Here is a 268,352-nt window from a genome sequence, read left to right as displayed (position 1 = left end):
AGCTGATCTTGGTCTGCACTGATCACAAAGGCAGAATCGCTTGCTGCCAGCATTTTAAAGCTTAATATGACTGAAATATTAATTTTCACGTTTCATAGACAGGCGTTTGAGATAGCGATTTTAGCTGTATTTATTTTCTTTATTTTTCACACACACAAAATTCAATGCAGACATAAAAGCAAGATAATTTTTACATACTAGTATACTTTTAGATGAATAAGAAAAGAGTCATACAAAAAGGTACCTTACGTAAAATTGTTGTTATGCAAGCTATATGATCATTGAAATCAAACTGACACGACATGTGCTAAAACAATCTGATTTAGCCTATACTTATTGTATCAATTCTAGATATCACAATAATTGCATTTTCATTATGAAAATGATAAGATTAGTACGTCGATGTTAAATTAATAAACTCCAATTCTTTACTCGATAGACATACCGCACATTTTTACTGGAAGTGATGCATAAGCTAGTGGACCCGTAATGACAATCGGCAAATTACGTATTCTACGTACATGTATGCTATTTCGGCTGTTTCCGTTATTTACGGAAATCCAGATACATGTTCAGCTACACTTACGTTAAGGTATGACCTGTGTAATAGTGTACCTCCTTTTGAAGTTTTCAATTCGTACAATAAACCTACTTTTACTCTAATTATTCAGGGGTCATAGGTTCAAGTCCCAGTGAGAACATTTTTTTCCTTATTTTTTTTTCTAGTAAGTTTTTATTTACTTATTATTGATTAATTGTACAAAAGTGAATTATTTTCATTTGAAAAGTGATTTGTTTGCAGTTCAAACTGAATTTACCTCTGACACAGAAGGGGGCAGAGTTACACATCTTTAAAATACTGAGTTACATGCGGTAATAGTTTTCTATTTCGTTTTTACTCAGTCTTTAGATTACATATTGTGGAAGAAATGTAGGTAGGTTTTACTTCTGATCCAAGGTTATTTTTGAATGAAGTGAGAAAAAATTTAAAACAGTCCCAAATGACTCGGCCTTAATTTTTCAATGTTAGAGTTAGACATCTGTCTCATTAAATCCTTTTACTTGAGGCACTGTAGAAGAAAATGATATTCACCGTTTTATATAAATTGATGGTATAATGAATTCTCTGCATACGTTTTGGACAGTGCCGTCATATTGAAATTTGTCTTTACTCGAGCTTGAGGAAATATCATGAATTATACAAAATTTACAAAAGAAAGAGAAAAACGAACAGTAAATGTTGTTGAAATTTTACATGTCTCTCACTGGACATTTTATATTGCTGTAACATTGTTTTGGACATTTAAAATATTCACCATTAGGTGGGGCATACCTTAAAAAGTTTGCCGAATTGCAGAATGAGAGAACGTTATCATTACGGGTCCACTAACTTATAACTGATGTAACGGTGTTACAATAAACATAGGTTATTCAGTGTTACGTTTTGAAATTTGTAAAAATAATCCTTTTTATCTGAAAGTATTTTTATTGCAATATAGACTGAAAAAAAAATTTCTACATAAAAATATTGATGGAATGAAAGAATTTTTCTTTTATACATGACAGTAATGATATATATTATTATCAAATCTATATTATGTTTTACAACCATTTCTATTGGTCTAAATATAATCACATTATTGATGATAATTATAAATAAAATCTGAAAAGTAGATCACTCGGAAGAACCGAAAACAAGGCAAACAGTGAAAATTGCAGACTCGGTTTGATTGAGTCTGTTCATGAACAGTTATGGAAAATGCAACACTGCCCACGCCCACTAGCACCGGCTTAAGCAGTATTCAATCTTCGAATCTAAATGAGTTGAAATCAATGATCGTATTTTGCTAAAGTCTTTTGAAGTATTTTGAAGTATCTTTAAAGTATTTTGCTATCGTAAAGTCGTATTGACTCGTGGGCGGAGTCAATACGCGTCTTGGTTAAAGGTCACTTATTCAAATTCTTTGTTTCAAGGACAACCTCAGTTCGAATTTACGTATCTTCCTAGAACATCGCTCTTTCATGAAAATTCTATCATAAACGAAAAAATGAACAGAAAAATATATATGGTTCAATAATTCCTAGTGAAATGCTAGTCTTTGGTGGTCCTTCAGACAATAACACCAAACTCCAGCCCTTATTGGTACAGTATAAATTTGTTTGACACTGTTACCGTAATATTAGTAATAATGAAACCAATGAAGTTAACATATTGAAAATATACAAATAATCATACACATCTAATTTCAAGCAAAAATGTATATTTGAAATTACCTCAAGAACTTTTTTATCAGAATCACTCAAGAAATGAAAATCGAGTCATCAAGAGCGTTTGGAAAGATTATATTTCTCTACTTAAATCAAGTGCATTTGGAAAGGAATGGTATTGAATCAGATCGTCCAAAAACGGTTATCTATTCTTTCCATCAAGTGGCGTTATGGCCTGTTGATAAATTTAACCCAGCTCTCACGTTTTGCTTGCTGAGAATGGGTATCCGACTGGCAACTGAATTTCGGATAAAACTTGAAATAATAATAAAGCAAATTAAAGTTATTTCATCATGTTTAGCAATTAAGAAATCGGAAATAAAATCTTAGTTTTGCCTCCTTTCTGTTATAAAATTATGACTGTTAAGCTGTTTCAGTTCAATTTAGCAAAATAGCTGTGTTGGCTTGTCACATGCATTAGTGGCGTATTAGCTTTTAGATTGTTGTTTGAGGTAGACACATACCTAGTTGGTGGGTAATTTTAAACAAATATCACCAGAAGGTCGATAAATAAAACATAAGACGGCATTTGCAACAAACGTAAATTATTTATAACAAATTCAGGACATAAATATATGCATCCCCAGCTTTTATTATATTTGACTGGCTTATCACAGTAGGTTGTCCCCCTTGAAAATTATCCGATAATCAATATTGGTTTCCCTATTCATATTACGTTGAGCAATAGATTATATAGGAAATTTATTTTTAATGATTAATTTCAAATATGTCTTTTGGTTTGTGAATATTTTACCAGATATGACAGTAAACTTTAATTTCTCCTCTTCAATTTAATGTGAAAATATTTATTCTAACTGAACATCTTCTTGCTTCCAATTTTGTTTTAAAAGTATCACCGTCGCTTATATTGAACATATAGTGAAAAACAGTGAACTTTTCAATTTCTTTTACTTTAGAGGCAAATAAGTCATATTTTCCAAAGCATGACAATTTATTATCATATATGTAGGTATTCTTGACTTTATAAACCATACAATAATATAATTTTAAGTGTAATAAGGTAAAGGCTTCTTGCTTCCATTTTACTTCAAAGTGTACCAAGAAATAAAAAAAAACTTGACTGTGGAGTTCTGATTAACTTACACCGTGTTAATTTAAGGAACTGCATATACCAACAACTGACGTACGATTCAATATAGTCTTTTGAAATAATAACGTTCATAATTGTTAATAAGTCAAAAAAAAACAAAACAAAAAAAACAAAAAAAAAAAACAGAATAGAACGGAGCTTTGATTTTTCACCAAACTGTTTATGATAACAATACGAATCAACATAAATTACATAATTTCCGACTGAAAGCTAAATATCTTATTGAAACATTCGACGACAGGAGAAAAACTACTTCAAAGAATAATTTTCTAATGAAATAGTGTAATTTGCAAGTTAGGCGCTCATTGAAAGCTGGTGAGAGGGGGAGAGAATGTGCACATTTATTTAAACAAAAGACACAGCATGGTTTCCACGATGTGCAAAGAAAGGGTGAAATTAACAGACGCACAATATCATGTCTATTTTAGAAATGAAATCCAAGCTTTAAACAAAATTGGCATGCTTTCCATGAATTTGCACGGTAGAATTATCTCTTCAGTCCGACCTACATTTTTGTCACGGTTTTGTTCGTGGAAAGCATGAAAAACAGCCCTCTTTACAGCTAAAGACTTTAGTTTACACGATAAATTTGATTTCATGATTGAATTTTATGGTATGTACAAACACATATCTGATTGGCATATTTGATTTATATATAATCAAGTAACTTAGACACTATAAATAAGTAGACAGGATGAATCAGTGCTAGTTGTTTTTAAAAAAAAAATGAGTTAGGATCTCTATGATAGACATACACCAATACTGATCAGAGAAAATCAAAAACTTGATTCATAATTCAATAGATTCTTTCTTTCTTTGATTTCTATGGAAAATCTTGGATCAAAACCAGTTAATAAAACATGTGTGTGCGTGTTTTAGTAACATGTATGTTTTTTAAGATTGTTTTGCTTGGGGTTTTCTTTGCCATTGCCTGTCAAATACAGTATTGCTAAGTTTATTACTTTATTTTATCATGTTTTAAAAGGTAAACTTCTAGGCATGAAAGTTAAACAAAAGTACCGTTATATGGACAAGAACAATCAGTCAAAATGGGAATACATGTATCTTTACAAAAGTTTCGTTTTTCTCGAGGAAATTATTATTTATACATGTGTTTGTGGGAAAGCTCGTTTATAAAATAATCCTCGGATTTCAATGTTTAGCCGTCATTTTCTGGAGGAATTCAAAGTTTCAAAAGAGAAGAAAAGAAATTTATTTGAATGTTTTCATTTTCTGTTACATGACAACACGAATTTCGCAATATCATAAGCTAACATAATGTTTTTCTTACAGAAATGTGTTATATCTTTACATGAATAATATTTCTATATGAATCTATAAAACAACAAGATTTATATCAAAAACTGGCTACATATTTTGTTGCTTTCTATGGAGTAACATGCGAGTTTATTTCCGTGTATTACCTAAAGCAAAAAATTAGATCAATGCAAAATCCATGACAAAGAATTATTGATTTAGGTAATGAATGACACGGCTTTAGCTAATGTAAGCGAGGCAATCCAATTTGAAGGGAATTGCTTTAACACAGTCAATAATTAAGGGAGAGAATTCTTGCAAATTCTCGTTAAAAGCTGACCATGCATGATATTCACTGAAAATTCAACGCTAAAAAATCAGTATTTTAAATGCAATTTTATGTAAATGTAGTTGTGCACATGGAACTTACAGAATAAAGCCTGGGTCTGTCACACGCTGACGTAATTGACTCGTATACTTACGACAATAGCAACCGTACAAATCTTGCAGTCTTAAGAATAAATGTATTAACAAAACACGTTTGCACATGAAATAACTACAAAATGCCATGAAATAAGCCTAAATATACTAACAATGGTACATCCAAACGGACCTTTACATTTATTTGACCATATGATAGAAATATGTTACATACAACAATGAGAATGCTCAGTATTTACCTCCTTTACAGCGCTCCTAATTCTAATGTTCTTCCATAGGTCTATCACGCCAACAAGTATAACAAAATAGGTTATCTTGTTAACTAAAGTAATTTTTTTAAGGTAGTGGATCCGTAACGACAATCGGTATTTTCCGTTCATTTACGTTTGTTTTTCGTAAATAATTTCAGTACCTTGTACGGAAAGTAATCTGCGCGTTGAGATACTTTACGTACGAATAATGTCAAATTTCAAGATGAGAGTACGTAAGTACACGATATTTGCCGAGTGGCATTAAGGGTCTTCTATCTTAAATCAAATAACACTGTAAATGAGTTATGTTATAGAGACATTTTGTTGCATGGATCCCACAACGACCACATTTGTGTGTGTGTGTGTGTGGGGGGAGGGGGGGGGGGGGGGGGGTTGGGAGGGGTATTATTCTTCTACTGTTTTGAATGTTATACAGATATCATTGTCAGTCAAACTCGCATACACCCCCATTCATTTTGCTATTACAGTTGCCGTGATTCCAGACGTAACTTTTAACGCTTATGGATTCCAAATAGATGCATCCTCCTCCGTTTGTGTGTCTAGAGTGCCAGTATTCGTACGTTCCAGAGACTGCAGTTCCATCTAACCAGACAAAGCCGTCTGAATCGCTTACAGTGCCGCCTACCCAGAAAGTATTACCTGGTTGAGATATAAACGAAAAAGAGAATGTATTTCAAATATTGCAAAAACAGTCGTAATTGAATATTTGAACAATTATGTATACATAAAACAACTTTCTGTGCATTTACCGTACTATGAATTAGGTTTAGAATTGTACACACTAAATACTAATACCTGTACTAGTGTCAACGCATTTTTTATTTGTACTAACACTTTAAAAGCTAGGGGATTGTTTCAACAGTCTACTGTTACTGCATGGTGAATAATTATGAATGGACATCTACATACAGTTAGTTTATATATTTTGTAAAGTTAAATATATTTGATGAGAATTATATCTAAGGTAAATAATTTAACGGTTTTATACCTGGTCGAAAAACTGGTATTTACTTAGATTAAGCCAAACACATACATATTTACATTAAAAGTACAATGGTAAACCTATACACTTACTTATGTTTTACGATAAGGTAATGTTGATATGCGGATTCTTTACTGGTTGAAGTTGCGCATGGAATACCCGTCCCTAAAGTAACTGTTAAGGCGGTAACGAGGCTCTGCCGAGTCATCGCTTATAATCAAACAGTTATCCGAAAGCCGGATATTCCCATCTTCAACACAACTAGTGCTAGATTTTTTTTTCTTGCATGCCATCTTCAACAAATCATATAAAAGATCAAATTAAACAAATGATTTTCTAATACTACCTCCTATATTCTGGGTAACAATGATTTGTTGTATGACATCCTGCTCACTCTGGGATTTTATGTCAGCCAGTCGGCCACCTAGACTTTCGCAGGCTCCCTTTAAAAAGAACGAAAACAAGTTTTATTATATTAAATGCAAAACTTTGATTTAAAATATCAGCACTGTATATACGAGGAACCAGGAAAACGTCTTGCAGAAGACAAAATTGCAAGACAAAATAATTCGTAATGCATATCAAAAAAGATATATATTTTCGTAACATAGAAGGCACATTTCTAGGCAACATTATATGATACGATGCAAATGATCAAATACTGTTTTAAAGTTTACGTCAAGTCTTATCTGTTTGGGTCTGTTAACAAATTCCGTTTTCAATGTTATCCATGCAAGTATTTATTTATGTTAAGAATCACACCGACATAATTAGGGTCACATGGCAACATTTCCTGCTTTTTATTATAGAAGATAACCCCAGGTGCACCTTCAGGCACTGTGTCAGGCTTGGACGGATACCTGGGTAGATCCACCGACCTTTCATAAGTCAGCTGGATTGCTGGATTGAAGAATTCTACACCCTAAGATAAGCTTTGAGACAACATAGATCATGGGCAAGTGATTTGAAGCTAGCGACATAAACCATTCGGTCACGGAGGTCCCTGCAACACAAGTGCAGGCATATGGTTGATAAATATGCCTCACCTAATAAGCACCGAATGTTTCACTTAGAACAACGTTTTTGGTAATTTAACAAACTAGTGTATGACTAAAATTACATTGAAGAACTGCTGTCCATAAGTATATATTTCCAATATTTATTGATCTTAGTGATCTTATTGGTTCAGCAGAGAAATTCATATGAAGATGAACCCAACGCTTTTGGTACTTATTCGCGTTTTTTAGCGTTGCGCCGAAAACAGGCGATACTTTATCCATTTTTTAAACGAAACCTATAAGTGTGAGCACAATTTTCTTTGTAAGATCATTCCCTATTCAATGATGATGGGTAACCCCTTTTATTTTGATAAAGAAATGTTTTGTTTTTTTTAATATTTGTTGCGGAGAGCAAATTCATTAAAATGGAAACAATGTGCCGAAACATGTTTATTTGGAATTATGAAGATTAAGTTAATTTTGTCTAATATTCATGCATGTGTAAACAGTGCCATTTAGTCACACATATAAAATAAAGCCTCTTGTGTACGAATCTATTCGGCAAGGTGTGTGCAAATATGATATTTTGTACAAATAGAAAACATTTTTAAATGTACAGTGATATTTGTTATGAACTATTTTACCTTTGCTTGCCACCAAGTGGACGCATTTTTCACCAGCATGTATGCTAAAATAGATTAATATTGATACATCGGAATGTATTACTATTATACAATAATCAGCGCATGTCGAACATGATACATTACAATTTAATTAAGTTGAATAATGAATACTAAATTGACCTCACTTGACCTAATACAACCTTCTCCCCCATTTTCTACCAAAAAAGCAAAAATATATCCACAATAAAATTTAAACAGAAACAGCTTTCATCTAGATCTCTGTGACAAAGACAAGTGAAATATTAGTGTTCAAAATCCTTTCCACCATTAACGCTGGTGTTACGGCTCAATGAATTCACATGCTATTATTGGTGTTGTTATATATTATTTAAAGAAATAATTACCCACAAGTCTATATAACATTTATTCAATGGAAGGAAGGAAGTCGATTCTAAAAACCAAAATTATGAAAATAAGCATGGAATTTAAACTATTGTAACGGTATGAATATAAACAAAAATTGTAAACTGCTGAAAAGCACTAAAACGTTTGTTTGCATGATTTTATTAAATCCACAATCAGAAATAATAGACTAACAATGGAAATATGGTGAAAAGAACACAGTTGCATCAAATTTCTACAGGGTTTAAGAAATATTCGAAAACAACATGTACATGTATCTATTATTGCTAGAACAAAAGAAGACTTGAAACAAATTGATTTAAGTTTTAATCCAAATATCAGCGCGCATGCGCAAAGTAATATATTGATAATTTGCAAACTGCCATGTTTTGAACGAACGTTTATTTACTGTTTATTTTTTTTAAATAATATTTTGTTGGTTTTGACTATTCTCTGAAAGTTTTGATACCTAGTCACATTATACTGACACCGGGCTGACCAGTTCTAGCACTATCCTCTTAATGCTGAGCGCCAAGCGAGGAAGCTACTAGTACCATTTTTTACGTCTTTGGTATGACGCGGCCGGGGATTGTTGTTGTTGTGTTCAGAGTAGATACATACGTGGGCATAATGCTGTTTCCCATGATCCCTCTTTTGTACATGCTATTTTGTAGGTCTTAAACATAGAGTCGTCGCATGTCACTGTAGCTGTGTCGTTATAAAAAGTTCCATCGACTTTGTCCAGAATGACCACACCTTCCGCTATTGATGGAAGTTCCCCACAGTCTATAGGCGGACTATCTACATAAATAAACGTGAATGGTCAATATTTCTGTTCATGCAATATAAAGTTGCCTTTGAACTGGTATAAATTTACAAATTCGATCTAATGATTTTAAAAATTGTCTGTCTGATCATGGCCTATGTTGCTATTTGTAATGCATATTGCACGGTTTATACTCACACTGGATACCGAGGGAAATATTAGCTGCTGGTTGTTACGTATGGTTTCGCCTCCATCTGATCAGCCTGATATGAGGAAATGACATTCTCCTTAACATTTACAAGGTGCTCTCTTCCATTTTGCAACGACATCTAATACATGTAGATATTTTCCTTAAAATTCCTGTTATTTCATCTGACAGATTGGCAGTTATTGTTTGTGGCTTCATCACTGACAACGTTCTGTTCCGCATATATCTTGGGGATTTATGGCGGGTCACGAACGTAAATGGCCGTGGACTCATTTGTGTTCGTGCCTTGGCATTTGCCAGCACGTTGTCTGTTTTTTAATTCATAGTATATGTGAATAACATATTACACTTCCGATATCCGGAGTGTAATTTTTGTTTGTTTTCAACATGTTTTCGAATTTCCGGAGCAAACAATTATATTAATACATTATTTTCGATAATTCCGGAATAAATATTCATATTGCATAATATTTCCGATTTTCCGGAATGTATACAAACTACAAACGTTTTCTATAGTGTTTCCGATTTTTCAGGATTTCTTACATGTCATTATTTCCGATTGTCCGGAATGACAAACTATTTTACAATTCTTTCAAGTTGTAAAAAGCCATGGACAATAAATGCCAAAACATTAAGATTAACATACATGTAACATCTATTAATAAATTGTTTTTTGACTGATCGAAAGCTTAATGTTTTATGTGATACCTCCCTTTTCTAATAAAAACATTTTATCTACGTCACTGGTAAACAGCAACAGTTACTATGCCATATAATATTGCAGACAATTTTCAAATGCCTCGTATTGTAGTATATGATTCTGATGAAAGTCTCTGGTAGTCATATTTCACTTTCTGATTCTGGTTATGAAATGATTTGTTTAAAACCATTCAAATTTGTACCAGATTAAAATAAGAATGGTTTGGTTTTCTATCATTACAATGCTTTTCTGTAAATAGGAATGAAAGATGACATCCCAAAATTTACTATAGAAAACTGATCAAAATTTGTTATGCTTAGTCAAGAAAATTTGACAAATTATGAATTTTAAAATTTTATACAAGTGACCTGACAAAATTTAGATACAAAGTGACATATCAAAATAAAACTTGTTTAATAAAGTTACATGATTGTGAATATAAATGACTTTGTGACGTCAAAAATTAACAATGTAATACCGCAGTATAAATGTTTTGAAATTTGAAATTTCTGGACTTCAATCTTTTGAAGTTGCGATCAATAATGTGTCTGCATTTTTCATGTTTATCCATGTTTAAAGAGGCACCACAAAATAACTGTATTCTTTTGTGTTTCCATGATGGTAATTATACATGATTTGCCTGAAGAAAATGAGAAATAACAAGTATCTAATTACAAATTTACAGTGACATATATTAGGCCAAGACAATGTGTGTAATGTCCTAACATTTTATTGAATAACTGTAGCAATATGTACAGAAATCAGTGTATTAAGTGAAACTTCAATCATATTTTGTTTCTACAGTGTAAGATAGTTATTCATCTATGTTTTAGAAACAATGCTGAAAAGAGATTGGCTGAATAAGTGTGCAGATGAAGTTGTCAAAACACATTTATTCAGGAACGGTCTAAATTGTCCACCTGAAACATTGTAGCATAACTGTATATTACCTGTATTTCAAGAATGATTTTCATGAAGTTTTTGTAAATGAAAAAAGTAGGTCACTAGGTCGTGGTGTGTCTTTAACATATTCAATTGAAAATAACTGTTCAGCGCAGAAATAAAACGTGTAATTATAACTCGACTTTGTCCAAGTGTATCACATTATTCTATTGTCCAATTTATTTGACCTGTCAAAACATGGACCCGGCTTTCATTATATTCTGTTCGAGCCTATATAAGATTAACATGAAAGCCGGGGACATGTTTTGACAGGTCAGTTAAATAGTACAATATCAAGGAATTATAAATATTCAACTTGCAGACGCATTGTTTTCAAACAATATTTTGCTATTTAATCTGTTGCTGCAATTCGCTGTACATGCAGAGTTCAAATACAGTGTTTGCTAAATTAAATTCATCGATTTCAACCATAGCAGCGCTAAATAGTTGTAAATGAACCCTTATCATGCTGGATACGATTGATTCTGCCTTTGCAACCAGTATAGATCTTGACGAGTCTGCACATCGGACAAGTTCACTCTAGAAATTTAGCAGAGTAAGGATTAATACCAGAATCAGCACGGAATGGGAGTCGGGTAGGGAATATTTCTAACATCGGACCTACTGTATAGAACTGAAAAAAAACCATGTGCTGACAAGATATTACTATCACATCACTGTGACACTGTAAAATGTCTTTTGATTGGGGGAGGGTTGTTTCCGAAGTACAGGCGTCGATAATTTCAAAATAACGTTTATACGGATACCTCCCCCCACTCCAAGACAAAAAACTTTTTTTTATTATAATTTAGGGGCAATTTGTGATATATTTTAGCACTTTACGAGACTCCCGTAGATCTACAGCATGCAAAATGTTGTCTCTGTTGAAATATTGATAGGAAAATCTTTATCTATTTGAAGATAAAACAGAGGAGCTTTACATATTTTTGTTATCTTAAAGCAGCATGCCTCCAGATTTGTCTAAAAATAATTTTTCTTTCAAAATGAAGTTTTGGTCATATTAAAAACATTAGATTATGAATTTTTGTTTCTAAAATATTTCAAAAATTCCAAATCAAGAAAAAAAGATGACCGCGTCACGAAGCGAACCCCGGACCGCCGCGGCAATAAAGACATTTTCCAGTCGTCGTAACCAATAGCGCTATAGCTGAAGTAGTGAATAATGACTTCAAAATATAGATACTTATAGTCGAGACAGTTTACCTGGAGTACAAGCGTGACAAACGCTTTTCGATTTTCATCGTAAAAAGTAGTAAATACAGCAAATTCTCATGTGTTTCCGTAACATAAATTTTGTCAGTATTTAAGATTTAAAGCCTTTTTAAGAAATATAGCATTTATTTCAAGAAATCTAAACAAAATTTTTTTGGTTGTCGAACAATCTGGAGGCATGCCGCTTTAATAAAATCACGTCTTATTAACACAGCACCATGAAACAGTTTATGAAATATTAAAATGATCTGGCAAGGCATTGTTAATCAAACATGTGTTAAGCCTGTTTGTTTAATGTTTGGCGAACAATAAAAGTATGTTTGCCCGTACGTTGCCTAGCTACCATGAAATATGCATCATTAATAATTGTGTCTGTAGAAGGCAAACGGCAGCTTGAACGGAAGCTTTATATAACATGTGTGCGTTAAATGCCAGTATTTACGCATTGATTTACATCAGGAGAATTTAACTTTCAAGTAAACATGTTTTGATGACTTTGCTGTCTGCATAACAATTCGAAAACAAATATTTGTCATATTTTGAATCGGAACAATGTTCGTCGTATATACAATAATCTTGCTAATTAAATAAATGATCACAGTTTCGTTTAGAAAGTCATCTGCGTTTTTTATTATTCTTGCATAAAACTACGTTTTTTCAAAGGATCCGCCCATGTATTATGTTGGAGAAAAATCGTGTATCAACAAGACGATTCACGTGCTGTTAATACAGGATGTCTTTTTTTTTTGTTGTTGTTATTATTATTTTTTTTTAAATATTGTGCAAGGGACGGATATTTATTCCTGCGATGATGAGCATCTGTTATATGCGTGATGTTTCTTCCACAATAACCACTTCTTGTATCAGTTATCAACCCAAAAGACCCTTCCCTCTCCCCTACAGAGCCAACGATGTTCTTTCTCGCTTCCTCCTCTATTTACACCGTTTGAACTCGGCGTCTGTTCGATTTTTGTCGATAACCATTAATGTATCAAAGCACGTGTAACTTGTGCCATTGGTTTTTAGAAATCATATTAATGATCTTTGGAAGTATCAGTCGAAATGTTTTTACCTGTGTTCCTGTTTAACGAAATTTTAGGTAAAAATACGGGTACTGTAATGTTTGTAATAGACAAAATAAAAACAAAAAGGGACGTTTATAAACCTTTATTACTTGCTTTTGAGTGTTGTTGATTTGAATGGCACTATTATGGATATTTAAAACATGTTGACCGTTCCCATGATTTTTGTGCAAGAATAGTAAAAATACACGTTTGTTTTGTGTATTAACGTCTGCAGAAGCCCTTGAGATATGTGTGTTATCCATGGTGTATTTTTTTTTTATTGTTTTCTGATCCAACATCGGTAAAGGCCAAAATATGATCGTAAAAATGATAAACAAGGGGTTCATCAAAGGTATGATGGTCTCGAATGATGCTATGAAATAGCTTGAATTAATAGATATTGGAATTATTATAACTTAATTCTACATTTAATTCCATCTATAGTCTGGCCTCGATGGGAGAGACATGGATATTCATATTATGGAAAAACTCTATCTATTGTCATAATTCATGACGAATTCTCGATAAACATTGTATGTGTTTTGCCAAATAATCTATTGAAATTGTAAAATGAATTTATAGAATCATAATTTCTTTGAATGAACCTGTAAGATAATTTTATTGCAGTTGCTTTAAAAGCTCAAAATGCCTTTCAATGAACTCTATAAGAAAATTTGAGGCATCCTTGGATGCGTGATTAAGGTCGCTGACTTCGAATCACTTTGCCCCTTAACGATGTGTGTTCGAGCCTCACTTCGGACGTGGAATTCTTCGTGTGAGGTGCAGTATTTATTGTGTATTTAGAAGCGTTGTTTGAAATAAAAGGACTATTTACTATGGTAATAAAAACATGTACACCGGTGATTCATACATTATACATTTACGAATAAGAAGCGGTAACAGAAATCGTCTGGAAGGATACAACATACCGCCCTAAGTTGAATAAAAAATCTACAGTATTCAAGATATTGACATCATGAATAAAACAAACATATATAAGCATATTAAAAGTAGTAATGTCAATGTAATGTTTTCCAGCATTAAGTTTTTAGATCATTTCTGTGTGAATCAAAGCGAAAATGACTAGATTGTACAATTGGCATTCTGGATAGTTCCAATATCTTCCACTGTATTGTATTATATCTAAGAGAGACAATTCATTCTGTCAAAAGTTATTTTTGATTATTTACACTCTCCCTTTAATGGAACTTGAAAGTTGTAACACTGAAACACCATTCTAGTAAGTAACATAGTCTTTAAAGTATACCGGTGCGCGTTTTTCACGAATTGGTCTGGATATTTCCTCTGGCACTCTGTCAGTCTTTGGTATTTTATACAAATTTGGTATTTCCTGTGTCACAGTATCTTTCTCACCAATGTTTTGCTCTATTTGCTTTTAAATTTGATGAGTTTCTTGTTATGGATTTTGCGTCATTTGCAGCAACAATCATGTTTCGATAGTTGATGGCTCTGGGAGATATTTCGATGTACATTTAGACATATTTTCATTTTTAGCCAGCACCATATCTCCTACATAAAGATCTCGTTCAGTCGCATTGTTCTTGCAGTCACTGTAATTTTTTGCTTGTAGATTTTGACCGTCCATCCTTCTGACACACCATTTCCTGCATTGACTTTCTGGCGGTCACGTATTTGGTTCTCGTTGAAACATCAGTTTAAATGGAGCAAATCCAGTGGATGTGAAAATGGTAGCTCTGTACTGTCTTAGAAATGGAATCTTTCTTGTTTCCAGTTTTTCTGTTCGATGTGACTTGATTTAATACATTTGAGACGCGCCATGAGAAAACCAACATACTGCATCCGCGCAGTCTGGTAAGGATCCATGCTGTTCGCTTTCAAAGCCTATTGTAATTAGAGAATCCATTAGCGAACAGATCCTGACTGCGCTGATGCGCAGGCTGGTCTGGATCAGCGTAGTCAGGATCCATGCTGGTTGCAAATGCGCTATGTTGGTTTTCTTATGGCGCGGCACATTTCATCAGTGGTTTATTGAAAGATTCTGCTTGGATACTGACTCTTGGTCGTCTTTGAGTAATGGGAGACTTTGGTCAGTTATCTCCCTTTCATACCCTGTTAAAGTAAGTAGGTCATTTCATTTGGATTACTCTGTTGTTATCGCAATATGATGCAAATGAAGCTAAGTTATTGATCATCATGACTGTTGATTTAAAAATGCCTTCAACTACATATTCTATAAACAACCGAGTCTAATTTTACATTCCAGACATTTAACTTTACAAAAATGCAAGATATCTGATACCTTAGATCTGAGATATCTCATAAGGAAACAGCGATAAAGTTAGAGGATTCCAAACAAAGGGACCTACTTACAATCTTATTATCTTGGACGTAATCCAGTATAAACAGTCATTTTATAATAAAAGTACTTTATATTAAAAGGTTTTAGATCTGTGTAAGAGGGAAAGAAGGTAAATGTTGGTCGAGGGACCCGATATTTTGTTTAAGAGCAGAACATAGCAGCAGTTTATTTTATTCCCATTACTCAGCGTAATTTAATACGCATTACATCTTTTGAGGATGTTAAAGGCACTGACCTCCAGATTTGGCTAAAATTATTTTTCTTGAATTGAAGTTTGGTCACAAACCACAGACCGCCGCGGCAATAAAGACGCTTTAGCGGAATTAATTAATTATTACTTCAAATTATATAGCTATTTATAATCGAGAAACTTTACCTCGATTTTGATCGTAAAAAACAGTAAAAAAAACAACACACACAACATATTCTCATGTGTTTCCGTAATATGATTATAGTTATTAAGTTGTAAAACCTTCTTAAGGAAAATAGCGTTTACTTTTTTTTCTGCCGAGCGATCTGGAGGTTAGGCCAAAAATATATATGTATTTCGATGTTTTTTTTTCAAATAAGAAAGACTTGTTTGTGTGTGTGTGTTTTTATTTCATTTTTTTCAAGTAGTTCGTAAAACGCATGAAATCAGATTTTTCAGAATAATGCAATAAATTTAATTTGATTAAAAAAAAAAAAAAAAACGGAATTAAATGTTTGGCATGTTAATCCCCAACTGTCCACCCCTTGTTTTATGGCCCTTATCACCATGGCGTGCTGATTTCCCGTTTATTGTATATTCCTTAATCCTATTAATTACTGGAGTATTTTGTGCGAAAAGATAACTGATTTTGGCCTTCTTTATAGAAATTTGAAATGTTGATGTAATAAACATCTTAAAATTGATATTTTTTTTTTATTTCTATTGATTCTTTGAATTTGAAAGTTTTTATTTGATCAAAGTGGTTTGGATGGTAAATGCAGCTGTCAAATTTAATGGAGATGGGACGGGTAGCGGGGAGGGGTGTCTACACTTACATTTTTTATCTGTGAAAACGATGCTCTAGTTTCTTTTTGCGGAATTCAAGTTTATCCTAATTATTCTATTAATTTACGGGTAATGACTTCTAAAAAATTTTGATTTGATTTATATCTTACGAATTTAGGTTTATGTGATTAAACTTTCAATAAAATAAGACAAAAATACTTTAAAACCTGTAGTGATTTCAGAAAGAAAATTAGTGAAATAACGATATGTTAATTATTTGTACTTTCAGGATGTTCAGTTCTTGGTGAAGTGTGCCGGGTATCACAAGAGTGAGTGCACCTGGGAGCCAGAACATCATTTGTCCCCAGAACTTGTTCAGAACTTTCTTACTCCTCCAGTATGTGACGTAAGATTACAAAATGCCGCAGATTCACTTGAAGCAGCCGTTTCAAAAAGGTTGAAATCTAGATGCTCGAGAACTACAATCAACTTTGATTCAGATATTTACAGATATATATTTAATACTGACAAAGATGTCATTATCTCAGAGTACACTGAACTTAGTATCAAACTACCTTTGTGTGATAATTGGTATTACCGAGCGAATTCATCAGGCCGCGGTGATAAAATATCTCTTCCTGTACGGATATGTCCAACGAACAGAAACAAACGAGTGTATTACATAAAAAACAAACAAGTTGTGTTTAAGATTATACCAATAGAGAAAATCACTCTTATTAGTGCTAAGATTAGGGACTGTGGTGTTTCTTTCAGTACATGGACTGACAAGGGAACGTCTGAATTAAACTGGTCGTCCTTAACTGGAAGCGACTATCATAAATTAATTAGGTAGTTACCCGACAAACTCTGTTTTGTTATTAGCAACGACACACATGATCAGGTGGTATTCTTGTGGCGAGAATTCGGAAAAATTCACCATTGTGTTACAAATGAAAACATTGAAAAGTCCGAGTTTTAGCATGATTAAGGAATGGATGTTTACATTTCAACGGTTATCTTTAAGAGGGAGAAAAGGCTATGACAGGGTCACCATATATATATGCTGTACCATGTCCCCTGGATGATAGAAAAACACGGAATCTTGCGTCAGTACAGTGGGCAGGGGGTTGAGAAACTAAATGATATTGTTAAGCAAATCCACCAAAAATCTTCAAATAGGTTAAATCAAGCCCATGATGAGCTCATGGTAAGAAAACGAATCGAGCAGTTCTCTCAGTATCAGAGAAAAAAACGGTCACATACAAAAAGTAATGCAGACTTTTGGGAACGAGATATTTTTGACTTGAGATCTGCAAAGCAGAGAAAAATTGAAAATGACATGTGTACTGCTCATTCAGAATACATTGAAAGAAACAAAATGAAAAACCTACGTCTGAGCTTACCTGTGAGCAAATTAAAGAAAAACTGAAGGCACTTGGCGTAGTAACTCGTGTTCGTAAAAGAGAAAAATTGTTAGAACTTTTGCGTAAGCATAATGTCTAGATAAAATCTTGACAGTATCCCGATGTTTTAAAACATACTGAAATGAACCACAGGAAAGTAATGCAATTAAAGATAACACCCTTTTGTTCATGTATAATATTGTTAATCTGTTGTTTCATTAACCGTTTTCATAACTTTCTGATGGCACGTGAAAAACATCGTGCGGTGTATATTTTTATATAATGATTTTTCACACATTTTTTATTATCTACTGATGCACAATATATGCATGCTTACGCTTTTTGAACGCTGCATTTGTTACATGTATGTGGATGTATTTATAAATGCTATTTAAAGTACAAATGCTACATGTTTGTAGATAGTCAGGGGTCACGCGCAGGGGCCATCCCGTCTAAATGTATGCGCGTGGACTTTTTTTTGCTATTCTCGAGTCGATTTTCAGCACTTTCTAACGAATTGAAATTACCTGGGCATTAGTACTGCATGTCAGCTTTTCATGTACAAAAATATGTTTGAGCATGGAATAAACACAAATCCCACAGGGGCTCGTAACGGACCAAGGGTACATTGATAATTTTGGAACTTCATCAAATTGCTCGAAAGGTCGTTTTTCATGTTGTCTGAGAGTGTCAGTATATGCCTCGAATGTACGATATTATCCTATTTGAGAGCTGCAGACCTAGACATTTCAGAAGTATTTTCAAAATAAATTTCGTGTAATAATGTTGATTCTTCGGAAGCGTGAAAGGGCCATCAAACACATATACCTTTAAATATGTTATGGCTGCGGAAAGGATATGAACATGCACAATTTAAAAGGCGCTGATATTAGATATTATAGAATCGATTTAACCTATTCGTCTATCGGTTCTGAATTTTCTTTGACATTGTATAGAGACCCACACTGTGCACACATTTATCTCCATCCTTTGTGGTCCCAAAATAATCATATTAGAGAAATGCTGTGATTTTCATATATAGCATCGACAGAATCGTTTAACAGCTGTACCTTGCCATATATTTCTTTATATATAGAATCAGTGCAGTCATAAATATATCTTTAATATTTAATTTAGCATGCATGTGGTTTGAAAAGTTTTTAAATATTTTGAAATGCTGTCTAATAATGTGATAAAAATCATGTGTATCCGCCATTTTGGAGAGAACGCTTGCTGAGACTCAGCAACAGTATCCAAGGGACCTTCTTTAAAATCGGACCTATAATGCTGTTATTCAGGTTGTAATAAACTTTATACAAAATCAGTCCCTGCACAGGTAAATACGTCCGTTCGGGTTCAGTTAAACACTTTTCGTTCTGTTAGACTGAAAGTATGAAACACGGTTCATGGTTATGCTCTTAATCGTCAATATTGACTGTAAAGTACCTTGCGAGTGTGCCAGATTCTATTTATAGAAATCGGGAAATACCACTTCGATGCTAGGCCTATATATAATATTATAATGTAGATCTACGAATATATCCGCTGTTTTTGTTGTGTATTTCAAACAAAATCACAACTTTATAAACGTCAGATCAGAGGCATTTGTATTTATTTTACATACCACATCAGTTTAACATGTATTGGAAATACTTAAATTTGGATTTAAGCGTTGCCTGTTTTCTTTTGTCAGCGCACTACGGAGGGGCGTAGCAAGACGTACCAGTTTTTACATTTGGAGGAGTCGGGGGCATGCTGTTTTCCAGCATATCTACGACCAAAAGGTGCAAACAAATTACATGTGTTTAAACTCTAGTGAGTTACTTTGGTAAGTAAAAATATTGTTGTTAACTTTATATAAATATATACAGCCTATTACGTATGTCTGCAGTACGTCATTTCTTGGAAACGGTGTCTGTCACAGGCTAGTCCAAACTATATAGGACGTTTCTGGACAGCGTGATAACTTTTGACTGTCGCAGTCCTGTTAGATCACTGGAGTCTGGAATTCCTCCAATAAACCATCACAAGTCTATAGTTGTAAAAAAAGACCCCCCTCTACCCTCCCACTTTCTCAAAAAGCTTTATAACATTGTATAATAAGCGCATTTTTATGAAAGCGAAATACTTTGAGAAAACGAAAGTACAAATTTGTATATTTCATAATATTGCTGAAAGGAGCTTATCCGCAAATTATATCATTTCAGTGGCTGGTTTTGTAATTTCGCAGAAACTGGATGCCATTAATTGTTATATTCGGTTTTGGTGTCAGTGGAAAGGCTTCACTTATCACCAAGCAGGGAAGATAGGTCGGCAAATGTTGGGGTATTCCATTTTTTTTTTTTTTGCGAAAAGTTATCAAAATACTAAAATGGCGGGTTAGTTCTTTTTCACGTAATTGTAGGTTATAGGTGCAATGATGTTTTAAATACTTATATGGTACGTTCTTATTTTACATATAAATACATTTTAAAATGGAGCTACGTACTGTACAGAAATATAGATTAGAGACACCTTTAGCCGGGCGTGTTTATATGTAATCGTCTAGCAATGCCTATGACTGAATTTTAAGGAAATTATAAGACAATAGTCTGTCACCTGATTCAAAATTTGAAGCTTGAAATGTCACTGCGATGTATAAGTTGAGATTATTTTAAATTTGAGACATGAAAGCGAAAGTACATTTGTAATCTATGCTAAATAATATCAAATAATGCTGAAGGAGAATTTGATAGATGACACCAACGTGTTATTAAGACAACGAAATTGAATTCGTATACAGATTGAATATAACGCGTGTCATATTTCAGGGGGGAAAAAGTATGTAGTGTGTATATACAACCGTCTGCAAAAGATGGGGAAAAGATGGGGAAAACATATTTTTTAATGTTCATCGATATAAACAGAAATAAAATGTTAAAATGTATTATTAAATGTGTTATGTTTCAAGTAGAGTCTATGATTTTATTTTTCAAAATGCCGCAAACGGAATATATTGAGGTGGCATTTACGGCGAAATGAAAAAAGGTCATAATACACAAATAACGGGGTATCTAATACAGAGGACTCAAAAATGGTAAAAAATAACTGTAAACATTTTGTTTGCACAGATTTTTAATCTCACTTCTTTTTTCAAAAAGTAGGTCGTTCTTTGTGGTTTAAGCTCAATATTATACTTGGTGAAAACGAAAGTACTCTTTTATTATAACAAGTTATATTGCTCAAAAGACACAGTATTTCGGTGACCGATTAATCAAACCATTCAAATGTTATTATTTGTGATTTTTTTAGCCTGGCCCCCTGGCTGCATGGTTATTTTTTTAATATAAATACTGCAAGCAAAATAAGAAAATTTTGAGCCTCTAAAATAGCACATTTTATCTGATGGCTGAACCTATGTTCGGAGCCAGGGGCAATAAAAAATGTCAATGTAGAAACAACCTGCTGGAGTTACTTCCCTCTTAATGAATAAACATAATATATGTAAATAAGAACAAACATAGGGACGGGGGCCAGTCTATGATTTTTTTAGAGGTTACCGTAATGGAAATGTTTATTTTTCATCAGACGGTGAAAACAGATTAGCACGTTTTAGGGGATTTCCCCAAAATTACATGTCTTATTTACTACTGTTTCCAGATCAAATTGCCCTTTCGTCTTTTCTTAAATCGATAGACTTGTACCTTTACGTCACAAAAGCAGCGATGCTGAAGCTATTCTTGGATCTCGTCTATACAGGTAACTCCGCCTTTCCGATACGAGTAAAAATACTGAATGAACTTGTTTACATTGGTTGTATCACCGAGAAATGATGATTTAAATACTCATAAATACTGTTGGAACGGGTGTTTAACCGGATTGTAACAGATGTATCAGATCTAATCTTCATTTATAATTTAAATGAATCTTGCCACAATGCACACTACATTTAGGTAGCGTGGATGTGAAAAAAGGACACCCTCTTATACATTACAGGTCTTTTTCTGCCTACATTTCAGTACCTTTTCCTACAGAATTTTCTTTTAAATAATGTATCCCGTGTTTAGTTTTCACTATAATTATAAAACGTGCCCGACTCGAGTTGTTGGATTCACTCATCATTGATTGAAGGGCATAAGTTCGAATCCCGGAACCGATCATGCCTCTTTTATTGAAAAATAGTCGGCAATTTCTTACGGAATATGTGAGTCTTAGTCTAACTAATTTGACGCGATCCTAGGAAAACAGTTACGAGTTATTTTCTCCATTCGAAAGAAATTGTCATCGCTAGATTTGGCTTTAAATGCTGATTTTGTTGCGAATATGAGATAAATTCAAATAAAACTTACATGTATCAAAAGGAAGTCCAAATAATTGTACTCAATAGTTTAATATCGTTTATTTTTTTGACTAATCGATATCCCCTTTACGTAGAAAACGTAAAATATCAAAATGTAAAATCGGTCTCCCCGAGGTCTCATTATTTAGACTAATCAAAAGGGATTCAATTCCTCATTAATTTATGTAAAAGTTATCATAATTCCCTTTAACATGATTAACGTTACACATAATATGCAAGCTAACTTGAAATGACTGTGTACTGTTATTTATCCTAAATTATTTTGGTCCTTTTAGAGTGACTGTCACAAATATAAAACAAACTAAATATCGAATTATTTTGACTTATAAAAGTGATTCTATAACTGGTTTTTTCCATGAACGAAGACGAGGCTTATCAACTGCCAGTATGTAAATAACTGAAATAGTGTTTTAACGACTTCAAATAAATAGATCTAGTAGATAAATTCACATAGGGCCTACACGTAAACCCCACCAAAAATAAAAAAAAAAACTAGATCTATAATGGAGTGAGATTTGCGATAGTTAAGCTACGCAAGACTCTGCAAAAGTTTGAATATCAAATAAATCAGTTTTAATGGATATGACAATTACACTGTCGTATACGTGCAACGGCTGGGATTTTCCGTGAGCCGGAGAGGACACACCAAGATGGCGGACGAAAGTGACGCTAGAAGGTAGGAGCTTGTTTTTGCATCCCGTTTTATTTAATTCATGCGTTTTGGTTCACACATTTAGTCGAGACTAATGCAGAAAACATTCCTCCTCATGCCGTAATTGCTCATATCTCCAGTATTCCTATGTTTTCCCCAAAACGGCCTCCTGAACCTGACATTTTACAGGTCAGAAAAATCGAAGCGAAGGCGGCATGTTTTCAAGGTCACAGTTTCTCATGTAGTAGCAACTAGATCCGTATATTATGTCCTATATGCTGAAAATAAAGCACTCTTCATTTCTGACGCTGATTTTAGTTCGATGCAAGTGCCTAATCTAAGAAAACAATGTACTTTCGATTTCAACACATACCGGCCGGGACACCACGCTCCGGGAAGGATTTTCCGGAAAATATTGCACAAAAATGAGCACCGGCTGGGACTTCATCGCTGATTTGTACCCGACTGGGACACACTTTTTGGAACGTAAAGAACTGCTTAAATTTATTTAATAACACCCTTCCTTTAAACGTTTAAGCATTTGTTCGTCCATTGAAGTTGATTTATTCCACCTTACTTGAGCACAACGTGATAATGGCCTACCATTCAACTTTTAAAGAAGGATTCCGAACTCTTGTTCTTAACTGTTAATGTGATACAAACTCTCGCTATGATCTTTTCCTATTTGAGTTGTTAACGTTGGTACTAGTTGTCTATATGACCAACGCTCCTGAATAATTCACATGTAATTATTTTAGGTTTTCATGAGATTATGCAAGAAACAGATAGTGTCCCAATCCTGATTCTTTTTCATGCAGGATGTTTAGCGCTAATACTTGGGACATAAATTTAAGGTCTAAACGGCAATATTAATAGAGAAGCCGGACACCGAACCTATCACATGGATTTCAATTGTAGAGCACTACTTCTAAACCACGGGTCCGTTCCTGCTGGTATTATGTACAGGAAATTGACTGTACAGGGGTCAAGGACATGTTTCTGATTGTTTTAAACCTGCTCCCGTCCTACCTTTTAACCTTATTGTACTGAATAATCATTAAATACTGACATTGAACAATTACACCTTATATACAGAAGCTAATACATATATAGACTCTATTTCAATGAGATTTCGTTCAATTAACCACGACTATATACATTATTGTTGTGAAATATCACACTATACAGCATAAATGATGGGACCCTGAGCATAAAACAACAAAATCAAAAACAAGCGCTGTTTTCTTGCATGCAAAGGCGTGGCACGTGGCAATAAACGTTTACCTACTGTGTTCATTGGTTGCATCAATACAAAAGCCGTGTAGGTAGAACGGTATAGGGGGGCCTACATTAATGTAGTCGGTGTTAAAACACAAAACACGTGAAAAATGTTTTTATTTCGTTAGTACCTCCATGAATGTATAGTCTTGGCATTTTATTTAAATATTTTGTAATGAAAAATCGGGAAAGTGTAGAACAGTTAAAAAGAAGTATTACAATTGTGTATTAGAAACCTTCTTTCCCGACTATTGTGGTTTGCAACCCACGCATACAATATGCAAAAGTTTATTGCCACGAACCACCATTTTACATGCAAAAAAGAGTTTTATTTCTTTTAATTAGGTCCAGGGCCCGTCCTTTATATCAGTGATGCCGATAATTATCATAAATTGATTCCGTATTTGTTATATTTTGCAGGTTTGCTGCTTTGGATACGTCATTCAGAGAGGAATTTTTATGTCAACAATTATATATAGTGTGGCCTTACATGCAAGACAAGAAGCGGGATTCGAAAACATAAATTTTAAAAATCACAAAATGTTTGAATCGCAACATGATTGAAGTTATTGTGCAAGAGTACATTCCTGTACCAATTAATATCACTATCAATTTTCAGGGCCGGGTCCAGAAATTTTTGACTGGTGCCTTTGCCCATGTTAGGTAGGGGTTTCGGGGTCAGGGGAGGAGCAGGTTGACTCCCCCTGGATTTTTTTTAAATACATGCATAAAATGGTGGCCTCTGGTGCATTTTATGTCTAAATTTTGAGGTGTTGTAGGGGTATAATACTCCCATCTTAATTGGGATATCCCCCTGGTCCCCCTGGAAAATGTTGAAATACAGGTATGAAATGGTGGTCTCTGGTGCATTTCTGGGTTTAAAATTTTGAAGGGCATCTTTGATGAGTACAAGTTACTTCTCGGCCAACTGGTGGGGGGGGGGGGGGGGGCACCGGCCCCCCCGGCCGGGTCCTGGGACCGGGCCTGATTTTATCCCAACAGAAAAATACTTAAAAACCATCGAGTATTAATTGCATACATTTACAGGTCGAATCTTGCCTGAGGTCTTCCAATCCAATAGAAATAAACATGTAATATTTTATGTTACATGTGGCTCAGCGATTGGAATACTTCAGGCAAGATTCGACCTGTAAACGTATGAAATTAATACTCGATGGTTTTAAGTATTTTTCTGTTGGGATAAAATTCATATTGATATTATATTGGTGCAGGGATGTACTCTTGCACAATAACTTCGATCATGTTGCGATTCAAACATTTTGTGATTTTATGTTTTCAAATCCCGCTTCTTGTCTTGCATAAGGCCACATTGTTGACATAAAAATTCCTCTCTGAATGACGTATCCAAAGCAGCAAACCTGAAAAATATGACAAGTACGGAATCAATTTATGATAACTATCGGCATCACTGAGATAAAGGACGGGCCCTGGACCTAATTAAAAGAAATAAAACTTTTTTTGCATGTAAAATGGTGGTTCGTGGCAATAAACTTTTGCATATTGTATGCATGGGTTGCAAACCACTATACTCGAGAAAGAAGGTTCTAATACACAAATGTAATACTTCTTTTTAACTGTTCTACATTTTCCCGATTTTTCATTACAAAATATTTAAATAAAATGCCAAGACTATACATTCATGGAGGTACTAACGAAATAAAAACATTTTCACGTGTTTTGTGTTTTAACACCGACTACATTAATGTATACCGTTCTACCTCCACGGCTTTTGTATTGATGCAACCAATGAACACAGTAGGTAAAAGTTTATTGCCACGTGCCACGCTTTTGCATGCAAGAAAACAGCGCTTGTTTTTGATTTTGTTGTTTCATGCTCAGGGTCCCATCATTTATGCTGTATAGTGTGATATTTTACAACAATAATGTATATAGTCGTGGTTAATTGAACGAAATCTCATTGAAATAGAGTCTATATATGTATTAGCTTCTGTATATAAGGTGTAATTGTTCAATGTCAGTATTTAATGATTATTCAGTACAATAAGGTTAAAAGGTAGGACGGGAGCAGGTTTAAAACAATCAGAAACATGTCCTTGACCCCTGTACAGTCAATTTCCTGTACATAATACCAGCAGGAACGGACCCGTGGTTTAGAAGTAGTGCTCTACGCTTGAAATCCATGTGATAGGTTCGGTGTCCGGCTCCTCTATTAGCATTGCCGTTTAGACCTTAAACTTATGTCCCAAATATTAGCGCCATATATCCTGCATGAAAAAGAATCAGGACTAGGACACTATCTGTTTCTTGCATAATCTCATGAAAAGCTAAAATAATTACATGTGAATTATCCAGGAGCGTTGGTCATATGGACAACTAGTACCAACGTTAACAACTCAAATAGGAAAAGATCATAGCAAGAGTTTGTATCACATTAACAGTTATTAATAAGAACAAGAGTTCGGATAGCTTGCAGAACCGACCAATATAAAGCTGACAATTGTCAAAAAAAATCCTTCTTTAAAAGTTGAATGGTAGACCATTATCACAGTGTGCTCAAGTAAGGTGGAATAAATCAACTTCAATGGACGAACAAATGCTTAAACGTTTAAAGTAAGGGTGTTATTAAATGAATTTATGCAGTTCTTTAAGTTCCAAAAAGTGTGTCCCAGCCGGGTACAAATCAGCGATGAAGTCCCAACCGGTGCTCATTTTTGTGCAATATTTTCCGGAAAATCCTTCCCGGAGCGTGGTGTCCCGGCCGGTATGTGTTGAAATCGAAAGTACATTGTTTTCTTAGATTAGGCACTTGCATCGAACTAAAATCAGCGTCAGAAATGAAGAGTGCTTTATTTTCAGCATATAGGACATGATATACGGATCTAATTGCTACTGCATGAGAAACTGAGACCTTGGAAACATGCCGCCTTCGCTTCGATTTTTCTGACCTGTAAAATGTCAGGTTCAGGAGGACGTTTTGGGGAAAACATAGGAATACTGGAGATATGAGCAATTACGGCATGCGGAGGAATGTTTTCTGCATTAGTCTCGAGTAAATGTGTGAACCAAAACGCATGAATTAAATAAAACGGGATGCAAAAACAGGCTCCTACCTTCTAGCGTCACTTTCGTCCGCCATATTGGTGTGTCCTCTCCGGCTCACGGAAAATCCCAGCCGTTGCACGTATACGACAGTGAATTAGATCTAGAAGTGTTACGTAGCTTGAAGGTTCAATGATACCTTTCTACTAAAACCTTGTATACCTTGCGTGGTTGGAAATTTCGTCGATAATAATTGTAATAACAAACAAAAAACGCTTTTTTCATTTGAACGTAGTTGAAATATTCTATTCTACTTTTAAAACATATCCAATGATTATCACCTTATTGCACTTTACAATGTATGCAAGTACGGCGATACTTCAAAGATAGGGTCAGAGCGCGCGCTTTGTGTGACGTCAAGATAAAGAAAAAAAGTTTCACGACAAGGTGAATGAATAATTTATTGTGGATGAGGCGGGGTCTACCTGTCAAGAGTATTCCAAAAAAAGCTTCAGCTTCACAGTTTTTGTGACGTAAATATGCAACTCTATCTATTTGAAAAACGTCGAAGGGGCAATTTGATCTGCAAACAGTAGTATAGCGAAAGTTGGTATTTCATATTGGTATTTTCAAATATTTATATGTTCTGCTTCGATTCACACAGTTAATATTTAAGGTACAATTATGTATTAGCAAACGCAGAACAGTGTTACTTTCTTATTAATTTTAAGAGTGTTTTACAGAACATCTATGCCAGTAGTCCTGGCTTCCAAAACTCTAAATGCCGCTTTTTTATATTTTATTTTTTTCATAGTTGCGGCTTTAGAGTTTTGGACCAGGCCTACTATGAAACCATACCAAAATAAAAAGTTGTCCAACTTTTCGTCGCAAACGTAGTCAACTGAAATTTTGAACGAAGACGTATGGGTATCTTGATATAGTAATCACTTCTACATCAGTTAACACCATTTATCAAATTCTGGAAGCACATCTTACAATAAAATCGCCGATTTTTACAAGTCACTGCTAGATCAGCATCATTTCGGCGGCCATTGTTGAATAGCTACAACGAGATTCTCGCATGACGTAACAGCGCGAGCCGCTAAAAATACACATGTAGTGTCTCTAGAGCACCTTGTAAACAAAAGAAATGATTTATACATACAAGTTTTCTTAAGGATTTATCTATGAAAGTAATAATTCAAATCAATTTCAATAAAAAAATAACCATTTTCCCAAGTTTTTGTGCCACCGGGATGCTGATGCAACTTCAAATACGAAGCGGCACATGTGAGTGCTCTCTTAGCGGTTCGCGCGGGTGAAAGGTCAGTCTCGTATTTCAAAGGAGCAAGATGGCGGCGTAGAGTAAACGTTTCAGACCAGTTCGAAATTGTCAGGTAGTTCTGCCATCAATTATGGGTTTTAATGCGTAAAATTTGGCACAATGGTAGATTTTACTATATATTAACTGATCAGAAAGTGCTGCTGCCGATTTCTTTTAAAATGTACAAACGCGAGCGTGTCAGATTTCTGGCACGATTATTGGTATGATTTCCCTACGGAGTGCACTTCAGCTCTCCCGTCCAAATCCAGTATATAAACCGAGAGAGCTGAAGATCTTAAGCTACTATGCCAGTATACTTCAACGAAATGCCTAATATGAATTCTGTATTAATTCGGCTCAACGTCTGATTTTGTCAGGTAGGACCACGCAAGACGCGTAAGCGCCGGGTGTGATGACAGCCGATAACAATATCCCGGACGAAGCTATTATTATAATAACCATTTTAGTTATTCTACATTGGATTAAATGTTAATAGAGGGCGCTATTTATAGAACTATTTCAAATGACGAGCCGACAACAATGTACGATTTGCAGATGTATTTTCTGCCTGTTCGTATTTTACAGAATTTGTACAGAATTTGTACAGCTTTATAATGAATAAAGATATAGTGTTTTTCTTTTACGATTTGTGAAAAAAAAATCACAGTTTATGTGCACAAACAAAGAATGAATAAACATAACGGCGTCACAAAATCAATGAAGACATACTTCTAGCGGAGGACGGACGTTTTGGCCACGGACGTTTTGGGCTGGACGTTTTGGCCTAGGATCTTTTGGCCTAGGATGTTTTGGCCAAGAAAATTTTTGAGGTAGGATGTTTTGGCCAAAAAAAAAAATAAATATTTCCATAATATGCAAAATATGATCTGGATATTAATATGCTATCATCATAGTATGTTATAGTGTAACTGATCATTTTTTAAGGAAAATAAAATTTATTTTCATAACTATTTTTGTGTGTTCTAAATGGCAAATATTTTCACACACACACACACACACACACACACACACACACACACACACATATATATATACAATGTATATATATGTATACATATAAAAGATAATAAAATATAAATATAAAAAACCATGAGCGGTTTTATTATCAGTTTAATTTGTTCACTTATTGTTCCTTCTTTTGAGAAGGAATACTTAGGGCCGGTAAGTCACACTTGACTGAGCAAGAGACCTCGAAATCTGTTGTCATTACGAGCTGGCCAGTCAAACTTCTAGCTCATATTTCATTACAGCAACCAAATCGGCTAGTAATCGGAAAATAGGCAGTGACAGCTTGATAATATTTTAGTTTATACAAATTTTGTCAATATTGTCGTGTGATTATGTTTATTCAGTACATCTGTTTACTTAATTTATTCATTTTTTAATTGCATATAATCATTGACTTTACTTTAACTTACCGTGGACTTTTCTCATAATTTTGCGTTTTCAAATGACGGAATAGTTCTGATAGGAATTGGAGTTTTTATTACGAGGAAGAAGTATTTAAACTGTTACGTTTGACATTCAAATAATGTTTCATCCAGATTCTTCAGTCAATATTTATAATATTATCTTGTTTTATTTATAATATTATTTTCTTTGTTTTGGGTCAAACGCCGTTTTTCAACAGTATTTCAGTTATGTAACGTTGGGTAGTTAACTTAACCAAATGTTCCTGGATTCTGTACCAGTACCAATCTCCGGAAATAACTGCCATTTTTTCCACATGAATCATAGGCGGAGGACGAAAGATTTTAGACACAATGTCTTTTATCAAATCGCCACGGAGAAAGAAAGCCTTACCCGTGGATCGAACTCGCGGTATGATCCATGATCCTTATAGTGGGCTGGGCCCGGCGGGCTCATTATGTAAATAAGTAGTGGGCGGGCTCATTATGTAAATAAATTACTTTTGTTATACTTCAATAATGGCTGTCGACTGTTTTCTCTTTTCTTTTTTTTGTTAATAACACATGTTTGGCTTTATCTAAAATTGTTAAATTTTAAAATAATGTTTTAGACGATGTACGATTTATAAGTCTAATTAAAATATTAACTTCAAATAATTTATTGTTGTATTTATAGATAATCATGTTGCTGGATAAGAGGTGTATGGCAAAGGAATATTTGAAGTTTTTCCTGTGTATCTTAACGGCGTCAGTCACTTCCGGTGCACATGTAGAACCGACAAGGTAAATACATAAATATAACATGTAATATACACAGGTAACGGTATTGTTCTAAACATATGTTTTTTTGTTTTTTTTTGATGTGTTAACTTTTGTCCCTTGTGTAAGAAAATGAGACATGATTCAGATAGATCAATATTTAAATTATTTTAATTCGACAACTGCCAGGAGATCTATTATGTATTTCTTGTTTAATCTTCCTATATTACTAACATACCGAACTTTTCGTCTGCCTCAGTCTCTTGATATCCCAATTATTATACCCTACAGACTGAAGAAAAATGAAGAAACTTCAAATTAAGAGGAAATGAAGAGCACAGAAGTTATAACATTTCTGTAATTAAAATTTGTACAATGTATATCTCTTGTTTGTACTTAATCTTTTGTATAATTATTTTCTTTCTTTAGGTATGATCTTATTCATTACCTGCTGAGTGACACTCGTTATGACCATAGCCTGCCACCAGACTTTTACACAGGTATTATAAATCCTAATGCAAAGCACTAGCATAATGCAATTTACACAAAAATACATCCTTTTTAGAGCCTGCCCGCTTAGCTCAGTAGGTACAGCATTGGTCTACGGATCGCGAGGTCGTTAGTTCGATCCTAAGGCGGGGCGTATGTTCTCTCTCTATGTGGCTCATATGAATTTGCTATTATTATGTTTATAGTCAATTAATAGGCATTAAAATATAGTTATTAAGATGCTATTATTAGCTTTAAGGTTGTTTTATAGAAATTGAATCTATATATCCAGTTGCTATGATTAAATTTATGGTCATTTTATAGAGATTGAATCCCTCTATCAAGTTGCTTGGTCTCGTGGCCGAGTGGTTAAGGTCACCGACTTTTAAATCACTTGCCTCTCATCAATGGGGACTCGAGCCTCACTCGGGGCGTTGAATTCTTCATGTGAGGAAGCAATCAAGCTGGCTTACTGAAGGTCGGTGGAGCTACCCATGATGACATAATGCAGGGAGGGGCACCTGGGGTCTTCCTCCACTATCAAAGCCGGGAAGTCGACATATGGCCTTTAATGGTGTCGGTGCGACGTTAAAACCAACAAAAATAAACAAGAGGGTCATGATGACCCTGGATCGCTCACCAGAATAATATGAGCTACATGTTTCAAATGTCAAACTGATGACTTTTAGAAATTTTTTGGAAGATTTTCCGATGTACAATCAAGTAACCCCTGGGGCGGGGCCAATTTTACCCCGGGGGTCATGATTTGAACAAAATTTGTAGAAGTCTACTAGGAAATGTTACATATCAAATATCTAAGATCTAGACCTTCTGGTTTATTTTTAGAAAATTTATGAAGATTTCCCTATGTACAATCAAGTAACCCCTGGGGCTAGGTCAGTTTGACCCTGGGGGTCAAGATTTGAACAACTTTTGTAGAGGTCCACTAGGCAATGCTACATGTCAAATATCTAAGCTCTAGGCCTTCTGGTTTATTTTTAGAAAATTTTGAAGATTTTTCTATGTACAATCAAGTAACCCCATGGGGCGGGGTCAATTTGGCCCTGGGGATCATGATTTGAACAAATTTTGTAGAAGTCTACTAGGCAATGCTACATGTCAAATATCTAAGATCTAGGACTTCTGGTTTATTTTTAGAAAATTTTTAAAGATTTTTCCATGTAAAATCAAGTGACCCCTGGGGCGGGGTCAATTTTGACCCGGGGATCATGATTTGAACAAATTTTGTAGAGGTCCACTAGGCAATGCTACATGTCAAATACCTTACCTCTAGGCCTTCTGGTTTATTTTTAGAAAATTTTGAAGATTTTTCTATGTACAATCAAGTAACCCCATGGAGCGGGGTCAATTTGACCCCGGGGGTCATGATTTGAACAAATTTTGTAGAAAACTACTAGGCAATGCTACACATCAAATATCTAAGATCTAGGCCTTTTGGTTTATTTTTAGAAAATTTTTGAAGATTTTCCTATGTAAAATCAATTGACCCCTAGGGCGGGGTCATGATTTGAACAAATTTTGTAGAGGTCTACTAGGCAATGCTACACGTGAAATATCTAAGCTCTAGGCCTTCTGGTTTATTTTTAGAAATTTTTTGAAGATTTTCTTATGTAAAATCAAGTGACCCCTGGGGCGGGGTCAATTTTGACCCCGGGGTCATGATTTGAACAACTTTAGTAGAGGTCCACTATGCAAGGATACATGTCAAATATCTAAGCTCTCGGGCTTCTGGTTTTTGAGAAGAAGATTTTTAAAGAATTTTCAATGTAAAATCAAGTGACCCCTGGGGCGGGGTCAATTTTAACCCCGGGGTCATGATTTGAATAAAATTGGTAGAGATCCACCAGGCAATGCTTCACACCAAATATCTAAGCTCTAGGGCTTCTGGTTTTTTGAAAAGAAGATTTTTAAAGTTTTTCCTTTCGGTTGCCATGGCAACCAGATTTCTGCATGGAATTCAATTCTTTGAATACTTTTGTAGAGCTTCACCCAAGGAACATTCCTGTGAAGTTTGGATGAAATTTGCTTAGCGGTTTATGAGGAGATGTCGTTTGAAGTAAAAGTTTACGGACAACGGACGACGGACGCCGGACGCCGGACGGTGACCAATCCTAATAGCTCACCCTGAGCCTTTGGCTCTGGTGAGCTAAAAAGTAAATAGATCACGTGGCTATAATTTGCTTAAGGGTCACTGTATAGACACTTGTTAATGAATTTACCAATAAATTAAATTTCAGGAAGTGTGACAAACGTTTCTGTAGAAATGGTTATTACTGATCTGAATTATGAAAGCGACATAAACATGGTAAGTTTAAAAACAAAAACATAGAAATTCGAAGCATAGAATAAAACCAAGCAAAATACCTGGCATACTCAGTTTAATTGAGTTTGTTCATGAAAAGAAATGGAATGTGCAAAACCCTCACACTCCTATCAACGGCTTTAAATCCAGTACCGTTTTCTCAGTGCGCGATGAAGAACATGTCTTTTTATTTTATTGTATTTTATTATTGTTATTTTTAGGGGGCGGGGAGGGGGGCATGTTAAGCGCTGTTTTAAATAGCATTTTAGTTACACGATAGCTGGCTGAATAGAAGAGGGAAGTGACTTCTGACACAATGTCTTTTATCGAAACGTCCCCATTGCCCGGTGATTGAACTACGGCCCCGCCATCATAGATATGTGCCCGTTTTGAGATTTACGGGTGGTTATTGAAGTACTCAATAAGATGTAGGAGGTAACATTGTACAAATTGTACTAACGTCCGAACTATATTATATGGAAGTTTGTCATTCAAACGCAGATATTTATAAGCGTTTTATTTATATTTATAGCCTGGTGATAGAGCGCCCGCATTTAGTGCAGGAGGTCACGGGTCCGCTCCCTGGCCTTGTCATACCAAAGACGAGAAAAACGGTACTAGTAGCCTCCTCGCTTGGCTCTCAGAATTATGAGGATAGTACATGCACTAGGACTGGTCATTCCTATGTCAGTATCATGTGATTGGATAGGGTATCGCGCCACGTGCCAACTGAGTGATGTTCCAGTCACGCAGCTCTGTAAAGTTGAGCATAGCGCTCACAGCTACAAGTAGACGCCGTCCTTTGTAAGACTGGAACATTGTTTAAAAAAGACGCTCTACACGAACAGACACTCTCAAATATTAGATTTTAGCAAAGGAATCTTCTACATTAATTTATGTATACTGTTGTCATTGACACTAAGGGCTTGAATTTTCGGGACGCTTGCTTCTCTTGATTGTCACCGTGTGGGTTTAGATGCTCTCAGAACTCTTGGCCTCGAACCATTCCATGTGGACCGGTTTGCGAAAGGTCTGCACTTCTACCACTTTTAAAATGTAAAAGATCTCAGAAAGTATACCATACCATTTGTTTTCTTTTTGACAGGAGTATGACTGTACATTGTATCTGCGCTTAAACTGGACAGACAGACGTTTAGATTTCTCAGTCAATAGCACTTCGTATGAATCTCTTAAATTAGGCGATGATATTGTTGACAAAATTTGGATACCAGATTTGTTTTTTCACCACGAACGAAAATCAGAACTACATGGGCTGTTCACAAAGAATCAGTTGGTGTATATATTCAGGAACGGTAGCGTTTTATACAGCGGCAGGTAATCCGGTTTTTTAAAAAATAATTCTTTTACCAGTTGTAAACAATTGAAATTGACTACCTTTGATTCGAAGATTAACTACAGAAATGAGCTACTTTCGATTTGAAGATACATTATTGAAATGGACTACTTTCGATCTGAAAATAAAATAATGAAATGGGCTGCTTTCGATTTGAAGATACATTTGATTTTTGAAATGGACTTCTTTCGATTTGAAAACAAAGTAATGAAATGGGCTGCTTTCGATTTGGAGATATATTTTTGAAATGGACTTCTTTCGATTTGAAGATAAACTAATGAAATGGGCTGCTTTCGATTTGGAGATATATTTTTGAAATGGACTTCTTTTGATTTGAAGATAAACTAATGAAATGGGCTACTTTCCTTTCGATTTTGACGATAGATAATTGAAATGTATTACTTTCGATCTGAAGATAAAGGTAAACTAATGAAATGGGCTACTGTCGATTTGAAGATTAACTACTGAAATGGGTCACTTATGATTTGAATATACATAATTGAAATGGACTACTTTCGATTTTAAGATAAACTATGAAATGGGTTTCTATCGATTTGAATAACATAATTGAAATGGACTACTTACAATTTGAAGAGAAACTACTGAAATGGGCTAATTCGACTTGAATATACATAATACATAATAGACTTATTTTAAGATGAAGATAAACAACTTTCGATTTGAAATGTCCTACTTTCGATTTTAAGATAAGTTAAAGAAATGGGCTATAGTGAAGCTATAGTGCCAAAACGTACCGCACAGTTTCATCTCATTTCTGTAAATAAACGATCAGTTGCATTCTGGTTTAAGGTGATGTCACTTTTTGAATTTCCGGTGAATAACAAAAAACCAAAGAATATTCAGTTCTTTCCAAAAACTGTTATATTATGATTCAACCAAATAGTTTCCATTGTCTTCCAGAAAGGAACAATTCTTACATCTTAATATTGAAATTTGATACCTTTGTAACAGACAGTAAACTAAAACAATAGACATTCATATGTGACGTCGGTGAGCTCAATAAAGCAATTTCAAGCACAAATATTAAAGTGGAATGTAAAGTAAGTTACACACTACAATGTCCGTCCAAGATACTTTCAAAAACAATGCATTTGCAGAATAGAGAGATAAAAGTAATTTTGACAGCTCGTGAAAACTAATGACAAATTTTAACAGGTATATGATGACTCATGACCTAATTAATTTTTTTCTGTTATTTCTAACTTCAAGTTTGATTTTCATAAAATGGGTATTCTTTATTGTAGCTTACAACTCATACATTAAAACAATAAAAGAATATATTGTTACCTCACTGTCGTTTTGTCTATCCATCTCTCGTACGAATTCCTATTGTTTCAGTCATTTGTCAGTAATTAGAGCAACTCACAGTGTTGCAATCATACAAAACACATCCCTTATTTTCACATAGATATTGAGGATTTATCTAATGAGCACATGTATTGGAAACACAATTTCAATACCGACTGTGTATTGTAATAATGCTAAACTATCTCAGCCGTGACATCTCCTTAAGGTAATGTTATTTACAAACGACGATAGGTTAACAATTATCAGAATGCATGACACATAGTTTGTTCCTTGCAAATTTATGTTTTCCTTCGCAGGTTTAATGTAAAATCTAACTGTCAGATGGATCTAAAGAAATACCCTTTCGACACACAGACATGTCCAATTGTCATTCAAAGTTGTGAGTAAACGCTTATCGATTATCAGTCTTTTGGTGAGCACCCCTTTTAACAGTTAATAGTACTGTCCAAATTGGAAGATGCACAAGTGCATTATAGAAATTAAGCAAGGTAGGGGTTAATCTGTATTAACAGGTCAACTTTTCCTTTTCTAATATTATTATGTAATTGGACATAGGATATCGACTGGCAATTATCACAACTTTAAGAATTAAAAAAGATATGTATCTCATAGTCTCTCACCGTTGAATAGTAGTCAAAATAATTCGACGTTTAGATTGTTTTATATTTGTGACGGGGAAATTTAAACGTCAAAACTTCAAAGGACCAAAATAATGCATGATAAATCACATTTTATCGCTTGCTCATATTGGCGTGTAGATCCGATAAACGTTAATCGTGTACAGTACATACATAGGTTTAAATCACCAGAAAATTTGTAATTGTGAAAATTATTTGATGATTTTTACATAAATCAATGAGAAATTGAATCCCTTTTGATACATGTCTGTTTTATTTGAATTCATTGCCAATTCGTGAAACCTATAGCATGTAAAGTGTCAGCAGCAATGAAAATTTAGTCGGAAATTTCCACCACTACATTTGTATTTTGGTCTTTCGAGTGTTTGACGCGAGCGGAGATATTGCCCATACAAAACAAACATCTCAGTATTTCCTAGGATCGGACTATATTGAGAAGTTATCTGTATCCGATGGGAGTTCGAGCACGCACAACAATTTCACTACGTATTAAAGTGGCAAAAACTGTTTATCCGTTCATAGAAGAAAATATTTCATATGAAGCTATTCTTTTCATTTAGATGCTTTTACCAAAGAGGACATAATGCTGCACTGGAATGGAAAAAATGCTGTAAAGATTGACCATACAGCCAATCTTGATTTTATTGAAAAGTCACTGAAGCACACGTATATTTCCCCATACGCTGATCCAGGTAACTATATTTTATTACAGTTTATTTTTAGGCTGAATATGGGCCGACATTCTGCCCCTATTCCAATGCAAATAGTATGTTTTTCCCCAATTTCAAAACTAAAACTCTCAAAGTTAAAAAAAAATAAATATTTCTTTTTTCTATCGTTTTCGCCCTGTACCTATAAATTGTAAACAATTTGAACACAAGGAAACGTGCTAACTAAATGCATGTATTACCATTTCTTTCTTAAATTTAACATTTTAATAAAAAACAACATTTTTTTTAACAATTCCCAATTTAGACGTTTTACGACGCATTTTCCCAATTGTAAAGGCTATTATTTTGAGTCTTCTTATGGATTTGATGATGTGTTTCAGTTGGGAATTTTTCAACACTTGTGGCAAAAATTAGCTTCAAACGACCGAAGGAATCGTTCCAAATAATGTATGTTGCACCTGCGATTATATTGGTCTCGGTATCATTTACTTCCTTCCTTTAGGCAAAATGTCTTATATCATGTTGATCCATGTCCCTTTCTGATACATTTTGAAAAAGCGAACACATACTGTTGAACCGTATCCCTCCCGCCCGCTTAGCTCTGTAGGGAGAGCGTTGGTCTATGGATCGCGGGGTCGCGAGTTCGATCTTCGGGCGGGGCGGATGTTTTCCGTGACGATTTGATAAAAGACATTGTGTCTGAAATCATTCGTCCTCCACCTCTGATAATTCATTTGGGAAAGTTGGCAGTTACTTGCGGAGAACAGGTTTGTACTGGTACAGAATCCAGGAACACTGGTTAGGTTAACTGCCCGCCGTACATAACTGAAATACTGTTGAAAAACGGCGTTAAACCCAAAACAAACAAACAAACAAACTTTCTGGTAAATTCTGACAACAAAAACAAACTATTGAAGCATATCCCTTTTTTAAATTCTGAAAACAAAAACACGTACTGTTGAACAATATCCCTTTCTGTTAAATTAAATTATGAAAGCGAAAACAAGAACTGTTAAAACATATCCACTTCGGGTAAATTCTGAAAATAAAAACATGAACTGTTAAACCAAATCACATTTTGGTACATTCTGAAAAAAAAAAACAACAAAAAAAAAACAAACGACCTATTGAATCATATTCAGGTTTGACGAACTTTGAAACATAATTCTTCTTTAAAGTTGGGTATAATCACTATTATTTTCTAGTCAGTTTCATCCTTGTACAAATGTCATTTTGCTAGTGCTTCACTAAAAAAATGACATCTGTACTAGGATGAAACTGACTGGAAAAATAGTGATTAAGATTGTGATGTATTTCCTCTTTAAAATCGTCTTTCAAACTTTGTTTTGTATTTCATGTCATAAATATTTTGATATAAATTGCTCCAAATTTATTATCTTAATAAATAAGTAGAACTATTTTCATTTCAATAATGTCATCAGTGTCATGATATTCATAACTTGATCATGACATCACAGTACATGAAGGGTTCTAATTGACCAATCAACGAGCTGCATTTTCGAGTACCTGCCAGTTTCCACTTGGGTATAACGAAGTATATTTACAATGAACATATAGTGACTTTAGAAATAAATATCACACTATTTTAGAAATCAAATTAAGATTTTTCACTGCACATGCCCCAGATGATGCTACAAGCAACACAATTTTTCAAAATTGAAATATTATATCGATTTAATACCTTTATTTTAGTTAAAAGTTTGCAATTTTACACAGGGAGTCTATGATAAAGTCCGAGTAAAATGTAATCAATACCCAAGTGAAATAAGTATCATTCCACAATGTTTTGGACATGTTAAAATTATGAATACATTTCGCCGATGTTAACATCTTTGTTAAGTAGAAGTAAAACATTATTTGTTACAGGACAAAAAAGAAAAAGATGCAAAAGAAGCGAAGGCAGAAAGAAAAACAAAGAAGGAAAATGCTGCGGTAAGTACATAAAGCATGAACAGTAGATTTCCTTCAGCTACGAAAGGATGCTATTTAAATACCATTCTAATTTACTTGTCTCTGTTAAAACACGCTTACGCTAGAATGACGTCACGTTAACATGAGTCGACGTCAAAGTTTTTGTTGCGACCAAGAAAGAGCGCTACTATATTTTATCTACTGTTTTAGATTAACCCTTTCGCTGCCGAACACTCGATTACGTTATTTACACTGTATTTGCCATGGAACTTTCCTGGAAATCACGTTAGTTATGACAGAACAGTTTAGAGGCTTTATTGTTCACAGAAAGTATACAAAACCTATAATTTTTAGAAAGAAAAATAAAAAAATAGAACAGCAAACACTGATTGAAAACATTCTTTTAATATGATTGGTTGCTCTGGGATAAATTCATGTGACGTCATTTGCATTGTTTATAGGTTGGAATGTCGGGAAATCCCAAGACGGGTAAACCCGTCTTGTAGGCAAATGCGCTGACATATATAAGTGGGACGGGTATACCCGTATTGTAGGCAGCGAAAGGGTTAAAGGCATATTAGAATTGAAATACTAGTAATTTAGAGCAAAGCCGTGTTTTAACACTATTTATACACTCGGGCGGTAATACGTCGTACAAATAATTTCACTCGGGCTGCGCCCTTGTGAAATTATTACACCCGACGAATAACCGCTCAACGCATAAATTGTGTTAAAGCACTCTTTTGCTATGAATTCTTTCTTAAATGTTACATGGAACTTAAATTAAAACATAGAGTGTTGAATGCTTAGTCTGTTGGTTCAAATTGATATATACAACAAAAGTGTGAAGAGAACAACGATTTTTTTTGGCCAGAGTTCTGAATAATCCAAAAGAAAATGACATGCATCAAAGATTTATTTACATGAATTTCACAAGGGCATAGCCATGAACGTGTGACGTCAAAGCGTAACCGTGTTTTAAACTGTTAATATAATATGGGAAGTAACACCTTAGAAGTACTAGACGTCTAATGAGTTACTCTGCCTGATAAACGAAGTAGTGTGTGTGAATTGAGTGTAACACCGCACTGTCATACCATTTCGATTCAGGAACGTCTTTGATATAAGATAGTTGATTGTCTTTGATGTTCTACTCGGCAGTATTTAGAGTGCGCGTTCTGTGTTATTTCCATGCATAGGAACAGCAATAGTTTGTTTTGTAAACAGTTTAACTACGAAAATATGTCAACATTGATTAAAACTATCTTGTTTGAATTAATTTTTTATGATGTTGATATTAAGTTATTTCTTTACGAAATTTCTTTGTTGCAAACTATGAATTTATGAATATTTTGTCATCTTTCTTCATATGAGACTAACCAGTTTCATGTTTCTACTAAAATACCCTTAAAACAGCTCAGATATGTTTTTCTTCTAAAATAAGTGAAATATTATACATTTTACACCCGAAGGTGAAATCCAACATCAATGGTAAGAATGGCCTTGATCTTGACGACAAAGGTAAAGGATTACAGTTAAGCGGTCCAAAGGTAAAGCAACCCAAATCAGAACAAGGATCGGGGAAAAAAGACTTAGAGAGTTACAGTGAAAAAAGTCCGCTTATTCCGAATGCGCAGAAAAAACAGTATACGCTTGAGGTATGAAGGTATTCAATGCATCCGCTACTATTTTCTATATAAAATCAACAACTTATAACATATTTTTATCAAGATTTCTAGCCTTTCACTTCTTGCGAGACTACCCTTGTCTTGTAGGTCTGTCTTTAGGCAATCAAAATATACCCAAAAAATATGGGGTTGACCATAATGCAGTGAAACCATGGTCACGTGACTGAGACAAGTGATGAAAACGTTAATATTGCGTAGGTAGACATCAGGAAATACCTACTTTCACTTTCATTTTACAAGGCAGCTTCCAATCAACTTTTGAAGCATATAACGTAGCTTAAAATCATCTGCGGACATTCCTTTTTACAATCAAGCATAAATAAAGCTTATATCTGGCATGAAAATGGCCTTTACTAGGCGGGAAAATTGCACTATATATTGATATGGACTACATTCGAGTGGACCACGGAGGCATATCCGGCTAATTGCCCCCTTCATGCCTTGAGGTTTGTACCGTTTATCTAGAAAATTCATCAATATTCAATTTGATACTCGATTTATTTAATGTATATTTTCAAATAGCATTTTAGGTTTAACTATTAGCCAACCATCATCAGATGGTGGGCTATTCAAATTACTCTGCGTCAGTGGTCCGTTGTCCGTCCGTTAACAATTTCTCGTTGTCGCATCTTCTCAGAAACTACTGGGGGATTTTGACCAAACTGTGTTAGAATGGTGTATTTGTACCCTAGTTGTGCCCCTCTGAAAATCAGACTGGTTCAGCATTTTTAAGTGAGTTGTGGCACTTTGTTTATTTTCGTAAATTACAAAGATTTATATAGGGAAAAATTTTGAAATTCTCCTTTTTCAAAAGCACAGAGCCTAGGGCTTTGATATTTGTTATGTAGCATCATCTAGTAATCCTCTACAAAGACTGTTCAATTTTTTTTCCCTGGGGTCAAATATGACCCCGCCCTGGTGGTCACATGGTTTACATAGACTTATATAGGGAAAGCTTTGAAAATCTTCTTGTTCATAAGGTTCCGGTGACACTTTTCTACTAGTAGTTTGAATTTGATTCACACCGTTATTATTCTACACATGTGCCAAAGTTCAGATCAGTTTTCGACCAAAACCAAGTCAAGTGTGTATAGTCTACAAAAAGGGTATGCTGATTAATCAAATTATAACATACTTGATTTTATTCTCCATTAACTTCAAAATTAATGTCAATATTTTGCCATGTTGACATCTAAATTTTATATCGGATGCATAATGTCATTCTAATGTGTGTCGTTGCATCACATTTTGTTTTGTCTGTGTCAGTATTGTCTATATAATGACGGCTAGTGAAGAAATTTGTGATATCAATATAGTATTAATAATCGAAAATACTTAATTAGATTATTATTGTCTAATTTATTTGACCTGTCAAAAAATGGACCCGGCTTTTATTATATTCTGTTCGAGCCTATATAAGATTAACATGAAAGCCGGGAACATGTTTTGACAGGTCAATTAAATAGCACAATAGCTTTGGATCTGGACATGTTGCGCTCATTTTTAGTACAATGTATTATGCTGTTTCACTCCTAAAGTCGCGTATAAATTCCGCTGCGGAATTCTCGCATAATTCTTGAGACAGAGCTTAAAACCTGTACATAACAATCTATAAATAATTAAATACTTTATGAAATGATAAACCATGAATCGAATTTACTTGATCTATGATAGCTAAAAAAGGTAGAAATGGGAAAAGCTTAAATGTGATAAAAAGGAATATTACGTGTCTTTCTACATTGAATTAATTAACTCGCTTAAAGGTGCAAAATAAAGACAAATGAATAGACATAAATCTTCAAAAAAGACAACACATTTTGAAATATACTACTAAAAATTACGCTAGACGTGCAATTTTCCCTTGCAGTCAACACATGTAAAGAGAAACAAATGATTGATTATGTATTTTCTTTCTTTCTGGGTGGTTATTTTGTCCTTACTTTCGTGTTTATCGCTTTTCCGTAATCGGTCGGAAATTCTCCATGGGACACGTGATTATAAAATTAATTCAAACAAATAAACGTTTAAAAACGCGCGACAGAAAAGGTATTTTCATGATAGTAGTTTACACGATTTGCCTGAAAAATACGTGATGTACAAAATTTTAGTTTCAAATAAACAGTGGCATGTATTAGGCCAAGACAATGTATTTAATGTCTAAAATTTTATTGAATTAATATAGCCATATGTACATAGATTTATGAATTTAGGTAAAGTTCAATAACATTTTTTTCTACAGTGTAAGACATTTATTCACTTATGTCCTTAAAACTATTCTGGAAAGAGATTAACAGGAAAAGTTTGCAGACCAAGTTGTGAAAACACTTTTATTCGAGACTTGGTCTAAATTGCCCTCCCGAAAACTTATATTATTAATAGCTGTATATTACCTGTAATATAAGAATGCTTTTCATGAATAGAAATACTTTGACCTTCAAAAATGACCTTTGAGCGAGTTCATTAACTAAGGTGGATATGGTATTCGGATCACCTCGGCTGATGATTTACGTAAGAAATAGGTATATATTGTAAGAAACTAAACCAGTTGCGATCAAAGACTGCACAGTGTATTGGTAAGTGTGATTGCCCCTGATACATGGCATGCGCGCAACCTGTGGGTTCGAATCCCAACCGAATCCTTTTTTTTTGTATTATGAATTATAATTCAAAAAGTACGTATCGTATTTTATTGCCTGCACTTTAATATTTATTGTTTTGAATTATGTTTTTCTTCATTTTTTTTTCCTATTCGTTTTCTTTTATATATTTTCCCCTCAAAATTTTTTTTTATCAGAAAAAAAAGTTCATTTCACAAACAAGGTTAATCCTCAGATTCACTGGCAGTGTAGGTTTCTGAATCGTCCGTTGAATAATCAACGTTAATAGCGACTGGTGCAGGAATCACCGGTTTCGACATTGTTACTGTGACATATTTTACATAAAGTATATTCACAAACATTGCACGTTTATTTCGTGAAAAAAGCTATACATTATACAATGTAGTTATCAAAAAAAAAAAATAAATAAATAAAAGTCTTACCTTTCCGGGATTCGAACGCACACCTACAGCCAATACGTTGCATGCGACGTTCACTCTAACCTACTGCGCCAACGAGACATGTTTAGTATGTTCGATTGATTGGTGTCTTTTATGTATCATAAAACATGTATTCAGTAAACTATAGCACCCATTTACTTGGATTAGTTCAATATTAAAAGTACATTTACGCCCGAATGCACAACGTATATCTATAGCGTCCGTAAGCAGTCGGAAAACATACTTTCGGTTTGAAATATGCAAAATTTGTTGTTTATTTGTTCGTTATTCTTGCATATACTCATGACTATTTGGTCAGATCCGATGCAGTGGGTCATATATTCAGTAAATAGGAAGTCTCTGCTACAAATTTATTTTCATATAATACTCGTTCGGGTATTAGTAGTGGACCTTTAATAAGATTGATTAAATGCCCGGCAGAGCCTCGCATTCTACTATTTTATTCAACTCGTTGATAAATTCAGTACGAAAAGACACTCATGTAAAATCCTCTGTGTATTTTTATGCTTTGATGCAGAAGAAATGTATATTGCAGGTCGGTGACATCCCAGAAAAAGACGCCACAGGCGGAAATGGCGTAGGGGTTAGTTATAGTAATCCTGCATTTACTGGACCAACAAGAAAATCGTCGAATGGAAAAGTTGACGCTAAACAGGTAAGTTAGTTTGGTTTCGGTTTAGGAACGTTTTTCAACATTAATCTAGTTAATATATTTGCGGAAATTTACCCTAACCAGTTTTCCTGTATTCCGTACAGGTACTAGCCTGTTGCCAACCGCCCCCACATGAATCAGAGGACGAATGCTTTCATACAGTGTCTTTTATGGCCGTTCCAAGGCGAAGTTTTTTGCCACTGACCATTCAAAGGCGATAATGATTTTGGCCACTGACCGTTTCAAGGCATTAATGTTTTTGCCACTGACCGTTCCAAGGCGATGATGTTTTAAGCCACTGGCCGTTCTAAGGCGATGATGTTTTTTGTCACTGACCGTTCCAAGGCGATGATGTTTTTTGCCACTGACCATTTCAAGTAGATGAGTTTTTTTGCCACTGACCTTTCAAAGATGATTATGTTTTTTTTTGCCACTGACCATCCCAAAGTGATGATGCCTTTCCAAAACAATGATGTTTTTTGCAAGAGAACGTTACAAGGCGATGCCTTGTTCCATGGCAATGATGTTTTTTGCCACTGACCGTTCAAAGGCGACTGATTTTTGCTACTGACCGATTCAAGGCAATGATGCTTTTGCCACTGACCGTTCCAAGGCGATGATGTTTTTTCCACTGACCGTTCCAAGGCGATGAAGTTTTTTTTGCCACTGACCATTTCAAGTAGATGAGTTTTTTTGCCACTGACCGTTCAAAGGTGATTATGTTTTTTTGCCACTGACTATCCCAAGGTGATGATGGCTTTCCAAAACAATGATGTTTTTTGCCAGAGAACGTTACAAGGCGATGCATTGTTCCATGGCAATGATGTTTTTTGCCACTGACCGTTCCAAGGCGATGATGTTTTTTGCCACTGACCGTTCCAAGATGATGATGGCGTTCCAAGGCGATGATGTTTTTTTGTCACTGACTGTTCAAAGGTGATTATGATTTTTGCCACTGACCGATTCAAGTCAGTAATGCTTTTGCCACTGACCTTTTGAAGGCGATGATGTTTTTTGCCACTGACTGTTCGAAGGCGATGATGACTTTTTTGCCACTGACCGTTCCAAGATGATGATGGCGTTCCAAGGCGATGATGTTTTTTTTGCAATTGACCATTTCAAGTAGATGATGACTTTTGCTACTGACCGTTCAAAGATGATAATGTTTTTGCCACTGGCATTTCCAAAGTGATGATGCCATTCCAAGACAACGATGTTTTTTGCCACTGAACGTTCCAAGGCGATGTTTGTTTTTTGCTACTGACCGTTCGGAGGCGATGATGCCGTTCGACAGTTTTGACATAGATAGATGTGTCATTTTTTATAACTGGCCGTTCCACAGCAATGATGATATTTTCCACAAACCGTTCCAAGGCGAATTATGTTTTAAGCCACTGGCCGTTCTAAGGCGATAATGTTTGTTGCCACTGACCTTTCCAAGGCGATGATGTTTTTTTTGCCACTGACCATTTCAAGTAGATGAGTTTTTTTTTTGCCACTGACCGTTCAAAGGTGATTATGTTTTTTTGCCACTGACTATCCGAAGGTGATGATGCCTTTCCAAAACAATGATGTTTTTTGCCAGAGAACGTTACAAGACGATGCATTGTTCCATGGCAATGATGTTTTATGCCACTGACTGTTCAAAGGCAACTATGATTTTTGCTACTGACCGATTCAAGGCAATGATGCTTTTGCCACTGACCGTTCCAAGGCGATGATGTTTTTTGCCACTGACCGTTCCAAGGCGATGCTGTTTTTTGCCACTGACCGTTCCAAGATGATGATGGCGTTCCAAGGCGATGATGTTTTTTGTCACTGACTGTTCAAAGGTGATTATGATTTTTGCCACTGACCAATTCAAGTCAGTAATGCTTTTGCGACTGACCTTTTGAAGGCGATGATGTTTTTTGCCACTGACTGTCCGAAGGCGATGATGATTTTTTTGCCAGTGATGATGGCGTTCCAAGGCGATGATGTTTTTTTGCAATTGACCATTTCAAGTAGATGATGACTTTTGCTACTGACCGTTCAAAGATGATAATGTTTTTGCCACTGGCATTTCCAAAGTGATGATGCCATTCCAAGACAACGATGTTTTTTGCCACTGAACGTTCCAAGGCGATGTTTGTTTTTTGATACTGACCGTTCGGAGCTGATGATGCCGTTCGACAGTATTGACATAGATAGATGTGTCATTTTTTTATAACTGGCGTTCCACAGCAATGATGATATTTTCCATAAACCGTTCCAAGGCGATGATGTTTTTGTCATTGTCCGTTCCAAGGCAGTGATGGATTTTTTTCACTGACCATTCCAATGCGATTATGTATTATTGCAACTGACCGTTCCAAGGCTTTAATGCCGTTCCAAAGCGATGTTTTTTTTTCCACTGACAGGATAAAGCTTTTCGCAACTGACGGTTCCAAGGCGATGTTGTTTTTTTTGCCATTGACCGTTCTAAGACGATGATGCCATCCCAAGACAATCATTCTTTTTGCCCCTGAACGTTCCAATGCATTGAAGTTTTTGACACTGACTATTCCAAGGCGATTATGTTTGTTTTTGCAACTGACCGTTCGAAGGCGATGATGTTGTTTGCTATTGAGCGTTTCAGTGAGATGACCGCTCCAAGGAGATGATGTTTTTTGCCACTGATCGTTCCAAGACAATGCTAGATATTTCCTCTGACCATTCCAAAGCGATGATTTTATTTTGCTACTGACCGTTCCAAGGCACTGATGATGTTCCAAGGCGATGATTTTTTTTGCCACTGAATGTTCCAAGACGATGACGGTTTCTGCCACTGACCATTCCAAGGCGATGATGCCTTTCCAGGTCGATGATGTTTTTTTTTTGCCACTGACCATTCTGAGGAGATTATGTTTTGCCACTGACCATTCCAAGGAAGGAATGTCCACATTGTTCCTTTATTTACGAAGGATGTTAGAAATACACTGCAAGTTGTGTTTACATGCAAATTCTCGCAAGGATCCAATATCTACACAATGGTATTTATCATGTATCCAATTAATAACTGCTTGGAAAAATTTTGTAAATTCAGTTTTGGCATTGGCTGACCACTGTGCAAAAATAATTTGGAAATGAGTAGCCATTAGTGATGTACGCAGTAGGCTCCGTTGTTCCGTGAAGATTTTACTAGAATTTCTCTTATTTGTTGGTCCTGTGAGGTGTCGTATTAGAAGGATTGTAGACTGAGAAATAAATTTTAAACTTAAATAGCTTAATCCTTTGTTATTAAAATATTAACCTCTTAATGGCACCTCCAATTTAAGATATTGAAGTTTAACTGTAACGTAAAACTATCACTTTTCTTTTTATTTTTGTTCAGAAAAAGGAGTTAGATGCATTGAAGGAAGACTTTTTTGAACTTCTCGATAGCAATGAGGACATTACAACATCAACAGAATGGAAGGCTGCAGAAGAAGTTGTAAAAGAAGATCCCCGGTATAAACGAGTTAGCAAAACTGATGACGAGATGGCAAAATTGTGGTATAAAGAATACATTGACGAGGTAGTATGCTCTTCAAGGCTCAAGGCTAGTAATTGCGGTCGGGAATTTCCGTTTGCTTACGTTAGCTTCGTTACATTCGGCCGTTAATGTGGCTCAAACAAAAATCCAGGAGACTCAAAAATTGCACACGGACAATACGTAATCAAAAGGAAATTTACGAGTCAATATGGGTCCGCTACCTTAAATGTTTGAAAAAGAGTTATACGAGCTGCATGAGAATACCAACATAGTGCGTTTGCAACCAGCATCCGCGCAGTCTGGTCAGGATCCATGCTGTTCGCTTTCAAAGCCTATGGTAATTAGAGAAACCATTAGCGACAGCATGGATCCTGACCAGACTGCGCGGATGCGCAGGCTGGTCTGGATCCATGCTGGCCGCAAACCCACTATGTTGGTTTTCTCATGGCACGGCTCAAATGTGTTTTGCTTCGTTTTATGTTAATAGTCCCCATAGAGAGTAATAAGTAAAAAATAAGATGTTGTCTACATAGAAATGTCTTTTTTTAGAAACAAAAGAAAGATTTCCTTAGCTTGTTAGAGGAAAAGGCAAGGAAAATAAAAGAATGGGAAAGAGCGAAATGGAAGATAGACCATGATCCACGATATGTAGTTGTTGAATATACTAAACGTGAGAAATGGTTTCAGGAGTACCGATGGAGAAAATGTATATTCAATAGGGTAGGTTTGCAATTAGCTTTCACATTTTGAAAACAGTAAGGTTACTGTAAAAAATCTTAATTTAGAAGCAACTCTGTGTTATAGTTCAAGTCCGTGACTTTATTACCTTCGCTGACGGATCTGAACTGGAATGCACGTGATAACAACGTCACGAGTTGGAGTATGTAATAGCTAAATACAGTACCATCATAATGTAAAAAAACCTTTGGTTCAATAGTTTTTAAGGGAGATAAAAATGTTCGGATCAAATTCTTTGTACAGTGTAAAATTTGATGAAATTCTCATTTTTCAAAACTTCAGAATTTATTTTGAACATTTCGCAAATGAAAATTTAGCTTACAATACTGCCTTATCGAAAACACTTTGTTCTTTTGGGAGATATTTTAACTATCGATTCAAACCTTTAAGAAAACTAGTTGTAAATACATGTAATATTCATTAAATCCACCCTCAGATACATGTTTTATTAATAGCCACGTTTTGTATTAAACAACAAAAATATCTATTACGTAATACAGCTCGAAATGTCTTATTTGCATGGTCCTTAAACACTTTTTTTTTCAGATCAAGTGGTCAAGTAACGTTCGCTCTGTCAACTTTGTATGCTTCATGACGTTAGCAGTTTTGTATTGTCTGTTTGTCACATGTTTCTATTGTGTATGGAGTTCAGACATCCAGTGAATACTTCCAAGGACCAGTCTGGATTCTCGTGGAATAGAGACAAAAAGAAAAGACAGTTGTACATACTTGTATTAAATACACAAATTATGCAGGGTATTTTACTGTAGAATTTCAATATATGAGCTGCGCCATGTGACAACCAATATAGTGCGTTTGCGACCAGCATGGATCCAGACCAGCCTGCGCATTCGCGCAGTCTGGTCAGGATCCATCCTGTTCAATAACGGTTTCTTTTAATAAAATAGGCGGATGCGCTGGCTGGTCTGGATCCATGCTAGTGGCAAACGCATTGTGTTGGTTTTCTTATGGTGCGGCTCATATATTGATACATTACGGAAAATGATGCTTTAGACAAATAAAAGTAACTCAAGGTAATGTACACGTTATAACAATCGGCAATTTAAGTACGTTTATGTATTTTCCGTTTGCGATTTCGCATTCTTCGGCCTTAACAGAAAATATTTGTCATGACCAGAGAATGCCAAAGTTGCATCCGGAGAAAACATACATTGACGATAGTCATTTCAAGTTCATGACCTTAACAATGGGAATTTAGCTTACTTAAGAAATATTTTATGCGTGTATCTTGAGTTACATGTTGTATAGCCACTAGACTGATAATAATTTATTTCTACATTTTTCCTTTTTTGATGAATTTAATTTCATAGAGACAAAAGCCAGTCTATTTTAGAGATTTTCACAGAGATATGATGTTGAAATTATCTATGATATTGGACATATAATATAGACTGGCTCAGTTCACTACATTTAATCATAAAAATGTAAAAAAAAAATATATCATAGTCTAGGAGCTAGTCTAGCCTATGCTTTGCTATGAATGTATATTAAATGGCATTAAATCGCAAGAAAAATATCAAAATGAAAATCAGACGCATCCATGTAAATACATCTTTCAAAACAATTACAAGGCAGCTGAAAATCAAACTCTTTTGAATTTATGAATAATTTTAAAAAACAATCTTAATCTTGGGAATTGTTGCAACTTTCGTTCGGAACAATCCTAAAAATCAGTCAATCGCCAGGTGTTGGTAGTTTTAGGGTACTTAACACGTAAAAACAGCTGACAATTAACGAAATCTTCATTTTCTTTTTCGGCATTCTCCTGTTTTAGCAGAAATCCATGTGTGCGTTGATCTACATTTTACATCCGAAAGATTACGATTTTGTTAATATGATTTCGCAGTTCTATAGAAATTGCCGAGTGTTATTTCGGATCCATCACCTTCACACAAAACAGTATCAAATAAGTTGTGTATAGTGTTATAGTGATGTAAGCTGAACGAATTGTGAGCCCCCACTACGAGTGATGGGGGCATATAGATTTGGCCCTTTCCGTGCGTCCGTCAGTTTTCACCTTGATCTGTTTTCAACGGGTTTTTTGTAGAACACAAAAAAGTAATGATCTTGATGTTATCTAAGACGTCCCATACTCTATATTATTGAACGGATTTACATCAAACTTCACAAGCGTAATTGTTGCCAAGCCCAGTTGTGCATATCGTCGTCATTTTCTGGTTCGAGGATTTTCATTGATGAAATTACTCTTGATTCAGCTCTTATCATATTGGGCGGATTTCCACCACACTTAACAGAAACGCCATACTTGCCAACTCTCATTCTGCATGTTATTGACATTTTCCTATTCTATGATTTTCTTCGCAGTTATGGTCCTTGTTTGATCAAATTTAAAAAATGTTTTGGCCTTTTTCCCTTCAAATCCCACCAAACTTACAGAAATGCCATGCCTATATTATGCAAACTGTCAGCATGCCCCGGTTCAGTGATTTTGTTAGAGTTATAGTCCTGTCCCTTGATTATCGTATTTCACCGTGTTGGGGTAATACCAATAGCAAACTTAACACAAGTGGTTATTGCCAAGCTTATATGTACATATTATGAACATGCTTTAGTTCTGTGTTTTTCAGGCCTTGCTTTGTCAATTTTTATGGTGTTTAAAGCAGTGGACAGATCCGTGCTGTCAATCAAACTAATTGTTATGTATGATATTGACCAATAAGATAACGCGGATTATTCAGTGCACTTACATTGTTGCTAACCAGCCATTGCTTCCCACAAGCTTTTACTTAGAAACCGTTACTGACTTATTCTTTTAAGTTTGATACATCTTTTTTTCGGAGGAAGTGGCGTTAAGGTGTGCATTAGGAATATGTAATGCCTACAAGCGGTACCCGGAAAGGCTAGATGGGGGAGATTTATTATTTCCGTAAACCAAAGGCCGATTTAGAAAAATGTAAGCGTTGAACTTTAAACGGATCAATAAGCAATCTGATCAAATGTAATTCTAATAAACTTTATATTGAAACTGCCGTGTGTGTCACTAATGTGCATGGTATAATATGATAGCATACGTAACTCGTCATAAATCGTCTCTCTCTCTCTCTCTCTCTCTCTCTCTCTCTCTCTCTACTCATTCGTCTGTGATCGGAATTTTAATATGAATTTACTCACTTTATTTCAATTTAGGCCGGTCGCAGAATTTTTCAGTTCAAGTCATTAAATATATAAGTCATAAATGTATATTTTATTTTATATAACAGTAACAACTAACTTTCTTCAGCAAGCTATTCTCGCAATTGAATGTATGTATGTTGAATTAAGCAACAAATCTTCTTACACTGACAGAAAAATATTAAACATAGAGCGTACATTGAACGAGTCATTAATAAAGTCAAAACATATACATGTAAATTAATTTTACATAGAATACAAAAATTATTATTCAAACATATACATAAGACAGTGCACGGCACATTAACATTATTTCAAGGATAAAACGTATTCTTTTATTAATCAGGCATTAAATCAGGAGCATAAAGATAAATATTCGGCGGGAGTGAATTTTAATGCATTCTCATTATTTATTATGTCATGTTATGTCTTTCATATTTGTAGACAGTAAGTATAACAGTATCCCCTGTTTCAAACACCATTCTGTTTTATTTAACGAAGTCCGACAATCGATAAGTTTAAATTGATTTTCCTTTTAAATGTAATTTGAAAAAATAAATATACGCACATGTCGATGCGGTTAAGAATGTCGGTGATTTTTTTGTTTGATATTACGCAACGTTAATATTTAAAGCTATTGAACCAATTTATAGCTTTCTTTATCTGTTGAAAATGTTATCTTGATGTAAGAAATCACTACATATGACACATGGTGTTTGATATTTTTATCATATAAGCCTAGCGTGGAAATACAGTCTCTATACGGCAGAAGTGGACGTTTTATTTTGATCAAATAATTTATATAATAATCTAAGACGTAATTTCTTTTCACATGTTGCTTAAAAGATAATTAAGATTATAATTATGCCTTGTATTTGCATAAGGACTCATTATTTTTCAAGTCAGGAATATCTAGCAAAGACGGAAAGCGTTTTTTTTCCTCGATAACGCCAGCATTTTGGCGCTCACTTTTACCGTGGTTTCTTCTGAGTTAAGCTTAATGTCATGTACATAATCTTTAGTAAAACAAATAAGCCTCTTTGATAGCTATATTTGTGCATTTTGGTTTACATTTTGGTAAGTATTTCACACAGATATCATCTGAAATACTTTCTAGCGAGTCATTCGCTAATGTACATGTATCCGCCATTTTGAAAGAAGCTTGTGGGAAACCGCAACAGTAACTAAGGGGCGGAGTTTAGTGATCGGTTTACGGATCCATCCATTCTCTTATATACCAGAGCGAACGATTTCCGAAAAAACCTTGCAAACCCGCCCGCTTAGCTCAGTAAATAAGAGCGTTGGTTTACGGATCGCGGGGTCGTGAGTCCGATCCTCTGGCGGGGCGTATGTTCTCCGTGACTATTTGATAAACGACATTGTGTCTGAAATCATTTGTCCTCCACCCCTGTTTCACGTGGGAAAGTTGACAGTTACTTGCGGAGAACAGGTTTGTACTGGTACAGAATCCAGGAAAATTGGTTAAGTTGACTGCCCGCCGTTACATGACTGAAATACTGTTGTAAAATGAGTTAAGCCAAAAACAAACAAACAAAACAAAACCGTTCAGGAATTATCAGTACAAAGTCTCATTATAAATTTTGGGCATGTTCCGGCTCATTGAATTTCAGGAGATGTAAAGCATTTTCTGCCAAATTTTGTAATATTTTGGCAAGCTTTTTATACGATTTGGAATAAATACTCAATAGCGTACATAAGTTTTCAGTGCCAAGAATAGTTGGGGTCATGACATTCTTCGATTTGTGCTACTTCTCCTGTGCTATTGGTTTGAAACTCGACAGACTTCACAGGAGTTACCACTGCCAAGCCTAGTTGTGTATATTGATAGACCGTGTGTTTATGTATTTGTTTTTAAATTTAATGTTTTCTACAACATTTTATATTTATATAATATATATCTAGCGCGTTCTGTATGCTACCCGGTAGAATACTGAGAAAATGTTTAGGATATTGAGAAAAATATTTTATAATTCAATTGATTAAAAGTCATCATTTCGATGTAATTTAATGTATGTTTATTTGTTTTTTAAATAATAATTAGTAAATAAAATGTAAGAGTAGATTTCCCGGAAATGCAATGCATCTCAAACACAGCCATAGAGCCATGCATCGCAGAATAGTCCCACAATAAAAAGAAGCTGTAACGGAAAAATATTGTAGATGGGTTGCTTCAAAAATCCAACAATAAGTACATTATAAACATAATGCGAAATACAGGAAAATTGGGGAGTGTTTCTTATTGGTTCTTATTCTACTTCCTGAATCTCTTATATGTAAGGAATTTCTGAAGTTTACAGACGTCTGCATTTATTTTTATTTTATTTTTATAAGAGCAGATTCTTTTTATTTTATTGAAACCCTTTCGTAATGGTTTGTATGTTTGGTGTTTTAAACCAATGTATTTTGATATTATCCATATAAATTGAATCTCAGGAATAGTGAAAAGGGGGAATTAGGAGTTAGGCAATGTTTAGTTCTTTCATTTGTTGATCAACATAGGTAAAACAAAGTTAATTTTATGTGGTATTATCTTTCATTGGTTGAATGGTCTGGCACGAAAGTACGTTTGTAGTTGTTTAGGCGATAACGAGACTGTTTTATAGTTACCGCAAAACCAAGTTATCCGAGAGTCAGATATTTGATCAGCACTTTTAGCTAATGAGTCATATTCTTTAAATTTTCTTTCATACATGTATAGTGTTCTTCAGTTAAATGGTGAAATTTAACTAAATGAATGTTTTAAGTACTTTTATTGTAGTGGCATTTGTATTTCCGTAGTCGTTTATAGATTACAGCACGTGACACATTGTAATTATGAAAGCATGTCCAAACAGTATTTCTGTTGTCCTGAATTATTTTTAACATATTTTAAAATAAAAATGACACTCAAATAAGCCATAAGTAAAAGTTATCTTTCGGACTTAACCTTGTTAACTTTAATCCGTTTTAGACTGGGGTTCTATTTATAGACTTTGTTTATATTATTTCGAAGATGAAAAATGTGAATTAAATCTAGAATCATCCTTTAATAAATATTTACAACATTGAATTGTTAGCATTTTAACATCAGAAATAAACAGTTATAGATGTTGAACATTATTGCGCAGATGAGCGTGTTGGCCATTTTTTGTAAATATGAGTTGCACATAGTTACTAAGGTTTTCAGCTGATGGACCATTAGCAACTGATCGTAGTAAACCGTTCCCTACGGTGTTCCTAAATATAAAGTCACGATTGTCCAAACGGAACACCGTAGTTGCCTGTATCAGTATCTGATTTATTTGTAATTGTACATGTATATAGAAGAGTTTAATATTCCGATGCTGTTATGATATTTTCGAAATAATTTACGGACCGGAATACTCGCAGGTAAATTGTGACATTCACTACTGGATGCACATGTCATTAAATGGGTCATGAAATTGGCCTTAATTTTTTCAAAGGTTTTTAACAGAGTTTTAACAGGTCACCATTAAAATTCACCCATTACTTCTTACTATTTAATGGGATTTTCATGACCATAGTTTTAATGCCATACATTAAAAATGACTTTGATGGCCATGAAAAACTGCTTAAAATAAACCATTAAAATAAGTTAACAGGCTCCTTAAAACTCCATGAAAAATTTTAATTGGCATGAAATTAATGTGCCATTAAAAAATTACCCCTTAATTCCCCATTAATTAGGAAGAACTAATGGGGCCATTATTTTTTTTAATACTCTGTTAATGGCGGTTAATTATTAAAAGATTGATTAATGGTCGCATTAAATATGTCAGATTCAATTTTAATGGGTTTATAATATTTTAATTGTATATCAAATTAAGGGCCATGAAAATTTGCCTTCAGAATTAGGCATCTTAAGATAATCAACTTCATATTAATATTTGCCTTATTGATTTAAACTACGTATTACTACACATGTAATAGTATCTATACATATGTACTGTTTTGTAAAATGCTAGAAGAATATTTGTTTCTTCTTTTTTCTCTTATTATTTTGTAATGTAAACACATGTATGATGTAACAGCCTCGTACAAACATTTGTTATATTGTATCCTTATTCTGTCATATGTTCATATGAAATGAGAAAATAAATGGATATTGTATTGTACTGAGTTGAACTGAGAAGGGTTTACAGGTACTTGTTTAATAGATTAAATGACCATGTGGGTAGTTTTAACTATTCAACATCATAATATTGACAAACATTCTGACCAAGTTTTTATTGGTACAGACATTAGGCATCAGGTGTATTAAAAAGCAACTGTTGATGATAATGTCAGCGCACAATGGGCAATTACAATTTAGCTCTACTTTAGTATTTTGTGCTCACATGCATGCTCTGTACAGCTAAGAGCAAATGTTTAAGGGATTGCATCACAGGTAGCTTCTCCCATCTCCAATTAAGCGTACCACACTCTTTGATTCATTGAAACAAAGAAGCGATTGATCTGCCCATGCCCCAAATGAATTTAAATCAGACTGTAAATCTTTACAATTATGTGTACTGTTCACTTCTCTATAAACCTTAATTTCTACTCAAGAATTTGAAAATCTAAACTAGTCTGAACACATTTTATAATGTAAATTCCTTACCCCACCCATTTTCTTATACAAATGCTGATTATTTGGACAAGAAAAACAAAGAACAGAAAAAGTGGCATGCATCAATACGTATTTACCCTTACCAAACTATTGTAGATTGATGTTATCAAATAAATTAATACGTTTCCATCCGACTTTCATTGAAATAAATCCGACTTTTGTAGGAACACAATTTGCAAACATTTGAAAAAAAAAATGGCGTAACTGCATCAAGGGGAAATAACTTCAATGCAACTAAATGTAACATCATGATATATTATAGACGATGTGTGCGTAGTATGTATTTATTGTGATTAAAGTCCATTTTAGAACAATATGAGACTGGAATTATAAGCATTCAATAGGAGAGCAAGCCAAAAACCAAAAAGAAAATATATACAAATCACATTTTACAGAATTTAGGATTTAATGGGCATTACATTGCTGTTAAGGGCCATTAAGTTTACTCTTAAATGAAATCGTACACAACCTGAACATTTAATGGGTATTAAATCAAATTTAAGGGCCATAAATAATCCTGTTAAATTAAAAAAATACAGAATTTCACTACTTTTTCAAGTGATGCAAGAATTAATGGAGTTAATTAACGGTTTTTCCTATTTTAATGGATATTTTACAGGGTTTTAAGCCATGTTTAATGGTATGTGCATCCAGTAGTGATTTTGACAGCAAAGGTGTGCATATATAATATTCCAGAATGATATAAAAATAAATTTTTAAACCATTATTGCATTTGATAACAGTTTACTGTTTCTTATTTTTGATGTGACTTTTAGATTTTTTGATGTATCTTTTAGTTAACTAATATAAGTGACCTGAGTATGTCATTTGTTTTACTTTGTGTTTTATTGTTACTTTATTTTTACCTTAAGGGTGTATTTTTTGAAAGGTAGCAGTTAAAATGGTACTGACTGGAAATGCGTTGAAATATTTTAACACACCTGAAACAAAGGTTTAGATGAGCTTTTATTATATACCTATAAAAATTTTGTAAAAATTCGGCTGGTATTTCACAATTAAATATGAATAGACAGACTAAACTTCCGTATTGTACCTTTTAAATTCCGTATTGTAACTTCCGTATTGTATCCTGTCGGACTGTTGTCATTAATATGCATGACCCAAAACATTTCTATAAATAGTGCACATAAAAACTTCACTAAGTTCCATTTAATATCGATAAACATTGAAGATTTATTTCAAGAACAAAACAATAATCAAAATAGTAAAGGTATATAATAAAAGGGTCATTATAACAGTAGCTTGATCTGGGACTTTGTATTCGGCTCTCGTGGATTTTGCAAGGTCGGATCACACTCAGCGCTTGCGCGCCTCGTGAGATCCGATCTGGCAAAATCCACTGGAGCCAAATACTGCATCCCAGATCAAGCTACTGTTATAATAACCCTATTTTATTACAGGAGGAGGATCCGTTGTTAATTGTTCATCGTCCGCAATTTACGTAAACATTTCCTCGCAAAAGTGTTGGTTGTAAGTACACTAAACAGTTTGTCATAACTTTGATCCTTACAGTTGATACTAGTGAAACTTCGCTGAGATACATGACGCTGCAAATTTCATATTCAGGCAAAGTTTCATTATAATCTTTGCTAAGTAAACATTGACAGAGCAAAATGAAAATCTAGTATTTTAAAGCTCAAGCCTTACCATATTCGACCCAATTGAGTCTGCCTTTGCGACCAGTGTAGATCATGATCAGTCTCTACATCCGTGCAGTCTGATCAAGAACTGCTATGTTCGCTTTTCAGTCAGTATCTTTTTAGTAAGCACCCCTTGTAACAGTGGTGCTGTCCAAATTGAAAGACGGATAAGTTAAAAAAAAAGGAAAATTAACAGGGTAAGGGATAATTAGCAGAGTAAGGGATAATTGTCTCTTTCAGGAGGTTTGTTAAAATAAGTCCGCTTGGGTCATTATGGCTGAAAATAGAAATGAATTTAATATATGTCTTGTTTTCATGAACCACTTGATGGGTCTTCACCAAACTTGGACTGTAACAGTCTTGTAATGGTGTCTCTGAAGTTTTTTTTTAGGTTCAACCAGAGTTAAATATAGAATAAAAGTTAAACGACCTACTCCTAAATAACTTGATAGATCTTCGCCATTTTTTAAACTAGTATCTTTGTAAGGTACTCTCTGTTTGTACAGATGTTTAAAATGTTCATTTTTGGAGGCTTTCAGAGCTGATAATAGAAATTCTTTCGTCTTTTATCGTAAACCGCTAGATGGACCTACATCAAAGTTTGTCTGAGGCGTCTTTAATGTTATTTGCCTTAATATAATACAATGTATTTTTGACATGTATTAAAAGTCAAACAGTCAAGTTTATTTGAGCGACCTCGGGGCTTCATGGCCATCTTGTTTGTCAACAGCAATACATAATGTTTATACTTGTATTTCAATGCAAATAAAGGTGCTCTATTTAAATGTGTAGTCTTTTACATTGAATAATGAAGAGATATTTTGATTGAAAATATATCGATGACTGATTATGCATTTGACCGCTTATAAAGAAGGTGCCTGCACTGTGTTAGAAGTTGATTTTTAACTAGTGGCTTAAAATTGTGTATGCATGCATGAAGCTGTGCAGCATTGTTCAGTAATGTCACAAAATAATTGGCGCGGAAATTACAATGAGTAATTTTATGATTTATGATCAAAATGGACACAGACTTACAAGTATACATTGACTATTTGAATGATTAGAACTTAAAGATCAGGCAAGTAACGGACTTTAAGCGTTCAGTCAAGAAAATTTATGGAATGTTCAGTCGAATCCATACAAACTTCCCATCGCTATTTTCGCACTCTCTCACGTGTACCAAAACGTCAGATCCTGTTGGAGCATACATCGAAATCAGATCTTGTCTTGAGAGGTTATGAAATCTTTACACCGACTACCAACTTATAAAAATAAACAGAATCCTAATAATGAAAAAAAAAAAACACAAAAAACATTGAATGGAAGAATATATAGAAATACTGAGTCCAAGCACAAAGATACCTTTTAGATAGAAGAAAATATAGTAATACTGAGTTTAAGCACAAAGATTGCTTTGAAAGGGAAGAAAATATAGCAATACTGAGTCCAAACACAAAGATTGCTTTGAAATGTAAGAAAATATAGCAATACTGAGTCCAAGCACAAAGATTGCTTTGAAATGGAAGAAAATATAGCAATACTGAGTCCAAGCACAAAGATTGCTTTGAAATGGAAGAAAATATAGCAATACTGAGTCCAAGCACAAAGATTGCTTTGAAATGGAAGAAAATATAGCAATACTGAGTCCAAACACAAAGATTGCTTTGAAATGGAAGAAAATATAGCAATACTGAGTCCAAGCACAAAGATTGCTTTGAAATGTAAGAAAATATAGCAATACTGAGTCCAAGTACAAAGAGACCTTTGAATTGGAAGAAAATATAGCAATACTGAGTCCAAGCACAAAGATTGCTTTGAAATGTAAAAAAAAATATAGCAATACTGAGTCCAAGCACAAAGAATAATAATATTTATAATTTAGAGGTGCGCGGTATTACCGGTATACCGGTAATCGTGGTACCATCTTCCCGTGGTACGATACCGCGGTACCATCGGGGAATACCGGTATTTTATCAGCATTATCCCTACTTCTGTTTATTTTTAATTTACATTGTCTATGTAGCCTTCCGTAACAGCAATTGACACCGTGCATGATTTTCCGATTTATATCTCTGGAATTCCCATGCTACTATTATTAGTTTCCAAAAATAACCACCCAATGGTGCAATTGAACGTGTCAAAGATCACTGCGTTGGAGTTTTTGAACATGTATGATCGACCGCGTGATCCCCAATCAAAACCTTCGAAAACCACCAGATTATTCCGTAAAGATGGATGACGTCATAGGCGCATTTGTTTTTACTTTGAGTCTGGTAAATTCGGCGAGTCCCGACTTCTTGTTTAAATGATGATAGTTTAAAATATCCCAGTATGTATTTGCACGTATTAAAAAAGAAATAAATAGTTTGGAAAATGTTGAGTCGAAATTTATTTTTTTTTTGTTTGAAAACGATCTGATGAAGCCTTCATAAACGTTACTGGTTTATCAAACGGGTGCAAGAATCGAACTTCAAACAAGCGCGACCTATATACATGTGACCCAGTGCTTCCCTAGAGACAATATGGCGTCTTCCGACGAATACACGCTGGTAAAAAATACTATGGGTCATTAATCTAACTAGTCATTAGTCAAGTTAATATTCCAGTGTATTTTTTTCTTTAATTCTAGTCAAGTAACTAGTCTTCGTTGTTGCTCATAATAAATTAAGTATTTCTGAGAGTTTTTCAATATTTTTATGACCACTACCATACACAGGCACGGGTCCAGTGTATATTTTTTTTGTTTGATATGATTTTTTTCACACAAATATACTCTATATATGTTAGTCAAATGAAAAAAAAATCGATGACAAAAAATCCGGTCACAATATCATATACATGGAAAAGGTGAACTATGCGAGCGTAACGCTATGGGAAGCTACTCGGCAAACTTGTGGAACATTTCAAAATCGAGGTTTATACACTTGCAGCCGCTACCTGCATGATTGCACCTTCGAAACATTTAAAGCCTTCCATAAATACTAAACTGATCCCATAAATTGCTTTGAAATACACAGTACAAGTCCCTAGGAGCGAAATATTTCAAATATCCCCGACGATTTCAGCTGCCAAACGAAGTGATAAAAACCAGGGACACGTCCGCTATCCGGAATGAAATCACCGGGGATAACTTTATTAGATAATCTACCTACTTTATGTAAACTGAGGCTCCGGTCCCGAGGTAATAATGATGTACATGTACTTGTTTCAACATTGCATAAAAATCTGTGATTCATTTGTTTTATAATAGTTTAAAAATATCAATGATATGAAATTATAATCATATAGACTGATAATTGATAAATAAGATTGTCTTTGTTTAAAGACAAGCAAAATATATCTATGTTTTTATACGCCCGTCTCTGAAAGAGCGATAACCCGTTAAATCTCCCAGGCACTCTTGGATTATAGCCATAGAATTACTCGCAAAACTGCGAACTTAGCCTTGTCCGCACTCCAAGTCCAACAGTTTCCATCGGATCTTCAAAAACTTGCTGACAACGTTTGTGGGCATAATATCTCAGCCAAAATCGATATCAAGCCAAATCGCATCAGATACTCTTGGATTATGGCCCTTGAATTACTAAAAACTGCAAATTTAGCCTTATCCGCACTCTAAGTCGAACAGTTTTCATCCGATCTTCACCAAACTTGCTGACAATGTCTGTTGGCATATCTCGCCCAAGTAAGATAACCACCCAAATCGCCCCAAGCACTTTTGGATTATGTGCTTTGAATTAGGCTAAGTTTGATGACGGGCGTATTTTGTGACAGTCTTGCACTCTCGTTTAACACTTAAACGATGTTTTCCATCGGAATGAACTTAAATGATATATTATAATAAAATCCCCTTTTTCTTATGTAGCAAAACTACTGATTACGTCTCCCTTGTTATAAACCACCATGCTGGACTATAGTGTTACTGATCTTCTCCTTATCAACGTTAAACTTTCAGGGCAAGATGTATTCCTGGCGTCATTTGATAAAATACTTTAAATCTAGGGCAATAGTTTTCACTACTAGTAATGACTGTTAGGCCATTTGATAAGTGTATTTTATGTTACAAGTGAACTCAAATAAACTAAGTACCTTATGGGGTAAACATTTACACGATTTAAAAACTGGTGTTTAAAATTGGGGACCCGTAATGTCAGTCGGTAATTTCCGTTAGATTACGTTTTCACCGACTTTGATTTCGGGATTGTTCAGTTGTTACGGAAACCATTGTATACTATCGTATAGCCGAAGAATGTCGAAATAACAAACATATTTTTGTTTAATTTCAACCTTAAACGTAAACGCGGCGCGGTCGGACAGATTGTTAAATGAAATGTTAAGACTGGTATCGACGCGATTTATTTCATTCATGCTTCTGCTGTAAAACACACTTTGTTTTTTGGTTTTCCCTACCACAAAATAAATACTGCTTGGTTGCGAAATCGCACGAAAATTGCCGATTGAATTACAAACCGAGCACCCTACATTAAACTGTGATGAGAGGGACACAGTTGCAAATTATCTGAAAGTTATAGTTTCCTACGACAAAGACGAAGAAACAAGTTTGTTTGTTATCTGTTTATGTCAACAATCATTTGAATAACCCCGTTGTCTATGTACTTTAACTACAGGACTATTAAGGCCACACCAAATTGATGTCTTGTTCTTCGGATTTTTTTTCCAAAATATTTGGGGCGAGCGAGCGAAAAAAAAATTAAAATATTTTTTTTTCAAATCATCATTTATTGATGCGAGCGAAGAGCGATGAAATAAAAAAAAGTAATTATCGCTTATGTCGTGTTTAACACCAAATAAAGTGTATTTCCATCTATATTGTATGACAAGCCGAAAAAATCTTAATTTTGGTTCAGCAAAAATGTGTAGATCTACAAAATAACCTTATCGGCTGATGCTCAAACAACAGTTTCGGAGAAAAGACTCTTCACTGAAATGGGACTTGGACGTAGTAAGTTAGGAGTCCGAAAATACATTTATTACTGGATATTTTATTGTGTTCCTTAGCGTAAAAGGCACATGCGGCAATTAGTGGCTGAATGTTTGTCCCATACATACTTTCAGTGGGTCTTCTTTATTAGTATACTTAAGTGGACATGAGAATATTGTCAGGAGTTTCATGTTTGATAATTATCTTTTGAGTTAGGATACCTGGTTAGAACTTTATTCAAACTAATTCGACTTGATCCTCGGAATATTGAGATAAGCTTTTCATATGCGCAATATCTCCACTCGGTTAGGTTGCCTGACAGAAATATAAAACAATCATTAATGTGACCGTCAAATTATTTGGACTAGTTTGAATTTTTTATCACGTGTTTGCATTGAAAATGCAGTTTGTTTTAAACATAATTACTAACAATTGTGATATTACTTATTTTTTTCTTCTCTGACCCCCAATACTTCAAAGGAAAAGACTCTCAATACTTCAAAGAAAAAAAATGTTTTTACAAGCTGATACTCACGTTTGCTCTTCCATTTCGCCATTTCTTTGTTTCTTTCCTTTTTATTAATTGTGGTATTTTTCTGTCAGTCCTACATGAATTTGATCGTTGTCCAATTATAATATACAGACAACAAATCTCGTACATGTGATACGCCAGATTTTTCAACATCTGGACAGCGTTGTTTGTGAACGTCATTTTTCGTAGTTTTACGTGATTATTCCCAATGTTGAGCTTTAGCTGCTGTAATTTCTACTCAGCTCCAGTTCATTTACAATACTTGTTATCACTACCAACTAATTCCAAAGATTATTGTCTGTTAACTAGTATGTTTTTTCTAATTTAATTTTACACAATTTCATTCATGCAGGCTGCCATTTTTCATGCGTCTGCTCACTTTGATGAAACAAAACCACTACCATACAGTTAAACTTGTATTGACAGTAGCAAATATGGACAGTCGGCGGGTAAAATGAAAATAAAAGTACTGAAATGACTTTTATTTTTATTTCGTTTTGTCAAAAAATAGGGTCTGCGCTCCCGTAAACTAGAAAATTAAAAAATGCTGGTCTAAATTACAAGCTAGGTGCGTTTAAACTTCGGGATTTCCACCTTTTTTACGTACCTACTGATTTCGACCCAGCGCAAAAAAATACGCCAGGTGCGGGCGGTCAAAAAAAAATTAAAATATTTTTTTTTCATTTCCCGTCAAATTGGTGCGGGAAATCCGACGAACAGGTAATCAATTTGGTGTGGCCTAAGTCTCACGAATGAACTGCATTGGTTTGAAGTTGATATACAATAAATTAGCTTGGTTTTTATCATTTTAAGTTTATCATTTTAAATTTTCATCTAGACAATCCTTTTAACCACTGAAATAAATATATAAAATACATGCCGGATGTAATAGAATCTATAATTATTAAAATTAAGTGTTCCTTTTATTTAGTCATAAATTCCTGTGACGAAAAGGAATATTTTTGAAGTCGGGATTTATTTGGATTTTTGAACAAGAATTTCCAGAATGAAAATGCAAACTGTAAGAGCGGTGTTCTATTTTTGCCTGCTTCGATGCGCCCTGACGGAAATTTTCGATCATGCCTTTGAACAGGATCTGGAAAGGTTTATAGGAAAGACGATGGAATGCCGCCATATTCCTGGTTTGACAGTGTCTGTTGTTAAAGGTATATATCTTATTTTTTCTTTTTGATTTAACGTCGCACCGACACATGATAGGTCATATGGCGACTTTCCAGTGTTAATGGTGGAGGAAGACCCCAGGTACCCCTCCGTGCATTATTTCATCACGAGCGGACACCTGGGTAGAACCACCGACCTTCCGTAAGCCAGCTGGATGGCTTCTTCACATGAAGAATTCAACACCCCGAGTGAGGCTCGAACCCACATCGATGAGGGGCAAGTGATTTAAAGTCAGCGGTCTATCATTTACGAACGACCTCTTCTTTAAAAAATGAAGGATCAATTCTAAATGCTTTTTATCAAATAATCAAGACCTTAGAATGGTTTATGACGAACCTTCGTAAGTTGGACGATAAACCTCAACAATGGCTAAATTGTTTTCATAATTACATGCTCATTGAAATATTTGGATAAGAATTATGCTGGGCTTCATTAAGGCCGACGTATTATGAACCGGGCGTCATATGACTATTTGACATCATAATTGACGCTCACAATTGACGTTGATAATGCTCACAAACCGCGGTCTGTGCGTCAAATACCGTTAATCGTAGATTCTAAAATAGAACAAGTGGGAACTCCACAGGTCGCTCAACGGGACAAATACGAAAATGTTACAAGCCCGGTTTGATTGAGCCTTGACGGAAATGGAAGTACATTCTACCGTTCACGCATTCTAGCCCCGTGTTGAACAAAACTCAACATTTACACATGCTACAAATAGAAACAAAAAAATCAATTTAGAGACATCCGCAGATGTGTTCATACGGCGGTGCACATGGAACCGTCAATGATACACTAGCGGGTAAGTCCATGAACAGCGGCGTATGATCCGCAGTTGAAATAATGGGTTTGCCATAAACGGGAAAACAATGAGCAGAACTAAACAAACTGGAATTTAGATAGGGGTTCTGAGGTTATGGAGCCTGCATATCACAGAAACTGCTAAAAGTCAAAATCAAAAAGCATGATCCGAGGCAATTGTTATATATTAAACATATAGTAAGCAGCTTATACAAAATGTACATGCATGAATAGTTGTTTAATCTAACCCTACGTTTGTAACAAATATAGATTCAATCTACTCTGCGTCCATTATTTGCCGTTTTTAATTTTTTCCAGTGTCAAATGGTAGTAATATAATATAATTCTTTTTTTGAGACGAAGAATTACAAAGTGATATTTATTTAATATATGTTTTAGTTACAAGCAATTTCGAAGAAAATAAAATCATTGCGTTTCCCTTTTTGTGCTTTAATCATATATATTTTTTATTCTTAATTAGAAGAATTCATTTGTTGGGAACTGAGACGGTTATTTATTTATAATCCAACGATAACAAACTGTGTAGATCGAAATTGAAAACACGTGACTCAGCAGGGCACTCGTTTGGCCATTTTTGGGGCCGAATATGGGTACCATTCCCCTCCTAAAATAATATGTTTTTTCCCCTTTCTCAGAAGAAAATTCCCCTGATGATAGGTTGTTTGACACAAATAGGTTTTAACTCTTTCTTTTAATATTATATAGTGCCTCTAAGGAAGATTACTGTTGCAATATAGTCACATCAGTTAGAAATGATTGAAAACAGTATTAATAAGTGTGAAAAGTAGTTACATATACATGGCTAAAACTTCCCCTTTTCGTCTTAGAATGTCGAAAAATTCCCCTTCCTGAGGGTATGGGTACCTGTCCCCAAAAAATTGTCTAGTGCCTGGTGTTTAATATGCTTACGTAAATCAATTTCGTATTTGGTAAATTTCTACACTATCTGACTCCTTTCCTTCCTTTGTTTCATAATATCAGACCTAAAGTGGTCGTTATATACTTGAAACATATTTTTGTTTAATTTCAACCTTAAACGTAAACGCGGCGCGGTCGGACAAATTGTTAAGGTATTGGGCCCGTAATAGTAATGTTTAAAAAATAGCATTTGCTTGGTATATCCTTAAAGTTGACCATGTTTCACACTGTGTTGCAAATTTTAAACAACTTTTACCGTGCCGTTTTTTTTGTAAATCTTGTATAATTTATGGTATTTCCTCACGCTCAAGAAGAGACAAAATTCAGTGTAATGGCCACTATCTCAAACGTCTGCAGAGAATTCATTACAGCATTGATTTTGATAAAAGAAACATCAAACTATTGTTAAACAATTATAAAACACAAAATAAAACTGTAAAAATAATTTTCTTTTCAAGGGTGCCTCAAGTAAACATATTTAGTGAGACAGAATTCTAACTCCAACGTTGAAAAATTAAGGTCGAATCATGTGGGTCTGTTTTGAATTTTGCTCACTTCATTCAAAAATAATCTTGGGGCAATAGTAAAACCTACCTGCATTACTTCCACAATATGTAATCTAAAGAATGAAGGCAAAATAGAGAACTTTTACCGCACGTAACTCAGTATTTTTAAAGATGTCTAACTCTACCCCTCCTGATTCAGAGGTACATTCACATTGAACAGCAAAAAATCGCTTATAAAGTGAAAAATTTCCACTTTTGTACAATACATCCATAATAAGTCTTGAAAGAAGTAAAAACTTACTAGAAAAAAAGAAAACATGGAAAAAGAATTGGTCCCGGTGGGGTTTGAACCTAAGTAGGTTTAAGGTAGGAATTAAATACTCTTCAAAAAGGCAAAAAGGAGATACTCTGTTACGGGTCCAATATCTTAAATGAAATGTTAAGACTGGTATCGACGCGATTTATTTCATTCATGCTTCTGCTGTAAAACACACTTTTTTTTTTTTTTTTGGTTTTCCCGACCACAAAATAAATACTGCGGTTATTTGAAACTTACGTACCTGTCGGTAGATTGTACTGAATGTCCTTTAAAGATGCGCGTCATGATTCAATTATCATTTAAATAAATATGCGAGAATATACTAAGTAGTAAATCTCTCTTCCGCTTCAAGGCTAATATCTTATGAGCTTGTAAAGTGTTAATAACTTAAAAGTCACCCTGACATTAACCAATAAAATCTAATTTTAATAATAGTATTTTCATGGTGTAATAGCAATTTTCATGATGTAATAGCAATTTTCATGGTGTTATAGCAAGTCCTTATCATTTCCTATACAGTCTATCTCTTTTGAACATTTATTACGTGAATATATTAACATATAGCAAAACGCCTAGTATCTTTACTGGTATCACGTTTCATTGCCCAAATGCTTGAATGAATTTTCGGATAGTAACACAACTTTAGCATAGGCGAAAAATAATTTCTTTCAAAAATTCATGAAAAGTCAGTTAGTAGTATTAACTTATCGACAAAAAATTTCTTTTGGAAATTGTTATTCCTTCTCTTGAGAAAGAATATTACAGTTTAATAAGTCACACTTGACTGAGCTACTGATGCCGAAAGTTGTTGTAATTACAAGCTGGCCAATTAAACTCCGTGACCTTAGAAATAACCTCTGACGTTAAACTATTCTTTCTCAATTGAGGCGACTATATGCATTACATACTACTAAACCCGAGGATGATTAATTGATTCTTTTATTTCCTCTTGAACATAACATATGTACATTCACCAGATAGACATATATCAGCAAATTTAAATGTAAACAACCAAATATTATCGTTACCTTCAAATGCATGGTTAATATGTGAAAACAAACCCCATTGCGACCCTCTAATTATGGCAACAAATTTAGACATCGGATGGAAAAATGTCTCTGCCAGGAGTGTTTGTTACTAATAATAGGGATGACCGCATTGAGTGTGACCTAGTGATACCATGAGCTATTGCCGTATTTATTCTACAGAAAGAGGTAACAGATTTAATTTGTTGTTGGATTTAACAATTTATGTTAAATAACTTGCGTAAATACTTACCTGATATTTTTGGCAGTATAAAACAGACATTGCAACCAAAATTTTACAAGATGGTCATTTTATATTTATACAGATGTGCCCTAGAAGGAACTTTTGGTATGCTTTAACTTGTTTTTTTTTAAATACTAACCAAAAGTATTGCACAAAAGTTAGTAGACCATTGCATCGCTTTTGAATAATTAAAGAAAATTCACATTCTTCTTGCATTTTTACCAATATCTAACTTTTATGCTGAAAAATTCACAACGGCAAACTGTTGACGAGTGGCTTTAAGCTTTTAGGCAAAATATCAGAAAAATAGTTTAAGAGTAAAACGTTTGTAAGACAGAAACAAATCAAAACACTATAGTTTTCTCTTCTTCTTGCCTACTTTGTTTCGCTAAATGTTTAGTTCTTTTTATTATCCATCCATTTATTCTTGCTTTCATTTATGTTTAGTTAGAAGACTCATAGTGACCATCGATACTTTCCGTCTAATTGTATTTAATTTCGGCATTTTCCGTTTGTGACAGAAACCATTGCTGGTACTAGCTACATTGACGGCCGAAGAATACCGAAAAAGTACGAAATCACACTGAAATTACCGATTGACATTACGGTTCTATTACCTTAATCCTGTAGAGAAAACTGCTTATTGATTATTGCTTTAAAAGCCAATTGTCCAATAATTACGTGAACCCCGGTTCACGGTCGAAAAACTAGGATTAACGATCGACAAACTAGGTTTTTCGAACGTAAAACTAGGTTTTTCGAACGTAAAACTAGGTTTTTCAAATACTGACCTATATTTTCGAGCGGAAAAAAAAAGATACCGGGCGTAAACCACAGTTCACGCTCGTGAATCCAGGTTTACGTTCGATAAACTAGGTTTCTCAATTAAACTATGAATTTCGGTCGTTATCCTAAGTTTACGAGCGTAAACCTGGGTTCACGTGCGTGAACCATGATTTATGAACGTGAACCTATGTTAACGACCGTAAACTTGGGTTTATGACCGTGAACATGGGTTTACGACCGTAAATATAGGTTCATGCTCGTGAACATAGGATAACGACCGAAATTCATAGTTCAATCGAAGAACCTACTTTATCGATCGTAAACCTGGGTTCACGTTCGTAAACTATGGTTCACGCTCGTAAACATAGGTTCACGTCCGTAAACTAGGGTTCACAGCAAACCAATTATCCAATAATTACGTTCTTGGTAAAAAAAACTAGGATTATCAAATATTAACATATATTTACGAGCGAAAACACAGGATAACAGTCGTAAACCATAGTTTACGTTCTTGAATCCATATTTGCGTTCAGTAAACTAGGTTTCTCGATTGAACAATAAATTTCGGTCGTTAACCTAAGTTTACGAACGTGAACCTAGGTTTACGACCGAAAATCATAGTTTTGTTCGAGAAATCTAGTTTCACGTATACATAGGTTCACGTCCGTAAACATAGGTTCATTGCCGTAAACCCATGTTCACGTCCGAAATTGATTGTTGGTTCTATAATCGTAATATATCGACCGTAAACCATGGTTTACGTTTGATAAACTAGGTTTCTCGATTGAACTATGAGTTTTGGTCGTTATCCTATGTTTACGATCTTTATCCTATGTCGACGCCCGTAAACCCCGGTTCACGCTCGTAAACCACAGTTTACCAACGTGAACCTATGTTTACGACCGTGAACTTGGGTTTGCAATCGTGAACCTACATTTACGAGCGTGAACTATGGTTCAAGGCGTTATCCTATGTTTTCGCTCAAAAATCTAGGTTATTATTCAAAAAACCTGGTTTTACGTTCGAAAAACCTGTTTTATCGAAAGCTAATCCTAGTTTTTCGACCGTGAACTAGGGTTCACGTAATAATTGGACAATTGGCGTGCCTTATAACGTAGTGCCTTATAATTTGCAAGATATCCGATGTACAACTAGGAGAAACGAACATGTTACAGATATCCTGAGTACAACTAGGTGAAATGAACATGTAACAGATATTCTGAGTACAACTAGGTGAAATGAACATGTTACAGATATCCAGAGAACAATGCAACTAGGTGAAATGAACATGTTACAGATATACTGAGTACAACTAGGTGAAATGAACATGTTACAGATATCCTGAGAACAACTAGGTGAATTGAACATGTTACAGATATCCTGAGTACAACTAGATGAAATGAACATGTTACAGATATCCTGAGTACAACTAGATGAAATGAACATGATAAAGATATCCTGAGAACAACTAGGTGAAATGAACATGTTACAGATATTCTGAGTACAACTAGGTGAAATGAACATGTAACAGATATCCTGAGTACAACTAGGTGAAATGAACATGTAACAGATATTCTGAGTACAACTAGGTGAAATGAACATGTTACAGATATCCTGAGAACAACTAGGTGAAATGAACATGTTACAGATATCCTGAGTACAACTAGATGAAATGAACATGTTACAGATATCCTGAGTACAACTAGATGAAATGAACATGATAAAGATATCCTGAGAACAACTAGGTGAAATGAACATGTTACAGATATCCTGAGTACAACTAGATGAAATGAACATGTTACAGATATCCTGAGTACAACTAGATGAAATGAACATGATAAAGATATCCTGAGAACAACTAGGTGAATTGAACATGTTACAGATATCCTGAGAACAACTAGGTGAATTGAACATGTTACAGATATCCTGAGTACAACTAGATGAAATGAACATGATAAAGATATCCTGAGAACAACTAGGTGAAATGAACATGTTAAAGATATCCTGAGAAAACCTAGGTGAAATGAATATGCTAAAGATATCCTATGTAAAACTAGGTGAAATGAACATGCTAAAGATATCCTGAGAAAAACTAGGTGAAATGAACTTGCTAAAGATATCCTATGTAAAACTAGGGGAAATGAACATGTTAAAGATATCCTATTTAAAATTAGGTGAAATGAACCTGCTAAAGATATCCTGAGAAAAACTAGGTGAAATGAACGTGTTAAAAATCACCCCAATTGTGGGTGAGCAGCCTTAGAAATGGAAAAATGTCAAACAAAATATTAAATGATATAATTATAGATGTTTTACTGTAATTAGTTATTAGTAGTTTCTGCTTTAGATTCAGAAACTTGGACAAGGGGTTATGGCAAAGCAGATTTATCACAAGGACGAATGGTAGACAACACTACACTGTTTAATATAGGATCAGTAACAAAATCGTTTACAATGGTGCTTTTAGGAATTCTGTTGACAGAAAAGGGGTAAGTCGAAATAACAAAGTCATTTCAATCCTTACTGCTACCTTGAATATTTGGTTTCCTTTTATCAGAAGGGGAGATAATTCAATTCTTTTGCCACTTTTTCCCTTCTGGAAGCGTCAGGAATGAATATTTGCCAGTTTTCTGCGTTTAAGTTGTAATTGCTTTATTTATTCAGGTAAGATTAAAACCTATCTTTTAAATAAAATAAATCTGACAAATAAAAAAAAAGTATTCCTTTCAAACCACCTTCATTTTGTATCTTAAACGTTGAATATGCTCAAGTTTATCGGGTTATAATCTACCTAAAACAGTGTGCTAAAAGGGTAAGTTCACATCGAAGCTCATGGGGTAGTGTAGAGACCGACACTGTAATCGATTACCCAATTAAACGGTGTAAGTTAGTACAACAATCGTACCTTCCCTGTTGAAGAGCTGAACTCTGAAAACTCCACGGCGAGGTAGGGTTTACTGGTTCTTTGCTTTACATCGCAGCACTCAATGTGCAGTGAAAAAAGTTTTACATACTTACAGGGACCAATTTTTGATTGGTCGGTAATTTTACTGGTGGGAGTGATTATTAATACACATCAGCCTACCCTTCCCTATAACTCCGATGTGAGCTTACCCAAAGAGTCTTAAATTACCTGAAAAAACATGGGTAAGTTCACATCGAAGCTTTAGGGTAGAGACCGACTCTATAATCGCGAACCCACTTGAACGGTATAAAGTTAGTTTACCTATCGTACCTTCTCTGTTGAAGAGCTGAACTCTGCAAACTCCATCACGAGGCAGGGTTTACTGGTTCTTTGCTTTTCATCCCGGCGCTCAATGTGCAGGGAAAAAAAGTTTTACATATTTCCAGGGCTCAATTTTTGATTGGTTGGTTACTTTACTGGTGGGAGTAAGTATCATTTACACAAAAGCCTACTCTTCCCTAGAGCTCCGATGTGATCTTTCCCATAGGGGAAATATGTAGAACTCCCTCCCCCACCCCCCCCTGCACAATGAGCACTGTGATGAAAAACAAGAGACCGGTGAACCCTACCTCGTCGTGGAGTTTGCAGAGTTCAGCTGCTTTTCAACAGGGAAGGTACGATTGTTGTACTAACGTATACCGTTCAAATTGGTTATCGAGTATAGAGTTGGTCTCTACTCTACCCTAGAGCTTCGATGTGAACTTACCTATAAAATTTACTGGTGTTTAAACTACCATAACTGAAAAATGCTATACTCTACATTTATAATAAAGGCTAGACTGGAACGCAAAGGTGCACGATATTCTCGGACCTGATTACGAGTTTATAGACGAATACCGAAGCAAAGAGATGACACTTCGTGACATGCTCTCACATCGGACTGGTCTGGCTCGGCTTGATATAGGTGTTTTCTCTGGTTATCCAGCCGATATCACAAGGGAAAAATTAAGCATGTGAGTATTTATATACACGAAGTGTAAATACAAGATTACCTTTGTTTAAAATCTAGTCAGAATCCTGTTTATTATGCCAATGTTCAACATTACTGAAAGAACTTTCACTTAGAAAGAGCTCTTTGGGTTTATATATTCCAATAGTTTCTGGTTCTCAGCTTGCCGGTGCATTTGCGATTGCTCGCACAGAAAGCAAGGTACAAATACTTCCATTAGATTCGAAATCGTCGGTCTTTTTCGATTAAAAAATTGTCGCAATGCCGATCTAATAAACAAGAGTCTTGTTTATATCACACAGTGTACTTTTAGGTACATGTTGTTAGAAATTCGTTATACCGATGATCGGTTAGGTTAGTGTAAGATTCACTAAAGGTACCGCTTTGTAAACAAAATGACTGAAATGTTCAAATCGTACCGAAAAGTATATGGAAAGTAACGTTCATCCGACATTTGGACATTGAATTTTCAAAAGTCTCTATACTGAACGAAGACACCGGTGCTCTTATTCTTGTACATTTACGTACATGTTTTCATAGTCAGTACTTTGATGAATTTCCGATATATTTATGGTTAAACATCTGCAGTAGCAGTAATTTCACTTACATTTTGAATTTATACAATAAGTTTATAACCGCACGGGCACATACATTTTGAAATGCATTATTTACAGCAAAATGAAGAACTTGCCACAACAACTGCCTTTCCGGGACGCCTTTCTTTACAACAATTATATGTTTATGATGCTAGGACATGTGGCAGAAAAACTCGGTGGAGACACCTGGGAAAAACTCGTTACTTCTAAAGTACTGCGCCCACTCGAAATGACTTCTACACGAATTCTTAAAGAACCAAAAAATGTGTTGGAAAATGGCGTTGCTAAACCGTATATATTCAAAGACAATACATTTAAGAATGCAACACTGGACATATATAGGTTTGTATAATTATTTTTGTCTGTTGCTGGGTTTTTCGGCATACCGACACAATGTTAAGTCATTAAGCGACTCTCTATGTTTTGATAGTGAAGGAGCCCAACCTGCCTATTCGTGCTTTGTTTCATCACAGACATGCGCTGGGGTACAACCACAGACAGTCCGGAAAACGGCTTAATGGATTTCTCATATAAAGAAATCATCGCCAAAATCATGACCCGATATTACACCATTAAGGCGCAAGCGTTGCAAAGTTATCGACCTTAACCACTGGCAAAGGAGGCCCCGTACGATTGTTTGAAGTCAGATACTACCACCAAACGTGAATTTGTTTTGACCTATAAATCATTTTACTAATTTGTAACAGAACGAGTTCAAAAACGAATATATATCAATTTAATAGTAATTGCCTATCTGAACATACGCACAATGCATTTTTTCATCATAATTTCATAGGCTTTTGAGCAAAGAATATATAAGCAGAGCTCATATCAGTATATTCCATTACGCACGATATTATATTAGTGGCAATACATGTATATACAGTAGGTTGGGTATATTTTGCGAAGGCTTTATTTCGCGCTGTGTGTTAAGAATTCGCGAAATGTGAGTATTTGTGTTTAAAGGACTTGATGAAGATAAACGCTATACTAGACCCATATTTCATATTTGAAGATATGAACAATTACAGTACTACATGTAGTATATGTTAATATAAAAATAACATTTTCTGTATAAACATTATTACACGTATATGTATAAGGTTTAAAATAGTACGCACTTTATACATGATATATCTAAATAAGTATTTAATTTAATGTATATTACCATTAAAAACTGAAAATAATCGACAGTTGTTGCCTGACATTTAATGATGAATGTAGCTCTAAATACATAAATAATTCATATACTCCGCTTAATTAAATACATTTGATGAGAATTTTGTACGACTGAAATAATTCTGTAAAAATTAAATATTTTGTAAAACGAGGACTGTCACAATGGATCTCTTCAATATTGACGAATATTTTGATTTTGCAGGTGACATTATTCGCGAGTATTAACGAATATATATATAACCATCGCAAATGTAACTCTATATGTATGTCTGTAGTATTATATATGAATTCTATTAACATAAGCCTTCATCCGTGTGAACCAGCTGGAGCAATTCTGTCTCTCCTTGACCCGGGATTACTGTTAGATGCATTTACAAGTAAGATTTATTCATTACTAATGTCTTTGTACTGCTGTAGAATCTTTAGATTTTGTCCGCATCAAATTTTGTGGCTTTGTCCTATAAGAATATAGTACTTCGAGGGTTATGGATCATAGATTTCCACTTTTCAAAATAAATTGTTTGATTTTTTTACTTTATCATCACGAAACCACGAAATTTACGAAAATTAGTCCCCCGTGAGTATTAATGCTGTTACAGTAGGCACAAATGATCATTTCCTCTCAAAATCTTCTAAGGTTGTCATTCAGTCTTTATATTGGGATTGCTGGAACGTGGTTTTTACATAAATTTGTACAATATCTGTACACAGAATGCTTACTAATCCCAAGGTTAGTATTCTCACTGTACATTATGGGTCATGTAAGATGGTTCAGGTAATATTGAGCTGAAATTTATTTTTAAATTTTTATTGTTGCCGACAGAAGTGGATTAAATCAAATCAGATTAGTTTGCCATGATTGTAAACCATATCTTTCAGCTGTCGAATTTCTACCAACTTTTTCAAAAAGCACATTTTGTGCAGTTTGTTCTTTCTTATCTGACGTCTTAAAGTGGTATCTATTTTTCTTTGTATGACCTCACATATGGATATGGTAATACAATGTAAAATGGCGTATTTTTCTGATCTTGAGCCCATGTGTTTATTTTGTGTTCTGTTATTCTGTTTTTATCAGATTTCATTCGTGAAAACTTTAGATCTTAAGATTGCTGTTTTCTTTTTTTCCAGCAACTACACCTACTGTAGACAGAGCCTTCCTAGATAGTTACTTTCTAACACACCCAGAATTTCCAGTCTCAGATACACCTGTAGGATACGGACATGCATGGTTTACTTCGGCGTACCGGGGTGAGAGTCATTAGGATATAAATTAAGAAATAATTGTGTTTTAACTTTATTAATACACAAAAAGAGGTCATACGTCTGCCAAATAACCCGCGAGAATTGTTCACAGTTTTTTTAAAATTAGTGTATTGATTTAAGTAAAACGCGATTTTTCTATTCATTATTTCGATTATAATATGCCCTTTGTCTAAAAAATATGCAATGAGCATGCGCATATTGCCGAGACTTTCATAAACAATATATTTTCTTTGACTTAGAAAGATAACAACTTCTTTTAAACTTGTGTACTCAAATTCTCCTAAAGTTTCTATCCAGTTCTGGTGAAATTTGGTATGCCCCATCAACATAAAGTGAAAATGCGTATAATATATTGTCAGTATTTTCGTTGCCGGCATGTTTTATTAAGTTATGCCCCTTTTTGGCTTAAAAATATCACAACTACATTTGTAAATGTTTGCTCAACTATTCATACACATACATTTTTTGTCTACTAGTTCAAATGAAACTCGGCGTACAAGATAAATTCAAGTAGGCGCATATTGTCGGGCTTGTCCTTTTTCTCATTCAGCCAAGTTTTGAACTTTGCAATATTACAATAATTACTTTGTTTGTATCTTGTGTACTCAATTCTCCCATAGTTTCCATCCAATTCAAATAAAATTTGGTGTATGTTATTAACATCAAAGCGGACAGGAGTTTCTTTTTAAACGAACTATTTATGGGTCCAGTATATTCCATTTTTTACACTTTCAATAGGCCACTTCTTGACTCACTTAAACGTGAAGTCTGATTTCAGGCTGTCGTTGATTCGACACCGACAATGGGACATAGTGGTTATCAGGTTGAATCCACACACAGGGACACTGTATAAATAGATGTTATATTCCATCCGATAACAATTTAACGGGTTAAGTTTGGGCTTAATACAATCATACACTCAAAATTATCTTTTTAAAGACTTAGTTCAGCCTGTTTCAGTTTGATAGAGTATATGATAATTGCAGACATCTATCAAGCTCTACAAATTGCAAATGCAAACATTGAAAAAAGAAATTCATGCTAACTAGGGGAAGCAATCCTTAGTTAACTCTGTACATTTTTGTCTTTAAGGATACCGTAGAATATGGCACAGTGGAGGACTTTTTTCGTATATAACGCACGTTTGGATGTTCCCAGACGTAAATGCAGGTATGTACGGTTTTACAAATGCAACCCATATGTATCTTTAATTATTTCCAAAACAGTTTATGTTAAAATGACTTTTTATATCGTGATGACAGTAATTGTTCCATCAGTAAAATTTAAGCATGATACACTCGAGATGCATTTTATCAACTCGAAAACGTGATTGCATATAAGAGAAAAAAACATTGTAATACTCTCATGAAAAGATCCTTTGGAAGCATAAAACGCAACCAAGCAACCTAATAGCAGACTCGGTTTGATTGAGTCTGTTCACGAGAGGTAATGAAATAATATGAAACACCGCTCACGCCCCAAGCATAAACTTAACCGGAATTCTATGACTGTAAAAATGAATGTACTCAATGATCCGAGAGGACCAGAAAATATAATAACACTGAAACTAAGTCCGGGGAGACTTTTCACAACGGCACAGGACACTTATAAACTGATGTTGTGATAGTTGATAAAATAGGTGAATAAAAATGACAAGTTAAAACTAGAAACACTTTGTTTATTTTCAGGAGTTTATGCAAGTGTCAATGGTCCCGCTTTGAATAAGTTGCCGGGATATGCTATACGTACAGTTTTGTATTACATCAGTGATAAACTACTTGGGAAAGAACAATGGCTCAATGAAACAACAACATGTGAGTTTCCACAGCTTTGGCGACACAAGACCACAAACTCCACACCACCAGAGCCGTTGGGAAAGATACAAAATCCGTCGGAATACTCCGGCTATTACGGTAGTCATTACCTTCCTGGCATAAATGTTTCCGCAAATGTTGGAGACTCTTCGTCACTATTGTTTCAAACGAACAAATTTGGAGGTATTCTTCATTCCACACAAGACAAGGACAGATTTTTGATGGATACTACCTCCCCTTGGGAATTTATGACAGTATTTTTAGATGATAATAATGTTACAAAAATGATAAATTCAACGTTTGTACGGAATGATGACGGCGTTGTACAGTCATTAGAGCTTCAGTTTGAGGTTAAGGTAGTGTACAGTAAAGGTGTGTCAATTCTAAACGATGTGGTATCTAGTCAAGCTACTGCTACATACCTTGATAAATACCAGTTGATTATGTGGACTGTTTTGATAAGGATCATGTTGGGCATAGGTACATACCCCCTCCACCTGCCTAAATAAGTACTAGTTGTTTGTGTGGACTCTTGGTACATGTTCATGTTGAGCATTGGCACACAGGGTGTTTACCTACCTAGATAGATACCAATTGTTTATGTGGACTGTTTCATAACGCTTAATTTGAATATACGTACAAATAGCTTTTACCTTCCTAGATAAATAGCAGTTGTTTATGTGGACTGTTTTGGTAAGGCTCATGTTGAGCATAGGTGCACATAGCTACTACCAACCTAGATAAATACCAGGTGTTTATGTAGATTGTTTCTTAACGCTTAATTTGAACATACGTACAAATAGCTTTTACTTTCCTAGAAAAATACCAGTTGTTTGTGAGGAATGTTATCGCAACTTCTGTCTGCATAAATAATTTCCAGATGTTTGTGTTTGGAATGATATGGTAGAGCTTGTATTCATCTTCTGTACGGTAAATATAATACTGAAACGTCTTGTGAGTGTAAACAGTTACTGTAGTAATGCATGTTTGTTTAAAACACTGAACATTTATAATTAAATGATTACTGTAACTAAAACAAATGGACGTTTTGTTCAACTTGAATTTACTTTAATGTGACTGTAGCTCTAGGAACAAAATATATATTTAGCCAAACAAGATATATTTGATAAGGATTTTCTAAATGACGATATAGTATGAAAGTGAAAGATGGACCTAGTACATCTTTAACTCTTATCATGCTGTACGACTGATTCTGCCTTTGCGACCAGTGTAGATCAGGATCTGCCTGCATATCTGTGTAGTCTGATCATGACCTACACAGTTCGCCAAGTAGTCAGTATATGTTTGGTATGCGTCCCCTATTAACAGTTAATGGTACCGCCCAAATTAAAAGATGGATAAGCTCATTACAGAAATTTAGCAGGCTACGGGTTTATATGAGCCGTGCCATGGGAAAACCAACATAGTGGCTTTGCGACCAGCATGGATCCAGACCAGCCTGCGCATCCGCGCAGTCTGGTCAGGATCCATGCTGTTCGCTAACAGTTTCTCCAATTCCAATAGGCTTTAAAAGCGAACAGCATGGAGCCTGACCAGACTGCGCGGATGCGCAGGCTGGTCTGGATCCATACTGGTCGCATACCCACTATGTTGGTTTTCCCATGGCACGGCTCATATTGTTTAATTATACCCTCTGTTTAATAGGTAATTGATCAAAATCACTGTATACATTACGAAATCGAAATTTCAGTATAAAAAGCGACTTTTGACGAGTCCAAATATTTTCATGAAATATAGCCTAGTGCAAAAGTGTTTTTCTACATTTCGCCAGATTGAAAAGAAAAACGTAACTGTCACGGTCAACTGCTGCTGATGATGTGCGGAAACTGTATAGTATTTGTTCATTTTAAAGTTTGGGAAAAAGACAGCTTATATACATTTTTACTTGACTGATATCGTCAAAGTCAGGACTTATGTACTAGTATTCAACAAGATAAAACATGTGATATAAACAAACAACTTTATATTTGCAATCTTAGTTACTTATGAATGTGTGAACACCTGATCAGTAAGGGTAGACTGAATGAAATGTTAGGAAGTCGGGATCATTAATATGTTTCAATGTATTGGAATATACGGCGGACAAATGTACGGCATCAAATGAATTTAAACAATATTATGCCAACCCTTTAAAATATGTAAATAAAACTCGTTAAGCTGATTGTGTTGATAAACAATATCCGTCCATTACAGACCTCGGACAATTTGACCGGCAGTTCATTGAATAATAATATATCCAGATTTATATAATACCCTGTTTATGATAAACACATTTATTGTTGCTTTACAAACAAAAGACGCCTCACAGGGCACTAAATTCATCCTGTGCTTGTAGAGAATTTCTAGTGACCCGACCAGAGGGACAGAGCAAGAGAAAGACCCCAGAACGAAGAAAGAAGATCGTTTAGATATAGGCATGTTTGACTACATAGCCTACATGTTTGCAAAAAGACATGCTCGACTTGTTACACCTACAGACGTAGCACTCTTAATATGGCATTACGCTTTACCTAGACATGTAGTGCTCGTTCAAAGTACCGTATATTTTCGCTTATAAGACGCATTACCAGGAGTCATATTTCCAGTTCAGAGAGTGGGGAGCATCTTATAAGTGTGCACTACATGGAAATTTACAGAAAAAGAAACCCCAGATTGCACGTCCGACGTCTTATCAGCGAAAATATACGGTGAAATACATACTCTGTTTCAAGTTTAAGATCGCAAGACCTGCACGCTTTCATATGTACAAATATCTGCCGAATCACTACTGGGGACAAGCAGCACTATATATATAATATATATATAATATATAGTAAGGAATGTAGTTAATCAGCGTTTGGTGAATTATACCCTTTTTCTTGGAGCTTTAAGGATAACATGCTGTAATAGCCATATTTCATATCTTGTAACTGGATGGTAATATTTAAATGAAATTCGGTCGCTTTAAAGACATTCAAAAATAAAATCTTTTCACCGAGGAACTTTTCAAATTTTATCATTTTTTGGGGGAAATAATCGGTATTGAAGTTAACATTGATGCCTATTGGAAATATATAATTTCTGTGATTATGAGAATCTGAACTCGAGTTTTGAGAAAATTTTGCGGTAGAAAGCTCCATTATATGATTCTCATACAAATATCAAAAGGAAATCTAAAATTCGTGCAAATCTTTTTTTCTAGTTTTCAGGGGAGATAACTGTTGAAAAACTAAAATTATCAGGGGAGGTAATCTAAAGGAAATTTTTGAGAACTTCTGTCACTGTATAACTTGTCAATATGCACCTTATTTCTATCGTTTGACATTTTTAAACCTTACATTATCAAGTTGTATGTAAGCTTTTGGTGAAATTGAGGCCTATTACACCATGTTATCCTTAAGCCGAAATAGAAATAAAGGTTACCCGGATCAGCTTTTCGGACGATATAAGAGTTCTCTATATTCCACATTTGCTGCCTAATGATTTTTACTACATTATCACTATTCCAGTTTAAACGGAGACCGTCTTAGTAAAAGCATCTAAGTTAAAATAGAAATCTCTAGGCATACAAAAAACGCCCTTTTCCCCTTGCAACTCTTTTTGACGAATTGGTACGAAACAAGTACATGTGGGTATTCCATTCAACTGGCTACAATAGATCGGATGCCATGATTATTTCTATCGTTTGACATTTTTAAACCTTACATTATCAAGTTGTATGTAAGCTTTTGGTGAAATTGAGGTCTATTACACCATGTTATCCTTAAGGCAAATTAAGAAATATGTATATGTTAAAGTTTTAATGCTATCACATAGATGTAATTTAGTAGTAATACCTCAACCCCTGTCGGTCATGCTTTCAGATGAATCAAGATGTTTAGAAAAAAAAATAACAGACGGTGTAGAGGATCACCCAAGAAATACTTCCTTGAAATCATTTTAATTGGGCTAGCGGATTCTGTTACATACAAATACTATACATACAAACAGTATAGATAAAAGTATAATACATACAAACGGTATACGGAAAAGTGATAACGCCTTCAGGCAACCGTTTTCTTTTTGACAAATATACATATATAAACAACAATGTAGTAAACTAGGAAAATAAGTAAACTTGTAGTTACTTCAAAGATGTTCAGAAACTGTGTGGTAAAATGACATCTTTGGTATATCCTGACGAATCCATGTTAATAAAAATGATGGGGTTAGGCAAACATTGCTAACCTGTAATCATCACAATGTTTACCAAATGTTCATGGGTGTTTCATACAGTACAAATTTATGTATTTTATGTTCATAATTGAAAATATGACAGTCAGGCGCGTAGCTGGGATATTTTTTATAGTACGCAGAGGTAATGTGGGGCTTAACGTATCCTCACCTTGATTATTTTTTTATTTAATGTGAGAACGGCAAATAGTGCATTTTAGCATATATTTGAAGCATAAATATTGCACGAATTAAATATATCTTTCTCATTTCTTTTATATAAAATGTATTGTTTTACAAGAATGTCGTGTAATATTGCACATGTAAACTGTGGTTCATGTATACTCAAACGCAAAAGAAAGTCTGCACTCTGGTTTTCGTCAACTGAAGTAGATTATGTTGTCCGAAGTAGATTTAAATAATCAAAATAGTCTAAAAGTATGTTATATTTGGTACCGAAATTTAGTGCAGTTTATGGCCAATTTGATGTGTTTAGATTATTTTCAACATTTTGACAATTCTGGGGAATCTTGGCTATTCAAAGCCGTCAGGGGTCAAAAACAGAAGTTGTAAATTTCTGTCTTTTCAGATGAAAAAATAAAACTGCTTGTTCCTCAAACTTTATTTTGTTTAAATATCGTGTGTGACCACCTCTGCTATTTATTCAAGCATTGATATGGCAACGCTTAGGCCTTACGTAACAGCAGAATGACGTCACGAGGAATTTTATTCCATTCTTGAGTAGCGGTTGTCATCCGAGGTCTGCTAGATCTATGGCGTACAACAACTCGACCAGTTTGCTGGAATTGCTGGTGCAAAAGCATTATGACATTACTTTGGCACCCAAGCATTCTGCTGACGTAGATAACGTTTTCACCCCGTTGAAGCATTGTTAATACTTCAATTCGCCGAGTTTCACTAAGTCGCAATCTGACTAAAGTATATATACTATTACGCTACGCTTAGGATCTGAACATGAGCTATTGATAGCCTCGTTCTGACGGCCCTTCCTCTAGCCAATCAAAAGCTAACTTGCAACATTCTGCAAGCTTAAAAAAGCCTTGGTTTTTGATATCTACAATTCTTATGTCGTAAGAGGTCAGATAGCCGGTTAGCTCAGTCGGTAGGGTACTTGCTCTGTTAGCGAGGCGTCCCGGGTTCGAACCTTGGACTGACTGCTAATTTTTCTTACTATTTTACATTCGAACAAATTGTCTGATTGGTACATGCGAAAATAGAAATAGCAAGATTGGAAATCCAAAATATACAGAAGACGAAGTTCTCAGATCTTCCATTAGCAGATCAATTACTTTAGCCAGATTGACCAAGTCGTGGCATTTTATTACAGCATACATTTGAAATCTAATGTGTTTTTCCTATCACCAAAGATATAAGAAAACTGACAAAACACGTTTTTGTAGACACGTACATTTCCTATGGGCAGCATGTGCAAATCGTGCAAAAGTCCACTATCTTGACTCCACCCAGTTTTTATCGTAAAATTGAAGGAAGGTCAATAGTACATACTTTGAGCAAAATATGTTGCAAATAGTGGACGGATACCTCTTTTAAAAGTGAGAAAATTCAGATTTAAAACGTGCACACTTTCTTTTGCGTTTGAGTATACATGTGTGCAAGTGTTTATTCCAAACAGATGGTTGGTGGTAACACACTTTCAAAATATTATTATGACTTGATATATCATTCAAGGGATATGTCTATATTTTATTAAGTATATTTACAATAGTTGTTACAAGGAATTTTGCCATAACCCAAGCTCTGCCATCGTGATTCCGCGCTTAACGTATCACGCGAAATGACGAAAGGGAAGCGCGAGATGATGACGAAAGTGCGAAATTAAGCAATTTTCGAGATTTCACCCTTAGCCATCGTGATTTCACGCTCTGCTTTCTCTATGGATATGAAAATCGCGAGGTCACGACGGCAAAATGAGAGATCGCAATCTTTAGCAATTTCGTGCTTTGCCATTCGCGTATCACCTGCACATGTTTGTGAAGCATAAAGAGCGTAATAACGGCTGCGAAGCATGAGATCACTATGGCGAAGTGCGAAATTAAGAAAATTTTGAGATTTTGTGCTTGTGATCTCGTGCATTTCCGTCATGATTTCGTGTTTCGCCATCGTAATCCAACGCTGCGCTTATCACCTGTGCATGATGGAGAAGCACAAAATGCAAAATCATGTTTGCGAAGCGCAAGACTGCAATGGCTAAGCGCGAAATTACGGAAAATTCACAATTTTGCGCTGCGCCATTGCGATCTCGTACTTCGCCATTGTGATTTCACGCTAGCAAAATGAATGTGTACAGTCAACTTCAAATAGAACGAACACAGTTTTAATAAATTCTTGGTAAATGTTTGGTTATAAGGAACAATTTAAAATGTCCCAACATTGTAAAACATAATGGTTATAGCAAACATGGTTATAGAAATGATCGGTTTTAAGGAACATCTTTCCATGTCTCAGTGTTAAAATATACATTGAAATAACATATATTAGGCTATAGCGAACCAAAAATAGCCCTTTTAAGAAGTTATATACAAGGGTTGAACATTAGCATTGGGCAGACATTGTACTAACATACTGATTCATAAAACAAGTATTAAAATTATAGCGTGATTGTTGATATATCTCAACGACATCTAAAACCAAGTATTACACTGAAATCTTGATCTGATCATTTTTAAGAATCGTGTTTAAGGGCTTCTGAAATATAATACATTTAAATTAGTTACCTATTATGCCATGAAAATTATGTAATCACCAATAATAAAGAAATAAGATATTTATCTCACTGTGAACTGGATATCACAAACTGTAATATCGTACAGGTGTCATACCCGTGCAATAATTGGGTGTAATTATTTGATTTCCATTTGATTTTATTTTCTTCAATGATGTGACCATGGAATAATTGATAATTGTATACATTTAAGTACAATTATAAGATATATCAGATATTCTATGACGTCTGAAAATAACCATTATGCGTGAAAATTATGTCTGCAGTATTATATAATATATCCCATTCAAAACTTCTTTTAGGCTTGAAAGTCGGCAATTTCTTTTCAATTTTTGATTTTGTGTTATAGGTCTATTATAGAAGTTTGCCTTTTTAAACCGTTAGCATAGATGGCGTATGGATGTAAGATTTCGCATGTTCAGGATTATTACAAAATATGTAATCAGATAGTAGGATAGAGCGCTCTAGATGACGAAATAAATTGCAAAACTGTATCTAAATTGTTAACCAGAATATGAAGTAAGCGATGACATAGACTTCTTTTTGCAACGAAAGAGATTAGCCAATTTAATTGTGTATGTTTGCCAGATTTTCATTATCACTTTCGTTACATTGTCCGCTAACGCTATTATAACCCCTGTTCTAGTTTGTATTCTTTAAATTGAACTTCACACGAAACCAGCTGTTTGTTAACACTGCTGTTACTCCAGTCCAATTGTATTCTGTTGATTTCCATTCACGCGGAACCAGCTGTTTACTAACGTTTTAGTTACCCCTGTCCCAGTTCAATAGTTTTCTGTTAATGTAACTTCACATGAAAGCAACTGTTTGCTAACGTTGCTGTAACTCCTATCCCAGCCCAGTTGTATTCTGTAAATTGTACTTCACACGGGACGAGTTGTTCGCTAACGCTGCTGTAACTCTTGTCCCAGTCCAATTGTATTCTGTAAATTGTACTTTACACGGAACGAGTTGTTCGCTAATGCTGCTGTAACTCCTGTCCCAGTCCAAATGTACTTTGTAAATTGTACTTCACACGGAACGAGTTGTTCGCTAATGCTGCTGTAACTCCTGTCCCAGTTCAACTGTATTCTGTAAATTGTACTTTACACGGAACGAGTTGTTCGCTAACGTTGTTAACTCTTGTTTCAGTCCAATTGTATTCTGTAAATTGTACTCACACGGAAAGAGTTGTTCCTAGTGCTGTTGTAACTCCTGTTTCAGTCCATTTGTATTCTGTAAATTGTACTTCACACCGAACGAGTTGTTCGCTAACGCTGCTGTAACTCCTGTCCTTGTCCAATTGTACTACATGTAGTTGCTTTTTTGTTCAGATCATTATTTATATATCGTAATAACAAATACAATGCCGTAATAAACAATACAGCTGTGGAAACATATTAATATGCCCCTCGTTATATATCGAAATAAATTGCATCACCTTTCTAAGAGAAATAGCACAGCGACAAGAATTAAATGTTCAAAATGGCCTTTTTAACATTCATTAAACAATACAAAAGCTTTTTTAGGTTCTGAAAAAAATGTTTATTTATTCGGAATTTTGGTGGTTTACAGCTTAGGTAATCCTGTCAAAGGTTAAAATATTCATTATGTTTTAGTTAATTATTGATTTCAATGCATTTTCTAAATTCCGTGTAATATTATGAAATATGATGAGTAATTTATTTGATATTGCCTTTTTCTGTAGAAATAACAATTTTACATTTAATAGTTTTCGCTGTGAAGTTATCTCCCAGACAATGACTTTTATTTTAGTGTATTTAGAAATATCTAACGGGGTTTGTTATCCTCATGAACAGGGTGTTACCTTTTTTTCTGGATTATTCTTTGTTTGTACAAAATTTTCTTTTTTATTCTTGGTTATACATGACAGTGTTGGAACCTTCCATGATGCTTTAAATACGAAGCTGTCTGAGCACTTTGCAGCACCGACAATAAAATCTTATTTAAAAACTTTCCTGTAATTCTTTATAACAAAATATTACCAGTTTGGACATTAAACAATTGAAGTATTTACACTAACATTGTAGATTTGAAAAGTTATCTTTGAAGAAAGGATTCATATTTTTGGATATACTCATATCAGTTTGAAGTTTGAAATTTATTTTGATTCGGTTTAAATTTGACCAGGACAGGATTTTGGACAATTCTTGCATATTTTATATATTTGATTGGACTTTACAGCAAGTAAATATTTTTAGGTAATTGAATTGTTACTTTCCATAACAAACTTTGTTAATAGTAGCTGTTTTTTTTCTATTTCCTTGAATATTTTAAGTAACAAGCAATTGTTACAATTATATTGGGACACTAAAATACAGCAGTATGTAAAAGTGTAAACCTATCCGTAAGTGATGTTTTGTTAAACACGTCAGTTGTCTTCGTTTTTCCGTCACTTCCATTCACAGCAAAACGCTCATTGCCTGACCTATTGATGTTAACGTGTTTTGGCGAAACATGTTGTTACAGATATGCAGTGCCCTCTCTCACATTTAATTTTAAAACATATATTTCTTTTAAAATTAAAAATCATGTTGTTGATGGAATATGTATTTCTGAACATCTTAAACACAATTTCAAAAGAAGACATTTGCAACTTTCATGGGAGCTAATGTTTTTAAGGCTGCTGTATGGTATTAGATATTTGTTCAATGCAACATTTGGTCTGAATGCCTTTAATATTTGTCATTAGGTCAATCAAAGTTAAAGAATAATGTGAAAGCGGGATCGACAACTTACCAATTAAGCATTGACAAAAATGTTACTTTAACCAGTGTCCGTGTTTGAAACAAATTTAGTTACGAATATCGCAACTTGGTTGGAGATGCGGACCGTCTCAAGTGGCAAATAGCTGTGTTAAAATTATAATTGCGTTTGTACTTGGCAATTGATGTGATTATGTCTTTTGCTTTCTCAAGTTTCTTAAGAGCTATGTACCAGCGGAAACTCTCCGGAATTATACTGAAATTAAATGAAAAAGCAACAAAATAAGTATCATTATTATTTTATTACATATTATTATTATCATTACCCGAGGTTCACTTGTCTTCACTCGCCTGGTAGTGATTTTCCCAGCGCAGAGCTTTCGTCCCATGGTTGTGCCGTAAAACGCAAAAGCTATGATTTTGTGGTCATTAGGGTTTAAAGGAGAAAAGCATTTAAATGGCTTGTTTTCATGAACCACTTGAATGTTGGGCAGTGACAGTCCTGTATTTAATTGTGTAGTGTATTATATTGAATAATCAAGAGATGTCTTGCGCGGATGCACAGGCTGGATGCTGGTCGCAAAACCACTACGCTGGTTTTCTCATGGCGCGGCTCAAATGATGTATAGTAAAACCGTGTTCTAACGTTAGGTATTAGAGGTAGTCTGAGTGAATTATTCTGGCGATGTATAACCGATTTCGAGTGTATTAATTTAGGTAAAACACGATTTTGCAATACATAATTTCGATTCTAATTATGCTCTTAATTTAAAACAGTAGATAAAATAAAGTAGCGCTTTTTCTTAGTCGCATCAATAACATTGACATCATTACACGTTAACATGACGTTATTTTAGCGAAAGCACATCTTAACAGAAGCAAGTTGTTAAAATGGTTCGGAATTACTGAGTCAAATTGACGCTTAAAATAGTTTTAAGTTTAGAACAAAATATTACATTGTAATATAATAAATGACTGCTTATAAAGTAGATGCCTGTACTATGTTAGAAATGGACGTTTTAACTGGTGGCTTAAAACTGTGTATACATGCATGAAGCAGTGCAGTATTATTCAGTATGCGAATGTTAAGAACGTCACACAATAATCGGCACAGTGTGGTAAAGAGTAATTTTACAATCGAAATGGACTCGGACTTACAAGTATATTTTAAGGATACCAATAATAGGAACTTTAAATATCAGGCAAGTAATGGACTTTAAGCGTTCAGTGGAGAACATTTATGGAATGTTTAAGTCGAATCCGGACAAACTTCCAGTCACCAAGTTCGTACTCTCACAGGACGTATCAACTCACGTGTATCAAAACATCAGGCCCCAATTTTACGAAAATCTTAATTAGTTATTTAAGTCTGTTATTTGAAAATCGTGCTTTTGTTTATAATAAGTTATTGTTATTTAATGTTGACTTTTTTCTATAACAACAATAGATAAATAATACTATATTTAATAGTATTTGTCTGCTGTACTTATTTCAGTCATGCAAAAATCGTGTTTCTATTTGAGCTTAATTATATTCCTTATTTCTATACTTCGTGTTCTGTAAAATACTTAATTGTTGATCTATAAAATAGTTATATACGGTTCTGATATAGATGAAAACGTCAACATTGAAGATGCACAAAGGGCGAAAACAAGCATTTGAAATAACAAACTTAACTAAGCAGTTACCTAAGATTTTACGTGAAATCGGGTCAAGATCCTGTTAGAGTATACGACGAATGTTGATTTTGTTTTTCAGAAGATACGAATTTTTTACACCGTCTAGTACAAGCTTATCAAAGTAAAAAGAACTCTGGTAATGAATAAACATGAAAAAAAACAACATTGAATGCAAGAAAAAAATATAGAAACACTGAGCCCAAGCACTAAGACACATTTGCAATGGAAGAAAAGATAGCAATACCATGTCCAAGTACAATGAGACCATTTATTTAAATAGAAGAAAATATCGCAATATTGAGTCCAAGCACAATTTAAAAACATTTTAATAGAAAAAATATAGCCATACTGAGCTCAAGCACAGACACTTTTGAAAATGGAAGAAAATTTTGCAGTTCTGAGTCCAAGCATAAAGATACCCTTTAAATGTAAGAAAATATAGCAATACTGAGTCCAAGCACAAAGACACTTTTTACGGCTCCACATGCCATGATATTTTAACGCAGATACAACCTCATACAGTGTCTCATGGTGTTTCAGTTGTCAGTCCTTGCCGAGCTTGTAGAAATTCACGGTTTTGCTCATAATTCGTCTACTCTCCTGTCTTAATAGTTAACAAACTGAAATAGAAGTTTGACCTCTGACCCGGGCTATAAATTGTGTAGTTAATCTTCTTCTTTTCAACGTTAAATTTTCAGGGCTAAAGCAAAATAAGAAGATGCATTCCTGATGTCATTTAATAAAATACTTCGGATTTAGGGCAATAGTTTTTATTACATGTAGTAGTATTGACCGTCAGGCCATTTTATAAGTGTATTTTATGTTATAAATGAAATCAAATGAATTAAGTACCTAATGGGTTAACATTTACATGGTTTAAAAACTAGTGTTTAACATGGCGGACCCGTAATGTCAGTTCGGTAATTTCCGTTAGATTACGTTTTCACCGACTTTGATTTCGGGGTTCTTCGTTTGTTACAGAAACTATTGTATACTATCGTATAGCCGAAGAATGTCGAAATAACAAACTTGGTTGCGAAATTGCACGAAAATTGTTGACAAATCAAGCACCCTATATTAAACTGTGATTAGAGGGACACAGTTGCAAATTATATGAAAGATATAATTTCCTACAACAAAAACGTAGAAACAAGTTTGTTTGTTATCTGTTTATGTCAACAGTCATTTAAATAACCCCGTTGTCACTGTACTTTAACGACAGGACTGATAAATCTCACGAATGAATTGCATTTGTTTGAAGTTGATATACTGTACAATAAATAAGCTTGATTTTAAATAGATGACATACATTTATTAGACTTTAACATTTTAAAGTCTCATTTTCCCAGTATTTTTAACCACTGAAATAAACATATAATATACATACTGGATGTAACAGAATGTATATTTATTAAGATTAAGTGTTTCTTAAATTTTGTCAATTCCTATAGTGACCAAAAGGAATATTTTTGAAGGCGGGATATATTTGCATTCATGAACAAGAATTTTCAGGATTAATATGCAGAGTGTAACAGCAGTTTTCTGTTTTTGCTTGATTCGATGCGCCCAGACAGAAATTTTCAATCATGCCTTTGAACAGGATCTGGAAAGGTTTATAGAAAAGACGATGGAATGTCGCCATATTCCTGGTTTGACAGTGTCTGTTGTTAAAGGTATATATCTATAATTTACGAACAACCTCTTTAAAAATGAAAGATCAATGCTAAATGCTTTTAATTCAAATAATCAAGGCCTTAGAATGGTTTATCATGGTTAAGTGTTAAGATGAGTCATGGCGTCAGGCAGATGGTTCAGTATTTCAGCAGCTGAACGATGAACCTTAAGTTGGTAAATTGAAAGATAGACCTCAACAATGGCTTTTATAATTGTTTTCATTATGACGTGCTCACTGAAATATTTGATTAGAATTATGCTGGTCTTCGTTAGGGCCGATTTATTCCGAACCGTTGGTCACGTAACAATTTGACATCATAATTAACGTCATAATGTTTCCAAATCGCAGTCCGTTCGTCAACGGTTGTTTATCGTAGATTCCACAGGTCGCTCAACAGGACACAAACTAAAATGTTGCAGGCTCGGTTTGATTGAGCCTATTCATGGACGGTAGTAGAAATGCATGCTACCGCCCACGCCCTCTAGCCCCGTGTTGAGCAGAACCCTACATGTGCACATGCTACAAATACAAAAATCAATTCAGAGACATCCGCAGATGTGCCATGCCGTATCGCGGTGCACATAGAACCGTCAATGGTACTCCAGGTGTAAGCCGTGAAAAGCGGCGTATGGTCCGCAGTTATAAAAATGGGTTCGCCCTAAACGAGGAAACAATGGGCAGAACTAAACAAAGGGAATCAGAGGTTATGGAGCCTGCATATCACAGAAACTGCCAAAAGACAAACTTAAATAGCATGTTCATTATTTTTGTTTAATTTTAACCTTAAACGTATACGCTTCAATCAGAAAGTTAAACGTAACGTTAAGACTGATATCGACGCAATTTATTTCAATCATCCTTCTGCCGTTAAACACACATTTTTTTCCCGATCACAGAATAAATTCTCCATTATTTGCATATTATGTACCTGTCGGTAGATTGTACTGAATGTTCTTGAAAGATGCGCGTCATGATTTGGTTATCATTAAAATATATGGGAATAAATATACCGGAATATAAGTAGTATAAACCCCACTCCACTTTCTACTTATATATGAGCATGTTGAGTTTTAGTATGTTTGCATTTTAAAAGTCCCCGACAATAACCAATAAATATCTAAAGTTTTTAGTATTTTATGGCGTAACAACACGTCGTTATCACTCCTTATCCAGTCTTATTTCTTTTGAAAATTTATTACGCGCATATATAATCATATAGCAAAACTTGAACGCCCATATTTACTGGTATTACGTTATCTTTCATTGCCTGAGTGTTTGAATAAATTTTTGGATAATAACACAACATTTAATTTAGCAAATCCGTTACATCAGCAAAACTTATCTCTAATTGTTTGAAAATGAAAGTCTAGTGTATTTCAAATGATTTATTAACATTCCTAGTTATTGAATCCGTGAAAGGGACTTACCTACACATTCTAAAACAATTATTAATTTCTTTCAAAAATCATAGGATGCGAATACTCTGATAGCGACTAGTTTGTTTTTGAAAAAAATAAAATCTTTATAAATATGGTAAAAAGTCATCGTAGTTGTGGGCGATCAGCTTTAAAATAGCAGAGACGGTCGGACAAAATATAAATATATATAAACATGTTCAACTCAGTTATCTATAAAATAGTTTCTGTTTTAGATTCAGAAACTTGGACAAGGGGTTACGGCAAAGCAGATTTATCACAAGGACGAATGGTAGACAATACAACACTGTTTAATATAGGATCGGTTACAAAGTCATTTACAATGGTACTTTTAGGAATTCTGTTGACACAAAAGGGGTAAGCCGATATAACAGAGTCGTTTGAACCCTTACTGCTACCTAAAATATTTGGTTTACTATTATCAAAAGGGGAGATAATTCAATTGTTTTTCATTCCTTTTCTTCCATCAGCGTTTTGAATGAATGTTTGCCACTATTCTGCGTTTTAGTTGTAATTGCCGTATGTATTCAGGTAAGATTAAAATATATCTTTAAAAAATCTATTTGACATAATAGATAACATATTCCTTTGGAACTCCTTTGTATTTTAAACGTGGAAAATGCATAGTTCATCAGGGTATAAACTATAAACTACCTGAAAACAGTGTGCTCATGGAGTCAATATAACATAAAACAACGAGTTTATTGGTGTTTAAACTACCATATTTGAAACATGCTATACTCTACATTTATAACAAAGGCTAGACTGGAATGCAAAGGTGCACGATATTCTCGGACCTAATTACGAGTTTATAGACGAATACCGAAGCAAAGAGATGACACTTCGTGACATGCTCTCACATCGGACTGGTCTAGCTCGGCTTGATATAGGTATTTTCTCTGGTTATCCAGCCGATATCACAAGGGAAAAATTAAGCATGTGAGTATTTTATAGACGAAGTGTGAATACAAGATTACTTTTCTTTAAAAGCTAGTCAGAATCCTGTTTATTATGCCAATGTTCAACATTACTGAAAGAACTTTCATTTAGAAAGAGTTCTATGGGTTTATATATTGCAATAGCTTCTGGTTCTCAGCTTGCCGGTGCATTGGCAACTGCTCACACAGAAAATGAGGTACAAATTTCTCCATGGGATTAGAAAGTTTCGCTTATTTTCAGGTTTCCTTTTTATTTTGTCTTTTTTTTTTAAATTCTGTTGTAATCACTACTTGATAAACAAGAGTCTCATTTAAATTACACAATTGACTTTCTGGGTACATACCTAGATAAATTCGTAATACCGATGACCGGTTGTCCAGATCAGTTTTAGAATTCTTTAAAGATACCGCTTTGTTAATTAAAGTAATTAAAACATTTTACATTTCTGTCGCAATGAACGTTCTTCAAACATTTAGACATTGAAATTTCAAATGTCCGTCTATGTTTTCCTTTGGTGAATTTCCTAAATACACATGCTATAGCAGTAATTTTACTTAATTTTAATTGAAATTGTATAGTAAGCAATTTATTATTGCTCATGCGACTAGATTTTGAAATACATCTGTTTAACAGCAAAATGAAGAACATGCCACAACTGCTTCCGTTCCGGGATGGTTTTCTTTACAACAATTTCATGTTTATGATGCTAGGACATGTCGCGGAAAAACTCGGTGGAGACACCTGGGAAAACCTCGTTACTTCCAAAGTACTGCGCCCGCTCGGAATGACTTCCACCCGAATACTTAAAAAACCAAAAAATGTGTTAGAAAATGGCGTTGCTAAACCGTATATATTTAAAGACAATATATTTAAGAATGCAACACTGGACATATATAGGTATGTATAACTCTTTTTGTATGTTGCTGGGTTTACGTCACACCGACACAATTATTTAAATCACAAAGCGACTCTCTTTGTTTTGATAGTGGAAGACTCAAACCCGCCAATTCCTGCATTATTTCATCACGGACATGCGCTTGGGTAGAACCACTGACAGTCCGGAAAACGGCTAAATGGATTCCTCATATTTAGAAATCATCGCCAAAAGCATGGCCCGATATTACATCGTTTAGGCGCATGCGTTATAAAGTCATTGACCTTAACCTCTGGCAAAGAAGGCCCCGTATGATTTATTGAAGTTAAATACGACCATCACAAGTGAATTCATTTTGACCAATGAATGTTATTTCTAATATGTAACATAACGCGTTGGTGAACAAGTGAAAACAATTATTAGTGATAGATCTATAACGATATAATATTAGTGACAATGCATGCATATACAGTAGGTAGGGTAAATTTTGCGAAGGCTTTATTTCAAAGTTTCACGAAAGCAAACTCATTCGCGGTATTAAGAATTCGCGAACAACATGAGTATTTATGTTTTGAGACATGATAAAGGAAAAAGATATACTTGACCTAAATTTTATCTTTGAAAATATAAAAATATTAACTATTACTTCATATAGTATATGCAAATATAAAATTGTAAGCGTGATATACATTAGATTTGGAATACTGTTTAAAACGATATATCTAAATACAGTAATAATGTATACTGCCATTAAAAGCTGAAAGTGTTTAATAATCGACTCTTTCTGCTTGACATTTAATGATGAGTTTAGCTCTAAATACATAATTCATTTATATACTCCTTTTAATTAGACATTATTGAGGAGGATTTTCTACGATTTAAATGATTATGTAAAATTAAAAAAGTTTAGTGAAACGTGGACAATGGATCTCTTCAATATTGACAAATTTAACGAAAATATAAAACATTCGGAATATTAGCGAAAATAAAAATCATCGTGAATATTAGCAAAAATATAACCATCGTGAACGTTAGCGAAAATACAAATCATCGCGAATATAAGCGAAAATATAAACCATCGCGAATATATTATCGAAAATATAATCATCGCGAATATTAGCAAAAATATATTCCATCGCGAATATTAGCGAAAATATAAACCGTCGCGAATATTAGCGAAAATATAAACCGTCGCAAATGTAACCCTATATGTATATGAATTCTTTTACCATAAGCCTTCATCCATGTGAACCAGCTGGAGCTATACTGTCAACGGGGGAGGACATGGCTAAATACATTAGATTTAATCTAAAGGCAGGCTTTACAGAAGATGGAGAATCTCTCCTTGACCCGGGATTACTGTCAGATGCATTTACAAGTAAGAATCGTTCATTACTAATGTCTTTGTACTGCTGTAGAATCATTAGATTTTGACGGCATAAAATTTTGTGATTTTGTCCTATAAGGATATAGTAGGTTGCGGGATATGGATTCATGGATTTCCACTTTTCAAAATAAATTGTTTGATTTTTATACTTGATCATTACGAAACCACGAAATCCAGGAAAATTAGTCCCCCATGAGTATTAATAATGTTACAGTATGCACAAATGATCATTTCCTCTCAAAACTCTCCAAGTGTGTCTTTCAGTCCATCTCATGTTGGGATTGTTTGAACGTAGTATTTACTTTAGTGCAATAATTCATAACACAGAATGCTCACTTATCCCAACGCTTACATATTCACTTTACATTAAGGGTCATGTAAGATGGTTTAAGTAATATTGAGCTGAATTTTATTCTTGAATTTGTATTGTTGTCAACTGAAATCAATGAAATCAAATCAGATTAGTTTTCCATTGTTAAACATATCCTTCGGCCGTCCATTTCCTACCAAACTTCTTTTTCAAAATGCACTTTTTGTACAGTTTTGGCTTTCTTGTTTAATATTTTAAAGCGTTATCTATTTTCCCATTTATGACCTCGGTTATCCTGATATACATACATGTAAAATGGCGAATTTTTTAGGTCTAGCGCCCGTGTTCTTTTTTTTTTAGTTATTTGTTATTCTATTTTTACCAGATTTCATTCGTGAAAACTGTAGATCTTATGATTGCTGTTTCTTGTTATTTCCAGCAACTACACCAACTGTAGACAAAGCCTTCCTAGATAGTTACTTTCTAACACACCCAGAATTTCCAGTCTCAGACACACCTGTAGGATACGGGCATGCATGGTTTACTTCAGCGTACCGGGGTGAGAGTCATTAGGATATAAGTAAAGAAATAATTGTGTTTTAATGTTATTAAAACACGAGGAAGAGGTCATACGTCCACGGAATAATTTCACGATGGCGAAGCCGGAGAGATTTATTCTTGCGAAGTTTTAGCAATTATAATAGTATTAATTAAAGTAACACAATTTTAAGCAAAACATTTTCCTGTACATTTTTTTCGATTGACCATATAGGTATATTCCATCTATACATTATCAAGGGACCATAGAACATTATAATCTAGTATTTCTTGAGTCGGTTAAACGTGAAGTCTGGTTTCAGGCTGTCGTTGGTTCGACACCTACAATACGACAACTTGGTTATCAGGTTGAATCCACATACAGGGGCACTGTATTAATAAATATTCCATCCGATAACAATTTAACAGGTTAGTTTGGGCTTAATACAACCATATTCTCAAATCTATCATCTTAAAAAGACATAGCTCAGGCGGTTTAAGGTATTGAACAAGCTTAACAGTTTGCAAATGCAAACATTGAACAAAGAAATTCACGGTAACCAGGGGAAACAATCCTTAGTGAACTCTGTACATTTTTGTCTTAAAGGATACCGTAGAATATGGCACAGTGGAGGACTTTTTTCGTATATAACGCACGTTTGGATGTTCCCAGACATTAATGCAGGTATGTACGGTTTTACAAATGCAACCCATATGTATTTTAAATTATTTTCAAAACAGTTTATGTTAAAATGACTTTTTATATCATATTTACAGTAATTGTTTCATCAGTGAAATTTTAGCATGGAACACTCGAGATGCATATTATCAACTCGAAAGCAGGATTGGATATAAGAAAAACATTGTAATACTCTCATAAAAAGATCCTTTGGAAGCATAAAACGCAACCAAACAACCCAATAGCAGACTCGGTTTGACTGAGTCTGTTCATGAGAGGTTATGAAATAATGTGAAACACCGCTCACGGGGAGACTTTTTACAGCCACACAGGACACTTATAAACTGATATTGTAATAGTTGATAAAATATGTGAATAGAAATGATAACTTAAAACTAGAAACACTTTGTCTATTTTCAGGAGTTTATGCAAGTGTCAATGGTCCCGCTTTGAATAAGTTGCCGGGTTATGCTGTACGTACAGTTTTGTATTACATTAGTGATAAACTACTTGGGAAAGAACAATGGCTCAATGAAACAACAACATGTGAGTTTCCACAGCTTTGGCGACATAAGACCACAAACTCTACAGCACCAGAATCGTTGGGAAAGTTACAGAATCCCTCGGAATACGTCGGGTATTACGGTAGCCATTACCTTCCTGGCATAAATGTTTCTGCAAAAGTTGGAGATGCTTCGTCATTATCGTTTCAAATGAACAAACTTGGAGGTATTCTCCATTCCACACAAGACAAGGACAGATTTTTGATGGAAATTACCTCCCCTTGGGAATTTATGACAGCATTTTTAGATGATAATAATGCTACAACAATGATAAATTCAACGTTTGTACGGAATGATGACGGCGTTGTACAGTCATTAGAGCTTCAGTTTGAGGTTAAGGTAGTGTACAGTAAAGGTGTATCAGTTCTAAACGATGTGGTATCTAGTCAAGCTACTGCTACATACCTTGACCAATACCAGTTGTTCGTGTGGACTGTTTTGATAAGGATCATGTTGAGCATAGGTACATACACCCTCCACCTGCCTAGATAAATTCTTGTTGCTTGTGTGGACTTTTGGTAAATGTTCATGCTGAGCATAGGTACACATAGTGTTTACCTACCTAGATGAATATCTGCTGTTTATGTGGACTGTTCTTGTAACGCTTGATTTGAACATGCGTACAAATAGCTTTTACCTTCCTAAATAAATACCAGCTGTTTGTGTGAAATGTAATCGGAAGTCCTGTATAAGTCCCAAGGTACATACAACTTCTGCCTGCGTATATAATTTCCAGACGTTTGTGTTTGGAATGATATGGTAGAACTTGTATTTATCCTCTGTACATATAGTTTCTTCCTACGTAAATAAATATCTGTATCATAGTATATAAATCCGACCGACCTGAAGTATTACTAGTTATTTGTGTGGAGTGTTATGGTACAGCTTGTATTTATCCTAAGAACCTAAAACCTCTACCTTCCAAGATAAGTACCAGTTGTTTCATATCATAATAGATACGTTTAGTTTCGACCTACGCAAAATATCAGTTGTATGTGTTGAATGTTATGGTAAGGTCTGTATCTATCCAGGGCACATACAGCTTCAACGTAATGATATAATACAGTGGAACCTGTCTAATCCGAAAATGCTCGGACCAGGAAAAAAGTTCGAATCAGAGGGGTTTTCGGATTAGAAAGGTTTCTATTTTGGAACGAAATATTATGCTATTTGTTACACATGATGTGTAGATCCATCTTTTTGTGTACAGACAAATTAAAAATATTTAAATTATAAGCAACTGTTCCTTTATCTTGGGTACACATAGTTTTGACAGATATCAACAAGTTAAGTGTGAATCAGTGTGACCAGTGACTGACTGATTAAATGGTTAACTGGTTAAATTTATCTAAATCAAATAACATACAAGACTGGCTCCCGTTCCTATGTTTGTTCTTATTTACAAATATCAATTTTCTTCATTTAGACGGAAGAACTCCAGAAGGTTGTTTCTATATTGACATTTTTATTGCCCGTGACTCCAAACATGTATGGTTTAGCCATCAGATAAAATTGTGCTATTTTAGAGGCTTAAAATTTTCTAATAAAATGTTTACTGTATTTATATAAAAGATAACCATGCAGCCAGGGAGCCAGGCTAATAACATACATTCTCATTAAACTCGTAGTAAATGTACAAATAATATTGCGCTAAAACATTTAGAATTAGCCTGAGACGTTGTGCTCATTCGGTCCTGTACCTGACTATGAATGAAATGTGTCAATAGTGAAAGCTGTGACGTCATCAATGGCGAAAATATCGATAATGTAGGTCAGTGTGTGACTTTCTTCTGGAACTACGAAGTGCTTATGAAATGACATATCGTGTATTTCACAAGACAAGCACAAAAGTAAATTTGTCATTCCAAATACTTTTCTTTTCGCGATTTAATCATCATTATGATTGCAGTCATGTCTGAAGGACTGAAGTACCTCGATTACGTCGATTTTAAATAGTCGTTGCTTGCGACTCTGTGGACGGACCGTCAGGGGAGGTAACTAGAGTCACTGATTGGGACTAGGTAACAGTGTACATTTAACATTTAAAATATCTATATTGAAGACCGCTTATAAAAAGAAACACTTTTGACAATAAGGGTAGACTGAAAGAAATATTAGGAAATCGGGATCTTTAATATGTTTCAATGTAATGGAATATATAAATAAATGGACAATAAACATGTCCAGAACTTGAAACTACAATATATTTTAAATTACTATTTTGTAGTACAATTCAGATATAACGTTTACATTTTGACCCATATTTCTAACGTCATTGCAAACTTCAGATGTCAAAGTTAAAGAACAAAAAGAAAAAGAAAAGAAAACAACGCACGTTCCAAAAACGCAGCCACCCCGAATTTGCACGCAGCCACCCCATATTGCTGCTCACAGCACATGCATGCGCACACGACCAACACACATATTCACAAGAAAAGCAAACATACAAAAACAAAACGAAGAAATAAAGGAACACAGTCGGGCACCGCCTTGTAACTGTCAGTGGCAAACCCATCACGTGGGAGTATTTATAACAGAAATTTTTGAATGCATTTTCGCATTTTTGACCTAAACATCTAAAGTTTGTTTACATCAATACATTGTTTGGTCAGTTTAGGGTTAATGTTCCTTGTTAGTGTTAGTCATTCCTAAATTTCGGGCTATTTTCAAATTGTTGGATTGATGGACCATCGGAACTGCGGATCGTCTGACTACAAAGCATTTTGACTACTTGACTTTTCCGACTATCTGGTCTTTGGAATACTAGTACCAAGCAATTCACTCCATTTTTAAGCTGCTATTCACTGGTTGTTTTCTGAGACGCTGATTATGGGATATGTTCATTTTATGCAAATAAGCTAAACATAACAAGTGTAAAGTATTTATTTCCAGAATAACAAAACACTACGTTCGAAAATACATAGGGACATTATGACCGCATTAAAAATGTTTGGTACATAAGAATTTATCTATTGCACGAATAACTTATTCTTTCCCATTTCTTTTAATATATAAAATTTATTGTTTAACTAGATAGTCATGTAATGTTGCACAATGTAAACTGTGGTTCATGTACATGTGTGCAAGTATATATTCAAAACAGATGGTTCATGGCAACACACTTGCAAAATATTATTATGACTGGGGAATGTCAATATATTGTTAAGTATATTTACGATAGTTGTTATAAGAATTTTTGCCATAACCCAAGCTCTGCCACCGTAAATCCACGCTTTACTTATCGCGAGAGGCGTGAAACGCAAAATAACGAGGGAGAAGCGCGAGATGATGATGGCGAAGTGCGAAATTAAGCACTTTTCCTGATTTCACCATTAGCCATCGTGATTTCACGCTCTGCTTTCTCTATAGATATAGATATGAGAAGGGCGAGGCCACGACGGCGAAATTTCGTGCTTCGCCATTCGCGTATCACCTGCACATGCTTGTGAAACGTGAAGATCGTAATAACTGCGGCGAAGCGTGAGATCACGATGGCAAAATGTGAAATTAAGAAAGTTTAGAGATTTTGTGCTTGTCATCTCGTGCTTTACCGTTATGGTTTCGTGTTTCGCCATCGTAACCCAACGCTTTGCTTATCCCATGCACATGATGGAGAAGCACACAACGCAAAATTATGTGTGCGAAGCGCAAGACTACAATGGCGAAGCGTGAAATTACGGAAAATTCACAATTTTGCGCTTCGCGGATGCGATCACGTACTTCGCCATTGTGATTTCACGCTAGCTAAATTTATGTGCATCTGTTCACAACGAAGCACTGACCCTGAGGACTATGTATGGGAAAATATAAGGGTGAACTAAGTGTTGACTGAAAAAAGGGCAATATTTATTTTGCCGAACAATACCTTAACAAATATATATTTTCACATATCTGGGCGAAAAATACCGCCTTTGCCGAACAATACATTAACAAATATATGTGTTCACATATCTAGGCGAAAAATACTGCCGAAAAATACCTTAACAAATTTATATTTTCACATATCTGGGCGAAAAATACCGCCTTTAACAAATAGATATGTTCCCATATCTGAATGAAGTTACAGCCCAATGCCATAAATAATATATATATTCACATATTAGGGCGGATAAAACCGCCGAAAGCATATCAAAAAATGTAGATGAATTTGCATATTAAGAGAAATCTTTCAAAATTAGAAAATTGTCACTTGAAAGAGGAGGTGGAATGGAGGTGGTGGTAAGATAAAACCAGAAATTAGCCAAAATAAAATTAAAGAAAGAAGCGTGCTATTCACTTTTGAATGCTGACGAAGAAGGAAGATGCCGTTTCCCGATTGGTTCAACGGTATCACGTGATAAAAGGAATTCCAGATTGGCTTTTACCGTAGTACATAATTTAACATAATTCAGAATGGGACCAATTCGCCCCAAATGTACAACAATGACATAAATCATTTTATCTACCTATAAAATTCATTTTTGTGCATCTGTTCACAACGAAGCACTGACCCTGAGGACTATGTATGGGAAAATAAAGAGTGAACTAAGTGTTGACTGAAAAAGGGCAATATTTATTTTGCCGAACAATACCTTAACAAATATATATTTTCACATATCTGGGCGAAAAATACTGCCACGAAAGACCAGGGAACAAGTGACCTGGATGCCGCCCAGAGACACAGGGACAGATGCTTGAGTGTCATGGTAAATATCCATGTAACAGGTATGATGTGGGTGTGTAAACAGGTCTAAGAAGATTATAAGGTGAATTGCAAATGATTGCCGCCTAAGACAGATATTTCAGTTCGAAAAAAAAATATCATAGGATGGTCAGAAAAATATAAAACACATTAGTAATTGACTATGGTGTGTCTATAAATTTTGTACAAAACAATGGCAAGAATCGTATAGAAACAAAAAGGTAGAACCATTTCGTTCAAATGACTACACTAGACAACCAAGTTTAACAAAAAACAAGTTCAGTATAAAGGAAAACCGTTGCTACTGATGTCTCTGCTTATAAATGTTTTCTTAAGCTCGAGCTCGTCAAGCAATGATAAATGACTATAGAGTTTCGCAGCCTCAGCCAGTCGAGCTAAAAGACACTTTACAAACAATATAACATTGAAAGTTGCTGCTTAAAGTTGACACTTTGAATATGCTTTAAAGCAACACAAATAAACAACACAAAAATCTAAAACATTCAGCTTGCTGCCTAAGTCAGTCAAGTAATAAGAAAATATCTGACTCGCTGCTTCAGTCAGTCGAGCAAATAAAACTGAAGAAAGTAAGCTCGTCGCCTCAGACAATCGAGCAGTACTGACTGTTTGTGTTTATAATCGATGCACACCTTGTGTTTCATAGATCGAGCTCGTCGAGCAATGGGGAAAGACGATAAAGCTCGCCGCCTCGATCAGTCGAGCTAAAAGGACACTTTGCAAACAATGTAATATCTAAACTTGTTGTTAAAATTGACACTTTGAATATGTTCTAAGCTCGCCACCTCAGACAGACGAGTAATTTTAAAAACAACAACAAAACAGACTTAAACATTAAGCTTGCTGCCTAAGCCAGTTAAGTAATGAGAAAAAAGTTCTGGCTCGCTGCTTCAGTCAGTCGAGCAAATAAAAATTGAAGAAGTAAGCTCGTCGCCTCAGACAATCGAGCAGTACTGACTGTCTTTGTTTATAAATCGATGCACACCTTATGTTTCATAAGCTCGAGTTCGTCGAGCAATGGGAAAAGGACGATAAAGCTCGCCGCCTCAGTCAGTCGAGCTAAAAAGTCACTTTGACACTTTGCAAACAGTATAACATCTAAACTTGTTGTTTAAAATTGATCTTTGAATATGTTCTCAGTTCACCACCTCAGTCAGTCGAGTAATATATACAAACAACAACAAAAACAAACTAAAACATTAAGCTTGCTGCCTCAGTCAGGCAAGCAATAAGAAAAATCCTTGCTCGCTGTTTCAGTCAGTCGAGCAAATGAAAATTCAAGAAAAATAAGCTCGTCGCCTCAGACAATCGAGCAGTGCATGTATAACTCCCGCGGTACATAGCGAGACTGTTCATTCGACATATTTATATTATCATATAGATCTAGCCGTGCTTAATTCTTTCACTGTGACAGCCATTATAAACTAAAAACGAACACTTTTAATATATGTAACGCTTTGCTACCTGAGACAGACAATGAAGAAAGAAACCAAATTGGTGGTAAGCCTTTAAATACCACTGGAAATGGTTGCTGAATATACCCGTCAAGACAGAATGTGATCTCTGAAAATCACACATGCCTATAAAGCTGTTTTACAGGATCGTTTGTGATGTTTTGACGTTTGTATTTGTTGGTGAGCCTGTGACGACCAACGGCCGGATCGTGGAATTTGTGTATTGGAGAAGTGCATGCCATGGGCCAAAGTTGTCCCTCTAACACGGAATGAGTGTGTTGTGGACGTAATGGGTCAAGCCGATAGGCTTCTACACAGAGTTTGAGAATGCGTCGGATGAAAGTTGAGGAACTGGATGGCCTCAGCGAAATCGTAATAAAGGACCCTTGCAAGTTGAGATTGTGTTTAAATATATCTGTAAGCCCGTAATGGGCACAGATACCTGTGTTTAGAACGGTGAAAGTACTATCGTGAAGGGTAGGAAAGGTCTTCCGAAAAAGGACATTTTATGAAATTAGTACATTTATAAATCTGTTTGTAGTTTTCGTTGAGAAAATATTCGGGTATTCAGAATAAGATTAGAGGTTTTGAGCATGAAGAAGGGCGATGAGGACCAGTGTAACCAAGATGTAAACCTATGGTGAAACCTAGTATAAGTAGTCGTGACCTCATGATCCCCTTAATGTATCTTGACAAAACATTTACCCGTATGGAAATCGTAGGTTTGCCAACTATGCCCTGTTTTTTGATTACGATTGATGTTAATGTGGTTGTGGTGTTAACAAATTGTTGAATGTGTGGAAAAGGCTTAGTCTTCGCCAGTGAAGGCACAACGGCCAGAGTGATATGATCCTCTGTAGAACCCAGAAACGGGGCCGAGGGCATAGCGGCTCTCGGAATAAACATCGCCTGTTGTATGACCAGCAGATATTGTTAAGGAACTAGGTGTGTCTACGGAAGATGTTTCCTTAAAAAGAATTATTAGGGAAAGGGTGTGCATATTGTTTTGTTTTTCTGCAAGAGGAAAGGCCATGTTTGGCAACAGTAATGCAAAGTCGATGAACTTGTTGTTCTGAATTTGTTTTATCATTTAGGGACTGCGAAACTGACAGCGTCCTTGGGGTGGAAACCGGTTCGACGAAGTATGTATGGCTACCAAGCATATTTCCAGCAAGTGATTTACATGTGAATTTACGACATGAACTAAATTGTCTTGTTCCTCCTCACGGTTTGAATAGTCTGAAATTGACGTATTTTCGTAAACTGTCGACGATACCTCGTTGTTTGTTTTAGGCACAACATGCTGGTGTACCGTCTGGTGCTATAAATGAGTATCTGTCTCGTGGTAGCAGAGCGTTTTTGGCGTTCCATCTGTAAGAAGAACATAATAATATTAGAACACTGAGAAAAATGACGTACGCCAGAACATAGTCTGGAACCTCAGAACATAGTCTGGAGCCTCAGAACAAAGTCTGGAACCCCAGAACACAGTCTGGAACCTCGGAACATAGTCCGGAACCTCGGAACATAGTCTGAAACCTCAGAACATAGTCTGGAATCTCAGAACATAGTCTGGATCCTCAGAAGAAAGTCCGGAACCTCGGAACATAGTCCGGACCCTCAGATCATAGTCCGGAACCTCAGAACATAGCCTGGAACCTCAGAACATAGTCTGGAACCTCGGAACATAGTCCGAAACCTCGGATCATAGTCCGGAACCTCAGAACATTGTCTGAAACCTCAGAACATAGTCTGGAACATCAGAACATCAGACTGGAACATCAGAACAATGTCTAGAACATCATAACATAAGTCTGAAAAAATAACAACAAAGTAGTCTTTAACATAAGGAAATATTAATGAACTGCAGAATATAGTCTGGAAAACATCTGTAAGACAAACAGAATAACATCAAAACGCCGTGAAACTTAGTAATATTATTTCATGTATATATCATACGTAAGAACAAAGCCTGGAACCTCAGAACAAAGTCTTGAACCTCAAAACATAGTCTGGAACCTCAGAACAAAGTCTGGAACCTCGGAACATAGTCCGGAACCTCGGATCATAGTCCGGAACCTCAGAACATAGTCTGGAACCTCAGAACATAGTCTGGAACCTCGGAACATAGTCAGAAACCTCGAATCATAGTCCGGAACCTCAGAACATAGTCTGAAACCTCAGAACATAGTCTGGAACATCCGAACAAAGTCTAGAACATCAGAACATAAGTCTGAAAAAATAACGGCAAAGTAGTCTTTAACATAAAAAAAAAAAATATTTATGAACTGCAGAACATAGTCTGGAAAATATCTGTAAGACAAACATAATAATATCAAAACACTGTGAAACTTAATAATACTATTTCATGTATATATCATATGTCAGAAGAAAGTCTGGAACCTCAGAAAAAAGTCTTGAACCTCAGAACATAGTCTGGAACCTCAGAACATAGTCTGGGACCTTAGAACATAGTCTGGAATCCCAAAACATAGTTTGAAACCTCAGAATATAGTCTGAAACATCAGAACATCAGTCTGGAACCTCAGAACAAAGTCTGGAACATCAGTCAGAACAAAGTCTGGAACATCATAACATAGAATGGAACCTCAGAACAAGGTCTGGAACAACATAACATAAGTCTGGAATATCAGAACATAAGACTGAAAAAACAAAGTAGTCTGTAACATCAGCAAACATTCATGAACTTCAGAACATAGATCTAGTATGTCACACATAATAACATTAAAAACACTGCGAATCTTAATAGTACTATTTCATTTTATATCATACGTTAGAACATAGTCTGGAACATCAGAAAATAGACTGGAACATTAGAACAAAGTCTGGAATATCAGAACGTAATCTGTAGCAACAGAACGAAGTCTGAAACTAGAACATCAGAACAAAAATCTGGAAAGCAAAATAGTCTGTAACATAAGCAAATATTCATGAACTTCAGAACATATTCTGGACAATATCAGAAAATAGTCTGGAAAACATCAGAACATAGACGGGAAAACATCAGAGACATAATCTCGAACATCGTAACACGTACGGAAATCTAAATTAGTCTGTAACGTATGACAATGTAACACATCTGAAAACTTTCTATTAAATAAAATTGTATATTTATTATTATTTTGTTACAATTATAATACATCAGAACATAGTCTGGAACATCGTCTGGAACATCAGAACATAGTCTGGAACTAAAAAACATTTGTCAAAAAGCAGTTTTATCTTATTTATCTTTAAAATGACAAGTTTGAAACTGATAAGGCAAATAAATGCTTTAAACAATCATATGAAATTAAAAATCACACTGTTACCCTTATTGGGATTTCAATGCCAAATAAAAAAAAATAATAATAATAACAATATATGAGGACTCCAAACAAATGCCGGTAACAAATTTATGAAATGTACCAGATCGTACTGTAACTTGATATAGCATGATTGCGAGCTGCGGTTGATAAAATAATTAAAAACACATTCATGCTACACCACAATCTTTATATTGAATTGAAGGTCAGAGCTGTTTACATCATTAAATTTACCATTTAAAGCCCCAACTTTTACTACCCTGGCAGTAAGTTTTGTAGGAGGAGCCTATCAAATAACAACGCTACTCTAGGCTGTCTGTTAGCTAAAAATAGCTCACTTTAAATGATTCACAGGCAAATGTAAACAATGGTCAGTTGAAGAAGAAATTTGAACTAGTTTGCATGTTTTGATGGTAAAAAACTATTATTATCCATACTGTGCATAGATATCAGTATCAATCCTATGAAAAATTGAGTCAAGACTAGTATTCCTGATTTTTAATCTTGATTATGTAAATTTAACAATGAAACTCAAAATCAAACATTCATTTAACTACAATTCTGTCATTGCTGGCTGCCATGGTCCATTAATTGAGATAACCTAGCAATAAATGTAGAAATAATAAACTTTAAGTCTGGGATGCAGAACAATACACGGCAGCCTGGAAAACCTGGGATGGGCTCGTGGGATGGGCTCATGGGATGGGATGGGATGGGCTGAAGGTCATGGGATCGTGGGCCCAAGGTCAGAGAAATATACAGTGAGAAACATGAATTAAAAGTTCAACTGGGCAATTAAGAGGTCAGCTAAGGATAACAGGGACACAGCCTGTAATTACAATTCCCAGAGTGAGACTCACACTGTATTGGCTGCCAAGAAGGGAAACAAAGAAAGAAAATACCAATATTTAGTCCTGTAACTTGTTAGAATGTACTTCTACGGTTCCAACATAAGTGAAGAAAAATTTATGGACTATTTTTTATCATAAGTAAAGCAAAAGAGCAATTATTTTGAACAAAATATGACCATTTATTGTCCATTTGGTGTTAATATAAACATCATTTTTTTATATTTAAAGCAAAAAAAAAAGCAATTAATTTTGGATAAAATATAATCATTATTGTCCACTTGGTGTTAATGTAAACATCAAAATCTATTACCAATAAATTGAAAACTGTCATATGTTTGAGAATCCCCCTTTTCATATGTTATAATATGTCTAATATATTAAATTCATTTCTGTCATCTTTTTATTCTGAAATTTGTCAATTATTGTTTTCTTTTCAGTAACTTTTTTTTCAGAACTGATTTATCATAAGTTCCATTTCATATTTTCTCTCAAAATTAATTTTCATCAAACATTAATGTTGTAGGTTCATTCTCTTACTTGGGTTAGAGGTCAACTGCTGAATTCATCATTTTTCTCCCTGTGACATATATACATATAATTCTACCCTTTATCTTCATAATTCTTCATTATACCAAATTGTTTTGTTTTGATATTCAACTTCTTCTGCTATAATAATAAGTCTACTTTTATTTCATAAAGGTATCAATTATAAATACACATGCAAGAAGTATATATTTTTTAATTTTCATAATATTACTTTAAGGTATTAGATCACTAATAGAGAACCTCCTTTTTGAAGAGTATTCAATTCCTACCATAAACCTACTTTTACTGCAATTCTTAGGGGTGCGTAGGTTCAAGCCCTAATGGGACCAAATTTTATTCCTTATTTTCCTTTTTTTCTAGTAAGATTTTACTTCTTTCAAGACTTATTATTGATTTTTTGTACAAAAATGGAAAAAGATGAATCTTATAAGCGATTTCTTGGTGTTCAAAGTGAATTTACTACTTAAACAGAAGGGATAGAGTTACACATCTTTAAAAAATATTGAGTTACACGCGGTGAAAGTTCTCTATTTTGCTTTCACTCTTAGATTATATATTGTGGAAGAAATTTAGGTAGGTTTTACATCTTCCCTAAGGTTATTTTTAAATGGAGTAAGCAAAATTCAAAACAGAAACACATCATTCGACTTTATTTTTTCAATGTTGAAGTATGAATTCTGTTTCATTAAATCCGTTTACTTGAGGCATCATAGAAAAAATGATATTGACATTTTTATTCTGTGTTTTATAATTGTTTACCAATAGTTTGATGTTTGTTCTATTGAAATTAATGGTAAAATGGGTTCTCTGCAAACGTTTTGGATAGTGGCTATCACTTTGAAATTTGTCTCTACTTGAGCTTGAGGAGATACCATAAGTTATTCAACATTTATAAAAAACGGCACGGTAAAAGTTGTTTAAAATTTGCAAAATAGTGCAAAACACGGTTACCTTTCAGAATATACCAAGCAAAGACCATTTTGTAAACATTACTATTAGTGACCTAATACCTTAAAAATTATTACTGTTCTACGTGTTTTTATTTTTCATAATATTACTTTAAAATCATTACTGTTTTATTAAGTGTACTACTGACTGAATCAAGAGAATTAACAATAATAATGATAACAATATACTGTTATTAGCCTATAGAATAAGACATTAACCCACTTTGTTACTCTCGGCCAGATCTTATTGACAGTATGGCATGAATTCCCAGGAGTATCATTTATTTTATAGAGAACTGTTCACCTTAAGAAACCTTCGAGAATCTGAGAAAATTTTAGGGGCAAATAAGTTCAGCCCATGTCCTTGAGCCCATCCCATCCCATCCCACGAGCCCATCCCATGAGCCCATCCCAGGTTTTCCAGGATCCCACAATACACATAAATTAGCAAGTGCTGCTGTGATAAGGACTAATAAAAATGATAAGCTATTTGAAATTATATTTATCACTGTATGTCTGTAATTAGTAGTTCCCTATTTCTTAAAAACATTTTTTATGATATGACATATAAAAATATAACTGTAGAAATGACTATGATATTCTATTTGGTTTAAAAATTCAAAATTACTTTCAGGAGAAGTTTTGCAATGCACTCTAGCTAGGTGTTAATTCCATTGATACATATGAAGCCTTCTGACGATCAGGTTTGTTGATAAAATTAACCACGTGGGAATTGTTTACATTCTCTGTTCCTCTAGGGTTCATGACCTCATTAGCTCCTCCCGGCAAATTCAAATTTTTGGCAGTTAGGTTTAAATAATTTTTTGAAACTATACTTCAACATTTTTTGTTTTAAAAAATAAAAACACCAATTGATAAAGAATATTTCAATGTGTATTTATGCAATTTTTCATAACTTTTTATTCAGTGGTTTATTTAAAATTTTGAAAAAGGGCTCTCTGATGTGAAACATGCATAATTTATATAAAAACAAGCCCTGGCACCATCTTGTGGCTTTTATATGGCAGTTGGGGGTTTAAAATGTCAGACTGCACCGCCTAGATAAACCTTTCATCGGATACAACAATAAATTTCATAATAATGAAAATATCAGAGAATTATAATTTTACTGAATGAAAATTTACACCAGGAAAAGGTTACAAGGTACATAGTTTGATTTAATGCAGCAGATGTCACAATAACAAGACAAAAACAATGAAAAATCTTGAAATGTTATCGTTTTGTAACGTTTTTAGCACGGCAACATATTGCACAGTTTGATATAGACCATTAATTATTGAGCTTGTTAGCAATCAAAACAGTAGGGTATTTAGAATAAAATTTAGGCAAACGTAAATCATAAAGAATGCCCTTTACATGAACTGCTGGACAATATTGATATACTTTTCAAATCTAAAGCATAGAATGCTATGAGTAAAAATGTTACGTATCTTGTTCATCTAAATTTGCAGTCCTCTGTTTAATGTTTTAACCATTGCAGCATGGATGTTGGAATATAACTGCCGTTGGCCTCCATCTGACAGGTGTACACCGTCTGCTGAGAAGTCGGTGGACTGGGCCATTTGCGACCAAAATCCTTTTATACTCTAAAAAGTAACCCGAGTATGCGGAAGTTCTTGAATCCGTGCTGATAACAGATAATTTGAGTCATCAACCTGGTGATTACACCGAGAAGTATCTACTTGGTAGCGGCCTGTTTCAGAAGGTTGTCAATGGAAAATATAGTAGATTAGCACTTTTTACGTGTTTAAGAAATATCAACCTGTCCGCAAGATCCACAATTGATGATATAACAGTGTTGAGGTCCGCCTCTTCAAGAGAAATCGTTTGTTCCAATCACGAGAACCACAACGTCCGGAGAACAATTACTCAATGTCCGACAAATTATTCCGTAGTGCTTCGACGTTAGCTCCAGGATAACAAGAATATTTGACCAATGACGACGACGATAGTTTTAAATGGAAATGTCACAAAAGAATGACCCAAAATCTGGATGTAAACCGCCATTCTGAATTATTATACGAAGTTTACAGTCCATCGCCGTGTACAAGAAAACATCGAAATTTACAAGTATATCCCATCCGTACTGCAGTAAACCAGAGTGTATAACTGTTAACAAATATGTTATGTATAAGATTACCATAAATATTCAACCAAATCACCTAAGATAAAACCAGAAATTAGCCAAAATAAAATTAAAGAAAGAAGCGTGCTATTCACTCTTGAATGCTGACGAAGAAGGAAGATGCCGTTTCCCGATTGATTCAACGGTATCACGTGATAAAAGGAATTCCCAGATTGGCTTTTACCGTAGTACATAATTTAACATAATTCAGAATGGGACCAATTCGCCCCAAATGTACAACAATGACATAAATCATTTTATCTACCTATAAAATTCATTAATGTATACAGTCAAATTCAGATAGAACGAACACAGTTATAATAAATTCTTGGTAAATGTTTAGTCATAAGGAACAATTTAAAATATCCCAAAAATGTAAACCAAAATGGTTATAGCAAACATGATTATAGAAATGATCGGATGTTAGGAACATATTTCCATACCCCAATGTTAAAATCTACATTGAAATAACATATATTACTACATAGGCTATAGCGAACCAAACATAGTCCTTTAAGAAGTTTTATAAAAGGGTTGAACATTAGCATGGGGTAGACATTGTACTAACATACTGATTCATAAACTTAAGCAAATATTAAAATTATTGCGTGATTGCTGATATATCTCAACGAGATTTAAAACCAATTATTACACTAAAATCTTGATATGATAATTTTTAAGAATCTTGTTTATCTTCTGAAATATAATACATTTAATTTATAGTTATCTATTATGCCACTGAAAAACATTTAATCACCAATAATAAAGAAAGAAGATATTTATCTCACTGTAAACTGTCACAAACTAATATCGTACAGGTGTCAAACCCGTGCTGTAATTGGGTGTAATTATTTGATTTCTATGTGATCTTATTTTCTTCAATATTCACAGTGTAGAAACAGTGAACAACCCAAACGGAAATAGCGATGTGATTATACGACATACACAGTATCTGGGTTTACACGCCGCTGCTATTTTCATTTATTTTTACACTATAGTGGAGTTTAGGCGTCTTTATCTGTAAGTAGTCAATAGATTATACATTGAAGAGATAATTAGTCTTAGATTTCATCAGTAAGTGTGTTAAGTACCGTCGTTATGTTACCGTAATCAAAAGTAATCACCGATTTCTGTTGAAACTTCAGAAAGTGTCACACGAATAAACAAAGTTTTCCCTTCTAGTTGATAATGGACGTGTATAAGATTCATATTAAAGAAGTCCTGTATTGTCAATAAATAGTTCTTAAACTCATGCGTTACAAGGTATTTATCATTTGCGTAGAAATATATACCGATTTCTGTAGTCAATGTGTCATTTCATATTGAACGATTTATTGAAAACTGCCCACACTGATGTGAACGATTTGTTGCGATTTTATTGAAAATTTATAGCGATTAACTGGGAGTAATTATAGTAATTCTTGTTCATTTAACTGTTGAAACTGGCGAGATTTTGTTGTCAGTACCAGTGGTATTGGACCTGAAAGAACTTAAAACACTTATCATGCAGTTTTAGCAAATACAAATGTACATACAATAACTAATTTGTGCAATATGTGTTTGAAACTTGGCACTGTTTGGTTTGAGTGACAATTATTCATAATTATGTTGGGTTTAGTTTAGATATAGTTATTGTTTACTAAATATGTAAGAACAAAATCTCAATTAGATTTTTCGGCCGTCTAGTTCACTTTATTTTGTTGTTCATTACAATCTTACCGGTAATAACAATTCTATCAACAGGCGACTGACTACCTTCTGAGTTTTGAAATGTTTAAACTGCGGATACATTTTTGTGCTTTAATTCCATTGCCTTCCATATTTTTTGTTATGAGACAGTATTTTGTGTGTTTGTCATCAGGCTATTTGTTTTGGGGTGAGGGCTTAGTGACTTTCTTTTTCTTCCCGGGTTAATCTTTTTAACACATGTTTTAGGTTGAGGGCTATAAATAAGTGGCATTCTTAGCATTTTAAAAATCTAAGAAATTTTAAAACACTTTCTCACCTTTTTTCCTTTTCTCATGTTATTCTGACTAAGCAGCTTTTGTTCGAGTGTTGTTAATTTAGACTGCATATCTTGCCTATGCGGGGCCTCCGTGGCAGAGTGGTTAAGGTCGCTGACTTCAAATCACTTGCCCCTCATCGATGCGGGTTCGAGCCTCACTCGAGACGTTGGATTCTTCATGTGAGGAAGCCATCCAACTGGCTTATGGAAGGTCGGTGATTCTATCCAGGTGCCCGCTCGTGATGAAATAATGCACGGAGGGGCACCTGGGGTCTTTCTCCACTATTAAAGCTGGAAAGTCGCCATATGACCTATCATGTGTCGGTGCGACGTTAAATCCAAAAAAAAACAACAAAAAAATCCTTGCCTAAGCCTCTCATTTTTCACATATTTTATTCCCAGTAATACATGTACAGATTAAATACATACATCGTAGTTTGAACAAGATAATTAGGAAAGGATAAGAATGAAACACACAATCTTACAGAATTCTTCTCCTTAATGTTTTTGTTTTTTTTGAAAATCTTTTGTGAATAAAACTTTCTTTTCAATGTTGTCGTGTGTTTCGATTTTAATTTGTATGTTTTCGTCAGTTTTGAATAAAGTTGTGTTTAATTATGTTTTCAAAGTCTGATCAATGTCGTTTCATTGCAATAATAACACTAATATTGCTTTATTGTACCTAAAACAGACAGAAATCAGAATTTAATCGTAATTTGTAATAATAATCTGCCGTTCATTATGAACAAAATCGTATCAAAATATTTGCAATAAGTAGTACAATCTCGTGTGTAAAATCGAAATAAGTCGTTCACTATCATTTCAATAAGGCGTACAATACAATACAATACAAAGCACCGCAAATTTGTGTTTAAAACGAAATAACGGATGAATTAAGGTTGAAATCGTTATCAATGAAAAAGAAAATACACTAAATTCTTATAATGTGACATGCATTCAGAAAATTTGCTTTATTTTTGATAAAACTCATTCAATGTTGGTAAGCATCATCTAAACATTCACCGTGTAATCAACTGATTTCACCTTACCTACCGCTCATATGAGTCATTCTGGACTTATATTGACTGGGAAAGTCTTGAAACATGCCTTTCGAAACACATGTCAAGGAATAAACATACCTTTATGTGACAATTATCCAAATATCAATCGAAAAAGTTAGACCACGTTTATCATATTTCAACAAATGATTGAAATCACATCGCTATTTCCGTTTTAGTTGTTCAATCGTTTCTACACTGTGATATTGTGACCATGGAATAATTGTATACATTTAAGTACAATTATAAGATATATCAGATATTCTATGGCGTCTGAAAATAACGTAATAACGATTATGTGTGAAAATTATGTCTGCAGTATTATATAATGTATTCTAGTATGCAAAATGTCTTCTAGGCTTGAAAGCCACCATTTTGTTCATTTTTGACCTTGTGTTATAGTTCTATTATAGAAGTTTGCCTTTTTAAACCGTTAGTATAGACGGCATGGACGGTGTATAATTGTAATATTTTATATGTTCAGCCCGGATTATTACAAAAAAGGTAATCTAATAGTAGGATAGATAACGAAATAAATTGCAAAACGGTACCTTAATTGTTAAACAGAATATGAAGTAAGCAATGATTGCTTATTGCAACGGAAGGGATTAGCCAATTTAATTATGTACGCTTGCCAGATTTTCACTTTACAGTTGCGTAAAGGCAGCTACGCGCCTGGAAGCCACATTTTGAACAAAGACAATAAGAGACTTTTTACATAGATGGTTTTTGAAATAGGGCTGTGATTTTGCGACATGACAGTCTTATTGGCGATGGAATGAATACAGATATATGCCATAGTGACATTATGTTGCACTGTTGATTGATTTTGTATTAGGATGAAACCAGTGGCTGATGGCCGCCACACTGGTACGTTGGTGACGATTGCTTGAGCAAATACAGTACATTTGTTATATTTCATTACATGTAACTTGATTTATTCCCCCATTTTTAAAGCACTTTGTTCTTTAATCTTGACATGGATGGTGGTTGTTTATGATATAGCTTAAACACGTAGTTGCAAAATATTTTTATAAGTACGCTTGCACTAAAATCCATGCACTATCTACACGTGCATAGGTGTCAGCCGTCGCGATTCATGTATCACAGGAGAGAATTAAATCACAAGCGAGGGTATAATTTTTAACAAGAGCTGTCTGAGGACAGCAACGCTCGGCAATGCAACAGCTCTGTCAAGTGAATGAATATTAAAGTCCAAAAAGGGCATAATTTTGTAAAATTGCAACACAGGGTTAAGGAACCTGTACATATCCAAATCAGATTATAACTATGGACAATTCAATCCATTCCCATTAATGGGGCAATGAGATACCAGCTTACATACAAAACTTAAACGAAAAAAAAATGTTGAAAATTTGGTGATTCCACCCGCTTTGACAACTAAGAATTGGATTTTCTGAAAATTCAAATTTTTAGCTATCCAATGAAATAAAAAGTTTGCGTGGGCTCAAAAAAAGTAAATAAAAGTGCCCTATCTCTTGGACTATAAGGATGAAGTAAATCTATTGAACAAATAAAGTGAAAGTGCGTCAAAACGTTTACAAAAATTGGATGCCGGTTCAGTATGATTCGAGAAGAGCTAAAAGCTAACAGTTCAGAACTTATATGACACACAATTAATTCATCATAGATTGTTTTACAGTGTCAAATAAAGATTTTGAAGATTATTACCTTGGCTACATCAGTATGCCAGCTGTTGGAAACAACAAACACAAAACTGCGCGATGATATTTGTCTTCTACAATCTGTCTGTCTTTCAATAAAGCCAAACAACGTCCTTCTTGCCTTTTTTATAGCCTGAAATACATCATACGTTTTAGGAGATTGTTATAAAACATTCAGGATACCATTTTCACACTGGCCATAGCTTTCGCAGAAGCGGTGGTTCCAACGCCGCGGCGGTGGAGGATTCGTCGCAGAAGCGGTGGAGAAATATGGCCTACTGACTATATTATCACTCTCATCGGTACTTTTTCTAACGAGTGTTTCACGTTTGACTGAAAACAACCAGTGAGACAGGAGCCAACATGTGTATTCTTCCAGCCACAAACGCTTGTTCAATGCAATTCTTTGTCATTATAGTAAACACTTCTGTACAGTTTGACGAGGGACTGCCGTTTTTGTAGAATTTCTATCAGAAATGGTAAAATCTTGTACAAAACGACCCCTGAGCACGTTTGCATCAAAATGTAAGTCTGACACTGTCAAGCAAAAACATTTTCTCCGTGATCGGTGATTTTTTCATTGCAAGCATACAAAACAATCGACCAAAAATCATTCAAACGCAGTGTGCAGTGGGTACAGTTGCAACGCATTACGGTGGATCTTGTTTCTTTAATGTTCGTTATTGACTTTAAATTGGAGTAAACAGCATTTTCCCAGAATTTGATTGGGTATGGCCATGAAATCGCTTTGACATTAGATAGCAACAGAAACTGAAAGTTTAGAATAAATATGACATTGATTTGCACATCCGTAAGTACATAATATCAAGTGACAATATTAATTTTCTGATTTGCCCACATGCGACTTCTGCATCGTATGATAAACCAACTTGACTAAAGTACACTACAATTACTAATACGTAGCATACCTTAACAAAATGCTGTTGACTTTTTACAAGTAGGCTAATTTACCTCTTCTTCAACTACATTCTTTTATTTTTAGACGTTTACCACAGAACCTCGAAGTGTCAAGGAAAAAGTTTAGATTTTTTCTTAGTAACAAGATGAGATTATTTTATTGCCCTTCGTCCGTCGTCCGTCAGTCGTCTTTCCGTCCGTCGTCCGTCCACAATTTCTTAACACGATAGAGACCTCTTTTTTTTCAACAGATTTTAATCCCTGAAGGAGCCAAAATGTTAACCTTATGAACATGATAGCAGTGACATTTTACTTTCGACTTTTACCACACTTACACACAAATTAAGTCACAATAAGATCTCGGTTCCTATTGGAAACCAGCTAGATTCCATCATATGTTCAAGAGATACTACCCCTGAAAAGGGCAAATTTTTCATTCTGGCCCTCTCAACCATATAAGGTTTAATTTATGCTTGGATTTGATACAAACTTGCATATGTGTGCCCGATCACATGATCGCGCTACGTCATTCTGAGCCCGAAAGTGAAAGTGGAAACGTAAACAAAAATTATAAATCAGGGCGTAATTTTTATTATTCAATATATTGTGTTAATATCATGTACATCATTCGAAACCTATTTGAAAGTGCTACCCACGGTACTACAATTGTCCCGCCAAAACCTTCCCGTTTTTACGCCATTCCTGTTCAACCACTTTCGACAGGATGCGCTCAATGTGCAAGTCAATTGAACATGAATAGCAGTAAAACGAAAAGCTTTTGGTGGTGAAATCATAGTACCGGGGATAGCACTTTCAAATAGGTTCCGAATCATATGCATGATATAAACACAATATATAGATTTAAAAACTTACGCCTTGATTTTCAATTTTTGTTTACCTTTCTGCTTTCACTTTCGAGCTCAAAATGACGTAGCGCGATCACGTGATTAGGCACACTGTGCATGAAATTTTTATCTTAATACTCTCTAGGTCAGGTTCAAAACGTTGTCATGTGGGGTCAAAACTAGGTCACCAGGTCAAATCAAAGGAAAAGCCTGTTAACGCCATACGCCACATTCATGGCCTTATCTTCTGTAATGTTTATCTTGGCTAAGTTTAACATTGAAAAGACAAACGGAGAAACAGAGTACAAACAACTAACAACAGACAAGCAGAAAGAAATGTTACAATAAATGAAGGACAAAAACTTCATTCTCCTCTGAAAACTGTCACAGCGCCAATCAAACATATAAAGAGAGCTTTAACTCTTTCTAGTTTCAAGAGGACGACAAGGAATCAGCTCATTTCAGTTATTCTTATTATAACAACTGAAGAGAAATTACAGCTGGGAACATACTTAAATATGCTAAAACATGATTAAAAAATCTATAAAAATGACAAATGGTTGCAGCATGTGCAGTGTGTTGGAGAATACTCCCCCGCCCCCACCCGAATGCGAACCCGACTTCGATATTATATGGCCAAAACGAAAAAGGGACAGCAGAAAACCTGTCAGTTTGTATATTAGATAAGTTGGTCTGTTCTATGATGTAAAAGTCGCATGTGGTAAGCATTTAATCAAACAATCGATATTTTCAGTTGATATTTTGTATATAATAAGGGAAAGGGAAAATGAAGAAAACCTTCATACTTTAATATCAATAATCGTAACTGAGGTGTATTTAGTACGAAAGAACATTGCGTTATTATTTGGCAGTTGATTTAGTAAAATAATTATGGTTTAAAATAAAGCTTTTCGTGTGTGCATCCAACAGAACGGAAGTGCAAATCAACAGTATATTATTACTAAACATTAAGTTTCTGTTGCTGTCTGGTGTCAAATTAAAGTGATTTCATGGACCTACCCCAGTCAAAATCCCAGGAAAATGCTGTTTACATAAGTTAAAAGTCCATAACGAATATTAAAGAAACAAGATCCACCGTAATGTGTTGCAACTGCACCCACCGCACACTGCGTTGGAATCATTTTTGGTTGATTTTTTTTCATATGCCTGTAATAAAAATTCACCTATCACGAAGAAATAGTTTTTGCTCGACAGGGCCGTACTTACGATTTGCTGCAAACGTGCTAAGGGGTCGTTTTGTACAAGATTTTACCATTTTTAATGGGAATTCTACAAAAACGGCAGTCCCTCCTCAAACTGTACAGAAGTGTTTACATTAATGACAATTATTGCACTGGACAAGTGCTTCTGGTTGGAAGAGTACACATGTGGGCTCCTGTCCCACTGGTTGTTTTCAGTCAAACGTGAAATGGCCATTGGAAAACGTACCGATGACAGCATAAATGTAGCCAGTCGGCCATATTTCTCCACCGCTTCTGCGACGAATCCCCCACCGCCGCGGCGTTGGAACCACCGCTTCTGCGAAAGCTATGGCCAGTGTGATTTTAAGTCAGCATAAAAGTTACATTTCCATGTAAGACAACTGTAAAGTTTCAAAAAAATAATAGTTCAAAAATGTCACGAGCCAGAAATTTTATACTTGGAAAAATACATTTTTTGCCATAAAATGAATATTTTAAAACACCTCTAAAACTAAAAAAAATCCTTCTACCAACCAAATTTTTGATAAAATGATGTATAACTTTGAATAACATCTGAATCTTTTATAATAAATAATAAAATCTGCGAATAGATTCTTTGGGAGCATAGAACACAACCAAGCAACATAATAACAAACTCGGTTTAATTGAGTCTGTTCGTAAGGCGACACCACTCACGCCCCCTAGCGGCATTATGCGAAATCCGGAAAGCCGCAATCCGCGAAAAAGCAAATACATTTTTACGGATTTTTTTTATCAAACAGTAAAGACATGATGAAAACAATTTTACATTTTTGTAATTACAAATGCAGGATTTCACAAGTCCACACGAAGCATAGTCAAATGAAATAAACGCACAATAGATCTGTGCAAAGGTAGTTGTCTATACTCGTCGAAAGAAAGAATAATATAGGATGAGAACTGACAGCGCTCCCGACTATTCAAAGAATTGATATAAGTATGGGTTCAAATTATTAAGTCATTTCTATGTCGAAAGGGGCCCATAACTGAACCAAAATCCGTGTCCTAGTTATGTAGTCTTGCATACACATGGAGATTACGATGGTAAACAAGTGTTCAAGGTTTCAAAACCATATGTCACACAGTTTAGATAAAATTTGGACTAGTACGAAAAACTCAACTGACTTCCAAGTCCAAAAATGACAAAAAGAAGCTTGACGACAGAGGGAAACTATGGCCATGGACAAGTGTTCAATTTTCCAAAGCTAAATGTCAAACAGTTTATACAAAATATGAACTGGTACAAAAAAAAAACTTAACCAAGAATTTTGATAATAAAATCCTTGATGGAGTTATGTACTCTTGTCTAAAACTGGACAAGGTGATGGTATTCAAGTGTTGAAAGTTTCAAAGTTATATATCAAAAGGTTTCGTCAAAATGTGGACTTGTACAAAAACTGACCCAATTTCCAAGTCCAACACGATCTGTCCGTAAGACAGCGCGCTTGATTTTTCTCAGTGCTTGAATCTGAATTAGAGCTTTGCCAGTAAAATCTTTATAAATCTTTAACAAAAAATATTTAAGTTAAAAAGGGACATTACTCTGTCAACGTTCAAATCAGAATTATGAGTATTGTTTCTCCTAGTGTAGACTTTGATAGTGATTAATAAAGTTTCAAGTAAAATGCTTTGAATGTAACAGAGATATTTGACTTTATAAATAACTTTAACCAAAACACTATAAATTAAAAAGGAGCATAACCCTGTCAAAATTCAGATCAGTGTTATGGGGATTGTTTCTTCTGGTGTATTTTGATAGTAAATATTAAGTATTTTAAGTTTCAGGTCAATAGCTATGATAGTAACAGAGATATCTGACTTTATCAAAAACTTTAACCAACGCCGACGCCGACGCTGGGGCGAGTTATATAGCTCTACTTTTTCTTCGAAAAGTCGAGCTAAAAGGGCCTTAATTCATCCAAAATACTTGACAGAGTTATGTACTCTTGTCTAAAATAGAGACTGTTATAATAAACAAGTGATAAAAGTTTTAAAACCCAATGTCAAAACTGTGTACAGAAAATATGAAGTGGTGAGAAAAACTCAACCAAGATATGTAAGTTAAAAGTGGCCATACTTGAGACAAATCTTTGATACTCTTGCCTTAAAATGGACATGGTTATGGTACACAAGTTTTGTAAGTTTAAAAGGTTTTGTAAAATGTGTTCGCTATTAAAACCCGAACGAGTATTAAATGAAAATCAGAGTTTGTAGCTGAGACTTCATATTTACTGAAAATATGACCCACTGCATCGGATCTGACCAAATAGTTGTGAATATGTTAAAGAATAACCAACAAATGAACAAAAACATTTTGCCTATTTCAAACCGAAAATATGGTTTCCGACTGCTTACGACACCCTTCGCACATCTTCGGATTTTTTCGGAAGAATGCTCCGAAACGAGGCTATAATTTATAAATAGATCCAACGATAACGTGATGTTTACAAACAAAACATAGGGAATTCAGCATTTCTGTAACTCACAAAAACTACATGAAATTCATTCTTATAATACAGGTAATATACAGCTATACTGCAAGTTTTCGGGTGGACAATTTAGGCTCTTCCTGAATAGATGTGTTTTCACAACTTGATCTGCAAATTTATTTAGTCAATTTCTTTTTAGGATAGTTTTAAGAATATAGATGAATAGCTATCTCACACTGTAGAAACAAAATGTGATTGAAATTTACTTACATACACTGATTTATGTACACATTGCTTCATTAATTAAAAAAAGTACATTAAAAACATTGTCTTGACCTAACATATGTCCTTGTCACTAAACTAGGCTGTTAACGTCCCAATCAATAGTTAAAACATTAACACCTGCGCTCACTATCTCAGTATTGTAAATTAAAACTGATACTGTAATTCTCTTATCTTATTATGGAACGTCCAACCAATTCAGTACTCTAAATAAATTTGGTATACGTCTTATCTGTTCTAATATTAATAGAAATTGTGTGCAGAATAACACTTCATTTTGACATTAGTTATACGCTGAAATCAGAACAATAATTAGTCATCACACTTGAAATGTGAAAACAATATGAATAAAACGGTCCATTATTTGCTTTTATATAAAATAACACTTTTAACGACTAAGATGTGTTTTGTAAATGACGTCAATTTGACATTAACGTTATTACCGATCAGGGACAACAACGTGGTGTTAAACCTGTGAGATTTATGTCACAATTTTCGAAATTAAAAAGAAAAACGTTTTCATTAGTTTGTGATTACAACAGAAATAAGTTTTTAGATTACGTACGTTTCAGAGAATTTATATTTATATGTGAAATAATTGCAGAATACGTTAGAATATATCATATGCTTTAGTTAAAGTATTGGTCAAAGTATTGGAACTTGATATAAAATAAAAGGAATAAGTTGTTCTTTATATGGAACACAAAATCCCCTCCACCATTTTCTATGCAATATCCATTTACTATCTCCATCATATAGTATGTAGAACATTTGCTAACATGACACTTATCTGGGGGCATGTCCCTTTAAATTGTCGTTGAGATACTGTATCAATGTTCGATAGAAATTATGTCACGATCCTTCATTTCATTTGTCTAAGATATGATAAAACACGAGAATAACCGAAATTCAAATGACGTCACAACATGATTATTCTAGTTTCCGCTAGGCGTTGACAAGTTTCCTCTAGGTGTTGAATAAATAGTTCTGCACTTTTTTCATTTACTAAAAAAAAAGATGTCAATTTAAACGAAATATTGGATAAAACGGATAAAATTATAGCTAAGATAAATACATTACTGCAAAAGTGCACATCTTTTCAGCTCTCGAGTTTTTTTTTAAGAATATTTAAAGAGTTGCACATTTTTATTTAAAAGATAATTTTTGGTATCCGAAGGATATTTTTGAAGCTATTGGATAAGCATGGCAAAGTTAATGTTATTAAATATTGCGGCTGTTGTGTTAGCGCAAGTTGCAGGCAAGTATTTGTGATATTAAACTGATAAAAGAAAATACTTCAAATTATATAAAATCAAATGTAAGATTGTTTTTAGTATAAAGCTATTGAACATTCATGAACTTGGGCAAATAGTTTTGGCCACTGACCGGCGAACCTTTCAATAACGGTTTAGTATTGCATGATATTAGAAATAAATATAAATGTTTTTTCTCAAGTCTGGCTTTCGCCCAGAAAGTCTGTGTTGGACTATACACTGGTCAATAGCACAGACTATTGCAAACTATATTCCGGTTTTTACTGATCAGATCTTCATAGAAGTATTACTGATTTGAAGAACTATCATGGTGCAAATCGGTGGAACCTGTTCTCGACTGTGTGTCGATGTTTGACTATAATTCATCTGGTCCCTTATATCTTAAAGGTGTTAAGACAGAGGCTCGACGTCAGCTAAATGGTACCGCTTCCTGTGACAGATTCCCTGATTTTTGTCCTATCCAGTGCACGGCTATAGATGCTATGGGCTGCCTAGTCTGTAATTGTAATGGTACGTCAGCTTTGGTTCTTTATGCTGTAAATGTAATAGCCCGCCAACTTCGCTAACTTATTCTACAGTTTTAATTGAACGCCTGCTTTGCTTGCCTATTATGTAAGTGTAATGCTACATCTGTTTAGCAAACATATTGTGCAATTGTAATGAAATGCCTGCTTTGCTTGCTTACTCTGTAATTGTAATGTTATGTCTATTCTGCTTGCTTATTCTGTATCTGTAAAGGTACGCCTTCCTTGCTTGATTATTTTGTGATATAAATGATACACTCGATTTTAGTTTTAAAATTACATATTCTGTAATCGTAATGACACACTTTCTTTGATTGCTTATTCTTTAAATGTTATGATATGCCTTCTTATTCTGTAATTGCGATGGTACGGCTCCATTGCTTGCTTTTTCTGAATTTGTAATGTTACGCCTGCTTTTTTGCTTATTTGTAATTGTAATGAAACGCCTGTTTTACTTGATTAATTTGTAGTTGTAATGATAAGCATGCTTTGCTTGCTTATTTTGTAATTGTAATAATACGCATGCGTTGCTTTCTTATTCTGTAATAATTGTAAATATACGCCTGCTTTGCTTATTCTGTAATTGTAATGATACGCCTGCTTTGCTGTTTGCTTACTCTGTAATTGCAATGATACACCTGCTTTGCTTGCTTATTCTGTATTTGTAATGATAAGCCTGCTTTGCTTGCTTATTCTATATTTGTATTGATACGCCTGCTTTGCTTGCTTATTTTGTAATTGTAAAGATACGCCTGCTTTTCCTCATTATTCTGTTATGATTTTAATGAAACACCTGCTTTGTTTCCTTATTCTGTTATTATATTTAATTTGAAATTCGCTCTAATTTTTATCATATACTTCTATTTATATAAATGTTTTCTTGAAGACAGTTTCTATATTTACAAAGCGGTTTCAATATGTTAAATCAGTAAAGAAGCTTTACAGAATGCGCAAAAAAAGTACCTTAATTTATTTGTTTTGTACCCGTGTGTTTGCTTTGTAAAGTCAATAAAGTAAACAAACGTGTTTGTAAACATAGAAGGATCCAAACGAAAGGGGAAGAAGCATTTTATAGAAATATTTCGATGGCAAAATACCATACATATCGTAGCTCTGGCCAACCTATAAATCAGGCCAGTCTATCTTATAAGTACAACAACACGGTTGACCCATTTAAACAAGTTGAATGTGTGTGTTTGTGTGTTGGCAGTGTGCACATCTGTGTGCTGTGAGTTTCGTTTTGGGAGGCTGCGTTTTCGGAACGTAGCATTCCCTGTTTGATATATATCCTTGTTTATTTTTTATAATTATTCCGATCTCTTGAAGGTTCTTTGGACTGTTAGTTGCTGATTTTGGAAAGCTTCGCCGCTTCCAGGAATTTGTCCGCGAAGAAAGTACTAGACTGTCCGCAATAACAAAATTTGCTTGTTAATTAGAAACTGTTGCCGAATCTATGTAATTATACGTCGGAGCTAAACAGCAATGTGTGATCGACTGAAAGCCTGCGACAGCTATTAAATAATCCATTTGCTGTAAACTTCTTCATGCATATTTGATAATCTTATACTTTATCCTTTTTTTCATGCTTTGATGCTGGTATAGACCATGTAAAGCTCTACATTATAGTTTATTTGAAACATCCCTTTTCAAAATATTATTTTATGATACATGATTCATATATACCGCGATACGACATTTCCTATAATACCTATTCCCAAAAGATATTTATGTTCATATCGATTATAAATAATAAACTAGCTTATATTTACCTTGAAAAAAAGTCACGTTTTCAAAAATGATTTGTTTCGTATATATAGACCCTGTCAGCAGAAAATCATAAGCAAACAAAAATAGAATATATTGTCTATTCATTCAAAAGAATATCCATTTAAAATAAAACTGTCATCATATAAATATTCTATCGTGGAAATAACGTTCGTATCCCATTCAAAAGCATGAGAGCATTCATCCCTATTCAGATAATTATTCAGTTCACCATTCAAACAAAAACCACACTGGCCATAGCTATATCAAATGAGGTGGTTCCAACGTAGCTTAAGTGCTGGACTGAACGCAGAATGAATGGATGAAATGAATAGTTCCGGTCTTTTGAGTATGAATTTAGGCAATTTGTAGCCGTTACGTACCGAGCTAGATGTAAACGATGGGTGCACCTGAAGCGCAAATGAGTCTGACGTGCACGTGTTAATTTAGCTGAGACCCGCGCCATTTCCTTTAACACTTACACGTACAGTCCGACGGAAGAAGAAGATTTTTGTCTGTTTTTGAGAATATCGTTTTATATACAGAGCTTATCGGGATCAAGAAACTGTTGAAACAATTCATATTCAAAGAACAAGAAACAGAATCATTTGCACACCAGGTACTTCCATCGTTCCCATTTGACTCGGTATGTACAAGATAGACAACTCTTTAAATCATACATGATCAACAATTAGGAAAAAATTGCTGTCTTGTTGGTAAAATTGTCCCCCTTGAAAACACCTGGCTGGGCGATATCAATTTTTTATTTGGTTGATATTTCCCAACATAAACAAAGAAGGATTTTTTTTAACCAATATTGTTTTCCTTAGAATGAACGCACAATATTTTTATCCTATTGAAGTGTTCGTCATTCTTTTCTCTTTACAAAGACATAAAAAATATTTATCTGAAATGAAGAATTAATGCTTCCCCATGCTATCTTCAGTAACCGGAAATGTGTCATTTTGTTCGCGTAACATTCACCACTCAAACAACGATCGGTATGGAACCACCTGAACTGATAAAGCTATGACCAGCGTGATAATACATAATCGTACATAACAGCAAGAAACATTTCTTAAGTTAACACATAAAATTATTGTGTTTAAACCACGGACGCAGTGCTATGCAAATACGATCAGATACCGTACATTGCAATTATTCACACGTAAATCTATTATATCATTACTTGCATTAAAATAAATTGTATGCCATAGTCACAGATCATTGCTTATCTTACAGAAGGCAAAAACACGATCACCGTACATTTTATTCCATATCCGGTCCTCGGCAATTTCCGTTCATTAAGTGTTCAATGTAAGTGGTTTCGGCATTTTCCGGGAGTCTTCGAAAGCATTGCTGGCATGAGCTATTTTCATGACCGAAAAATGCCGAACTAATAGGGGATGAAAATCTCCGAGACGGTAACATCCGTATGTAGTTATTCGTTTTTGTTGTTTGCATATACTGAGGCAATTTTTTCGATGTTTTTGGTTCCGGTTTATGTACACGTCGCAGACTGGTTGTCTGCATGAACATCCGAGCACCCCGAATCAGTCATAGAAATTCGTAAGCCGCGCCAACATGATTCTTTTACTTCTTTTTCGTAATGAAAACTGTACATGCAACTGAAAAACACTTTTAAAACAGTAAGGAAGTGTAAAGGCCGTCAAGTTTCTGTGTGGAGTGCAAACAAATAAAAAAAATCCTAAAGTCAGTGCGAGAACGCGGTGAATGTCACCGTCACGGCTTCCCGTAAATTTTGCAAAGTATGATATTCGCTGTAAGAGATATGATGACACTAGATGTAAACTTTACTCTTAGAGCGAAGTTTCTCTTTCTTTTGAGTGTTGAATATTTCGTTGTAAATGGATATATAAAAGATAAATCCCCATGCTAGGCGGTGCCTTAATTCATATTATACTAGGATACGAAGTTGCACTGAAATTGAATTTCATAACTGGTATAGTACCTTAATACATGCAAACTCGTGATCAAAATCATTTCAGTACGTGTTTTTTTTTTCAAAAAGAAACATTGTGTCGACGTCACTTTAGAAAAATGCACTCCTTTTTTAGGCCTAAGGTTTAAGCAAGAGAAGATTTTTACTTTCAGGTTATCATTTATTGTTCTATTAGATCAGTCACTGGCTTAACTCACATGCATGATGTCACGTTATAGAGATAGGAATGCTTCTAACGGATAAGAATATATCTTTATTACCTATAAATATCACTTTGATCTAATGCAAAAATACAACATTTGAACTATTTTTTCAGTAGGTGCAAATAACACAGATTCATCTTCCGCAACAAGTTCATCCGCCAACAGCAGCGGAAGTCAAACTTCCTCAAAAGATGACACAACAGGCATTGAACAAAATGGCGGAAGCCAAACTTCCGCTTCATCTTCAAACAATATGGCGGGTTGTCCGAAACTTCCAGACAACTGTAATTTTGACTGTTTAACAATTGGGAGCAATGGGTGTATAGTGTGCACGTGTACAAATGGAGGTAATTCAGATTTGTTTTCCGTGCTAAATGAAAACCACGCGGCATATAATACTTTCAAAATTGGTGCATTTTGTGTTTTTAGAGCTTAGAATAAAAATCCGTAAAATTATTAAATGAAAATAGTCTCATATTTGTCCTCTGAGAGAAGATAAGTCGACAGAAAAGTTACTTCAACTATAATCCTAAGATCTGAATAAAGATACTGTCTTTCTGAAATTTATCCAGTCCGTCTCCGAAAATGCTCAGACTGGATAAACATTCCTATAAATTTTCTTGCAACCAATAAAACCTGTTGGGAGCCAAACAAATGCCGTTTTTTTTGTACAAATATAATTAATTCACATTTTACTGAGTTATTAAAATTTTACTGATTCGGAAAAAAATCCTTCTAATTATTTATGAAATCAATAAAGGGAGGTAATATTTTTGTGTAATATTATATAACTTCATTTTCAAAGATAGATATATTATATATTTGACTTATCCATTTTTTGAATTTAATATATATTTGTTAACTTTTGTTAACTTCGAACTTTTTCTTTAGTTTGTTGAAACCCTCTTCGTATTGTTAGCTTGGGGTTTATAAATTATATCTTTCGAGCTGTAAATGACGACACCGCAAAAGGACACAAAATCCTCTTCGGAAGAGGAATGAAACTTTTACCCCTAACAGGGTGAAATAAAATGGAACAGAGTTTTTTAAGAAAATCAGTTTAGCAATTTTAACGAGGTATATCATCCATGCTGTCCCTGGGGGTATGCAAACAGCTGCTGTCCTTCATAGGCAGACGACTGTGTAAGGTCACTTTTTACCTACAATCAGTGGGAGAAACCTCCCGTTCGGGAAATCAACTGATGGTTTTTCCCTATTTCCCGAACGGGAAACTTGTTACTAATTAAAATGTAGTAACTTGTTTCTCGTTCGAGAAGCAGTCATTTTTTTTACTTGTTTTTTGATCAAAAGGCAATGTGCCCAGTTTTGAATTAGATACTTTATCTTAATTTCTTAACTTCTACAGATATATGACCGTTTTGTGTCGATTCGCCGTAAAACCCAACTCACTCACTCTACCGTTCAGATTTTTTAAATGTTTTATTATCTTTTTTACTCTTGCTTTCTGGTGTCCTTAAATACACAAACTTTGACAAAGTCAAGGTTGACAGATTCGGGCTTAAAACAGTCTTTGTACCGTTCCGTACCGCTGTGAAATAGAATATAATATATTTTTCTTTACGGTATATCATAATTAGAGTAGGGGGGATGATGAATTGTTTGAAAGATCATCACATCTTTTGAGTTGTTGATGCAGTTTACAATGTCCATTCTACTTGTACTAAAAAGTAGTGCGTCAGCACCTGTCGTGTAAAAACTTGGTGACGTATAAAGGCAATATTTACACGGCAGGAAGATTTAAACAAAATAAAGGGGTAGTGAGATGATAAACTAATTTACTTATCCTAAATTATGTTCATGTGGCAGCATTTTACCAAACCAACTTAAAACAACCTAAAAAACCGACCAGTTAGTCAGACAGAGAAATAACCTGAGATATGTACTGTATTCTAACTTATAGAATCCTACTGCTTCACATCGCAGAGTACATCATCACATTTAAGAAAAAAAATATTGGTTCATAAAAACAACTTAATCTATTCTAGGGTCTTCAATGCCACTGACCGGTGGCGCCACGCTGACGTCAAGCGGGAAAACCAGCCAATCAGGACATGGGTCAGAACGGCCAATCACGACCGCTGCAAATAACTCCACATCAATGACTAGTATATTTTCAATAGATAAAACTTTATATTGAGTCAAATCCTTCTTTTAGTTCCAGTTCGACTTTTACTTAATAACTGTAAGTTTTAACTACAATACGTTTTTTTCTACTTTCGAATCGGTCCGAGCCAGGTGATCATCACACACCTAAAGTCTGTCAAACCATAGCATGGTTCCCTGGTTCCCCGGGACAGTGTCAAACGTCAAATGATCGAAAATGCCACCAGAACTAGCTCTTGAGTAAAAATAAATTCATGTACAATGTGTAAGAAAATGCAGTTTTGCTATTTTAAAGAATAGAAATTTGCTTGATAGCATTCATTGGTAAACAGTTTCTTTCTAAATGAAAAGATATAAAGCAATATTAAGGCCAACAGGACGAATATAAGTACCGCGTTTCTCAGACCTATTTTTTCATGTTTTGCAAAGCTTATGAACCGTTGCATTGCATATAGAACTTAACATATCTGTAGTTCTTACATGGTCGGTTAATACATAAATGTTAGTATAAAACATTAAAAAAAACATGAAAGATATTTACAAAAAGACGCTAAAAGACAGAAAGTTATAGAAGATTTCCTTTTTATTTACTAGTATATGACAGAAATCAAATCAAGGTTTACTTTTGATATGTGGTGAAATGATGTAAATTCCGTTCTCGAAATGCTATCGTTATCATAATGTTCCATTCACAGATGTTCAGTCGCCATTTTCAATAACAGCAAACGGTGCGGGCACCGGAAGCAGTGGCACGTCTGGAACAAGTGCGCAGGCGTCACAGAATAATAATGGCTGTCCTGTGTTTTCAAACAACTGTGATGCCTCATGTGTATCCCTAGACACTAACGGATGTCCAGTCTGCGCATGCGCTTCCGGTAAATAAAGTCGTTTTACGTAATGCTTTTGTTAACTTGATGTGGAAGTTTTTATTTTTCAAGTTAAGAGATCAAACGATTTTTCTTTTTTTCTTTCAGATATTATAAAAATTCACAAAGAAAAAAATGTAAAAATCTGAAAACGCAAGAAAATGTCTACCAGTTTTTGTTTCCTTCACTTTTTACTAGACTTAAGTTTGCAAGAATGTTGTTTAAACTCGGAGATTATTTCTTAACTTGGAAACTGGGCAATCAGTGCTGCCATTTAAAAGAATAAAATGAAGTTACGCCTATAAATGTGGCATTTTATACTTATCATTTTACGCAGGTGGTACCAGCAGTTCCTCATCTATGACGTCATTGAGTGCTGGTTCGAATTTAAACGGTTGTCCACCTTTTACCACTGGCTGCACAGCAGACTGTGTAGACCTGGACACGAACGGTTGTCCTGTATGCAGATGTCACCATACGGGTAATGTTCTTTGAATGCCAGTTGGAATGCTAACGGTGTAAAAGTTAAATCAGCTACAATATTCCTTTTAAAGTTTACTGAAAATATTACTAACTGAATATTTTGTGTCTCTAGAAATTAAGGTTGTGGACCTGTATTGACAATCGGAATTTTTCGTTTGATTACGTATTTTTCGTATACGATTTCGGCATTCCTCGGTGGTTATGCAAAAGCAATTTTCTGACATGTCCGAAGGGTGTCGAAGTAGCAGTCGGGAATTACGTAATCGCACGGAAATTGCCCTCATTAGATAACTTTTCCTTCAGTTCATTTTTTTTTGTCCGTTTGTCTTAAGATCGTACGACAACAACAACAAAAAATAGGTATCAGGGAATTAATGTTATGTTGGAAAAAATTCTTATTGTCGCGGCGGCCCGATTTAGATTCCCGAAGCGGACATCTTTTTATTCTTGATCTGGCATTTTTAAGATAGTGAAGAAACAAAAACTCATATTTATTATGCTCATAATATGAACCAAACTTCAATTTCAAAGAAATCATTTTAGTCAAAATCTGCAGGTCAGTGCCTTTAACGTTTTATTTGAAGCCATTTTACTTTAAACTTTTGACTCTTTGTTAAAATACTTTAAAGATTCAACAGCTGCAGTTGTGGGTAATAACAATGGATGTCCTTCATTTCCGGTCAACTGTCGTTCTGATTGCGTTTCGCTGGACAATCACGGGTGTCCACTTTGCAGCTGTACTTCCGGTAAGTTTTACCTTGTGTTCGATTTTGTTTCATATTTTTTGTCGAAAGTACAAAGAGTACAATTATATATCTGTATTTTATCGAATAATAATATTACTACACATTATACACATGTTAATAACATAGTTACATTTTGACAGTCCCGAATTCGAAATTACGTTTTTAAAAGCTAGTTCCCGTCTACCCGTTTTGCTTAGTTTCATATCCACCAGTTTACCAAGATTTTTTTTAAAAGTTTTTATATGTTAGAATTTACAATACAACTTGATCCCTCCTTTTTCACATAAAAAAGAAAACACTGTAGAGTTATATTTCATGTTCTAGTGCCCGGTTCACCAAGTGCATCAAGAAACAATACATCTCCTGCAACGTCAGGGAAACAAACTGCTGCGCATGCATCATCCAACAACAATGGCTGTCCGGCGTTTCCTACCAACTGTAGAACGGACTGTGTAGACCTCACCTCCCTGGGATGTCCTGTTTGTACATGTACAACTTCCGGTTCCGGTTTGTAGACCGCTGTACTAACAAAATTTAATTCACTATGGGTCTTACATATTTCAAGATATTTTCATCTAACTCCGGCAAAGAACAGTAAAAATTTCATATGATCACAAACAATTTATAGTTGCAATATATCAATTTAAACATATATATTATGGCATCAGTTAGCCTGTTTAGTTCCATTTCTTATAGAGATGGACCTGCATTAGGGCCACATGTGTTAAGCAGACACTTGTCTTAAACAGGCTGTATACTAACTCACAAACCTGATACTTTGTTCTTATTCAGCCACCTGTCTTAAGCATGCAAATTGCTACGCTCGCTTGGTTGGCTGCTTAGCGCAGGTTTGACTGTTACTTCTGCTACAACAGAAACACTGACAATCAATTTTGCAGGTTCCACAGCGACGGGGTCTACCTCATCATTTCAGGGGCCACTGAACAATAACAATGGCTGCCCTGCATTTCAGCCAAACTGTCCTGCTGAGTGCACGACGACAAGCGACAACGGATGTCCCGTGTGCGCATGCTCAAGCATTCGTAAGTCAGTTAAAATTGATTGTGCGTTAATTTGCTTAATATTAGCGCAAAGAGATGTTATCAATTTCAAATACCTTTCAAATACTTTTGATCGATCATTTTCCAAAAAAAAAAATAAGTGATTATTTATTCTTCGATTCCGCCTAAAATGTACTGTTTATCCTATTTTGTATCGGATTTTTAAAAATATAAATCACTGTCACCAAGTTGTTTTTCTCTTCACTTATTTTGTCTTCGGAGGGAGTAGCCGAGCATCAATTCAAGATCGTTTCTCTGTACTTCAGCTTCCTACACGCAGTATGTCACTTCCGGAAACTCAGCAACCACCACACAATCTTCAACATCCGGAGGTACGTTTCGTTGTGTTCCTTTTAGATTATTTTATAACTGTTACATCAGATACATGTATTGTCATTCTAATCAACCTTATATTGTGATATATTTTGTACACTAGAAGATATGTTTTTGTGTTCTTTCAATAATATAAAATCGTGTTGATCGATTAAGTTTTGTTTAACATTTCTTTTTTAAAACTCCCAATATCCAGTCAATCTTGACTTTCGTCGTCTCCCGCTTTATCAGGGGTATTGGCATCACATATTATTTTCTCACATGCATATAGATATTCATAACTTTCGCGTCGCGCATCTATTTGTTATAAACAATTGATGAACAGGAATCCAAGTTGAATAATTAGGCTTAATTTTGTTTACATATCTTGCGTGTCTATAAACATTTGTGGTTCTTGATACAAAAAATGTAGCATTTGATATTTCGCGTCCACCACGGCTTGGGAGGAAGGAGGAGAGCGGAGAGGTTAGGTGTGTGTGTGTGGGAGGAGGGGGGACGGGGGAGGGGAGTAAATTACCCGTAAAAGTAAATGATGTCGGCTTTTGCTAATTTAATATATAGTTTTGATATTTTTCGAACGGATCAAATATATTGCTTACTTTTGATCATCAGGAAGCCATGTTGAATGTCCACCATTGATTGCCAATTGTAACACAGCCTGTTTACAGTCAGACAGTTACGGATGTATCTTGTGCAATGGCGACTGTAACGGTGAGTAAAAACATGTTACTATTTATAGTATGTCCGAAATGTTTTGAAGATGATAAATTTCCTTAAAGGTGCCACATTAATTTTAGCCCGGACTAGAAATTTATTAAGGATTCACAAATTAAAACCATCAAATTGAATGAATCGGTAAGATTTAATAGTAACCATTGATTCCATGTAAGGATAAAGATAATAAATATCAAACAGTTATTTGTTCTGAATTAGACCAGTGATAGATGTTCTGAACACCAAAATATTAAAGAAACCTCCTATAAAACTCTAGTTAGACCATAATTAGAGTATGTCTCTATGGTATGGTCATCACACACACAGAGGAACATACACAATATAGAAATGGTACAAATAATAACAGCCGGGTAGGTAAAGGGTCACTTTCAAACTAAAACTATGATAGTGTAACAAACATGTTAAATGATCTCAGTTGGCAGACACTCTAGGACAGACGGATAATTGCTAGACATTTCATGTTCTACTAAGTCGTTCCTGGTTATGTAGCTATTCCAATCCATCCGTATGTCGTACAGCCATTTATACGAACTCTTCATATGCATGACCATTACACCAGGCAGATCCATACAAACATTAATGATTTCAAGTTCTTCTTTCAATACATCATTACCATATGGAATCTATTGCCACCCCTGATCCTGAATATTTTAGACAGGCTGTTAACGCATCGTACTACTACTAAATGACCACACCCTGTCTTTTTTAAATCCTGTTTTTATTCTTGTTAATACATTTTTATCTTGCACTATCTTCCCTGAACGTCTTACAGTCATTCTTTAACTTGTATTCTGGCACAGACACGCACCTGCTAGTTATACCCGAAAGGGGCGTCAATCAGTATAGATATATCATTAATATCGCTCGGTTTGCGTCCTCGGAATTCCTTCGTACGACGATTTTCTTTCAACGTTAAAATCACCGTTTCAATATATTAATTCTTAAAATTAATAAAATCAATTTAAAACGCCGATACTGTGTAACTACTTAATTGTTTTACCATTTTATATTTAAGTTATTTGTTACAGAAAATTATAAGAAACAACAAACCGGAAACAGCTTAGTAACCACCACAGCAAATATTCCGGTGACAACGTCAACATCTTCTTCTAGTGGATCGGGCGGAAGTGGTAAGCATGCAAGAAAATAATGTCCATTGGAACACATTGCATATCTTGTTATTTTGTGAATTCTCGTAATTCAAATTCCTGAAATATTTCAGATCATTCTGTTGATAAACAACAGTTACGTAACCAATTATATAACAATATATTTTTTGAAATATCTATTTAGGCAAATTATATCGGTTCTTAATGCTCGTAAAACATTGTGATACGGGTGGCCTTCGTTTGAAATAATTTTCCACTTTATGAAATATACTTTTTTCATTGTTTAAAAGGTTCTTTTAATATTAAGCAGCCCTGAAATAAGGGAAGTAAACAAGCATCTGAATACAGTTGGGTGCTAAACAGAGATTTTAAAGGACATGTTTGACAATACAGATAATACATCTTTATTTTAATGTTTGGCAGGCCAAGGGATTAACTGCCCTGCATTTGACGGCTCGTGCAACTCTGGTTGTGTAAGTTTTGACCTGCACGGATGTTTGGTTTGTACCTGCACAGGTGAGGCAGTTTTATCACTTAGAACCCAGTTAGAACCATCAGCCTATTTGAGTAGATACTTTTGAAAATCACTTCAGTTTTTTATTTGAATAATTATGTACGCCAATATTACCATTTAGATGCGAATAATGCAATTAAAGAAAAACTATCACATGTGTGACGTCGCGGGAGTGAAATAAAGCCATTACATTTTAGATTTAGATTTGTTTAAAATCCGTGGCATATAATAATAATAGGCCTAACTAAACTAAAGGAACCAGCGTGGGAGCCATCTGGTCTAGTCGTGTAATGGCTGCCAGGTATTTGAACACTAATTTTTCACTTGGCATGGCAACAGAGGTCTAAATTGAGGCTTATTTCTGTTTAAATTTCATTGTGGATGTATTGTTGACATTTTGCTAGGAAAAATGAGAGAGCAGGTTGTATTTGGTGAAGTCAAGCTCAATTTTAGTATGAGTAGTACTTCCAGGTCACAGCAGTGTGATTTTGATGTCAGTTTACAGTAAGTAAATGTGACCAGAGAAATCTCTCTTAGAAGATACATGACCACTACTTTCCTCTTCATTTTGTATCAGTTTTTTCATAACTCTTTAAAATGAGGCAAGGATTTGTTCTCTAAAATGGGTCTAGCTATGTTTGGTAGCTCTTTGAAAAAGGTCAGTTTTATAAAGAATATATAGGGAAAACTATTTAGGCTATTGTGACCTAATATGCATGCGGATAAAACAAAGTGAAATAATGAACCAGTCACAAATCAAGAGTGTACAAAATATTGTGCTAATGTTGTACAAAATGCGGTACAAAAAACGAATTGAACCAACCACACTAAAATAAACCAAAGATGTAAGGGAGACAACTCAAAAACTACTTAATATGCAGAAATAATGACAGAGTATATTCCCACCAAATAATGCATATTAATTGACCTGAATACTTAATGTGCATATAAACCTAAATAATGGGGGGTCCAAAACATTTACATGTTACACCAGAGATCGAAAAAACAACGATATGTTATAATTACTTTCTACATAATCGTAACATACAACTTTATGTCCAAAACTGAAGCATGTCAATACCATCAGTACGTGTTTACAAGTAAAGTAAGTAATAGTTATAGTATGTGTGAGAGTGTGTTACCAGGATATATCAGAGCTAGGGGTACATCGAGGGTATTTTTCTCTGCACATATCGTCGAGGCCCGTAGGCCGAGACAGATATGTGAAGAGAAAAATAACGAGATGTACCCCTAGATCTGATATATCCTGGTAACACACGAGCACTACATATTATAACTGTTTTATCGCATAGTTTATCATTAGATTTATATATTATTTTCATTTAAATTTGTTTATTATTATTTTTACTATTTTGATTCCCTTTCTGCGCCTCGCTGACTGAAACACTAAAACTTCTGTTTTAGAAAATGTGTTCCCCAGATAAAAGTACCCAACAAATTTCTGCATTGGTTGTAAATCTTTGCATTTCATTGGCCAGACATATTGTAAAACTTGTTGTTTTGTTTGTAAAAAAAATCAAAGAAAAAGAAACATTTGAGAAATCTCAGAATTTCATATATTTCATGTATTTCTGAATTTGGCAATAACTATCAAGTTTTTGAAATATTGTAGTTTATTTATTCTTTTACTTTATAAATGTAGGTGTTTGTGACAATTCTTTCTCTGTGAACTGTAAATTGGAGCTAAAATCATCTTTTCTTTGAAAGGAAAAAATTATACTCCCTTGATAGGACCTCAATAGAGAAAAAGTGTTCCGATATATATCGGAACAGTTTTACTGTGCTGATATATATCGGAACACTTTTTTTTCTTATGAAACTCCATAGAGATTTCCGTGTTGATATATATCGCAACAGTTTTGTAAGATATCAGCACAGTTTTGTAGTAATAATGTGTGTTACTATGTATAACATGCTGCAAAGATCAAAGGAAAATTGCCGCACTATGCGATAATTAAATCTATTGTATCATAGCTCGGTGTTTTTTCTTAACATATTTGGTGCAGGTAATTCGTATACTCTGAGTACAGGGTGCGGTAACTAAAAGTGTGCAGGTATTTAATACCCACACGCTTCTTACCGCACTGTTGGAAAGAAAAGTATGCCAGCTTGTCTGGAACAGTAGACTTATTGATTTTCTGCTCCTCTAGCACTGGTTTATTTTACCTGGGCTTTACACATTTGTAAAGCAAGGATTTTAAGTACTCACTAAACTGCTGTATATGGCAATGTGGAACGCCTACAACTACCATATATGGATGGCTATGATACAAAACAGAAAGAACATTAAAACTCTCGGTTAAACGATTTATACTCGGGGGCTATGCCCCCTCGTACAAATCGTTTACCCTCGAGTTTCAATGCTCTTTCTATTACTTATTAGCCTTCATGCATCAAATGAAATAAGTTATTGCCTGCACTTTACCGCGCTACATTACTGCACAAATTAATTTCATTTAAAGGTCAATTTATTCATGTCGCATATTTTTTCGGTATAACACCTATATTATATATATATATATTCTGATGATTTGTGACTTGATAATTGTCTATATTAGAGCAAAATTAATCAAATGTAGAGTGTTTCATTCATTTTATTACTTGAAACTGAATTCATGATACCGGGCAATATACGAACGATAACGTACCTTTATTAGGCCAGTCGGCACGTCTTGGACGTAAATATATAGCTGCGGATTATCAAATTTTCACATTAATTTGTCTTCGTATTTCAGATAACACGGGAGGTAATCAAGGCGTCAATTCCAATGGGAACGCTAACGGTTGTCTCCCCTTCGACACAAACTGTCCTGGAGGTTGCGCAGCTGTTGACAAAAACGGATGTCTAACATGCACTTGCCCAAGTCTGTCTGTTTGTTTGTTTTTTGTTTTTGTTTTGTTTTTTACATACGTATTCAAAGTAAAGTCATAATTTTTAAAGAAATGCACTGTGATTACAATATTATTTTATCATTTTAGTTATTTTTTTATATGATACAAGAAACTTTGAAACATATATGAGAACAAATTTTTGCTGAGGACTACTTATTTTAGTAATTTAGTCTTCGTTGAGCATATATAACTAAACACATTAAAATGAAACGGATAGGGAAAATTTCTATGATTCTTTTTTCTTATTATTCCTGATTTTTTTTGTACTTAAAATGATTGGCAAAAGATAAGTTATTAATTAGTTTTCAAAAGTGTTTTTCTAATCCATCACAGCAAGCGGAAGTAGTAATACAAATGGAACAGGAAGTTCGTCTGGAACATCAAGCGGAAGCGGAAATGGCGGCGCAATCACTTGTCCAGCGTTCGACGGTGCTCATTGTAATCCGACATGTATTGGTTTGGATGGAAACGGTTGTCTTTCGTGTGACTGCGGTACTGAGGGTAGGCAGAATTGATTCTTTGCCTTGAGATATAGATCTGTAATCTAATGCCAGACAGAGAATAAGGAGAAATACATTTCTTAATAATGATTGTCTTTAGAGACTTTTCGAAAGCTAATATAAACATGGTCTGAACTACACAAAGCCATTTTACAAGTAGTATCAAAACACATAAGGTCAAATATTAATTCGTCAATTTCGTCAATAGATAAGCAAATAACGCCTGATTAAGATGGATCAGATCCACGCATAATTTTTGCTCTTGAGAAAGGTTGATTCTTACGCTTAAAAACAGAAACCTGCATTCATCCACCCTCCATCCCCAACCAAACATTTTTCTGTTTTAGAACATACTTCTTCATGCGCTAGAGAAAACATGGACTTCATTCTTTTTAGCTCACCTGTCACATAGTGACAAGGTGAGCTTTTGTGATCACCCTTCGTCCGTCGTCCGTCGTCAGTCCGTCCGTCCGTGCGTGCGTGCGTCCGTCCGTCAACAATTTCTTGTCTGCACGATAGTGGTTTCATTTATGATTTTATTTTAACCAAACTTGCACACAACTTGTATTACCATAAGATCTCGGTTCCTTTCTTGAACTGGCCAGATCCCATTTTGGGTTCCAGAGTTATGGCCCCTGAAAGGGCCAAAATTAGCTATTTTGACCTTGTCTGCACAATAGCAGCTTTATTTATGATTTGATTTTTACCAAACTGGCACACAACTTGTATCACCATAAGATCTTGGTTCCTTTCTTGAACTGGCCAGATTCCTTTATGGGTTCCAGAGTTATGGCCCCTGAAAGGGCCAGAATTAGCTATTTTGACCTTGTCTGCACAATAGCAGCTTCATTTATAATTTGATTTTAACCAAACTTGCACACAACATGTATCACTATAAGATCTTGGTTCCTTTCTTGAACTGGCCAGATCCCTTAATGGGTTTCAGAGTTATGGCCCCTGAAAGGGCCAAAATTAGCTGTTTTGACCTTGTCTGCACAATAGCAGCTTCATTTATGATTTGATTTTAACCAAACTTGCTCAGAACTTGTATCATCATAAGATCTTGTTTCCTTTTTTGAACTGGCCAGATTCCATCATGGGTTCCAGAGTTATGGCCCCCTAAAGGTCCAAAATTGGCTATTTTGGCTTTTGCAGCCATATAGAGACTTCATTTATGGTTTTATTTGATACAAACTTCCAAAATATCTTCAACAACAATAAATCTTGGATTCCATGATAAATCAGATCCAATCGTAGGTTCCAGAGTTATTTTATATCTGATTACCTCCCCTGATTGTAATCAAAATGGATTTATATCAGTAAGTACTTATAGGACTTACTTGAAATTTCATTATTGTCATTAGTTGGACTGAGCCAATCATGGTAGATAACTATGGACTGATTTTATGTCAAATTACCTCCCTTTATTTCAAATTAAAATGGGTATATCTCCATAACTAATGAAGATACTGATCTGAAATTTCATTTATGTCAACAGATTTACTTGGCAGATCTTTCTTTTGTTCACTTACAATAATTTTTTTTTAATTACTTCCCTTTTACGTTACTATAAATAGCTTATTTTTAGTAACTTTTTTATTATTGGCCGTAGGGGAAAACCGAGACCACTTTTCTGTGGTATAACATGGATGGTACCTCCAATTTTTAGGTGTATTTTGACATATCTGTATCTTTTAAGAATTTTTTTTTCTTTTTGGTTAAATTTCTTCCCTTTGTTGTTCCTGTCCTTTGGACTTAGATAGTTTTTCCGAGGACCTTCTTGTCCTCAAGTGCAATAATAACAGGTGAGCGATATAGGGCCATCATGGCCCTCTTGTTTATAAAACTTATCTAGAAAGTTATATACAACAACATTTAATGCTTTTTCTAGTAACAACCCCGTCCAGTGTTGGTTCTACAACAAAATCCTCAGTTATTCCTGGTGGTGGTGACGGAACCACATTTGCCCCTGGTAGCGCTACAGGAAGTGGAACAAAGGGAGGACAGACAGGTACCGGAAGTAGTGGTGGAGAATTTACAACATTTGCACCAAGTATTGCGGTTACTGGTACAAGCTCCGGGACACAGGGGCAAACAGGCACCGGAAATACAAACTTTTGCTCCCCCTATGACGTAAACTGTCCACCAGGGTGTACCGAAATAGACGCACAAGGATGTTTGTCATGCACGTGCTGTAAATATTTTTGTTTACCTTTTCTTCGGGATATCATTATCACTTAATTTATCTTTAGAAATTTCATCGCAATATGTATTGTTTTAAGGTAGCAGATCCGTAAAATTATTCGGCAAATTTCGTATTTTCCGTTTTTAATTTCGGCATACTCCGTTTTTTATAGGAAGCCAGATGTAAAAATAGGATGTTTGTATGTGTGTTTCTATTATTTTCCATGCATGTCACATTTCGTACATTTTCTACTTATTATAAATGCTAGCTGTCAATTTATGGAACTGATATATACACTGATTGGTCTTCATACGTGCAGTTAATTTCGACAAATATTTTGACATCTGAAAATTTTAAGTTTAAAGCAAATGTCTTGTAGTGATGCTCGGCAATTTACGCTTAATTTCGTATTCTCTATTCACAATTCGGCTTACGTCAGACGTTAATATAGCCCAAACGCAAGGTGACTTTCCGTAAAAGAACGGAGAATGCCGAAGTTGCTTCGGAGATTACGGCATGCTGAATGTCATTGCTGGACCACTACCTTAAGATCGAGAGCCCAGTTGGACTATTGATGATCATTCCATAAATCAGGTGCACGTTCAGCTTTATTAAGATACCTTTGATAAGCGACACAAGTACGGTATCATACTCGCTTACAGTGGTTTCCGATTACCTCCCTTCTAAGTTCTAACGGATTAACAAAATTTAACAATCAATAATATTTCAAGTCCGATATTGATGCTGCTAAATTTGGCTCTGTTGTTATGCGCCGTATTTGTAAGAAATTATTTAACACTGAATAATTTATTTCACGTATGTTTATAACTGACATCTATGTTTGCGAAGGCTATTTCAATTAAATAATTTGAACTGGTATATGGCGTCAAATCATGCAGCATATTCAATGATATCACTCAGATAATATTATAGCATTAGTTATGAAAGGCAGGTTATACGGAAAATAGGTGAAAAAATGGAAGTTTGCATTACATTTTAGACGCCACATGTGGAATCAAAAGCAGCCAAGGAACATAATTTATTGCAATATTAACATAAGTGTGCATAAATTATGCAAATATGGTTGCATTGAGGTATGAGAATCTATACAAGACAGCTTCACCGATTGACATTGATTATGAAATATAAAGCGTACGTGCACGCGTTTTATATTCTTTATATACCTTTATAGATACTGTCAAAAATACGGCTTGTATTTCACAAGTAAATACGAACAGGCAGAAAAAAATCTGTATTGTACCTTTTGTATCATTTTATATGCATGACCTGACACAGTTCTATAAATATTACACACAGAAAGTACACTTAATTGTATTTTAAAAGCGATAAACATTGAAGATTTCGATCGATAACAAATCAATGCATAAAAAATGGGATGTGTATATTAAAAGGGTCATCATAACAGTTGCTTATTCTGGGATTTGAATTCAGCTCTCGTGGATTATGCTTAGTCGCATCACACTCGGCGCTTGCACACCCCGTGTGAACAGAGCTTGCAAAATCCATTCGAGCCAAATGCACCATTCTAGATCAAGCTATTGTTATAATAACCCCGTTGTATGTAAAAAAAAAAGCACGGTATTATCTTTGAGGTAGAGTGGACCCGTCACGACAGTCGGCATTTTCCGTGAGATTACGTCATAGCTCGAAGAATGCCGGAATTTCATACAAAAATACGTAAAAGAACAGAAAATGCCGATTTTCACTACGGGTCTTACTAATTCAGGTTAGTCATTAGGAGTGTATAACTTGATTAAAAGTGACACTGAAAGACTGAATTCCGGAAATACCCTAGGCTATTTAGACAGTTTAACATATAGATGGATTTCAAACAATAAATTTTATACAGAATTCTTTAATTACTTTTTCGGGTTACATATGCTCATAGAATACACAAATTGAAAAGCATTTTAAATTACAGCCGCCCAAAACAGTACAAATGGAATGACTTCCGGTTCAACCGGAAACGGAAATAGATGTCCATCATTTGACACAAAATGCGCTGCTGACTGTACACATATCGACGCCATGGGATGTTTAACATGCACATGTTCAGGTACAATATACCACTGGCGCCAGACCAGAAAGAAAAAGCCTCTGTACATGTTATACCCTACCCCTAGGTATTCTATAAGAACCATGGTCATGAAGGGGAAACTATACTAATCCGTTTCAATCGCGCATTTCATACCTAAAACACGCTGTTCGGTGAATGTGTACTATGGATATCAAACAAGTGGTAATTTATCTTCCATTATGTACTGGTCATATTTCTTCAATACATCTTATCTTAGAAAAACAACGCGTAGTTTATAGTTATTTCAACGTTACTTAAAAAACTTGCTTGAACTTCCCTGGTGAAGTTCCGTTCTAGATTACAAAACCATTCTGATTAGCTAATGTGAAGATGTATGTCAATCGTCATTTTACTACACGTGTTCGCTAAAATGTGAAAATGCAGCATAAATGTGCAAAATGAATAAAATAAACATAACAGATGCAGACCAATGTACGATTTCAAATTAAAGATCATATACAAGATGAATTTCATTCGTCATTTCGAGTTTTATTGTAAATATATGATTTTTTTAAATTCAGTTTTTGTTTGTTTACGTTTCGCCCAACATGTGCACACTGCCGTGACCTCTAGACCGGATGTTCATTAGGGAAGGTCAAGCAAGTTTTTTTTCTGTAACGTTGACGAAAGCATATAATATGTTGATAATCTCAGCAATATGGAATATTGAGACAATGTGACTGGTGGACGATGGAAGATAAATTATCGTTTGTTAAATATACTAGGTACCCATTCACGAACTGTGCGTTTAAGTTGAGAAATTTACGATTGAAACGGGTTAGTATATTTTCCCGTTCATGACCACGGCTCTTATAGAATACCTAGGGGTAAGGTATAACATGTACAGAGGCATCTTCTTTCTGTTCTGGTGCCAGTGCAATATACTGTATACATTGAGTGGCCTTAGTATGCTTTAATTAACATAACACAGTGCTTGCACAAGAGCACAGTTATTTGCCCTGTGTTGCCCACATTTAATTAAATGGTGACGTGAAAAATAGTTCCTCTATTTGATGGTGAGTATCAATGTAGACTTGGATGAAATACCAGCAACAAATTGCATAAATAAATAGTAAGAAGAGGTATTAAATAGTTACATGTATAATTTGACAGAATGAGAAAATCAGAATATGTTTTTAATTGGGCTTTTTGATAGGGCCAGTTTTGCCCGTTTGTGGCCAATTAGAGACTATTCTTCAAACGCATATGATTTGGTTCAAACCGGTGGGGAAAAGGAGGAAAAGGGGTCGGGTGATTAAATAATTTTATCTCAATCTACGGTCCAACAGGTGACAGTATCGCCCATTTTGTCTGATACCAGACCGCCTGGTACTAACTGATCCAGTTTTACTGAGCAATGGAATATGAGAACAGGAAATACCAGGGATTTTCTTCAGTCAGTGGAAACGGAAGTTGATTTCTGTCGTTTGATCATGACTTATGCCAGTTTCAATGGGCTGTTTATTTTGTTAATGCCCAAGAAAATGGGAAACCAACTCGCCCATGAGCACTACCCGATTAAAAAAGAATTTTGTATTTAATTTACATATCTAACAATAAGGGTGACCACTCTGTCTGTTTTACTCATAATGCTATCCGAAGAAATTCTGCAAGTAATTTGAATTTATTGTAGAGTGTATATCTAAGGCTTAGAGCGAAACTGGTCTATCTTTATATAGAAACAGAAGCAGATAGACCAGTTCTCCTATAAGCCCCCGATAACAACTATAAACGATGAACCAGCTCATTAAATGCATGTGTTATTTTAGGGCAATCAAGTAATGATACAACAGGTAGCGGATCTACAGGCACTTCCGGTAACGGTAATGGCTGTCCTGCTTATGACACGACCTGCCCGGCAACCTGTACATCTCTAGACGTCAGGGGGTGTCCTCAGTGCTCGTGCCCTGGAGGTAATTTGCATATTGAGGTGTTTGCTAAAATTAGCAACGTTGGAAAAAGTATATGTATGTATGCAATCGTACATTTGTATGTTGTGTTATGTCAACAAGTACCATACATCCGTGTAGGGACAACGCATGCTTTTTCGTGATATAACACCTGTAGAATCCAGAATGATTCTGGGTGTTATTTCACGAAATGAACATTCGTTAACGCTATAATTCTAGCATAAAAGCTATCTGTCACATACCGTCATAAGAATTGTGAATACCGAAAAATAAAGGTAAACTATAGATTTCCAAAATGTTGGCTCTGACTGGCTAGCGAAAGGCTCGTCAGAGCGAGGCTATCAGTAGCTCGTTCTCAGATCCTATGCGTAGCGTATTAGGAGATGTACTTAAGTCTGATTGGTAACAACCGGTAATCGTTTTACAGAATGTCTTCAAAAACTGTCATAAATGTACAGAATTATTTATTTTCTGTTTCATTTTCACGTAAATTGAATACATTTCAGACGGTATTAAACCATGTAACTTTATTAAAGGTTGTATTGTTCAGTTGTTTTGTGCATGCATTCCTGTATTTACATGGAGAATACTGTTTCATTTCATGATTAATCATGACAGGAAGTACGCCTTTACCACCAACTAACAACGGGAAACAGAGCAGTACCGGAAATGCCAATAACTGCCCCGCAGTGAATATTTTATCTTGTGAATCATCCTGTATAAAACTTGACAGTCACGGTTGCGTCCTTTGCACGTGTCAAGGTAAAAATATGCAAAATGTACTGCCGTTAAGTCCTCATTAAATGTTTCTGATATTAAAAAACAAATAGCCGGCTGTATATAAGTTTTTTCCCAGTGTTTCGTCATACACTGTTTTTAAGTAACCATGGTGTTTATGTAAACTTAGTTGGTATTAGTTTGACATGTAAATTAAGTTAGTAGATATGTGCACAATACTAAGACAACGTTCTGTCTGTAAATGTGCAATTGTAACTCTAGCTGGAATGAAATATGCCGTCCTCTGTTTGGTTGGTTATGCAAATCGTACTTTTTTCTACTATTCTGGCAGTTTTTACAAGTTCTAGCAGGTAGCAGACGATAAGTATGTCTGACGTCATACGTTATCCAACATGGGTTTATGGGGGGAAGTTCCATTTTCTTTGTAGAGATGATAAAACGGTTTTGTTTTACCAGAGTGAAGACCTTGAAAATAAAAACAGCTTTATTGTTGAAAAACAAAAATTTTTAAATGGCGCAAAATTTTGATAATCTGTAAGGTTTTAAAAGTTATTGAATTAATTAAGTTTAAGAATTTTTTTGTTCATGTATTCAGCAACAACACCAAACAAAACATTTAAAGGTCACAAAAACAATTGTCCTTGAAAACCCAAAGGACTGACGACACGGGTAATACTTTTTTTAGAAAGAACAAATTTTTTAATATTTTTTTATCTTTTAAAACAACAAAAAAAATCAAAAAAAAGGGCGCTTGGGGCATTGGTCACAATAAATAAAAGTTTCCCCTTAAATCCGCTGCTTTTTAAAATTCCCATTTATCCAGAAAAAAACCTGTTAGTATTAATATTGATGGTGCGAGCCCATTTTGACCCAACAATTTTTTATCTTTAACCTAAACGACCAAATGCCAAAATTTTTAAAATACTTTAAACCACGGGTTTTAAATTTTTCTTTCATTTTCCCCATTTTAAAAAACCTTTTATAAATAATGAATTTTTTCTGAAAATTTTAAAAGGGGGAATTTACTTGTATTTTTAAAAATGGTTTGGAAAAACCCAAAAAAAATTCAAAAAATTCAAAAGCCTCCCTTTTTTTTGAAAAATTGGAGAACCTGCACATTGCTGCCACTTGGCAGAACTTTGGCAAATTTTGGCAGATTTTTTTTTATTAAAAAAATTAAGGGGGTTACGCCCCCCGGGGGCAAAGCCTCGGGTCTTTGATTTTTTTAATTAGTAAGATATTATAGGGTACACATAAAAATTTAAAATTTTAAATTTTAAACTTTTAATTAAGTTTTTAAATTAAAATTTTAATTAAAACAAAATAAACCTTTAATCCAAAAGTCTTTTTATATCATGGGATACGGTTCGTCCGATTAAAATTAAGAACCCCCCATCAAAAGCAAAAATTTTTTTTTTTTAAAATTTCGAATGCTGAACGCAAAGGGGAATAAAACATGTTCCTTGTTTTAGAAAAATTTAATTTTTTTCTTATCATAGATATAACTTTAGTGTAAAAGTCCTCACCCCAGCTGTTATATTTACTTTATCAAATATACAAAAAAAAAACATCATCCTAGGTTATTATTTCGCCACAAAATAAAAATTTTGTTTTGGGGGCTTTTAGTCGGTTTTACGGTTCACCCGGGGAGCTCGCACCCTTAAAAAAATCTTTAATACTATTTTAAAATTTCCCGGTTTTTTCGACTATAAACACCCCCACTCAAAAAGCTACTAGTACACTATTTTATAAATTTTTGGTCATGATAAAAAATCTTTAAAATCTACGGAAATTCCAGTCTTATTTAAAATAATTTAAATATTCAATGGGCCCATATTTTTTTATTTTTGAATGTATCCAGGCACACACGGTAAAAAATACTTTTTCATTGTAGAATCAAAAGTTGTTTAAAATAGTTTTCAAAAGAAACACTTCAGTTTTACTTCCTCCCCTTTTTTTTTTTCCCGTTTTTCCCTTTTTTAAGTTTAAGAATTATTTCAGCAAATCTCAACCTTTTTTGTTTAGCAACTTAAAAGCAGAAAAAACTATCACAGTATTTTTTGTTCAGCAAATTGTTTTCTTGTTTTAAAAAAACATTTTTTACTTTTGTTTTTTCAGCTTAGTGGTAATTTTTTAACATTAGCATTATTGCTTTAGTATTTAGCAAAATTACTTGGGTATTAGCAGTGATGTTCCCCTTGTTTATCTGATTTTTAACAAGAGTCCAAATATTTTTATTTTTTAATTGATCTTTAAATTTATCTTTTTTTGCTTCAGTATTAGCGAAATTTAAATTTCTCCTTTTTAGCTGTTTTACACAGACCAGATCATTTATTATTTTTTTAATTTTAATAAAAATTCATTAAATTTTCTTCTTGAATTTTTTTGAAATTTTTAATTAATTTGCTTTTTTAAATTGTGAGGTTGTCAAAAATACAACCCCAATTCGAATTTGTTTTTTTTAAAAGTCATCTTTTTTAGTTTTAATTTTTTTTTTTAAAGGGTTTATCTAATGCTGTATCAGTTACACCTCTTTGTGAAGCTCCCTTTTCCAATTCAGATTTATTTTGAAAATTTTATTTGAAAATGACGATAAATTGATTCCCTTTTTGCCTTTTTCAGTATTTATTTTTTTTTATTTTATTTTTGATTTCTAACTGTACTATTTTGTAACTTTTTCTCACTTAAATAATTGTCTTTTGTTCTTCATGTTTAATCATATATTTTTTAAATTTCTTAATTGAGTGTAAAAAATGTTTAAATTAACCGAAATATTCTTTTTTATTGTATCTGTAAAAACAGATTTTCTTAAATTTCCCTTTTAATAGCAGTATAGCTTTCATTTTTCTTCAATTTTACCTTTAATTGATTAATTAATAATGAATTCTTTTTAAAAATCTTTTGTTAATTTTTCTATTTTTTTTTCTATTTCATGTTTGTTTTATACTTTTGACATCTTCAATTTTTTAAGCATTATTACACTTTGATTTTTTTTATCCAAACCGTTTGAAACGCTCGTTGGGTTTACGGGAAATTTCCAGGTTGATTATTTCTTTACCCCCCTTTTCAAATCTTATCTTGTGTTATCAAGTTCCTTTTTTCTAGAAAGATTTTCCTTTTCCTTTTTTAACTTTTTGAATTGTTTTTTATAGCAAATCATTAAATCAATATAAAATTTAATTTTACTAACTGTCGGGTTATTTTATTTGTTTACATCTTTTAAAAAACTCCCTTAAAATTATTTATATTACCAGTAAAGTTTTTTTCTTAAAAAATTTCCCTTTGGTTTGTAAATATTAAAAAATTTTTTCAATTTTTGGTTTTGGCATTACAAATGCACGATCTATATTTTTTTCATTAAAAATCAATATTTTCCCCTTTTTGGGATTTTCAAACAAAATAAGTGCGAAAGTTAATACGGGTATCTTTTGGTTTTTATAGAAAAGACGATTTAAAAAAAAATAACAAACATTTTTTGTGACGTCCTTGAATAAAGTTTTTTTGTTATTTCATTTTAAAATTTTTTTTATCTTCCAACAAAATCATAAAATATTACTACTTTTTTTTTTTTCTGATTCAAGATTCCACAAGGTTAAATTTGGTTGGGTTTTTGCGAATTTTAATATTCTTTTGGACAAATTTTAATCTTTTTTGCAATTTGATTTAAGTTTTTAAATTAAATCTTGGTATTAGATTGTTCTAAGTTTTTAAATAAAAATTTATCTAATTATAAGAGGTTTTCAAAGTATATGCATTAAGTATTTGTTTTTCCAGTCCAGAAGACCCACAATTAACATTCTAAAACAGAATCGGGCATAAAAGGAAACGTTTTTTAAATTTAAATTGGATTTTTCATTTTTTGTACAAAATTTGGAATTTCCATTTATAAAAATACATTATTTAATTATTTTACTTTATCTTACATTATTTACATTTTTTTTACATTTTTTTTACATTATTTACATTATTAAAATAAAGAAATCGAAACTTAATGAAATGAATAAAAAAAAAATTTTTGGGAAAAAGGGAAGAACTAGAAAAAAAAAATAAGGAAAAAAAAAATAAGAAAAGTAAAAAATGGGGAAAATTAAAAAAAATTTTAATAAACCAATTACTAAAAAAATAGAAAGCAAAAGAACAATTACAAGTCATTTAAAAGCATTACCGGAATAAAACAACAATTAGCGTTACTAGGTGATGAAATGAAAGCATAAAAACATACCGGGTTACCACACATTCCAAGAACCAAAAGAACCAATACGATTTTTACCAAAAAAAACCGGCTTCCTATACACCAAAGATTGGGGAGATGAACCAGCCGGGGGGTTTTTATCAAGGAACTTAAAGTTAGAAGTTTTGGGAAGAAAAGATGGGAAAATAAAAAATCAAAGAATTCCTAAATTGTTGGGAAAAAGGCCAAAGGAAAAAGGAAATACCTACAGTAATTTTGTTTCGTTCTGGAAATAATTTTTTTGAAGAATTGGATATTACAAACCGTTTGAAATTTTTGACTTTTTAAATTTAGATAATCTACCGATAAAATGATAAAGACGTTTTTAATAAACTACAATAAATAATTTACTGAAATATTAAAAAATTAAAAGGGTTCAATAACTGGCAAATAAATTTTCAAAAGATCCAAATATACAAAAGAAGTAAAAAAATTTAAAACATGATCAAGATCAACTCAAAAGTACAAAAAACGGTTAAAACATATTCGTGGTAGGTTTTAACAATAAAAAAGATGGAAAAAGGAAAAAGAATCATAACCCATAAAAGTTTACCGAATGGACAATATGGAATTTTTTTAAAACTTAAAAAAAATTTTTTAGGTCAAAAAAAAATTTTTAATTGAAAGGGATAGAATAACGGGAAAAGAAGAAAATTAACAAAAGTAGAGAGATTTAATTGATTTGATTAATAAAAGATAAAAAATAAAAAAAACATTCAATTCATTCAAGAAAAATAATCAAAGAATTAACAGAAAGTCAGGATTACCTATCAATAAAAGTCTTAAAATTTAAAAAAGTAATTAGGGGGGGGGCAAGGTTTTTTGACGTTGTCCATGTAATCCAAAAGAAATTTTTTATGCTTGGAGTTATTTGTGGCAATTAATGGGAAATAATAAAGAAGAACTAAAAAATGAAGGTATTAGAATAAATTGATGAAAATATTAAAAAAGAATTCTCTTTTACCAGAAAAACATAAATGTTATATAAAAATTATTTTTTTGAATTTAGATTTTAAATTTAAAATTTTTTTAAATTTTGTTTTTAATTTAAAATGGAAACAAAAAATATATTAATTTTTGAAACGTTTAAAAAAAATAAAAAAAAACCCAGTGTTTTACAATCAGATTTTTGTCGTTCTTTAATTTTAGATAAAAATAAAACTTACGTTTTTGGTTTTGGTAGTATTAACCTAGACCTACTTTGGCAAATATTTGTGAGGGAAAACAATAAAAAATTCGTTTTTAAATGGGAAAGGGTTGGAAAGAATTAATTTACAAATGGTTCTTACGTTCCAATATTAAAAATTATTTAAAGGAAACATTAAAAGTAATGATGATTTTTAATTTGATAAAAAAGAAATTGCTCCAAAAATTTGGAATTTGATTTTAAAATAGTTTTAAGATTTTGATTTCAATTTCGATAATTTTAAGTTGGGTTTGGAAAACAAATTTTATATTGCTTTGGGTTTGAGAAAAAAAAATTGCAAAACGAATGGGGAACAAAACACCCAAAAAAACTAACTCTGTGGAACAATTTACATTCATTGTGTCTTTTTGATATTTTACTTTTTGAGGTAATTTATGATATTATCTATGCTTTTAATACTGCAATTTAACAAGGCTTATCCATTTCCCAAAAAACCACAAAGAGTTGGATTCAAATTTAAAAATATATTATAAATTCATTAGAAATTTTTTTACAGAGATTTGGTAGAATAATTTAAATTTTAAAGAGGGTTTTAAACAAGTTTTTCACTAATTTTAAAAGAAAATTTTTTTAAAAATTTTTGTTTTTTATAATTACAAGAAAGTTTTGACAAAAAAAAAGGAAAATTTATTATGTGGGTCACACAGGGGAAAAATCATACACGGGACAGTATCTTTGACACTTTAACGAAATTGCTTTAAAACGGGTTGCATCTTCAAATTTGCCCAGCTGGAAAAAAAACTTTGGAAACGCAGGGAAAAACGCGTTAGAAAAAGGGGAAAAAAAAAGGTTGGAACAGAAGTTGGAAAATTTTTGCTGCAGCTAAAATTGTTGAAAAACTAAAAGAAACCTGCTCGGAGTTTGGGAATTAATTTTCTAAGGAATTACAAAAAAAATAATAAAAAAAAATAAAAAAAAAAATAAAAATAAAATAAAAAAAAAATAAAGTAATGGGGGGATATTCTTTAAAAAAAAAATATTTTCAGGTCTGGCACGTAAAGATTAACAGATTAATTTAAAAAATAAAATAAAAACAAAATAAAAAAAAAATAAAAAATAAAATAATAAAAATATACAGTTTAAAAAAAGAAATTGCAAAGATCGAACAACTCCTATTCAATTAGATACAGCTTTAATATCTGTCCTGGGAAATAAAGTAAGCAAAAAAAAAAAAACGGTAAACACTTTACAATTAATGTGGAAGTTATAATTTTTATTGGTTTAATGGGTTTTTTTGAAGTAAGTTTTAAAGTAAATAAGCTTGTGAAGGCGATATGATGGGGCCCAAACGCTCTAATTATAAGCGTTCATTAATTGATAGTTAGTGGTTAAACAAAATGGAAAAATTGTTTTTGATTGTAAAAATTTTTTTCAAAGTAATAAATGTAAAAAAATTTGGTTGAACATCTGAAGATTATGAAAATCAAATGGAAAAATGAATTTACTATTTAATAATGCACTGGCTGCTGAAATAATTCGGGGTTTGCTATTAGAAAGGATTTAAGAAAAATAATGAGGAAAAGCTAAAATTTTTATTAAATAATTATTAAAATTTTTTAGGGTTTTAAAAATAATATTTTACCTCCCAAATCAAATTCAAAAAAACACTGCAGCGACAGATGATGGGAATTTTTTTTTGAGCTAATGTGTGCCCAGGTAGGGTAATTGTAACAAAATTTTTTTTTATGGGTTCCACGTTTTTGGTTTTTTAAAAATTTGGGTTTGATTTTTAATTTCACTGAAAATTTAAAAAAGCAAAAATGGGTCATACCTTGGGAAATGATGAGCAATCAAAATGATACACAACAGTTTTAAAACAACTTTTGAATAACGGCTGGTGAACAAACCCCCAAAATGTATTTTTTTATTTTAAACGACCGTAAAAGTAAAAAAAATCCAAGAAAAGAATCCACATTTATTGTCATTTTAAAATTAATGCGCAGGGGTGCTTGTTTTGGTTTTTGTCGTCTTGAAGTGGGAAAGGTGTTTTTTATAAAGAACAAAACAAAGTATATAAGAATAATATGATGTAAATTTATTATTATAAACAAAATAACAAAATTTAAAATCTTTTTAAAAAGATCAGATTTTTTAAAAAAATTTTGGTTTGTTCATTTAATTTGAATTAAAAAGGGAAATAACTACAGAAAATCCCCAAGCAATTACATTAACAATTAAGTTAACTCACTTCCACGCAAAAACGTTTTACGCAATTTTATTATATGAGGAAACATTGAAATAAATACTATTTGGGAAAGAACTTGTTATTGTTTAAATAAAATAAATATAAAAATTATAATAAGACAACAAATTATATTGAATAAAATTAACCTTTCAATGGACAAAAGAAAAAATTTTGCCCACCTACAACACAAAAACCCCATATAAATTTTTGATTTTAAAATGACAATTACTGGAAAATTCCCTTTAATTTAAAAAAAACACAAATTTAAACAAATTAAAAAAATGTTGCAAATAAGAAGGGTTAGAAAAATTTCAATTTTAAAAAAAAAAGTCCGTCAAGGTCAAAAGGTGGGTTTTTAAAGGGGCTTAGTGGTTTGTTAGGAAAAACAATTCTCCAATGCAGCAAAAAAGCTCCAAAAAAATTAGCCCCTCTAGGGATTGGGGGCCCTTTTCTGGATGGCCATACTGGTTTTAGTAAAAAAATTGGGAAAAGTAGATTTCGTACTAATTAAAAAAAAAATATAAAATCGCCAATCTACCCAACAAAAGAAAAACAGCTATTGGGTTTGGAGGATAAATTAACACAAAAACAAAACAAACTGGGGGTTTTTAGGTAGTTGGGTGTATCTAGGGGAAAACCTTTTTTACATCTTTTTTAATGGAAAGGACACAATTGATTCTAACGGAGACCTTTCAGACGAAATTTCCTAAAAAAAAAAAAAAAAATTTATAAACAAACCCATTTCTAAATTTGAATTGAAAAATGGAAAACAATTAAAAATTAAAAACTTTGGGGTTTTTAGTAGAATTAATTTATTAAAATTAAAAGAAAAGGACAGTGTGGGAAATTTTAAAATTTTGACGACTCTTTGGCCCGGGAAAACCAATTGGGGTTTGTTTTGTAAATAAAATGTATTTCGACCCCATTTGGACTTTCCCCCCCCAAAGAAGAATTTAAATATTACCAAAATTTAAAAAACAAAAATGTTTTAATATCAAACAAAACAAGTATGCTTTTTGGGTATTATTTTTTATTTTTCATTAAAAAATTTTCAAGATAAAGTACCGTTGTAGATTTTATGTATAAAATACTAAAAATTCATAATCAAAGGTAAATGAACAATATTATAAATTTTTTTAAAAAAAGGACATTATTTAACTGAATAATTAATAAAAGGGGGAAAATTCAATAATATAAATGAAAAAATAAAAAAAATAAAAACAAATAGAAAGGCAATTAAAAAGAAAACCTCCATTGTTTTTTAACATGTTATCCCAAGATATGATAGTGGATTTTCAAGGGGAAAAATGTAATGCTAGCCCCGGGTTTTGTTCAAAATGGTAATAATTTTGAATTAATTTTTTTTGCATTTTTAATTATTCTTGTTGAGCAATTAAAATTTGAAAGGGAAAGCTAAATTACAATTAAAAAAAAAAGAAAATTAATTCTTCAAAGTTTTCAGTAAAAAAAAACAGAAAAAATGAAACATTTCTATTAATTAACAAAAGAAATTTTAAAAAAAATGATGTTATTTATATTAATTCTTTTAAAAGTTTAATTTCATTTAAAAATTTATGGTTTTATAATTTTTGTTTTAAAATTAAATTTTAATTTTAAAAAAATTTAAAAAATAACTAATTTTCAATACCATTATCAAGAATAATTTTATCACATAACATGTAAAAAGTTTTATTTATAACATACTGGAAAAATTGTGTTTTCAGAACGAAAAACTTTAAAGGGGGTGATTACTTTGGTTGAATTAAACAAAGACTTTGTAATTTTTATGAACTATTGTTTTCTTAACAACAAGTTTTTTAATTCCTTTACTTTTTTTAACATTAACTTCATTTTCTAATAAATATGAATACATTTTACTTCTTAATCCAACAAATTCAAAAATGGGAATGCCGGCAGCTTCATCTTTAAATTTTCCAATTACTTTTTTTTTTAAATTATAAAAATAAAATTTTGAATTACTTCGTAATCACTATTATCAAATAAATCTTTGTCCTTATAAAGTCTTTATATGCATCTTTGGTTTTTATTTCTTTACATAATGAATCAGTGTCAGTAAACAATAATTTACAATTCCCTCGTACTTTTCCTTAATGTAATTATAATGAAAATCATCCCATTAAATATTTTGATAAATCTAGAATGCACTTTCCCCAACTTAAACAAGGTCTGTTTAATAACAAACTTTCTTTTATTCTATGAATTCCAAAAAGGTTAGAGTTAAACATCGTTGAACTAACAAATGAAGGTTTGGCTATGTATTTAATAAAATATTTTCATCATGTTTTAATTTAATATTAACCCTCTTGCGTAAATTCTCCATCGTCTTACCGAATACAGAGTTGTTCATTAACTTAAAAAGTCCTTTTCAAATGAATTTTTTGCTTTAGATCTTTTTTGAGTATTAAAATCAATATACTTTTTTAACCAAGGACTTTCGTCAAAAGTTAATATTTTATGTATTTTTGTTACTTTTAAACCTAATTGTGTATATAGTTCAAGATTTTTATAATGAACTACATAATTTTGTTTTTTCATTAAAGTTGGAACCAACTTCTTTACATTACTTTTTCCTTTTTTCAAATTTTCTGTTTTAATATTTTTACTTAATCAGAAAGCCATTGATCTGGTATAAATATTTTTCAGGAGCAAAAGGATAATCGTTGTGGGTTTTATGAAATTCTTTTGGATATTCAAGATCACATTCAACTATAAAGTTAGTTTTAAACCTTTTGCAATTAATTTCTTAAATTGTTTTTCGGATATAAATTTAAAGTTTCCAGAGGGTAAAGGTTGACACATAGCCTAACCGTAAAGATTATTGGCGTCGAGGTACATAGTATTGCTTTCTTCTTTGAATTATAATCTTTCATATATTTATTGTTTGCTTTACTGTTTTCGGGTTTGAAATATAACTTATTCCTCCTCTCAGTCCCTTTTCAATAAAAGATACATATCAATAATCAGTTATTAAATCTAACTTAATTCCAGTCTTTTTTAAAACATTGCATCCAAGCTAAACCAGGATTTACTAAAATAATGACAAGGATCTAATTTGTAGTACTCCAAACAAGTTTTCTAAAATTTTCAAATACATCAGCTAAAAGTAATACTCAGTTTTTTAAATATAATCGTGATATTCTCCCATTGTTTTTTTTTTAAAATTTTTTCCAAATATTTTTGCATGTCCGTATTCATTATAAAGAAATATTAGTTTCATTTAAAAAAATTTGGAATAAAACTCTTCTTTAGAAGGTAATCTGTTCTTTGAATTTTTAAATGAACCCATGTAATCATATGGATAAAACCCTTTTGTCTTTAATAAATTATGCTTTCCAATCAAATTTTTGAGATAAGTATTTAAATTCTGGAATATTTTTTACTAGGTTACCCAATGATTGAGACATAAATTGGAATGAATCAATAAAGACCAAGTCAGAAATCATAAATGCCATATATCTTTCCATATTGTTAGGATAACATTAATTTCTTTTTTAAATTCCCTATTTTTTTTGCATAATAAAATGACCGTCATAACCTCTTAAATTATGAAAAATAACAGGAATTTTATGTGTTAGTTTAAAATTAATATTACATTCTGAGTGACACTTCCTCTGAATTTTCCTGTTATATGACAATGATCCCGGACAGGATTTTTCATTTTCCTTATATTCTTTTTCACAAATATGACAAAACTTTTGTTTTTTTAAATTCACTTTCATCTTTTTTCGACATTCTTAGTTCTTTGTTAAAATGTTCTTTAAATATTTCTTTAAAATTATTCCTCTTCCTCAAGCATTTTTTCAATAAATTTATAAACTGCATTAGGGCCTCTATAAATCTGGGCTGGTTTAGTATATTTATCCGTCATAACAAAAAACAACTTTATAGCCGTAACCACAATCTATATGATTTTGATATGCTTCAGTAAATGAAGATTCGTTGATGGTAAAGCAGTTAAACTTTTTTATTTAAATTGATTCAAAATCGCATAAATTACAAAAGGTACTGCTAAACCTTTATGTTTAATTTTTAAATTGTACTTTACTTCCCTTTTTTGGGCATTTTTACGCCTTGGATACCATTAAATAGCTAAACAATTTGGTATGTGTTCATTAATATTCTTTCATTGTAAAATGTTGTAAACAGCTTTTACAGAAGTGTTTTTTATTTGCATTTTTTGTTTTGTTAAACATTAATCTATTAAAGTCTTTTATCCAAACATAATGTTGATAACAGTTCTTGAGGGTTTACAGTCATCATCATTTATTTTATCATTTATTTTATCATTTATTTTATCATTAGTAATTAGCAACATGTCACAGTGTTCTTTGTTTTGATATTTTGATATGTACAATGGATAAATACTATTTTCTTCAAAACCAAATTAAAATTAAATGATATTAAATTTAAAACTTCTATTTTTAGGTATTTGTTTTTAATGTAACAGGAAATTTAATTCCAGTATAATCAAGATCATTTATAATGTTTTTTATATTTTGAAATATTTTGAGGATTTTTTTCAACAGGAAATTTGTAAGCTAAATGACACCATCTAAAACATTCGTTATCATCATTCTTTATATTTATTAATCTTTTCATTGAATTTGTAATGGTTTTGGTAATTCTAAATAACTTGAAGCAGCCAATGGACATACTTATATCTATTTATATAATGAGCATCAACTGACTCTATTCTCCAGCCACTTCCTTCTGAAATCCAATTACCAATTCTATTTATTATTTCATCAAAAGCTTGATGTAAAGTTTTTTTTTTTTTCATTTGTGTTAATAATTTCTAAACCCTTTGATTGAAAATAAGCTGATTTATAATTGTATCAGTTTTATCCATTTTTGCAAAAGTTATTTTTAAAAAAAACGTTATTTTTATACCTTTTAAATTTTTAAGTTCAGATTTAAGTATTTCTAAGAGTCGTTTATAGTTAAATAAAATTTGATTCTTTGGATCTTGTCTATATGTAATTTTAATTTCAAATTTCTTATAATATTGTTTTGTAGATCTCTCGATTTCCATCTATATATTATATTTAGAAAAAATATCTTCAAGCAAAAAAGGATTAAAAAAATAATTAAAAAAAAATAATAAAATAAATAAAGTTTTAAATTATCTTTAAAAAGAATTAAAATATTTAAACTTATATCTTTTTCCATTAACTTTTGATATTCCACATTTACTGGGTTTGTCCCTTCACAACACATTTTTATTAACCCAGCATTAATACCAATTCTTTAGATGCTTTGTAAGTGCTTCTATATATTTTTTCTTCATTAGTATCACGTCGGTTTTACAATAACTTTTTTAGGATTGTTTCGATAATTATTTGGTCTGGGACAATCACATAATCTTTCATCATTTTCTTCTTCAGTTAATAGACAACCACAGTCCCATTCAAATAAAGTTCTTTCTATGGGATAAGGATCTATAAACATTTTGAAATTTTTATCAATGACGTGGTTTTTATATTCATCGCTAACTATTTGATCAAGTTTTGATTTAATAACTTTTTCTTCTTTTAAGAACTTTCTTATATGAATTTTCATCTGGATTCATTATTTCTCCTAAAGTGCTAGAAAATTTTTGGCATAATCATTCTATCTACCTTTCTATTAACCATCTATATATAATTATACTTATAGAAAAAAATCTTTAAAAACACACGTAAAATTTAATACAGCTCTTCTTCTTTTTTACTTTTATATCCGTTAAGTTTAAAATTCCTTCATATGCTTTCAAGAGGTGTTGAATAATTTTTTTCTTTCGGGATTTCTAATAGTATTGTAAAAATATCCTGAAATAACTTTTTTTCTCTTCTTCTTTATTTACTTTCCGATATGTGCTTTTGTTTTTAAGTTGTTTTATTTTTTGATGATGTGTTTTTTAAAATAAATTTCTTGTCGTCAAGTTTTAGTCTGTTAGTAAATATGGTAATTACTGTGGAACAGCGCCAGCAAAATGCTACAAATATAGGAATAGCTGGAACAAGTAACTAAAAGCAGCTGAGCAACCCCAAAAAAACCTGCTGTAATATAAACCCAGTACTTACCTCCCAAAATTTAAAAACTTTTTCTGTAAGCAGCAGCTAGTTTAGTTAAGTGAAAAAATTTAAATTTATCTATTGTTTCTATTCCTTATTATTAGAAAAATTTGATTTTTATTGCTCATTTATATAATTAAACTTTTTATTTCTAAATTAAATTTGTTCAAGATCGCTAAATGGTACCCAACTATTAAATTTTTTCACTAATAACCTTTCCATTTTACTAAAACTTGTTTTTTCTTTTAGTCTCGTCTAATAACTTTTTCTATTCTAAAAACTTCTTGTGTAGTAGGTAAAAGTTCTTGTCCGTAAAATGAACCTTGAACTATTTCATCATTTTAAATCTTTAATAGTGTATGTTCTGGGATTTGTATTTTTAATTTTATAAATTATAAATATTTCCTCTGTCCAGTTTGGTGTATATCCTTTTTCAAAATGTCCCTTTTTAAATTTGCTTAAACGAACTCGATCACCAATTTTAAATTTTGCTTTACTCTTTGGTTTTCTTTAATCAACATATAAATTAAAGTAAACAGTACCTTTATTTAAGTTTTTACTAGCTTCGGTTGGTGCCATTTTTATACTAAATTTTTGTTTTGTTATATTTATCAACCATATCCTGCAAATTATTAAATAAGTATAAGTTTTTATTTTCTGTAAAATATTTCCACATTATTCTTTTAAACTTCTATTAAATCTTTCTATTACTACAGCCTTTCCTTCATTAAATGTATGATACATTTAATCTTATTTTTATTCAAAAATGATTCAAACTTTTTTATTATAAAATTCTTTTCCTTCATCTACCCATAAATTTTGTGGAATCCTTGCAGTCTTCGGGACTTCGTCCCCGAATTCTATCTTCAGAAATTATTTTTTCAAATGCTTCAGAAAAAGATTTTCCGGTTTTATCTTTAATGGAATAACCCAAGCATATTTACTAAATATATCAATAAAAGGTTAACAAGTACTTTACTCCTTTATTATATTTTGAAAAAGCTTGCATGTCAACTAAATCAGCTGACCAAGTATCATCAATATCATTAACTATCACTCTTCGTTTCCTAAATTTCCTTTTAAATTGGTTTGTGTAATTCTTCTGCTAATTCATCGCTCCAGCGGTAGCTTGGTGGGAGTGATTCCGGGGGTATACTCTACCCCCTTTTTCCCCTTTTTTGACTTTTGTTTTTGTCCAACCCAAGTGTGTATTTCGTTTTAATTATAGGTTTCACAACTAAATGTTTTGCAAATTTTTCTCCAAATGTTTTTGATTTAGTTTTATTTAAATTGGAAAGCATTTGTTTTTTCACATGTACCCTTTTTTACATCACTGTCATAGCAAAAATCATGGTCCCAACATACTGCATCCAGTTATTGACAGGGGGCCCATTATCTAGGGGGTTTCCTGGCCCACAATAATTATATCCTGGAAGTGTTAACCTTTCTTAGGTAATAAAGGTAACATTGCTTTGTGAATATCTAAATTACCCCCTGTACTTTTAACAAACTTTGATTTCATTTTCCCACAAGATGCGCAGGTAGCCATTAAACATTCTTTTCCCATTTTTTGCTGTAACATAGTGAGGATTTATATTATCAGTAAATTTTCTTTCTTTCAAACAATATATTTTATTCTGTAAAAAACATCTATATCAAATGTATTTAAAATTATTTAAAAAACTAATAATGTAGTTATTAATTCAAAATAAGATCAAATATCTTACATTTTATAATAATTATAATATAATTTAATCTGCCAAAATTTTGCCAAAGTTCTGCCAAGTGGCAGCAATGTGGCATGTCTGCCAAGTTGGCAGAAAAATGGCAGGCTTTGTTGGTTGAATTTTTTGGTTTCCCACATAGCCATTTTCAGAAATACAACGTAAATTCCAATATAACATTTTCAGAAAATATGTCAGTTATTTATAACCAGGTTTTCTGAAATATGAGAAAATGAAAGTAAAGTTAAAAAACCCGTGGGTTTTTTAAAATATTTTAAATTGTCCGGCATTGGTCGGTTTAGGTTAAAGACTAAAATTAAGTTGGGTCAAAATCGGGCTCGCACCATCATATATATAACTACTCCTGTTTAATTACATGTCGAATCCAAACAACACAGACATTTGATCAAGCCCTTTAACATTGTCCCTGGTGTACGTATGACATATGCAAGACATATGCCTATTCAAAAATGACATGAAATATTATGTACAAAAATTAACAGCTGACAAAAGAATGAATTAGGATGGGACGCTAGTTTTGCAATATGTATTCAACAATTTATTCAACAGTGGTTTTAATGATTGGACGGGTAACTGTAGATCGATTTTCAAAACATTTGTTTATTCACTGTAAGGCAATTATTTTGACTATTTCCTTATAAAGATATGAATTATAGAACAGAATACAACTGTCTATGAGTTCTAAGTTGACAGATATCAAATAAAACAAGTATTGTTATCAAAGGCAATGACAGACCTCCAGCTCGTACTGCAACAAAGAAAGAAATGCTTAGACATCAGAAACTTATTACCATATTTCTTAAAAAAGGCTTTTAAACTTACTTACTGACATATTCTTTGTTCTGGAAATACATGAGAATAAGTTGTTGTAACCTATTATTCCATTCAAAATTGAAAAGCGTTTGTTGTAACAGGATACCGTAGGTACAATGCTTTAATTACAAAGCTTTTATATCTTTTTTATATTCTCCGCGGTGCACTAGCCAAAACGCAGTAAATTTTCTTTTGCTGCGTCGGCTCGGGATCGATTTCCGACTAGGGCATGTTTTTTTTCTTGACTTGACATTTTATATATAGTTTAGAAATAAAAAAATCATGTTCTAATGTTCATATTATAACCAAACATCAAATTTAAAGAAAGATCATTTTAGCCAACAATCTGGCGGTCAGTAGCTTTAACTTAATATAGAATAGTTTTGACAATGTGATATCAGATGTCTCATTCAATGTTTTTCAGTGTATTATTGAAATATCAGTAAATTATATAAGAGTATATTCATTCAAAAACAAGTATTATAAAATGGATGTTACATAGCTGTATCAATGACTTTTCATGTTTTGATAAAGGCCAGGTGGCCGAAAATTCAATAAAAGAGTGATTTTTAATGAATTATATAAGAGTAAATATCTTTTTGCTTCACTGAAATTTGAATTAATATAGTATAAACTATTGAAATGATAAAAAAGAATATGTTGTTAGATTGAAATAATTCTATTTATCGAATAGTTTACACATTGTGACAAATCAAATCCGAAACCACGGCGAACAATTAAAGGCCTGCTCCGGTCCAACCTTTTAACCTTTAATTGTCACTGAAAAAACATGAAAATCCTGACTATAAACTATGAAATAAAGTGTGGCGCGTGGCCGTTAGCTTTTACCTATTGTTATCATGGGTTGCATACACACAATAGAATTTGAATAGCCGCGGAGCAGGGCTTTAAAGAGGTACATCAACTAACAGTATTCTTTTGTTTTTCCCTTGATGGTAATTATATGATTTGCATGAAAGAAAAAAAAAACACTAAAAAATTCAAGTATCTACTAACAAATTTGCTTAGAGATATTTAAGGCCAAGACAACGTGTTTAATATCTAAACATTGATTGGGATGAATGTAGCTTTAAGAACAGTACTTGATATATTATCAATCTTTGTTTCTACATGGCAAGAAAATTATTTATCTTTTTTTAAACTTATACTGAAAAGCAATTGACTGGATAAGTTTGTAGATGAAGTTGTTGAAACATATTAATTCATGGAGGGCCTAAATTACCCACCTGTCATTGTGTAATGTAGCTGTATGAATGATTTTCACGAAGTTCTTGTGGGAGAAAAAAAGTAGGTCACTAGGTCGTGGTGGGTCTTTAAGTGGAATATTATGCGCATATTAAATATGACTTTTTTATTTTGACTGGTCCAGTTTTTTAAGAAAAGTCAATTTCAAAAGTTATTTTATTAGTCCGATTTCTTTATTTCCAAAGCATAAGCTTCAAATACTTATGCGGCATTTTCGTTGATTTAACACATTTAATTGCGCAACAACCGGAAATTGCTTTTATGAAACATTCACCAAAAAACACTATGTGCAGTAAGATGCGCATAATTCCACTTTATTAAAGGTCAGAATGAGTACGTGTATATATTTACTAGGGTCAAAGCCACTGTTACTAAAAATAGAAAATGTTTGGAAAAGCTTGATTGGTTAGTCTTTTATTCTATACCAGGCTACATCAGTTCCGACACAGAACTGTCCAAAGTTCGATGAAAGCTGCCCACACAGCTGCATCACTATCGACACACGCGGTTGTCTAGGCTGCACGTGCAAAGGTGTGTAGTCAATATATCGAAATATATGTAATATATATGTATATGTGAATGGTCTTTGTTTATATACTACGAGTTGTGATTCATTGCTTGCCAATAGGTAGGTTAGAACTTTGATAGCTGGTAAATAGGTGAAAATATTAACGTAGTGATTTTGTAGCGATTTTGTATAATACAATAATGGTCCTAAAAGTTTTGTTGTGACGCTTGCATTTGTTCAATATATATGCGTTCAATGAACAGAAAAGTTTTGCTTGAATAAGTCGATTGATTTGGCATTGGTGAACAATAAATCATGTTGTTCATAATAAATATTTAATTTATTTTAACTAATACTTTACTTGCTTAATTATATTGGAAACTGTGAAGATAAATGTTATATATCCAGCATCAACTCAAGCCCCGCTTACACAACATGTAGCTTCAACGGCTGTTCCATTAGAAACACAGCCTCCAACAACCCAACCATCTATTACTTCAGCACCTACGACTCCGCCACCTACGACCCAGGCACCTACGACTCTGCCATCAACACCTGTTTCAAAGACCAGTCAAGCCTCCAAGGTATAATTTATTTTAATAGTGGAATCTCCATATCTACATTTATTTCAAAAGTTCAGCCTGTCAAAACAATAAGGATGTCTAAGTCATGTATCTCAGAATGATTGCCTAAGGACCCCGGGATAGATTAGAATAAGAAATAGATTTTTATCAACACTTGTCTTCTTATGTATATAGCTGACTCAGTCCAATTAGCACAGGGGTCTTGGCATGTGCAACACAAAAGTCTCGACCGACACGACATAAGTATTTTGTACACCACGGAATAATGACCTTGGTCGACAAGGCACTGTCCAGAGTCTGAGTCAACAAAACAAAAGGATTTTGAAGAGTTCCAGGTTGTCATTAATGCCTAGTGAATATCACATATTTTTAGGGGGTGGGGATGATGGTAGGGAGGGGCAGGTAATGTGGATGTCCAATTAAGTAACTTGACATTCGAGAATAGAAGATCTTTACGTCATTTCATGTGTTTTACATGCTAAATGTATAGGGTTTTCTCATTTGTTTCCTCTTTCAAAACAGTTCTTTGTCCGCTGGCTTATTGTTCTCTTTGATTACAATGATTTTGTCTGCAGCAAGTCATGCAGAAATCCGTGCCAAACAGACAATATTCAGTTTCATTTTGAAATGTATCGCTGAAAATCATAAATATTTCAAGAGCCATTTTAATCATCATATTGCGCGATAGGGTGCGTCTCATTTTATATAACATGTTAAAATATATTAATTTAGCAGACTCTTGAACGCAGATCATTTACAGTTAATAAAGTTGCAATAAATTGCTAAGCCGAAACCCACGGTCTGCCGATCTTGTCAATTCATATGTAATATTTCTGAAATTTATCATTGTTAACTGGTTGAAAAACCATTAATAATTGATAATTTATTGTATTCATTCAGTTGCTCAGATGTTTCATGTGCAAAGTTATACTGAAACGCTTTTATTACACAACTTTAAATACATCCAGTTTAAAACATGGGTTTCTATTCAGTACTGTTAATCTTGATGTTGCGTTTTATTACCGCGTTACACTGCGCTTTCATAGTTGGTATTTATTGCAGGGCTCAACAGTCAGCCCTGGTGTTTGCCCGCCAATACGTTGTGTATACCCATGTGACGCAGGAGTTACTCTTGGTGTCGACAACTGCCCTTTGTGCACGTGTAGAGCGGATGTGATGACCTCAAAAGCAACTGTATAATGCCGCTGTTTATCAATGTTTTTGTTATTTTGTAATCAAGTGTCTTGACATGTGAAATGTTTTCATATTAATAGATATGTGAAAATATTTGCAAAGGTTTATTGAAACCTATCGTACAATAGGACAGATGTGTAACAATAATTTTGGCCATGTTTGTATATAACAAATGCCTTTGCGATCCTATCTTTATACGAAATTGTATTGTTTCAATCTTTAGTTCTAGTATTTGTTGTTGTTGTTGTTTTTTTGTGTGTGTTCTTTCTTCAAACAGTCAAGTCGTTTGTTGCCACCCTTAATCTGCACCGGCGTTGGCGTCCACGTCATAAACGTTTTGCAATGTAAGCAGATTTCTATGAAACCGCTTGGTCAAATGCTTTCAAACATCCAACGTGTATTTGACATCATGAGGTAATCTCACTTGACAAGTTACATAGCTCAAAAATTAAGTTTCTTAACTTGTCCTCCTTTTTAACTTAAAATTCTGGTTAAAGTTTTACATGTAAGCAGGTTACTCCAAAAACTGCTTGGCGAAACAGTTTTCTCGGTAATGTGACTTCATTTGGAAAGATGCATAAATCTAACTTATATTTTGTCAAAATGATGACCCGTTTTTACTTAGAAATTGTTGTTAAAGTTTGCAAATAAACTTTTCTCAGAAGCCACTTGCTTTCATACAATACACATGAATCTGACAGCATGACTTGACCTCACAGGCCTTAAGCTCTCATTTTGTAAAAGATGCCACTTTTCAAGTAAGAAATGTTGGATCAAGTTTGGCATGTAAACAGTTGTTACAGTACTAGGACAACTGCTTTCAAAGTTCACACATGTTCTCGGCATATAAAAATTGCAAACGTATGACCAATTTTATAATAAGAAAATTTAGATTACGGAAACTATTAAGTGTGTGAATTTAGCAAGAAGTTCGACATTCGGCACTGTACATTGGAGTTGAGAACGACATTGGACATTCAAAGCATGAAGTTGTCGGGAAGAAAAACATTCGTGGAAGAAGACTAAATCCATCGCAACCGTTTCAAATGAAACAAACAACAGTGGCGACATAAAATTAAATGTTTCAACCAGGGTTGCAGTATGTATTCAAAGCGTGCGTGCAGATCATCGAAAGGTTTTCGCTCAATAACTGAGTAATGCTATGGTTTACAATCATTAAACCTCTAAAGAGGATTACCTTAGGTCTATAAATGGTCGCTGTTGGTTTTGGGATCGGTACATCAAAGGTCAAGGTCATTGTTACATCTACAATGGAAAAGATTTCTGCACAATAACTAAAGAACGCTTTGGTCTACAGTATTAAACGTCACAGGATGAGTGCCTGTGGTCAGTAAATTACCCTTTTTGATTTGGTTTGTCAAGGTTACAGTGACCTCTACACTAAAACAGTTTTCGCTCAATAACTAAAGAACGAGTTCGCCGACAATCATAATTACCTGTGGTCTGTGGATGACCCCTATTTTGGGGGATGTAAGCTCAAAGATCAAGATCAAGGCCACAGTAACCTCTATTTAAACTGAAAATAGTTTCCACTCAGAAATCAAAGGGTGATTGCCTTTAGTCAATACATTACCACGTTTTCGGGGAGGGGTGGGGGTTGGGGGTGTGATAGGTAGTAAAATTCAAGGTCACAGTGACCTTCAAGGTGAAGATAATGAAAGAACCCTTTGGCCATTAATTTTCGTAAAATAATTTGTCTGTTGAATGTAGATGACCAGTGATGTTTTTTAATTATTTGTTCAACGGTCAAGGTCACACACAACTTACGAAATTACACTTTCCTCAAATAGAACATCAAGGGGGCATATCAGTTTTACAAAGAGATTTTGTTATTATAAAGCATTATTTGTAAGCAAGAAGAAGCCCCATATAAATGTTTATACTGATGTGTAAATAATTTCTAAATACTTTTTTTTTTGTATTTTGATATGTTACCCGAGTGACAACAGTTTGGACTTAATATGTGTCCGCAATAAATACCAATATTAATTCAAAAGCTCCTCAGTAATTGTTTCATATAAACACACGAGCTGTTAACTCTTTGCAAATCAAATTCATGGCGGCGTAAAATTTATCGGTACAGAGTTCGTGTTATCCATTTGCGAATCCCGGGTTTTATAAAATTTAAAAGTGCGATCTCGTATTAAAGTTGCTAAAGATTTCACGTGGCATTAAAGAGATTATGCAGATTTTTGAATTAATGCTTTGTTAATTCAAAATGAGGCTCATGAATATATCGAATGGACATTTTAAGTCGTAAACATGGCACTGCATAATGTAAAGGCAATTACCATGAGGTAAATTTATGGTTTGCCTTCGCATTATTCCCATAATTGCACACCAAGTGTAATAATAGCCCAAGGCCTTTAGCTCGAATGCCATCCAGAAATTAATGTATCATTATGCCTAGAAGGCACACATGCGCCGTTTATTTATCGTTTCATTAAATACCTTCTCTTCTTACTTATATGACAGTTGAGTGCTGTAAGCCTCTTTTAAAAACCTATTATACTCTGAGCTTTTAACATGGACCTATTATCTGACAGTCTGGTACTTTAAGCCTGTATTAAGGACCCAATATCTAACGGTTCGGACATAATTAAGAACTTTTAAAATACCTGGCAGTTGTAAGCTCTAAGGTCCTATCAAATACCTAATATCTAATAGTTGGGCGCTCTAACCCTTCTTCAAGCACCTGATATCTGACATTGGGCGCGTTAAGCCTTTACTAGGGACCTTTTATGTGATAGTTGCTCGCTTTAAGCCTTTATTAAGGACATATTTTCTGATTAATTTGGCCATCTAAGGCTGTATTATGATCTGATATATGTATCTCTCTGTTTTGTGCTTAAGGTTTTAGAAATACCTAATATCTGACGGTTGGAAAATCAAACTTTTATCAAGGCCCCTAATATTTGACAGTTGGGCACTTTAAGCCTCTATCACGTTTATTAGGAACGTAGTATCTGACAATGGGATGCTTTAAGCCGATAGCTGATAGTTTTGCGCGTTACGCCGTTAGTAGGGACCTAATATCAGACAGTTTTGCGCTTAAACCTTTTATTAGGAACCTAATATCTGACATTTGTGCGCCCTTAACCTATATAATATTTTACAGTTGGGCGCTTTAAGCCTTGATGTCTAACCTAATATCCAGAGGTGTTTCACAATCAGCCGTTATTTTGGACCTTATATCTAACTTTTGGTCGTTTTAAGTCTATTTAGGGACCTAATGCCAGACAGTTTGGTGCTTAAAGCCTTTATTAGGGACTAACATCTGACAGTTGGGCGTGTAAAAGCCTTTTAAGGGACTTAATATCTGAAAGCCTGGCGCGTAGAGCCTTTATTAAGATCTCAGTACCTGACAGTTTGGTGCTCTTAGCCTTTACTGGGGACCTTATATCTGACAATCGGGCGCACGAGATCGTCATAATTATTGGGGACTTATATCTGACAGTTTGGCGCTCTAGGCCTTATTAAAGGGCACTTTAAATGTTTATTAGTAACTTTATCTGACAATTGGGTGCTTTAAGTTGATATCTAACAATTGAGCGCGTAACGCCGTTATTAGGGACCTAACATCAGACAGTTTGGCGATTTAAGCTCTTATAAGGAACCTAGTTGGGCATCCTAAGGCTTTATAAAGGACTAAATATCTGACGATTTGGCGCTTTAATCCGATATCTGACAATCGTGCTCGCTCGTAACGCCGTTAATAGGGACCTTATATCAGACAGATATACGATTTAAGCTCTTATAAGGAACCTGGTATCTGAAAGTTGAGCTTTAAAAGGGACCTAATATCAGACAGTGTGGCGCTTTATGTTTTTATATGGAACCTTATATCTGACAGTGGTGCGTGATCAGCCATTATTTTATAACCTAATGTCTTACAGTTGGGTGATTTAAACCTTACAGGTACATTATATCTGACAGTATGGCGTTTAAAGGCATTATTACGGACTTATATCTGACAGATTGTCGCGTAAAGTCTTTATCATGAAAACAATACCTGACAGTTGTTCGCATTTAAACCTTTATTAAAGATTTAAAATTTGACAGCCCGACACTCAGCCTTTATTAGGTACCTTATATCTTAGAGTTGTGCGCGTTAAGCCTTTATTATGAACCCAATATCTGACAATCTGGAGCTCTAAATCGTCACTGGGGACTTATATCTGACAGTTGTACGCTCTAGGCTTTTACTAGAAAGCGCTTTAAACGTTTGTTATATAGGAACGTAATATCTAACAGTTGGGTGCTTAAAGCTTTTAGTAGCGACTTTATAACTGAGAAATGGGCGCTCTGATATCTGACTGTTGGGCGCTCTAGGCCTTTATTAGAGGGCGATTTAAACTTTAATACCTGGCAGTAGGACGTTTAAAGCCTTCATTCGGGACTTAAAAATGACAGTTGAGTGCGTAAAAGCCTTTATCATGGACCTAAAATCTGACCATTGTGTGCGTTCAGGTTTTTTGTAGGTACTTAATATCTGACAGCTGAGCTCTTTTAGCTTTTATTAGGGACCTATTTGACAGTTGGGAGCGTTTAACTGTTTCTTGGGACTTTATACCTGATAGTTGCATTGGACGCTTTTTAAGCCTTTATAATGAGTATAATACCTGACAGTTAATGCACGAAGCTTTTCGTAGGGACTTTAGTGCGACATTTGTAGAGCAACACCCTTTGTGAAATGCAAAAATTGACTGTTATGTAGCGGTTGTTGTTCTAAAGAGGTAAATTTGATAGTATGTTTCAGCTTAGGGAAATTTGATGATGTTGTTACAGAGAGGCTTTTGCTTAAGAGAGGGTCGCTCTGGAGAGGTTGTACCTGACAGATAGAATCTTTGAGCCTTTCTGAAGGATTTAATATTCAGCAGGTAGAAGTGTTTAGCGTTTCTTAGCGATTTGATATCTCACAGTTGGAAATAGTCAGCCTGTTTAAGGGAAAAGAATGTTCCGAGCATCCCGCATCTTAAAAGTCCATGAATCGTGGATTTTTATCACTTCCATTTAACAGCATTTAAACAGTCGATCAACTATTGTCTATTTCCTCTCGCCGCCGTTAAGCCTTGTATCCAGGAAAAGGTACAAAACAATTAAGCTGCTAAAAGCAGATGACAGCATAAAACAAGCTGAAGTCGGAACAAAATGTCAATTTAGGAAATTAAGCTTACTGACTACGTAAAACAGGGTTGCTAAATCCAGGCGACTACTAAGGCAGGTTCAATTGTAAACTGATTTTGCGAGCAATCAGTATCCTTCAATACCTTATATGTTCTTAAGAATGCATCCCCTGGAAAAAATATTCTTTCCAACGAGGTGGGTAATGCCACATGACATTTTGGTATCATACACATGGGAAAAATAGCTCGATTCGGGCAACATTGTTTGGTTATTTTGATTTTACTTCCTGTCAGGTTTTAATTAGAAAAAGCGTTGAAGAAGGAAACGAGCGATTGCGATTCCCACGACACAAAACGCCTGCCACATATTCCCTATTTTTTCAACACTTTGTCTTAGAGTGTGTACGTTACCCACACAAGCCGTTTGGTCCTGGCAAAAAAGGAAACATTTTGGCGAAGTGGGCAAAAAGTATTGAGAATGTTTTGAACACGCTTCGTGTCGGGGAAAGTACTCGTTTTCCTCTCTTTGATGATTTTTACTTTACTTATCAATTAAGTAATGAGGAAATTGTAAACAAAACTGTTATATGAACCGGGCAATTATCTCGTGTGTATGGTACCGAAACGCATGTTATGTGGGTTGGTCATCCTGACATTCCAAGAGCAATCATTCAACGTATTATAGCCATATCAAAGAACAATTATTAATTTTTATGCTATTTTGCATCGAAGCAATGCATTTAAATGGGAACAATCTAGCGTTTGTTTACGTCCTAAATTCACTTTATATAAGGCCTGATGGATATGGGAGGGGGGGGGGGGGGGGGGGAGGTAAATACAGCTGCAATTGATAACTCGAACTCCTTCATTAATATCCAAATCTTCACTCAATAGACATACTGTACCTTTTTTGATTGAAGCGAAGCATAAGTTCGTGGACCCGTAATGACAATCGTCAAATTACGTTTTCTCCGTACGCTATTTCAGCTCTTTCCGTCTTTTACGGAAGTCTAGATACTTCTTCAGCTACATTTAAAAAAGTTAAAAAGTACGCTGACATGTAGAATGAGAGAACATTATCATTACGGGTACACTAACTTATAACTGATGTAATGTTCAGTGGTGTTACAATAAACATGTGTTATTCCGTGTTACATTTAAAATTCTAAAAAAAGATTCATTTTTTATCTGAAAGTATTTTTATTGCAATATACATGAGAGGAATGGTACACAAAATTATCAAATCTATATTTACAATCGTTTCTGTTGGTCTAAACATAACCACATTATTGATGATAATAATTATTATAAAGTCGTATTGACTCGTGGATGAAGTTAAAACACGTATTGGTTAAAGACCACTTATACAAATTCTTCTTTGTTCTTTGTTTCAACGAAAACTTTAAGTTAAATTTATGTTTCGATTTGTCATGAAAGTTCTATCATAAGCGGAAAAATGAAAAGTATTTGTGCTTGAATAATTCCTAGTGAAATGCCGGTCTTTGGTGGTCCTTCAGAACATAATAACAAACACCAGCCCTTATCGATACAGTAGAAAATTGTTTGACAATGTTACCGTAATAATAGTAGTAATGAAACTAATGAAGTTATTAGGAAATATACAAACAATCATATACATCTAATTTCAAACGTGGCCTTCCAAATTTACAACATCAACAGCAAAATACAAATACGATTAAAAAAGGAAAAATATAATCAACTGACATACCATCATTATTTACACATAATATAGATTGAGTCTGTAAAACACTTTACCACTGACACTCGTATTTCGAAACGTATTTCAAAACGAATTAAAACATAGTCGAATGATTTTCGGCGGCCAGAAGTATACACACCAGAAATAGATATATATGTATGTGTGACCACTCAGCCTATAAAGAAAATAAAAGAATGAATAGCGCGCTTGATTTTTTATTACATCATTTAATGAAGGACATAATTATTACTCCATTCCACATGTTTTACAAGTCGACATATGAAATATGAATTTCTTGATTCTGAAAGTTATTGTTTTGGACAAGAATAGCTTTATTTCCCATACATGTACAGTATAACTTATTGCCTTAAAATTATTTATGCCAGCTTTTTTGCACAAAACGGCGTTCCATAAATGAGATAAGCCGTGAAATCACGTGGAAACACGTGAAAACACCCATGTACTACACTACTTGTTGCTTTCCAGGCCGCAGGTAATAACACGATTGAACTTATTTTCCTAATTAACAAACAAGACTGAAAATTCTACTGATGACAGGTAATAGTACAACAACAACATTAACATCAATAACAACAACAACAACAAACATTTAGATTAAGGGTAGCAGGGTACACTTAGATTCGAAAATTTTGGGCACGGACGGTCTTACATGTAGCGAGTCGCAATATTGCACTTGTCTTATGAGCAGAATCAGGGTTGCCATTTTATAAATTGCGTGCATGTTTCGTGCTTTTAATTAATGGCAGGATCAGGATTCTCATACAAGAATAAAGAAGGTTATCAAAACGAATGTTTTACACCATCCATGAAAAATAGCATGCCAAAATCATCAATTTTGCACATTTTGAACAGCCTGCAATGATCCCGCTGCAAGAACAATGTCCAATTTTATTGCATTTCTCAATTAAATAGTCCTTTCTGAACTTCAGGATATAAACGGAATGGGGGTCCATCCAGCTCGTTTTTTCACAAAATAGCGAAAATGTTCCTGAGTATCAATCAACAAGCACAGAACCCTTCCGCGAAAAGGTGTCTCATTGATTTATACAAAGGTACCAGCAGTTAGTTTTACAACAGAAATCAGAATTTTACGTGTCGGCTATATAAATTTTCTAAATAATTAACAAACATTATCTCCCACATTAATTTACAGGCATCCAAAATCACAAAGTTCTAATTAGAAAAGATATTGACGGGGCCAAAATTCGAAGTGTACCCTGCTACCATAACAGGATTTAAGGTAAACTCCAACACTTCCTCTTCACCTTACTGGTTTGACAATATTCTTGCGCGGAAATTGGATTTAATGCCATATTATCGGCTTTAAATGGTTCTGAAGTCTTGTTCGAATACTTAATAAGTTGTCACTTAAATCAAGGAATATTGCATTTGGAAAGGAGTGGTATTAGATCACTTTGTCAAAAAAAAAAAAAAAAAAAAAAAAAGACAAACACGGTTATCATTTATTTTTTATCAAATGGCGTTATGACCTGTTAAAAATGTAACCTAGCTCGCACGTTTTTTTTGTTTTGTTTTTTTTGCTGGGAATGGGTATCCTATTTGCGAAAGGACTTCGGATAATACTTGAGATAATAATAAAGCAAATTAAAGTTATTTCATTATATTTAGCAATTCAGAAGTTGGGAATAAGACATATGATTAGTCTTAGTTTTACCTTTATTCTTTTATAAAATAATGATAGCTGTTTAAGTTCATTTAGCAAAGTAGCTAAGTAGACTTGCCACATACAATAGTGGCGTATTTGTTTTTAAATTGTTGTTTAAGGCAGACACACACCTAGTTGGAGGGTAATTTTAATCAAGAATAATTTTAAATCAAAAGGTGGATAAATAGAACATTATGTAACTGCCTCTATAAATATACTCAAATTTATTAGGCTTGGCTGCAAGAAAATGAATTCCTCAATTAATTATGCTATTATTCGGTGAACACAACGCTCCCTGTGGTTATACATTTTTCAGTTATTGCTATATTTCCATGAACATGACACTCCTTTTGCTATAAATTCCTCAGTTATCATCTTGCATTTCATTGATAAAGACAACAATCATTATAACTATAAATTTACATGTAAACAGTTCAACAATTTATCATTTTTTACACTGGAAGACATGTTGTCAAAATGTCGAAATACGAAAATCAATCAGTGTTTTAACCTATCAGCTAGTGAGATACTATAATGTATATAATTTGATAAAATTGATAAGAGATTAGCGATCACACCGATACAATTGTAGGTCATATGGTGACTTTCCAGCTTTTAATGGCGGAGGGAAACCCCAGTTGTCCCTATGGATATTATTACAGACACGAGGTTGCACCCGGGTGGAAATACTGACCTTCTATAAGCCATCTAGATAACCTTTTCATATGGGAGAATTCTTGACCATCAAGCGAGTTTTTAAACATACATGGATAGAAGGCAAGTGAGTTGAATCACTCAGTCACGGAGGCATCTTTTTAGTACTATAGCTTGTCACGTCAAACACAATCCAGAGATCAAAATGAAACAGATTAAGATCGTGGCCAAAACTTAATACTTGGCAATTTGCAAAGCATTTAGCTTTGGCCACGACCTTGATCTTAGTATAACAGCTAGAACACACTGGACACAATATCTTAACAACTACCATGCAGGGGGTAATTTGCTATTCCAAATGTAACTTATTTATAACAAAGTCAGTACTTGTAATATATGTATGATATTTGCCAAAAAATTCAAAGCAGATAAATCAATATTTTAAATGAAATTTTACGTAATGTAGTTTTGCACGCCGACATTAGAGAAGTCTAGGTCTTGCATACACTGACGTAGTTTCCTCGTAAATTTACGACAATTGCAACCGGACAAATCTTGCAGTCTAAAGAATAAATGTATGAATAAAACACCTTTGCATATGAAATAATTAAAATGCCGTTAAATAAGACTAATTATACTATCTCAAGTTAATCCAAGCGGACCTGTAAATCTATTTGACCATATGATAGAAATTAGATAACTTTACAACAAAGACAATGTGCATTAAAATCTACATTAATAAGAATTTTCTTTACGAGAAAACGTCTTCAACGAAGGCTTAAAAAAAAAAAAAAAAAAAAAAGAAGAAGAAAACAAATCAAGCCAATATTATTCGTATCGTTTCTATTGTAGAAATTATTCTACTGTTTTGAATAATGTTGTAGAGATATTATGTATTCCGTGACCGCCTCACACGTAAATTCTTCATCCTACAAATGATAATATTGCCAATACATTCCAACAAAAGCAATAAATTAACTGTATTAAGGATGATCAAGCAAAGCCTGATAACACGAATTATTTGATGATATAATCATACTTCTAGTTTTTAGTATAATTATTCATATTAAATGTGATGTATACATGTGCGAATATATACAACACTTATAAACATGTCAATCACATTTAATACAAGCATTAAATCAAATACATACAAATGTGTTGCGCCAAAAGTTTTTCCAACATATCTAGGGTCCTCTTACTTCTATATATCTCAATAACATGAGTGGATGCTTTCAAATAACTATTGTCAGTAAAATTCGCACACACCTGCATACAGTGTCACATCACAGTTTTCGTCATTCCAGAAGTAATTTGATATAGAGGAGAAAAATTGGATGCATTGATCTATATGAGCGCCGCTTGGTTCTCCAGAGTGCCAGTTTGTGTACCCTCCAGAGACTGCAGTTCCATCTAACCAGACAAAGCCGCTTGAATTGCCTCTGCCGCCTACCCAGAACCTATGACCTGGTTGAGATATGAGCCGTGCCATGAGAAAACCAACATAGTGGGTTTGCGACCAGCATGGATCCAGGCCAGACTGCGCATCCGCGCAGTCTGGTCAGGCTCCATGCTGTTCGCTTTTAAAGCCTATTGGAATTGGAGAAACTGTTAGCGAACAGCATGGATCCTGACCAGACTGCGCGGATGCGCAGGCTGGTCTGGATCCATGCTGGTCGCAAAGCCACTATGTTGGTTTTGTCATGGCACGGCTCATATAAACGTTATTCCAAATATTGCAAAAAAGTCATATTTGAATATATGAAGAATTATGTATATATAAAATTAACAACATTGTATGCATTTACCAAACTATGAATTAGGCTTGGAATAGTAAAAACTAAATACATGTACTACTACTCAGCCCATTGTTTTGTGTACTAACAGTTAAAAAACTAGGATATATTTTAACAACTGACTGTTGCTGCATGGTAATTAATTATAAATGTAGCTCTACATACACAAATAGTTTATATATTTCGTAAAGTTAAATGTATTTAATAACAATTATATCTTAGGTTAATAATATAACGGTTTTATACGATTGAACCTGGTCGAAAAAATTGTATTTACTAATATCTGTGGAATAATAAAAGATTAGGCCGAAAACAGACATTTTTCACATTGGGAGTATAATGGTAAAACTATACATATTAACTACATGTTTTACTATAAGTTACTGGTACTATGCGGATTCGTTACTCGATGAAGTTGCATATGGAATATCGGACCCTAGGGTAACTGTTTAGGCGGTAAAGAGGCTCTGCCAAGGCACTGCGTAAACAGTTTTCCGAGAGCCAGATATTCCCATCTTCAATACAGCTGGAGCTAGATATTTTCTTCGATGCCATTTTCAACAAATTATAAAAAGATAAAAATCAAACAAATTATTTTCTTAAAGCACCTGTTTCAAAGTCAGAGGGAAGACTGTTTGGAACTATGAAATTGTGCTCTTCCTCGGATTTTATGTCAGCTAATCGACCATCAAGATTCTCGCAGGCTTCCTTAAAAGAATCCGAAAACAATTTTCATTATATTCAATGAAAACTTTGATATTAAATTCATCAGCACTGTTTTATACAAGGAACGCTCAAAGTAGTCCAGGAAAACCTCTTAAAGAGGACAAAGGGGCAGTCTCCTTAAGGCTGTTTTCCTGGTACAAACAGATTTTGATACAGTTTTGCTAACAGTTAGCCTTATGAATGGGCCTTGCATCCCGGAAATAGTTTGCCAATCGGAGCTTTAGTTTTGAGAGAATTATGTCTTAAATGTGGGTTGGGTAATCCCATACTTGTCCTGCCTTACGTAACAAATAGGTGGATTTCAATGTTTTTATATCAGCTAAACTAAAAGTAATGGGGTATAATGTGTACACTATAAACACATACTGACATCATGTAGGACATTTGATTCTGCAGCATACCTTTACAAAAATATGCCACTTCATATGCACTTTGTAGAATCTTACACATTTTGCATCTACCATCTTTGCGGAAAACCACAACATTTCTTGACACAAGAAGAGAGACAAATCCCATTTATTGAGAATACTTGTTAATGACTAGACATTGCAGAATTATGGGGATTTTTTTTCTGTGCTTTGCCTATGAAGTGACTTATTTGCTCTTGACTGCAGAAAAAAGACATGAGAAAAATGCAGAAAATACCAAATTTTCTTATTTCAGAATTTCAATCCATTCATGTGTAAAAATAATTCTGGCTGAACGAATCATACCGTATTTAACTAAATATCATTTTGGCTCCACTATACGAAGTATAAGGAGAGCTATCCTACTCGACCTGGTGTCAGCGTCGGCGTCTTTCCGCGTCCTCACCTTGAACAGACTCAATCAAACCGAGTCTGCAATTTTCACTGTTTGCCTTGTTCTCGGTGCTTCCGAGGGATCTACTTTCCAGATTTTATTTACTTCACAACAGCGGGTGTTAAGTGCTGTGTGGCGGCCGTAAAAAGTCGCCCCGACTTCATCTCAGTGTTGTTGTATTTTCTGGTCCTTCGGGATCATTGATTTCAATTCATTTAGATTTGAAGATTGAATACTGCTTAAGCCGGTGCTAGGGGGCGTGAGCAGTGTTGCATTTTCCATTACTGCTCATGAACAGACTCAATCAAACCGAGTCTGCAATTTTCACTGTTTGCCTTGTTCTCGGTGCTTCCGAGGGATCTACTTTCCAGATTTTATTGGTTAAAGTTATTTTTAAACTCTCTCTTTTTTCTACTTATCTCTGTAATTACTTGATGGATTTGATTCAAACTTAAAACAGTTATTCCTCATCATCACCCGCATCATCTGTTCAATGGCCATAACTCTGGTACAAATTTTTCATTATTTATCCCCCACTTTTCATTTAGATTTTCACGTTAAAGTTTTGATGCACTTCCACTTAATTACTGAATCGATTCGATTCAAACTTTAAACAGTTGTTCAATATCATCACCCTCATCATATGAAGCAAGATGCATAACTCTGGCACAATTTTTTTTTTCATGAATTATTCCCCATTTATACTTAGAATGTCAGGTTAAAGTTTTGATGAACTTTCACTCTAACTCTTTTATTACTGAATTGATTTGATTCAGACTTAAAGTAGTTGTTCAACATCACCATCCGCATCATATGACACAAGGTGCATAACTCTGGCACAAATTTTTCATAAATTGTTTTCCCTTTTTACTTAGAATTTCAGGTTAAAGTTTTGATGCACTTTCACTCTATCTCTGTTATTACTGCATGGATCTGATTTAAACTTAAAATAATTGTTCCAATCATTACCCACATCATATGACACAAGGTGCATAACTCTGGCACAATATTTTCATGAATTAAGCCCCGTGTTACTTAGACTTTGAGGTTAATTTTGATGCATTTTCACTATAGCTGAGTTATTATAAAATGCATATTTAATTCAAACTTTAAGTAGTTGTTCCACATCGTCACCCACATCATATGACAAAAGGTGCATAACTTTTGCACCAATATTTAATGAATTATGCAAGTTTTTTTTTTTATTTTGCATAACACATGCTATGTAAATCATTACCGTATATGTTCTGGTAGATTATATATTATGCACTGTTAATACTTTAATTCAAAGAATTGAATATAAAACCTAGGAGTTTATTGTTCTGCATATATAATAACAAGTTTATATTTGTATACATTTTGTTTTCAATATGATATGGCAAAGTCAAGAGGCAAAATCTGCAGAGGCTGCATCTGAGGTATGGGGCACCGGAAGTGCATAACTCCTCACGTGATGGTTATGCAGAATAACATAAAGACGATGAAATATCAGAAAGTTGAAATAGAAAACATAACACAAGGAGTAAATATACACCAGGCTCTTAATATATTTAATTGCAAAGTATGTATCTTTTCCCCATTGCTTTCACCAGTACAGCAACGCTAAGAGTGTGTAAAGGCTGTATGACAATATCAAATTAATAGCAACTGAGAATTAAAAGATTTAAAGTATGATTTTAAGAGTCAAGTACAATACATTTCATTAAGCAGTGGTTACTTTTACACATAAAAATAATTGAAATTGTGAAATAAGAAAGTTTGGCATTTTCTGCATTTTTCTCATGTCTTTTTCTGCAGTCAAGGGCAAATAGGTCACTTCACATGCAAAGCACAGAAAAATCCCCATAATTCTGCAATGTCTAGTCATTAACAAGTATTAAGTATCTACTTTCCAGATTTTATTCTCAATAAATGGGATTTGTCTCTCTTCTTGTATCAAGAAATGTTGTGGTTTTCCGCAAAGATGGTAGATGAAAAATGTATAAGATTTTACAAAGTGCGTATGAAGTGGCATATTTTTGTAAAGGTATGCTGCAGAATCAAATGTCCTACATCATGTCAGCATGTGTTTATAATGTACACATTATACCCCTTTACGTTTAGTTCAGCTGATATAAAAACATTGAAATTCACCTATTTGTTATGTAAGGCAGGACAAGTATGGAATTACCCCACCCACACTTAAGACATAATTCTCTCAAAACTAAAGCTCCGACTGGCTAACTACTTATGGGATGCAAGGCCCATTCATAAGACTAACTGTTAGCAAAGATATATCAAAATCTGTTTTACCAGGAAAATAATTTGTAATGAATATCAAAGAAGATACAACTTTTGTTTTGTAAAATAGAAAGCACATAGCTTCATATAGGCTACATCATAAATACTTTTTATCGTTTACGTCAAGTCTTATAATATTCAGTGAATCTTAGATCAATCTATTTGAATGTGTAAATATATTTCCGTTTTCTATGTTAGTCATGCAAGTATTAATTTATGTTTAGAATCACACGGACACAACTAAGGACATACGATGGCTTTTCCATCTTTGTATGGTGTTGGAAGACCCAAGGTGCACCCTCGGGCATTGTTTCAGTCTTGGCCGGACACCTGGGTAGATCCATCGACCTTTCATAAGTCAGATGGATTGTTTCCTCAAATGAAGAATTCTACACACTAAGAGAAACTTCGAACCAGCATAGATGATGGTCAAGTTATTTGAAGCGGAGGACACGGAGGTCCCTGTAACACCAGATAGGCCTATGGATGATAAATATGCCTCCTCTAAGAAGCACCGATTGTTTCGCTTAAAACGTCACTTTTGGCAATTTAACAAGATCGTTTATGTCTAAAATTACACTGAAGAACTGCTGTCCACTGTATATAAGTATACAATTCCAATATCTATTGATTTAAGCGATCTTATTGGTTAAGCAGAGACATTCATAAGTCGATGAACCCCTTGCTTTTTTGTATTCAATCGCATATTTAAGTGTTGCATCTAAAAAGACAACAATTTTATTTTCATTCTTGAACGAACATATAAGTATGAGCACTATTTTCTTAAATCATTCCTCATTCAATGATTATGGTTTCGGTTCAATTTTTCCTTTCCGTTTAAGGCCTTTGAATTTACCCAGTTAACTGTGATAAAAACTGTCGTTGTTGTTTGAAATTTTTGCTATGGAGAGCAAAAATATTAAAATACTAATACTGTTCTGACACATGTCAATTTAGAATTATGAGGAATAAATTAATTTTGTCTAATATTCATTTATGTTTAAACCGTGCCTTTAACGCACACATTTAAAATAAAGTATCTTGTGTACTTGTGTGAGCTCATACGGCAATGTTGTGCAAATATGATACCTTGAACAAAATAGAAAACATTATTAAATGTACTGTGACATTTGTTATGAACTATTTTACCTTTGATTCCCACCAATCGGAGTGCGTTTCCACCAGCATGTATGCTAAAATAGATTAATATTGGTACATCGAGATGTATTACTATTCTTCAATAATCAGCGCATGTCGAATTCGATACATTGAAACTTAATTAGGTTGAATAATGAATATATAGTAATATGAATTACATCAATTCTATACACCCTAAGTGTACTGCAGGCATTAAGGGAAATATTTTAACGTGACTTTTAGTATTATTGGTAACATAAGCCTAAATAGTATTCCCTATTCACTCTATAGAAAACTGACAACATTTAAAGAAGCACCGAACATTGCTGAACAAATCTTTACCTCATTTTAGAGAACTATGATAAAAAGACATAAAACGAAATAAATGTAGTGGCCATGTATCTTCTATGAATGAATGAATGAAGCAAAGTATTATATTGATATTTTGCAAACTGCAATGTTTAAAACGAACGTTTACTTACTTTGTATTTCCTAGATTATATTTTGGTTGTTGGGTATATACTTTCTGAAAGTTTGATTTACTTGCCTACTTGTAAAAAACGTTATATTGTTGTTGGACAGGCGGTTCTGTTCAGAGTAGATACATACTTGGGCATGATGCTGTTTCCCATGATCCCTCTTTTGTACATGCTATTTTGTAGGTCGTCTTCCAAGATCTCTCGCATGTCACTGTAGCTGTGTCGTTATAAAACATCCCATCGGCTTTGTCCAGAATGACCGAACCACTTTCAATAGGAGGAAGCTCCCCACAGTCTGTAGGCGGAATATTTACATAAATAAACGTGAAATGTCAATATTTGTTTATGAAATATAAAGTTATTAGAATACATTACCAAAATTCGATCGAATGATTGTAAAACACGTCTGATGTAGACGAAGTAGATACATAAATAAACGTGAATGGTCAGTCTTTCTGTTCGTGCAATATAAATTACCTTTGAACAAGTATACATTTACAAAATTTGATCTAATGATTTCAAAACCTGTCAGTCTGTTCAAGGCCTATGTTGCTATTTGTAACGCATATATTGCGTAGTTTATTGCCGAGGGACAAATTAGCCCGCTGGAAAAATAAAATGATGTAAATGGGTACATGTAGGTTGAAATTGTTCGTTTTTTATTGCTTCGAAGCCCGTTCTTGGGAATCAACTATAGTTTTGTCAAGAAAGGCTTACATGATCAATAAAGTTGTGAACACATATTTATTCAGGGAGAGCCTATCATTTTGAAATATAGCTGTATTTGACTAGTAATATCAGAATGATTTTCACGAAGCTTATACGGATGGAATTAATCAGTCACTAGATTGTGTTTGGTCTTTAAAGCCCGCTGATTGGAATGGTGATTAAATAGTGGCCTCAACTTTCGAATTATTCCCATTTATTAGGCTATTGATCGTCAGATTTTTATATCAAACATTGTGTGTTGAAATGCACACTGCATTCATTTTTTTTGTTGGTTTAAACGCAACGCCGAAACATTTGTCTGTTTAATGGCAACTTTCTAGCTTTCATGATGGAGAAGGCCTTCAACGCAACCACCCCCAAACCCAGATACCCCTTAAACCCATTCCGTCAATCTCTTTTCAGTATTGTTGAACAGACATAGATAAATACATATCTTATACATTGTAGAAACAAAGGGTGGTCTAAATTCAATACACCAAAGAATATGATTAAGCTACATTCATTTAAAAACCCACCACAACCTAGTGACCTACATTTCTTCCCACACGAACTTCATGGAAATCATTCTGATAATTATATACTGAAAACTACAATCATTCTACAAGATGACAGATGGACAAGTTAGGCCCTCTGTGAATTAATGTGTTATCACAATTTTACCTGCAAACTTACCCAGTCAATTTCTTTTCGTAATTACCATGATGGAAATACAAAAGAATACAATAATTTTATGGCGTGTCTCTAATAGAATGTTTAGTAGTTAAACACATTCTCTTTGCTTTATTAATATATGCAACTGTCAGTTTGTAACGTCTCAAATTTTACAAGCAAATAATGTATTATTACCATCATGGAAATACGGAAGAATACAGCTATTCTTTGGCGCGTCTTTGAACATTCTCAACTTAAGATTTCAAAACAGAAATTATAGTCTTTACAAGAAAGTAACATTTTATTACATGTTGTGCATTGAAATATAGGAATATTAGAGTGGAATTCATGTACTTTTTTACAAAGAAATATATTTAATATATTTTTCACTGGTAAGTACTTATAAACTGGGTAGAATTTAGTAAAGACATCGTTATAGAACAGGAAAGTTACTTGTTTTACATGTACGATCAAAATGTTTGTCATTTAATACGAATAAAAGTGTTCACTTGGTGAGAGATATTTCGATCTTACAACGAAACAAACAAATATCTTCAAATCATATCACTCATTAACACAGTTATTCAATTAGAGCGGTTTCTGTATCCTGAACTATCCTTCTACTAACGTTTCTAAAAGTCTTTTGGAGGAGTCGCCCATATTTGTAACCGGTGGCGACAAATAAGCTAGAGGGTTCAGATGTCTGGTTTAAAGACATGCGAGCATGCACAAACAATGCCCCTTGTCACCATGCAGAATGCAGCATAGTACTAAGCATAATGAGGTTACCATAATTTACATCTCTCATTATGATACCAGAGGCGCTTTTATCTTCGTGCTCGGAAGCTCCCGCTAAACCACGGAACAGAAAAAACGCGACACTGCGCATTTTGGTTCAGTGTCCTGTGACCGCGCCTAACCTGTTTGAGTTGTCTAGGCGTCCAGTAATCAAGTTCGAAAATGCCTGTGTATCATCAAACATGTACGCATGTTATTAATTGCATTAAGTCAATTGAGATATCATTCGTTATTAAAATTAGCATTAAAAGCTATAATATTCATCGACTTTTTAACAGGCAACTACGTTTACTGTCCATAAAAATTTCGTTATAATTTTTTATTATGAATGCATTATTATTAACGGGCCATTTCTCATATACGTCGAAACAGATACGGATGGTAAGCCAAAACTAAACCGAAACATGCACGGATTTAAATTTTAGCTCTATTACCAAAGTCGGCCCGGTTTTTTCCCACACGTTAGTTTATTATGTTTCCCGAATTGGAAAGCATATAACCACCACTTCGTCTGTCCGGCTGTCCTGTACTTCTTGTTATTTCTCAGCAACTACTGGCTGGAATTCAGGGAATCTTCATAGGATGCTTCACTTCCATGAGGAAAGGCGCACTTTTTAGTTTTTTTTTTTTTTTAGCTTATGATTGCCCTACGTCCGTCGTCGTCTGTCCATAATTTTTTGTGAACACGATAAAGACTACATATTGCAGTTAAATTTAATCAAACCTGCACACAACTTGTATCGGCATAATATTTCTGTTCCTTTTGAAAACAGGCCAGTTCCCATGAAGTATTCCTGTTATGGTCCCTAAAACGGCTAAAATTTGATATTACTGATTGTGAACACGATAGAGACCACCCACATTTTGCAATAGGTTTTAGTTAAGAAATGAAATTATTTTCGGTGTTCATTTCAAAGGACCGACATAATAGATTTTAGTTAAGAAATGAAATTATTTTCGGTGTTCATTTGAAATGACCGACATAACAGATTCGGCAAACGCATGAATCGCTTGCGATTCATGTTTAATTTGCCCATCCTATTCTGTCGTTCATTTCGCATAAACACCAAAACAAGTTTAATTTCTTATATTTACATTATATTTTCTTTCCATTTATTAACAAGGTTGAATTATAAGTCGCACACATTGTGTTGCATTTCAAATTAAAAATAAACTTCCCGGCCATTCTGTACACCAGACGGAACAGCTGCGACGTCACCTAAGGAATGTTCTCCCTGACTATACGCGGACATCGTCAAAGCAGAGGCCAGTTATCACTAAGCAGCGATTACGTAACTTTCGCGCCTTTCCTTTTGTTCATATGAAATAAGGCCCCATTTTTTATCATATATTCATTAAACTTAGTCAGAATGTTTATCCTCTAGTTGATAAGTCCTATGCCAAGTTTGAAACTAGTTCATGCGGGGTGAAAAAGTAGGTCCCCGCTCACATCGAAGTAAAAGCTTGTTAACACTCTAGAGAACTTTTTTTTTTAACTTATCTTATGTAACTTGGGAAGAATGCTTTTCTTGATGATTCCTGGGCCAAGTTTGAAACTTGGTCATGTGGGGTCAAAAACTAGATCAAAACTCAAATCAAAGGAGCCACATTTATGACCCTATCTTCATAAAACTAGATCAGAATGTTTATCTTGCTGATTCAAAGGCCACGTTTAACAGGTGAGCGGTAAAGGGTCATCATGATTCCCTTCTTGTTTTGTTCGGATGTTTTTTTTGTTTGTTTTTTTTTCACTGAGTTTTGCCCTTTGAATATTCCACATTAGTATACTATTTAGTACCATTTCTTATTCGAATAATTAGTCAGCAACCACTGGCTGGAATGCAATGAAATTCATTAGAATCTACACTTTTAAAAGGAGATATGCGTTTTGTCGTCATATACCGTTTGGATTCAGAGTTATTGCCCTTTGATTGTACAAACATTTATAAACTGTAGTACCACCCTTGTCCAGATATTTCCTTACTAACCCCAGGCCCCAGGCCCAGAGAAACTGGATGGGATGTTTCACTCAACAAATGCTTATTGGAGTTCCAAGAAATGTTTTTGGAAGATTCAGGACATAACGAGGTACAATGTATATATTGTCGGTGAATTCCTCTTTTCTGCTTTCAATATGCAATAATCATACTTTCGGGAACGTCCGTCGGTTTTACCGTTATTATCTTGTTTTCCTTCTGGTAGTGCAAAACAACGCTAAAAGTTCCAGGACCATCGCGCAATTCCTAAACGAGGTCGCAGTATTCTCCCTTTGTGGATCACAATACCAATTTCATTCTACGCCTTCTACTTCGGCGTCTTTTTATTAATAATATCAAAGCAGTGACAACTCTAGCTTGTTACGAAACGAAAAAAACCTGTTTAGAGTATGTGTGAAATGACCTTTGATAATGGTTGCATCAATCAACGGAATTAAATCTCAACAAACAAGTTCCTATTCTGTTATCTTGGCAAGTGGAAATCTTATTTATCATTTCCCAAGAAAATAGTCGTTTTAGAACTATACAATAATTTTACGCACGAAATTAAAAGATTTTACAAACTGAATATATAGAATATTCCAAAATATGCCCGGGTCATTATATTTGACTGATATTTAGACAAATGGGCTAGTGATTATTTCTTATTACTACTGATATACCTGTGTGTGGTAATCAGGGGCGGGTCCTGGATTTTTGCTTTAAAGGTTAACCACTTAAAGTATTTCAACCATTATAATACTACTGCTACATAAAATATCAATCTAAGGCTATCAAATATATGCTATCAATTATATATGTTATATAAACGCTTGTTATTTATAAATAAATTCAAGCAAGGTTTATATATTTATAAATTTCCCGTGTCATTCACTTTTGTTTCAATTGAAATTCGACGTTGCCCATTGCAGAGCTAGAGCGGTTTTCTGCGCATGTCGGGAAGTGATAATTCAAAATATTGCATGTCCGCGCGCATTTAGTGTATAATATGTTTAATATACTGACTTAAAAAGTTGGGGTTAGTCTTTCCATGGTTACGTAATATATACATTTAAGATACATTTCGTTCAAGTTGCTCCAGGTCTACATTGAGTCACAGTAATTAGAATTTAATGTTAAGACATCAAAAATTTTCGAAGTAAGAAGCAGCAAGCTTACGATGCTTCTCATAGAAGAATAACATTTTTGCAGATAATCTCCTAGCCTATAGATTCCACTATCGTAGAAATAAAATTCCATATCTGTATTGCAATGCAAATTTGGTCTTCCTAACTACACTTAGAGAAAACGCAGACATTACATTCTGGACTATCTTTAATAGAATCCTTTTTAGATCTTCATTAAACACATTAAATATACTTATCACACAAAAAAAATTAAAAAAGACGTTATTTATTTGTTCTACATTAAATATACCTTGCGAACACAAAAATAAAAGAACGCGTTTTTTTTTAAAGATAGTGCGTTAAGAACATTTCTATATAAATCCGTTGTATTTATTTAGACTGATATAATACGTGAAATTGTTCATAAATATAACATATATCAGAAATGTGCATTCAGCGATAAAACTGTCCGCGAGTTCTGCTGCAACTATCTGAATAAGCTAAACAAGTTATTTTTTTTCTTCATTCATATGCAGAAAAAAGAACTGTACTTTATCCTTTCACAAATGACCAGAAATACGTTTGAAAACCTCTCTTCAGACTAGAACGATTTTAGTCTTCTTGGAAAAGATCAAACGAGTATATCAAAATGTATAAAAAATGCCACATTAAGCCTTTTCTATGGGCAGAATGACGTTAAATATATATATAAAAAATTATGACAATATAAAGTAAATATCCTTAGAAGGTTAAGTCAATGTTAACGTATCAAAGAAACATAAATAACTGTTCATCAAGTTATTCTCGATAAATATTTTGCATTAAGAAGACATTGTTACACAAAATGCAAAAACATTTTTTGAATATTTTTTCACTGCACTGAGAACAAAAAAAGCAATGACATAAAATGATATATTAGTTCACGTGGCACAAGTGTTTGGATCTTTCGGACACTTTATTCTCATTATTCATCGTGCAAAACTGTTGGATGTCATCACTCCTGCACACTTTGTCGCATAGTTGTATATCAAAATACGAAAGAAAAACTGTGTACGCGTATATGTCATATGGACTAAACGGTTCGCGAACTGTCGATTTCAGAGGTTTTACAAGCGGAAATATTTCAAACTAAATTGCCAAAAGAAGGTCTGTTTAACCTTTCTTTTACAGCCCACCCGCTTATGCCTAATTCACATTTGATCCGGCGCGATCAATTAGTCTAACATTTTCTTTGCGGTTTTGGGAACATCGGCTACGGACTACGGCGTATGTGTTCACATTATAGACGAATTTTGTACAGGCTCTCGGGGGAAGGCCGGGAGAAATCCGAACGGAGGCTGCGCGGAGATTATACAGAAATCTAGCAATTTCAGTGCAGTTGTCGTACAGTCTCCGCATGCTTCCCATGGAATTCGTACGACGCCGTGCGAATTCTGTGCAGAGGCTGCGATACAAGATCGCCAATGTATATAACCATCTGAAAAATAGTTTGGCCATATCAAGGCCGCCGTACGGCAATTGTGCGTCAGCTCTTTGGTTGCTCCGCGATGATTGCTCAATATCCGTGCGATTTCACGGGTACTGCAAGCCTTAGGACAGCGAGCGGCAACATACCTACATATAATCGTGCGTTGGCTGCACGATCAGCCCGCGGCCTCTTAACAATGCTCGTGTCGTGACTGTGCAATGCCATCTGCGTCATATCTTCGGGCTAAGCGCTTGCGATTTTTTTTTCAAGTTTTCGCTGAATTAAATCGTAGAGGCGGTGGAGTCCATGAATCCGTACGAAAAAAATTGCACTGCCGCTTCCTGCCTCCGCAAGGAGGCCGAGTGAAAAGGAAGATACAGGCAGTCTATGGGCTCCGCAGGCGCATGACAGGCCAAATGTGTACTATTAGCTCAATAAGGACAGCGAAGATCTACGGATCGCCGGGCCGTGTGTTTGATCCTCGGGCGGGGCTTATATTCTCTATGACGAGTTGATAAAAGACATTGTTTTTGAAATCTTTCGCCAACCACATCTGTTTCATGTGGACGAGTGTTGAAAAACAGCTTAAACCCCAAACAAATAAAATCTTTACTTTACAACTTGCTCTTGAATTTGCACCGCTTCATGTGCGCGTTGACACTGTCTATAGCAATATTTTATTGTCAAAGGTTCATTTTATAGGCACGATAACGACTCTCATATATACAGTGTATAAAGTAAATATGGCCCTCGGCAAATTTGAGTTCACGTGTTTGCAATTTTTGTAGGAGAACTGTTCATCTTCTACATGTATATACTAATAATATTACTAAATAATAAAATATGTAAAATGGCAAATCTATGACATGTTTAATATCCAAATTGTGATTAAGTTCTGATTAAGCACTGATTGATATTACTTTAATGAAATCATGAGTATTATATTATCATGTGTTCTTAAATGTTCGATATTTTTGAAATTTTTATTTAAAATGTAAATTTATTGTATACCTTCTCCGCCTAACTATATCATTGTATTGATAAATTGTACAGTGTCTTGCCATGTATCATGTTTTTTTTAGTCTTCGTGGGCATTTTAGCCTTATAATTTAAAACAAACTTATCAAAACTTATCATTAAAGTTTTTATACAGACGATTCTATTCTATAAATTCAAAACGAGATACTTACATCCTTCGAAATACTCAAGGCTTCTTGCGTAAAACTGCATATCCTCCAATTCCGGTGCGTCGTCTTTAACAAAGGAACTGCAACCGACACAATCCTTTGTTTGTGGATGGTGAAAAAATCCAACACACGAGGACGCTTCTGTACACAACGAAGCGCATTGTAATTTATTGTTCGCGCGATCTTCGTTAAAAATCGTTTGAGAAACCGGGCACGTCAAACCATCAAACTCCTTGTTTCTGGCAAGACGTATTGATTCCGAGGCGGACAGAACGCAACAAAATCTACCGATAATAAATACAAGAACGAACGCCGAAGCTAGTGTTGTTGCTTCCATGATAGAGCGATTGAAATTATGTGATACCTGCACCCTGTCTTTGTCAGTTACTTCTGCGCATGCCTCAATTCTAAATTGGAATTTAATTAATTATGTTTTATTCTGTTTGGACAACGAATCACAAAAGAGTCTATAAGTAACGTGCAGGATTGTAGCTGGCAATTTCACTATAAGAGTTATGTAAATAAACAATCGTTACCTTTTTAGTTTGAAACAAAATATGTACATGAAGTTTGATCAATAGATGGCTTGTTGGCGCCGAGGAGTAGTAAAAAGAAATGTGATCATCTGTGTGGCGGTTCGTATCATGCGTCCGTCGACTTTACATCTCTGTATTACATTGTTTTTTTTAAGTTTCTTTTCTTTGGTTTTTATTATTCTGCTGTAATTTTATTATTTGTACCAAGTTTAGTATGAAGTTGAATGTGTCTTTTAACATATTCATGTGTTGTCAATGTAAGTATGAGACGGCCATAAAGTTAAATTAAACTTTAAAAAACAAATACATTTTGCATTAAAAAAAAAGAGACAAAGAGCGTTGTTTTGTTTCTAAATGACATAATCTAATTACTTTTGTGAAATATGGTTAAACAGTTTTACACATGAAATTTCTCAGAAGTAAATCACATTTCAATGATTCAGAAGCAGTCCGTCTGCTAACACCTTCTTCTACGTTTCTGTATACTTTCATCTATTAGGAATTTAACTTTCGACTGTGACTCAATGCAGACTTGGAGCGCCGGTATAAATTACAGACTCCGGTATATACCGGATTAACTAAATTTGAACAAAAATACCTTAAATGTATATATTTTGTAACCATGGTGATATTAACCCTAACCTTTAGTCAGTATTTTATGCATATTGTACACTAAATTCATGCGGACATGCAAAAATATGCATATTTTTGCCGTGCGCTACAACTGATAATCACTTTCGGGCATGCGCAGAAGACCGCTCCAAGTCTGCAATGATTTATATCGTTAACTTTCACCCTGCTTAATTTCTTAAATAGACAACTGTACTGGTCCGTCATTCAATATGAGAAATACTATTAATTTCCTTCGAAATGGTGTTCACTGAAAATTTACTGACTGCACAGCGAAAAGTGCAGATCATGATCGGCCTGCACGGATGTTCAGGCTGATCTTGGTCTGCACTTGTCGCAAAGGTAGAATCGGTTGCTACCAGCAGGCTAACGGTTAGTTCGCCCAGGCTTATTTGCAATGCCTTTAGATTTGTTAACGATGCTGATTCGGCCATCTTTTTGAATTTCTGTGTTCTGTTGGTATGTTTTAGAAAATTGAAAATTGTAAATGTTTCTCATTTTCACTTTTACAACGCCAGAATATGTCCCGTACATTGTTAACGTTGTTCGAAACTTTTAGGAGGCGTTTAAGTTAACGGTTGGTTAACTTTTAAGGCTTAACGACATTATAGAAGACTTTGAAAAAACAAATGGGTACGACGTCACATTGTTTTGACCTCAGGATGTTATGACGTCACACTTGGAGGTAAATCGAGTGTTATGCACCGCCTGCGAGTCGAAACATGTAACCTTTAATCAGGTGACTGTGATTAGACAAATGGAAAGGAGTTTAGATTTAATTATGTATTATTGTCATAATCATCATCACCACCACCACCAGCATCATCATTATCATCATATTCAGAACATGAAATATTTATGCAGGGAATAAATTCGTATAGTCAAAATACATTCACGTTTAAAGCTACATGAAATATACACGTAATAAAGACTCTTTTTACAAGCATGACATTACGAGGGCTCAGAGCGAAACTAGTCTAAGTGTATATAAAAATAGAAGTAGATAGACTAGTTTCGCTCTGAGCCATAATAAGTAGTATAAGTGCATGTGAGCGGATTCATACTGACTCTTGGCAATACTCGTGCAATTAAGTAATCTTCGTGCAACCTGTATTTTCTTACCGTTATATAGCCTAAACAAACCAACGTGGACATTCCGAAGTAAATAATAAAACGGAAATGTCCGACTTCCATTTCGAGTTAAAGGTGTAATGACATGTCACTGAAGTAACTATGCAGTCGAGAATTAAACAACAACAATTTTACTATCGTTGCCATGATACCTTTGCCAATTATCCATTTTAAATAACATTTAAAATTAAATATTTCATTCTACGGACACTAGCAACATTCGCCCTAATAACTTTCATAGAAAAATATGACATTTATTTTGTATGAAAAGCAAAACGAAAGGCGCAAAATCTTCGACAACGCTGCTTAGTGATAACGGGCAGCTGTTTTTTTTTTTAACGATGTCCTCGTATAGACAGCGAGAACACTCCTAATGTAAAGTTAGTGTAAGAAATTAATTAATTTTAATTGGAGTTAATGCGAAATGAACGACAAAATTGGATCGTCAAATTAAACATGAATCGCTAACCGATCCTATTCTGTCATTCATTTCTAATGATATTCGAGAAAATTAATTTATTTCTTAAATAATGTATATCTAATTACTTTAAAGATGTCGGTTTCAACTGACAGAAAAGTATATGATAAAGTTAACACTAGATATGTTATAACATTGAAACACATTAAAAGAATTGCGTGACAGCCGTGTCGTATGCATCCTTTCAATAAATTGTAAACCGTTAAGGCGCAGTTTCCGCTAATTAAATAGAGTCACGCAGTCATTGAATGATATTTACAATTATCTAAATTAAAGATAAATATAAACCTCATGTCATTTATATAATTAACAAGTGGAGAAGACAATAGGCGAATATTATTTTACAGACATGTTACGCCACGAAGTGGGACTAACGCATTCTGGTACTGAGCATCAAACTTCGGCATTAGTATCAACATATGGCCAAATTGTGGTACTGAGCACCAACCTTTGGCCAAATTGTGATTCTGAGTACCATAACTCGACCATTTTGTTATGAGCACTAGCGAAATCCGTCGGACACAACAAGATATGGAACTGCACTAAAATGCATTAGTACAACTATGTGGTGTAACACATCCATGAAGGCGTAACTGTTTTATTCTCTTGGCTCTCTCATGGCGGAGAAAGCAACTGTAGCCAAAATGATATAAAGCACAACCAGGATTTTGGCAAACTTCACAATCATTTTTAAGTAATTTAGGAACTTTCGTTTCAGTTTGAATGGTAGATTTTAACGTACAAAAATAAACGATTAAAGCTTCTTTTCCGCTTGGATATTTCAGTGACTTATTTTTAAAATGTTTATTTTTTCAGGAATAAGGTAATCACATGTTTCCAAAAATTAAAAAACATATGTAAACGAATGGTTACCAGAATGTTACATAATGAAAAATGCTAACATTCAGTGCATGACTTTAAGTCCGAAAAGAAGTTATTTGTTTTCTTGACGACTTGAACAACTGTAACAAGTAGCAGTTTTAATATTATAAATCAGTAGTAGAATATTTAAATTAAGAATTGCATCAACATTTTACACTTTGAAAAAGACAAGTCACTTACGATACGACGGATTTTAAGGTGTCTGTCCATGTCTGTCCATGCCTTTTAAATTAAGGGGGTACATACATTGAAATGATTTTGATATTAGGCGCATACTACAAAAAATATGACCGTACGTAGGAAGATGTTTTTTCATATATTTCACTTATTACCAGAATTAACCATTAAACAATGCAGTACTGACAAGTTGTGTTACAAATATTCCATTTTTTAATATTATGCCCCCACTTTGGGGGCGGGGATATAGATTTGCCCTTGTCCTCATTCCGTCCGTCCGTTCGTCCGGCCGTCCTTCCGAGAATGTTGTGTCGCGCCTAGCTCCAAAAGTATTTGACGTAGAGTCACAAAACTTTACAGGAATGTAGGCCAGCATGTGTAGTTGTACACCTGGAGTTTCGCGTCCGGATTTATCCAGTGGTGTAGGAGTTATGGCCCCTGACTTAGTAAAAAATTGGTCATTATAATGTTGTGTCGCGCACAGCTCGAAAAGTATTTGACCTAGAGTCACCAAAGTTTACAGGAATGTTGGCCAGCATGTGCAGTTGTACACCTGGTGTTTCGCGTCCGGATTCATTCAGTCGTGTAGGAGTTATGGCCCCTGACTTAAATAAAATTGGTCATTTTAATGTTGTGTCGTGCGTAGCTCCAAAAGTATTTGACGTAGAGTCACCAAAGTTTACAGGAATGTTGGTCAGCATGTGCAGTTGTACACCTGGGGTTTCGCGTCCGGATTCATTCAGTGGTGTAGGCGTTATGGCCCCTGACTTAGTTAAAAGTTGGTCATTTTAATGTTGTGTCGTGCGTAGCTCCAAACGTATTTGACCTAGAGTCCCAAAGTTAACAGGAATGTTGACTGGCATGTGCAGTTGTGCACTTGGGGTTTTGCGTCCGGATTCATTCAGTATTGTAGGAGTTATGGCCCCTGAAAAAACTGTCATTTTAATGTCATGTAGTGGGGGCATCTGTGTCCCATGGACAGATTTCTAGTTTTGCATTTCCCTTAAGTACCTGCATCTAAGGAGAATAATATATTCGGGAATTTCTCCAACACTGCCATATTTGGGGTTTGCATTTTTACACCAAATATGTTTTTACAGACTACATCACATACTTCAGCATATCAATGCTACTGAACAGTATCAATTTGCCTTAGGGGCTAGAGAACATGAGGGGTGTTGTGCTTTCCATAACCTCTAATGGACAGACTCAATCAAACCAAGTCCACTACATCTTTTATTGGTTGCATTCTATACTTCCATAGGACTTTATAGACTTGTGAACTATCACAACAGCAATTGTTAACGCTTAGCCTTACATTTTGAGAAAAAAATCAGATATCACCAAATCAAAGAGAATTTTATCAAACGCATCGGTATGTTTTGCTTGTAGTTCCTCCACGAAAATTGAGGCACCGCCACATGATGGCATTCCGTTTTATAAGTTATACTGTAACGCTTTTATTACACAACTTTAAATACATCCAGTTTACCGCTTTACACTGCGCTTTCGTAGTTGATGTTTATTGCAGGGCTCAACAATCAGCCCTTGTGTTTGCCCGCCGATACCTTGTGTATATTCCTGTGACGCAGGAGTTACCCTTGGGGTCGACAACGGCCCCATGTGCACGTGTCAAGGGGGCGTGATAGCATAAAACCAATTGTATAATGCCGTTGTTTATCAAATATTTTTGGTATCAAGTGTCTCGACAAGTGAATTGTTTTCATATAAATAAATATCTTAATCTATTTGCAAAGATCTATTGAAAACTATCGTTATATTGGACAGGCGCGTTACATGTTTATTACAAACGTCCTTGTGATCCTATTTTTATACGACATCGTATTGCATTTCCTCAGAAATAAAAGGAAATCTTGTACATTAACAATGAAAATGGTGTTCAATGGTACGGAGCATTTACAAAATTTTTGTTTCAAGTTTAAGCTCGAGTTTTTGTTGTTGTTTTTTTTTTTTTGTTTTTTGGTGGTGGGGGTGGGGGTTATATTGTTAGTATTTTTCAAATAGTCAAGGCGTTGTCACCATTCATCCGAGTCGGCGGTGGCGTCCACGTTATAAAAGGCTTGCAATGTAAGCAGGGTTCTATAAAACCGCTGGAATATCAAATGTGTATTTGACATAATGATATAACTTCAACTGTCAAGTTACATAGCGCAAACATTAACTTTGCTTAAGTAATTTCCTTTTCTATTTTGAAATTATTGTTAAAGATTTGCCTGTAAGCTGTAGGCAGGTTTCTCCAAATCTGGTAGACAAAATGCTTACATACTTCACACTTTTTCTCAGTATTGTAATATGACCTCATAAGAAAAGAAGCTCTAGCTTATATTTTGTCAAAGCTATGACCCGTTTTAACTTTTGGATAAAGTTTGCATATACTAAGTAAACATATTTCTCAAATACTGCTTGGTCTAATGCTTTCACATAACACGCTTGTATCTCTCACCATGAGAAATGTTGGGTCAAATTTGCATGTAAACATGTGTATTAGAACAAATGCTTTCAAACGTCACAAATGTTTTCGGCATATAAGATTTGCAAAATTATGCCTCATTTTGAAATTAGAAAAGCTAGGTACAGAACGAATTATTGTGTGTAAAGTTGGCGAGAAATTCGACATTCGACATTTCAATAGAAAACGACATTGGACATTCAGAGCGTGAAGTTCGAAAAAAAAGTTCAACATTTGACATTGGACATTCAAAACTAGAACGACATTGGACATTCAGACCCAGAACGACATTTGACATTGAAAGCCAGAACGATATTGAAAATTTGAGAAAAGAACAACATTTGACATTCAAACCAAGAACAACATAGGACATTTGAATCCATACTTACATTGAACATTTAAACCCAGAATGACATTGGAGATTCAAATAAAGAACGACATCTGGCATTCGAAACAAGAACGACATTTGACATTCGAAGCAAGAATGACATTGGACATTCGAAACATGAACGACATGTGACATTCGAAACAAGAATGACATTGGACATTCGAAACAAGAACGTCATTTGACATTCGAAACAAGTACGACATTGGACTTTCAAATCCTGAACGACATTGGACATTCGAAACAAAAATGACTTTGGACATTCAAATCCAGGACGACTTTGCATTTTCGAAAAAAGAACGACATCGGACATTCTGAATTAGAATTACATTGGACATTCAAATTGAGAACGACATTGGACATTTGAAGTAAGAACGACATTGAACATTTGAAACAAGAACGAAATTGGCCATTCGAGACAAGAATGACATTGGCCATTCTGGGCATTCGAGACAAAAACCACACTGGACATTCCAGCCCAGAACGACATGAACATTTGAATCCAGATGGCATTGGACATTGGACATTCAGATCCAGAACGAGTATAATATTATTAACTTCAAGCCAGACATATTTTAGTGGCACTTAAGACTTCATTTCAAAAGCAGACATAATCTTAATGACCCTTTCAACCAGACTTATTCAAATGGCTTTTTAAAACAATAATTTCAAATCAGACGACATATCTTAGAAGTCTGTCTTTATTTCACACCAGACATACTTAAATGGTCATTTTTAACTGGCCATTTAAAGACTTCATTTCAATACTGACCTTTCTAACGAGATATCTTAATGGCATTTTAAAGTGTAAATTTCAAACCAGAAAAGGTCTTACGGTGTTTAAAGAGTTCATTTCAATACTAAATTTATTTATTGGAATTTTAACAATTTAATTTTAAACCAGACATATTTTAATAACCCTTTAAGGTGTTCTTTCAAACCAGTCAGCTTGTTTGTAGACTGGGAAGTAAGTTGGGTCGTAACTGGTTCTTTCAGGCAAATGATCACGTAAATCATTCCATTCTCAATCAAAACCAGTCTGTTATTATTTTCCTTGGTTGCGTTCTACGTTTCCAGATAATTTTCTTAAAAGGCATATTTGTTTTTCTTTACATATCTAGTTTGCGACCCTTTTTATAAACGAACGGTTTTGGTCTACAGTATTAAACTTCGCACTTCTGTGGTCAGTGGATGACCCTTTTTGATTTAGTTTGGCAAGGCTACAGTTACATCTACATTAAAACACTTTTCGCTTAATAACTAAAGCTCGATTTGGCCAACAATCATCAAACCTCTGGTCTGTAGATGACCCCTATTTTTAGGAATGTAAGCTTAAAGATCAAGATCAATTTCACAATGACCTCTGCACAGAAAACGGTTTCCAGTCAATAGTCAAAGAATGCTTTGGCTACAACCATTAAACTTCGTAGGTTGCTTTCCTTTGGTCAATACATTACCACGTTTGTTTGGGGGGGGGGGGGGGGGGGGGGGGGGGGGGGGATATGTAGTAAAAAGTCAAGGTCACAGTGACCTTCAAACTGAAGATAAATGAGATAAAAGAACCCGTTGGCCATTAATCTTCATAAAATTATTGTCTGTTGACTGTGGATGACCAGTGTTGTTTAATAATTTGCTCAAAGATCAAGGTCACAACGTACAAAATTACACTTTCCTCAAATACGACATTAAGTGGTCGTAAAAGTTTTACAAAGAGATTTTGTAATTATATGGCTTTATTTGTTAGCAAGAAGAAGCCCCATATAAATAATTATACTGATGTGTAAATAATTTCTAAATACTTTTTTGTATTTTGATGTTACCCGACTGACAGCAGTTTCCGCTTAATATGTGTCTGCGGTAAATACCGATATCAATTCAAAAGCTACTTATAGATTGTCTCATATTTATAAACGTTCTTTGCAAATCGAGTTCACGGTGGTGCAGTATTCGTGACGTCATAACTACCGCTCTTAAAACGCAGGAACAGTATTCGTAGTTAGCCACTCTGCGAATCACGTGTTTTATCAAATTTAAAAGTGCGATCTCTTGTTAAAATTGCAAAAGATTTCACGTGGCATAAACAAGATTAGATTATGCAAATGCGTTTCTCAGACGCTTGAACTGCTTTGTGAACTCGAAATGAGGCTCATGAATATATCGAACGAACACGGTCAGGCGTAATGTCATGGCACTGCATAATGCCATGACATTATCATGAGGTTAATTAATGGTTTGCCTTCGCATTCTTCCCATAATTGCACACCCAGTGTGATAATAGCCAAGGTCTTTAGCTCGAATGCCATCCAGAAACTAGTGTTTCATTATGACTAGAAGGCACACATCCACCCACCGTTTATTTATCTTTTCATTAAATACCTTCTCTTCCTACTTATGTACTGTAAGCCTCTTGTAAGAACCTAATATGCTCTAAACTTTCAATATGGACCTATTATCTGACAATCTGGTACTTTAAGCCTCTATTAAGGACCCTATATCTGACAGTTAGCCGCTCTAACCCTATATTATAGACCCAATATCTAACAATTCGGCCATAATTAAGAACTTAATACCTGGCAGTTGTGAGCTCTAAGGCTCTATCAAGTACCTAATATCTAACAGTTGGGCGCTTTAAACCTTTTTCAAGCACCTGATATCTGACATTTGGGCGCGTTAAGCCTTTATTAGGGACCTTTTATCTGACAGTTACTCGCTTTAAGCCTTTATTAAGGACATATTTATCTGATATTTGGGACTTATATTAGATAGTTGGGCGCCCTAGACCTTTATCAGAGGGCACTTTAAACGTTTATTAGAAACGTAATATCTGACAGTTGGGTGCATTTAGCCTTTATAAGGGACCTAATATCTGACAATTGAGTGCTTTAAGCCGATATCTAACAGCTTGGCGCGTAAAGCCTTTATTAGGAACCTAATATCTGACAGTTTGGTGCATAAAGCCTTTATCAGGAACCTAATATCTGACAGTTGGGCGCGTAAGGCCTTTATCAGGAACCTAATATCTGACAGTTGGGTGCGTAAAGCCTTTATCAGCAACTTAATATCAGACTGTTGGGTGCTCTTAGCCTTTATTGGGGACCTAATATCTGACAATTGGTCGCCCGAAGTCGTCATAATGATTGGGGACTTATATCTGACAGTTGGGCGCTCTAGGCCCTTATTAGAGGACATTTTAAACGGTTATTAGGAACGTTTCATCTGACGGTGCTTTTAGCCTTTATAAAGGACTTTATATCCAACATTTGGGTGCTTTAAGCCGATATCTTACAGTTGTGCGCGTTACGCCGTTATTAGGGACCTAATATCAGACAGTTGTGTGCTTTAAGCTTTTATAAGGGACCTTATGTCTAACAGCAGGGTGCTTAAAGGCTTTAATAGGATCGAATATCTGACAGTTGGACGCGTAAGCCTTTCTTAGGAACCTAATACCTGACAGTTGTGTGAGTTCAGCCTTTATTAAAGATCTAATATTTGACAGCTGGGCACTCTAAGCCTTTATAAGAGACCTAATATCTGAGATTTGTTCCTTTTAAGTCTTTATTAGGGACCTGATGTCTTACAGATTTTTGCTCTTTGGCTTTATTAAGGACCTAATATCTGACAACTTAGCGCTCTAAGTCGTCACTTGGGACTTATATCTGGCAGTTGGGCGCTCTGAGCCTTTATTAGAGGGCGCTTTTTACGTTTATTACATGTATATAGGAACGTAATAGCTGACAGTTAGTTGCTGAAAGCCTTTATTAGCGGCCTAATATCTGACAGTAGGGCGCTTAAAGGTTTTATTAGGGACTTATATCTGACAGTTGAGCGCGTAAAACCTTTATAAGGAACCTAAAATCTGACAGTTGTGCGCGTTCAGCCTTTATTAGGGACCTAATATCTGACAGTTGGGCGTTTTTAGCTTTCATTAGGAACCTATTTGATAGTTTAACGTTTCTTGGGACTTTATATCTGATAGTTGGGCGCTTTTTAAGCCTTTATAATGAGCATGGTATCTGACAGTTGGACCTTAGGGACCTTATATGTGACAGATAGAATCTTTTAGCCTTTCTGAAGGATCTAATATTCAGCAGTTAGAAGTGTTCAGCCTTTCTTAGCGATTTCGTATCTAACAGTTGGAAATAGACATGCACGTTTAAGGAAAAAAATGTTCCGAGCAACCAGCATCTTATATATCCATGAATCGTGGAAGTTTGTGATTTGGGGCTGTCACAATTAAACAGAGACCCAGCATTTAAACAGTCGACCAACAATTTTCTATTTTCACTCGCTGCCGATAAGCCTTGTGTCCCTACAGTCAATCTTGTATTAGGTATCCAGCCAAGGGTACGAACAATTTAACTGCTTAAAGCAAAATGCATCCTCTGGAAAAATATTCTTTCCATGCAGAATTCTGGTTCACATGACGAAGAAAGATAAAACCTTTAAAACACAGTAATTGTTTTAAGGACCAAATTTATCCAAAAGATGTTGTTTCCAGTACATGTATCAGCAGGATTTTGGCTGACCATATTGGCAGGCGAGAATGCGAAAACGAGCTGGCTAATCGCACGTGACTTTTCAGTATCGTACACTTGGGAAAAATAACTCGATTCAGGCAACGTGTTTGGCTATGATTATTTTACTACTTGACAGATTTTAATCAGAAAAAAGCGTCGAAGACAGGAAAACGAGTAATTTCCCCCTACACAAAACGTCTGCCACACATTCCCAATATTTTCTTCAAACACTTTGCCCTAGTCCCAGTGTGCACGTTACCCAAACATTTGGTCCGTGAAAAAAACATTTGGGCGAAGTGTTTGAAAAAAGTATTGAGAGTGTTTGGAAGACGTTTCTTTTCGAGAAAAGCATTCGTTTTCTTCTCTTTGACTCTTTTTACTTTACTAAAATCAATTAAGTAATGAGGAAATTGTAAGCAAAATGTTATCTGAACACGGCAATTTTCTCGTGTGTACAGTACCGAGACGCACGTGGATTGGTCATCCTGACATTCCGAGAGCAAAAATGCAACGTATTATAACCATATCAAGGAACAGTCATTAAATATAATGCTATTTTGCTTCTCTTCGATTGTATCGAAGCAAAATATTTGAATGGGAAAAATTTAGTGTTTGTTTACGTCTTAAACTACTTTGTATAAGGCCTGATGGATATAAGAAAACAATGCACATCTTTCTTTTTTTTGTTAAATACAGCTGAAATCGATAACTCGGACTCCTTTGGATTTCTAAAAGCACAGATGTTATTCTACATTAAAAGATTATTTTGAAAAAAATAATACTGTAAAACAGGAATTCAAAGTACACGTGCTAATTCATATTTGAAAGTAAGTTAACATTTACCCTGCTAGATTTCTAAACTGGACTGGTCCATCATTCAATTTGGGCAAAACAACGGTGTTGACTGAAAACTTACTCTCTGAACAGCGAACAGTACAGACCATGATCAGCCTGCACGGATGTGCAAGCTGATCGTGGTCTGCACTGGTCGCAAAGGCAGAATCACATCCTGCCAGCATGTTAAAGCTTAATATGACTGAAATATTAATTTCGAGTTTTCATAGACAGGCGTTTGAGATAGCGATTTTAGCTGTATTCATTTTATTTTTTATTTTTCACACACACAAAATTCAATGCAGGCATTAAATCAAGATAAAGTTTTATATATACTTCTAGATAAATAAGAAAAGAGTCATACAAAAAGGTACCTTACGTAAAAATGTTGTTATGTAAGTTATGATATGATCATTGAAATCGAACTGACGCTACATGTGCTATAAGAATCTAATTTAGCCTATTGTATCATTTCTAGATATCACAATTGCAATTTTATTATGAAATAACTTAGCTGAGTACGTCGATGTTAAATTAATAAATTCCAATTCTTTACTCAATAGACATACCGTACCTTATTTGATTGGAGCGATGCATAAGCCCGTGGACCCGTAATGACAATCGGCAAATTACGTATTCTCCGTACGATATTTCGACTGTTTCCGTTTTTTACGGAAGTCCAGATATATGTTCAGCTACACTTCAAAAAGTTAAAAGTATGCTGGCATGCAGAATGAGAGAACATTATCATTACGGGTACACTAACTTATAACTGATGTAATGTCCAACGGTATTACAATAAACATATGTTATTCAGTGTTACATTTGAAATTCTAAAAAAAAGAATCTTTTTTTTTATCTGCAAGTGTTTTTATTGCAATAAACTAGACTGAAAATTTCTACATAAATATGTTAATGGAATGAAAGTACTTTTTCCTTTATACAAGAGGGTAATGATACATAAAATTATCAAATCTATATTTACAATCGTTTCTATTGGTCTAAACATAATCACATTATTGATGATACTTATAAAGTCGTATTGACTCGTGGGTGGAGTTAAAACACGTATTGCTTAAAGATCACTTATACAAATCCTTCTTTGTTTTTTGTTTCAACGAAAACTTCAGGTCAAATTTACGTATCACTTTTTAAAGAAAGTTCTATCATAAACGGAAAAATGAAAAGACAAATAAGTGTGGTTGAATAATTCCTAGTGAAATGCCAGTCTTTAGTGGTCTTTCAGAACATAATAACAAACTCCTACCCTTATCGGTGAAGTAGAAAATTTGACATTTGAATATTTGACAAAGTTACCATAATAATAATAACAATGAAAATAATGAAGGTATTAGGAAATATACAAATTATTTTATACATCTAATTTCAAACGTGGCCTTCCTAAATTACAACAGCAACAGCAAAATACACATACCATCAAAAAAGAAATATGTAAATATATAACAATCAACTGACATACATCATTTACACATAATATAGATTGACTCGTTCAAACACTTTACCACTGACACTCGTATTTCAAAAAACAAATAAAGCATAGTCGAATGATTTCCTGCGGCCAGAAGTTATACAGAAGTCGCCATATGACCTATTACTGTGTCGGTGCGATGTTAAACCCAACAAAATAAAAAGAAGTTATACACACTATAAATTGTTATATATGTATGTGTGACCTCTCAGCCTAAAAAGTAACTTATGGGTGAATAGCGTGCTTGTTTTTTAATATACCAATGTGCTCTAATGTAGGAAATATTACTCCATTTTACATGTTTTTCAAGTAAATCTATGAAATATGAATTTCTTGATTCTAAAAGTTATTATTTTGGGCAAGAATAGCTATATTTCCCTTACATGTATAGCATAACGTTTTCCTGAAAATTATCTATGCCAGCTATAATTCCAAAAACGGCTTTCCATAAATACGATAAGCCGTAAAATCACCTGAAAACACCCATGTGCTACACTACTTGTTGCTTTCCAGGCCGCAGATAATAAAACGATTGGATTTATTTTCCTAGCAATCAAAGAAGACTGAGAATTCTACAGATGTCAGATAATAATTGTATTACAACAACAACAAACATTTAAATTAAACAGAATTTAAGGATGACTACCCGTAATAGGCCTAAATTTCACCCAAAGCGTACATACAACTTGATACGGTAAGCTTTGAAAATGTCAAACGATAGAAATAAGGTGCATATTGACAAGTTATATAGTGACGGAAGATCTCAAAAATTTCTTTTAGATTACCTTCCCTGATAATTTTGGTTTTTAATGAGTTATCTCCCCTGAAAACTAGAAAAATATAATTTTCTCCTTTTCCCTACGGGGAATTTTAGATTTCTTTTAGATATTTGTATCAGAATCATATAATGCAGCTTTCTACCGCAAAATGTTCTCGAAACTCAAGCTCAAATTCTCATAATCAAAGAAATCATATATTTCCCATAGGCATCAATGTTAACTTCAATACTGATTATCTCCCCCAAAAATGATAAAATTCGAAAAATCTCTCGGTGAAACGTTTTTTTTTATTTTGAATGTCTTTAAAGTGACCAAATTTCATCTAACTATACCCATCCAGTGACAAGATATGAAATATGGCTATTACACCATGTTATCCTTAAGGTAAACTCCAACACAGTGTTACTTCCCCTTACTGATTTGACAATATTCTTGCGCGGAGGGTGGATTTAAGGCCATATTATCGGCTTTAAACGGTTCTAAAGTCTTGTTCGAATACTTAATAAGTTGTCTCTAGAGTCATATAGAGTAAAATCATCTGCATATAAATCTATGTTAAACGTTATAAACTTTCCTTTCCTTAAGCTATGTCATTTATGTTTATCATAAACAAAAATGGTCCTAATATTTTAATCCCCGAGGAAAACTAAATATTTTTATTATCACTGTGTTTATGCACATCCCTAAGACAATTATCTTTTAAAGTAATGATTAGTGTAGTATTGCAAGAATGTTTTTTCCCAAGACCAGATTGTTTGCTTTATTTGGTCAAAGTTGAAATAAATTTTTGCCGGACTGCCATTAACCATTTTTTGCCAAAACTACGCCATTTTTGATAAAACAACTACTGAAGATATATTTATGCAACGACTGAACCTCAACGATTTTTATAAACGAGCTTTTATTAGGTACGTGAAACTGGCACAAAAGATGTCGCAATTATCACAAGAAATTTTTATAACAGAATCGCTCAAGAAACGGGATTTGCGTCATCAAGAGCGTTTGGAAAGGTTAGCTTTCTGCACTTAAATCAAGGAATATTGCATTTGGAAAGAAATGGTTTTAGATCACATTGTCAACAAACGGTTATCTATTTTTCCATCAAGCGGCGTTATGACCTGGTGACAAATTTAACCCAGCTAGCACGTTTTTCTTGCAAAGTATTTAGCTTTGGCCACGACTTTGATCTAAGTATAAAAGCTGGAACACACCGGGCACAATATCTAAACGACCACCATGCAGGCGGTATTTGCATATACCGAACGTGACATATTCATAACAAAGTCAGTACTCGTAATATCTGTATGATATTCGCGGAAAATTCAAAGCAGATAAATCAGTATTTTAAATGAAATTTTATGTTAATGTTAAAAATAAAGACTGGGTCTTCCATACACTGACGTAGTTGCCTCGTAAACTTATGACAATAGCAACCGTACAAATCTTGCAGTCTAAAGAATAAATGTACATGTATTAATAAAACACGTTTGCATATGAAATAATTAAAATGCTATTAAATAAGCCTAATTATACTATCTCAGGTAAATCCAAATGGACCTATAAATTTATTTGACCATATGATAGAATTTAGATAACTTTACAACAAAGAGAATGTGCATTAAAATCTACATTAATAAGAATTTTCTTTACGAGAAAACGTCTTCAAACATGCGACTTTCCCGAAAACTCCAATGAAGGCTTTTACAAAAAAAGAAGAAAACAAATCAAGCGCATTTTCCCATCGTTTCTATTGTAGAATATCTTTGGAAAAAGGGTCTAATATCATTATGTTTTGGAAAAAAAGGTTTATATATCATTATGCAATGGAAAATAAAGGTAACATATCATTATGTTTTGCAAAAAAGGGTTATTTCGTATATAATCTCGGCACTTTCCAATTTTTACGGAAAGTTATGTGCGCTTTGAGGTACTTTACGTCCGAATAATGTCGAATTTCCAAACAAGAATATGTAATTACACGAAAATTGCCGTGTTGCATTACGGATCTTCTACCTTAAATCAAATAACACTCTATATGATTCATGTTATTAAGACATTTTTTTCCGATGACCCCGCAATGCCACCTTTTTTATGTGGCGGGGGTGGGGGTGGGTTGTGGGAATTATTCTACTGTTTTGAATAAACGTTATACAGATATGTATTCCGTGACCGCCTCACAAGTAAGTATCCTATCTTAAACGTTAAATGTTAATTCTTCATCCTACAAATGATAATATTGCCAATATATTCCAACACAATCAATAAAACAGCTGTATTAAAGATGATCAATGAAAGACTGATAACATGAATAATGTGATGCTATAACCTTATTTCTACATATCTCAGTAACAACAGGGAATGCTTTCAAATAACTATTGTCAGTCAAACTCACACACATGACCAGAACATGTATAATAACAGTCGGCGTCAAACCAGTTGAAATCTGTATACAAAAAGATGCATGCTCCTCTATTTTCGTTTGAATGTCCAGTGAACCAGTTTTCGTACGTTCCAGAGACCGCAGTTCCATCTAACCAGAGAAAGCCGTCTGAAGCGCGTTTGCCGCCTACCCAGAAACAATAACCTGGTTGAGATATAAACGTAAAAGAGAATGTATTCCAAATATTGCAGAAAAGTCATAATTGAATATATGAACAATTATGTATACATAAAACAACTTTCTGTGCATTTATCGTACTATGAATTAGGTTTAGAATTGTACACACTAAAAATACATGTACTACTGCTCAACACATTTTTATGTGTACTAACACTTTAAAAACTAGGTGATTGTTTCAACAGTCTACTGTTACTGCATGGTAAATAATTATGAATGGAGATCTACATACAGTTAGTTTATATATTTGGTAAAGTTAAATATATTTGATGAGAATTATATCTAAGGTGAATAATTTAATGGTTTTATACCTGGTCGAAAAATGGTATTTACTAATTTCTGTGGATTCATAGGAGATTAAGTCAAACACATACCTATTTACATTGAAAGTACAATGGTAAAACTATACACTTACTTATGTTTTACGATAAGGTAATGTTGATATGCGGATTCTTTACTGGTTGAAGTTGCGCATGGAATACCCGACCCTAAAGTAACTGTTAAGGCGGTAACGAGGCTCTGCTGAGTCACCGCTTATAATCGAACAGTTATCCGAAAGCCGGATATTCCCATCTTCAATACAACTAGTGCTAGATTTTTTTTTCTTGCATGCCATCTTCAACAAATCATATAAAAGATCAAATCAAACAAATGATTTTCTACTACCACCTTCTTTGTTCTGGGTATCAAACATTTTTTCTATGAAATTCTGCTCTTCCTGGGATTTTATGTCAGCCAGTCGGCCACCTAGACTTTCGCAGGCTTCCTTTAAAAAGAACGAAAACAAGTTTTATTATATTAAATGCAAAACTTTGATTTAAAATATCAGCACTATATATACGAGAACCAGGAAAACGTCCTGCAGAAGACAAAATTACAAGACAAAATAATTCGTAATGCATATCAAAAAAGATATATATTTTCGTAACATAGAAGGCACATTTCTAGGCAACATTATATGATACGATGCAAATGATCAAATACTGTTTTAAAGTTTACGTCAAGTCTTATCTGTTTGGGTCTGTTAACAAATTCCGTTTTCAATGTTATCCATGCAAGTATTTATTTATGTTAAGAATCACACCGACATAATTAAGGTCACATGACAACTTTTCCTGCTTTTTATTATAGAAAATGACCCCAGGTGCACCTTTGGGCACTGTTTCAGGCTTGGACGGATACCTGGGTAAATCCACCGATCTTTCATAAGTCAGCTGGATTGCTTCCTTGCATGAAGAATTCAACACCCTAAGATAAGCTTCGAAACAACATAGATCAAGGGCAAATGATTTGAAGGTAGCGACATAAACCATTCGGCCACGGAGGTCCTTGCAACACAGGTATAGGCATATGGTTGATAAATATGCCTCACCTAATAAGCACCGAATGTTTCACTTAGAACAACATTTTTGGTAATTTAACAAACTAGTTTATGACTAAAATTACATTGAAGAACTGCTGTCCATAAGTATATAATTCCAATATTTATTGATCTTAGTGATGTTATTGGTTACGCAGAGAAATTCATATGAAGATGAACCCCATGCTTTTTGTACTTAATCGCATATAATAGCGTTGCGCCGAAAACAGCGATACTTTTTCCATTTTCTTAACGAAACCTGTAAGTGTGAGTAGAATTTTCTTTGTAAGATCATTCCCTATTCACTGACCATTGGTAACCCCTTTTATTTTGATTAATTTTTTTTTTTTTTTTAATAATTGTTGCGGAGAGCAAATTCATTAAAATGGAAACAATGTGCCGAAACATGTTTATTTGGAATTATGAAGATCCAGTTAATTTTGTCTAATATTCGTGCATGTGTAAACAGTGCCATTAAGTCACACATTCAAAATAAAGCCTCTTGTGTACGAGTCTATTCGGCAAGGTGTGTGCAAATATGATATTTTGTACAAATAGAAAACATTTTTAAATGTACAGTGATATTTGTTATGAACTATTTTACCTTAAAAAAGTTTGCTTGCCACCAATTGGACGTAGTTACCACCAGCATATATGCTAAAATAGATTAATATCGATACATCAAAATGTATACTATTATACAATAATCAGCGCGTGTCGTACATGATACATTACAACTTAATTAAATTGAATAATGAATACTAAATTGACCTCATTTGACCTAATACAACCTTCATTCCCATTTTCTACCAAAAAAGCAAAAATATATCCACAATAAAATTTAAACAGAAACAGCTTTCAACTAGATCTCTGTGACAAAGACAAGTGAAATATTAGTGTTCAAAATCCTTCCACCATTAAGCGACCAGATTGCTCCCACGCTGGTTCCTCCTTGTAAGGTGTTACGGCTCAATGAATTCACATGCTATTATTGGTGTTGTTATATATTATTTAAAGAAATAATTACCTACAAGTCTGTATAACATTTATTCATTGGAATGAAGGAGGCCGATTCTAAAAACCAAAATTATCAAAATAAGCATGGAATTTAAACTATTGTAGCGGTATGAATATAAACAAAAATTGTAAACTGCTGAAAAGGACTAAAACGTTTGTTTGCATGATTTTATTAAATCCATCATCAGAAATAATAGACTAACAATGGGAATATGGTGAAAAGAACACAGTTGCATCAAATTTCTACAGGGTTTAAGAAATATTCGAAAACAACATGTACATGTATCTATTATTGCTAGAACAAAAGAAGACTTGAAACAAATTGATTTAAGTTTTAATCCAAATATCAGCGCGCATGCGCAAAGTAATATATTGATAATTTGCAAACTGCCATGTTTTGAACGAACGTTTATTTACTGTTTATTTTTTTTAAATAATATTTTGTTGGTTTTGACTATTCTCTGAAAGTTTTGATACCTAGTCACATTATACTGACACCGGGCTGACCAGTTCTAGCACTATCCTCTTAATGCTGAGCGCCAAGCGAGGAAGCTACTAGTACCATTTTTTACGTCTTTGGTATGACGCGGCCGGGGATTGTTGTTGTTGTGTTCAGAGTAGATACATACGTGGGCATAATGCTGTTTCCCATGATCCCTCTTTTGTACATGCTATTTTGTAGGTCTTAAACATAGAATCGTCGCATGTCACTGTAGCTGTGTCGTTATAAAAAGTTCCATCGACTTTGTCCAGAATGACCACACCTTCCGCTATTGATGGAAGTTCCCCACAGTCTATAGGCGGACTATCTACATAAATAAACGTGAATGGTCAATATTTCTGTTCATGCAATATAAAGTTGCCTTTGAACTGGTATAAATTTACAAATTCGATCTAATGATTTTAAAAATTGTCTGTCTGATCATGGCCTATGTTGCTATTTGTAATGCATATTGCACGGTTTATACTCACACTGGATAACCGAGGGAAATATTAGCCTGCTGGAAAAATGAAACAATGAAAAAGGGAAGGTTGAAATTTTCGCTTATTTTCATTGATACGAAGCCGGATCTTGGAAATCAACTTGAATTTTGTCAAGAAATGTGCATGGCTAACATGATCAATGAAGTTGTGGATGCACATTTATTCGGGGAGCGCCTGTCATTTAAAAAAATATAGCTATATCAGAATGATTTCACGAAGCTCATGGGGGTGTAAATTGTAGGTCATAGGTCACTAGGATATGGTTGGTCTTTAAAGCCGCTGATTGGACCAGGTAATTGAATAGTGACCTCAATTTTCGAATTATTGCCATATAAAGTAACAAAGTGTGGTCTTACCTCTATACACCAAATACTGTGATTAAAGCTGCATTTATTAAAAGACCCACCGCAACCTAGTGACCTACTTTTTCCGCCAACACAAACTACGTGGAAATCATTCTGATAATAGTGTAAAAATGCAGCCATTCTACAAAATGACAGATGGACAGGTTAGGTCCTCCATGAGTTAATAGAGAGTTTGAGATTTCAACCTTCGCCTTCCCCTTCAACGTCTCTTGCGAAGTTAACATATGAAGTTGAAGTTCGATTGAAATTCCTTGAGATTTCAAACATTAGAATGAACCTTACTTCTTTTAATCCGCCCATTCAATTTATCCGTAATTATGATCGTTTTTCTCGTGCATTTTGATACCAATTGTCCGAAAGGGCAGGAATTTTACAAGAGGTTTTAAAAATGAAAAGAATGAAAATTAAATGAAAAAAAAAAAAAACAACATTTCAATTAATATAATCATCGCATGGATATTAGAGCGATTACCTAAAAAAAACAACAAAGAAACAAAAAAAAAACAACAAAAAACACGATAAAACAATGTGAACAATGTAAAAACTCGTTAGTGTTGCTCCAAACATATAAGTTTTATATAAAATTATGTCAGAATAGTCATTCTTGCATACCAGACGGGGATTTCCGGTATTTTTACCGGTGCTGGAAAAATCCATCTTACACCCCGGGGTGTAAGATGACATTCGTGCTTTAAATGACGTATTACGAACTACATATATGTAGAAGATTTATGTAGTTATTTATATTGTATTTCGAAAAACGGAATAGAAATCCAATACCTTGACAGGTCCTCTTTGTTCCTGATAGTATATTTCTCGATTCAAAACACGTTATTTTATCAAAAATTCATAACGTTACGCTGGAACCGATAAAACAAAACCCACAGTATATAAACGAACTGAACCCCAACCAGATCTTGCGAGCAGATTTCAGGATCCAATTGACGAAAATAGGTGGGACTATCTAAATAATTATAAACAACTTGTTGCAATGATGCTGAGGCGGTATGTAAACGATTGTATCATATCAAGAAATACTTCATCCTTCAGGATAAATTCAGTCTTTACCAGCTTTCGTCCTATAATTGCCGATAAAACGCTGTACTCTTCTCCACGTGTTACGTTTATTTCAACACTCGCCGATTACACAAGGAATTTTATGCATAAAATCGTTTATCTATGGAACTAAACATTGTTGTTTGTCTTTGAAACGTCATGACGTCTTTCCTGTTTACGGACGTTGATTTCCCGCGCTTTGTTTAAATACGCTGCTATAAGAAATAGTTATAAAAAGAAAGCCGTTCGACTGATTTTATTTTTATTATTATATCTTGATATCGGTATGCAAAAAAAGGATTCTGTCACTCGTTATAGGTACAGATGGGAATATCCGGCTCTCGGGTAACTGTTTAGGCGGTAACTCGGTAGGAACCTCGTTACCGCCTAAACAGTTACCCTCGAGGCCGGAAATTCCCATCTGCACCTATAACCAGTGAAAGAATCTTACAGTATACAATGCACGATTGTAAATCATACACGAGAGGAAATAAAAATGATTATTACATACCTAAAATTATTTTCCATTGGGTTTCAATGTACCGCGATCGTGCAATATTTTTCCATATCATGACGTTGAACGCTTTCATATCGAACTAGTCCCAATCCGTGACTCTAGTTACCTCCCCTGACGGTCCGTCCATTGCGAATCTCGTTTCTTTAGATTTTTGTTGCTATTGTGTATTTGTTTAATTTGTAATTTATGCAACATTTTGTTTACCTTTACACATTGATTAATCTGACCTATTAGATACTGACACGTAGTAATTTATCAGACTGAAATGAAATTAAAGTTATAATTACGTCATGAGTTGGACTAATATAGGACGTGGAATGTTTTCTTAACGTTGTAATTGAAAGAATCGCGTGACGTCCATGGCGTCCACGCGCACGTTGCGACAACAAGTTGACGTCATTTTCGCGGAAAATATTAATGCGCGTCAGTTTGATTTGTTTACTGCATTTTTGGAGAATTTTTTTTCCGTATTTTTTCCTGTCTTTCGTGACAGAACGATAATTTAGATATAAATTAATCATTTGGTAGTGGATATGTAATAAAAAGGTTATCAACTTTGTATGTGGATATATGCACTATTTCTTTCGCGGACAATATTGCGCTCCTAAAGTCGCGCAATATTACCGCTGCAGAACTCGTGCATATATCCACATACAAAGTTAATAGCCTATTATGATAATATCAAAGTGATAATGACACTCTGTATGACTCTGTATAATGCCAGGGGGGGGGGGGGGGGGGGGGAGGGGGGGTAGGGGCAGGGTAGGGTCACACCGAGTTTCAAGACTGACTTTCTTTGTAAAATGTAAGAATGAAAGGGGGAATTAACCCACAATGTCTCTCTGCCAGGCTCTGGTTCCGTGCATTTAAAAAATGGAGTTATCCCATACGGCTAACAGGAAAAGTCTCTCATCATGATATCATAAATCTGAAATTGTCTGATACTTCAAAAGAATTTTCCGTCTTACTAGTACCATTTTATGTTTATAATTAAAACGCAATTGTCGTATTAAGTGTCCAACAGAAACAGATTGATTTTATTTGGATGTGAAAATAAAATGTTCCACCAAATGATAATCACGCGTAATTATTTATTTTTCAAGTAAAGTGACTGTCATGCCATGTGCCTCCATCCAGATTTCAGTCTTTGATGCCGAGTATGTGGACAGAGTAGATGTAAAAAGAATGAAGTTTCGACTTTCGTGATATCACATCTTCGGACGTTCAAAACTTCACTTCATACGTCAAAAAGGCCCATCTGGTATAATCGATACCGCCTGGGGACACAAATATGCCGTAGAAGTTAAAGTTTGAACAAAATCTCAAAGTTTCTCAAAATCAGTTGATAACTTTATACTTCTAGGTTCAATTCAATGTATTTAGTTAAAATCATTAGCCATACAAAACTTCATTATTCTTATACCTATTTATAGTGTTTCGCATCAAATTTAGTCTAATTATAAATATGGATAATCAAATAACTTAATAAGCAGAAATCCTGAAACTAAGCTTTTATTTCGCATAGTAATAAAGCGAAGTCTTAGGCTTACGTGACATTACATGGAAAACTTTAGTAGCAACGTGTGATTTAAATAAAATACACGCATGTCGGTGACGTTTTACCCAAAATATATATGAGAGACGTTGAAGGGGAAGGCGAAGTTTGAAATCTCAAACTCTCTAATGTGTTCTCACAACGTCACCTGCAAACTTATCCAGTCATTCTGTTTTCAGCATAGTTTTAAAAACACTGAATAAGAACTAGCTTGCACTGTAGAACAAAAGTGTGGTCTAATAATGCATCAAGGTCTGTTCTCACCGCTAAATTAATCTAACAATATATTTAGACATTAAACACATTGTCTTGGTCATATATATGTCCCTGTCAATTTGTAACTAGATACTTGTATTTCTCTATTTTTAATGCAAATCATGTACTATAATTACCATCGTGGAAATACAAAAGATTATAATAAGTTTATGGCGTGTCTAGACATTAAACACATCGTCTTTGCTTAATATATGCCACTGTCAGAATGTCGCGTCTCAAATTTTACAAGTAAATCATGTATAATTTCATTCATGGATATGCAGAAGAATACAGTTAATTTGTGGAGCGCCTTTGTACATCATCAACTTATTACTTTAAACCAGAAATTACAGTCTGTACGAGAAAGTAACAATTTTATATGTTTTGCAGTAAAATATAGGAATATTAGAGTAGAATACATTTAAAGAAATATATTAAATAATAATTATATTTTTCACCGGAATGAACTTAAAAGCTGGGTAGAATTTAATAAAGACATAATTATCACACAGGAAATTTACTTGTTTTACATGTAAGATTATTTTTGTCACATATGAAAAAAGGTGTACGCTCCATGAAATATATTCCGGTCTTACATCGAAACAAGCAAATATCGTCAAATTATAACAATCATTAACACAGTTATTCAATTTCTACAGAAATATTCGATTTGCGCGCATGAGCGTGTTAACAATAGAAAAGTCTTATGTATACCGGTAATTGTCATGAATTATCAGTTTCAGACTAAGAACAAGTTGTTTTTTTTAGAGTGGACGCAGTGGTCCAGTGGTAACACTGTTTGACGAGTAAGAGCCATCACTCCTCCAACTCAACTTATTTATATTGGGACACGAGTCCCGTGTATGGGTCTGTGTACCTGGCACGCTAAAAATTCAGGGGAGCTTCTGGAATTGGAGCGTGTTCTGTAACTTAAACTATCCTTCTACTAATATTACTAAAAACTTTCTGGAGGAGTTGCCCATATTGGTTACCAGTGGCAACAATAAGCTAGAGGGCACTGGTACTGCGAAGTACATCAAGCTATAGGTTGGATTCAAATACAATGATCGTTTTAACACATAGCTGAAGTCATTTGATATACAGTAAGAATATTCAAATGAACATTTATTTAGGGAAATCTTTTTCAACTTGTTTCTGTGTATTAGATGCCTTATAATTGCGCAAATATTTTACAAGTTCTCTCTGCTTTCTATTACAATCGAACTTTGTTCTGTCGAACCAGACCGGACCGGCAAAATTTGTTCGCGTTATCGGTGGTTCAGCCCACCAAAGATTACACGTTATAGAAGGATTTAGCCGGAACCTGACGATGAGTTCCGGCGAAGGGTGGCGCTTGAACTATCCGAGTTCCATTTAAGAAGTTCGACTGTATTCAAACCCTTTGAGATATACTTAAATGAATAAATCAAAGTATTGTAAATACTGGAGGACGGATTGTCTTGATATGTATTGATTCTGTCAGGTCCGAGATCAGCAATGTCCCATTTCTGTTTGGACTGTTAAACTAGTAATAGTGTAACCATTTCCTTTCCAAATATCTATGTTCATTGTGAATTTAACGACTAAACATGAACAATGCAGACTATTATTATCCGACTGCACAGATGTGCATGTAGACATATACACACAATTACAAAACAATCATACATTTTGTAATAACTATTGAACAAATATACATCAAACTATAATAGCAAAGGAAACTGAACTGAACACATTCTTTTAAGGTCACAGAGGGACGATCAGACTTTTAAAGAATACACATATAACTGACAACCGTGTTGCAAATTAAAATAGACTGTAATAGCCAAATCATTTGAGCATGAAATATTTTGATTTTGCTCGAGAATAGTAATAACTTTTACAAACTTAACAAGAGCTAAGTAATATTGTATTTGGTAATATAATAGATTCCTTTCTCTATAATTTTCCAAGTATCATAAGTCATTGGAAAAAGTCTTTTCCTTCTTTTGATTATCAAAAGCATCTATCAAAATTCTATTACTCTATTTCACTTCTTTGTGGTGATTGAAAATAACAAATTCCCGAGCTTATACGTCCACTTAATGCTGATTTATTTTTTGTACAGCTAATTTATTTGTGAATTCCATTGATGTAAAATCTTCAATGAAAAGTCCGTCATCCAGCGATAAGAACACTGTCTTAGTTTATTGGTCAGCGGGCACATCGTCTGCTCGAGTTTACTACACTAATCCTCTGCATTCAATTAAAGCGCGCAGGGAAGCGTGGTAATTTCAGTTGTTCTATGTGCTGCCATTTGAGAACTAGTTTCTTTGGGCGGAGTATGAAATCTATGGTTGTTATCAATGACGTACCATTTGGGTCAAAAGTCTGAAATCGCTCGAGCGGTATCATAATACACGGTAAGCGTGTAAATTTATACGCTCGCCGTGTAAATTTATACGTTAAGCGTGTTTTTTACACGGTTACCGTATAAAATACACGCTAAGCGCGTAAATTTACACGCTTACCGTGTAAATTTACACGCTCAACGTGTATTTTCGTTGACCCGATTCCTAATTTAGAATTCGAGCGAATAGACCAATTAAAATTTAGTTTAGAACTGCAAAAATGACTGCATTGATGCGTAACTGTTACTAACAAACTTAAATGAAATTGATAATAATTTATAACTACAACGAAATGGAGAATAGTTTCATTGACGAAATGGATAATATTTATTTCTGGGTAGCCGACGACCGGCCGCGCGAACATCCTGTAATATTTATCATGCGTACCTGTAACCAACAAAGTTATTACTGAAATGAATAATAATTTATAACTAAAACGAAATAGAGAATAACTTCATTCACGAAATGGATAATACTTATTTCTGGGTAGCCGACAACCGGCCGCACGAAGCCTAGAAAATGTATTATGCGTTTAGTTTTTTTTTTTTTTTTTTTTTTTTTTTTTTCGAGTTAAATCATATTTTATTGCTTATTACTGTTTAAATTTATACTAACAAATATCAAAAATGTACATGTACAGCCAAGAAAATAAACAAATAGGTCGGGCCACAAGTACATGTAACTAACAAACTTATTACTAAAATGGATAATAAATACAACGAAATGGAGAATATTATTTCATAGCAGAAGCCGAAATGGCTAAAATGTGTATTACCTAAATGGAAAATAATTATATATGGAACATTTAAAGATCAATTATTTATACCAAAGTATTTGTCTTATTTCCTTCCTCGACCTCGCAGAACTTACAACCAGCCGCAATAAGTTTACATGATACTTGTAATATAATCAAAAAGTTGAAAATGAAATATTCAATTTAGTCCAGCCTTTCATATTGTATCCACTTATACTAAAGGGGGGATGAATTCATTCCGTATTCAAACATAGTAATCATTTTAAAATTGTTATCATTTCTATTGATTCTTCGAATTGAAAGTTTTTATTTGAAAATATGAAATGGCAGCGGTCATATTTAAGAGAGAGAGAGAGAGAGAGAGAGAGAGAGGGGGGGGGGGGGGAGAGAGAGAGAGTGGAGGGGGCGTGTAGCAGCAGGGAAGTGTGTTCTAGACTTGAAATTTTGTTCTATTTTTGCGGAATTCAGCTTTATCATAATTATTCTATTAAATTACGGATAATGACTTTGCGCACGATACAGTTTCAATATGAAATGATCCAGCATGTAAAGTAAAAAATATAAAATTATAGATTTATATTAGCAGGAAGGTCTAATACGTATCAGTTGTTCCAGACATTAGGTATTTCCCATCAGTAGTAGTTAAAGTCCTTGATTCATATCTAACGAATTTACATTTTTTATTACTACACGTTCATAGTTTTAAAAATAAATGTCCATTAAATTTCCAAATATATTCTTACAGATTTTAGAATACTAGATATCTTGTGAAATTTTTATTTTCGTTTCACAAGACAGCTCCGCCACGTGATATATTAATCCGTGTTCGTTCATATATAGTGGCATTGATGACCGGAGGCATTAAATTGTATCATATCAAAGCCATCTTATATGCTTCAGTAAATTTTATGATCCTCTCTAATTAGGGAACCTCGAAAGGATTTCCTGTTCTGATAACCTAGGTGACATATGTTTTATCATGCCATTTTGCATAAAAGTTACGTAATGATTTCCGGTAGATCACTTAAAGCAGCAACTTCAGTGACATGGAGCCGCTCGATTCCCCCACCCATCCCCAATTACGTACATGTCATTAAAGTCGGAGAAAAATAAATACTATTATTATTTATATATATATTATTTGAAGTTGTAGAAAAAATAGATATATGATAACAAATGACATTTTAAAATGTAAAGTACAAGTTTTATATGTGTATGATGTGTGGAATTAGACTTGAAATGCTTGTTCTTTTCTGACGAAAATAAGAATAAAGCAGGCTTTTCAGGTAAGATATAATAAAAAATATACATGTCTTTAATCAAAGCATATATACAGTAGAATAAATTACTTGACTGAAATCATCTTTACAGTGGCAAAACATTTCGTAATATAATGATAATTAAAAGTAATAATTCAATCATAAACTTTATAAATATCTTCCTTTGTAACATGTATTTTGATTGGCTAATTTATTTAAAAGTGTAACTCAAGCGAGCGATACGCGCTAAGCGTATAAATTTGTACGCTAAGCGTATATTTTACCCGGTAAACGCGTAAAAATATACGGTGAGCGTGTACTTTTATAGATCTACCGATTGAAATACACGGTAAGCGTGTAAATTTACACGGTAAGCGTGTAAATTTACACGCTAACCGTGTATTATGGTATCGCTCGAGCGATTTCAGACTTTTGACCCAAACGGTACGTCATAATCCTCTGCATTCAATTAAAGCGCGCAGGGAAGCGTGGTAATTTCAGTTGTTCTATGTGCTGCCATTTGAGAACTAGTTTCTTTCGGCGGAGTATGAAATCTATGGTTGTTATCAAAAAAAAAATCGATTAAGCCGAAATTCGTATATGTATTATTGTGGTTCCACTGGACGGAATTCTCTTCGACAATCCGTCCAAAAACATTTTTTTGTAAAGTTATAAAAGCCATCGTCGTTCTCTACACATTTCAATAAAGACACCTTATGAATTTCTACAGTTCTGTCGAAATAAGGCGTTCATTGCAATACTATCATTCTTTTGTACATTAACTATGAACAAGTTTTGCATGTTAGTACAACATTCATTATCTTTGGCTTAATACACTAGAGGAAATTTTAGCATGACAAAAATACTTGGTTCATAACCCAAAGCCTTATCCAGACACAACATCGACGCTAGTGTGTACCAGTGGTATACAGTAAACAAGGGTTAAGTATTAACTTAATGTTTGTTTGTATATAAGTTTATTTATAGCCGCCTCCAGACTTTTAGTAATGTTAGTAGGAGAATTGTGCAAGATACAGAAGACGCTCCAATTTCAGAGGTTTCAGTTTCCGTGGTTCTTTAGCGCGCCAGGTGCAAAATAAACGTGACTCTTATCCCAATGTTAGTAATGTTTAGTAGGAGGAGCGGGGACTCGAGCTCACTACTGCTCTATAAACCATATATATCTAAGGAAATGAAATGGCTGATCAACTCAAAAATTCGATCACCGGCTCTAGTCATGCTTGAAGTAAAACAGTGTAGAAAAGGCCACATCAAGGGTGTATCACAACGATATAACTTTAAGTAGACACAATGCGCTATGTCCTATCCACCAATCTCTAATATATTTTTACAATGAAAAGCTTAATTCGAGCAAATTAAGACAAGCATTAATTAAAGCATCAAATAAAATGATTCATGTTATTTGAAAAGTTTTCTACGGTACGTTTTCATATTTATATTTCAATGAATGGATAAGAAATTCTTCCATGTTCTCAAAAAAAGCGCTGTGCAAGTGATTTAGTTGCTTTGCACTTAAAATATTATTAATATACAATGACTGAACAACGCTATCAACAAGCCGATCAATAGAATCGCTTGGCAAATCAATGGTCAGCCTGATTATTCAAATGATTTATATGCCTCATTTTCATTTTCAGACTATATTCAATATATACACGCTACATTACAGACTTTCATGTAACTGTAAACTGAATTATACAACAGGATTAGATTAACAATTGGTGGAACCAAAAAAAAAAAAAACGTTTTTAATTGTCATTCATTTATTAAGTCAACAGCTACAAATATTCCCGGTGAAAATATATTGATAGCATACAGAGCCGGAATTAAAGTGTAAAACCATTGGAAAACAGTTATATGATTCTTGATGTCAAATGAATTATGCAACGCATTTTGATCTCAATTCAAAGTCTCCAGGACCGTGCAACTAATTAAATATGCTTTCTTAACCGGTATAAATAATGTTTTATTAATATGCTAAAGAGTCACTGTCAACATGATTGAAATCAAGCTTTTGAAATTGTCCTAGTGATGTTCCGTGACAACATTTTTAACAGTCATAACACTGTCTGATATTTTCTGAATGACCCGGACAACTAATCAAAAACTATTTTCGTCATTTGAAACCGATATAACTAAAATCACGTTCTCTTTCAGCACCGATCGAAAACCTCCACGTGATAAATTAGCGTTCCTGTCATTCCTCTCAATAGGTTCTGCTATTCCGGACATGCGCAGAAGACCGCTCCAGCTCTGCAATGAGCAACATTGAATTTTAATTGAAAAAAAGTGAATGACATTGGGGATTTTATAAATAAATTCAAGCAAGGTTTATTTATTTAGAAATTCCCCGTGTCATTCACTTTTGTTTCAGCTCATTGCAGAGCTGGAGCGGTTTTCTGCGCATGTCCGGAAGTGATTATCCATTGGTGCGCACAGCAAAACTACGCAAGTTATTGCATGTCCGCACCCGTTTAGTGTATAATATGTATGACTGATATTTTACAGTTGACAGTGGCTACGATAATTACGGTACCGTAATCCTAGCCTTCGGTTCTAGGATTACGGAAGTTCCGTATTCCTAGACAACCCTATGAGGATAGGCTAGGATTACGGAAGTATTTTAAGAGGCATAAAGTATATGTTTTTCATGCCTGCCTTATTATTTCGTGTTTTCTATCCGCCCTTTTGGGTTAGTATAATCTTAATGGCGGCGCGCGGAAATATATTAGAAATATGAGTGTCAAAGTTAGATTTATAATAAAAAAAAATTCTATACTTTGAATTTTATGATTTATAACCATATTGTATGTTATTAAAGACCATTTGTAGTGACTTGATGAAAAAAAATGCAGGTATATACGAAACATAGATAATTCTATATTTCCGCCCACCGCCATTAAGATTATACTAACCCAAAACGGCCGATCGATAGCACGAAATATTTAGTGAAATTAAGTGAAATGAGTAAGTTTACAATGTCATTTATGCATGTCCCAACATAAATTTGATGCCGCTTAAATACTTCCGTAATCCTAGCCTATTAGGGTTGTCTAGGAATACGGAACTCCCGTAATCCTAGAACCGGAGGCTAGGATTACGGAACCGTAATTGTAGCCACTGCCTTTACAGTTGTGGTCCATCTAAGCCTTATACCTGTATCTGCATTGACAGATCTGCATTTTACTGTTAGGAAAACTTTAAATTTGCAAAATCCAAGTATGTCATAAAATACTGGCTTAAACATTAATTTATATTCATGCAGAAATTTGAAATGGGTTGAACAAGAATATTGTCAGTGCTTACTAAAAATCAAAAGAAAAGTGGGGGTCATGTTTGATGCAAGAAAATTAATTTCAGTCCAACACACAAACTGCAAAATCAGCTAAAAAATGAGACCCCAAATTATACTGGTGGTGTATGATCTAGGTTTCCAAGAAAATGTTTGTCATGTTGTTTTTTCTTTATGAAAATGCTTCCTACTTGTCAAGCATAGATCTGTCATGTAATTTTAGCAAAAAAATTGCAAAGAAAATAAGGAAAATAGCTCTACAGAGCAAAAAAACTGAGGACTATTTGTATCCGCCATTATGCAGCTACCATTTTTTTTCGCGCCATTTTTCTATTTAGTGTCTGTATGCCTTATGATGTGAACAGGTGCAAGGAGATATATACCCCGAAACCAGTTTAACACAACAGGGACTGCGGATGACATGAAATTGCAGTAAAAATACTCTAAAATTTAATTAATATAGATAAAAAATTCCTTTAGCTTGAATGTTAGTCAAAATAATTCGACGTTCAGATTGTTTTATGTTTGTGACGGGCCAATTTAAAGATCCTTGGACTTTGAAGAACCAAAATATTGGAGGAGAAATCACAGTACATGGTCGTGTAAAGTTATTGGTTTTATCGCTTGCGCATGTTGACGTGTGTGTGTGTGTGTTCGGGTTTAACATCTTTTTCAACAATTTTTCAGTCATATAAACGACGGTGTCTACTTGTAGCAGTCAGCACAATGCCGAACTTAATAGTGCTGTCTCACTAGAAAATCACACCGTAGACACTAGGAATAATACCCCACCAAGTCACATTATACTGACACCGGCTGACCAGTCCTAGTACTATCCCCTTAATGCTGATTGCCGAGCAAGGAAGCTGCTAGTACCAATTATACGTCTTTGGTATAACGTGGCCCACAACATCATGCACTCTAAGCAGACGCTCTACCACTAGGCTACAGAGGCGATAATGTACACAGTAAACGTTAATCATGTGCAGTACATACATGGGTTTAATTCACCAGAAAATTCGTAACATTTGATATTTAATATTTGATTTTTTTTTTTTTGATACATGTAACTTTTATTTGAATTTATGGCCAGTTCGTGAAATAATTGACATTTAAACCTGTATCATATAAAGCATCAGCAGCTATGAAAATTTCATCTGAAGTTGCTTCAACTATTTTGATCTTTTGAGTGTTTGACATGAGTGGGAATATGAAAAAAATTATGTCAGTATTTCTTAGGATCGCGTCAAATTAGTTGAACTAGCTTGAACATGTTGAATGTCAACATGTCATTATAAGAGATGGAGTCATCACAAATAAATTGCACATGCAAGGGGGAGCACTGCCCCAGAAAGTTTGTGAAGGATTTCATCAGGAATTTCCCAAAAGAAATATGTAGAATAAGTTAATTTTTAGTTTGGACGTGACAGTCAGAAGTTATCACGCTGTCCCGAAACATATCTTGTTATTTGGACTAATCTTACATTTGAGATTAATTCATCCTAGTATAATCTATAATCGCATGTGGGATAAAGAACAAAATAAACAGTCACAGAGCCACAATTTGGTCTTAATGTCATATGGTGAGAGAAGTATGCAGCCAGAAGCTGACTCGAACTGAAGACCCCATGCAGAAGGCATATACACTTCCTATTCTGTACCAACTCCTGTTCCAGATTTTTGCACATTTTGTCATCAATTTTATTGTGCATCTATATATACTGCAAAAAGTAATATATATATCAGCAGATGCAATCTACAGGTAGGGTACAATGCTCTTTCTGCATAATAATAAACAGATCATCTAAATGTTGAGATATAGAGTAGGAAGATGAGCATTGTGTCCAACCAGATTATGGCACCGATGAGCACAGGTACTTTGGGTTTTGATTGTCAGAGTTATTCCCCCTTTTTACTAATATGCCATTTGCCTGTCATACATAATGAAAGTAAGTATGTTTCTATTTCAGTCTAAATATTCAAGAGGTATAAATTGAGAATAGATATGCTAGGGTACTAATTTGCTAATAGCAACTACAGTGCAATTATGGTATATTTTGAATGGACCGGAGTACGAGTTCTCTGTATGTCATTGTAGCAAAATTATTCCATTTCACATAATGTCACTTAAAGTTCCTTACATGTGTTGCTTTGAAACCTTGCTTGGGTTAAGAATTCCTCATGTGAAGAAGTCATCCAACCGGCAGGTAGTTACCCATGTATGCCTGAAACAATTTAATGCCCTGGACTAGGCTGGAGGGCACCGTAATTGGATCTTCCTCCAATCTGAAAAAAGTTGCCTGCGTATGACCTACATTGTTTTGGTGTAACTGTAAACCCAACAAAAACAAAAATATAGTCATTGTATCTTATTTTTATTTTTTGTCTTCTGTAATGTATCCTGGCTGTACTGAAATATATCCAGTTGAACACATGCCCATTGCAGATTTTGGGCAAAAGTTAGATAGTGTCTACAGTCGGTGTTTCCGCTACAATTTGCCAAGTTCACAAATGGCCAAAAGATAGAAAAGTGGCGAAAAAAATGTACTTTTATCTTTAAGCTGATTAGCCAGGACAGTATAGTTAGGTTAATTCCATGTGTATTTTGGTAAGGTATTGCAATTAAAGTTGCCATACAAGAAAAATAATATATATATTGAAATCGGTACCATTAAATGCATTATGCATGTAAATTAAACTGTAAAAATTATATTTGTTTTAAAGCCGACTGGGAAAAGTGGAAGAAAAGCACAGATATATGATATGTACAAATGGAGGAAAAGCAAAAGATCACAGAGAACCCTGGATCTCAGTTTGGTAAGTGTTTTAGATAACATGCTTCTGAAAACTTGCATGTGACAATAAAAGTCATAGGATGGGTCTCACTTTTGAACGTTAAATACTGGTAACGCAGCGTTTACTGTGTAAGATTTCGGTTTGCTGGAAATTGATATCATAGTCATATTTGTAATACTATATCAATACAATGATGGGTACAAAAGAAAAAAAAAAGATTGTTTCATATTCTTTTTTGTGAACTTTTTTTCAATGAAAAATACTCATAGTAAAGAATATGTTTGTAACTTCTGAAAAAATGTTCCATAGATTTTTTTCCTGCTTTCCTTATGTATAGATACTTGTATTGTGAACATAAAATGGCCAAAAACGTATGGGTCACCAGGCAACATTGTATGTTAAGACCACTTGAATACAACACCTGTTCAGACAAAATAATGGCCTGACACTGACAAAATTGATTATATCTGCTAGAAGTTAAAAATTATTAATCATTTCTATAATAGAATACAAAATGATCTGAAAGGAGATATTGTCTTATCAATACAAAGTTAATTGTCTAACATTATATGAATAATACTGTCGTTGTACTAAAATGCACTGTCAAAACACAGCCATAAATGGCAAGTTGCATGATTGTAATAGATACGTTGTTTTGTTGTTGGGGAATAGCGAAAAGTCAGTTTATGGTTTTTGATGTTTAGACTTTGAATCAGGCCTTAAATGAATGTGATGTTCAACAAGATTGGTCAGTCCTAATGATGGATTTTCGTCAGTAACAAATATATCTTTGTTTTCAAATAAACAGTTTTCAAGTTTAAACTTTTCATCGTCAGAGAGAGAACCTTTGTCAAATTGAAAATAAGTCATAAATCTGGTTTTCTTTTCTGTTTCCAAATTACAACTATCACCCTTGTTTTGACCCATACCCTGACCTGAATTCACCTGAACATGGTTACAATAATGAGGTGTAACAAATGAATTGTCTGTCGGACAGCCCTGTATACTTGTCTTATCATCAATGACCTGAAAATACCCTAATGGCTTATTTCTGTGAATAACAACAGTTTTATCAGTGGGGTTAAGAATTTTCACAGGTACCATACAATTCTGTGGTATAGTAACCACTGAGCGGGTAACTAATAATTTCTTCCTATTTACATATTTTACATTAGAACAAAGACCATTTGAACCCTCAGTAAAGCGTTTTGGTAATTTACCATAAACAATAGATTCTGAATTTGGAGGTAAATAAATACGTTTCTGAGCATAAATTTTTGAATCAGAAAAATGATAACCATCACTAAAATCTAAAATCAATTTGTTTGATTTTATAAAATGTGTCCCTAGAATCAATGGGTGAGAAGTGTCTTTGAGCACATAAACATCAAATTCCTTTCGGTGTCCTTGAACGAAACATGATATGGAAGATATTCCATCAATATTAACTGACTGGTTATTTGCTAGCACAATGTTACTACTATCCACCGGTGTCAAACTGCTTTTATTGTGCACTGGTAAGGATTCAAACAATTTCCGTGACATCAAGTTTATGGAACTTCCTGTATCCAATAATGCTGATATTTCCCTGTGATGAAACAGAACTTGTAAATAAAGGAAGTTATTATCATTATGTGGATTAGAATTAGTCAAGTAATCCAAATCACAAGAATCACACATTTCACCATGTTCATGTTTCAAATCTCGCGAATGATTGTATCGTTTTATTGGTGATTTACTGCGTTGCCGCGTTTTACCAAATGACCTCCTGAGCGATCGCGGTCTCCTTCCCTCAGGCGTATGAAGTTTCCCAGTTCCTGGTTTCTGCTGGATCCGTCATATGGATATCTGGTTGCACACTGACAGGCGTCATGGCCAAACTGGCGACATAATTGACATCGCGAATCTGGATCTGATGTACCCCGAGCACAGTTGCAATATTTCGCAATGTGTCCTGCACCACCACATGTGTTGCATAATTTGGAATTATTTCTTGGTTTGTTTGTGTTGGTATTCGTAAGAGAGTCTAATCTTCTCGTTAGCTCTTCAATTTTGCTTTCAATACTTGAAAAATTAGCTGCTGCAACGGTTGGTTGTGTAGATAATAATGATTGTCTATACCCATAGGCTTCTCCCATTTTGGCTGCTTCCAAAGCGAAGTCGAGATTTTGTGGTGATCCTGCACGAGTGAAAAATGCAAGTTTCTCTGGTAATCCGTTTATAAAGACCAACATCATTTCTGCATCGCTTTTAGACAGTTTTTTACCACATTCGCGAATAAGTCCGAAATATTCTTCAAGTGACTGATTGGCTTGTAACTGCAATGACTGAAATCTTTCAGTTTCAAAGATAAGTGCACTGGCATTGACATCACAGTATTTGGTTTTAAATTGTTCTTGAATATCGTCCCAGTCATCGGTTTCGAGGTTGTCGAACCAAATTTTTGCCGGACCGTGCAGGTGTAATTGAAACGCAGCGAGTTGCATTCTGTCGTTCCTGCCAATTTTCATAAGCGTCGTGTATGCATTAAAATCCGACAGAAATCGTTTTCCATTTTCATGTGAAAGTCCAGAAAATTTTGGCACTGATATCTTCTGATGGTCCATGGTTGTACACGATTGGAACTTGTTAAATGAAGCTCCCTCGTAAGTCCATTTTTTTCTTTTAAAGTTTTAAGTCTACCTTTTAGATCCAAAAGTAAAGATTCTAAGTCCAAATTTTAGAATATAAGTCCAAATTTTAGATTCTCAACCATGTAATAGATACGTTGTTTTGTTGTTGGGGAATAGCGAAAAGTCAGTTTATGGTTTTTGATGTTTATTAGAATAATATATCCAGAATAAAATTTAAGATGTTGTCAGGTCTAAAGATTCTAGCAAACTGATACAGAAATACAGAGGTACAGAAATATAATTGTTTAAGCAATTACAAAGGCAGCATTCAATGACATATCAAAGAAACAAACATATTGAATCAAAAGATTTTACAGTAAGGTGTTAATGATACATGTCAATCAACATGGAAAATAAGAGACTTGAAGAACTAATTATAAACTGAATGGAGAGATTTGGTAACAAGATTCTAATGACAAATGTCAATCACTTTGGCCTTCCTTAACTCTTTGAAGTTTGAGACCACCCAAAATTCTAGAAAATATACAAAATGTACATGTAAAAAATATAGATGTGAATATCACATATATAACATGATACATGTCAGGCTTTATACATGTCAATACAACATAAACCCGTATCAGCATCTGATTACTGATGAAATTTATTGAAAAATGTAATTTTATACAAGATTTCTCATATTTAAGATAATTTGTCACATGTTTCAACAAATGTTGAGTTCACTTCAATTTTCCAGAGATAGTATCGGCTGCACAGAAAGATGCACATAAAAAACGATAGGAATTCCCTTTAAGGAAAGGAAGATATAATGAGTGTTTGTCTTTATTTTCCACTCACTGACACAAAATATAGTTTTCATGCTAAAATGAAGAAAAGAAAATGTTTTAACAATTATTCAGTTGCAAGATGAAATTGCCTCACAGACTTCAAAGTAGTGACGGTAACCTGAGATACAGGAAAATGAAATTTTCAAAGTAAAAATATATTTTATTTGGATATAAATCAGTTCTAGCATCAGTATTTATAAAATTCTTCTAGGGTCTTCCTTGGTGGAAATGTTTTGTCTGAAGCCGATGGTTTAGTATAATACAGTCCACTTCAACCAGACTGGAGAGAAGACACATGCAACTATCTGGCACCAGATTGTGGGTATTTTTACATTTACACTCAGTTCACAGTATTACACACAAATTTAATAATGCATGTCTTTGAATTTGAAGTAGTTGTTTTTTTTTAACATAACAGATTTTTTAATATACTAGTGGTTGTTCTTTCTAAGCAGTTTTTCCACATGACAGAGATGAAGGCTCTGTGACTTCTGATGGAATATATTTTAACAGGTTATTATTATTATACAGTAGTATTTAGTTTATAGTATAGTCTTGGGTCCCCGTGGTTGAGTGGTTAAGGTCGCTGACTTCAAATCACTTGCCCCTCATTGACTCGGGGCGTTGAATTCTTCATGTGTGGAAGCCATCCAGCTGGCTTACGGAAGGACAGTGGTTCTACCCAGAAGCCCACACGTGGTGAAATAATGCACGTAGTGGCACCTGTGGTCTTTCTCCACCATCAAAGCTGGAAAGTCACCATATGACCTATAATTGTGTCGGTGAGATGTTAAACCCAACAAAATAAAATAAATTATAGTATAGTCCTTCAATTGAAAGTCAAAGGCCTTACACATTCAGTGGTTTACTGGCAACACTACATTGTTTTTAGTTTGAAAATCTATGATGACAATTTCAGCTTTGACTTATAATACTTTACAGTTTAATTCAATGAATTTTCATCTGCACTGAATCAGATATTATTTGTAGTATGTAACACAACATATAATTTTATAATTTCAGAAGCAATTAGTGGTGTACATGTATGTCAAACTTTTGATGGAGGATGACAGAAAATTGGACTTTTAAAGTCTGGTTTGGTTTTTAACTGCTTGAGTGACTTGTAAAACAAATGGTAATACACTTTACTAGACCAGAGTAGTACAGTTAGCATGATGAGTTCCTCATTGGTCAGCATTAAATTTTACAGATTTCTTTACCCACAAGGTCACCTGCAATCATGTTCTTGAAGAGGAAGTCGGGCATGTTTAGTAAATTTAAGCGGGTTTGAAACACAGTCATTGCCTAGTCTGGTGTTTCTCTAGGTTGCATGTTCACTCTCCTTGAAAGTGATGTTGATGTGTTACAATACAATAACACTATAGGTTTAACAAGGAAGAATGTAAGAATGTATCAACCAGCTGTAAAATTTTGCATCAGCTTACATAAAGTACAACATTGTATATATTGTTTACTTAATTGTGTTTATAGCATTATTTTCCAGTAGTTGAGATGAGAATTTTTAGCTTGGCTATATTAAGTATGGAGAGCTGTCTTAGTCGACCTCGTGTCAGCGTCCGCACCTTGGTTAAAGTTATGATGCTTTTTCTCTTTATCTCTGATTTGTTTCAAACTGCCCCCTTTTTACTTTAAAATTTATGTTAATTTGATGCGTTTTCACTATATCTCAGGTAGCAATATATTTTGAATTATGCCCCTTTTTACTAAAAATTTCAGGTTAAAGTTCTGATGCACTTTCAATCTAACTCTATTATTACCATATAGATTTGATTCAAACTTAAAATTATTGTTTCACCTCGTCATGCACATCATATGACACAAGAGCCATAACCAGTGCACCATTATTCCATGAATTATGCCCTCTTTTTACTGATAATTTCAGTTTAATTTTGATGCCTTTTTCCATATCTCAGTTTTTACTAAATGAATTCATCCACATTGGGTCATTAAACACTCAAGTGGAAGCCCCAGCTTCCTCATATGTTCCTAGTTTCACTATCCAGCATCAAAATTGTAGAGCACGCTGTTTCTTGTGAAAGCTCTTGTCGTAGGGAAAAATCAAGACCACTTTTCTGTAGTACAACATGCATGTTACATCCAATGTTCGGGTGTTTGGTTTTGTTTGGACTTAGATTTTTTTTTTAAGATTTACGTTCCTTTGTTTTTACTTTAATAACTTTTTGCAATCTCTTTTTTATTTTGCATGAATGTTTGCTTCAGTGACACAAGAAGTGTCATGTGCAACTCCCAGACCTTTTGACAGCTGGCGGGCTCGACATGTTGCCCGTGGGCATCTAGTTTGCCTAACCTATTTGTCAACCGTGACCACTTGTTTACTGTCATAGTCTACTTACATGTAAGTAGGGAAGACTACATAACTAGGACAAGGACTTCAGCTCAGTTGTAGCCCTTATGATAAGTTATCTGTCACAGAAATTACGGAAGTTAAGGTTTGCACACTATTGAGTATTCCATATTTTGTCTAAACTGTTTGATATATGGCTTTGAAACTTTGAACACTTGCAGACCATCATGGTCACACATTGCCATATAGTGCAAGACCTATCCAAATCCACAAATACAGGTTCATTGTTTGTCTTATCCATTTTTCTTCTTTTGTCTTCCATCAGTTCTTCAAATAGTTTAGTGTGCAGTCAACAGACAGCTCTTGTTTAGCTCAGCTAAGAACAAAGTACTCTGGTTGAGCTATTGTGATCACTCACTGTCTGTCAAGGCTCAGATGAAATCTTCTCTGAAACTAAGGAATTGAATTGAAAAAATCTGGGTTAGTAGCATCCAGTGCCTTCTGTGCTATTTATACAGTCCAGTTCAGACTGTTTCCCTTTGGCAAAATAGCCATATTTTCCCCTTTGATTAATATGTTTTCCTTTAAAGAAGATCATATTTACCCCCTGGAATTAAAAAAAAGAAAAATGTACCTAAATATGAATAGTGTTCAAGTCATTGTTTATATATTTTTCAATCCCATTTACCCAAATGTTGCTTTAAATTTACAACTCGTGCATCTGTTCACACTAATTATGGTTACTTCTCATCAGGCACCAAATTCATAAGAAAATTAGCATCATTCTTTTCGAGCCCACTTGTGGAAGAGAAGACATACCGTAGTTGTCCAAATGTCAGTTCAGTGTATGTATGTGTGTGCGTGTGTCCGGATTTTTTTGTACTGTCTATAACTTTGACTTGCATGGAGCAATCTTGTTTATATTTGGCATAATTTAAATTCAGTGAATTGTTGTCAAACAAAAGCCCCAGGTTCCTATCTCTAAGGTCAAGGACATAGTTGGAGGTCAAAGGTCATATCAGATCTTGTCCGGCCCATTACTTGAACATGCATTGAGGAATCTTGTTTTTATTTGGCATGAATGTTTAACTCAATGAGACAGACTCTTATTTCAAAGGTCAAGGTCATAGTTATTTTTTCCCTTCTAAGATTTATCATTTTATTTTTCCCCTTTAGAAAGGTGCAGGTTATTCTGAAAAAAATGGCCCTCTTTCAAGTTTGTTCAAAATGTCTTAACTTGACTCCTTTCAGGGACTGCTAGAGGCTAGAGCTAAAGTTGAAAAAAAAAACTTTAAGTCACTACTTCTCATGAAAGACCGGATGAATCTTCATCAGACTTACCTGTAGCATCATTATAATGTCCTCTCACAAATTTATTCAAATGTTGGCACTTGTACCCATTTAGGGGCCTCAGGAGATAAAAATAGAAATAAGACTTCTACCCATGAAAAGCTTGATTGATTTGCACCTAACTTAGTTCTTAAGCACCATTGTTAGTGCCTCTCCCAAACCAAAATGAGGACACCCAGCCCTTTTTTAGGGGTCACGTGAGCTAAATATAGAAACATCTTTAAACAAACTCTTTCTAATTACTGGATGCATCTATATCAAACTTGGTCAGTAGCATCATTATAAGGTCTGCTCCAAATATTTCGTAAATGGGGGTACTTGGACCTTTCTTAGTCAGCTAGAGGCAAAAATATAACCATTGTAAAGATACCTCCTAAAACACACTGGTCCATGAGTCTGTGTATTTTTTCTACCCATTGATGATGGCCTTTGAATCTGTTTGTCATCTGTCACACTGATTTATGTAATCAACTTCAACTGCCTCTGGAACTTTAAACACCTAGCATGTTATAGTCCACCTCCCAAGACACACACTCTTTAGCCTGTGTAAGCTCTGAAATCAGAGGGATATAGAGCTATGATGGCCCTCTTGTTAAAATTTTCATAAGTGAAGATATATGTACTTGTGTTTGACACATGGATACATCACTCAAGTATTTTCAGTGTCATTAGTTTGACTGGCTGAATAGTCATTAATGGGAGCTGTTCTACTCTCTCAGGTCACACCTTGATTAAAAATGTTTGCCAGATCGTCAGAAATACAATATATATGTATTGGATGGAAATTTTACACAGGGCTTCCTGTCACCATACCTACTTAAATAACCGAGTTAGATATTTTGTTAATCTTGTTTAAATTTGTACAATTCATTAAAATACCTTCTCATCCAACACGTATTCATAATAAAGCTAGATAACTGGTTAAAATTAAGTTCTGCATGATAGTTGATATCATTACCATAATTTTGTTTGAACTTGTAATAAATTGTTATAATGTGATTCACTTTGGTTTCCAGATTATATACCTTTTTCAACTTAGAACTTGTTGAATAATCTTGTGCACTGTGTACGGACAGCTATAGTTGTTATGGCCCGGTCATTAAAAATAGGTGGAAGCACATAGTGTAAATGTGTGCACATTATTTTTGCAAGAATTATTGCCCCTTTTGGACTTAGAAAATCAGTTTTCTTGATTAGGTTTTATGTTTAGGTCAGCTTTTCTCCTAAACTATCAAAGTTATTGCTTTAAAACTTGCAACACTTGTTCACCATCATAAGCTGTCCCTGTACAGCAAGAAATATATTTCCATTCTGCTTTTTGCAAGATTTGAACTTAGAAAATATCAGATTTCTTGGTTAAGTTTTATGTTTAGGTCAACTTTTTCTCTTAAACTATCAAAGCTATTGCTTTGAAACTTGCAACACTTGTTCACCATCATAAGCTGACCCTGTACAGCAAGAAACATAACTCCATTCTGCTTTTTGCAATAATTATTGCCTCTTTTGGACTGAGAAAATCAGTTTTCTTCGTTGAATAATAATTTTAAGTCAGCTTTTCTCATAAACTATCAAAGCTATTGCTTTAAAACTTGCAACAGTTTTTCACCATCATAAGCGGACGCTGTACATCAAGAAATATAACTCTATCGTGCTTTTTGCAAGAATGATGGCCCTTTTTAGACTTAGAAAATCATGGGTAGGACAATATTACTATTATCCAAAATAATCAGATGAGCGTCAGCATTTGCAAGGTGGTGCTCTTGTTGTATGTGTTTTTTGTGATATTTTTTTTGTGATATTTTGTTGTATCATTAATGCCCCACTCTTCCACCCACAGGTAATATGAAAGTTTACATAGTCTTTCGTTGTCACCAAGTAACTTTTGACCATATTTACACATAAAACACCTTTTGTAAATTTAGATCATAGTTATGTGAAATGATGAACTAGAATTTATATTGTAGATATCCAGTGGAGTACTTCAAAAGACAGTCTGGTTCTGTTTCTTCATGGAACACTGAAAAAAAGCCTTTCACCCTGACATTTAAGCAAGTGTAAAAACTACCTTATTGAAGTTCTTCAGTAAAGAGACCACAAAAATAGAGGGACATGCTGTACTACAACTTGTCAAACAGACCATTTAAAAGTTATACAATTTTTATATGTTTTAGCCTTCTACGTGAAAACAGGAATCATTGTAATTCGGAAGTGATGTCAGTAAAGTTGGACATAAAAAGACCACAGTATGATATTCTGTAATTACCAGTGAAGGAAACAGTAGTGCCACAAGAAACTATTCAATACATGTATATTTATTTGGAAAAATAAAAAATATATAATAAAACTGAAGTTATCATGTACAGTCATTATTCAGGATTTCAGAGTGGACCGATTTACTGAAACTATTGCAGTTTAGTAGCCAAGCACTTTCTTAAACTGTTGTAATAGATCACAATTTATTATAGATTATTATAAAAAATTCTTATTATCAGATTGGTGGAAATTTGAAAGAATGGCTGTTGACACCTTATTTGTGACTAGTGAATTAAAAACTAATAACTAGTAAGATTCTTCTGGGAAACAAATTGTCTTTAATTGTACTGTGTTATCTCAAGTTATACAAATTCATTTTAATATAATAAAAGAACTGCCTTGTTTTGGTCAATAGTTAGATCAGGGTCAATAGTCATTTTTCTTGGCTGAATAATTTATACATTGACTACTTATCACAAATGCTGCTTTAAATACAAGTTTCTTGATATTTTAGATATCTTACAAATGAACACTGATTTAGAATAAGAATGAGAAAGAAAATTTACTCATGAAGTTGTTAGCTCAACTGAGTACAAAGTGCTCATGGTAAGCTTTTAGGATTGTTGGATGTCAGCCATCTATCTGTATGTTGTCCATATTTTCTTTAAAGAACATCTCACAGACCATTAAGTCAGTTTCCATCAAAATTTTCAGGAATGTCTCTTTGGTGGTCCTCTATCAGATTCCTGAAAATCTGTGTCATCCAGACTGAATTCTGGATGCCACTGCACCAAAAGAAATACATATTGGAACCACTGACCTGCTTTTTGGTATAATTTCACAGAAATGTTCTTTTGGTGACCCTCTACCAAATGTTTCAAATCATTCTATTTTCTTTAAAAAAACCATGGCCACCAGGTGGTGGATTAATTAGTTTATTCTATATGGCTATATGGAAAATTTTGAATATTTCTGAAACTACTGGCCCAGTTTCAAAATAATTTCACAGCAATGTACTCTAAGTGACTCTATACCAAATAATTCTTTTTCATTGATAAACATGGCTGCTAGGGGTTTGGGTTAATTTTCCTTAAAAGGCTACAGTTTTGCTAGGCTTGAAAATTCTTCTCCTTTAAAAGTGCTGGACCAATTTAAAAATAATTCTAAAGAAATGAGTTTTGGGGTACCATCCACTAAATTAAATAAACTTCAAATAATTTGGTTCCTTAAACACATGACTGTCTGAGGGTGGGGTTTGTTTTTCCTATATGGCTATGTGGAACAAAATTGAATATGGTCTCTCAATCCACTGGTATGATTTCAAAATAATTTAACAGTTATATTCATTGAGTCACCACGCACCAAATTTCTGCATGTCATGTTAATTTGTTAAAAAACATAACTGTTTACAGATGAGGGTAGTTAACTCTTTTTGGCTATTTTCAAATCTCTGAAGCTTTTGTACAGATCTCAAAATGATTTCATAACAGTGTACCTTAAGTGACCCTTTACAAAAAAACTCGAGCCATGTTGATTTGTTAAAACAAAATATGGCTACCAGAGATGAGGCTAGTTTACTCTATTTGGCTGTATAAAAAACTTAAAAGAAATCTGCTCTGAAGCTGCTAACCCGGATTCAAAATAATTTCACAATGTGCCTATGGTAACTCTCGCATTAACCCAGCCCCCCTCTCCCCACCCCAAAATTATTGCCTCTTAGAACCCCATATCATCATTTCCCCTCTCTTCACTCTATTCCCACACATAAACACATTATTGCCCAGATTTATTTAGTGGATTTTTTTAACCCCCCGCCAGGAGTGTTGGGTGGTTATAGGAATGGTCTCCGTCCATCCTTCCGTAACATTTTGTGTCCACTCTGTATCTCCTATACCCCTTGAATGATTTTCATGAAACTTGGGTCAAATGATAACCTAATCAAGACGATGTGAAGAACCTGTAAGTCAGCCATTTCGGTTAAAGGACAAGGTCACAACTCAAGGTCAAAGGTTTGAGCCTTCCATTTCGTGTCTGCTCTGTATCTCCTAAACCCGTTGAAGGATAATCATGAAACTTGGGTCAAATGATCACCTCGTCAAGGCGATATGCAGAATTTGTGAGTCAGCCATATTGGCTCAAGGTCACAACTCAAGGTCAAATAATTTACCCTTCCATTTCGTGTCCGCTCTATATCTCCTAAACCCCGTGAAGGAATTTTAAAAAAACTTGTGTCAAATGATCACCTCATGAAGAAAATGTGCAGAACTGATGAGTCAGCCATGCTGGCTCAAGTTCAAGGTCACAACTTAGGGTCTAAGGTTTGAGCCTTCCATTTTGTGTCCACTCTATCTCCTAAACCCCTTGAAGGATTTTCATCAAACTTTGGTCAAATGATCACCTCATCAAGAACTCATGAGTCAGCCATGTCGTCAAAACTCAAGGTCAAAGGTTTGAGCTCTGTTTCTCCTAAACCTCTTGAAGGATGTTCATGAAACTTTGGTTAAATAATCACCTCATAAAGATGATGTGCAGAAGTCATGGTTCAAGGTCAAGGTCACAGCTCAAGGTCAAAGGTTTACCCTTTCACTATCCATAACAGTGGCGGGGGGATTTAGCTGTCTTTCAGACTGCCTTGTTCTTGTCAGAAAACGCTATCTTTACTTCAAATCATTTTACTAATATTGCATGACCATCTATCAAAACTGTTGAAACCAGTTGTGTATCTAGGGTGAGCAAACTAGAGTTATCATTGCCCTCTTGTTTAGCAATGTGTTCTTCAAAATACTTTAATGTCAATTTTTTTCAAAAACCTGGAAATTGTCGACTTGTTAAAACCAAGGAAATAGTTAGGAATCTGACTCCGAACCCTTGCCAGACTTTATTCAGACTATGTATATTCACAGCCAGTAATCTTTTTTCGTAAAATAAATGTTGTTTTTTAATTATAAAATATATGAATATATTTCTCATCTGTTTCTAAGGTATTGTATCATTTTTAGCTTGACTATTCGAAGAATAGGGGAGCTATCCTACTCGCCCCGGCGTCGGCGTGAGGGTGAGTGTCACACAAACGTTAAAAGTTTGCGTACCACCCCAAATATTTTCAAAGTCCATTGAGATATTGCTTTCATATTTTGCATACTTGTTTGTTGTCATGACCCTAGTCTGTAAAAAGGAGGAGGCAACTCTATCAAGCATTTTGACTGAATTATGGCCCCTTTTCGACTTAGAATAAATGTTAAAGTTTGCGTACCACCCCAAATATTTTCAAAGTCCATGGAGATATTGCTTTCATATTTTGCATACTTGTTTACCATCATGACCCCAGTCTGTAAAAAGCAGGAGGCAACTCTATCAAGCATTTTGATTGAATTATTGCCACTTTTCGACTTAGAATAAATGTTAGTTTGTGTAACACCCCAAATATTTTCAAAGTCCATTGAGATATTGCTTTCATATTTTGCATTCTTGTTTACCATCATGACCCCAGTCTGTAAAAAGGAGGAGGCAATTATATCAAGCATTGTGACTGAATTATTGCCCTTTTTCGACTTAGAATAAATGTTAAAGTTTGCGTACCACCCCAAATATTTTCAAAGTCCATGGAGATATTGCTTTCATATTTTGCATACTTGTTTACCATCATGACCCCAGTCTGTGAAAAGGAGGAGGCAACTCTATCAAGCATTTTGACTGAATTATGACCCCTTTTCGACTTAGAATAAATGTTAGTTTGTGTACCACCCAAAATATTTTCAAAGTCCATTGAGATATTGCTTTCATATTTTGCATACTTGTTTACCATCATGACCCCAGTCTGTGAAAAGGAGGATGCAGCTCTATCAAGCATTTTGACTGAATTATGGCCCGTTTTTGCCTTAGAATATGCTTATTGTAATGTTAAAGTTTTACTCATTGCTTATATTATACTATCAAGCACTGAGAATAGTCAAGCGCGCTGTCTACTGACAGCTCTTGTTACTTTTTAGCTTACCTGAGAATAATTTGTTCAGGTGTGATTGTGATTGCTCTGTGTTTGTTGTCTTGTATAATCAACAATTTGGCTGTTAACACTCTTAACACCCAAGGTCAGAATATAACCCAGAATAAGTTGTTTAACCAGTTGGTTGTAGGCTCATCTGGGGTCAAAAACTAGGTCACTGGGTCAGTTAATGGGAAAACCATGTTGTTAAGTTGTTCCTCTGAGGGTGCTTGTGACAATAATTTATTCAGACTTAACAGGAGACAATTCCAACAAGAATTATAACTGTAGGTTCTAACAAGTGTCTTTTTACACTGTGCTTCTTTTGCTGATTTTGTCCTTAACTCATCATCTTTTTTTTGCATTCTTGTTCTGTAGTTGCATGTCCAGGAAGTCGTACAACAGACTTAATTAATCAAGAAAAGGCCAGAATACCTTTAAAACCATTTTTAGCTCGACTATACGAAGTATATGAAGAGCTATCCTACTCAACCCGGCGTCGGCGTCGGCGTCTGCGTCTTTCCGCGTCCCCACCTTGGTAAAGGTTTGGGTGCACTTTCTTTTTTTCAACTTATCTCTGTAATTACTTGATGGATTTGATTCAAACTTGAAATACTTATTCCTCATCATCATCCACATCATCTGACATAAGGGCCATAACTCTGGCACTAATATTTCATGAATTATCCTCCTTTTCATTTAGATTTTCAGGTTTAAGTTATGATGCACTTTCACTCTATCTCTCTTATTACTGAATGGATTTGATTCAAACCTAAAATAGTTGTTCAGCATCATCACCCACATCATATGACACAAGGTGCATAACTCTGGCACCATTTTGTCATGAATTATTCCCCCTTTTTACTTAGAATTTCAGGTTAAAGTTTTGGTGCACTTTCACTCTACCTCTGTTATTACTGAATGAATTTGATTCAAACTTAAAATAGTTGTTCAGCATCATCACCCACATTATATGACACAAGATGCATAACTCTGGCACAATTTTTCTTGAATTATTTCCCATTTTACTTAGAATTTCAGGTTAAAGTTTTATGCACTTTCACTCTATCTCTGTTATTACTGAATGGATCTGATTCAAACTTAAACAGTTGTTCAACATCATTACCCTTATCATATGACACAAGGTGCATAACTCTGGGACCAATTTTTCATGAATTATTTCCCCTTTTTACTTAGAATTTTAGGTTAAAGTTTTGATGCACTTTCACTCTGTCTCTCTTATTACTGAATGGATTTGATTCAGACTTAAAATAGTTGTTCAACATCATCACCCACACCATATGACGCAAGGTTCATAACTCTGGAACCAATTTTTCATTAATTATTCCACCTTTTTACTTAGAATTTTAGGTTAAAGTTTTGAAGCACTTTCACTCTGTCTCTGTTATTACTGAATGGATTTGATTCAAACTTAAAATAGTTATTCAACATCATCACCCACACTATATGACACAAACTGCATAACTCTGGCACCAATATTTAATGAATTATGCCCGTTTTTGCTTAGGATATACTTATATAATGTTTAGATACATTTTATCTTTAACTCTCTTATTACATTAAATTGATATTTTTGACATAGACTCAGGCTATTGTGCAATATCTTCATCCACAATTGGAGTCATTAAACACTCCAGTGACAGCTCTAGTTTCCTCAGATGTGCCCAGTTTTACTATCCAGCATCGAAATAGTCAAGCGCGCTGTCTTCTGTGACAGCTCTTGTGGATATTTCAAAGTCTTTATGTAATACTAAGTGCTGCAGTTATAAATCGAATTTTTACCACACCATGACAATTATTACAAAAGTCAACACAAGTTAGATAAACACACAATTAGTCCAGTTTTATGTACCAGTTATAATCTTTCACTCACACATCTATGACTAGAAATTTCTAATATGTATATCAGTAAACTTCTAGTCACGGAAGAGTAATAGAACAACAGCTGTTTGTAATTTTGTATTGTTTCATCTTAACATTTGAACAAATGAACTAAAAAACAAAGTTCATCTACCAACTACTGCCAACCATCCTATGAAGATTGATAGCTGAAATGCTCTTTAATTATTGAACAGAGACCATTTTTAGCTCTTCCATTCGGAGAATACGGGTGCTATTCTACTTGCCCTGGCGTCGGCGTGAGCTTTCTTTGTTAATTGTTTGGCATCCTTTGTTTTTCTTTGTTACTATTTCTTATATCTTACTGTAACTTCACATTAACATTGTTCACCATACAAAGTATGTACTGGAGCTTGGACCATTATACACAAGGTCAAGGTCACCAAGGTGTTAGCTTGGGTTGTTTTTAAGGTTAAAGTTTTTCGGCAACCTTTGTTTTTAGCTCACCTGCGCCAAAGGCTCATGGTGAGCTTTTGAGACCGGTCAATGTCCGTAGTCCGTCGTGCGGTGTCAGTTGTCCGTCGTGTGTCCGTCAACATTTTCTAAAAAAATCTTCTTCTTGAAAACCATTGGGTAGAATTATATCAAACTTCACAGAAATGATCCTTGGGTGGTCCCCTTTCAAAATTGTTCAAAGAATTTCATTCCATGCAGAACTCTGGTTGCCATGGCAACCGGAAGGAAAAACTTTAAAAATATTCTTGTCCAAAACTGCAAGGCATAGAGCCTTGATATTTGGCCTGTGACATCACCTAATGGTCCTCTATGAAAATTTTACAAATTGTGTCCCTGGGATGAAAAAAGGCCCCACCCCGGGGGTCCCAAGTTTTACATAGATTTATATAGGAAAAAACTTTAAAAATCTTCTTGTCTGAAACTACAAGACCTAGGCCTTTGATATTTTGTATGTAGCATTGCCTTGTGGTCCTCTATGAAGATGATTCAAATTATGCCCCTGGGGTGGAAAGAGGCCCCGCTCCGGGGATCCTAAGTTTTACATAGACTTATATTGGAGAAATCTTTAAAAATCTTTTTGTATAAAACTGAACGGCCTAGGCTTTAGATATTTGGTATGTAACATTGCCTAGTAGACCTCTAACAGAATTATTTAAATTATGCCCCTGGGGTAAGGAGAGGCCCCACCACTTGTTATATGAGTTATATAGGAAAAAGTACTTAAAAAATTATCAGATCATATTTCCTAGACTGTTTAATTATATTTACCTGATGTACCTAAGTGATTACGGGTCACCTTACTGTGACCTTGACCTACTGGCCTACTTTCTTGTTTTTTAAGATGCAGTCTTGAAATTTGGATGACATGTACAGTTTTGCATACCGATCTTAAAAATGACTTTCAGTGACCATGAATTTGACCTACTGACCTACTTTCTAATATTTTAGCATCAGTTTGCCATTTGAAACATGTGGCTCATATTACTCAGGTGAGCGATTCAGGGTCATCATGACCCTCTTGTTCTGTAATATCTTTGTTACTATTGCTTATATCTTACTGTAACTTCACATAAACATTGTCCAGCATACATACAAAGTTATACAGTGCAGGGGCGGGGCCTATTAAACCCATGGTCAAGGTCACCAAATTGTTATACACGGACTTATTGTTTTCATGTTATTTTTTTTTTGAAAGCTTTGTTTATCGACATATCTTTGTTATTTTAAAAGATAAGGACTTGAAATTGAAGTGTTATTTCTTTATAATCATCATCTGCATGTGTGGTGTGGTTACAATTCTCATTCTTAAACTCTAATTGTATTTTTGACAGAATTATGCCCCATTAATACGTCCAGGTTTTTAGCAATTTTCACTTTCTGGATATGACTTTAGTACAATATAAGATAATGACTTGATGTATCTTCCTTTTAAAGTACAGGTTCTTATTGAGACATAAATTCATTATACTGTCAAATCGCAAAATAGTGAAGCGCACTGTCTTATGGACAGCTCTTGAGATCACTTTTACCTTAACTTGCAAAAACAGTAGAGATCATCTGCTGACCATAGGCAGTCAATCTATAAAGTTTGATGACTGTAGGCCAAATGAAAATACAAATGTATTGAGTGGAAACTGTTTCATTCTGTTGATCTACTGATCTCAAGATCAGCAGAGGCCATCTTCTGACCACAATTGAGTTTTAAAAGTGTATGCCAAATGTTCTTTGGCTATTGAGCAGAAACCGGTTTCAGTCTCAATGTCACTGTGACTTCAACATAATGACTTAAAAAAAACAGGGTTTTTCTACTCACCACAGGCAATCATACTATGAAGTATGACAACAGTAGGCCAAAACGTTCTTAAGTTACAGAGCGGAAACAATTTTCAGTCTCAAGATTAATGTGACCTTGACCTTTGATCTCACAGTACACAGATAAAGCATGGTTCATCTACAGACCACAGGCAATTAAGCTAGAAAATTAACTTTCCTTTGGTTATTTAGCAGATATTTTTTCAGTCTCAAGGTCACTGTGACCTTGATGTTTGCTCCTCAAAGTCAGTCATCTACTGACCAGTTATATTATGAAGTTTGAGAGACCAAGCATTCTCTAGTTATTGACTGGAAACCAAGTGGTTAACTGACAGACAGACAGACAGACAGACAGAAAAGTAGCAGAACAGTATACTCTTCTCTGAAGAGGGCATAGTAAACTGTTACAGTGAAACAAAGTTTGGAGTTTTGAAATTTGACCTTATTTCATTTGAAAATATCCCTTTAAATGAAGTGATTGTCTAGTGGTTAAGGTGTCAGCCACCCAACTCAGGAGTCATGGGTTCGAGTGCCACTGGGGTCACAATCTTGACTTGTCATATGACACCAGTACTGGTCTTTCCAGGAAGCAGACTCGAGAATAGTTCAAATAAGCTTAAAGCTTTCATCACGATCAAGCTAAATTGAATTAGTATAAACTAAATGTAACCTCTCTATTCCAGAAACAGAACATTTTTTCCAGAATAAGCCTTAATTTATCAACAACAAAAATACTCCTGAAAACTGAAAAAATTTAAAGGCAATCAGAATTTTGACACTTGCATGTTATGATGATTACCAGAATTTAGTCTTTTTGGTAGTATAATTATGTCTACAGGTGTAAAAACTTAGTGTTGTTTCATACAGAAACTAAACAAGATCTGTAATAAGAATGAATAAGGTTGCTTTTTAATAGTATAACTATTTAAAAAATTTAGCACACATTCCACCAAACATAAACATCTCCAAATCAAACTATTACTCTGGTCAGAAGGCAACTCAGTTTAGTAGGGTTCCACTTTATATAGTGATTAACGGTTACCCTGCTAAATTTATATAGTGTCCGTCTTTCAGTTCGGGCAACACCAATACTGTTAAAGAGGTGCATACCAAAAAGATATTGACTGTATAGCGAACAGTGGAGATCATGATCAGACTTCACGGATGTGCAGGCCCTCAAAATTTATATAAAGAACTTGTCCATCTTTCAATAAGGGCAGCACCAATACTGTTAAAAGAGGTGTATACCAAAAAGATACTAACTGAATAGCGAACAGTGCAGATCATGATCACACTTCACGGATGTGCAGGCTGATCATGATCTACACTGGTCACAAAGGCAGAATCAATCGTGTCCAGCATAATAAGGGCTAAACTTGAAGAGTTCTTGTCAATGTCACTGTCACTTTTTTATGCTACATATATTTCATATATTAGGTCATACAAAATTAAGCGCTAGTTTAGAGTCCAAATGTATGATTTCACTGATAAAAGTTAATGTAATATAAAATGGAAGCTCAGAAGCTAACAGAAATGGTACATACTGAATTATTTTGTATGGCCTAACAAAGTTTAGTGGATAGTAAATGAAATTTAGGTAAAAATATCAACAAGTTACAGAACAATAACTCTTTATTTTTGATATTTTACAGTCAATAGAATGATTTGTTTTGAAGGTTCTGTTTTACCCACTCTTTGAATCTGTAAGAAACTCTGAAATAAGAAAGATTATCTATTGCAGTGTACATATTCTTGTATATTCTTCTTTTATCTGTGAAGTATCTCGAATGAAGAGATATTCAAAGGATGTGTTCAAATATAAAGTGTACAGTAAAACTCAAAATGTTGACATAATTTAATCTTTGGAATATTCTTTAAAATTCATGTCATTTTAAAAGAAATGCTATTCAGGAACTTCAAGATACCTGGACAATTACAAAGGTATTGTTATATTTAAGTATTCTGTCCCAGTTCTGACTTATTTTACACATGAATTGGAGTAATATTACAATTTAATCATCATAGAGCCCATGTGATCAAAGTGTTTAAACCTGTTGTGTGCAATTCAAAGTAACATAACTTACTTTTGTCTGTTTTTCATACATCTATCAGTCATTTGTTTCATGGCTGTATCCAATGTGTCTGAAAAAATATATATGTATGATCAGTTCATTGTAATAAAATCAAACATATTTCAACTTCATAATATAGGATCTTTATGATTTAGGCTATTCTAAATACCAACAACTGGTCCACATGCAAATGAAGTGGAGTATGAACAGAGTTACAGGCTGAAATACATCACTCTTGTCAATGAAGGAGTGAAAACAATATTGTCCAGATTCTGATAGAATGAATTTACTCAGAAAATTTCTATTTTTGCATATTTTGAAGGACTATTATAAAATCAGTTAATATTGGTAAAACAGCAGTAGGAAACTAAAATATCAATGTCTGAAAACATTTATTGCTTGTGTCATAAAACAACATTTGTCCAGATTTGTTTTTAATGCTATGGTGATTTGATTTAGTTTACCTAGTGCTTAATGGACTAAAGTTTTCTCTGCAAGTAGCTGACAACTTCCACTCATAACCTTAAATTGGTGGTGGGAAATATCATTTCAAGTGAATCATTGCAGTAACAGTCACAGAGAACATTCACTTTGCAATGTGCAGTAACTGAACACGACATCATGTTGATAATAGTTTTGCTCTTTCCGCAGTCAACTTAGAATACAGTCTGAAAAATATAAGAAGATAAGGTTCATCTTAAATGTTCGTTTAAGTATTGCTGTTGGCAAGACATGTACTGTGCAAACTTTGGATTTACTATATAGTTTATAGGTTTGTGCCCTGAACATGACTTTTTTTGATTAGTAAATGAACAGTCCTCTTATAGTTTGTTGAAAATGTAAAGTAAATAAAAGTTTCATGAACATGACAGAAAGGGTGAGTGACTGCCTACTGGTCTGAAGGTCAATGGTCTGCAAGTCCAAAAGGCCTGTCAGTCGGAAAGCCTACTAGTCCCAAAACTGACTTAATAGCTTAGTCAGAAAGAGTTGAAAGTCACCCAGTCATCTGTCTGAAGGCCATCTTGCCCAAAAGAAGACTTTGGAGTTGTCCATCTGAAGGCCTGTTTGTCCATTGTACACTTAGAAGGTCGACATTCATTCAACCTGAAAGGTATTATGGTGAGCTAGGTAAGTCCATTCTTCAATTTCAGTTTTTAATTGGTTTAAGGTTAGAAATAGCTGGAGATTGGTAACTTAGATGTTCAGACTAACGGGCCATCTGGGCTTTTTTGTTATTATGCCCCTCTTAAAAATAGGCATGAAAAATATTTGCCTAGCGTTTGCTATGAATCAAACCTTCATTCTCTATTAAATAGTTGAGATAAACTGTTTGGCAAAGAAGTTGCGCTTGTTTTTTCTTGATGGATTAAGAGGGATGCACACCCGAAGTCTTTTGTATGCATTTTTCATTTTTATACACCGTTTCTGAAAGAGCGGGGCGTATAATATGTGATCACCTGTGGCGGTGGGCGGTCTGCATCCAAAACATGTACGCTTAACAGTTTTCATCCAATCTTCACCAAACTTGCTGACAATGTTTGTGGGCATAATATCTCGGCCAAGTTCGATAACCAGCCAAACGCCCTGGGCAGTCTTGGATTATGGTCCTTGAATTAGGCCAAGTTCAATGACAGGCGTATTTTGTGACAGTCTTTCACTCTTGTTATTGATATAAAAGCTTAATCAAGTGGGAGAAGTTTTAGGCTACTTTAATTCAATTTCAAAATAACAAAAACCGTCAGAAGATCATTTGAAAGCATAGAATGCAAGCAAGCAACATAATAGCAGACTTGGTCTGTTCATGAGAGGTAGTGGAAAGTGTGACACCCCTCATCCCCCCTAGCACCAGCTTAAGCCGAACTCCAATACCCATGAACATCGAGCGGTCACCACAGACCCAAAGGGGACCAGAAAATATTTATAACAACACTGAATCCACTAACACTATTAGTATGTTGGCTTATGTAGACAGCGAAATTGTCCATTGTAACAGGTGTAAATATTTACAACAGACAAATCTCTAGTTGCTGAGGCTGAGGCACTTGTGGAGGGCACATCCTTCTGATGAGTCTACTAAAAAACCCAATATCCTGGCCTTGGTCTGCCCCTCATTTGCAGTCAAAACTGAGGATTTCCAGCAAGTATGAACTTACATAACCCCCCACATATTATTAACTGTTTATCCATGTTTCGACTTTTACACCACTGTGCAGCCCGGAGCCAGAAATATTTAACTGTAAGAGGAACCAGTTTAGAATGAAATTGTTGTCGCCGAAGCGCATAGAGAGCATGTAGCTATCGGAAGGAGGTGGGTGGCCTCTGGCCATGTTTGTGGATGAGAGGGGGGAGGTGGGTGGGGAGGGGGGGGGGGGCGGGCAGTTAGGAGTCTCTCTCTCCCCACCCGCCTTGGAAATTTGAAGTTATGAAATACTGTCATAGTAGGAGGGTCAGGGTTCTCCCCTTGGAAAATTTTGAAACACAGGTATGGTGGCCTCTGGTGCAGTTCTGGATCTAAATGTTGCGAAAATATTATTCCTACAGGTGCCAGAATAGTTGCATGAATCTTGATGGCTCACTTCTCAGCCAACTTGCGGGAGGGGGGTGGGGGCTGCAAGGCCCCTCGGTCCGGCCCTAGCGGCCCTGGAACCGGGCCTGACTATGTACGACTGTCGAAGATAGAGTATTTACAAACAATGTGCACTCTCCCATTTTAAGTAAACGTCTTCGAATAAGACATACTGTAATACTGTGTAGTGTAAATGCATTGTGTACACATACCTAATGAATATTAGAAAATTCGAACTCTTAACCTTATTCGTTTCTGTCATATGGGACATCTACCTGTAATCACAGGAGCATCTTACATTCAATATAATTTGTTTCAGGTCTTAACGCTAATAAAGAGAAATTGCCTCCAATATTTTGACATATTTGTTTATTTCCGCGTCTCGATTCAGCTTTTCAGCAGTTTGTAACACGCTCCGTTAATATCGATTCCCCATTTCTCATCTCACGGTTTTGCAACATGTACATCGAATGATATCTACTTACGCTCGGCTACTTGCTGTTTTTTCGTGTAGTCGGCGAAATAAACTGAAAAGGCAGAAAATATGATGGGCGCCGCCATCTTGTTTACGATTATCTTCGCGATTTAACAGTGCCCTGACCGTTTTAAATTTCGCAAAAAAATAAGATTTCTTAACAAAGATTTGTTTGTAAAACACCCAAATTGTTAAGTAGCGTAAGTCAAATTTCGCTAAAATTACGAAAAGTTTTTTTGTAAAAACGGTCCCCAGGAGCGAAATATTTTTTCGCTGAAAACGAGTGCTTTTTCCCGATGAAAAGATAATTACCTTTTTTTAAAAACGCATCTATACTTAAATATTGAAATATCGTAAATATTTTTAAATCTGAATGGATCGACAATACTGAAAAAATAGAAAAAAATAGGAAAACAAAAAGACATGTTTAGTCACGCAATTAAAATTATAATTTAAAAAATTTTACTTTTACCAAAAATAAAAATAACATATTAAAATACTTTATTTTTATCCCAAACCACCAAAAATTTAAAAAAAAATTTTATTTTTTAAAATTTTCTTCATATTTTAACCCAAAATTTTATTTTTTAACCAAAAAAAAACACTTTTTCCAAAAAACAATTATTTAAAACCCCTAATGGGAAGTCCCAAAGCCGGACTTTTCTTCGGATTTGATGGGTACTGAATGTAAGACGTTTCCCCCCCCCCCCGGGCGTTTTGACTCGGACGTTTCGGCCTAGGTCTTTGGGCCCTAAGATTTTTGGCCAGGCTTTTTTGGGGTTTAGGACGCTTTGGGCCCAAAAATAAGTTGGGGTTTCCATATCGTCAAATTTTGGGTTTGGGAGATTTTCTAAAGAATGTATAGTATAACTGAACAAAATAATGAAAATAAAACATATAGGGTGATTTTATTTTATTTTTTTATATTTTAATGTATACATATAAAATATCCATTGATGTGTTTGTGTATGTGAAAATTTTCCCTTTTAAAACACGCCAAAAGGGATCTGAATATATTAATTTTATTAATGCCCGATAAAATTTGATATAAAAAAAAATTTGTTTTTGGCCAAAAACCCTACCCAAAAAAATTTTCGGGAAAAACCCGCCCGGGGCCAAAACGCCCGGGGCCAAATGGGTCTCGTGTAACACAGTGTAAAAAGGCCGGAGCAGGCACGTAGAAAAAGTCTTTACAGGGGCTCTTACGAGGAGAAGAAAGAAGATGAGTATTCCTTCAAAAAACTATTTCCCCCTTTTTTTTGGATGATGGACGTAGTGATTAAATTTATCACCGAGGCCCGAAGTATTTTTATTTTGACTGCTGGCCCATTTAGTAAGTGCTTTACTGATGCTCAGGAAAAAATAAAAGATTCATTTTCTATTTTAGCGTCAAAAATGTTTTTGATTGTAGCCCCTGTTCTTTTTGGGATTTGTAAAAAACAGTATGAAATTAATACAAAAATACAGTTAAAGGGAAGCTTTGGGGAAAAAATGTTACACAGAAGAAATCGTTGCTAAAGCGCTGAAACCTGGCTTGATGCCCTTTCTATTTGATGTAAAATGTTCTTTTTGGGGAAACGTGAAATCAAACCATGCAGCATGTGGCTAGGCAAATTACAAAAAATGCCCGGGCGTAACTCCTAAAATAATAGTTTTGTATTAAGTCATCAGTTTTTTTAAACCTACGTTTTAGCCGTATTGCTAGTATGGGCCCCATAAGTTTTGCCAAACCCCTCGTAAATATGTCAGTAAAGTAGTTCTGTCGTTTGATATTTCCTAGGGGAGAAAAAAAATTTAAAAAAAAAGGGGAAAAACTATTTTTTTGATGAGAGTAGAATGTAAGGTTAGTGTATGAAAAGACAATGTGTGTGCAACGCCCGAGTTCAATTTTGAAAGTTTTTCCCACTGGGAAAATCCCTCAACGGTGCTTAATTGGTCTTTAAAATTTTTTAGGAATGGGAAGGTTATTCGATTAATCTTTTGTTTAGCGATTAATCGATCCGAATTTGGAAGTCAAATTAAAAATCGGGGAAAAAAAAAAATCGCTTTTCCTAATTTCATCCCAAAAAAAAATTGGGTTTAAAAAATTAACTAGACGTTGCTGATTTAATACAGACAGGTTATAAAAACACCGATACGGAGGTGCAAAAACTTGTTTGTTTTTTCCAAATTTGTTCAATGAAGTGCCCCTGATGATAATACGAGTTTGCAAATTCGCATTGTTCCAGATTGTATTTCCCGTTCACCCAACGCTTTCCCTCTGAGTAAGCGGGCGGGCTTAACCCGGGGAAAATCTTTTCATATTTAAATCATATTAAATTTCAATTTTTCCCCAAACCTGCAGATCGGCACCCAAACGAAAATATTTTCTGTGCGAATTAGCGGTTTGCAATACCCATTAAATATCCCCCCCAAATTCAAACAAAACGTTTAAATTTTTTTTGAATTGTTTCCAACAAAAGAACTAGAGTAACCTGCTAGTTAGGGTCGCGTATTTTTTCATTGTTATGCTTCAGGGTGAGTTTTTTTAAATTTATATATCAATACAATTTTCAAACGGACTTGTTTTTATTTCTTAAATTTTTTCCCTTTTAAACAAATTTTGAAAGAATTTATAAAAGCACGAACAAAAATATATAAAAGAAAAAATAAACTTTTTCCCGCCGTGTCGTAAACTTTTGTGATAAAAATTTCCCCTTCCCATCATTTCGTAACGTTTTGTGCCCCTTTTTGATGCGTTTTTCCCCATTAATCGTTCGAAAAAACAAACACAACAAAAGATTAATCGAAAAGTAAAAACGGTTAACTTTTTTGATTAGGGAGTGAAAATGGGCGGTAATGGACCCTCCCAAATCCCACAATTCTCTGCGAGGGGGGGTTTTAGGAAAAATAGCATTTTGGGTCGAAATTTCGGACCCCGGGTTTTTGGATGCAATGGATCCAGGATGGTCCCGATGCCCCAAGCCCAATTTAAATTTTCGTTGGCAGTGAAAGCGACGGTTAAGGCCCCCAAAACGACAATTCTCCTGCGAGGGGGGGGGGGGGGGCGGAAAAATGACATTTGGGGCGAAATTTCGGGCCGGATTTTTGGCATGCAATGGAGCCGGATGGTCTAGATGCAAAGCACCAATTAACTTTTCGATATAGGGAGTGAAAATGACGGTAATAGGACCCTCCCAAATCCACAATTTTCCCGCGAGGGGGGGGGGGGGGGTCAGGAAAAATAGCCATTGGGTCGAAATTTCGGACCCGGATTTTTTGGATGCAATGGATGCCAGGATGGCCCAGATGCCCCAAGCACCCCAAATTAATTTTCGATAGGGAGTGAAAAGGCGGTAAAGGCCCTCCAAATCGACATTTTTCCGGAGGGGGGACCGGAAAAAAAAAGATTTTTGGGTCGAAATTTCGGACCGGATTTTTTTGGGATGCAATGGATGCCCGGATGGTCCCAGATGCCAAGCACCCAATAAATTTTCGAAAAAGGCGTGAAAAATGACGGTAATAGGACCCCCCCAAATCGACAATTTCCTGCGAGGGGGTCAGAAAAATAGCAGATTTGGGTCGAAATTTCGGCCGGATTTTTGGGATGCAATGGGTGCCAGGATGGTCCTGTGCCAAACACCAAAAAATTTTTTCATATCGGCAGGAAAAGTGACTGTAATAGGACCCTCCCCAAAACCCCAATTTCCCGGAGGGGGTCAGGAAAAATAGCAGATTTGGGTCGGAAAATTTGGACCGAATTTTTGGCATGCAATGGGGCCGGTGGGCCCAGATGCCAAACCCAATTAACTTTTCGATATAGGCAGTGAAAATGGGTAAAAGGACCCTCCCAAACCGACATTCTCCTGCGAGGGGGGTAGGGAAAAAAAAACAGTTTTTGGGGCGAAATTTCGGACCGGATTTTTGGCATACAAAGGGTGCCCGGAGGCCTTGATGCACAAGCACAAAAACTTTTCGATATGGCAGTGAAAAATGACGGTAAAAGGGGCCCCCCAAATCCCACAATTCCCTGCGAGGGGGGTCAGGAAAAAAAAGCAATTTGGGTCGAAAATTTGGGCCCGTTTTTTGGCAGAATGGGAGCCAGGAGGTCTAGATGCCCCGCACCCAAATTAAAATTTTCGTATTTGGAGTGAAAGTGGCGGTAAAAGGACCCTCCCAAATCGACAATTCTCCTGCGGGGGGGGTCAGGAAAAAAAGCATTTGGGTCGAAATTTCGGACCCCGGTTTTTTTGGGAGCAATGGATGCCCGGGTGGTCCCAGTGCCCAAGCACCAATTAATTTTCGTATAGGAGTGAAAATGACGGTAATAGGACCCTCCCCAAAACCGACAAAAACTCCTGGGGGGGGACAGGAAAAATGCAGATTTGGGTCGAAATTTCGGACCCCATTTTGCATGCAATGGTGCCAGGATGGTCCTAATCCCCCAAACACCATTAACTTTTCGTATAGGCAGTGAAGGACGGGAAAAGGACCCCCCCAAAACCGACAATTCCCTGGGGGGGGGGGGGTCTGGAAAAATATCAGTTTTGGGTGAAATTTTTGGGCCCCGGGTTTTTGGCATGAATGGGTGCCAGGAAGGTCTGTGCCCAAGCACCAATTAACTTTTTGATATCGGGAGTGAAAGTGACGGTAATGGGACCTCCCAAATCGACAATTTCCCGCGGGGGGTCAGGAAAAATACGTTTGGGTCGAAATTTGGACCCCGGTTTTTTTGGGATGCTGGATCCAGGGGGTCCTAGGCCCCAAACACAATTAACTTTTTGATATAGGCAGTGAAAGTGACGGTAATAGGGGCCCCCCCAAATCCCACAATTCTCCTGCGAGGGGGGGGGGAAAATGCGTTTTTGGGTCGAAATTTCGGACCCGGATTTTTGGCAGAAGGATGCCGGTTTGGGCCCCTTTATGCACAAGCACCAAATTAACTTTTCGTATAGGCAGTGAAAAATGACGGTAATAGGACCATCCCAAAACCCACAAAATTCCCGGAGGGGGGGTCAGGAAAAAAAAAGCACATTGGGTGAAATTTTGGACCCGGATTTTTGGCATGCAAAGGGGCCAGGATGGTTAGATGCTGCACCAATTAACTTTTCGTATAGGCGTGAAAGTGACGGTTTAGGGGGCCCTCCCCAAAAACCGACAATTTTCCTCGGGGGGGTCAGGAAAAATAGCGATTTGGGTCGAAATTTCGGCCCCGGGTTTTGGGATGCAAGGATGCCAGGTGGTCCTAGATGCCCAAACCCAATTAACTTTTGAATAGCAGTGAAAGTTGGGCGGTAATGGACCCCCCAAATCCGACAATTCTCCTGCGAGGGGGGTCAGGAAAAATGTAGTTTGGGTCGAAATTTCGGACCCGGATTTTTGGCATGCAAGGATGCCGGTGGTCCCCGATGCCCCAAACACCAATTAATTTTCGATTAGGAGTGAAAGTGACGGTAAAAGGCCCTCCCAAAAACCCACAAATTTTTCCGCGGGGGGGTCAGGAAAAATAGGAGATTTGGTCGAATTTCGGACCCCGGGTTTTTGGCATGCAATGGATGCCAGTATGGTCCTAGTGCCCCAAACTCCAATTTAACTTTTCGATATGGCAGTGAAAGTGACGGTAATGGACCCCCCCAAATCCCACAAACTCCCGGAGGGGGGTCAGGGAAAAAAAGCAGTTTTTGGGGCGAAATTTCGGACCCGGATTTTTTGGGGCAAAAAGGGTGCCCGGATGGGCCCGAGCCCAAGCACCCTTAACTTTTCGATATAGGCTGGGAAAGTGGCGGAATAGGACCTCCCCAAAACCGACAATTCTCTGCGGGGGGGTCAGGAAAAATTGACATTTGGTCGAAATTTCGGACCGGATTTTTGGCATGCAATGGTGCAGGGTGGTCCCAGATGCCAAGCACCAAATTAAATTTTCGATATAGGCGTGAAAGTGACGGTAAAAGGACCCTCCCAAAATCGACAAATTTTCCCGCGAGGGGGGGCAGGAAAAAAAGCACATTTGGGTCGAAATTTCGGACCCCCTATTTTTGGCATGCAATGGATTTCCCGGTGGTCTAGAAGCCAAGCCCAATTAATTTTCGATATTGGGAGTGAAAGTGGGGGTATAGGCCCCCCCAAAACCGACAATTTCCCGCGAGGGGGGGCAGGAAAAATAGCAATTTGGTCGAAAAATTTTGGACCCCGGGTTTTTGGCATGCAAAGGATGCCAGGTGGTTAGATGCCCAAGCACCCAAATTTAAATTTTCGTATAGGCAGTGAAAGTGACGGTAATAGGGCCCCCCCAAATCCGCATTTTCCCGCGGGGGGGACGGAAAAAAAGAGATTTTTGGGGCGAAATTTTGGACCCGGGTTTTTTGGAGCAATGGATGCCGGGTGGGCCCAGATGCCCAAGCACCCAAATTTAAATTTTCGATTGGCAGTGAAAGTGACGGTTTAAAAGGACCCCCCCAAATCGACAATTTCTGCGAGGGGGGTCGGAAAAAAAAAGCAGTTTTGGGGCGAAAAATTTCGGACCCGGGTTTTTGGGATGCAATGGATGCCGGAAGGTCCCAGATGCCAGCACCAAATTAACTTTTCGATTCGGAGTGAAAGTGCGGTAAGGGACCCCCCCCAAATCCGACAAAATTTTCCTGCGAGGGGGTAGGAAAAATAGCGATTTGGTCGAAATTTGGACCGGGTTTTTGGCAGCAATGGATGCCCGGTGGGTTGTGCCCAAGCACCCAATTTTAAATTTTCGATATAGGGAGTGAAAGTGACGGTAATAGGACCCCCCCAACCGACAATTTCCTGCGAGGGGGGTCAGGCAAAAAAAGCGTTTTGGGTCGAAAATTTTGGACCCCTTTTTTTGGGTTTCAATGGATGCCAGGATGGTCCTAGATGCAAAGCCCAATTAACTTTTTTGATTGGCAGTGGGGAAAATGACGGTAATAGGACCATCCCCAAACCGACAATTCTCCTGGGGGGGGGTCAGGAAAAAAAGCACATTTGGGTGAAATTTCGGACCCCGGGTTTTTGGGATGAATGGATGCCCGGGTGGTCCCAGTGCCCAAGACCCAAATTAACTTTTCGATTAGGCAGTGAAAGTGACGGTAAAAGGACCCTCCCAAATCCGCAATTTTCCCCGCGAGGGGGGGCAGGAAAAATAGCAGATTTTGGGGCGAAAATTTTGGACCAGATTTTTGGGTGCAATGGAGCCCCGGGTGGTTTTCCTAATGCCCAGGCACCAATTAAAATTTTTCTATAGGCAGTGAAAGTGACGGAAAAAGGACCCCCCCCAATCCGAACAATTCTTGCGGGGGGGTAGGAAAATAGTAGTTTTGGGTCGAAATTTCGGACCCGGATTTTTGGATGAGTGGGTGCCAGGTGGTCCCGTGCCCCGCACCAATTTAACTTTTCGATTAGGCAGTGAAAGTGACGGTAAAAGGACCCCCCCAAAACCGACAATTCTCCTGCGAGGGGGGGCGGAAAATAGGAGATTTGGGTCGAAATTTGGACCCCGGATTTTTGGGGATGCAATGGATGCCGGATGGTCAGATGCCAAGCACCAATTAACTTTTCGTATAGGGAGTGAAGTGCGGTAATAGGACCCCCCCAAAAACCGAAATTTCCTGCGGGGGGGTCGGAAAAATAGCAGTTTTGGGTCGAAATTTCGGACCCCCGGGTTTTTGGATGCAATGGTGCCCGGTGGTCCAGATGCCCCAAAACCAATTAACTTTTCGATATGGCGTGAAAGTGGCGGTAATGGACCCCCAAATCCCACAATTCTCCTGCGAGGGGGGTAGGAAAAAAAGCCCTTTGGGTCGAAATTTCGGACCCGGATTTTTTTGGATGCAATGGAAGCCCGGATGGTCCTAGTGCCCCACACCAAATTTAACTTTTGTATAGGAGTGAAAGTGACGGTAAAAGGCCCCCCCAAAAACCGACAATTTCCCGAGGGGGGGGGCAGGAAAAATAGCGTTTTGGGTCGAAAATTTTGGACCGGGTTTTTGGCATGAATGGTGCCAGGAAGGTCCCAGATGCCAAGCACCAATTAATTTTCGATATAGGTGTGAAAGTGGGAAAAGGGCCCCCCAAATCCGACAATTTTCCCCCGAGGGGGGTCAGGAAAAATAGCCATTTGGGTCGAAATTTTGGACCGGATTTTTGGGATGCAATGGGTGCCGGATGGTCCCGAGCCCCGACCCAAATTAATTTTCGATATAGGCGTGAAAGTGACGGTAATAGGACCCTCCCAAATCCCACTTCTCTGCGAGGGGGGGGTCAGGAAAAAAAAGCAAATTTTTGGTCGAAAATTTCCACCCCCGGATAATTGTCATGCAAGGTGCCCGGGTGGTCCTAGATGCCCAAGCCCAATTAACTTTTCGATTAAGGTGTGAAAAGTGACGGAATGGGCCCCCCCAAATCCCACAATTTCCGCGAGGAGGGTCAGGAAAAATTGCGTTTTGGGTCGAAATTTTTGGACCCCGATTTTTGGCATGCAATGGTGCCCGGATGGTCCTAGTGCCCCAAACACCCTTTAAAATTTTCGATATAGGCAGTGAAAGTGACGGTAATGGGACCTTCCCCAAAACCGACATTCTCCCCGCGAGGGGGGTCAGGATATGCAATTTTTCGGGCGAAATTTGGACCCGGATATTTTGGGATGCAATGGATGCCCGGATGGTCCTAGATGCCCCGCACCAATTACTTTTTGTATAGGCAGTGAAAGTGACGGTAATAGGACCCCCCAAATCCGACAATTCTCCTGCGAGGGGGGGCAGGAAAAATTGCAGTTTTGGGTCGAAATTTCGGCCCGTTTTTGGTGCAAGGATGCCCGGATGGCTAGATGCCCCGACCCAATTAAATTTTCGAATAGGCGTGAAAGTGACGGTTGGATAAACCGAAATTCTCTGCGGGGGGTCAGGAAAAAAAGCAGATTTGGGTCGAAATTTCGGACCCGGTTTTTGGATGCAATGGATGAGGATGGTCCTAGATGCCCCGCACCCAATTAACTTTTTGTATGGCAGTGAAGTGACGGTAAAGGACCCCCCAAAACGACAATTCTCCTGCGAGGGGGTCGGAAAAATGCAGTTTTGGGGCGAAATTTCGGACCCCGGATTTTTGGCATGCAATGGATCCGGTGGTCCCAAAGCCCAAACACCAATTTAAATTTTGATTAGGGTGAAAGTGCGGTAAAAGGACCCCCAAAAGACAATTCTCCTGCGGGAGGGCGGAAAAATAGAGATTTGGGTCGAAATTTCGGACCGTTTTTGGCATGCAGGATGCCAGGATGGCCCAGTGCCAAACACCCAAATTTAAATTTTTTGAAATAGGGAGTGAAAGTGACGGAATAGGACCCCCCAATCCAAAAATTCTCCTGCGAGGGGGGTAGGAAAAAAATTCAGTTTTGGGGGGCGAAAAATTTTGGACCCGGGTTTTGGCTGCAATGGATGCCCCGGGTGGTCTAGATGCCCCGCACCAAATTTAACTTTTCGATATAGGGAGTGAAAAAGCGGTAAAAGGACCCTCCAATCCGAAATTCTCTGCGGGGGGGTCAGGAAAAAAAGCGATTTTGGGTCGAAATTTCGGACCGGATTTTTGGGCATGGGGTGCCCCGGCTGGTCCAGAGCCAAGCACCAATTTAAATTTCGATATAGGCAGTGAAAGTGCGGTAATATGACCCTCCCAAATCGGCAATTTTCCTGCGGGGGGGGTAGGAAAATAGCGTTTTTGGGGCAAATTTCGGACACGGATTTTGGGTGCAAAGGATGCCGGTGGGCCTGATGACAAGCACCAAATTTAAATTTTCGATTAGGCAGGAAAGGACGGTAATAGGACCCCCCAAATCGACAATTCTCCCCGCGAGGGGGGGGGGGGGGGGGGGGGGGGGGAGGAAAAAAAAGACTTTTGGGTCGAAATTTTGGACCCGGATATTTGATGCAAGGATGCCGGATGGTCTAGATGCCCAAGCACCAAATTTAAATTTTCGATATAGGCAGTGAAAATGACGGTAATGGACCTCCCAAATCCCACAATTCTTTGGGGAGGGGCAGGAAAAATTGCGTTTTGGGTCGAAAAATTTTGGACCAAAATTTTTGGCATGCAATGGATGCCAGGGTGGCAGATGCCCAAAACACAATTAAAAATTTTCGTATAGGCATGAAAATGACGGTAAAAGGACCCCCCAAAAACGCAATTTTCCCCGCGTGGGGGGTCAGGATAAAAGCAATTTTCGGTCGAAAATTTTGGACCCCGGAAAATTGGCAGCAAAAGGATGCCGGATGGTCCCGTGCCAATCCCAATTAAAATTTTCGATATAGGCCGTGAAAATGCGGTATAGGCCCTCCCAAATCGAAATTCTCCCGCAGGGGGGTCAGGAAAATTGCAGTTTTGGTCGAAATTTCGGGGGCCCGTTTTTGGCATGCAAAGGTTTCCCGGTGGTTTCCCAGTGCCCAAGCACCAATTTAAATTTTCGATTTGGCGTGAAAATGACGGTAATAGGCCTCCCAAATCGACAATTCCCTGCGAGGGGGGCAGGAAAAAATAGCAGATTTGGGTCGAAAATTTTGGACCCGGATTTTTGGCATGCAAAGGATGAGGATAGTTTGATGCCCGAACCAATTAACTTTTCGTTTAGGCATGAAAGTGACGGTAAAAGGCCTCCAAACGAAATTTCCTGCGGGGGGGTCAGGAAAAAAAAAGCAGTTTTGGGTCGAAATTTTGGACCCCGGATTTTTGGATGCAATGGACCAGGATGGTCCTGATGCCCAAGACAATTAACTTTTCTATATCGGCGTGAAAATGCGGGGAATAGGACCCTCCCAAAATCCACAATTCTCCTGCGAGGGGTAGGAAAAAAAGCAATATGGGTCGAAATTTCGGACCCCGATTTTTTGCATGAATGGTGCCAGGAGGTCCCAGAGCCCCAAACACCAAATTAATTTTCGAATAGGAGTGAAAGTGACGGTAATAGGACCCTCAAATCCGACAATTCTCTGGAGGGGGGGCGGAAAAAATGCAGTTTTGGGTCGAAATTTCGGACCGGATTTTTTGGGATGCAAGGGGTGCCCGGTGGTCTAGATCCAAGCACCAATTTTCTTTTTGATTTGGCAGTGAAAATGACGGGAAAAGGACCCTCCCAAATCCCCCAAAAATTTTCCGCGGGGGGGTTTAGGAAAAATAGCCATTTGGGGCGAATTTGGACCCGGGTTTTTGGCATGCAATGGATGCCGGATTTTCCCAATGCCCCAAATCCCGTTAACTTTTCGATATAGGAGTGAAGTACGGTATAGGACCCTCCCAATCCCACAATTTCCCGCGAGGGGGGTCAGGAAAAAAAGCAGATTTGGGTTGAAATTTGGCCGGATTTTTGGCTGCAAAGGATGCCAGGATGGTCTAGATGCCCCAAACACCAAATTTAAATTTTCATATCGCAGTGAAATTTTGGGACGGTAATAGGCCTCCCAAATCCGGGAAATTCTCCTGCGAGGGGGGTCAGGGAAAAATAGTAGTTTTGGGTCGAAATTTTTGGACCCGGATTTTGGCATGCAATGGAGCCAGGTGGGCCCCGATGCCAAGCCCAATTTTCTTTTCGATTAGGGAGGAAAGGACGGTAAAAGGCCCCCCAAATCCGACAATTTTTCCTGCGAGTGGGTCAGGGAAAATAGCGTTTTGGGTCGAAATTTCGGGCCCGGGTTTTTGGCATGAATGGATGCCGGATGGTCCCAGATGCCCAAGCCCAATTAAATTTTCGTATAGGCAGTGAAAGTGCGGTTTAAAAGGACCTCCAAATCCGGCAATTCTCCCGCGAGGGGGGTCAGGAAAATAGCCATTTGGGTCGAATTTCGGACCCCGGGTTTTTGGAGCAATGGATGCCCGGATGGTCCTAGATGCCCAAACACCCCAAAAACTTTTCGAATAGGAGTGGGAAAAAGACGGTATGGACCCTCCCCAAAACCCAAATTCTCCCGCGAGGGGGGGCAGGAAAAATAGCAATTTTGGGGCGAAATTTTGGACCCGGATATTTGGCTGCAATGGGTGCCAGGTGGTCCCGATGCCCAAGCACCATTAACTTTTCGTTTAGGCTGTGAAAAATGCGGGAAAAGGACCTCCAAATCGACAATTCTCCCGCGAGGAGGGTAGGAAAAATTGCGTTTTTGGGGCGAAATTTCGGGCCCCGATTTTTGGCATGCAAGGATGCCCGGATGGTCCCAGTGCCCAAGCACCAATTAACTTTTGTATAGGGAGTGAAAATGCGGTAAAAGGACTTCCCCAAAAACGACAATTCTCTGCGAGGGGGGGCAGGAATAATAGCAATTTTGGTCGAAATTTCGGCCCGGTTTTTTGGGGCAAAGGATGCCAGGATGGTCTAGAGCCCCCAAACACCCTTAAATTTTCGATTAGGCAGTGAAATTTACGGTAATGGACCTCCAAATCCGCAATTTCCCCGCGGGGGGGTCGGAAAAAATTGGGAGTTTTGGGTCGAAATTTCGGTCCCCATTTTTTTGGGATCAATTTGGGCCAGGGTGGTCTAGATGCCCCGCACCAATTTAATTTTCGATATAGGAGTGAAAGGACGGTAAAATGACCCCCCCAAACCCGGAATTTCCCGCGAGGGGGGGTCAGGAAAAAAAGCAGTTTTGTGTCGAAAATTTTGGACCCCGGGTTTTTGGCATGAATGGATGCCGGATGGTCCAATGCCCCAAACACCAATTAACTTTTCGATAAGGCGTGAAAGTGACGGTATAGGCCCTCCAAATCGAAATTCCCTGCGGGGGGGTCAGGAAAAAAAGAGTTTGGGTCGAAATTTCGGCCGGATTTTTGGCGCAATGGATGCCGGATGGTCCTAGTGCCCAAGCACCCTTACTTTTTTGATTTAGGCAGGAAAAGGACGGGAAAAGGACCCTCCCAAAACCCAAAAATTCTTGCGGGGGGGGTCAGGAAAAAAAAAGCAGTTTTGGGTCGAAATTTCGGACCGGATTTTTTTGGGATGCAAAGGAGCCAGGATGGTCCTGATGCCCAAACACCAATTAAAAATTTTCGTATAGGCAGTGAAAGTGAGGTAAAAGGACCCCCAAATCCGACATTCTCTGGAGGGGGGTCAGGGAAAAAAAAGCGTTTGGATCGAAATTCGGGCCCGGATTTTTTTGGGATGCAAGGTGCCCGGCGGTCCTAGATGCCCAACACAATTAACTTTTGATAAGGAGGAAGTGACGGTAATATGCCCTCCCCAAATCCGGCAATTTTCCTGCGAGGGGGGGGGAAAAATGCATTTTGGGGTTTGTTTTCGGCCGGATTTTTTGGCAGCAAGGAGCCAAAGGCCTATCCCCCAATTAATTTTTTCGAATGGATTTGGGCTAAAAGGCCCTCCAATCGACAATTTTCCTCAGGGGGGGGGGGGGGTCGGAAAAAAACATTTGGGGCGAAAATTTTGGAGGGTTTTTTTGGGGAAAGGATCGGGTGGTTTAAAGCCCCCGAAAATTAATTTTGATAGCGTTTTAAAGGCGGTTTGCCCCTAAATGGAATTTCCCTGCGAGGGGGCGGAAAAATACGGGGAAAATTTTGGAGGATTTTTGGGATGAAAGGTCCATGTTTCCGATGGCCCCTTTTTCCCTAGGGGAAAAAGGGGTTTGGCCCTCCAAAACCGTTCTCTGCGGGGGGGAAGGAAAATCAATTTTCAAAATTTGGACCCAACTCTGGTTCCAAAATTTCCCGATCCCCCACCAATTCCCTTTTATATACAAAGGCTTATGGCCCCCCCCAAACGAAAACCCCTCAAGGGGGGGGGGGGGGGGGCAGGAAAAAAAAATTTTCGAAAATTTGGCCCCATTTTTTGAATTTGCCAGTTAATGCCCGTTCTTTCTTCGTAAATATAAAAATCCCCCAACGAAACTTCAAAGGGAAAAAATGAATTTGGGTGAAATTTGGCGGTTTTTGGGGGTGTGGGTTGGTTTTCCCAGTGCCCGCACTTAAAATTTTGATTAGGGAGTAAATGGGGAAAAAGGGCCTCCCAAAACCCACCCCTCGAGGGGGGCAGGGGAAAAAAAACTTTTTCCTTTTGGCCCGGTTTTCATGAATACCGGTTCCCGGCCCGCACCAATTAAACCCTTGGGGGAAAGGGCCTAAAAACCCCCCCAAACCCCCCCTCGATCAAAAAAATGCAATAGCAGATTTCGAAATTTCGGCCGGTTTTTAACAAATCCCCAAATCCCCCAATCCCGACAATTAATTTTCTTTAAAGGGGGGGACGGGGGCCCCCCCTCCGGGGCAACCTCGATCAGGTGCATTTTGGGGCGAAATTTTTTTGCCAGGAAAGTTCCCAGATGCCAAGCCAATTAACTTTTCGTAAGGAGTGAAAATGACGGTTAAAGGGCCCTCCCAAAAACCCCAAATTTTCCTCGAGGGTTTAGGAAAATAGAGTTTTGTCGAAATTTGGACCCGGATTTTTTTGGGATGCATTTTTATGCCCGGATGGTCCCGATGCCAAAACCCAAATTTAATTTTCGATATAGGCGTGAAAGTGCGTAAAAGGACCTCCAAATCGACAATTCTCCCCGAGGGGGGAGGAAAAAAAGCGTTTTTGGGCCCAAATTTTGGACCCCCGGTTTTTGGCTGCAAAGGATCCGGGTGGTCTAGATGCCCAAGACCAATTTTAAATTTTGATTAGGCAGTGAAAATGCGGTAAAAGGGGCCCTCCCAAATGACAATTCTCCCCGAGGGGGGGGGGGGGGCTTTCTTGGGGGGAAAAAAAATGCAAGGATGGGAAAAAAATTTTTTCAAATTGAGCAAGCGGTTTGTGACAATCGATTCTGATACATAAATAAAAGTTTGTAAAGTGAATCTTTGAATCTGTTCATGTTTGTTTGTTTTGTGTTTAATACAGTTTTTCAACAATATTTTAGTTATATAACGGCGGGCAGTTAACCTAACCAGCATTCCTAGATTCTGTACCAGTACAAACCTGTTCTCCGCAAGTAACTGCCAACTTCCCAAAATGAATCAGAGGTGGAGGACTAATGATTTCAGACACAGTGTCGTTTATCAAATAGTTATGGAGAACATACGGCCCGCTCAAGGATTGTACTCATGACCCCGCGATCCGTAGACTAAGGCTCTACCTTCTGTGCGGGCGGACAGAAATCTGTTTATGAGAAGAAATTTAAAGTGCAACACATCCCACGCCCCCTATCACTAGCTTATTATATTAAGCGGATTTCTTGTTACGTAGATATGGAATAGACGCCATAATCCCAAAGGACCAAAAATGTAACAACACTGAATCTAACCAGCATACGAAAAAGTTATCCCTCTGGTGATCACTTTTTTGACAAATAATGATTTTTGAGATCTGAATAGATCGTTTCCAGTAAACACTGAGCTAGATAATTCTAACGAAGAGATGTTTTAACATCTACTGACATAGCGGGATGAGTAAGTGATGTTTAGATGACATCTTATTTGCGTTATCATCTTTCTTCAACTTTTATATGATCTAAGTTAAAGGAACATTATCTCATTAGTTCATCTTTTATCTTCAAAACACTAAGTCCTAGTGTTTCTAATGAAAAAAAAAATAAAAATAATAATAATAATAATAAAACCCCGCAGAACGCTTGTGAATAGGTACAAGGCTTTACATCCGTTAATGAACGACATATGTACATGCGTTCATTTACTGTTAGATAATATTTAACATGCAATAAAATGTTTTTATGACAAATCTCAATGTTTCGACAAGAGACCAACGTTTGACAAAGAATTATGCCACACACTTACAGATGTCATATTTACAACAATTAAGTTATATGTTTAAAGTTATAATATTGGCCAGATAAGATTACGTAGCGAAAGTAATAGGAAGGTCATTTTTCTTCAGCAACGCATAAAACATCCGTTCACGAAGACATTGGCTGAATAAATTTACTTGTAAATTGACAGATTCCACCGATGGAGACGGATATAAAAAAATGTTACTTTCGATTTCAGTGACACAACCGCCATCATTCGGATACGTCCGTGACTACGCTAAAGGAAGTGGCTAATCGTACGGTCCCGTATGAATAGTGAAATAAATCACAGGTAGCTATTCGTACGGCAGTTTTGTATTACATTGTACTTAAGTTATTCAACTGATATGTCTTCAACCGATTTCTTTAATTTTCAGTCGCACATAAACAGGAAATGATTTCGAATATAGGAAAAGGCTAATTCTATGTCAGCTTGCAATATTGTTGTCATCGTTTGACACATATGCAATAAGTGTGAATCAAAAAATGTCATCTATAGAAGTTCACATCATCGTTTGAATATCATGTAATATGCTTACTTTTTCTTTCATATTTCGGTTGATGAGACGTAACTAATTATTGACAATAATAAGTCTTCTCTTTATCCCTCTCTCTCTCTCTCTCTCTCTCTCTCTCTCTCTCCGTCCCGCTGAAAAATACAGACGCTACTAAATATCTGAGTGTCACACTAAGTAAATACATGTATCTCATTTGATCAGAATATGTTGATAACATCACATCAAAAGCAGATAATTCACTTACATTTATCAGAAGGGAAAAAGAAATAAAAAAATAAAAAAGAAACAGGAAAGTAAAAGAAACAGCTAACAACACAATATCCGCCAACCAGCTTAAACACTGCTCCTCTATAAAAATGAGACTAAAATTTACATGTCTTCACGTGGTACCGGTAGTGTTCCACAAGATTGGATGACGGCTATCGTTGTCCCTGTATACATAAAGGGCCTACGAAGCAAAGCCAGCAATCACAAACCTATTCTCTTACTTGCAGTTGCTTCCAACTGATGGGGCATGTTTTAGTATCAAATATTATTAACCATCTGGAGGAATTTATTTTATGTTATGTTACCACTCATAGAAAATGGTTGTGATGTACAAGGCATTTCGATATATTTCGAAAGTATATTAATAAGTTAACCAAATTGTAAAAATAATGTTTCAAGTGCTGACACACAAAGCTACCGGGAGGACAAATACTTTCCCCACTTTAATCTTCAGCCTGCTTGCAGAAAATGATTCCACTTTTTTGACCAATGAAGACCAAGATCAGCCTGCACATTCCTTGCATATATCATTGTCTGCTCTGTGTAGATTTTCAGTGAACACCTCTTTAAATAATAAATAGTATTGCCCAAAATGATGATGGACCAGTCCATTTCAGAATTTTAGCAGGCTGAAGGTTAATAACAGTCTGTTTGTTTTGGGCTTAACGCCGTTTTTCAACAGTATTTAAGTCATGTAACAGCGGGCAGTTAACCTAATTAGTGTTCCTGGATTCTGTGACAGTACAAACCTGTTCTCCGACAGTAACTGCCAACTTCCCCACATGATTCAGAGGTGGAGGACTTATGATTTTAGACACAATGTCGTTTATCAAAATGTCACGAAGAACATACACCCCCCCCCCCCCCCCCCCCCCCGGAGATCGAACTGACAACCCGGCGATTCGTAGACTAACGCTCTTACCTACTGAGCTAAGCGAACGGGCGGTTTATAACAGAGATCAACATTTCATAACGTTTGCTAAATTGTCATTTATAACCATAATAGTCTTTTTAAACTTGATATTCCAATTTTTCAAATATAAATATAGCTTATTGCTTATAAGACAGTTGTGTCTCAAGGACGCTCGCTACAGTTTTGTAATTTTTTTTCTCAATAATAGATTTTGATGAAATGTTTTGTATGAGAAGATCGTGTTATGATGTATTGAAAAATGAAATAAAAATTACTAGATCACCAGCTTTGTTTCAATTTAATTTGCCCCTATATATGGTGCTATTTAAAACATTTTTCAAAATTTCTGTAATCCTAAAATATATTTCAGTAAAGTACAATAATGTGCATAAATTTGATTATCTAAGCATTTTTATAACGGAAAACACTATATCTATTTGAAACATGCTCACAGTAATCAAAAGAACATGATTTTGGAATAAAAGGAATACCTAGTCAGCAGACCCAATGGCTATTTTTACATATTTTTGTCAGTTTTAAGTTGGTAATTCTGCTATTTTATCGAGTTTCACATAATAAAATTTAATCAAACTCTGCACATACCTTTGGTTATATCTACCTAATCTAAAACTAAAAGAAAATTGATAGGTCACTATATAAGATTTCGCTTAAATCAAATTACAACGAGGTGGTGTGTGGCGGGCATTTATACAACGCAGGCTGGTACGAAATACTCTTCCAGTGTTTGCGCAAAAGACTTAGAAATATATATATATATAAAATTATAAAACGGCAGAGTTCTTAATTAGCGGATTTTAAGGTGTTTCTGAAGCATTTTGATGGCATAGAACGATGAAAGTTTCCGCCATTTTATAACAAAACCTATAGTTTACGAATGTACGGCACGGGATTAGAAACAGCTGTGACTCAATGCAGAGTTTGACCGCTCGTATAAGTAACAGACTCCATTATATGTCGGATTGAAACAATTTGATCTAAAAGTACTTTAAATGTATCTATTTTGTAATCATGGTGATACTTACCCTAACCTTTAGTCAGTATATTATACATTTTGTACATAAAATGCATGCGAACATACAATAATTTGCGAAATTTTTGCCGTACGCGACACTAGATAATCACTTCCGGGCATGCGCAGAAGACCGCACCAACTCTGCAGTAAGCTACATCGATTAGAAACACAACCAGATCGGCACGGTGCTGGGGTAAATATCGAGCGTCCGGAAAAACTGTAGCGAGTGCCTTTAATTGTAGAAACCTACTTGTCTGTAATTTCAGGGGCCTCCGTGGCCGAGTGGTTAGAGTCGCTGACTTCAAACCATTTGCCCCTCATCGATGTGGGTTCGAAACCTCATTTGGGGTGTAGAATTCTTCACGTGAGGAAGCCATCCAGCTGGCTTACGGAAGGTCGGTGGTTCTACCCAGGTGCCCGCTCGTGATGAAATAGTGCACGGAGGGGCACCTGGGGTCTTCCTCCACCAATAAAGCTGGAAAGTCGCCATATGACCTTAAATTGTGTCGGTGCGACGTTAAACCCAACAAAATAAATAAATAAATATGTCTGTAATTTCATGTCCAATTTTATATGCTTAGTTGTAAGTTTAAACTTATCTGAACTGTAACAGAGTAAAGCGCCGCATACAAAAATTTTTGAAAAAGGCTATGTCCAGCATCAGAAAATAAGATTTAATTTTCTACAAATTTACAGCTGTTACTTGTTCAGTTTTACAGTCCTACTTCATGGCCATTTAAGTGGTTGCAAAAGTATGTACACTAAATAGTTAGTAGCCATTGTATCCAAAAGTTTGGTAATAAACAGGGTAAAATTGTATTCAATCATAAGATCAAAAGGGACACTTTACGCCAAAAGAGTTTTATTTACGAATATCAATTTCTTTTGACAAAAAAGTAAATAAATACTAGTCCCAATGTCTTCGATTAACGCGATCCGGCTGAATTGTACTTTACAACTTCTAACTTTGATTGTCGACTTTTATAACTTATTTAAAAGCGTCTTCAATAGTCTATATTTTCAGATATCATACACAAACTTTGGTAGAAAATTTGTCGACAAAGAAATAAAATGCCTCGGAAAAGAGTGGTAACATCGGTGAATACAAAATCAACTAAATTTTTGGATACGAAAAGGTATGGCTTTATATCCCAGTCACACATACGACGCAGATAGCTACGTCTAGCCACGGATAGAAATGTAGTAATCCATATCGATCCATACCGGAGCCGTACGGATTGGTACGGATTGATACGGATTACTACTTTAAGGTACGGCTCAGGTACGGATCAATAAGTATTTCTACGTTTTTATCCGTGGCTAGACGTAGCTATCCGCGCCGTATGTATGACTGGTGTATTATATAGATATAGAGGGCATTTGTTTGTTTCAATGTAAGATTAAAATATCGTTTATGCGTGAACACCAGACGCAATATTTGCATCGTGTTAAAAGGTAGGAATTGATGTTCATGAGTGTAAGATATGTGATCATCCTTCTAAAACAAACAAGTTTTCTTTTCGTTTCATGTTTTCATGTTTCATCTTCGGATGTCTCTAAATTGCTTATTGTACTTTTAGC

General features: G+C 35.0%; 6 protein-coding genes and 1 long non-coding RNA gene across 7 annotated transcripts; 5 read left to right on the top strand and 2 right to left on the bottom strand.

Annotated features, from left to right (window-relative positions):
- Positions 1 to 6,675: 6,675 nt before the first annotated feature.
- On the bottom strand, positions 6,676 to 9,149 carry LOC123543079 (uncharacterized). The gene is made up of 3 exons (XR_008368676.1): positions 8,976 to 9,149; positions 7,974 to 8,017; positions 6,676 to 6,774 (listed from the first exon to the last, which is right to left on the bottom strand). It is a non-coding gene; the product is annotated as an uncharacterized LOC123543079 (long non-coding RNA).
- Positions 9,150 to 30,575: 21,426 nt separating this feature from the next.
- Positions 30,576 to 38,096, top strand: LOC123542127 (gamma-aminobutyric acid receptor subunit rho-2-like). The gene is made up of 7 exons (XM_053532113.1): positions 30,576 to 30,814; positions 31,220 to 31,290; positions 33,538 to 33,605; positions 34,708 to 34,937; positions 36,582 to 36,664; positions 37,484 to 37,615; positions 37,975 to 38,096. Exons 1-7 carry the CDS (start codon positions 30,714 to 30,716, stop codon positions 38,094 to 38,096), a joined length of 807 nt encoding a protein of 268 aa, XP_053388088.1. The 5' UTR covers positions 30,576 to 30,713.
- Positions 38,097 to 38,584: 488 nt separating this feature from the next.
- LOC128551302 (uncharacterized) lies at positions 38,585 to 50,017 on the top strand. The gene is made up of 7 exons (XM_053532112.1): positions 38,585 to 38,626; positions 39,482 to 39,547; positions 40,999 to 41,184; positions 44,808 to 44,927; positions 48,277 to 48,459; positions 48,967 to 49,137; positions 49,702 to 50,017. Exons 1-7 carry the CDS (start codon positions 38,585 to 38,587, stop codon positions 49,816 to 49,818), a joined length of 885 nt encoding a protein of 294 aa, XP_053388087.1. The 3' UTR covers positions 49,819 to 50,017.
- Positions 50,018 to 64,892: 14,875 nt separating this feature from the next.
- Positions 64,893 to 80,038, top strand: LOC123542315 (D-aminopeptidase-like). The gene is made up of 8 exons (XM_045328112.2): positions 64,893 to 65,239; positions 72,226 to 72,367; positions 73,617 to 73,796; positions 74,467 to 74,730; positions 75,871 to 75,944; positions 76,696 to 76,815; positions 77,923 to 78,000; positions 78,519 to 80,038. The coding sequence occupies exons 1-8, from the start codon at positions 65,080 to 65,082 to the stop codon at positions 79,151 to 79,153; spliced, it is 1,653 nt and encodes a 550-aa protein (XP_045184047.2). The 5' UTR covers positions 64,893 to 65,079; the 3' UTR covers positions 79,154 to 80,038.
- Positions 80,039 to 91,278: 11,240 nt separating this feature from the next.
- Positions 91,279 to 99,661, top strand: LOC123542314 (uncharacterized). The gene is made up of 8 exons (XM_053530950.1): positions 91,279 to 91,698; positions 93,352 to 93,493; positions 93,896 to 94,075; positions 94,709 to 94,972; positions 96,185 to 96,327; positions 97,086 to 97,205; positions 97,791 to 97,868; positions 98,283 to 99,661. The coding sequence occupies exons 1-8, from the start codon at positions 91,545 to 91,547 to the stop codon at positions 98,915 to 98,917; spliced, it is 1,716 nt and encodes a 571-aa protein (XP_053386925.1). The 5' UTR covers positions 91,279 to 91,544; the 3' UTR covers positions 98,918 to 99,661.
- A 24,399-nt stretch (positions 99,662 to 124,060) lies between these two features.
- On the top strand, positions 124,061 to 226,134 carry LOC123543080 (uncharacterized transmembrane protein DDB_G0289901-like). Its single transcript, XM_053532111.1, has 18 exons — positions 124,061 to 124,115; positions 124,519 to 124,641; positions 127,662 to 127,736; positions 128,699 to 128,932; positions 130,592 to 130,711; positions 131,405 to 131,584; positions 131,913 to 132,056; positions 133,129 to 133,283; positions 134,132 to 134,197; positions 135,949 to 136,063; positions 139,313 to 139,324; positions 139,803 to 139,970; positions 141,861 to 142,145; positions 144,097 to 144,231; positions 146,022 to 146,165; positions 165,338 to 165,513; positions 225,545 to 225,637; positions 226,123 to 226,134. The coding sequence occupies exons 1-18, from the start codon at positions 124,061 to 124,063 to the stop codon at positions 226,132 to 226,134; spliced, it is 2,292 nt and encodes a 763-aa protein (XP_053388086.1).
- A 166-nt stretch (positions 226,135 to 226,300) lies between these two features.
- LOC128551301 (uncharacterized) lies at positions 226,301 to 227,634 on the bottom strand. Its single transcript, XM_053532110.1, has one exon. The coding sequence runs from the start codon at positions 227,294 to 227,296 to the stop codon at positions 226,301 to 226,303; it is 996 nt and encodes a 331-aa protein (XP_053388085.1). The 5' UTR covers positions 227,297 to 227,634.
- Between the last annotated feature and the right edge of the window lie 40,718 nt (positions 227,635 to 268,352).

Source organism: Mercenaria mercenaria, chromosome 19 (genome assembly GCF_021730395.1).
Source record: "Mercenaria mercenaria strain notata chromosome 19, MADL_Memer_1, whole genome shotgun sequence".
Taxonomy (NCBI): domain Eukaryota; kingdom Metazoa; phylum Mollusca; class Bivalvia; order Venerida; family Veneridae; genus Mercenaria; species Mercenaria mercenaria.
This window is presented reverse-complemented; position numbering and strand designations above follow the sequence as displayed.

Coding starts and splice junctions, on each gene's coding strand:
- LOC123542314 (XM_053530950.1), top strand. CDS start 91,545: ATGCAGAGTGTAACAGCAGTTTTCTGTTTTTGCTTGATTCGATGCGCC. Junction 94,076..94,708: donor ACAAGGGAAAAATTAAGCAT/GTGAGTATTTTA, acceptor TCTGTTTAACAG/CAAAATGAAGAACATGCCAC. Junction 94,973..96,184: donor GCAACACTGGACATATATAG/GTATGTATAACT, acceptor TTTTACCATAAG/CCTTCATCCATGTGAACCAG.
- LOC123542315 (XM_045328112.2), top strand. CDS start 65,080: ATGAAAATGCAAACTGTAAGAGCGGTGTTCTATTTTTGCCTGCTTCGA. Junction 75,945..76,695: donor ACTGTTAGATGCATTTACAA/GTAAGATTTATT, acceptor CTTTTTTTCCAG/CAACTACACCTACTGTAGAC. Junction 78,001..78,518: donor GTTCCCAGACGTAAATGCAG/GTATGTACGGTT, acceptor GTTTATTTTCAG/GAGTTTATGCAAGTGTCAAT.
- LOC123542127 (XM_053532113.1), top strand. CDS start 30,714: ATGTTGCTGGATAAGAGGTGTATGGCAAAGGAATATTTGAAGTTTTTC. Junction 30,815..31,219: donor GCACATGTAGAACCGACAAG/GTAAATACATAA, acceptor TTCTTTCTTTAG/GTATGATCTTATTCATTACC. Junction 36,665..37,483: donor TCCAATTGTCATTCAAAGTT/GTGAGTAAACGC, acceptor CTTTTCATTTAG/ATGCTTTTACCAAAGAGGAC.
- LOC128551302 (XM_053532112.1), top strand. CDS start 38,585: ATGAAAGCGAAAACAAGAACTGTTAAAACATATCCACTTCGG. Junction 39,548..40,998: donor CAAAGAAGGAAAATGCTGCG/GTAAGTACATAA, acceptor TTACACCCGAAG/GTGAAATCCAACATCAATGG. Junction 44,928..48,276: donor GAAAAGTTGACGCTAAACAG/GTAAGTTAGTTT, acceptor ATTTTTGTTCAG/AAAAAGGAGTTAGATGCATT.
- LOC123543080 (XM_053532111.1), top strand. CDS start 124,061: ATGGCAAAGTTAATGTTATTAAATATTGCGGCTGTTGTGTTAGCGCAA. Junction 127,737..128,698: donor CCGTTCATTAAGTGTTCAAT/GTAAGTGGTTTC, acceptor CTATTTTTTCAG/TAGGTGCAAATAACACAGAT. Junction 144,232..146,021: donor TTTAACATGCACATGTTCAG/GTACAATATACC, acceptor GTGTTATTTTAG/GGCAATCAAGTAATGATACA.
- LOC128551301 (XM_053532110.1), bottom strand. CDS start 227,296: ATGTGTGATTCTTGTGATTTGGATTACTTGACTAATTCTAATCCACAT.